The 278,298-nt window shown below is 41.5% G+C and overlaps 25 protein-coding genes across 34 annotated transcripts in view; 12 read left to right on the forward strand and 13 right to left on the reverse strand.

Annotated features, from left to right (window-relative positions):
• Window positions 1-457: 457 nt before the first annotated feature.
• On the forward strand, window positions 458-9,353 carry hhatla (hedgehog acyltransferase like, a). Of its 2 annotated transcripts, XM_085388566.1 has the most exons (13): window positions 458-655; window positions 1,642-1,769; window positions 3,190-3,257; window positions 3,356-3,469; window positions 3,899-3,919; window positions 4,158-4,352; window positions 5,205-5,414; window positions 5,744-5,915; window positions 6,211-6,355; window positions 6,465-6,500; window positions 6,592-6,793; window positions 7,665-7,806; window positions 8,074-9,353. In XM_085388566.1, exons 2-13 carry the CDS (start codon window positions 1,664-1,666, stop codon window positions 8,214-8,216), a joined length of 1,554 nt encoding a protein of 517 aa, XP_085244692.1. In that variant the 5' UTR covers window positions 458-655; window positions 1,642-1,663; the 3' UTR covers window positions 8,217-9,353. The 2 variants fall into 2 exon arrangements, with proteins under 2 accessions (XP_085244692.1, XP_085244693.1); XM_085388567.1 differs by lacking the exon at window positions 3,899-3,919 and having other exon boundaries at window positions 463-655.
• A 2,616-nt stretch (window positions 9,354-11,969) lies between these two features.
• LOC146648628 (kelch-like protein 40a) lies at window positions 11,970-17,087 on the forward strand. Its single transcript, XM_085388546.1, has 6 exons — window positions 11,970-13,221; window positions 13,368-13,528; window positions 13,822-13,929; window positions 14,358-14,543; window positions 14,802-14,951; window positions 16,604-17,087. The coding sequence occupies exons 1-6, from the start codon at window positions 12,100-12,102 to the stop codon at window positions 16,713-16,715; spliced, it is 1,839 nt and encodes a 612-aa protein (XP_085244672.1). The 5' UTR covers window positions 11,970-12,099; the 3' UTR covers window positions 16,716-17,087.
• A 14-nt stretch (window positions 17,088-17,101) lies between these two features.
• LOC146648629 (vasoactive intestinal polypeptide receptor-like) lies at window positions 17,102-39,893 on the reverse strand. The gene is made up of 13 exons (XM_085388547.1): window positions 39,736-39,893; window positions 38,376-38,469; window positions 37,290-37,403; window positions 28,720-28,826; window positions 28,547-28,644; window positions 27,317-27,443; window positions 22,428-22,581; window positions 21,243-21,303; window positions 20,727-20,793; window positions 20,554-20,645; window positions 20,203-20,332; window positions 19,605-19,646; window positions 17,102-19,488 (listed from the first exon to the last, which is right to left on the reverse strand). The coding sequence occupies exons 1-13, from the start codon at window positions 39,793-39,795 to the stop codon at window positions 19,297-19,299; spliced, it is 1,338 nt and encodes a 445-aa protein (XP_085244673.1). The 5' UTR covers window positions 39,796-39,893; the 3' UTR covers window positions 17,102-19,296.
• Window positions 39,894-50,434: 10,541 nt separating this feature from the next.
• mul3 (mitochondrial E3 ubiquitin protein ligase 3) lies at window positions 50,435-53,573 on the forward strand. Of its 2 annotated transcripts, none has more exons than XM_085389634.1 (5): window positions 50,435-51,023; window positions 51,452-51,576; window positions 51,652-51,739; window positions 51,827-51,947; window positions 52,025-53,573. In XM_085389634.1, the coding sequence occupies exons 2-5, from the start codon at window positions 51,460-51,462 to the stop codon at window positions 52,515-52,517; spliced, it is 819 nt and encodes a 272-aa protein (XP_085245760.1). In that variant the 5' UTR covers window positions 50,435-51,023; window positions 51,452-51,459; the 3' UTR covers window positions 52,518-53,573. The 2 variants fall into 2 exon arrangements, with proteins under 2 accessions (XP_085245760.1, XP_085245759.1); XM_085389633.1 differs by having other exon boundaries at window positions 50,437-51,058.
• Window positions 53,574-53,623: 50 nt separating this feature from the next.
• Window positions 53,624-59,297, reverse strand: eif2b5 (eukaryotic translation initiation factor 2B, subunit 5 epsilon). The gene is made up of 16 exons (XM_085389632.1): window positions 59,085-59,297; window positions 58,736-58,860; window positions 58,467-58,652; window positions 58,202-58,379; window positions 58,034-58,114; window positions 57,872-57,949; window positions 57,468-57,780; window positions 57,222-57,367; window positions 56,323-56,464; window positions 56,146-56,247; window positions 55,956-56,057; window positions 55,735-55,825; window positions 55,514-55,637; window positions 55,273-55,398; window positions 55,036-55,146; window positions 53,624-53,878 (listed from the first exon to the last, which is right to left on the reverse strand). The coding sequence occupies exons 1-16, from the start codon at window positions 59,241-59,243 to the stop codon at window positions 53,816-53,818; spliced, it is 2,127 nt and encodes a 708-aa protein (XP_085245758.1). The 5' UTR covers window positions 59,244-59,297; the 3' UTR covers window positions 53,624-53,815.
• A 1,371-nt stretch (window positions 59,298-60,668) lies between these two features.
• Window positions 60,669-66,153, reverse strand: LOC146648632 (crystallin J1A-like). 2 transcript variants are annotated; one of them, XM_085390137.1, is made up of 10 exons: window positions 66,002-66,153; window positions 65,349-65,415; window positions 64,484-64,660; window positions 63,982-64,080; window positions 63,816-63,908; window positions 63,579-63,735; window positions 61,893-62,008; window positions 61,596-61,673; window positions 61,308-61,447; window positions 60,669-61,224 (listed from the first exon to the last, which is right to left on the reverse strand). In XM_085390137.1, exons 2-10 carry the CDS (start codon window positions 65,413-65,415, stop codon window positions 61,123-61,125), a joined length of 1,029 nt encoding a protein of 342 aa, XP_085246263.1. In that variant the 5' UTR covers window positions 66,002-66,153; the 3' UTR covers window positions 60,669-61,122. The 2 variants fall into 2 exon arrangements, with proteins under 2 accessions (XP_085246263.1, XP_085246264.1); XM_085390138.1 differs by having other exon boundaries at window positions 66,035-66,115.
• Window positions 66,154-73,115: 6,962 nt separating this feature from the next.
• Window positions 73,116-83,525, forward strand: casq1a (calsequestrin 1a). Its single transcript, XM_085389493.1, has 11 exons — window positions 73,116-73,587; window positions 76,714-76,807; window positions 76,970-77,070; window positions 77,234-77,345; window positions 77,596-77,669; window positions 79,708-79,838; window positions 79,944-79,989; window positions 80,094-80,148; window positions 80,294-80,394; window positions 80,520-80,594; window positions 82,437-83,525. Exons 1-11 carry the CDS (start codon window positions 73,351-73,353, stop codon window positions 82,860-82,862), a joined length of 1,452 nt encoding a protein of 483 aa, XP_085245619.1. The 5' UTR covers window positions 73,116-73,350; the 3' UTR covers window positions 82,863-83,525.
• A 4,576-nt stretch (window positions 83,526-88,101) lies between these two features.
• Window positions 88,102-94,272, forward strand: LOC146648634 (uncharacterized). Its single transcript, XM_085389859.1, has 4 exons — window positions 88,102-88,482; window positions 88,737-88,876; window positions 89,056-89,137; window positions 92,193-94,272. The coding sequence occupies exons 1-4, from the start codon at window positions 88,239-88,241 to the stop codon at window positions 93,122-93,124; spliced, it is 1,398 nt and encodes a 465-aa protein (XP_085245985.1). The 5' UTR covers window positions 88,102-88,238; the 3' UTR covers window positions 93,125-94,272.
• A 2,049-nt stretch (window positions 94,273-96,321) lies between these two features.
• Window positions 96,322-101,073, forward strand: LOC146648635 (E3 ubiquitin/ISG15 ligase TRIM25-like). The gene is made up of 8 exons (XM_085390318.1): window positions 96,322-96,451; window positions 96,623-96,882; window positions 97,004-97,321; window positions 97,612-97,704; window positions 97,793-97,865; window positions 97,955-98,044; window positions 98,398-98,454; window positions 99,160-101,073. Exons 2-8 carry the CDS (start codon window positions 96,625-96,627, stop codon window positions 99,690-99,692), a joined length of 1,422 nt encoding a protein of 473 aa, XP_085246444.1. The 5' UTR covers window positions 96,322-96,451; window positions 96,623-96,624; the 3' UTR covers window positions 99,693-101,073.
• On the reverse strand, window positions 100,719-107,532 carry tox4a (TOX high mobility group box family member 4 a). Of its 2 annotated transcripts, none has more exons than XM_085390317.1 (9): window positions 107,054-107,532; window positions 106,875-106,940; window positions 106,471-106,758; window positions 106,134-106,379; window positions 104,486-104,824; window positions 104,245-104,325; window positions 103,430-104,152; window positions 101,514-101,653; window positions 100,719-101,428 (listed from the first exon to the last, which is right to left on the reverse strand). In XM_085390317.1, the coding sequence occupies exons 1-9, from the start codon at window positions 107,156-107,158 to the stop codon at window positions 101,371-101,373; spliced, it is 2,046 nt and encodes a 681-aa protein (XP_085246443.1). In that variant the 5' UTR covers window positions 107,159-107,532; the 3' UTR covers window positions 100,719-101,370. The 2 variants fall into 2 exon arrangements, with proteins under 2 accessions (XP_085246443.1, XP_085246442.1); XM_085390316.1 differs by having other exon boundaries at window positions 106,471-106,761; window positions 107,054-107,531.
• Window positions 107,533-109,118: 1,586 nt separating this feature from the next.
• chd8 (chromodomain helicase DNA binding protein 8) lies at window positions 109,119-128,158 on the reverse strand. Of its 2 annotated transcripts, none has more exons than XM_085390315.1 (39): window positions 128,043-128,158; window positions 125,928-127,012; window positions 125,485-125,811; window positions 124,014-124,127; window positions 123,372-123,874; window positions 123,145-123,256; window positions 122,472-122,675; window positions 122,253-122,321; window positions 122,101-122,156; window positions 121,850-121,967; window positions 121,665-121,748; window positions 121,407-121,544; window positions 120,637-120,758; window positions 120,267-120,510; window positions 119,994-120,170; window positions 119,591-119,734; window positions 119,373-119,471; window positions 119,063-119,222; window positions 118,536-118,746; window positions 118,187-118,382; window positions 117,856-118,026; window positions 117,436-117,726; window positions 117,049-117,269; window positions 116,747-116,949; window positions 115,364-115,520; window positions 115,192-115,281; window positions 114,977-115,080; window positions 114,742-114,865; window positions 114,447-114,522; window positions 114,082-114,350; window positions 113,612-113,841; window positions 112,821-113,495; window positions 112,629-112,732; window positions 112,325-112,546; window positions 112,061-112,156; window positions 111,848-111,961; window positions 111,640-111,741; window positions 111,440-111,544; window positions 109,119-110,838 (listed from the first exon to the last, which is right to left on the reverse strand). In XM_085390315.1, the coding sequence occupies exons 2-39, from the start codon at window positions 126,909-126,911 to the stop codon at window positions 110,458-110,460; spliced, it is 7,797 nt and encodes a 2,598-aa protein (XP_085246441.1). In that variant the 5' UTR covers window positions 126,912-127,012; window positions 128,043-128,158; the 3' UTR covers window positions 109,119-110,457. The 2 variants fall into 2 exon arrangements, with proteins under 2 accessions (XP_085246441.1, XP_085246440.1); XM_085390314.1 differs by having other exon boundaries at window positions 122,472-122,678.
• A 1,671-nt stretch (window positions 128,159-129,829) lies between these two features.
• Window positions 129,830-132,732, reverse strand: cbln12 (cerebellin 12). 3 transcript variants are annotated; one of them, XM_085388658.1, is made up of 4 exons: window positions 132,418-132,732; window positions 131,115-131,404; window positions 130,619-130,738; window positions 129,830-130,538 (listed from the first exon to the last, which is right to left on the reverse strand). In XM_085388658.1, exons 1-4 carry the CDS (start codon window positions 132,446-132,448, stop codon window positions 130,341-130,343), a joined length of 639 nt encoding a protein of 212 aa, XP_085244784.1. In that variant the 5' UTR covers window positions 132,449-132,732; the 3' UTR covers window positions 129,830-130,340. The 3 variants fall into 3 exon arrangements, with proteins under 3 accessions (XP_085244784.1, XP_085244787.1, XP_085244785.1); XM_085388661.1 differs by having other exon boundaries at window positions 131,115-131,471; XM_085388659.1 differs by having other exon boundaries at window positions 131,115-131,775.
• Window positions 132,733-133,045: 313 nt separating this feature from the next.
• trim110 (tripartite motif containing 110) lies at window positions 133,046-137,958 on the reverse strand. Its single transcript, XM_085388662.1, has 7 exons — window positions 137,457-137,958; window positions 137,282-137,374; window positions 136,904-137,137; window positions 136,467-136,489; window positions 136,133-136,278; window positions 134,434-134,705; window positions 133,046-133,826 (listed from the first exon to the last, which is right to left on the reverse strand). Exons 1-7 carry the CDS (start codon window positions 137,943-137,945, stop codon window positions 133,557-133,559), a joined length of 1,527 nt encoding a protein of 508 aa, XP_085244788.1. The 5' UTR covers window positions 137,946-137,958; the 3' UTR covers window positions 133,046-133,556.
• Window positions 137,959-145,223: 7,265 nt separating this feature from the next.
• sall2 (spalt-like transcription factor 2) lies at window positions 145,224-154,419 on the forward strand. 3 transcript variants are annotated; one of them, XM_085389641.1, is made up of 5 exons: window positions 145,224-145,726; window positions 147,257-147,403; window positions 148,593-148,646; window positions 148,877-152,742; window positions 153,068-154,419. In XM_085389641.1, exons 2-5 carry the CDS (start codon window positions 147,328-147,330, stop codon window positions 153,368-153,370), a joined length of 4,299 nt encoding a protein of 1,432 aa, XP_085245767.1. In that variant the 5' UTR covers window positions 145,224-145,726; window positions 147,257-147,327; the 3' UTR covers window positions 153,371-154,419. The 3 variants fall into 3 exon arrangements, with proteins under 3 accessions (XP_085245767.1, XP_085245765.1, XP_085245766.1); XM_085389639.1 differs by lacking the exon at window positions 148,593-148,646 and having other exon boundaries at window positions 145,225-145,726; XM_085389640.1 differs by lacking the exons at window positions 147,257-147,403; window positions 148,593-148,646 and having other exon boundaries at window positions 145,582-145,726.
• A 1,639-nt stretch (window positions 154,420-156,058) lies between these two features.
• On the forward strand, window positions 156,059-167,700 carry mmp14b (matrix metallopeptidase 14b (membrane-inserted)). Its single transcript, XM_085388545.1, has 10 exons — window positions 156,059-156,631; window positions 162,941-163,089; window positions 163,172-163,294; window positions 163,391-163,698; window positions 164,133-164,294; window positions 164,491-164,651; window positions 164,774-164,912; window positions 165,010-165,160; window positions 166,049-166,164; window positions 166,276-167,700. Exons 1-10 carry the CDS (start codon window positions 156,533-156,535, stop codon window positions 166,764-166,766), a joined length of 1,899 nt encoding a protein of 632 aa, XP_085244671.1. The 5' UTR covers window positions 156,059-156,532; the 3' UTR covers window positions 166,767-167,700.
• Window positions 167,701-177,763: 10,063 nt separating this feature from the next.
• acin1a (apoptotic chromatin condensation inducer 1a) lies at window positions 177,764-200,525 on the reverse strand. The gene is made up of 18 exons (XM_085389284.1): window positions 200,345-200,525; window positions 198,874-198,939; window positions 198,581-198,692; window positions 198,435-198,490; window positions 195,629-198,325; window positions 191,318-191,464; window positions 191,084-191,169; window positions 185,902-185,959; window positions 183,340-183,379; window positions 182,901-183,043; window positions 182,637-182,780; window positions 182,307-182,502; window positions 181,811-181,956; window positions 181,314-181,421; window positions 179,709-179,816; window positions 179,324-179,618; window positions 179,138-179,238; window positions 177,764-179,052 (listed from the first exon to the last, which is right to left on the reverse strand). The coding sequence occupies exons 1-18, from the start codon at window positions 200,480-200,482 to the stop codon at window positions 178,735-178,737; spliced, it is 4,959 nt and encodes a 1,652-aa protein (XP_085245410.1). The 5' UTR covers window positions 200,483-200,525; the 3' UTR covers window positions 177,764-178,734.
• Window positions 200,526-200,744: 219 nt separating this feature from the next.
• On the forward strand, window positions 200,745-201,792 carry lg18h14orf119 (linkage group 18 C14orf119 homolog). The gene is made up of 2 exons (XM_085389285.1): window positions 200,745-201,383; window positions 201,468-201,792. Exons 1-2 carry the CDS (start codon window positions 200,994-200,996, stop codon window positions 201,639-201,641), a joined length of 564 nt encoding a protein of 187 aa, XP_085245411.1. The 5' UTR covers window positions 200,745-200,993; the 3' UTR covers window positions 201,642-201,792.
• A 57-nt stretch (window positions 201,793-201,849) lies between these two features.
• LOC146648644 (uncharacterized) lies at window positions 201,850-230,896 on the reverse strand. The gene is made up of 75 exons (XM_085389283.1): window positions 230,779-230,896; window positions 230,605-230,666; window positions 230,468-230,506; window positions 230,092-230,116; window positions 227,978-228,046; window positions 227,810-227,899; window positions 227,658-227,726; window positions 227,437-227,532; window positions 227,206-227,292; window positions 226,977-227,078; window positions 225,531-225,596; window positions 225,336-225,425; window positions 225,162-225,248; window positions 224,990-225,079; window positions 224,767-224,856; window positions 224,595-224,657; window positions 224,406-224,459; window positions 224,238-224,300; window positions 224,089-224,157; window positions 223,893-223,976; window positions 223,611-223,697; window positions 222,817-222,900; window positions 222,678-222,746; window positions 222,522-222,596; window positions 222,323-222,439; window positions 222,141-222,230; window positions 221,911-221,973; window positions 221,754-221,816; window positions 221,610-221,678; window positions 221,417-221,500; window positions 221,231-221,317; window positions 220,720-220,806; window positions 220,561-220,629; window positions 220,331-220,420; window positions 219,989-220,078; window positions 219,816-219,905; window positions 219,670-219,732; window positions 219,227-219,286; window positions 219,071-219,139; window positions 214,310-214,393; window positions 214,063-214,149; window positions 213,898-213,981; window positions 213,726-213,794; window positions 213,565-213,654; window positions 213,434-213,484; window positions 213,251-213,340; window positions 213,072-213,161; window positions 212,909-212,980; window positions 212,713-212,775; window positions 211,520-211,582; window positions 211,363-211,431; window positions 211,168-211,251; window positions 210,982-211,068; window positions 209,818-209,901; window positions 209,659-209,727; window positions 209,429-209,518; window positions 209,087-209,176; window positions 208,914-209,003; window positions 208,768-208,830; window positions 208,326-208,385; window positions 208,170-208,238; window positions 207,238-207,321; window positions 207,003-207,089; window positions 206,838-206,921; window positions 206,658-206,726; window positions 206,322-206,411; window positions 206,141-206,230; window positions 205,966-206,055; window positions 205,785-205,874; window positions 205,625-205,693; window positions 205,441-205,503; window positions 203,631-203,693; window positions 203,392-203,538; window positions 203,115-203,162; window positions 201,850-202,863 (listed from the first exon to the last, which is right to left on the reverse strand). Exons 1-75 carry the CDS (start codon window positions 230,852-230,854, stop codon window positions 202,307-202,309), a joined length of 6,306 nt encoding a protein of 2,101 aa, XP_085245409.1. The 5' UTR covers window positions 230,855-230,896; the 3' UTR covers window positions 201,850-202,306.
• A 5,814-nt stretch (window positions 230,897-236,710) lies between these two features.
• On the forward strand, window positions 236,711-241,087 carry dhrs1 (dehydrogenase/reductase (SDR family) member 1). Its single transcript, XM_085388789.1, has 9 exons — window positions 236,711-236,863; window positions 237,439-237,591; window positions 237,794-237,937; window positions 238,064-238,143; window positions 239,124-239,256; window positions 239,349-239,480; window positions 239,572-239,641; window positions 239,852-239,932; window positions 240,487-241,087. The coding sequence occupies exons 2-9, from the start codon at window positions 237,448-237,450 to the stop codon at window positions 240,621-240,623; spliced, it is 921 nt and encodes a 306-aa protein (XP_085244915.1). The 5' UTR covers window positions 236,711-236,863; window positions 237,439-237,447; the 3' UTR covers window positions 240,624-241,087.
• A 1,262-nt stretch (window positions 241,088-242,349) lies between these two features.
• On the forward strand, window positions 242,350-246,520 carry homeza (homeobox and leucine zipper encoding a). The gene is made up of 2 exons (XM_085388788.1): window positions 242,350-242,788; window positions 243,991-246,520. Exon 2 carries the CDS (start codon window positions 244,018-244,020, stop codon window positions 245,968-245,970), a length of 1,953 nt encoding a protein of 650 aa, XP_085244914.1. The 5' UTR covers window positions 242,350-242,788; window positions 243,991-244,017; the 3' UTR covers window positions 245,971-246,520.
• Window positions 246,521-247,282: 762 nt separating this feature from the next.
• LOC146648647 (E3 ubiquitin-protein ligase RNF212B-like) lies at window positions 247,283-254,257 on the reverse strand. The gene is made up of 13 exons (XM_085388790.1): window positions 254,190-254,257; window positions 253,070-253,180; window positions 252,887-252,936; window positions 252,719-252,793; window positions 251,942-252,048; window positions 251,748-251,850; window positions 251,641-251,669; window positions 251,520-251,560; window positions 251,383-251,407; window positions 251,239-251,302; window positions 247,970-248,021; window positions 247,806-247,836; window positions 247,283-247,686 (listed from the first exon to the last, which is right to left on the reverse strand). The coding sequence occupies exons 2-13, from the start codon at window positions 253,167-253,169 to the stop codon at window positions 247,623-247,625; spliced, it is 741 nt and encodes a 246-aa protein (XP_085244916.1). The 5' UTR covers window positions 253,170-253,180; window positions 254,190-254,257; the 3' UTR covers window positions 247,283-247,622.
• Window positions 254,258-255,733: 1,476 nt separating this feature from the next.
• Window positions 255,734-257,844, reverse strand: LOC146648648 (zona pellucida sperm-binding protein 3-like). The gene is made up of 9 exons (XM_085389262.1): window positions 257,508-257,844; window positions 257,245-257,411; window positions 257,065-257,168; window positions 256,882-256,970; window positions 256,624-256,804; window positions 256,435-256,540; window positions 256,267-256,352; window positions 256,045-256,136; window positions 255,734-255,974 (listed from the first exon to the last, which is right to left on the reverse strand). Exons 1-9 carry the CDS (start codon window positions 257,569-257,571, stop codon window positions 255,919-255,921), a joined length of 945 nt encoding a protein of 314 aa, XP_085245388.1. The 5' UTR covers window positions 257,572-257,844; the 3' UTR covers window positions 255,734-255,918.
• A 2,553-nt stretch (window positions 257,845-260,397) lies between these two features.
• LOC146648649 (zona pellucida sperm-binding protein 3-like) lies at window positions 260,398-262,891 on the reverse strand. Its single transcript, XM_085389274.1, has 9 exons — window positions 262,430-262,891; window positions 262,135-262,319; window positions 261,943-262,046; window positions 261,767-261,858; window positions 261,515-261,695; window positions 261,328-261,430; window positions 261,168-261,256; window positions 260,771-260,862; window positions 260,398-260,644 (listed from the first exon to the last, which is right to left on the reverse strand). The coding sequence occupies exons 1-9, from the start codon at window positions 262,563-262,565 to the stop codon at window positions 260,523-260,525; spliced, it is 1,104 nt and encodes a 367-aa protein (XP_085245400.1). The 5' UTR covers window positions 262,566-262,891; the 3' UTR covers window positions 260,398-260,522.
• Window positions 262,892-264,214: 1,323 nt separating this feature from the next.
• On the forward strand, window positions 264,215-265,875 carry nedd8l (NEDD8 ubiquitin like modifier, like). The gene is made up of 4 exons (XM_085388227.1): window positions 264,215-264,372; window positions 265,150-265,197; window positions 265,280-265,362; window positions 265,456-265,875. Exons 1-4 carry the CDS (start codon window positions 264,355-264,357, stop codon window positions 265,577-265,579), a joined length of 273 nt encoding a protein of 90 aa, XP_085244353.1. The 5' UTR covers window positions 264,215-264,354; the 3' UTR covers window positions 265,580-265,875.
• ap1g2 (adaptor related protein complex 1 subunit gamma 2) overlaps window positions 265,618-278,298 on the reverse strand; it is a 19,496-nt gene continuing 6,815 nt past the window's right edge. Inside the window, exons 12-22 of the mRNA XM_085388226.1 lie at window positions 274,724-274,864; window positions 273,215-273,269; window positions 272,699-272,821; window positions 272,031-272,120; window positions 270,710-270,837; window positions 270,513-270,617; window positions 270,230-270,356; window positions 269,475-269,637; window positions 269,080-269,231; window positions 268,615-268,713; window positions 265,618-267,207 (exon numbers count right to left, since the gene is read on the reverse strand). Coding sequence (XP_085244352.1) covers window positions 267,109-267,207; window positions 268,615-268,713; window positions 269,080-269,231; window positions 269,475-269,637; window positions 270,230-270,356; window positions 270,513-270,617; window positions 270,710-270,837; window positions 272,031-272,120; window positions 272,699-272,821; window positions 273,215-273,269; window positions 274,724-274,864 — 1,282 coding nt within the window. The 3' untranslated portion in view covers window positions 265,618-267,108. The remainder of the gene's footprint in view (window positions 267,208-268,614; window positions 268,714-269,079; window positions 269,232-269,474; window positions 269,638-270,229; window positions 270,357-270,512; window positions 270,618-270,709; window positions 270,838-272,030; window positions 272,121-272,698; window positions 272,822-273,214; window positions 273,270-274,723; window positions 274,865-278,298) is intronic.

Below are 278,298 nucleotides of genomic sequence, written 5' to 3' on the forward strand. Positions count from 1 at the left end.
GACTCAGATGTGATGTGTGTGTGCTGAAATGGGAAAGCACTGACTAATATATGAAAATTCCCCAAATTCCTTAGGCATTTAATGCGTTTTATAATATGGCGGTCTTCGACGATATCACAGAGTACAGAAAATTATTTTTAAAAACAGAAAAAACCCAATTTCTTTCAAATTGTAGAAACATTGCCTTTGTTGCATCTAACCGGAAAACGTGAAAGACTTGGGTCTGTAACAGTAAGTGCAATCATATTTCATTGCACTTTTAACATCCGCATATAATTTATCAAGTCAGATTCATTCTATCTTTGATTGGCTCTCAATTAGGCTAATTGCTACTGATTGACTTTCTTTTTTCGACGTTATAAACCATGTTTGTGAGTAAGATCCGATGGACACGGTGTGGACCACCCCTCATTGCGGTGCAGTAGTGGTGGATAAATATATCCCCCCTCCTCCTCCTCCTCCTCCTCCTCCTTTCGTTGGGTCCGCAACATCCTGACTGCCAGAGGCTGGTGATCAGAGGCAGCGGCAAAGCCCCCGCAAGACGAATGAAATGAAATCTGCTTTTGCCGCCACCTGCTTTCCCCCAATTTCTTTGGTCTACTGAAGAACTGGCTGTAGTGCTGCCCTCATCCTGACAGTGTAAAGCGGATATAAGGTTAGTAAAACAAGTCTTGTATTAATGCAAAGTGATAAATATGACGGAAACCACCAGGGGGGAACAATCAGAACAAACAGCCGGTGTGTTATCGACTCTGTGCGCACAGAGCATTGAAAAAGTAAGCCTCAATTTGTATGCATGCCGCTTTGCGGGGGATCTGCATAGCCATGGTTACATCTTGGCACTGGCATGCCACACTTGTTCGTCCAACTCCTTTAAGTTCAACTCAAAGTGCGCTACATGAGCATGAAGCACACGCCCTAACACAGCCAGGAACCCGGGCTGTCCACCTGAAAACTAACGGTTTTCCCACTCCAGTGCGCCATTCTTGGCCATTCCAGTTAGGGCTAATTATTCTGTGAAGTGAGTCCCCAGCGCCTCCCAGATCACATAGCACTGCAGCTGCCCTGCTGTACAGCAAACCAACTGCAAGACAGTACTATAATAGGAAGGAGAGGTAGGGTTGCGCAGCTGACGGTGCTGATTCCGAGGAGCCAGAGCTCTGAAGTCCTATTTAAGTCACTGGGCTGTCGATCCGGGAAGCTTATTAGTAAAATACCACCTCGGTGAAACACCCCGGTCTGTCTCAGACCAGTCAGGAACTTGTGTTATTACTGCGCTGACCCGTTTTTGTGGGTGTATAGTTTCTATAGGCACAGGCTGATTTCCACTGGGTAACACTGCCAAGGACATCTACCATAAAAATTAACTGTACTGGGTTTCTCCTCATGTTTTGTCCGGTTAATCCTGCGGAGCATTTTATTTATCGAGGAACCTGTCAACGTGCATGCTTTCATACTGACATGTCACAGCAAACTACAATGTAACAATTTCCAAAGAATAACCTGGTTCAGTAAAATAAACCTTTTAACCCTGCATTTCTCTCAGAGTTTTCCTTTTTTTGTTTTGTTTTCTGTTCATTTATACTGGTTCCCTTCACTTAGGTCTAACATTATGTGGCTGATTGCTTTTCAACCCATTAGGCTTCAAGTGTGCAGATTCACCATGGGGATCAAGACTGCCCTCCCTAGATATGAGCTGTATCTCTACACAGCTGTACTTGCTGTGGCCTTGATATGGGCAGGCAGTTGGATATTTGAAGCTTCAAGTGGTGAGTGCACAACGTGTCAAGAGATGTCCGGAGTGCATGCATGCGCGCGCACACACACACACACACACACACACACACACACACACACACACACACACACACACACACACACACAGGCTGTCGGTGTAACTGAGAAAGTCCGGAAAAAAAATCAATATCACAGTGCTTTAACATTTATAGAGGTTAATTGAAATCCACTGATATTCCCTAAAGTTGGAGAGAATGGACACTTTTATGCACCTACTATCAGCTTTAGGAGCACAATTTTCACTCATGATCTGATAAATGTCACTGAAAGCCAAGTGACAATGCAATTCAATTCCAATGCAATTTAAAAACTGCCTCAAAAAGCACCGTCCTACATCCTACAACAGTGCTCTATTTAACCTAAAACAGGGCAGAACAAAGTTCATTTAGTAGATGAAAAGAGACTGCTTCCCCCCTGCGTGTTCTTATTATGTGAAGACAATTTGAAAAAATGGTCCACTTACTCTCTAATTATTTCCCAGATGGAGATATTTCTGACTAAGTTACACTGAGCCAACTAACTCCAAACCCTTCATCCTGAAATAACACCAAATGTTTGCATGCATTCAGACTATGACATGCTTCGACCAGCCTCTTCACAAACTGATCTGAGTGGACTGAGTGCAATCGGGTGACTGGTGCTGTCTGTCACCGTCTGTGCTGTCATACAGTCTAGATGTCAATCATCATTTTAGTCCAGATATTTTTTCTCCTTCAGTCTCTGTCTCTTAAAATGGTCATTTGTAATACTCAGGTCTGCATGCTACAGTAGCACTGTATACTGGCAATAGTAGTTTGGCTGTGTTCCCAGAAGTAAGAGGCTTTCCCCGAATGACCCTTACATTTTGAGGCTTCTCCAGCTTTGGCTGGAAAAACCTACTCCCCACTGTGGTGGTGGTGTAGGTTGATCACATTTGTTGCTACACTGATTGCTTCAACTTTGGTCACCACTGCGATTGTTTTTGGTGTTGTGTTTGTCATTTATGTGTTAGCGCTTTGTTCAGGTTATATAGAAAACTACTCTCCTGCAACAAGATTATGTCTACATGAGACTAGATGTCAGCCTCAGAATAGAAAGCTCTGCAGTGAGTGTATTATGTAATATTTGGTGTTATAAAATAGACCAGAAGTGCTCTCAGGCCCTTAAATTTGCAATAATCCAATGAACACACCAAAGCTCTTCAAGCTGTGACTACCTGCACGACTGTTTTCTTACAGAGGAATAACCAGCTCATATAAAAATGCCCAAAACAAAGCTGCTCAAAGCCTGGATTCCCTAACACAGAGGCTTTACAGTGTCCTGCCATTACTTAAAGCTGTTTTGCATTATTAATAAAACACCTCAGCATGCACAAATGGAGATTATCGTTTTTTTGTTTGTTCGTTTTTTCAGAAAATGCAAACAGAAAGACCTTCAAGGAAAGCGTCAAACCAGGATGGCATTATTTTGGCAGGAAAATGGTAAGTCCCTCTTCTTCATGTATTCTCTATACAGCTGCACAGCGCCATGTTAAGCGAGCGGTTGTTATTTGATCCTAATGCATTTTTCCTTGCTGTAGGATGCTGCGGACTTCGAATGGGTGATGTGGTTCACGACATTCCGCAATCATATCCTTTTTGCTCTCGTTGGTCATGTGATCTTTGCCAAGATATTTTCCCTGGTGGCTCCAAAGGTGCGCGAGTGTGAATGCTCACGAGATACTCCTGGGTTTTGAATAAATACACGTGCGGGCTCATGGTGTTTTCTCTGTAAATATGTATTTCACACATATTTGCATGTGCTCAAGTGTGAAGAAAGATATTACAGTAAATGCAAAGCTGCATTCTGCTGATGTGAACAGAAGGCCTTGAAGTGATTAATTAAATGTAGTTTTATTCCATTTTTATTCAATGAGATGTTTTTCTGTTCCAGAACAAAAATGTTTCTCGTGGCTTTTATTTGAACCTCAAGGCCTGACAGAGTGACTCAACACAGCATGAGCTGCTTTCTTTGATACCAAGTTCCCATCTGTTGCGTCTCTGCTGTGAATATCTGGACATATTTAAAACAGTTCATCATGTTTTAAACATGTTTTCTGTCTTGTTTCATGTTTACAATGAAGATTGGTATAAATGGATGTAAGGTAACATTAAAAGATCTTAGAATTTCACAACATTTGCCATGCATTTCATTTAAATTGTGCATATGTGGACTGTAGATTTGTTTTCATTGCCCTGTAATTTAATCTTCCCATCCTTAGGTATTTTAATTTTTTGCAGTGTCATGAGTGTTATTATACTAACACCACTCTTCATGTGTGTTCCTGAATTCTGAACTATATCCTGATATCTTGACTAATTCTGGCTCCTTCTTATCCACAGCACAGATCCTTGGTCTTTGGGGTGTATGGAGGTTTGGCAGTCCTGGTAACGATGGGCTGGACTTTCTTGGCTCTGGTTCTTTCTCATTGCATCATACTATACAGCGTGGCTATATTCAAAAGTAAATGGATGTGCTTCGCTGCAGGCTTGTGTACGCTGGCCTCCATCAAGCTGGAGCCCTTTAACTCCTGGCAGGTGAGGGAATGGTAGCAAAGTAGAAGTTTAACAACTTCACCTACTTCCAAAGTCCAGCGACGCATGTAATAAATACTACAACATTTGTGCTCGACCACCACATTTCTTCCTAATGATCCTAATGGAAGTTCTTTCTGCCCGTCCCTGAGCCTGGTTCTGCTGGAGGTTGCTTCCTGTTAAAAGGGAGTTTTTCCTTCCCACTTTCTCTCAGTGCTTGCTCATAAGGGGTCATTTGATTGTTTGGGTTGTCTCTGTATTATTGTAGGGTCTTTACCTTACAATATAAAACACCTTAAGACAACTTCATTTGTGATTTGGTGCTATATAAATAAAACTGAACTGCAACTTTTCTGGAGTTTAGCTGAGTTTGTAGGGGTGTTTCCAGGATTTTCCAAAATGTGGTGATTCAGACTCAGAAGCAGTTATTGAAGCCCACTGGAAATAAGTGAGGTTTATTAGAAAGAAACAACCAATAAAACCATTTGAAAATTGGTTGAATTTAAATGCAGACAGACCTCCAGCCTCCCTAAACATGCACTAGAAAACGTGAATGCCCTGTAGCATCATAGTTTTCACATTGCTACACACAGTTGTTGTTGGCCCCCCTTTATCCACACCACTGTGAAAGGTTTCAGCTGTAGGTGATCTTAGAAGTGTTACCAAACCGGAGAACGATCCCGAAACACTATAGATAACATTACAAATTATAGTATTTGGTCTAATATGTAATGTATGGACACATGATTACAGTACTGACAGCATACAGCTTCTGCCAGATTGTTATTGTCGTCCTTATGCAGACTGGTGTTTGAGGCTCAGAATAACTTTTATCCCCCCACTGCCCCACAACAGGAAGCCTTGGTAACTGGTTCCTTCAACCTCCAAGATATCCTGTTCTATGGCGGTTGTGGCTTCAGCATCATGCGCTGTATGAGTTTTGCTTTAGAGAACTGCGAGAAGAAGGAAGGCAACTACACGTTCTCAGACCTGGTGAAATACAACTTCTACCTCCCATTCTTCTTCTTTGGACCGATAATGACATTCGACCGGTTTCATGCCCAGGTGAGGATTGAAATCAAACGGAATATAAAGATAAACTGGTGTTTTTTTTAAAAAGAAACCCTAATATTTCTTTTAATCAACAGTAGGTACATCTATTCTTTAATTAACTATTTTATTAATGTGAATAATTAATTGGTCCAAAAATAGTTACAAATCTGTAACTCTGCTATTCTGAATGGAGTAATCGTCAAATATTCAAGTTTCTATGGAATATGGCAGGGATAGCTCAGTAGGTAGAGTGGTCGCCCCATGATCATGGGTTCAAATCCCCTGAATGGCTACCTGAGCAAGGTACTGTCCCTAGTTTAGTGGAAGCTTTTGTTCTGCAGGCAAATAACACTCAGCTGATCCGTAAAGAGAGGGAGATGTGGAACATCACCACCAAGGCCTTGTTGCACCTGGGAGGTATTCTCGTGGTGGATGTCTTCTTCCACTACCTTTACATTCTGACGATACCCAGTGACATGAAGCTGGTCGCTAAGCTTTCTGACTGGTCTCTGGGTGAGTAATTAAATCCAAAGCTTTTTCCTTTCTTTCGCACTTGCACTGAAGTTTTCTTGCTTCAGTCATTTGATTTCTTGTGGTTTGAAATAACATTGTTATTCCCTAAAATCATACTATTTCCAAGGAAAATCAGTGAAAAAATGAATAATCTAAAATTCTAATGAAACATCATTTCAAGTTAATCTGCTACTGGAGGTTTTCTCAGAGGCAGGACTTTAAATAAATGCCTGAAAAGACTGTGGGATATATTCTAATTAGGAAAGATTCAGATTTGTTTTTATGTGATTCACAGCTGGACTGGCTTATTCCAACTTGGTGTATGACTGGGTGAAAGCGGCTGTAATGTTCGGCGTCATCAACACCGTGGCAATGCTGGATCACCTGGACCCTCCTCAGCCTCCCAAGTGTATCACCATGCTTTACGTCTTCGCTGAGACGTACGTGCGACTTGCATCAGCAGTGTGAAACCACAGTGTAGTTTCTTGGTTCGCTCTGCAAAACCGTAAAATGTGTGAAAGTATTCATGAAACTTTGTGTCTTTTGTAGGCACTTTGACAGAGGCATCAATGACTGGCTGTGCAAGTGAGTGCATGGATGATTTAAATTCATGGGCATAAAGAACCGAACGCGGTATAGACAAGAGGATTTTGACTCATCGTTGTGTCACGTGCAGGTATGTTTACGACTACATTGGTGGAAATCACGATCAAATCTTCAAAGAACTTCTTGCAACCATCTGCACTTTTGCCGTCACCACCCTGTGGCTGGGCCCATGTGAACTGGTTTATATCTGGTCCTTTTTCAACTGCTTTGGTCTCAACTTTGAGCTGTGGGTGGCCAAGTTCTTCTCCCTTCCACCACTTTCTACCATAGAGGTGAGAAACGATAAGGCAAATAGTAATGCCCCTAGGCATGTTTGAGCATGGATGAAAATTCTTGCCTTGAATAACAATTTGTGTCTGATACATTTAAAGAAGAAATTAAATTACTTGGTAAAAAAATTCTTTAGAGTCTTGACACAAACACAGGAATCTATCAACATTTTGTCATCACATTTAGTCACTGGATACAGAATCTCTTCTTCATCACTGATAGTGATCTTGGTATTTAATGAGCACTGATTTTAAGTCACTCTATCACACTTTGTGGAAGCTGCGTAATGGACTGAGACAGAATAGTGTGTATTTGGTTCCTGTTTCCCCGTGCCCTTCTTGTTTCTCTCCTCTTTCCCCCAACACCCCAACTGGTCACGGCAGATTTCTGTCTGGCTCTACCAGAGTTCTCTTCCTGTCTAAAGGAAGTTCTTCCTTCTCACTGTTGCCAAGTGAGCCTCAGGGGCTATTATCTAATTCTCTTTAATGTTGTACCTTTCATTATAAAGGGGAGTGAACTGGCAGTTAATAAATAAAACTGGTGGTTATCAACTTCACAGATCCATTTCTTAGTTTGATGGGCCTTAATACAGTACTGACCTGAGAGCAACAGGATCAAAAGTAAGCTGAGCGACACGATTTTGAGGTGTGGAACTATTTTTATTCATTTAAAAAGCCATTATTAAAAGAAGTGGATCTATTATATTTGCCCCAAGAATATAATAGACAAGAGAAAAGCAAAACAGATCCTAATTTAAAGATGGACTAAGCATCTATCAAACATTTCACAGGTCTGCAGGATGGCAGCAGAATTACATTTTTTCTTTTTCTGTGTTAGTTGTAATTTTGTGCTCTGTTGTGTGTCTTCTGTTAGAGTGCCATGGGTGAAGCCATGTCACGCAGGATCCGCGGTTTGTTCAATGCGGCCAACTTCTGGGCTATCGTCCTCTACAATGTTCTCTCCCTGAACAGTTTGGAGTTTGCCAAAATGGTGGGAAGGAGACTGATTTTTAAAGGTGGGGAACAACATCAGTATGAATAAAAAACAGGGTTTTTTCTCAGTTCCAAAAGCACAGGAAAACAAGAAAAGTAAAAACTTGAGGGGCTTAATGCTCCACAGATCATTTGACTTTAGCATCGCTTCTGTTTTCTTCATAGCATTAAACATTCTGTGACACAACTCTGACAGGGCTTGTTCACTGGATTATCTGCAGTATTTCCTTTAAAGTTCTGCTTTAATGTTCTCACCCCCCCTTCCTCCTTCTTCTTTGTCCTATTGTTAGGTTTTCCTCTGTCGACCCTCTCTGTGTTACTCGTGACCTACTGTGGTGTGCAGCTGGTGAAGGAACGAGAGAGACAACAAGCCTTGCTGGAAGATCCAGAGCCGGTGAAGCCAGTAGATGGTGGCAAAGAAAAAGCAGAATAACCTGGCAGAGAAACAGTTTCACAGACTTAATGGTCAATGGGCGCTCACGTGGTTCTATCCTCGGCCTTGCATGCTGTAACAGAACCATGCTGGTTAACAGCCATTCAGCACCTATATTGTTCACAAGCCGGTGTTTTTCCTTTTGTTTGTCGGAAGCGAGGCAATGATTCGAACTGTGAAAAATCCGCAAGTGCACTTGCTGTTGATAATCAACACATACTTTGGCACAAACCCACCGACAGTGCATTTAGTATTTGTATCGATCTGGACTAAAGATTGTTTAAAATCTATCTATCTATCTATCTATCTATCTATCTATCTATCTATCTATCTATCTATCTATCTATCTATCTATCTATCTATCTATCTATATATATATATATATATATATATATATATATATATATATATATATATATGTTTAAAAGTACTTAAGGACATATAGTATTGTAAAGGAAGAATTACTTTTGGCCTGTGTGGTTCTGTTCTCCTTCACTTTTATTTCTTCTTCCTTTTTTATCACCATCTTTGTTTTTTATTTAATTGAGATGGTTGAGATCCAATCTTATTGATCTGTAATCAAGCTAAAAGGGTAAAACTTGAAGAAAACTTGAAATCAGGGCGTCATAAATGGAGTGCAATAAAGAAAATAAAAAGGGTGCTATGGAGGTCCTCCACATAGCTTGCAGCTGATTGTAATGTACAGTATAATTGTTTTACTCTTACTAAGAAAAATATATATGACGGTAAAGCACTGGTATTTTAGTTTGATTATGTATCAGATCTCCTGTGATTCTGAGTACTGAATGTAGCTAAGTCACTGGAAACCATTCAAAGAATGACTGCCTTACTCTACTACTGTCCACAGGAGATTACTGTGGGTGTGGCGTTTTGGTCCATCTCTCCTCGGCCCTCACTCACATAATAAAGACCCCCACTTGAAAGGCCAGAAGCCCAGCAGGGGACATGGGTCAGTGTTATGCTGCCTGTCAACAAAACCTGCTGTGTGTCTTCAGTGCAGCAGTCAGAGAGAGAGAAAAACTCGATGCAATGTTTTTTCCCACTTTTGGGTATTCATTAAAGGTGTTCATTTCAAATGTTTGACTTGTAATAAAGTGGTGTTTCGTCCAGAAGGGACACTCCTGCTGTGAGTTTGTTTGGTTGCTATTTGCAGTGAGATTGCTGTGTGTACATGTATGCACCTATGAGCTGTTCAGGACGGTCTGCATTAAAACATTTGAACAAATTCATTCTCTTTGAATGGACGAAAAAGGCTCTCCTGCTGATTTGTGAGACACTGCCATTCATCACCACCAGATGGCCCAGTTTGTCCAAAGTTAATTTCTGCTATTTCCTTTGTGGTTACAGCATGGATGATTAAAAACATCCAATGTTTGCTAAACTTTTCTTTTGGCCTGTCCGACAGTGTAGCAGTTGTTGTCTGAAGGCCAAAAAATGCCACACAGATTTACTTTCCCACGTGGACCATTACTGTATTTGCTATAATGGTCCACTTGATAGTTATATTTCATTAGAATTTTATCAGGATTTTTAATTTTGAGTTATTATAATGACAATGGACAAGACTGAACAGAAAAGAAAACAAAGAAAGAGAAGTTGGGAAGAAAGAAAGAGGGAGAGAAAGGGACAGAGAAAAAAAACACATCAACAACAGAAGTGGGACAAAACCACCTCTTTGCCAACAGGCTACACTACATGTCAGGATGGTTAAAACATACCCTTTTAGAAAAGCCCGGGCCAAATTAAGTAATTCACTTGTATTTGTTGATGAGTGTTCCTTTTATGAAACCAGTCTGGCCAGGCCGTATTATGAGGTGGGTTATCTTTTCTAATCTTTTAGAGTTTTGTGACGTCAGTAACCAATACAGTGTGACACCCAAAAAGCATTGTTGGCTTCATGTTGAGATTTACTGGCACAGAGCACAGAGAATTATTTAACACGATTACCTAAACTTTTGTTATTTTTTTTAAAGCTGCTGGCAACCCAAAACGTCCGCTATGCTGAAGCTTTATGCAGCTACAATGTGTCGTCTTAGTTTATTTGTATAGTGACAAAAAAAGAAGAAGCTTGGCAAAGAATAAGGCTATGTGAGATTTTAAACTTTGAACTGTTTTGAGTTTGAGGTTCATAAATCAGACGCTGATGCTATAGTGGTGTAAACCTTTATATGGCCCGCGCATGTCAAACCTCTTTTATCTTGTGGGCCCAGAGAGCGCACTTTGAGCTTGGACCAGTGAAACTCCCCTTTCTATCATTCAATTACACGTTTATTCCCTGGGAAGGATTAATGTGAGGGGAAAAGGTGCATTTACGACAGTATTTCTTAGTTTTTCAACATGATAAATGGATTATATTACATAAAAGTTTAGGTTTCATTGCCTAGACAAATGTTTTAGTGCATATCTGTATGGTAGGTGGTGAAAAACAGGAATCTTGTTTTTGTATGGTATGGGCCGTCATGTGGGAGGTCTTTAACAATAAGAAAAACTGTAAAAGCTGTGAAATTATAGATAAAACTTTTATATCCTCCTTCACATTTTCCAAAGCCTTTCAGACCGTAGTCTTTGCTGGGCTGATTCTGGTACCCGGGGCTTTTGTTAGACATCCCTGATCATGACTTTTAATTCTATACCAGGGTTAGGCCACTCCAGGCCTCGAGGCCCGGTGTCCTGCAGATTTGAAATCTCACCATGGGTAAACACACCTGAATCAGATGATTAGTTCATTATCAGGCCTCTGGAGAACTTCAAGAGATGTTGAGGAGGTCATTTAGCCATTTGAATCAGCTGTATTGGATCAAGGACACATCTAAAACCCGCAGGACACCGACATTCGAGGCCTGGAGTTGCCCACCCCTGTTCTATACCTTCTACATATATGTGATGCACTGGTCACATTTTTCAGACTCGCTTTCAACCACTAGATGCCAGTACTGTTTGTCACTTAGTATACATTGTTGTTGCAAATCACTTAATGTTGGCACATGTATACATACATACATATGGAATAAGTAAAATGTGGGATATCACATAATAATAATAATCCTCATTTATACCAGATGTATAAAATATTAAAACTTTTGCTTGTTTTTTGTAATTGTGGCTGAAACAGTTTGAAAAATATTTTAATCACAATGGAACTAACCCCGGCACTGTTTTTATACACCAACTGTGAAGATTTCAGTTGAAGGAGCAACTACAGACTGATGATCTGGAAGGGATCTGTCAGAGCTAGAATTAGGAAAACACAGTACAGGTATTACGATAAAAAAGAGAACACAAAGCAGTTGACCCACAGTCCATCAAAGCCTCATCAGGCGAGTCATATTAATTTTTTAAACTAACAAATATTAAAACTTCGGATATTTCCTCCCTCTGTATATATTTGTTTTATGATATGAGTCGGCACTACTCATATACTCCTATACCTCTATTAATATACTTACAATATGATAAACTGACTCTGTGTGAGGCCAGTGTGATCACAAATTAAATCAATATTTGATTACGTGTGTGTGAAAGTGTCGCTGTGATCAGACCCAGCGAAGCTGCTCGATGAGTTGTTCTTCTGGATTTAACAGCCCCGGTCATTCAGCTGTTTGTGGGGGTCTGTGTGGTACAGCAGAGGATAGGTCCCCCTGTCCACCAAGTTGGATGCCTCAGCTTTGTGAGGGTCCTGTCTATAAATACCCCTGACTTGCGTAGTGGCTGACAGCCACAGACAGCTGCAGCCACAAGCCATCCAACTACACGAGACTATTCAGGGCAAACTGAGCCACCCTGTGCACTGAAAGTCCCGCTCTGTTGTGGGGAGAGTGTAGGGAGCCCACGAAACCCAACCCGCACACGGCAACAGAACAAAATGTCTGCCATGACTATAGATCCAGTGGCGCAACCTCGGATGTACCAGCAGACCTTGCTTCAGGATGGACTGTGTGACCTCTTAGAAAATGACAGATTTGTGGATTGTGTCCTCAAAATCCAGGACAAGGAGTTCCCCTGCCACCGCTTGGTTCTGGCAGCTAGCAGCCCCTTCTTCAAGGCTATGTTCCTGTCTGACTTGGAGGAGAGCAAGAAGAAGGAGGTTGTCCTCAAGAATGTGGAGCCTGGGGTTATGGAGATGATCCTGCGGTACTTGTATACATCTGACATTAATCTGACAGAACAGAATGTTCAAGATATATTCATGGTTGCCAACATGTACCAGATCCCCTCCATCTTCTCTGTGTGTGTGTCCTATCTCCAAGAAAAGTTGGTGCTCGGGAATTGCTTGGCTATCTTCAGACTGGGGCTGCTTCTGGATAGTCCCAAGCTTGCTCTTGCCGCGAGAGACTTCATCTGCGAGCGCTATCAGGTTGTTGTCAGGGACCAAGACTTTCTGCAGCTAGCTCCCAGCGAGGTGGCCATCATCATCACCTCAGACGCCCTTAATGTTGAGCGGGAGGAGCAGGTGTTTGAATCCCTGATGGACTGGGTCAAGCATGACGAGACCAATCGGGTCAAAGATCTGCCCGAACTGTTGCACTGTGTTCGCTTCAGACTCATGCCTTTGGATTACTTCAAAGAAAAAGTGGAGCGTCACCAGTACATCTGCTTCAGCCAGGACATCAAGAAGGAGCTGGATCTCGTCAGGGACGCTCACAGAGGGCGGCTCCCTAAGCCGAAGAAGCCTGCAACAGATGGGGCAAAGGGGGGTGAAGGCAGTGAGGATGAGGAAGATGATGAGGACGGTTACCTGCCAGGCATACTCAACAACAATCCTCGTTTTGGGATGTTTGAAATGGACCTCATACTTATGATCAGCGACACAGGGACTGTGGCCTACGACCCGGCAGGAAACGAGTGCTTTGTTGTGTCAGAATCCACTGAAATTCCCAAGAATCACTGCAGCCTGGTGACAAGAGAGAACCAAGTGTTTGTTGTGGGAGGACTTCTCTACAACGAAGAGGACAAAGATGAACCATTCAGCTCCTACTTCCTGCAGGTAGTGTGTAATCTATGAAAACCATTTGTAGCTCTTTACAACCTGAACTCTGACGATGGCTCCTTTTCAAATCTTAAGGTATTTTAAAAATATTTCTGGATTCTTTTGTATTTAATTCCTCTCACATCACTTTTATTTATCCCCAGTTTGACCCAGTCAGTTCAGACTGGTTAGGGATGCCTCCACAACCCAACCCACGCTGTCTGTTTGGCCTGACTGAAGCTGAAAACTCAATCTTTGTTGTTGGAGGAAAGGAACTGAAGGACGGCGAGCACGCACTGAGCTCAGTCATGATCTATGACAGACAGTAAGTTTAATATGCTCTAGTGTAATGGAAAATGCACATCTTATCTAAATTATGGCCATCTCTCTTGGAAATATAATTGCATACGATAGTAAATACGATTTGTTTAAACTTTGACCTTAAAATTCAAAATCATCAAGTCCGGAAATGTGTGTTTTCCTTATAAAAGGAACAAAACAGCAACTCCCAAGCCTCGTTTCTTCTTAGAATCACAGTTTGCATGAGTCACTCACTTTATCATCTGCAGAGTCTGTTCATGATGGTACATGTTCTTCTTCATTTGCACATCTGCACAGGTCTTTCAAATGGGGAGAATCTGATCCCCTGCCTTATGAGGTGTATGGCCATGGAACTGTATCACACAAAGGGCTCGTCTACGTCATTGGAGGAAAGTCTGAAAGCAGGTAAGTGCACTACAGGCTTTAAAAGCCCACATTTTTATGATAATGTCGGTAGGAAAAAAAAGAAAAATCATTATTAAACCTCATTCATCATCAGTCTCATAGTTTTATTTTATTATTATTTAATTATTTTGTGTTCTGCGGATTTTATAACTCAGTTTATAACTTTGGCTAAACAGAACTTTTAAAGTCTGCGGTGGCTGAGCACAATGTTTCATTTTGTTATTTTAATGGGGATCAGACCAAAAACCAACCAACTTAAAAAAACAAATAAATAAACAGTCCTGGCTCCTGCAAAATCAAAAACATCAGAAATGAACAGGATTAGAACATATATGACGAAACTCATGCATGAACTCAAATAATCCGTTTAAAAAAGCATATTTTGTCTGTTTGTTTGCACATGCGTGTTTGCGCACGTGTGTGTGTAGGAAGTGCATGAGAAGAGTGTGTGTCTACAATCCCACTAAGTTTGAATGGAAGGACCTGGCCCCTCTGAAAACAGCCCGCTCTCTGTTTGGCATCGCCGTCCACAACGACCAGATCTTTGTGGTCACAGGAGTCACAGACTCAGGCCTCACCAGCTCTGTGGAGGTCTATGACATTGCCAGCAACAAGTGAGACAATGTTTTATTATATATATATATATATATGACTCGCTTTATTACATATATATAACCCGCTTTATCTACTCGTAACAAGGGGAAGCATCTGTCCGCATTAGTGAAATGACTCACTGAGCACAAACAAGAGATCATTAGATCATAAAACGCCACTCGTGGTACTGGTACGGGTGTCATTCAGTATTATTGAAGCTTGTTTAACACCATCACGTCCCCGTGTGTGTTTGTGTCCTTATTGTCCTGTTATTCCAGGTGGTCTGAGTTCACAGAGTTCCCTCAGGAGCGCAGTTCCCTTAATCTGATCTCAATGGGGGGGTTCCTGTACGCTGTGGGGGGCTTTGCCATGATGCCCAGTGAAACCAGTGAGGAGCCCGTCCCAACAGAGATGACTGACATTTGGAGGTGAGAGCCTACTAGACATAACAACTGAATGTAAGGTCACAGAAAAACAAAAAAGGAGGAAAATCACTTTATACACACAAATGATCATTTAGGTGATGAAGGGATTTTAGTGAGCGAATTTTATCCAACAGTAAAGTTTTATTCAGACTCCTTGTAAGAGTTTCAGAGTGAAAGACTGTCTTTAAAGTTTATAAAGTCTGCTGTTACAAAGGCTTATATTAAACATGTCCAAAGTATAAATAATGAAGTCATGTACAAACAATCCTTATGAGCCAAAGCTAGGGATTCGGGCTGCTCTAAACACTCAAATCCAATTGTTGGTGTTTTGTTTTTTCCTTTTCACTCTGCACGATGACGAGAGACGCACAGGCTGATCAGTTTCAATCAACCTGATTGGTTGTAAGCACAGAGGCCCCACTGTCCTGCTGTTCAAAACCTCTGCTTAGGAGGGGCAGCTGATGTGAGACAGGGGAAAGGACACCAAAGGAGCTTGTTTTACATAGTGGATGAACTGACAGACGACACCAAGGTTCACTATGGGATAAATAAGACCTATACAAATACAACAATTCTGAACAATGCAAAGTTAAAATACAAGAATAATATTCTGGAGTTGTAAATGAGCACAACAGATTTACGTTAAATTCTTATGGTAGTCTGAGAAGCCCGCTGCTGTTACAGGGTCCCAGTGCTCCTGTTTTTCTGTATTTTCAGTAGCATTAACAGACACTTCAGTTAATAGTAAAATGGACATTTCAGTTTATGTTACCATTAGCAGGCATTTCCTTTCGCTGTAACTCATTAAATTAACCTTTAAGCATGTCTTTAAGCATACATGTCTATGCAATTACAGCTTATCTGGTATTTGCTCAAAGATTCTTCATCTTGTTTATAATCTGTACTTATTACTAGGACATTTAATTGCTGGTACTTGTCGCCAAGTGCTTGCTCACAGGGGGTCGACTGATTGTTGAGGTTTTCTCTGTATCATTATAGAGTCTTTATAATATAAAGCACCTTAAGGTAACTGTTTTGATTTGGTGCTAAATGAACAAAACTGAATTGAAAGCAATTTTCATCCAACACTTCACAGTGAAGATTATTATTTTAGTGATGTAGGAGAAATCTAAACACACTCCATATTCATGGATTATTTTCCAGGGAATTTTGGTAAATTATAGCAAAGAAATTAATTTTACAATATTTGGACCATTTTATATGTTTTTAAACATTTCTTGAGGTAAGGTTTCAGCAACAAAGCACAATCTGAGCACATCAAATAAGAGCAGAATAGCAGGAAAATCACTGAATAATTAGTACCCTTCATTTATGTTAAAAATAAAAACATTTGACCTAAACTACAATTTTGACATGTTTTAAAGTTTTGCATCTAAAGCTGGAGGACTTGGACTTGCTAATGGTACATAGGCATTGATTAGGATCTTTTCAAAACATTTGTTGTGAGGTATAATAATGGCTGCTGTCTACAGTGCTGTTAATAATAGCTTCATTTGATACACAGCTGTCAGGAATTCCTTTTGTGTCTAATCATTCTGTCTAGATGAAAAATATTGAGATTGCATTGTTATTACTGTATGCTTTCCTAAGATGCTATGAGGGGAACTCAGCTGACTTATTTATCTTCTCTACAGACATGATGAGTCAGACAAGTGCTGGACTGGGATACTGCGTGAGATAAGCTATGCGGAGGGATCTACTATTCTTTCAGTGCGTCTCAACACTCTGCGACTCACCAAGTTATAACTGTACCAAACTGTTGGCGCCATGAGGTGAATCGTAACTTTAGCGCTGTGTTAAACGGATGCACTGATTAGCTGAGGGTCAGAGAATGTTTCAGGGTAAGGAGTGAACATGGTGCGCGGGGATGGAAAAGTGTTATGAAATAAGCATCAAAAGAGTTTTATCTCTCTTTTGCAGTAAGGGGAGACATATACATGCTGTAGCAGGACACGAGTTAGAACATCGCACAAAAATGTATTTTCTAAAATGCTACAGTGTTCCTTTGTACATGTTTTTGTAATATCATTTCTTGATGTTTATTATCTGTAATGCTTCATTTTAATGGTAATAAAATATCAGATTGTTATCTTGCTTTCAGTGCATGAACAATGCTGGAGCCGTCCTCACAGTGCAAATGATTTTATTCAACTTCATTAAACATTTTGTTCAATAACGTATTTACATGGCAACACAAGAGAGACACTGTCAACTTTACACTGACAGTAAGCAAATATCACGAGTAAGGAAGTACTTTCAAATGTAAACACTTATTTCCAGTTGACACCTGAGCACTAAAGAGCATCACCGTAAAACTCACAAGAAACCAACTCTTTATCCACATCACTAGCTCCCTGTCTGAGGTACTTTTAGGTTAGCTTTACCTCAGTTTCAGTTTACAACACACACACACCACAAAAACTGGAACTAAAATAAGCACCAGCATGACTCTGACGGAATCTGACGCCGAACATGTAAGCGTACAAAACTATTCTGCAGAAAATGCGTGGGCAATGTAAACGTGACGCCAACAATTGTGATGTCTTTTAGCTTTATAAATTGTCAGTGAGCTCCAAAGCCAGGCAGGCGGTGCTCAGCGCTAGCATTTATGTAAACGTGCTCCCCGTAACAGCAGGTGAAATGTTTACCGTGTTAGTCTCACATCTCTCAATTAGCACTAAACAGAAACGACAGCTGAAGCTATAAGTGTTGCCTATAATTGGCCACAAATTAACTAATTTGGCAAAATAAATACTTTGACCTGATTATGAAGAACGCTGAGTAATCATGTTGTTACAACCTGAGGGAAACGTGAATGTCTCAACTAATTTTGATGTACAAGGGGTGATTTTGTTTTTCTAAAACTCCTCGCTCATTTACATTGTATTAATCTCTGTTTTAATACATTATTAGGACCGTAGTCAGCTGAGTGGCAGGTCGGTGCCAACAAACTCTCTGCCAGGCCTCACCTCAGCTCATTCAAGTCACTGAAGTGGACGTCTACACCGTGTCTGTGCTGTTGCACAAAGTTCTAACAGACAGTCCAAGAAGTTTCGGTGTATGATATCCTGTTATTATATTTGTATGCCTAACATTCATTTTTATGCATCTCTCTGTGTTATGCATCCACGCGTTTTACAAATGCAACTTGCTAGCAAAGCTTGCTTGCATTAGTTAATAATCCTTGTGTAAATATGGTCACTTCTACCTTCAAAAACCCAACATTGCAACAGCCACAGTTAAAGTTGACACTTCAGAACAGGAGTTCACAAACCCACAGGCGATGTCACGGTGGCCCCCTCCATCTTTTATATACAGACTATTGTGTGGGACCAGTGGGAAAAGTCTGGGATCCGTGAGCATGCCGATTCATGTTGTAAGTAACAAGATATTTTACAGCTAATGAAAACTTTGACCTGCTTGTCTCACTAGAGAAATAAAATAGATGAATACATTTAAAATAAATGCAGCGGAATAAACTATCCATGCAATCCAGTTAATGGAAGTAAGTTGTTGTTACTGCGTATTTATTTGCAGTCTTGTAAGTTGTGGATTAATAGAATACAGCTGGTCCATCTGTTATCTGACTGCGCACTCAGACAAAAACTAAAAGCCTCTGTAATCTGAACTGAATTTCACAAGCAGAAGATTCAGTCTCTCCTCTGGAATGTTAGCTGGCAGTAATTCAGCAGAGTATCCCCTGAATAAAACTGTCATAGGCAGCATTAGGAACCTCCATTGCACTGCCTGTGCTTTAGATTCACAGCAGCCTGACACAGTCAATAAAGCTGCTTCCATTGTTCCCTTAAGCAACATGGGCCATTAGTGGTTGGAGACCTCCTCTGTCACACACCCTTTTGATAAACATCTTGCAGCTTGTCTCTGGTGTTATTGGTCAGAGGACATTGAATTCACTTCAGTGTCCATGAGGGTTAAGAAGAGCTTTCTCTTTGCACGTTACTGTCATTATTGTTACACTGAGGACCAACTTTTTATAACTTGCCTGTAGCCTTTTCCAGTTCCAGATATCAACAAAGCACTAATATGCAGTATGAGCCCATCTGTACATATTTCCACATGACATTGGCTTTCATACAAATATCAGAAACCAGATTGTTGGTGCAGACCTCCCTAACCAAAGGCCTCTCATTACAGCGGTTTTACCTTTCAATTCTGGCAAGAAAAATTCAGTCTCACTCAATTTTTGACAGGCAATCGCTAAAAATACTCAGTAACCAATATCGATCCTGTGGCAACAGCGTATGCGAGCCACACATTCAGTGCCTAAGGATTTAAATCAAAGAGCGACAGTAACTTTAACTGGATATCAGATGGACGAGAGGCGCTCCTGACACGCAGATGTCCGGCGTGTTGTGGGGCTGCATTTGGTCATCATGGTGATCTGGGTGCTGAAGTTGTTGCCGTTGCTGCCCATGGAGGGCTGCTGGTACTTAGTATCAGCACCCAGAAACCTCTGCAGCATCCACCTGCGCCACTTACGCTTAATCTCCGACTGCACCTGCAGGACAAGCAGAGAGGTAGACAAACAGAACGAGGAGCATCGTTAAGCAGGCATGAAACACAGGATTTAGCTAATTTATCTCAGAGAGCTTTTTTTTGTTAGAATTTACTCACCTCTCCATTTAGAAAGCAGTACAAGACAGCAACCACAAAACCCTGTTGAAGAGATGGGAAAAAACACACACACACACACTCCGCCCTGTAAGAGCTGTTGTTGCACATAAATATAAGTATGATCGCACAGCTGGGGAAACACTCAAAATACTTGCGTATGAATAATGATGGTAAAATGACGACCAACTTCAGGCTCAGACAGCAAGTTTATCATCCAGATCCCCTGGGAAATGTTCCCAGGAGATATCACTTTGAACTACAACGGTTATAAATTGAGAAAAACTTTCCATTGCACAGCTTCCATCACTGCACTTTGCTCTCAGAGTTTACTTTCAATTTAATGCTCAGCAAACGAGCAAACTCGTTATTCAAGCGTACAAAGTTAAACATGTCAGCAAAACCAAGCATTCATTTGCTCCATCTGACAAACTATCTTCATAAAACTTTGCAATCAAATGAAAGGATGTCCACTTGCAGCAGCGGTTTCGTCTAAAACACAATATTTCAAGCATAAAATCCGCACATTCATCTATAAGTAGTGCTGCCTGCTTCTGTGCACCATTTGGAAAGTGTTGCAGACTTAATGCAGGGACGTTACCTGAAATGACCCGAGAATAAGATCGAACACCATCCTCACTTGTGGGTGAATGTCATCGGGGATGAAAGCAAAAATAATGTAGTTTATGCCAAAGAGAGGAATCAACAACAGAGTTGATTTAGCCAGTCTCCTAAAAACATGAGATGGGAGGAAAAAAAAGTAAAGAGAAAGCTCATGTTCAGCCGTGTTAAGGTCCACAAAGGCCAGAGTCGAGTATCTGTCACTGTGCAAGAGCTTAGTCAAAATAAAAACCTAACAGCAGCAAAATTAATTAAATTAGCATCACCTGATAAGAAATGACTGCAACCTGCACTATGATCAAGATGCTGACATTTTGCACTGAATACCTACGAGTATTGATTGGACTCCTTTCTTCCAATGTCTGGGCAATTCATCTTCTGCCGTAAAATCCGGATGATACAAATGAAGAGGAAAAAGTTCACCTGCCACGAAAGTAGCAGACTGGTTAATTTTGCATTAAGCTCAGATTGGAATGTTACTCACAAAGAGCTGCACTGACTCACAAGTATGGTGATTAAAATGGGGGTTTTGATGATCCACCAAGGGCCGTCATCAATTGTCTCCCAGCATCTGACAGGAAAAAAGGAAATGCAAACAAGAAGTTCTCAATAAGAGATCATAAAAAAACATCACTGGACTGTAAATAGAGGCAGCAAAATTGCTCCGAAGACCAGCTGTTAATCTTTGTAATGGATGAAAGAAGAGGAGCTTTGACTTTTCATGAAGACTTCTTAAAGAAATTACATGAAAGCTGACTAAGAGTTTGTTCATACCAAATATTGAAAATCATTACAATGATACAAACTCTGGTTTCTTCTTATATTTCCATGGATGTATGCACGCTTCAAAAAGTCGCTGCACTTATTTTCAGAGCAAAATCTAAAGTATGGCTCAAGGCTTTTGCACAGAACTGTAATTCTAATATCTGCATCAGTATTGGCTAAGACTTTCACAATCAGTGCATCCCAAATGATAACTTCACTTTAATCAACAAGAAAACATGATGAAGATGAACTCACCCAGGGTGATCTAAAAAAGCCTTCGTTATCGCCCACGCTGAGATAAAGATGGTCGGAGCCCCTGCAGACAAATTACAACACAAACAGAATTACCTCTAAGTTATTTCAACATTAAAATGATCTCTGTTTCTCAGAGAGAAATGATCAGCTCTGTGATTTATTTTATAGATTATTTTATATACTTATTTATTTATCTGTACCACATTTGGGCATGAGCACACTGTTAATCTTATGAATGCGTTTACAGCTGAAGCAATATTGCTTTTTAGCTATGCTTAACACGACTCATGTGTGCTCTGTGCCAATACTGATTCATCCTGGGTATCTGTGGGAAAGGCTTGTTTCCATTTTCCTGCTTGCAGACACAACATTTCAAGCCTATTTCTAGATTTATTTCACTGTGAAGGGAAAATAAATATTGTTGAATATATACGTCAAAGGCAACTGAAGGATCAAAAGGTAAAATATTTTCAGATTTTAACTGAAAATAAGATGAAACTCCTCAAAGGTTCCACCTAGCAACTTTTTTATGAATATATGAATTTTGATGAAAGCAGGGACCAAATTGCTGTTGAAATTGAAATATAGCAGTTCAGGTCTACTTGTTTGATCTCTAAGTTCAGCAAAGAATTTAATTTATTTATATGTTACGTTTGCCATACATACATAAAGCTATTTGCCTTCCAAAAGCATTGCTGGACTCTTTGACTGAATTCTAACAATGAGGACGGGTGCCAGCCGCCTGCTGCTGCTAAACTAAGGAAAACTCATTCATGTGCAGATTGAAAGTTCAGTATTTCTCTGAAGCAGCTGCATGTATTAAACCTCTTTTACATAAAATAATATATACTCCAGTTCCCTCCCATAGTCCCATGATGTGCATGTTAGGGTAACTGATGAGTCTAAGTTGGCTGCAAGTATGAAAGTGTGAATGATTTCTGTCTTGGCCCTGTGAAGGCCCAACTACCAGTCCAGGAAGTATCCAGCCTCTTGCCTTATGCCAGCTGCAATAGGCTTCAGGACGGATCCAGTGGTTGTAGTAAAGACTAATGAAGGCATTCAGGTTGCCTGATGGCTGCACTGACACTACAGACAAATGGACACATCCGATCCCCTTGCAAATGAGATTCTGAGAGTGACCTGTAAGCCTACTCATCAATAACTGGCATGAGAGCTAACACTTACCCCACCCAATGAGGATGTACCACCAGAAGTACTTTCTCTCAGAGAAGAAGGACACAGCTAACAAAGCATGAAGATAGAGGCCCTCCACAAGCAGCCAGAAGTAACTGGCCATGACCCCGTAGTGGAACAAAACCATCACTGCCTTGCATCCCACCTAAAAAACATTAACATGTTATTGGCTTTACCAGAAATGTGCAAATGAATGTAGATACATATATAAATCTATTTCCATTTAAATGATTCAAAAGGTTACTTGAGGACGTTTTTAGCAAACTAATCCCAAGGGCACAAAAAATAGCAATTAAAGGTCAATACACATGTGCTATCTTGTAGTTGGGCTGATTATACTGACAGAGTATTTGACCATTTAGATCTGTAATCTGCAGTAAATGTAACTGAAATCCAAGTTTAAAGCTCCTTGCTGCAATATTAGGAGAAACCACACTGACCCACTGCAATGTCTGCACCATAACTTAAAACTCCAAATGGGAAAATGTTTTCAGGCAAATATTGTTATTGAGTTAAACAGAACTAGAAGAAGCCTAAAATTCCACTCTCACTATCAAGACGGCCTAAAGTTGTTAATCAGCTGAGCTAAGCAAACAACTTAAGGTTAGAGAGCAGGAGCAGGACAGACAGAACAACTGACGGAAAAAGTGTGGCCTTTATACCAGTTTTTAAATTGTGTTGATAGGCCACGTAAAACCAGAGTTATGATAAAAATATGCAATGTTTGGTTTTTTCCTGAATACTATCGTTGTTTATATTTACTGCAGGAAGAAACGGTAAAAACAGCATTTTATAAGGAAAACGCTTGAAAGCACTCTCCGCCTGTGAGCAAAAACAAAACCAAAAAAACCCCCACTCTTTCCTATTGGTGGAAAAATGTACCATGTCGACCAATCAAAAAATGATATGGCAACATGGCATTTTGTTGTTTAGGAAGGGGGGAGTTTTAGGAGTGACGGCTGTGTTTTGAGATGTGAGAGATTTGCGACGTTTAGCGCAAATCTTGTGTAGTTAGTGTGTAGTGTAGTCAATAGTTTTGTTGTGTGTGTCAGAACAATGAGGCGACTGCTGAGTGTTACAGCAGTGATACATCTCCTGTTGTCAGGCCTGCAGGTATCAGGCTGTTGTTCTCCTTTATCTCATAGTGGACAGAAATTATTTTTGGAGTGGCACAAATAATTTGTGTGGCATCAAATTTGATGCAGAACAGCTGATTGTTCTGTAAATAGTTTGAAATGTTTATTTTTAAAAAATTGCCTTGACTGCATTTTTAGGTAAACAGCTGCAAAACACTTTGTTTGCATAACTCAGTTACTTTTTTGAAGAAGTAACTATATAATTAATTGCCCAACATTTGTCATTATTTACTGTATTTTGCAGACAGAGAGTTACAGGACTCTCTCTCAGACCACAGACTCATTCTCATAATACTGGTCAGAGCTTTATTTTAAAAAAAGAAAAGAAAAAAAGAAAGTTTTGTTTTCAAGATTTTCTTTTGTTTTTTTTAATTTTCATTGTAAGTGGGCTAAAGCAGGTAATTAAAAGTAGTCTAACATAAATGTAAATGCTGTAATTTGATTATTTTAATAAACCATGTAACTTGGATGGATTCGATGCTGGCGTGACCACAGTGCACACGTCTAATGTTGCTCACAGTGGTCCAAGGGACCGCTCAGGAGGTTTGTGTGTTCGCTCAGACACATGAAAAATTAGAGGGAACATTGGTTATACCTCACAACATAAAGCACTTTCAGCTAATGATTGTGAATTGCAGCTATTGCTAAAAGCATATAATTGAGCAGGTGGCCAAACCGTGAAGTCAGGTGCCACACAAGAAAGATGACATCACAACAAGATTTGTAAGCCGATCCATAATGTGTTAGATTAGCCTGGACCATTATTTCCAAAAGTCTCAGTTTTGTCCTGCTGCATGCACACTTGAACAAGGTTTCAAAACTAAAACCAGCATTGTTTGCAGAAGTGTCCTAAGATGCTTGTATTAGATATCAAGTTTAAAATAAATCCTTTTTACTGTGGAATTTGCCTTATTGTACAGCAGCAACATATGGTTCAATTCTGATGGCATTATTTACTTAACTTTTCGTTCATATCACGTTAAACACGGCTGCAGAGATGTATTTTTTACCTAAAACATTCACACTTTAAAGGTATATCCAGAGGAAATGCATTGACCTTTAAAAAGATGAGGACAACATAACAGACTAGACATTTTAAACTAGCCAGGCCAGTTTTAGTCCCCGTGGGCCAAGCTAAAAAAATTATAGGATTTGTTTTCTTGTTCAGAACAATGTGAATATTTAACATATTTAACAGACAAAGTACTGTCAGTGTAAAACATTACACAGAACCAGCCTCTCTAACGCTGTCAGGGAGCTTCTGTTCCACTAACATCAGGGTCATTCTCACTTATCTAAGATAAACAATCACACTTGATACACATTAAATGCATATGTTTGCAACTTAGTTTTATTTCAGTGTTATCAAACTATACTGTTGTTCTATTATTTTTCCATGTTCTTCATTGTTATCAAATGTAACATTGCTTGGTACTCTCTGTCCTGCTGGGTTGACGTTATTGGCCCACTCTTCTGTGCAACATTGCTTCAGTTCATTGAAGTTTGCAGGCATTCATTTATGCACAGCTCTCTTAAGGTCCCAGTAGTGCTGTCAGGGTCCTTATACACTGGTAGGATCACGAGAGGATGGGGATTAGTAATCTTTGGTTTCACCCTGGTTTATAACCATGTTTCGGTTTCTGTTTTGCATTTGTAGCTCTCTAGTTCTTCTGGGTTTGTGATTTCTAGTTCTTAGATTTAGTTCTGCCCTCGGGTTTATTCTCTTGTTCCCCAGTCAGTCATGTGTCTGAGTGTACGTGTCGTATTTTCTGTTTTATTTTCATAGTCTGTGTCCTATGTCAGTGTATCTAGTTTTGCCTTCCCTCGGATGGATGACTGAGAACCTTCACAGACATCTTCCCTCGTCTCATTATGTCTAATTTGCCCCAGCTGTGTTTTTTTCCTGCTCTCCATCCTCTCGTGATCCTCCTGTGTATTTTAGTCCTCAGTCTTCCCCTGCTTGTTGTCACGTCGTTAACCTTCACACACCTCCTCAGTGCTGTGCGTTTCCTCTGTGTTCCTAGTCTCCGTAGCTCCTGATTTCTAGTTTAGGTTTCTTGTTTTCCAGTTCCTTGAGTCCTGAGTTTGTTAGCTCTAGTTATTATGCTTCGCTTTTTGTTTTCTGTATTCGAGATTTTTCCCAGGAATAAAGCTGCGCGTTAAGTTTAACCCTCCGTCTGTGAGTCCTGCATTTGGGTCCTCCTTCCTGCCTGCCCCACAGCACTAACCATGACAAGTGCATTTCAGTCAGGTTGAGATCTGAACTGTAATTATTGAAACCTTTTCTTTTTCTGCTATTCTGTTGTAGATTTGTTGCTCTGCTTGGGATCATCATCCTGTTACATGGTCCAGTTTCAGCCAGGCTTCGGCTGTTGGCCTCACATCTGAGTCTAGAATACTTTGGCATACAGAGGAGTTCATGGTTGACTCACAGGTCCTGTGGCTGCAAAGCGAGCCGAAATCATAATGCTTCCTCCACCGTGCTTGACAGTTGGTTTTTAAAAGAAAGAGGCTTTGTCCTGACAATACTTACAAACCCTGGTTCAGTCCTTTTCTAAATATACTGTCATGAACTTTAACATTTAACACACTAACTGAGGTCTATTGAGTTTAAAATGTAGCCCTTGGATTTTTTGCAGTTTCTGAGCATTGAACAGTCTACCTATCCATGTAATTCCTTCCTTAATTGGAAGCAGTAAGGGTGTAGTTAATTTTTCACACACTGCATCTTGCATTTTGGTTTAAATTGTATTTAATATGTCATGTTTCATATTTCTTCTTAGGTTGTATTTTAAGACCTTCTAAAGACCAGGTTTTTATAATGTCCTGAAATGACATAATTTAAACAGGACATATTTTCAATTTATCAGGTCTGTCTATAGTTAGTTATCCACATAAATGAAGTGGTGACACAACATTTGATTTGTTTCCAGGGTTAGATTAAAACTAGGAATGTGTGTTCTTGCAACTCTCTGTGTTATTTTGCACGAGGTTTTCCGCTTTCACCCCAACTGTATTTTTACAAGCTAAGCAGTGCGCCTTACACCAAGTAAACAAAAGTTTACTCCTTTTGTTTTTGCTTTTTCACTGAGGAGTTTAGAAATCTGTGAGATATTTAGCAGCTGTGTTTAGGTCAGGGCAGCCGGTGTACCCTGAAGGAGAAATGTCTAAACTCAGCCGTTAAGCAACAGCACTTAGTGATATAGTAAAGCGGGTGATTTATAGCGAGTTGATCCAGTCCTCTCTGGTAATAAAGTGGCAAGAAAGCAGCACTAACATTGGTGACTTGATCAATCACATAAGAGGGAGCAATGCCACATCTAGGAGCTTATCTAAATACTTAACTTATCAGTTATGACGTTGTGGCATGTTGTGGTAATAAAGTCAATACAGCACTCTGAATGTGATTTATTGACAAAGCTGTCTGTAGTTCAGGCTTAATGTTCAAGTTCAGGCTTAATGTTTGGCAAACAGGAACTCTCACAACATCCTGGTGCACAGATGAAAAGGGAAACATCATTTTAAGAGCAGAAGTGCCTCGGCAAACACTGCTACACCCAGAACGCTGAGTAAACTTTGAGACAAAGCATTAAAGTCAGAGTGGGAAAGCGGCTGCTGAGCAACGATGCCGAACTTCAGTTAGGCAGAGAGGGAAATCAATTCGCGCAACCAGTTCAATAATAGAAAAATCATCCTGCAGAGCTTTCAGCAGCAAAGAGAAAGGACGGTGAACGGCGTACTCACAGATGCTTGGCAATCTGTCTCGCCGACTTCGTACAGAACCACGTCCTTGATGAAAACAGTCACAGCTTTCAGTATGAAAGACACAAACAGATGCATGTGGATGTAGTTTCTTGTGCACTGCAGCTTCCTGAAGAAGAATACAAATACACAGAAAATGAACAGGCAAAGTACTCCTAATGCATCCCGATTGGTTACAATGAATGAGCTCCTCATGTGTCTCGGAAATCATCAGAAAAAAAGCGTGTATCAAGAGAATATGCACTAGAAACTTCACTGACTTAGTTCAGATGAGCACAGAACAGATGTGCGTTTCAGCTCAGGACAGCAGCCATTCTAAGCACTTAGTGTACACGATTATCGCCTTGTAATTTCCTACCACCGTGCTCTGCTGTGCTGCTATCTAAATGTCACAATTCATTTAAACCCTGCAATTGTCATGAAAGGCTTTCTGCATGTCTCCCACTTTGGATGTAGCTTTTTCAGGGACATAATATTTATCAGGGATGCGGAGCAAGGAAACAAACAAGAACAAATCGGTGTGTAGGGGGAGAGAAGCAGGGGGTGCTGAGAAAATGTCACTAATGTAAATTCTCTCTTTTGCCTGCTTTCAAACAAATACCTTCCCCGTGACACGATGACCTGGGGTGAGTTGCGTAAACGCAGCAGGACAGTTGAGCTGCGATGAAGTATCGCTCAGCTGCATGAACGCCACATCTGCACCCCGACATAAACAGCAGGCGCTGCCAACATCCTGCGTCTCCGCTCCAGGATGCAAACCCGATCACATGTCAAAAAACCCAAAGAGTAAACACAGCGCTTGCTGTTTAGCCCGCGACACACAAACAGCCTGAAATGCAAGCACAGCCAGCTGATGTTTATTAGACGCTACACACACTTGCCACTTAAACCTGTTCTAATGATCTACGCCAACAATCACTCACATGCGTTTTTCTCCACGACCTTGTGACCTTAAGGTCAGGACAGAGCATACAGTGAATAACAGATGCTCATCTAAGTGATCTGACTTCACGGTTTGACTTGGTGACTGCTTGCACCCACCCACATTTGGACGACTTCTCCCACTTAATCCAGTTACATTGCTGTTTAAAAAGACTGTAAGACCTCAATAAAATGCAGGAAATGAGAGATCGACGGGGTTTTCTTGCTTTAATAGGTGTTTGATTGTCTTTATGTGGGAACATTAAGCAGTGTTACGATGGATCACCTTACCGGAAGAGACACAATATGACGATAGCAACTGTCAGAGAGATGAGCGACACGCTGTGACCGATGGTGTATCCCACTTTGATGGCGTGGAAGAATACCTCCTGTAACAATACGTTTCAGTACACAGGTCATCAGGTGTGGGACATTTCACTTAAAGTTCCAGTTGCCACACTTACTTCATGGCTATCCATGGTGGTGTTGGGATTATATCCACAGTCTGCTATGTAGGAGTCCATGCTGACTGAGGTCCAACCATCCGCAGTGCAGGTCTTTGACAGGTTACCTAATGAGCAAAGGGACAGAGGAACAACACTGGAAATTATTGATATTTCTTTACGCCGCTCTTCCTGCTATCCTTTAACAGTACAATAAAGTGCTTGTTGAGATGGGAGTTGTAAGAGCTGCAGGGCAGACATACCACTGCATTTAATTAAAACATGCTGAGACTCATGTCTCCCTGGAATACACCCAAATAATCAAAGGAAACAGAATGAATGACTGAAGAGGCTCAGCCGCCCAACTGGCTCAGACATGCTGAGGCAATTCCCATGTGCACTTGCTTCCATCTGTTTCTTAATTATGTGAAGGCTGTACACACAAACACCAGGTGGCCATCAGTCAAGCAGGGATATTTTGGTCTGTTCTGCCCACAGAGGGCAGAGGTGAAAGGTGCATTTAGACTGACAATTAAAAAACTGCATGACCAAAATACAGTGTTGCAGATTTGCGGTAACAAAAGATAGAACTTTTTAAAATTAAGTGTAGAGTCAAACTTGCGAGAACAATGAAGTAAATGAAATTACAGCAAGATAAAGTAAAGCTTTTTGGGTTAAAGCTGAGTCCAGTAGTTGTCCGGAGTAGCGTACAGCAGGCCAGAGATTTTCTGTATTGGAAGTGCTGAAGATTAGATATGTCTGTAGACATAGATATGTATGTCCTGCTCTACAGGAGAATGGAGCTTAGCTTCGTCACTGCGAGCCTCCAAACATCAAACCTATTTGAGCCTAAACAGAAACACATGAAAGGCAGTCCTGCTTGTGTATTAATCACCAGAGGATGTGGTATAAAACAGATGAAAGAGGCAAAAGTGTGGGCCATAGTCAGGGGTTAAAGTGGGCCTGCATTTTTATATGTTTGTTTTATTATTATTATTATTTTTGGCACAACACTGGAACAACTGCAGGTGTCCATAAGTTATGTTTGTGGTACTTCAGCATCTAGCTAGCCCCACAGAAGTGATCTTTTTTAATTCTCAGGTAATTTCAAATCCAACGCTGCTATCAGCTCAACAAACATCAGCAAACACATAAACTGTTTGTGTGCAGTTTGTCTCACAGTGTGTTGCTAGCTAAAGGTCCAGTATTCCTGTGCTGTATTTTACAGGGAGAGAAAAGAAAGAGCTAACTTCACTCAGAGATGGAGACAGATAAGAAAGACAGAACAGGAAAGGAAGAAGAGGGGTTAAAGATAAGGACTGATCAGTGGTGTTTGATAAACTGGAAATTTAAAGCTTACATGTAAGTTCTCACATTTTTAAATCAGATATCTGGTCTGTACACATGACATTACGTTTTTTCATATTGTGAAACCTGCTGCAAAACAAACTGACGTAGACTCGCTGTGTTATTTAAAGGTTGCATGAAAATCCTCTGCAGAATAAACAGGTTAGTTTGCTGTGAGGGGTTTAAAGTAAAGAACAGTGTGTGACTGGTGCACAGTGGCTGTGGTTTCATGGTCAGAGTTAGGTTACATAAAGTGCAGCAGAGATGAATCTGAAGTTAAGCTGATGATGCTGAGATTCATTCAGCGAATTTCACCTTCATACCAATTTTATACCTTCTAGAAAAAAGACAGAATACACACTGTACTGTCAGTGTCGAGGATGGAAATCAGCCAAGACAACTCATAAAACATCTGCTGACATCCAGTTGAAGCAGCAGATCAGCTGATCACAGCCTGTACACTAAGAAAATCTACTGGAGCTCCCAATAGAAATTATTGTGATTTATGATTCTTTTCCCCACACTGAGGCAACTGATTTCAGGGTTCCCCACATGCTGAATCCTCTACAATGTAAGAAACACAAAATAGAGCTGTTTTTTCATTTTCTTTCTTTTTCTCTGCTCATGTTCTACTTACCTGATTCAAGCTTTATTAGAATTCAAATTTAGACTGGAATAAAGTTTATATTCACATCTACTAATATTATTTTATTTTTACAATGATAGAGCACAAGGTTCAGATAGTGTTGCACAAAAATAAGTGGTAGAAATGTTCTTCAAGGAGCTACTTTTCACTTTCTTACTGTGAGTACGTTTAAGAGGCTTTCTGGAGTATTTTTAACACTAGTATCTGTACTTCTACGTAAGTATAGAAAGTCTATACTTTTGCAAATCTGCTTAGCTGAGTGCAGGACCCTGCACAGATAAGTGGAGCTCTGTACAGTACAGGTCAGACCTCAGTGCTAGGCAGATTACAGCAGAAAGTTTCTATTTCCGAAGTTTTGTGGAAAAACAAAAGCAAAAACAATTGAAAAGGCCTCTTTTTGGGTCCTATTTACGTCCTCTACACTTGTTGCATATGTAATAGAAAGGCAGAATATGTGGCATATGATACAGAGAGGATTTAGATTTTTACAGTGTGACGAAAGCTAGAAATGGATCCATGAACTAATTAGACCTGAAAACTCATGTCCCTCCCTTCATGAGCGTCTAATCTTGAAGCATGGATTGACTGCTCTGTGCTTTTTGTTCAGTCTCTTATTATGTCATACTTCTTTCCTCATCTCCCTTCCTACCAGTAAAGAATGGAAGCTCCGTGATCTGGTGACAAATTAATCAACGTCCTGAATGCTGCTGTGGAAATCAACATGTAGGACATTCCACACATTGCGTAATCGTATCACTCCGCAGCCGCTATCAAATCAGCACCGAGTTGGGAAATGACCAACAAGCCAAAGTCTTAGAATGTATTTGGCACCAAAATTTGGTTCGCTCACAAATACCTGAGCAGCGTAATGCAGAGAAGATGGAGGCTTAGCTTCCTCAAACAACATGACAAGACACAAAGGCGAAGCTAAGCCCCTGCTGTTTCAGCCCATGCCACCACTGGATTTAGCCTGTTTGAGGGATTGCCAGAAGAATGCTTTCATCATTCCCCAAAACATGACTGCAAGGATTTTCAGTGTTCAAGTTCATCACCCCATAATCATTTTTATTTTCTTTTTACTTCTTGGCTTTTCCCTCCAGTATTGTACAGTCAAAGCCTTATCCTATCTAAGTATATCCAAATGTTTGATCCATAGTATTATTATAAATCAACTTCATGTCAAATTCACATTGCAGCATGTAGGTGAACCTGTTGACAGCTGGGCACTCTGTCATTCTCAGCCTGTAGAGAGGGTGAGCGCTATTAAAAGAGATGAATGGCTGCATGTTTGTGTTAGATCTGCTAGGTAAAGAGTTCATGAGAATGGCAACTCTGTCTCAACTAAATTTATGAACCCGAATCTCTATGGCGCCATGTTTCGCAATGCTTGTTTTTGTGTGTGAGGCTTATAAAATGAATAGCTCGGGATGTGTCAATACCTTCAGTCTTTTGCAACGATTCTCAGGAGTGAGGTTAAATTAGACTTCATGACATTCTGTGAAACACGCTTACAAAGAAGAATGTATGCATCGTGTGTCTGTAACCTGCCGAGGCCTTAAAGAGCTTTCGACAACTAAATAACAGGAAAAATACACAGTGGTTCAATGACGTAAACTTTTTTTTTCCTGCTTTCTTGCACAGAAAGTGATGCACGTTCATCATCACTTCAGTAGTCCTTCTTTCATGACCTGAATGTAGACCAGGTTTAACCATCAGACACCTGTGCTGATAAGGTGATTTGCTGCATAATTGATATGGTCCACATCAATGCAGCACAACACTGCACAGAGGGGGCTGTTGATCCTGTAAACCTCCTGACATGTCTGTGAAATATGCCTCCTCTGACTTCAACCCCACAGATCCAGTGATTCTTCATCTGCCCCGTCTTTTCCCTGGAGTGCTATCCGCTCTCATATCATACTATCTCCCATCTGGGCCACATAACAGCTTCCCACACAACCTTTCTTCCCCTTACTGAGTGTTCATGTAGCTGATATTTACTCGATGGTACAAAATGTTCTAATGTACCCTGCATATTCCGCAAGTACTGGCTAGATTACAGCTATAGGACCTCCTTTCCAGGTTCAGTATATGATACAAGCAGTGTTTTCATTAACAAGTACGAGTGCAGGTGCGCTACACCTGTGGCAGCTCGTTTATTTTGCTCTCCACCTTTTTTAAATGTCAGGTGTTATATATATATATTTACAGTATATGCAGCTGCTGACAGGGTAAGACTTTTGGCACACCCATCAAATATTAGCAAACATACCTCAACGTCTGTTCCAGACTGTTGGACAACATTTCAGGAAACCTGCAATTCAACCCGGAGATGGTAGCAAGACATCGCACGCCATTATCCGGTTATAGAACCGGATAATGGCTCTGGGGTTAAATGTGGGCGTAGCAAATATGCTGTACTGAAAAGTGTCCTGTACATTCCCAAAGACAAGCAGTGCACATAGAACAGAGCTGAGACTATGTACCATTATGAAAGTGGGTAATACATGGGTGGATTCATATGTGTTGTTCAGTCTGGATTTTCATTATTTGATCCTGTTGACCAAAACAATTCACTTTTATGATATTATTATTACATCTATACATCTATCTATACAAAATATCCAAAAGTGCTATTAGTCAAATTCATCTTTAATTAACGACTGAAGTGCACTCGGAGCAGGGGAGTCAGGATATTATGGGTAGTACTAACATGATATCAAATTTGAATTTTCAAATATTATGTTTACTGGTGTAGACTGACCATGCATAACATTATGAGCACTGACATCATCATTCATAAAGTGAATAACACTGGTCATCTATTCTTCGTGGCTCCTGTTAGTAGGTGGGATATATTAGGGAGCAAGAGAACATTTTGTCCTCAAATCGTAAGGATTTGAGTGAGTTTGACAAGGGCCAGATTATGATGGCTAGACGACTGAACGTCAGAACATCTCCAAAAGTGCAGCTCTTGTGAGGTGTTCCTGGTCTGCGGTGGTTAGTCTCTTTCACAAGTGGTCCAAGGAAGAAACAGTGGTGAACCTGCGACAGGGTCATGGATGACCAAGGGTTATTGATGCACGTGGGGACAACAGATGACCTACGGAAGCTCAGACTGCCCAAAAAGTTTATGTTGGTTATGATAGAAAGGTGTCAGAATACACAGACATCAGTCGTTGTGTATAGGCTGTAAACTGCCAACAATGGCCACGCGAGCACCACAACTGGACCATGGAGCAATGGAAGAAGGTGACCTTAACTGAATAACTTTCTTTTACATCACGTGGATGACTGATACGTGTGTGTCGCTTACCTGGAGAACACCTGGAACCAGGATGAATTATGGGAAGAAGGCAAGCCAGCAGATGCAGTATGATGGTTTGGGCAATGTTCTGCTGGGAAACTTTGGGTCCTGACATCCATGTGGATGTTACTTTGACACGTACTACCTATCAAACCATTCTTGGAGACCATGTGCACCCTTTCATGGAAACTGTATCCCCTGATAGCTGTGGCTGAAAGCAGAAATGGTTCAGGAATGGTTTGATGTGCACAACATGTTTGAGGTGTTGACTTGGCCAGATCTCAATCCAAACTAGCATCTTTGGGAGGCGCTGGACAAACAAGTCTGATCCATGGAGGCTCCAGCTCACAACTTACAGGACTTAAAGGATCTGTTGCTAACGTCGATGGTTCAGGGTTGTTTTGGCAGCATAAGGGGGACCAACACAATACTAGACCGGTGGTCATAATGTTATGTCTGATCGGTGTATAGCGTCTCCTTTAGTGCTACAACTTGGCCACTATGTTCAAAATATAGAAGGGAGAGGTTTATTCATATGTTTTCACTGTCTTATCAGCAGCAGGAGCTGAGCTAACGGACCAACCACAACTTTACAAACACGAATAAATCAAGAAAATATTATTTTTGAAAACAAACAGCTCAAACATGCAGCTTTGTTGTCACCGCCAATAAATATTACACAAAGCGTGGTAAATTTAGCCACTGCAAACTTCTTCTTTTTTTATGATTAGCATAGCTTTATAAAGAGCCACACCTGGGATTTTACAGCTATGGCTGTTTGTACCTGATACATTTCTCAAGGCTCCAATTTTAGATTAAAGCCCCTTTGCCAGTCAACTACAAATAAACATCTCCATCAACTCTTACTTCGTGATTAACTGAGGAGACGCTACGTGGCGATTATTGACAAATGGAGATGTTGAGGAAACTCGAAGGGGTACATTCCCAGGAACTACTGTACAGACATGGTGCAATTCAGCCAGAAAATTCCCAGGATAGTGTTTTCCTTTACAGATAATTAGCACAACTTCCCTGTTAGGCTTTCACCAAATAAAGAACAAATAACCAGTGTGGCTCTTTAATGAGTGTATGGCGTCTACATGGGAAGTTGTTATCTTGTTTCCTGCTACTGTTTTGAATTTTATTGTATTATTTATGATATTCAAGATGTGGTGGTAGAAAAGATAAGAGATTGTAGGGCCAAAATAGCATCATGAGTATGAGCCACTAGGACACTCCATAATTTCTATTTCTGGTCTCAGATATGGAGCGTGATGATACTGGCACAGGCTCAATAGCAGGGATATTTGGAACAATAAAAACAAAATGGAAGTTAAGGAGGGATCGAGATGAGCAGCACGCCAGCATCTCTCTGATTCATTTTAATATCCCATGCTTAACTCATGTTTCCATGAATACACATTTAATTTCAGGTTAATCTCAGACTCATGGATACAGACATAAAAAAGAAAAATGGCATTACAAGGCTTAGTAATCATGTGATGTACTATTTATAGGCTTTTTAAGACTGAAATTGTTTTTATTATCTTGAATGTGGCATGTTTGCCAAACTACATTAAAATTCTCAGATAGATTTGTTATTTTTTAGAGACTTTAAAGCATCTTAGCAACTAGGTGACTATTCACAGGCCACTTTATTAGATACACCTTGCTAGTACCAGGCCGGACCCCCTTTTCCCTTCAGAACTGCTTTAATTGTCAGTGGCACAAGCTGAACAAGATGCTGGGAACATTCCTCAGTGATTTTGGTCCATATTGACACCATAGCTGCTCGTGCATGACATGAATCTTCTGTTCACCTACATTACCTACTATTGATTGACATGTAGTAATGGTGGAGGGCATTTTAATACAGTGAATTCACTGTCATGTTCAAGAAACCAGTTTGAAATGATCTGAGCTTTGTGACGAGCCAAGAAAATGTCCTCCATCCCACTGTACCATCGCCAGCCTGAACTGTTGACTTGCATGTTGTCTTCACCAAATTCTGACCCTGCCATCTGAATGCTGCAGCAAAAATCAAAGCTTTATCAGACCAGGCAACATTTTTCCAATCTTCTGTTGTCCAATTTTTTCCAAGCCTGTGCAAAGTGTAGTCTCAGTTTCCTGTTCTTAGCTGACAGAAGTGGCACCGGGTCTTCTCCTGCTTTAGCCCATCTGCTTTCCAGAGCGGCAATTTGTGCTTTCTGAGATTCTCATATGCACACCTTGGTTACAACAATAGTGCCATGGTGGTGGGGTGGAAAGCACTGTTCTCTCACAGAAAGGAGGTCAAAAGTTAAAAGCCACTAGCCTCTTGGGGCCTTTCTGTGTGTACCTGCAAGGATACTTTCTGGCTTCCTCCCACAGCCCCAAAACATCGTAGTTTAGTTGGAGATTCTAAATTACAATCAAGAACATTAAGAGTAAACTGGATGAGATGAAGGCAAATTATTCTTTAGCCTGAGGCTACTCTGACAACAGCCAGAAATACAAAACATAAAGGCTTTGAAATTCAAAATTGGTCAACAGGTTTGTGGCCCTGTAACATCAACCACTGCAATAAAGATCATTGACATATTACTACGTTATACACAAAGTTAGCGAATGATAGCAAACCATTGCATTCTGCAGATACTGAGTTCTGTTTCCGTCTGCATGACGAAAGTAAAACCAATATTTTCTGTCCTCTGAGCTTGATTTTGGTCTCCTGCAATTCTGGGGGAAATTTCCTCGGACTGTTTCTACGTTCTGCTACTGGGGACTGAATGGATGATAAATCTGTGCATTCATTTGCTACAGGTAACGTTTTTACTTTTATGACTTGATATTAGATTTGTTGTTTATATCAAAAGATGACTTAGAGCAGCTTTAACTCTGCTTGTAAATATTTTTTAAGTCACAGATATATTTAAGAAATCACTGAGGTGCATGTTCAGTGTTGTCCGTCTGTCTGTCTGCAAGATTACTCATCCATGAAGCTTGATGGGGAGGTGAAGCAAGTATAAAGAAACTGCCCTTTAATTTAGTGCTGATGCTGATACCTTTGCAAAAATGGGCATTTTGAGACCTTCTATAATTTCTCTATGTATTTACCAATAGGTGTCAGTGACTTTCCACCACAAATGTATGGATTCTACCATGTGCTTTCACTTTTTCTAGTCAAATAACTAAATACTAACTTATTACTGTAACCTTCTAAGAGTAAAATTAACTAATGTGCTTTTTCTCTTCTAACTCTCTTTAAAACACACACCTATATGCAACGTATATTGCAAGCTTGATTCTTACGTTCGCGATCATCCTCGGAGTGAAAGAAGAGAAATTTGGGGCAAAGGATGGTTACCACCTCTCCCACATCAGCACTGGGCCAGCAGGTGATTTTGTCCCAGATCCTACTGCAACCTAGAGAGAGACAAAGAAGGAGAGGGACCAAAAACAAGCATGTTACCTAAACTCACATGCCCAAAGATAGAGAGAAACTTAATTTTGCTCACATTTTGCTCAGTGTTTCACACATGAATCCCCTCAAGTGGGAAACAGCAGCCTGTTTAAGGTGAAGGCGGAGCACTGGCGTTCCCATGGCAGCCAATACGTGTGAGTTTAGGTCAGCTGGCATTACAGCCATGCTGGGCCCATAACAGCAGATGACCTGAGTTAACATGCTGTCACGATGACTAATAAAAAAGCTCTGTGCCCTTCGTTACACGCTGTTATTTGAATTCAACAGATCTCCGTGTCTTTCCACAGTGTGTATCCTCCCGGGATGCACAATCGGCTCACGCCACTTTCACAGCGCACCTGCTCAACAGTTTGTCGCAATGAAAAATCTCCTTACCAGGGTACATTTGCACGATTACCCTGAGGATCTGACAACATTTAAACCTATTGCAAATTTAAATTAAAAACATAATGAGAGTTTAATTACTTTTGCATTGCGTGGAAACAAACAGAGTCCCATAATGCCTCCAACAGTGTTTCAGTCACTCACAGAGGCTCTATGAAACACAACTATCTTCATGTACACACTGTGTATAATGTGCTGCAAAAAAACAAAAGCATAAAAAAACTACAGATCAGGTGAGCTTCACTGTTGCACTGTAAAAGCATTTGTTAATAGCATTTCTTTTAAATGAAAAACGGGATCAGTTTTCTCTGTAACTGAATCTGCATATGTGACAAGGGGCTGACATTAGGTGGAAAACAGTGTTCAATCATGCAAGGTGTAATCTAAAGCCAGACGGGAGGCTTGGACAGCTTTTGTTGTCTTTGGAGTTCACTGTGTCACTTCAATCAGAGCTCACTTGTATCATTAGTGAATTAAGATGAGACAGAATAAGTAGCTCGTGGTAAACACATACGAAGCATCTGACATACCTGTTGTTCTGTTTTCAATCTGAGCCTCGCATATGATCCTCTCCTTATCGATTTCATTCATCATGTCGCACATCTGTGTGGCCACTGCAAACACCTGTGAAGAGAGTATTTGCATGTATTTTACATACTTCTCTTTGGCCAGTGGTCGCCTTTTAAAAAGTGTTAGCAGCACTGACCGGGTGCAGGTGCATGCAAAAAAAACTTCGGCACCATTTGACAAATCGTTAATCTTTAAAGGAAATGTTGTTGCAAAGTTTTTTTTCATGAACTTCAAAAAGTGAATCTTTAACTTTGACGCGTGAGATGACCCGTTCCATTATATCCCTCATTCCTCATGATGTACTGGGAATTATGAAGTGATTCGGTGTGAAATATGAGGATTTACCATTGGGACGTATACAGACCATCTGCAGGAGCAGAAGATTTACTGCTCTTACTTGGATATATGAGTCTCCTCTCTATCGCATTAATCAGTCGGTATTCTGTGGCTATTGTTAGCCATGAAATGAGCCCATAGGACTCCAGTTTCTCTCCATACAGAAGATGACTTCCTCATTTAGATTATGATTTATCTTGCACCTGCAGGCTCTGCAGCATCACTTCACCCATGATGATGGCCAGACAACAGGTTGTCATTAACCAATCAGTGCAGCCTTAAGCAAGTTGGAAAGAGGGAAACTTTCACCAGCCTAATCATCGTTCTTATTATCAAACTCATGTGCTAAAGAGCCCAACAGTCTGTGAGTTTGCACAGATGATGATGTGCAGGTGTTCTATTGTAGGGGATTTTATCTAAATTCCAGTATGATTCATACATGCTTCTCTACATTAGACAGTTTGAAGAGAATCGTGGTGAGGACCAGAGAGGCTGCAGAGGCAGACAAATGGGGCCGTTACCATGGTGTCCTGAAGGGAAACCAAGTTCATTGTTTCGCCTGGTAATGCATCTTAACCTTGGTCATAAAAGGACAATGAATGTCCCTCAATAACGATCCCAGTCAAGGACCACCGTTTTGTTTGCTGCTGAAAAGAGAAACCTGGAGCGAAGAACTATCTGAACTTGAACTTCGTTCCAAAAATTTAGGTTTAAAAAGAAAAAAAAATAAACCCTTAAAAAAACACCCAAATTAGTCCCGTCATCCACACATGCTAAACGGAATTAAGTTGCACACGGGGGCACAGCGGTGCGCCCTGCATCCACACCTCTGGAGGACCGCATGCGTATCAGCCCTAAACCCGTTTGCTGGCTTATCGCAGTGACCTGCGTGGTCAAGCTTACGCTGCTAAATCAGGCAATCTTGACAGCGAGCCCAAGATCAGGTCATGAGAAAAGTCAAGTTTTTAAGCGGAGTGTACTCACGGGTTCCAGCAACACGCAGGAGAACAGGAGGAAAATGCCATTTGAAAATCCCACCAACATATCCAGTGAAATATATAAACCATTAAAAAATAGTTTTAGGAAGAAAAAAAATTGGTGACAGTACAATGAGAATCCGTCCCAGGACTGCAAGAGTGCACCGGCTGGTTTTGTGCGGTCTTGCGCTCTGAGCGGCGTGAACTGCTCCGCTCCTGAAGTCTCCCTCCTCCTCCTCCTCCTCCTGCTCCCCCACCCCCTCCCACACAGGATTTACCTTGAACAGCCAACGAGTAACCAATGAAACATCACCTGTGAACGTCAGTACACGAGGGCGTTGACGCCTACAAAGAAAAAAGATTCAATTTACTGTATTTGTCGATTCAAATGAAGAAAACAATAAAAGTACTTTTAAACTGTGGCTGAACTCTCAATGCTACCGTAAAAACGGGATATGACAGAAAGAGCTTTATCCCACTTAAGAACTGTAGACTTTTGAGAGACTTGTACTTTAGTTGTATTTATATTTTTGTTTTGTCTTTTAGACTATGTCATACAGATTGGGGGCAGTCAGGGGCTGGAAGATTTTGTCAGAGGTGGGGATCCCATAGAAACTGCATCCATGGAGAAGTTAAAATACAGCAGCTTGCGTAGTACTGAATGTTTTCCTTCTGCTCTCATGATTTTTTTTTTTTTTGCATAAACTAACTAACCTGACCTTTAGGGCATCGCCAGCTGGAGGGATGGCAAAGAACTGGTAGAACTACTGTAGCAGGTGAATCCAGGCAATTTGAAACTCATATATATTTTCCACATTGCACAAGTCACAGTGACAGAGCTGCACAAAAGGATCTGTAAGGACCAATAAACAAGACTCACCAGCCTGTAATCTAACTCTGACCAAACTTAACAGCAGTTAAAATTGTGTTGCATGCTTGTAGCTTTCAAAGTGTTTCCTCTGACTTTAGTAAAGTAAGAGAGCTGCATGCAATTACCCATGTTGCATGGTTGCAGTTACTTCATTAATTATTAATGACCATTAATTATTCCCAGCATGAAGACAAAAATTAGCATATCAAAAACCAGTGCCTCCATACTTTGTTGTCATGTTTGAAAGCGGGTTTCCAACCACAACCAGCATCTTCCATTAACTTGTTTTTAACTCGATGGAGTTTGGTTGTGGTAGTTTTGAGAAAGTAAAGGATAGTAACTGATAGTCCATCAAAAATGAATAGTAAAATTATTGTCATTAAGATGACTAACAACAATGTGACACAGTCATAGAATGGGTCACTAGTTTCACTGCATTAGGACGTCACATCTGTAGCCCAACTAAGGACATGCTAGAGTCATCCACCCATCCATCCAATCATCCATCCAATCATCCATCCATCTTCTCCTGTTTATCCAATTCAGGGACCTGAAGCTTGTCCCATGGGACGAGTGGAAGGGGCAATTCTGCACTGTCACCGCTCTACCATAGGTCACTTTAGAACCATCCATGCTTGTTTTCTTAAAAAAACAAACAGAAGAGCATAAAGACATTCACATGACCTCTTTATTTACACACATAAAAATGATTTTGTTAGTTCCTGGAAATGAAGCCTGTCATAGCCGACACACTGTTCCTAGATAAGATTCAGTAAACAGTCAAAGAATAGAGCTCATATGCATGTGAATGTGATTACAGCATGCTGTATTGAATGCCCTCAAAGGATTGTAGATGAACGGTGCAGACTGAAAACATGAAGAATACTCACTGCTGGTATCAAAACCAGAGACCAAGGCCTTACTTTAAATGTGCAGACTCTTCCAGTGGCACCACATGCTTTGGAAGAAAAAGCAACATTTTGGGGCTTTTGAGTTCTGATAGGTAAGGCCTGTGGAATTTTAGAGACGATAGAAAGCTTTTTTGATTTTGAGCCTTTGGTGTTTATCAGGTTTGGGCTACGTCAGAAGCTGTGTACAGTCATGTTGCTAAACAGAAAGCTTTTCAGATAGCTCATTTGTCAGAAATGTGATGAATTATTAATACCTCTCTCATCGTAGTGACAAGTGGTTTCATTAGAGCAGTCATTTTGCCACTTTCCTAAACATGCTGACAGCAGTCGTCTTTCGTTGCTGTTGTCTTGCAAATTAAAAGCACCTTTTGTCATAAACCCCGATTCTCTGTTTCTTTTTGTTGGCTCACAGTAAAATAAGAGACATCGTACAGGTTTGTGCTATCAAGCAGTCCAACAGCATCTTGTGCAAAACCTAAACGTGACGTCAGGGTGAAATATGATGACAATCAGAATCCTCATTTGCTGCCATGAAAGCAACAATTGCTCAAAATTAAAGTGGGAGTTGGTTACTGCAGATAATTGCTATGTAAACTGCTGGCTTTAACACACAAGCTGAAACATAACTCCTCGCAAGCAGCCTGTGAGGTTCATTTAATACTGATACAGACTTAAGCTGTCAGTTAACACCTTGAATATTTAACCCAGTCAGTGATGGTAATTATAAAGATACACCAGAGTCATTAGGTTGAAATTATGATGGGCAGCAGGGAAACTAAAAGCAATATAAATCTGTTTATGAGTGCACTATGACGGAACTTTATTAATGAATCATCAGAAAGTGTGAGCACCTCTATGAAAGATGTTTTGGCAATTAGTTGATCGGGAGCATTCAGGTGTATGTTAACACAGTGCCAATGAAGAAAGACGGTAGCAAAGATCCCAGAGAAGCAACCTCGGAAGGATTATAAAGCCACTTCCAAACAATCTAAAGTCCCTAATTCTACAGTGAGCAGAGTATTTACATGTGAAAACAGACAGCTGTTAATCTACCCAGGAACCTCACAGCAGATTCACACCAAGGTCAGAGAAATGTCAAAAAAACCCAAGAGCTCCATCTCAGACTCTCTAAATGGTAAATGGCCTGTATTTGTATAGCGCTTTACTAGTCCCTAAGGACCTCAAAGCGCTTTACACATTCAGTCATCCACCCATTCACACACTGGTGATGACAAGCTACATTGTAGCCACAGCCACCCTGGGGCGCACTGACAGAGGCGAGGCTGCCGGACACTGGTCTCTGACCACCACCACCATCTGCACAAGAGCTAAAGCTTGGCTGAAATTGGATCATGAAACATGACAAAGATCTCAAGCACAACAGCAAGTCTACAAGAGACTGGCTGAAAGAGAAAACAATCAAGGTGCTGCAATGGCTATAGTCAAAGACCAGACCTCAATCTGACTGAAATGCTTGGAGAGCTGTGTATAAACCAAATCCTGTAAAATTCTGCAAACTGAAGCCGAGAAGTGGGCCAAATTTCCTTCATCATGATGTGAGAGTCATGTTATTTCTGCTAAAAGTGTCTCTATAAGCCACTGAAGCAATGTGTAAAAAACTAAGGACAGTTTTTTACACATTGCTTCAGATTTGTTTTCATTAAGGTCAAAGAGTTTGATCTTTGTTTTATTAGACCGGTTATTTTGTTTCTCATGGTTTGAGAGTCCTTCAGGTGCCTTTTGACAACCTCGGGTGGACTGTTATGTGCCTTTTACTGAGCAGTGACTTCTGTCTGGCCACTGTACCATGGTCGTCCTTCGTCGACCTTCTGGAAGGTGTTCCTCTCTCCAGAGAACAATGCTGGAGCTCTGTCAGAGAGACCATCAAGTTCTTGGTCACTTCCCTGACGAAGGTCCTTCTCTCCAATCACTCAGACTGGCCCGACGGCCAGCTCTAGGAAGAGACCTGGTGACTCCTAACTTCCTCCATTAACAGATGATAGAGGCCACTGTGCTCATTGAGAACTTCATTGCAGCAGACATTTTTCTGTACTCTTCACCAGATCTCAGTGGAAACTGCTCTCAGATCAGTGCACCTGAGTTCAAGTTTGACTGTCATGGCACAAGTTATGAATACTTATCTGCATGTTATATTTTTCTTCTTCATTAAACTTGTGTGTAATTTTGAGATGAAAAAGAATTTTGGATTAAGGCTGTAACACCACAGAATTTGGAACAAGTGAAGCGCTGTGAATACTTTCTGCATACACTGTATGTAAAAATTCTGAAATCATGGAGGATTCATTCTCTTTTTACCATGACTGCAACTACATACCAAATGGATTTGCACTAAATTGCATAAAGATATGCATGGCCCCAGAAGACGGAGAACACTATTCTGGGAATCTTCCTCTGATGTATGATTTGATGATTTGATGTGGGATTTGTTAAACAGGATGGCACAGGTGGGAAAAGTCATGACAAAGTCATGTGGGCGAGGGCACTTTGGGACACACAATCTCAATTGTAAATAATTAACACAAAGCTTTTGTTCACATTTTCTATTTAATGTCTTATACAGTAGCTTTATTTACAATTAAGGAAGCCATCTTTCCATGTTCTGTTCCCCTTTACTTTACTACAGCCTTATATTCAAAGACAGAGAGAGTTTTGGGAGGGTGGCACCAGGAGGCTGTTTCAGGTAATCAGACAAGTGCTCATTTATTGTAATGCTGTTTGGCTGGAGAACAACTGTGTGCCAGAACCGATCTGTGTGTGAAAATACTCACCTAAATAATAAATTGAACAATAAATCAGAGCATTAGTAAGTCTGTAAAAATCTTGTTTTGACTAATGAATTCTGAAGGTTCCAAAGCTACGTCCATCAAAAATCCAGCTGAAGGCCTAACAAGGGCATTGTGAGCAACACTGACATCAGCATGCAAATGAAAGCATCACCAAGACATACAACAGCTTTGCAGAGCTCTTGCATGATTGGGAATTTTTTATCACTACAAAACTGATATCACATAATTTCTGGTTATTTTAAGCGGAAATATTATAAATAGTAACAGCAGGAAATAAACAACCACACCGGCTGCCATGAAACAGTGTGTCTCCTACCAGTTCTCACTTTCCAGTGAAAGGAAAAGCCAAAGGGTGTGTGCAACTTTAAAACAAATATTAGAGGATTTAGTGATATGAAAGTAAGCAAGCAGAATTCTGGAACACTTTCTGCTCTTTAAATAAGAACTGCAACTAATCATTAGCCAAAGACGAGATTATGTCTGACTTTTTATTTTGACCGGACTGCACCATTCCTTTTTTAAAACGTCTTCATTCCCACAGAGCCAAAGCAGTTCAGGCTCACAGTTTTCATCCAGTTTTGTAACTTAATCAGTTATCTGTGCCCACTGCTGCCATGAGAGCGGTGCGGCGGTGCCACTACATCTGTTTGATTGGTGTTCCAACAATGTGAAAATTGACGTCACTTCTGCAAGATGAATGCCATTTTTCTGCTTTCAGTGGGCAGTCAAGGACAGACATACTGAAGAGGAAGCAACACCTGAATCAGGATGAGTATTAAGTACACAAATAAAGACACAAAAGAAGCTTTAAATGAAGAAATTCTTCCGCTGTATGTCATCTCTCGCCTCTCCTTGCTCTCTTTCCTCTAGCTTTTTCTGCACTGCTCTCTCCCTCTCCCTATGTGTGTGAAACTGAATGCAGAGAAAATACTTCTGTCTCGAGGAGACACATTTTCAGTTCTCTTTTCATTAACCGAAAAATAGTCTGGACACAATGCAGGAACATAAGAAACAAATGGCATGAGAAAGTATGAGTGTGCATTTAAAACAGGTGTGTATTCAGAGACAAATGTTGTTTACCAAAAGAGCATGTAGTGTTGTAATTAGCATTATGCAAAAGTGGAGAAAAAGGAAGCTAGCTCTTTGGCTGATAATTCATTAGTGGATTGGAGTGTGAATGAAGCACAGTCAGAGGCTTATCTGCTGCAGACAGGTGACCTGGCCCTCTCCAGGAAACACAAGATAAATCTGAGATCATTGACAGGTTAGAAAAGAACATGACCAAGAGAGAACAAGAGTTATTTCCTCTTAAATGGTTGCAGATTTGTAAGGAAAATGCATTTGAGTTGAGCAGCAGAGTTGAATATATGGTTTGTGCCCTGCTATAGTGGTCAGTGGGTGCCACATTTAACTGATCTGGATAGTACCCTGTGGCACAGGATAGAGCCTAGAGCAGGGGTCTCGAACTCCAGTCCTTGAGAGCTACTGCACTGCAGCTTTTAGCTACAGCCCAACTCGAACACAGCTGAATCAAATGGCTGAATTATCTCTTCAGTGTGCCATCAAGTTTGGTAAAGGCCTGGTAAGAAGCCATTCATTTAATTCAAGTGTGTTGGAACAAGGATGCATCTGAAAGCTGCCAGACAGTAGCTCTCGAGGACCGAAATTGGAGACCTGGCCTAGAGCCATCTTCAAACTGAAGGCCAACAGGGGGTGACAGAAACAGGCTGCAAAGTGGGCATCCCAAGAAAAAGTCACCACAAGAAGTTTACTCACCCTGTCAGCCCTTGGGCAGTTGTCTATAGATTTGCAGTCAAGGTTTGCAGGATGATATGGCTCTCTATCCAGACAATCTCCGGTCTCATAGGCCCATCAGGTGTCAACAACATGAGCACTGGAACCTGATGGGCCAGATTCTGCCTATGGTGTTAGAACAGTAGGGTGAAAGTGTGGAGAAGACGTGGAGAATGCTTTTCTGATGGATACACTGATAGAGCGCAGACTTGTCACAAAAAAGGCTTGTCATCATTGGAGGCAATCTAAATCCAGAGGATTATCGAAAACGAGATTCTGCAACTAGCGGTAATCCCACATCTCCACAGTCTGTGTCTGAACTCTATCCTTCAAGATGAAAATGACCCCACAGACTGGGGTTTATCAGAGACTACTTCCAGAATTTGGGAGTGGGGAGGATGTTAATGACCTTAACCATGCTGAACAGTGGTTGGATCAGCTTGGGCCTGCTGTTTCTACCAGATTAACCAACACAAACACAGAAAGAAGCCATCTATGTTCTCTGTGAACGACCATCTTTGAATAGACGGAGTGGTTTACGACACCAACTCTCTGCCACTTACAATCCAGGTTTGAGATCCCTTCCCAGGCGCCTTAATGCCCACTCATATCTTACATCAGTTGATCTCAATGGATCACATGGTAGGGTGAGGCAAGGTCTGACAATGGTTTCACCCCAAACCTCTGCTGATAATGACCCACACCCTCTTTCACACCTTGGCTCATGTGATGAGGCACGTGATCAACAGTGGGGCAACGACCCTATTAAGGGACAACTTCCACCAGGGTTAAAATCTGGGACTTTCGTCCTAGAACTGAAGAAGCTTCTGAGATGAGAGGTCAAACGTCTCCAAGAAACTTAAAAAAGTCAGGTTGCTTTTCTTTCCAACCTGCTTATATAAGCATGCTCTGGATGACTGAGAACTCACACAGACGTAGTGACCAAACACAAACTTTATTCATTTTTCTACCACGTTTATGTATATGCAACCAGTAATGAGAAGAGGTACAGTGTTTCAGCCTCCCAAATCCATCATGGCTCATGTCTGCAAATCTCCAGGCATGACTGCATCATTGAAATTGGCAGCATTAATCAGTATAACACCACCACAACAAGCAGTAGTAAACATTTGAAGTTGTGTGAAGGACAAGCTGTCTTCTCAGAGAACAAGGCATGAAAAAAACACAGCAGGGCTTTTACAGGAAATGTAACTGATAAAAATCCAGTAAAAGTAGTGGGATGCACGGGAACAAGTTGTAAATTTTGAATTTGCAGTTAAAGAGGATTTTTGTCTTTATGTTTGATTTGAACCCAAAACAAGTAAGTCTAAGCTGTCATCCACAAAGTCAAAATTGTCTTATTTCTTGTCTGTTTATAATCTTGACCTCTCCTAGTCCTGCTGCAAGTCTGTAAAACCCACTGACAGACTCTATGTCCATCAGTATTTGGTCATATAAATAAACCTGACTTTACATGACTAATTATGGGCATTTCATTACCCATCAACAGATTTGAGTTAATGTCACTATATAGTAGAATTATTATCAGTACTAATTGGACACTTTATTAGGTACACCTTACTAGCACTAGATTGAACCGCCTTTTGCCTTCAAAACTGCCTTAATTCTTAATAGAAAAAAAAGATTGAACAAGAAGCTTTGAACATAGAAACATAATGACAATAGAAGGATTCTTCTTCTTCTCATTTGTTGGAGGCGTAGTTTTAATGTTTTATTCTGTGTGTGTATTCTGCATGGCAAGGGAGTTGGACCCAGTAAGGCCTTTCCCAGCAAGCTATAACCGGTGAAAAAAAATATTTCTGTGACGGCTGGTGCTAGGGCATCTATTTCAAGACTGCTGCACCTGCACCTGAGCATGTGATATATAAGTGGGACTTGTAGCCTGGGTTTAGTTTTTAGCTTTGAAAATCCCCTGGGATTGTCTTATTGTAAATAAATGATGTTATTTGCTACTCTTGACTCATTGCCTACCACCGCCCTTTGATTTTTTCTAAACTTTCTTTCTCCTTTTCCTTGATTACACATCCGGTCCATATTTACATGACAGAATCAATCACACAACTTCTGCAGATTTATCAGCTGTGTATAATCTGTATCGCCTGTTCCACCACATCCCAAAGATGCTCGATTGGATTGAGATCTGGTGACTGTGGAGCCGCTGTCATGTTCAAGAAACCAGCTTGAGATCATGTGATATGGTGTGTTATCCTATTTATCCTACCTATCAGAACATGGGTACACTGTGGTAAAAAAGAGATGAACATGACCAGCAACAATAGGTAGGCTGTGTGCTCTCTTGGTAATTAGGGTCCCAAAGTGTGCCAAGAAAATATCTCTCACACCATTGCACCACGACCAGCAGCCTAAACCACTGATTCAAAGCAGGATGAATCTGCCTTTTCATGTCGTTTACTCCAAATTCTGACCCTACCATCCAAATGTCATCAGGCAACATTTTTCCAATCCCATGTGAACTGCAGCCTCCGTTTCCTGAGTGGTGCCTGATGTGGTCTTCTGCTGCTGTACCTCATCGGCTTCATGGTTCAACAAGTGGGTTCAGAGATGCTTTTCTTCATACCTCATACTTGGTAAAAGTACAGACATTCTGTACTTAAGTTGAAGTGCAAATACTACTGTTAAAAAATACTCCAGTAAAATTTGAAATATTGATCCATATTCTTTAGTCAAGTAAAAATAAAAAAGTACTGGTATCATTTTAGAAATGAGCTTCCTCCGAAGGGTGGCTGGTGTCTCCCTTAGAGATAGGGTGAGAGGTTCAGCCATCCGGGAGGGGCTCAGAGTAGAGCAGCTGCTCCTCCACATCGTAAGGAGCCAGCTGAGGTGGTTCGGGCATCTGACAAGGATGCCTCCTGGGTGAGGTGTTCCGGGCATGTCCCACCGGGAGGAGGCCCTGGGGATGACCCAGGACACGCTGGAGAGATTATATTTCTCGGCTGGCCTAAGAACGCCTTGGTGTTCCCCCGGATAAGCTGGAGGAGGTGGCTGAGGAGAGGGAGGTCTGGGCTTCTCTGCTTGGGCTGCTGCCCCCGCAACCCGGTCCCGGATAAAGTGGAAGAAGATGAATGGATCATTTTAGAGGAGAGGGTGACTTTGCCTATAAACATAAAAGTGTGTACAGTCAGGAGTTAAAGAGGGGCTTTATCAGGTGGGGAACTTTAAAATCGGTTGTAATGGCTCAGTGTGGGAAAAGAATCATATGTCACAATAATTTCTACTGAGAGCTCGAGTAGATTTTCTTAGTTTACAGGCTGTGATGAGCTGACCTACCGCTCTCTGTGCATGTACACAACTTAATTCAGCCAGATGTGAGCAGATGCTTCATGTGTTGTCCTGGCTGATTTCCATCCTCTACACTGACAGTACACCGTTTATGTTGGGTTTTTTCTAGAACATATAAAGTTGGTATGAAGTCAATGGATCTAAGCATCATCAGCTAAAATCTATATGAATCTCTGCTACTGTTCATGTAACCTAACTCTGTTCTTTACTTTAAGCATCACAGTACAGCAAACTAACCTGTTTATACTGCACTAACCTCCTGAGGATTTTCATGCAGCCTTTAGATAACACATCAGTCTACCTCAGTTTGTTTTGCAGCAGATTTCACAACATAAAAAACAGACCCAATCTTGATTTATAAACATGAGGACTTAGAGCTTACTTAGTGCCTTACTTATGTAAGCTTAGCTTAAATTTTCTAGTTAATCAAACACCACTGATCAGTCCTTATCTTTAAATCTAACCTCCTCTTCCTCTCCTGCTGCCTTTCTTATCTTTCTCCATCTCTGACTGAAGTTAGTTCTCTGTCTTTTCTCTCCCTGTGAAATACAGCAGCTAGACCTTCAGCTAGCAACACACTGAGACAAACCACACAGTTTATGTGTTTTCTGATGTTTGTTGATTTCTATGTCGCACATAGAATTGTAACATTTGAAATTACACTTGAAACAAGTAATCAGAAAAAACACTACTCAAGTACAGATACCTGAAAACTGCACTTAAGATCAGTAAATATTTGTAATTCATTACTTCCCACCTCTGTTCCTTGGTTGGTTACAAGTGGTTATTTGAGTTACTATTTCCTTATTGTCAACTCAAAGCAGTCTGGCCATTCTCCACTGAGGGTCTTTTTCCAGTACTTAAAACACCTCTCCTCCCCACTCTGATGCTTGGTATCAACTTCAGCAGGTGATCTTAACCATGTCTGCACACCTAAATCCATTGGGTTGCTGCTATGTGTTTGGCTGATGTTAATGAGCACTTGTACAACTGTGAATATCAAAATGTAGTTTTAATGACACAGGAGAGCTTTGATAGGTGCATCTGATTTTCTTTTTTTCAAAGCTCTCAACAATAACGATGTAGAACAAAATATAAATCATACAAGCAACAGTACAAATTCTCAGAAAGTACATAAGTAATAAGTAAATAAAAACTATATAATAAACCTTTCAGTCAGAGGTGAAGCTGATACATGTATCTGTGTACAGCTTTAACACTGCAAGGTTTTTTGGACCCCAGGAAGAATAATGCTGAGTTTAACTAATATGATTACATGTACATTTTCCACGAAGGTTTGAAAAACGTTAAATTTAATGGAATCTGGTCAAATGAAATTTACCTGATTGGTAAGTTTATACCAGGCATACCAATCCTTTGATTTTCTATATTTCAGGTTTTTGTTTTGTTTTTTTTGTTTTTAGCCTAATAAACTAACCACATATGCCGTGCTGCCACGAAGCGGTCAAACGGCATGATTGCAAAAAAAATCCGCTCACATTCTATTGGTTAATTAAACGTGACGTAACCCGGTAAAAACGGAAGTGTTGACGAAGTAACTGACAGCTTTTGTTTTCTGTTCCTTCAATAGGCAAGTGTGGCTCTTTTACTTGGTAGTTTTAACAGGTAAGCTTTGTGTTACTTCTCCGCAATTTTATGTAATGACAGTGCAGCATTACAAGATGTTTATAGGCACACTGCGAAGGCAGCGATGTCATAAAAGAGAGACACGACAGTCAACCAGCACTGAACTGGAGTAATCCTGTAGAAGTAAAGATGCTGATAAAATGATATCTCGCAGTGGGGCTTTAAAACCAAAGTCACCGAACATTTTCAGAGGTTTTGACTGTTTAGTGCTGTTTAGTTTTTCTGTGTTGACGAACTTTACAACCTCGAAATAACTTCCTGGACCCGTTTCGTTAAGGTCGGGGTTGCCAGGTGCAACAGTGACACTGCTCGTCACTAGTTCACTGGAAGCTGTTTCCTTTCCACTCAGCTGTGTGTGATTTCTCCTCACAGCTACAGATATGAGCGACCTTCCCGTGAACCCTCTGGTTCTGATTGGTATCGGGTCCAGTTTTGCCTTCTCCGGCCTGTTTTATCACCTGTACAAAGAGAAGAAGAGAGAGTTGAAAGCGCTAAAGGCAAGTGACATGTCTGCTGTAAACCTTAAATACAGTCTGACCTTTATCATTCAAGTCAATCTTCTCCATTTTTAGGAAATCCCTGTTTTCAGACCAGATGAAAATTTGGTCAGGGTGCTTAATGCCACTCCCCACAGGCGGCTCCAGTATGTTGCTGTTGAAGGTAGAAATATGTCAACACACTGAATGAGCTCAGTCCTGGAGAGAGAGTTTTAAGAAGACTAATGATTTCCTACATGTCTGGTTTAAGGTCAGGTCCAGGCAGACGGGGAGCCTCTGACCAGCCAGTTCATCCCACGATGCTACGGTGTGATTCAGAAGATTGTTACAGTGGAGCATTGGAAATACTGGGACTCCAGTGCTGCGAAATGGTGAATACCACTAAATAATACACCACAAATGTCTTTTTATTAATCTTCTGCTCTACTGAGAATGCATTCTCTTACAGGAACACCCGGATAGGGTGCAAAAAAGAGAGCAACAACTCTGTGCCCTTCAGTCTGATCAGCCCAGACGCCTACATCTCTGATGCAAGTGTGAGGGTGCACAACCCTTTAGAGGCCTCCGGCTGCTTTCTGGAAAGGGTTTATTACAAAATCAGAAATGCTGAGGAGGACCTTGTGAACTCATTGCTGCAAACCGTGGGTGGGGAGAAACCAGTGTCGAAGGAGGAGACGGAGGAAATGCTGCGCGTGGAGACCACCATGACGGGGTTCGGCGAGGTGGTGCTGGAGCGAGGCCAGGTGATGAGGCTACAGGCCCCAAAGGGTGGCCGCAAATACATCCTGGTGCCCACTGACCACAATAGCTTTTTGGACAGCCACAGGTCGTCAGCCGCCATGTGGAAGGCGCTGTCTGCCTTTACTGGGATAACTGGAACTGTAGTTCTGGCCTGTGTCATTCGTCGCTTGATGGATAAGCGAGACGAACGATCAAATTAGGGCAGAAGACGAAGGGTTTGGTGCAGGTTTTACTGGTTGCTAAAGTTGTGTCACAGCCTTTTCAATGCCTTTGGTGTTCTTTCATAGATTCTTTAACAAACTCTCAGTGCTGACATAATTCTCTTGCATATTTTGAGTAGTTACAACGCTCACGGGCCGTTTCCTGTCATGTTCCAAGGCAAGCTTAGGGATTTCCAATCATGACCATGGGGGTGAAAAATTAGACACACTGGTGCGAATTAAACTTTTCTTAATACACATAAACAAAACTGTAAATGTAACATCAGTAAAACAAAAAGAAGCCAAATTCATACTAGTTCTGCATTTTAAAATGCATTGGTTTTATATTTTGAAGTATTTTGTCCCTCCCAGCCACCGTACTGAGCTGGATACTTCACAGACCTGCTAAATGAAAATTGTAATAAGTGTTCTCTAAGTTAATTAGATAAAGATTCAGTTCAGAAGCGTGTAAACATGCTTAAAGAGGAGTTAAAGACTGGTTTGGTTTGTTAAAGGCAGGCTGAAACCTGTGCGCTACTGTGAATTTTTTGCTTTTTGTGATGTTTCATGTAACATTATCTTAATCAAAACTGACGTTTTATTTTTGTTATAAAATTGTATTTTTCTAATTAATTGAGATTAAATTAAGTGTAATTTTACTCTTGGGTTGTTAACACACACACTATACATTCAAGCTGTTATTTATAATGATTGCAGTTTATGCTTTACTTTTACTGTTGGTGCATTCCTTATGCAAACTCTGTCCACTCCTGACCATGAACTCATTCCACCTCCACCATAAAGAGGCTTCAAGTATCTATAATACAGCTTATGGTCAAAAGTAAAGAAGTGTATCCTTCCATGCATCTTCTACATCCTTGCACAGAGCAGCCAAGATGGAAGGAAGCATGTTCGCATAAAGAGAAGCGTTCTCTGAATCTGCCCAGAGAATTAATGAAATGTTTCATTTTCGTCAAATGTTGACAGATGAGACAGGAAGGCTTGAAATCTTATTATACTACAGTCTCCTACCTCTTGGATACTTTCCTTCTGTTCTGTTTTTAAAGTGAACAATCAGTTTCATTAAATAAAAAAAAATGACACAGTTGTCTGTTAAAACTTTTATTCCAAGCAGACCACAGGTCCTTTATTTGGATATTGACATTCACACCAGCCTTTACACGGCGTGGCATAATGTGATTAAAATATGTCCCCTTCAGCTACGCAGAGCACGTCCAGATGGTAACTAGATGCAGAAGCGTAAGAGTTCACCTTGTCATAACTTAAACTGCTCATCATTACTCTCCATCCTCCTCCGAAGACTCCTCAGCCTCTTCCAACCACTGGATGAACTTCTGCAGCTGTTTGAGATAAATAGATAAATTGTTGTTAGAAACCATGAAACTGCTGCAGAGGCCGTGAATGTAAAGCTATACTCAGGCTCAAATGTGAGTACATGAGGAAAGAATATATATAGCAGTTTATAGGCTGTTTCTCAAACATACGTACAGCACCCTTTTTTCTGTTTTCTATCCAGATGATCCCACACGGCTTCAATAATGTTAGATCTGGGCTCTGGGAAGGCCAGCCCATCATAATGATAGTGTTTCACTACATGTTTTTGTATCCAGGTGTGCATACACAATTGTCGCAGGTGTGTTTTTACTGCTTTGGTCGTGTATTTGGGATCATTATCATGGTGAAAGATGAAGTTGTTGCCAATCAGATGCTACTGTATTAGGAATCAAATCTGAGAGTATTTTGACAAGATCCCCAACACCACTGGGAGCAATGCATCTCCAAACCATGAATGAGCCTCCACACTGTAATACAGATGGCTGCAGACACTGTTGTACCTCCATACATACTGTCAACAACGTGAACCAGAAAGTTTCAAATTTGCATTCATCAGTCTGTAAGATCTGTCACCAATAATTTTCAGAGCACTTCTTGTGTAATTTGGCAAACCTCAGACTTGTCTCCCTGTTTCACTTCCTTAAGAGTGGCTTCTTGACAGCCACTTTCCTACTGACAGTTTCCTATGAGGCTTCATGAACAGTAGATGGATCGACTAAAGGTTCTCTCAGTCACATCTTTGCAGGATATATATATAAATTTAAAATTGGTTCTTTGGTCTGCTATGTGTAAACAGCACTGGTTTATAGTTAGATGCCGTCATAGGTTGGTGTTAAGTGGCTTAACAGACAAAACGAATTCCTCTGAAAAAGATCAGTTACAAGGACTGGACTAAAAGTGAGTGAAAAAGAAGCCAATGTCCAAAGAAAAACTGAAAGAGTTTCAGAAAGCCTGGAGAATTAAAATATTACAGGAATGTCTGGGCCTCTTGGAAACAAAATATAAAAAAAATGGGGGGTAGCTCGACTGTACATTTGCACAGTACTGTAATTCCTTTCTTTACATATACATACATTTACACTAAACCTGTTCATAATGTGAATACTGAGCTTAAACTTTGTTGCTGCTCTGTGCTGTCTCCTGTAGTTCACACTGTACTTACCCCTTGGTTTTTGCGGAGCTGTCTGCTTTTGTCACTGGTGGCTCCCTGAGAGAACCAGCGCAGTATCATTTCCTCCTCCAAGATTTCCAGCTCGTACATATTCATGAGGACCTGAGTTACAAACAAAGCAGCATATTCATCCTCATCCTAACAGGCTGGATAAAGACACAGCAAACAATTCAAACCATTGATTTTAACAATGCAGTTTTGCACGTATAAGTGCTCATTGCTCCTGACCTTGACCATAGCAGCCCAGTGGCTCTCCTGCTCCAGGAAGTGTTCCTCAAAGGCAGACAGGCAGTCTAGATGGTCCTGTGCTCTCTTCACATAATTCTTAAACACTGGCGCCCATTTCTTCAATAGCTGACAGCAGCACAAAGAAAAAGAAAAAAAGAAATGGAAAATAATTAAGTTTTTTGGGTTTTTTCTGAGCTTCTGTTTTGTCATATTAAAAGTAATAGACTTGTATCTTATTCACCGGCAGAAGCAGAGTAACGTATTGTGAAGGGGTGAGATGTGTGCCCTGCTGCTGGAAAGGGTACTCCAGTACCACTCGGGTTAAAATCTGCATCACCTCTTTCAGACTGATATTGTAGGCATACCTGGAAAAGGGAGGTTGGAGGGGGATTGGGAAATGTCAAACTAAGCAACAATCACTGCAAAGACGAGCAACACAGGTGTGAGTCAGTTCCCCCTTACTTTAGAGAGTTGATCTCAAGTACGAGGTTGTCACAGCTGATGTTCTCCTCCAAACCTCTCTGCAGGGTCCCGAGCACCTCCATGTGGAAGACTACATAAGAGAAAAAAACATGTATTAGTATTATTATTCGTTTTGCAGTTTGTGTTGTCATTTTCGGGCCAGGAGGGGGCAGTATGAGAGTTCCACATGCAGGCTAGCTAAATGAGACATGCCCTCTCACCTTTGACATCGTCCATCTCAGGGGAAGGAATCACCGGGTCATCGGGGTCATCAGTGTCGCTGTCTTCACTGTCACTCTCAGGGTCTGGATTCAACACCAAGCCTGGGAACACACAAAAACAAGCATGCTGGGACTTCAGCTGAAGCATCATGGGAAATGCCAGTTCCATGACGATGAACTGCTGCTCTACCCCAGAGACACTGCGACAGCTCCTCTTCCTCTGTGTCATCCAGACTGCTGGCCTTCCAGATGTAGCCTTTTCCTTCTGCTCCAACTTCTGCAGGATTGAAAACTGGAAGACAGGAGAACATTCACATCAAGCAGCTTGATAACATATAAACTGATCTAATACAGACTTAATACACACCTTTCTGTTTGGTTTTGTCCGATCTTTGGCCAACCTCAGCATCATCACTGAGGAATTCATCGTCATCCTCCTCTTCCTCCTCTGGATGGTGCATAGACACCACGGTGCCTTCTGGGAGAGAGATGTTTGGTCCAATTACCACCTGTAAAACAGTTCATAGAAACATTCAAATACGCAGATACTGCAAATCTGACTTTATATCTGATGACGTTTTACAAGACGATCACTGAATGCACGTCCCTGATTTCATGCATTGAACTAAGATCGTGTACAAATAGCTATATATTTGTACTACTACTGTGGGTAATTACTTTTGCAGCAGGAAGGTGCAAAGGAGCAACAGCCAGCAGACTGTAAGCCAAATCTGAAACCCTGTTTCCAGTTTGATTAAGACTAGTAAAATCATTCTCTTTTAGCGTAAATCAAAGCTACTTTTGGACATAAAAAAAAGAACACAGAAGACTAAATATGAAGGACACAGGCAACCAACTGATTGGCTGAACTTTGCACAGATGCTAAAACCAAAATTCTTCTATCAGTATTGCTCAATATCTGACATAGTGTGGCATTGCAGTGGATATATGTCAGATTATTTTTTGCCCAGATTTGTGGCATCTCTACTAGACTCCAGAGGGTCACAGCTACTACACTAAATCCAGTTAAGAACCAGATATTTGCTGCAGTTATATTTCTGCAATAACAAGCCATTTTAGATCCTTTCACAGTTTTTGTCAAATCTGCTTATGTTTTCTCTAAAAAGGAGCAAAGAAATGTCAAGAAAAATGGAAAATTTGCCAGTCAAAATGCAATATCCTTAAACGCCTTTAAAATGCAACATCAATTTGCCACCAGACAGAGTTTGCTTTGCAATCGGATATAAAAGATGATGTGGAGCTTACATCATATGCTAGAACACACTGTTTCTTAAGAGTCACGCCCTCTTTGACCTCAGCCTTGTTGCAGATGACAGACTGGATGATCTCCACATTACTGGCAATGTGAACATGATTCCAGATGTAGGCATGATCCAGGACTACATTGTCACCTATTGCAGTGAACCAATAAAAAAAGAAAAATGTTAACTACACTTCTATAACTTAAAAATTGAAGCACTGAGTTTGAGTGGTGCTGGCCAGAGAGCTCACCTATGATGCAGTTGTCACCAATGACACTGTTCGAGATGTAACAGTTGGCACCGATGCTGGTATCACAGCCGATAAGAACGTTCTCCTCCATCTGGCTGCCATGGCCCAGGCTGACACCAGACGCCCTGTAGACATTGTGGCGAGAGTATGTGCAGCTATGTCCCTCCTGGTCTGTGAAGTTGGCTTCGGGGGTCAGGGGATAGACCCACCGCCGCACAAGGTCAGACGACACTGAGTCATACATTAGAAGGTTCGACACTCGGACACCATATCCGTCCTGTGTGACATGCACATGGATCTGGTTGCCCAGAATCTAAACAAAGAAAATGAACAAGGGTCAGAAATGCTCTAAATATTTTTTGTGGCATTATTCAAATTTCAGCATAATAATGCTTCCATAGTACCTCTTCATTGACCAAAAGCCCTCTAACAAAGTCATCTCTAGTTTGGTAGTCAAAATTGTCAGTGAAAAGCTCAGCAACCTGAAAAAATGACATCAAAAACAACAATGTTACTGCAGCCAACAATGACAGTTAAATATTTCCCCTGTGTGGACCAAAACCAACCTGCGGGGAGCAGATACTGATGTGGCTGTCCAGGAGGTCATGTCTGATTTCAAATTCCTCACTTCCACTGTGGAAAATATTCTGCAAGTACGACAAAGACTCAAAAAGTCAATCGAACCCCAAAATGCATCAAAGATATAACAGACTGCCAAAGATAAAACTGTTTACCATTGGAAACTGTAGCTTCTTGAGCCCTTGTGTCTTCTGATAGTGTAAAATCTGCTGGCTCTTGCTGTCCACTGCCACAATGACGTCGTCTTCCTCACAACGAGACCTGTGACCCGGCGACGATTCTTTAAAGATCATGGTCATCACTGAGATGTTCTTGTCCATCTTTCGGCGATGCCTTAAGTGCACAAAAACACAGCCTTGTGGAAACACTTAGATCAACACCATTTCTCATGTAGAAAAAGGCTGGCCGGTGGACTTTTACCTGTGCTCCTGCAGAGCCTGGCTGATATCAATATTGGATACCACATCTCCGTAAACCAATATAAAGTCTGAGCGCACCAGGGACTTTGCATCAACATCCCGTAGCACATCCCCAAGGGAGCGGTACAGGTCCGAAGTAATGATGTGGACTGTGTTTGGAGAACTGGGTCGACACCACTTTGATTTCCTGTCAGACACAATATTCATAAGTTTTAATACAATAAGCTTCAGAAAACAAAAGCTCACACACACAGTAGCAGGGAAACTCACTGCAAGTGCGCCTTGATTTTACTGGCCATCCAGCAGCAGAATACAAATGTTTCCTGCACTCCAGTAGAAGTGAGGAACTCCAAGGTGTAGTCGATCATGGCAACGTTACCCAGCGGCAGCAGCGCCTGTCATCAATGAAAATCTGACAGTTAAGTGGAGCTAAACAATCCCGAGACTCGCGTGATTCTCTCATTTTAGCAACTACTGTACAGACAGCATCAAGCACGAGTTCAAATTTTGTTTGATTAAATGCTTTCATCATCCGTATGAGTGATGCCCTGTCACTGTTTACAGCATGGACACAAGCTAGCCTCCATTAGCATTTTGGTTAGCTTAGCTCACTGCCTACCCGCGGCTGGTCTTTGGTCACTGGGAAAAACCTCCGGTTGAAGCTGTCAGCGACTAAAACCGCCTGCAGCGGCTGTTCCTCTTCCTCCTGGTCTCCTGCACCTTTTCTACATGAAAGACCAGACGCCGACCGACTTTGTTTCCCCCCCTTACTAGCCATGTTTGACTCCCAGGTAGTAAGTACCAAACGCTTTCGTCAGACACAGCTACGGCAGCTGTAGCGGGACAATTCTGTGGTAGACAATCCCCGCGAGAGCGCGTGTGTGAAGAAAATTACAGTTTAATTTTCGTGGGTCACATACACATGTGGCCGCACATGTATGAATAACGCATGTATGATAACAGTGCCAAACAGCAAAGTTGAAACAACACCACTTCCATATATATATATATATATATATATATATATATATATATATATATATATATATATATATATATATATATTCCTTACTGATTTCACTCAGGCCTGTCCACGGTGCTCACCGCTTCTCGCCCTAAGGTAGCAGAGTTCCGTTGATGGAACCAGATGTGCAGCCTACCAGTTCCAGATGCAGTAATGCACCCTCATAAACCTGATTGGAAAATCAGGTTTGTGAACTGAGTACTGATGTTTTCTTTTCCAAAAAGAACTTCGAAATCTCGATTAGTCTGACCACAAAACAGTTTTTTTTTTTCACTATGTCTCACTCAATTTCAAAAGAGCTGTGGCCGCAAGAAGATGATCGCATTTTCACCTGAGTTTGTGGATGGCAGTGATTTCCATGACAGAATCATGCCTGTTTTTAATGCAGTGCCACTGGCTCAGAGTGCAGTCCCACAATTCTCTGTTTCTTGATATTATGTGTTGTAGATGATTCAAAGCCATTGGGATGAAAATTATTATGAAACTGTTTCACAATTTATAGTTGTTTTTTTTTACATAGTGGTGAACCTCTGCCCACCTTTACTTGAGAAGCTTTGCCCCTCTAAGATGCTCTTTTTATTTCCAGTCCTGTTAATGACCTGTTCCCAGCTAACTTAATTAGTTCCAAAATGTTCCTCTACCCGTTTCTTTTCAGTGCCACCTACTTTTCCAGTCTTTTGTTGTCCTCATGCCTACCCTTTTTTGAGACATGCTGCTGTCATCAAATTTAAAACCTTATTTTTGTCTTATAATGGCACATCCTCTCAGTTTAAACATTTATGTTCTCTGTGTTCTGTGAATAAAATGTGGGTTTATGCAGTTTTCAAATCAGTGCATTCTGTGTTTAATTACATTTCACACAGCGTCCTGTTTTATTAACTAATTTGGTGTGGTTATAGATTTTAAAAGAGATTACAAAATATTCATCTGGTTTAAATGAAATCCACGCTCGAGCTGCTGAAATTTTTTAAATTACATAAAAGAAAAATGTGACCTCCATGTGGAACATGGAATCTCAGTACACTCATACAATCAGCTCCTGTTAATGTTTTATTAATTTTATGATACTGGCACTGGAAGGCTAAGTACAGCAGTTTATTTCAGCTTCAAAGGAAATTTTCATTCAATACTAAAAGGAAAGACAGATGTGTGAGTTATAAAAGCACACTGTAAAATAAATAAAGGAAGGTATTATTTGTCTTTTTATTGATGGCCTTTGCATCTCTGATGTGCTTGCTGAAGTTTATGGGCTCTTCATACAACTTGTGGCTTTACATAAATGCAGTATTGGATATTGGAAAAACATCATTTGCAAAAACTGTGGTGCATGGACTCTTTTTCTCTAAACTCCTATATTTTGTGTTGGACCACAAATCGCACTGTCAATATGAATAATGCTTAAATGACACGTATGTAGTCCAGAAATAGTAATTTAAATAGTAATTCATTTTTAAAATAATGATGATCTTTACCATATCTTCTCACAGAACATGTGAACAACCTGTTTTACTTTAACAGAAACAAAAACATCTGGCTCCTGCCATCCAGACATTTAAACAGGAACCATCATTCGCTGTTCTGTCAAAGCTCGACAGTTTGTCACACCGTTCTCTCTAAGCCTTCTTAAAAGGCATTACGCCGACAGGTGTTTGGTTATCTTCTTGGTATGCTCCAACACCAAGTCGTATTGCAGGGTCTTGGACTTCCAGGACTCCGGGATTCCCTCAAGTCCGACCTAGAAAAATGAGAACAGAACATTTCATAAATCAAACTTAAAATATGTGCACGTGAATATATTAGATTAGCAGACAGCCCCACCTGAGCCCCAAGACAGGCTCCTATGAAGGATCCTCTGCTGCAGGTGCATCCCCCGCAGCTCATGGTGTCTCTGACAGCCGTCTCATAGCGAGTGGCTGTCAGGACTCCGTGCAGCGCGGCTTGGAACGCACCGGGCAAACCTGAAACATCAGAGGCAGATGTGAATGGCATGAAGGCATTTTTCCTGGTTTGTCTCACAGCTATCCAAATTACACATACCGCTTTTTTACCACGTTACTGTTAAGGACTACACTGATGGCAGAGGTTGAAGGAGCTTATCAAAGATACCTCATGCATTTGTGAAGACAGAGGGGATCAGCTCTTGCAGAGTTTTGGATAAATTCTCCTTCACCTGGTGGATGTGTCCTGAAATCAGGCAGAGAGGGTGCAGTAGTGAGTCACACATAAGATGAGATGTTAACTAAAATACTAAACATAACTCTCTGCATATCTCTTTATCCTATCATCATTATGTCACATTGGAACTGAACCTTCAGAGAATAAGGTAAAATAAACTCTTTGATCACATGAGTCGGTCTCATGACTTTAACACAGGGAAGGAAATATGCTGCTGGCCTCACGTACCGATGACTGCTTTGTCTAAATCTTGAGGCTGCTTTCTGTTTGGGTCATTCAGCTGATTGAGCACCGCGTCCAAGGCTTTTGGATCTGGACCATTCAGGATGAAATGTTCCAGAAACCTGGGAAAAGAAGTCAGTGTGGAGCATTTCCGTTTTATGTTTTTCTTTATACATCTTTGTAGAACAGTATTAAATACACTCAACAAAAATATAAACGCAACACCTTTGTTACTGCTCCCATTCCCCATGGGATGGACGTAGAGACCTAAAATTCATTCCAGATACACAATATAACCATCCCTCCCAAACAGTGGTCACAAATCAGTCCAAATGTGTGGTAGTGGGCACATCTGCTATATTGAGATAATCCATCCCACCTCACAGGTGTGCCACATCAGGATGCTGATCTGACATCATGAGTAGTGCACAGGTGTACCTCAGACTGCCCACAACAAAAGGCCACCCTGGAATGTGCAGTTTTTTGCGCTATTGGGGGTCTGGGGACCCAGAACCGGTCAGTATCTGGTGTGACCACCATTTGCCTCATGCAGTGCAACACATCGTCGCATGGAGTCTATCAGATTGTCAATTGTGGCCTGTGGAATGTTGGTCCACTCCACTTCAATGGCTGTGCGAGGTTGTTGGATATTCGTGGGAACTGGTACACGCTGTCGTATACGCCGGTCAAGCACATCCCAAACATGCTCAATGGGTGACATGTCCGGTGAGTATGCTGGCCATGCAAGAACTGGGACATTCTCAGCTGCCATCTGCCCTGAACAATGTGAACCATGATTCATCCGTGAAGCGCACACCTCTCCAACGTGCCAGACGCCATCGAATGTGAGCATTTGCCCACACAAGTCTGTTACGGCGACGAGCTGGAGTCAGGTCAAGACCCCGATGAGGACGACGGGCATGTGAGGCCGGTTGGATGTGCTGCCATGTTCTCTGAAACGCCTGTGGAGACGGCTTATGGTTGAGAAATGAACATTCAATGCACGGGCGACAGATCTGGTTGACATTCCTGCTGTCAGCATGCCAATTGCACGCTCCCTCATTGCTTGTGGCATCTGTGGCATTTTGCTGTGAGACAAAACTGCACATTCCAGGGTGGCCTTTTGTTGTGGGCAGTCTGAGGTACACCTGTGCACTACTCATGCTGTCAGATCAGCATCCTGATGTGGCACACCTGTGAGGTGGGATGGATTATCTCAATATAGCAGATGTGCCCACTACCACACATTTGGATTGATTTGTGACCACTGTTTGGGAGGGATGGTTATATTGTGTATCTGGAATGAATTTTAGGTCTCTACGTCCATCCCATGGGGAATGGGAGCAGTAACAAAGGTGTTGCGTTTATATTTTTGTTGAGTGTATGTGTTCTGATTTTGCCTCACTACAGAGAAAGGTGTAATCAACCATGCAGCCAAACTGGAATGATCTTTAGAGACACTCAGCTTTCATGTGGCTGATCAGTTTATTAAAATGTGAAATGTGTTCTCTTCTCTATTTTTATACTCTCTGCTCCAAATACTTCTTATTATGCCCAATTTTAATTACCAGATCTAATAGTCTATTGTGGTTTCCAGGTTAAAAACTAAGTTTTATTATTAACCCTTAAATAGCCAATTCTAATCCAACATGTGTAAATAAGTGAAACTGGTGTGCTGGAAGATGTCCTGACCTCGCTGCTGCTAGAGTCTCTGCCACACATTCATCATTGTTCTGGGTGACACGGATGGCCTGTTCCACCTTCTCCAGCATATCGGGCTGTCCTGCATAAAAAGCCACTATAGGAGCCAGTTTGGCTATTCCATCAATCTGACAGTCGTTCTCACAACCTGAAGGAAACCAGCACATATTTAGGTTAGAGATGTTTGTCTTCATAACGTCAAACTGTGAATAATTTCAGAAGCTTTACCCGTCTCCTCTTTGCCTGCATCCACATTCTTCAGGAAGCTCTTTAAACTTGCATGTCTCCACGGCCCATCGATGGGCAGCTGAGGTCTTGGCCCTGCAGAAGTCCAAATTGCATATTTTGTCAAAAAGGTAACGGACCTCAGGGATATCTCCAAGATTTCTCTTACCTCCCCTCTCTCTGTAAGGATCATTGACGGGCGTGTCATACTCTGATCCTGGCCCAAAAACTTTCAGTGTGCGCTGCTTCAGGTCATCAATGTTTAGACCTGGTCAGAGAGATCAGGCATCTTAGACAGTGTGTGAAAATTCCCTACACACTGCACGAACCGAGTCCCTGCATGTAGACTATGTGGCTCTAGAGTAATGCGTAATATTTCTTTGAGGACAGCCCACTTTCTTCTATTTTCCTTATATCACTTGTACAGATATGAGGCAATTTCATGTGTCCAGTTCTAGTTAATCCCTTTATGTTGGACCAAGTGCTACTTCTGGTAGAATTTAAAGCAAATCCATCCATAACTTTATCAATAATTCTACTGACAAACAGAAAAAACAAACTGAATCAACTGCATAACTTCGCTTGCTGTAGATAGTAGTAATCTGAAACCTACTATGACCTATAGAAATTTAAGTTTAGTTTAATTTTAGGGATAAAGTCAGCAGCACTACCTCCACATTCAGACAGGGACTCCAGCAGGACATATGCCTGGTCTCCATAGCAACTCTGCTTGCCAGTCTCCCTCCTGTAAAAAGGGTTAGCGGACTCAGGGTGGAATTCTGGGTTTGGATTCAGAGCCAGGATCCCCTTTAACTTCTGGAGGTCGTACACCCAGTGGAGAGGCTGTGCTGCAAGAGACAAGATAATTACACTCTGAACCTTGACATTACTCAAAACCTAAGGAGATGTGTTAAAAATAAGGACGGACTGAAAATCCACTTCTACTCGTACAACCTGAAGATCTGAGTACTCAACTCAAACCAGGAAGCTCTCAGCTCAGCTGAAAGATACCTGCTAACCTTATGGCAGCTCAAAAGTTATAGTCTTGACAGATTTGACAGGCGACAGAGTTTATCAGTCTCTCACATTGTTGTGGAAGAAATCTGGCCCACTCTTCTTTACAAAATTGATTTAGTTCATTGATGTCTGTTTTCATTTATGCACAGTTCTCTTAAGGTCCCATAATCGAATTGCAATCAGGGTGAGGTCTGGACTTTGACAGGCCCATCGCAACACGTGGATTCTTTTATTTTTCCAGCGATTTTTTTTTTTTTTTAAAGAGATTTGCTGCTGTCCTTGGATCATTGTCTTGTTGCATGATCCAATTTTGAGGTGCCTGAGGTGCTCACACTTGTGATGATCAATTAATCAGGTGCACCACTAAACTAACCCTGCCATGGAAGTAGTATGGTGATATTGAGTGTTTCACAGAACAGCATTTTAGTCCCCTATAAAAACTGTCTTTCCAGTTATTAAACACAAGCATGATTACTTTCATAGATCATCAATGTAAAACAAGTGTGACACTATTAATACCTGCAGCATCTGCCACTGCTGATCCCATGATGGCTCCTATTGCCCTGTTTGCCAGAGCTGAAGCCATCTGCAAAAATGTACAAAGAATTAAATACATTTTTAAAAAAAAGAAATTTTAAATGAAATGAACAGTTAATTTCATTATTTTGGCAGAGTGGACTGTTTAAATTTTCTTAAAATTAACATTTTCTGTTTCCCGCTTTAGTAATGTGGCTAAAAATTATTTTCTATTGCTCACTATTTTATAATGACAAACCATTAATCCGGTATTCAAAAGCTTAAGCTTTGAGCAAACATAAGAGAGTTAGTGACAGTGACAGGGCATTTCTCTTATTATATTTCCCAGCAGTCGGTTTTCTACTGTAACAAAACTCTCCAGCTGATAAGCGGTCATATCGATTTCATCTGCGCTCGACTACCTTTCCTAATCACCTGACAAATCGAGCACAGCTTGGCGGAGCTTTCACCAACTTGTAGCCTGCTAAATGATTAGAAGCTTGGTAGCTACTCACAGAAATATAGCACTTGCTGTTTGTACTCGTTCAAGCTACAGCTAGCAACCACGACAGCAGAGTGCTAGCTAACATACTCTTAGCTAGCATAAACTAGCGAGTTGCTGAGGCATAAATAAAGTTCATAAAGAAAAGTCTGACCTTAGCCTGCGTTATATGTAGCCCACAGCGTACCGTAATTCGTTTAAAACCTTTTACACCAGCAGTACGAGCACCAGCACCACAACACACTTTGATTCTGAAACTTGTTACGAAAGCTTCGGCACCGCCCACAATGAAATGTCTCTATTACCCGGGCCCTCCTCCGGCGAGGAGAGGAACTGTGGTCCTGCATGAGGAAGTCAGAAGTAAAAGAGAAGAGTGTGAGGGTGATGAAAGACATGAATGATGACAGCAAGACAGTAGTGAGGTCTGTGGTAGCAGCTACTGGTAGAAGGTTTAGGCATGATGTGTCATTACATAAGGTGCCCTGAGCCCCTTCTTGTTTGCAGTGGTGATGGACAGATTCCTGGTCTGGCAGGAGTCTTGATAGTCTATGATGAGAAGAAGCATGAAGGTCAATAAAAACCAGACAGAATATGTGTATTTTGTGGTTTTAATGCTTAAAAAAAAACATTAATTCACCAGCTTATATAAATGAAGATGGATAACTGAAATTCATAATGACAATTCATAATGGTCTTTTTGCATTTAATGATAGTTTTTCAATGTGCTTTTCACTGTTAGCAGAGCCAATGTTGTGTCAAAAAGGGATTGCTGTCCAAAAAGTGATTTACAGTATTTAAAGGTATCAAGTATTAGTCTTGGAAGAACACAGCTCTTTACCATTAGGCTTCCTGCTGTTGTGTAATGAAAAATTCTGGGTGCAAGTGTAACCCAGGTTATGTTCCTAAGTATGAGTTTGTGATCATTTGGCAGGCATTGAACGCATCACAGTGCTGTGAGCATAGGAGCCTAATGGTGTGTTCTTCCAAGCTAGCTGACTTACTACTGGTGTAAAAGGTTTTAAACAAATTACAGTGCTATATATCTGTGTGTAGCTACCGAGCTTCTAATCATTTAGCATTATACAGTCATTGAGTTATACCCAGGCAAAAAATGTGTTCTCATTTGTGCCCAAGATGAATGTTCACTGCTGTTTAAGGGTATTGCAGGTTTTAAAACGCATTTAAATCGTTCTTATAGTACTTCTTGGGATGATACATGTAATGTTCAAAATCCACATCCACTGAACATGGATCCCAGTTGAAATTAATTTCAGAGTGCAATATGATTCAAAGAGAAACGAATCATCTGCTTTATATGAGCAAGTTCCAGTAAATGACACTTTCATTTATGTACCTATTTTGAAAGAGTTGATTTTCAAAAATGCAGAAGTTTCACAACACATGAATAAACCAGCTACTGTATGTGATGGCAGATGTTAGCGACATCAACCATTAGTCTCAAAATCCAATGGCGCACTGCAAATTTAAGTTAACTGTCAACACAGGTGCACTGCACTGTGAGCTATTCCAAACTGCTACAAACCTTCCAGGGCACAAGAAAGATTGAGGGGACTGGCAGTAATTAGTATTAACAACAAAGTTGGCCATCACATTTCTTGTAATGATGTAATAAATGATTTTGCCTCTAGAGCAAGGGAAAGCTCTAAGCTGGGAAACAAAGGTGTTAAGATGGAGTGTTGAGGAAAAACAAAAAAGTCAAATGTTTGGAGTCCAATCATTCATTTTGAAATGTAGTTCTTCCTATTTTTAGCCAAGTGTTTACACATTTTTACAGTTTTCAGAACAAATTATTCAACTTTGGATTTGATTTATAAATCCCTTGTTTCACCTACCTCTATTAATTTACAATATTTAAACATTTCTCTGATATTTTTTATTTTATTTAATACTTTGTTTTGTAGATTTTCATTTATTTTCACTTACAACATATTAACTAGGTAATGTTTTATTTAAGGAGTTTTTGTTGTATTTCTATTTTTTGTAGTACTTCATTGTTGCACATTACTCTTACAGTTTATTTAAAACTAGAAATAATAAAGCAGTTGAGGTGTTTCAGCCTGTGACATTCAGTATCTGTTGGTGCTTCAGCTGTTTGAATAAGTGTAAGTCAACGCCAGGCCACGCTTCCAGCTGAGTCTTTAAGTAGTGTGTAACACCATGAATGAGGAACAGTAAATGTCAATAACTGATCAAGAGTAAGTTTTTCTTAGTCTTTCAATGAAACACATGGACAGGCACCTAGGATTAAATCTTTTGATTCGTCATCCACAGCTCTCATCATGAATGACTTCTCCTGTAACACAGAGCGCTTCAACACTTTCATCACTTCTGACAACAAGAGATTTCTGTGTGTAAAACCAGGCAGTTATGCAATTGCTCAGAAATGATCTGTCCATAGACAAGGACGCAGGTGCCCACCTATGACCTGGTTTATTAATACTAAGCTAAAGAAGAAATGATCTCACTGTAGTTCTCACAGCTCAGGACAAGCAGACACCTGATGACTACTGAATGGAACTAAAACAAGAATTCATAATTATGTTTGTCTATGTTTGATAAAACTCTGCATATGCAGTCAGGAGACTGATGACCTGTGAAATGAGCTGTTAGAAATGTGCAGATATGTGTAAACATTATATGTAGCAAAACTTCTGACCTACAGGAAATGATGACATCGGATATGATGGCTGCTATAAAACAAAAAATCATTCATATGATAAAAATGAACAAGTTGTGTTTCCAACTTTAAAACATCTTAGTGTCTGCTGCACTTTAATTCAAGATGAATCTCATTAAATGTATGAGAACATTTAATCACATGGCCCCATAACAGCTGGGATGGCTCCAACCTTGAAATGAACAAGCAGAAGGAAGTTGATGGATGGATAATCCAATGGGGAACATTAAAGACCCTCTCACCAGCTTTCATTTATTAAATTTGTATTTACTGAACGATTTCTGCTGTGTATTTGCATTGATACTCAGACAACAACTCACATGTCCTCTTTCTGTTTGTGGTGCATGATTCAGGCAAACACATATTACATATATAGATTGTTATGCTATGACACAGTTTCACATTTAATGCTCTATGATAATGATGAGGTCCAGTTTAATAGTACTGCTAGTGTCTAATGAAATGAATTGAACACATGTGATTTTGGGGTCCAGCAAAGTGAATATTTTTCACTGTGGATAAAATACATGGAAAGGTTTAATGAGTCATCAGCTACTTCACTACAAAGATGATGTGATTAAAGGTTCTCATACATTTAATGAGATTCATCTTGAATTAAAGTGCAGCAGACACTAAGATGTTTTAAAGTTGGAAACACAACTTGTTCATTTTTATCATATGGATGATTTTTTGTTTTATAGCAGCCATGATATCCGATGTCGTCATTTCCTGTAGGTCAGAAGTTTTGCTACATATAATGTTTACACATATCTGAACATTTCTAACAGCTCATTTCACAGTTCATCAGTCTCCTGACTGCATATGCAGAGTTTTATCATCATGTGTTCATGAGAGACAAACATAATTATGAATTCTGAACATTATGAAAACCGTTACTTCAGTTTGTTTCTGGTTTGTTGTAAGGAAAAGAATTCTGCCAGTGGAACAACTAAATTTACTTGCAAAGTTATAAAATTAGAGAATGATTCATCATAACCAAGAATTGAGTTCAAACCTCACTTGTCACCAGTTACTTGTGCAATCATGCCATAGACAAGTTGTTCATTCAATGACACTTTCATAGCACTGTTTTCTAATACCCAACATCATCAGCAAACGGAGTGAGTATTTTGTCAGCGCCATGTTTCTTTGTATTTTGGGAATGAAGCAAAGAAATGAGATGAATGTTCATCAACGAGGAATTCAGACTTGGTGGTAAATTGCACACATCCAGACATCCAAGCTTCTGGAGGCTTTGTCAAGCCCCTAGGGGGATTTGATGTTTCAAAGTCCTCATAAAAAACTTAAATTTGCAGTGCGCCATTGGATTTTGAGACTAATGGTTGATGTCTGTAACATCTGCCGTCACATAAAGCCTCACACATTGCTGGTTTATTCATGTGTTGTGAAACTTCTGCATTTTTGAAAATCAACTCTAAAGTTTTTAAAAAGAGGTACATAAATGAAAATGTCATTTACTGAAACTTGCTCGTATAAAGCAGATGATTCACTTCTCTTTGAATCATATCACACTCCCAAATGAATTTCAACTGGGATCCATGTTCAGTAACACCTGACTGATGTGCGTTTTGAACATTACATGTATCATCCCCAGAAGTACTATGAGAACAATTTAAATGCGTTCTAAAACCTGCAATAACCTTAAACAGCAGTGAACCTTCATCTTGGGCACAAATGAGAACACATTTTTTGCCTGGGTATAACTCAATGACTGTATAATGCTAAATGATTAGAAGCTCGGTAGCTACACACAGATACATAGCACTGTAATTTGTTTAAAACCTTTTACACCAGTAGTACGAGTAGCACCACGACACACTTTGATTCTGAAACTTGTTACGAAAGCTTCGGCACCGCCCACAATGAAATGTCTCAATTACCCGGGCCCTCCTCCTGCGGACTGAGTGGAGATTATGTGGAGATTGCAAAAATGAAATAAAACATTTCTTTTTAGTGTAACAGTAATAATTGTGCTGCATATTTTAATAGTCTATAGAGATTTGATGTTTGCTTCGAGACTGTGGCTGTAGAAGTATAGAGAAGGTCAGAAGGAGTTGCACTGTGTCATTGTGGATTCAGAGAAAGCGTATGAGAGGAACTGTGGTCCTGCATGAGGAAGTCAGAAGTAGAAGAGAAGAATGTGAGGGTGATGAAAGACACGAATGATGACAGCAAGACAATAGTGAGGTCTGTGGTAGCAGCTACTGACAGAAAGTTCAGCCACGATGTGTCATTACATAAGGTGCCCTGAGCCCCTTCTTGTTTGCAGTGGTGATGGACAAATGAGGAAATGAGGATCACAGGTTAAAGGTGAGTTTGGGGCAGATGATCTGCTGAGGTGACCTCTAACAGTCACAGGCAAAAGAAAGAGATTAAATATTCTTACGGTTTGAGGAATCTATCCAGAAACTGGAAGCTGCAGACTCTACAGTACACAATCTGTAGTTACAGTAGATCAGAGAGTGCCATCTCCTGGCCAGCAGCGGTAACTGCTGCAGACATGAAGAAACTGGATGAACGTCATTCTCCCTCTGTCAAAATATTACATTATTCGTATTAGAAATGTTCTATTACAAATTAGCCTGCAATCATGGGTATAAATGCAAAATAGCAAATAGTAATTCAGAAAAAGAAAAAAACACCAGCTAGCTATTGTTTGGACTGCAAACAAATAAACAACAAGTAAAAGTCTTTATTTAACCAGGTTCCAGGAGACCAGCACAGAACAGAAGAAGCTTAATTATTTAGCAGTATGCCTAAAGTCCACGAGACAGTGTATTATACACACTGTATACATCAGTTCTACAGTAGATAAACTAGAAGTTTCAAAACTTACAAGTTATAAGCTTTTGATTGCATATGTGTGTCATAAAATGAATAGTCGTATGAATTTAACAGTCTTGCATGTGTCCTGTCCATCAAAGGATAAATGATCTATAAAATAGAGGACTAAATGATAGCAAATTGGTTTTGCTTTTTCGAGCATACCTTAATCCAGGATTGGGCAATTCATTTTCCCAAGGGGCTACATAAGAAACTGGAACACACAGGCACAGCACCACAGTTCCAGTTTCTCATGTGGCCTCCTGGGAAAATTAATGTTCCAACCCTGCCTTAATCAGTGCTGGCACAGTGCATGCTCTTATCACCATTGTCAATAAAAGACTGAATGTGATATCACTGACTGAATTATGGCCAGAGGAGTGAGATGCTGAAAGCAGAGGTGCAGAGTTTGTGGATGAAGAACTTAATGACAGTTATGTGCTGTGAAGCAAAGTAGTTTGTAGGCTGAGTTGACACTAGTAACCATAGGCATACAGCACATTTTATGCCTCTGTTCACAGGTGTGGATGTGGAGTAGGGCCCACAAAATTAGTTGAGATCTAAGCAGGGCACCTGCTTAGATCTCAACTTAATGTGCTCAAACATTAGACGCACCCATTGCGCTTCTCATTCAATCAAGCCACGCATGCTCGAGCTGACTGTCACTTTTTCACGTTTAAGGCTATTAATGTAATCAGGACTTCAAACTGTTATGCAAGCTGTCGCTGCATGGTTTGCAAAGGAAGCACACTTGAAACCAACCCTCGCATATCCTTTTATTAGGTGTTTACAGTAACACAGCTGACCACAGTTCAGCTCCATGTTCTACAGTTAAGCCACACGCAGACGCGCATGGTGCACCTTTTAAGCCGTTTGCTTAGACAAAAAAAAATGTCTGCGTTAATGCTGTAAGCTTGCATGTCTTGTTACAGAAAAGAAGGGGTGTGTTGAGAGCTGGATGAAGTATTACGATAGCCTGTATTTATTTATAGCTTACCTCTTCCCTTTCAATTCGTAAAGTAATATGACAGGCAACCATCTCAAGCATACATGCAAACGCTGCACAGGACACACGTGTTCAGTGTGTATCAGGGTCAGATTCACAAGGATTCCAATAAAGCTTCCACATGCATGCCCAGCCCCTGTAAAACATTATGTTTCACTTTCTTCTTGAGTCAGGGCTAAGTGACCCCTGTGCTCCTCAGCAAGTGCACCGCCCTCTCCTTTCCTCATCTCCTCTCCTCTCTCTCACTCCAGCTTCATGTCCCCGAGTGACCCAGCTTCACATTCTAGCACTGCACGGGTGCCAGCAGAAGCAAATTAGACACCAGCACCCCCTCCTGATATGTACTTCTCTGTCCTACATCCATTATTTTTAGCTGGGATCCAAGCCTTCATCTTCACTTAATAAGGGAAAAGAATCCCTCATATTTGTACCCACCCCTAAATCCATCATATCAAAGTTCTTCATCACAAAACGGACACACTCACACACCTATGTCCTATTCTATATGATGCCTTCTCTCTTTGCTCACACACCTCCTTCCATCTCCACAGCTGTCTGTGTATGTTCTGTGTTGCATGCAGAGAGCAGGTTGGTCATCTCCCCCTCACTCCACCCTCTTTCACTGGTTCCTAACATATACTCAAGCATGCACACACACACAGAAAGCTGTCACCCCAGCCCTGCCTCATCTTCTCCATGCTTAATTACGTGCCACATAGGACCACGGTCACACCTATGTCAGACTAAGCCCAACCCCTCTTGCACCCTGAGCCCACTGCCAGTTGCCCATGTGGGGTTTTTAATAAGGTGGATGCAGGAGGCTGTCTTGCTCTCTTCTGGGTGACGCGGATTGGAAGGGGTTCTCCATACTTTCACCAAACTTTTTTTTTCAATATTTTTCGCCCCTTTCATTTACTTTCTGAAACTGTAAATACATCCACATTAGAGAGGAGTCATGAAGTGGACCTGGGTGCTTGTAGTAGTCTTGCTGTCCTTTGGGAGCATTTCACTGGGCAAGGAGAGCTTGGACTTCCCTGAGTACGATGGCAAGGACCGCGTTCACGACCTCAACGCCAAGAACTATAAGTCCGTGATGAAGAAGTATGACATTATGGTGGTGTACTACCATGACCATCCCGGATCCAGCCGCGCCGCCCAGAGACAGTTCGATATCGAGGAGTTGGCCCTTGAGGTGGGTTAAGATAAGAACTGTGGATAGATGGTGATGAGGAAGCTGTAATATTGGTACTTTATTCATGAGCACACAGATGCTTTCAGCATATTTAACTGTGGTTTTAAAAAAAATGGACTGAATAAACTCATTTCCTGTCAGTGACTTGCAAAAAGGAAGTTATTATGGAGAACAGGAGATAAGGCGGTAGAAAATAGCTTTGCTGGATTGAGAAATGCTGAGAAGTGAAGTCCCAAAAATGTGTCACAAGCCTACGGTGTGTCGTCATGTCGACCACCCCGAGGCAAAGAGCTGAGCTGTGAGGACCCAAGGTATCATTTATTTTGGCAAAGGCTGAGCCTGTGTAGAGGATGTGTGTCTGTTTGTGTGCGTCTTTGTGTGTTACTGTGTGTGAGGCAAGCAGTTGATGCACTTAACACTCCCTCATCTGATTGCTCATCAGGCCTCACGCCAGCCTGGTTCACATTCCCATAAAAACACACTACATCCCTTTCCACACAAACCTTTCCACTTGTTTACTGTAAGTAAACAACTGTAAGTAAACAAGTGGAAACCACATTCCATTTTCCAAGAAAAGTTCAATTTATCACTTCAAGCAGCTGACTCCATGTTTGCAGACATGCTGATTATTTATACAGAGAGCAAAATTCATTTTTACACTATAACGATCACAGACACAATGCAGAACTAAGAGGTGCCCAGAGAGCATTTGAAGACACACTTGATATTGTCTAAAGAAGCAGTTATTTGAGAACTGCACTGAACATTGCAGTTCTGAGAAACCAGGTTGATTTCTGATTTATGGCCTGCACTAGATCACGTAGCAACAGTATTTTATGGCATTTGGCATGGCTAATGTACAGTGTAATGTCAAGGCTGCTACCCCATATGCTTGTTGCATTATTGTAATTTGCAAGCCTGGTTTGTTGACTCCTGTTTAAATTTTTTTTTATTTTTATGACAACTCTAGGCCAAAAAGGATCATATAAGGAACTCTCAACAGCCCCTAAAAATAAAAATTGTGACAAATATTCTGACTTTGCCTAAACAAATATAGCAGAAATTGTGTGCAACGGATCTCATCAGTAACCAAATCTCATGTGAACAAGACAAAGGAAAAAGGATGAAGGGCTAAAAAAAAAACTAGTAATAAATAGCAGTAATGAGGAAAATATTAATAACAAATCAGACAGAGAGAGCAGGAGAGTGAGAGATACGAGAGAGGCTGCTCTCCTTGGCGAATCACATCAAGACCCTCTGGTGTCTGCGTATAGGGCACTGTTGCTCAGCCTTGGGGCTCCAGGCCAGCGCTTGAGATACTGGCTCCAGTAGTGCCAGCTCAGCTCTGCGCTGTGATTGACACATGCAGTACTGTACTTGTCAGCGGATCCCAGAGTATTGAGCATCACTGCCATCTCACCAAAATAGTCCCTGGGGCTGGTGTGGCTTCTGGTGCTATATTTATCCTGAGCTGCTTTTGTGGTGGGTTGAGCTCCGATGGCTTGTGTTTCTCCTTCTGAATGTATTTTGATTTACATTTAATGAAGCTTTATTTATAGTAAGAGGCAACTGCAAAAGGTGCAAACATTTCAGAGGTCAAGGAGCCCTGTGGGGGTTAGTGAAAGTCAAATGAAACATGACATTGTGATGGTGATAATTAAGTGCTTTCGTCCATGCCATTTGAACTTGGTTGATTTTGTTATTAAAGTGACCTCTCAGGTCTGTTACGAATGCTTTGTCAAGGGAAGCGCTGTAGACCAATGTAAGGAAAAGCACCTGCATTCTCCAGACAGATTGCAGGTGCTTTTACACTTCAACACTGAATGGCACACATGAAGGTGTACATGTCTTTCTTTGTTACTCTGCTCATCAAAATGAGCAGATACAGTCAGGTGCTGCACCAGCTGAATATCACTACAGTTTGTAACATCTCAGCCAAGAACAAAAACTGAAAGAAATGTACAGCTGCAGTGCACGCAGACATGAAGCTATGAAATCCCACCCCAGATACTGAGCCTGCTGGTTTAACTTTACATGTAGTTGGGGAGGTTCAATTACTCTGAGCAAATGATCTCATCCATGTCACATCAAATACACATTCAAAACACCCAAGTTCCAAAAACAACTTTGCAGGTTTCAGACTAGGAGGAGCAGGCAGACATAGTTTGCTTTTGCTTTACATACTTTAACTGAAAGACATTTGCAAAAACAATTTATCTGGGTAAAAATAATGTGCTTTATTCAAATGGACATTTGGTGAAATTCACTACTAGGTACTACCAAAAAAATGTATACACATATATTTTTTGGGGAGGCTAAATATGTTTATAGACTAAATATAGCCTGTAAATATATGCCACAAAGTAAATGTGATATATACAACCATGAAGCATTAATCCATTTGCCTGTAAGAAGTTTTATTTTAGTCTGTGTAAATGCCAAAAGGGTACAGTCTGCAAAAAAGGTATAGTGCAATGAAGGGAATAAGTCTGTATGATGTGTAACTTAAAACTAAGCTGCAAATTTTAAACTATTTCACTGTGCCCCACTCATCCAAAACTCCAGTCAGGTTAAAAGAAATTCAGAGAATTATCTGCACAACAAACTGCAGGACAGCCTGGTTGGGCTAACTATTTATGCCAGTAAAGCAGCTGCTCAAGATTTCTGACACCAGTGTACATGTATGTGTGTGTGTGTGTGTGTGTGTGTGTGTGTGTGTGTGTGTGTGTGTGTGTGTGTGTGTGTGTGTGTGTGTGTGTGTGTGTGTGTGTGTCTGCAAGAGTTTGTGTGCACTGTTTATCCTTCAAATGCACTGAGACAGCTCTCAAACAACTTCCTCAATGCAGCTGAGCTGCAAGTGTGATGCTGTCATTGGTGGACCCAACTGTCAGTCACAAGGTTCAAGTTTCATACAGATTTAGAAAGTGCATAAGCGGCGCTCTGAAAAGCAGGCTTTTATGGTAATGAAACTACTGAGTGAGACAACTTTGTCAAAAGGTGTAAATAATAGTGTAGGGGTGTAATGGTGTAGCCTTCCAAATGAGTAAAACACACTATCCCACCACCCCACCCTTTTTTGTGTTGAACTAATAAATTGTTTAATTATTTATGTGCAATGTTTTACAGCTTGCAGCCCAGGTCCTGGATGAGTTTGAAGATGAAGATATTGGAGTTGGTCTCATTGATGCAAAGCACGACAAGGCTGTTGCAAAGAAATTAGGTAAATACAGCTGCAGGCAGTTGGTACATGGCTTATTGTGCAAAAGTCAGACTAGCCAAACAATCACAGTTAAGTTACTGTAACAGAAGTTAGCTAAAATATAATCTGAGCTAACCTGTTCAAAAGCCGCATGATTAAACACAAAATGTTCTTTCCCCTTAGGCCTTGACGAGTCTGACAGCATCTTCGTCTTCACAGACGATGAAGTCATAGAATATGATGGCGAGCTTGCAGCTGACACTCTTGTGGAGTTCATCTATGATGTTCGTGAGGATATAATCTCCCAGTTAATAGCCTGCCTTATTTTAGCAATAAAATCTCTAAATACTGATTTTTCTTCCTTTGAAGATGACCCACAGAGCTTTATTCCAGTTTATTCTCCTCTCTGTCATCTCTGTTGTCTCTCCCTTTTCTCCTTTTCCACAGGTTCTCGAGGACCCTGTGGAAATAATTGACAATAGTAAGGAACTAAAAGGCTTTAAAAACATCGAAGAGGACATCAAATTGGTGGGCTACTTTAAGAGTCACAAGTCAGAACGTAAGAATCCTGTGATACTGTAATGTCATGATAGCCTGTATTGTTTTTAGATAATTCCACATCAAGCAAATTAAACAGCATCCTAACTCTAGGATAATTATCAGAATGTTTTCATTGCAGTTGCTACTATTTGATTTAAGTGAGCACACAAAAACACCAGTAATGATGAGAACAAGAAGTCTACATTCTTAGATATTTCATACATATAGCAATCTACTGAAACAACTTGATGGATGCCTTTAAATTTCAGATTTTGAGGCTTATGCTGATGCTGCTGAAGAGTTCCATCCACACATCCTGTTCTATGCCACATTCAGTCCCAAGGTGAGTAATCAAAGTAAGTTACTTGAGGCTACTATGTGATTAGTCTAGTTTCAGCTTTCAGCACAACTGGTAAAGCTAAAGTCTTTTGAGCACTACGGATATGGGGATTGTTTTTGTAAGGATGATCAGACTCAAAAATTTAACTCAAACATAGAAACATTAAAATGAATTTCTTGGAAACTGTATATTTGCTTGCATGTTTTAATTATCTGAAAACATTTTATTTTAAAAAGTGGCAGAGGGCCCAAGATTGAACTCTGAGGCACTCCATATTTTATGTATCCAGTTTTTATGGGCAACTATAAATACAAAAGCTTTCTAAAAAAAAAATCTGAAAAATATTTTAAACAAGAATTTTAGATTGCTCCTCCCCTTTTTTTCCTCCCCATCCCCAGCTGCCTCCCTCTTCCCGCTCCAACACACCCACCCACACAAGTAGGGCATTGGGGTGCGGGCGTGTCACCAGGGTGCAGGGGAGGCATTCCCCCCCCCCGTCCCCTCCCCGTCCCCTTCTGGCCACCTGTGCCTCAGAGCCGGCGGGCACGCCACTGCAGCCTCCTCTGGCTTCTGCTCCGTGGCTACTGGGTGACCCCTCATCTGGGGCTCTCCTCAGCTCTCCCCAGGAGGGTGGCACGGATGCCCCTCCGGTGGTCCTCCTTGGGCTCTCGCACTCTGGGGCCTCTGGATGTCTGGGGCCTGGATCTCCTCCATGCCTGCTTCATGCCCTGGGGGACAGGGCTATAGATCTCTACATCCTCTAGCACAGCGTTCCCCAACCTTTTTTGCGCCACGGATCGGTTTATGCCCGACAATATTTTCACGGACCGGCCTTTAGGGTGTCGCGGATAAATACAACTAAATAAAACTAGTACCGGTAAAAAAGAAGATTTATTCATAACACACGTGAAAAGACCCAGGAAAACCGAGTTAACGATAAAAACGATAACAAAATAATGCTGAAAACCGATAAAAACCCTGAAAACCATACATTTAACACCTGAGCCTCAACTCTCGCGGCCCGGTACCAAACGACTCACGGACCGGTACCGGTCCAAGGCCCGGGGGTTGGGGACCACTGCTCTAGCAGACCATTACATGGGGAAACCTTTTGAATACAGTCATGTCTGTCCCGTCTGTAACAACTGAAAATAAAATAAAATAAATAATAACAACAAAGATTGATCAAATGGACCAATATGGCAAGGCCGTGATGATCCATTTGGCAAAGTAAATCCATTGGGTATCCTTGTTGGTCTTCAGACAACAATTCTGACGGCTAAAGAACCAAATGGGACAGGCAAAAAAAAAAAAAAAAAAAATTTTAGATGACAAAGGGCAGCCCTAGCGGAGCCCATCACCCACCGGGAACGAGTCCGACTTATTGCTGGCAATGCGAACCAAGCTCTTGCGACGGTCGTATAGGGATCGAATGGCCCGTAGCAATGCGCCAGACACCCCATACTCCCGCAACACCTCCCACAGGACACCCCGAGGGACACGGTCGAATGCCTTCTCCAAGTCCACAAAACACATGTACACTGGTTGGGCAAACTCCCATGCGCCCTCAAGTATCCTTCAGAGGATAAAGAGCTGGTCCAGTGTTCCTCAACCAGGACGTAAAACCGCATTGTTCCTCCTGTATCCGAGGTTCGACTAACGGACGAACTCTCCTCTCCAGCACCCTGACTGAGACTTTCCCAGGGAGGCTGAGGAGTGTGATCCCCCTGTAGTTGGAACACACCCTCCAGTCCCCCTTCTTAAAGATGGGGACCACCACCCCAGTCTGCCAGTCCAGGGATACTGCCCCTGATCTCCACGCAACATTGTAGAGGTGTGTCAACCAGGACAGCCCTACAACGTCCAGAGCCTTCAGGAACTCGGGCGGACCTCATCAACACCAGGGGCTCTGCCACCAAGGAGTTGTTTAACTGCCTCAGTGACCTCGCCTCCGGAAACAAAAACAAATAATAAATAATACACCATTAATATATCCTTTATGGTCAGATGAGGGTTTGAGTTCTTTGGCCCTGTCTTACAGGTCGCCAAGGCTCTGGACCTGAAGCTCAATGAGGTGGACTTCTATGAACCATTTATGGATGAACCAGTTGTTGTCCCAGGAAAACCTTACTCTGAGAAGGAACTGGTGAAATTCATTGAAGATCACGACAGGTAAGTCCTATTTTTGCCACATTAGAAGGATCTCGAGAGGTACAAGCTTCATGATCTGAGTTCCAAGTAAAGGGCATTAAGATTTGAGTAATCTTTGCTTGTTAGACCAACCCTGAGGAAGCTGCAGCCCCACAACATGTACGAGATCTGGGTGAGAAATTATAAACTTGAATTATATTTCCTAGACATAACTTTAATAAGATTGTAACCTAATGTTTTACAGTTTCCCTGAAATTCCGGCCTTTTTTCCCACAGGAAGATGATGTTGATGGTGAACATATTATTGCCTTTGCAGAGGAGTCTGACCTAGGTAAAGGAATCTTAAATGAAGTATAAAAACATATCTATGAGCATCTGTAATGACAGTTGTTTCTGATCATCCTGTAATGCTGTTTAGTTTTTGTTATTTAGATAGCTGTTTAGCTTAGACTGCGATGTACTTTTCCACTACTCAGATGGTTTCGAGTTCCTGGAGATTCTAAAGCAAGTTGCCGAGGATAACACTGACAACCCCGACCTCAGCATTGTCTGGATCGACCCTGATGACTTCCCTCTGGTAACAATATGAAGCAGTGTAATATGCTCTTTAGAAACAAGAGGCTGTGAGGCACTCTGCACAGTTTTACTGATAGCAGTTGGGTTGATAACAGCAACTAATCTTTTGCTTACTTTCCCCTGCAGCTCCTGCCACACTGGGAAAAGACTTTTGGAATTGACCTGTCGCACCCACAGATTGGTGTTGTTGAAGCTGATGATGTAAGTAATATTTTGAGTATGACCTTATTACCAAATTCAAAACATTTCTTTGTATTGTTCCTCTGATGTACTGTTATACATTCTGTTTATAGTTCAATTCAATTCAGATTGAATTCAGATTTCTTTATACAGCACCAAATCACAATAACTGTTGCCTATTATTAAAGGTGCTTTATATTGTAAGTTAACGACCCTACAGTAATATAGAGAAAACCCCATCAAACCACCCCCTATGAGCAAGCACTTGGCAACAGTGGGAAGAAAAAACTCCCTTTTAACAGGAAGAAACTTGCAACACCACCAGGGTAGGGGAAGGGCAGCCATCTGCCATGACCAATGAGGAGAGATGAGTTATTAATTATTACATTTGTTCATTTTCAATTTAATATTTTTATTCTTAGGCTACGTCCACACGTACCCGGGTATTTTTGAAAACGCAGATTTTTCTATGCGTTTGCACCTTTCGTCTACACATAAGCGGCGTTTTTGGTCACTGAAAATGGAGATTTTTAAAAACTCCGGCCTGGGTGGATATTTTTGAAAACTCAGTTTTTGCATTTACGTGTGGACAACAAAAACGGAGAAAACGCAGAAAACGCAGCGTCAAAGGTGTGCGCCTTTTTTGACGTCACACTGTGCGCCACGTTATTGTTTCGGTGAAATGAATTTCTACAATACTGTTACTGTTAATTCTACTCTCTGCAGTGTTTAAATGCTTACATATACACACACAGTTACTGTCCCTCCACACAAAAGACTCGGTTCTGCTTCTATACCCCAGCTTTGTTTACTATTTCCCACCGAGGCTTCTAGACTTCTGATTGGCCAACATTTCTACACGGTTAGGAATATATCGCCACCTGTTGCTTTCCTTCATTTCTGCATTTACTTGTGGACGGGATTATTTTTTAAAACGAAAACAGAAAATCTCAGTTTTCAAAAATACCCGTGTACGTGTGGACGTAACCTTAGACTCTAGATCATCCTTATGTCAGATACACTTTACTTTCTCAGTTAATGGTGTATCTGATACAAGCTATTTTAGTTTCATTTTTGGAAAAGTTAGTATTTATTAAACCTTTTGACATTAAAAAAATGTATCAACTTATTGCTTTATAATGTTTATTAACGTTTTTTGGGAGAAAATTACAATGATGATGAAGAAGTCTCAAAAATTTTCAAAAACTCACGTATCAAATAAGCTGCACTTGGCATTAAGGCCACCAACTTAAGCTTGCTTTGTTTGGCTCTCACAAAGAGAAAGACCTGAGAGCCAGTGGGAGGGGTTGTGGTCAGAGTCAGTGGTATCTGTCTCAGATAACCAAATAAGCTCTCTTTGACATCACACAGAGCCAAGACTAGAAAGAAATGTCTGAAACTGAGGGTTTGGAGCAGTATGAAGCTGGGATTTTGGCTTACATGGATTACAACGGTCATTTTTATTGTTAGTGTCCACTGTGGCACACCAATGCTAGACCTGACCACATAGTTCACTCAGTACACTTTTTATTAGGTTGGTGGTTCTTTCTGCACACGGCCACAGCTTTTCAGTTGTGTCCCACATACACACAGCAACCCCACCCTCAGGTCCCGGCAATTGTCATGCAGAGGAGGCGTGATGAACTGATGGAGCTCTGGTGTGTCAGCCTCCCCTGCAGCCGCACCACAAACCACGCCCAGCCACATCCACTAATGTAACAGCTTACACTTGACAGAAATAAGGGAGGCATATGGCCATGGTTCATTCAAGTTTAGGCTCATCGTGTCTTTAAAGGTACCCTGAACCTTCACCTTTTCAGAGAATCCACAACAGAGCAGTTACTGTTGGTTTTTTGCCCCCAGGCTGACAGCGTGTGGCTGGACATGGATGACGGTGAGGACCTGCCCTCTGCAGATGAGCTGGAGGACTGGCTCGAGGATGTTCTGTCAGATGAAATCGATCCTGATGACGATGATGACGACGATGACGACGATGACGACGATGATGACGACGATGATGACGACGATGATGACGACGATGACGACGACGACGATGATGATGACGATGATGATGACGATGATGATGACGACGATGATGATGATGACGATGATGATGATGACGACGACGATGATGATGACGACGATGATGACGACGACGACGATGATGATGACGACGACGATGATGATGACGATGATGATGACGACGACGATGATGACGACGATGACGATGACGACGATGACGATGACGATGACGACGACGATGATGACGATGACGATGATGATTATTAAACAATTAAGTCATAAATTACTTTTCAAGTCTGACCAATGCAGTTTCAAGACTCAGCGTCACTAACTCTGTCATATCATCCTTTCTTGAAACCAGTTATCATGTTGATATCTCATCTTCTCATCACCCTCCCTCTGCATCACATCAGAACATTATTCCAGTAATCATTTGACCCTCTCACCTCCATATCCTCTAATGCTCCATATAACAAAGTACTAAGAAGCCACAGTGCCTTTATCCCCACATGTAAAAATAAAAAAAAATGATTTGAAACCTTGCAATCTACTTCTATTGATTTTTATACTATTAAAGTGTTTATTTTCCTAATACTGGAAGGGTTGCATTGTTTTATGCATTATGTCTGAATCCATCTGTGGAGTCTGTTGCCGTCTGAATGTGTATTATTTATGTTCACTTAGTTTCTTGTTTTCCCCACAACCGAAACGACTGAGGTCAGATCCTAGGGTGCTAACAAGCTTTTGTTACAGGTCTTGAATATCACCAGCCTACTCTGTAAAATCAATGTAATGCTGTACACTGAATGTGCTGTACATCATATGGATGTTTTCTACGATGATGAAATATGACAACAGCCATATTCTATTTTTGTAACAAGAGGAATTTAACGTACTGTGAAGTCTTAAATAAATGACAGCTTGGACGGAAACCTCACTACTGTATAGTTTTTAAAGATGTGTATGTGTGTGTGCATGTGTGAAATATACACGATAGCAAGTCATGAATTCTCATCCTCATCATGAAAACAATCTGAGGAGTTCTTCATCTCATCAAGTGTGCTTAGACTAAATAGGTACAAAGAAATCACTTTCAGCACTTAAAGCTACAGTGTTAAAATATTACTAAAGAAGATACAGTTTTGATACTTGCCACTTCATTAGGTAAACTTCAATGTTGCCAGGATAGCATCATGCAGTTGCTGCAGATTTGTTGACTGCACATCCATGATCCAAATCTACCACTCCTCTACATTGCAGAGGTGCTCTACTGCAGCGGTCCCCAACCTTTTTTTGCACCACGTTTATGCCCGACAATATTTTCACGGAACGGCCTTTAAGGTGTCGCGGATAAATACAACTAAATAAAACTAGTACCGGTACCGAAAAAAGAAGATTTATTCATAACACATGTGAAAAGACCCAGGAAAACCAAGTTAACGATAAAAACGATAACAAAATAACGCTGAAAACCGATAAAAACCCTGAAAACCATACATTTCAAACCTGAGCCTCAACTCTCACGGCCCGGTACCAAACGACTCACGGACCGGTACCGGTCCGAAACCCGGGGGTTGGGGACCGCTGCTTTACTGTACTGAAATTTAGTGACTATGGCCATTTGAGTACAATGAACTCACTGTCATGTTTAAAGAACCAGTTTGAAATGACCTGAGCTTTGTGACATGGCACATTATTCTTGAAGCAACCTTCAGATGAGTACACTGTGGTCATAATATGGTTACCACCAATACTCAGGTAGGTTGTCGTGTTTAAATGATTCTCAGCTGGTACCAAGGGGCAGAAAATTTGCCATGATGATACTAGACCTCCCTCTCCCCAGCCACCTCCTCCAGCTTGTCCAGCCGAGAGATATAATCTCACCAGTGTACCCTGGGTCTGCCCAGGACACACTGGTGGTGGGACATGCCCAGAACACCTCACGCAGGAGGCACCCAGGAGGCATCCTTATCAGATGCCCGAACCACCTCAATTGGCTCCTTTTGATGTGGAGGAGCAGCGGCTCTACTCTGAGCCCTTCCTCGATGGCCGAACCTCTCACCCTATCTCTAAGGGAGAGGCCAGCCACCCTTCGGAGCAAGCTCATTTCTGCCTTCGAACGGCCTGTAGCAATGGGCCAGACACCGCATACTACCGAAGCACCTCTCACAGGACACTCCGAGGGACACGGTCGAATATCTTCTTCAAGTCCACAAAACGCATGTACACTGGTCGGGCAATCTCCCATGCACCCTCAAGTATCCTTGAGAGAACAAAGAGCTGGTTCATTGTTCCACAACCAGGACGAAAACCGCATTGTTCCTCCTGTATCCGAGGTTCGACTAACGGATGGATTCTCCTCTCCAGCACCCTGGCTGAGACTTTCCCAGGGAGGCTGAGGATTGTGATCCCTGTATAGTTGGAACACACACTCCAGTCTCCCTTCTTAAAGCTGGTAACCACCACCTGGTCTTCCAATCCAGAGGTACCGACCCTGATCTCGTGTTCAGATCCGAGAGGTCGTTCCTTCCAATCACACCCCTCCAGCTCTCACTGTCATTGCCCACATGAGCATTGAAGTCTCCCAGTAGGACAACAGAGTCCCCGGGCGGAGCACCCTCAAGCACCCTGACCGGGGACTCCAAGAAGGCTGGGTACTCTGAACGGTCACTCGGAGCATAAGCGCAGATGAGAGTCAGGACCCATTCCCCGACCCCAAAAGCACAGGGAACAAATCCTAATAGGGAACAAACCCCAGTGTACAGTCAGTAAGCCGAGGGGATACTAGGATACCCAGCACCTCCAGACTGAGATAGAGTCCCTCCCCTCTCCAGGAGACTGGTTCCAGAGCCCAAGCAGTGTATTGAGGTGACCCCAACTATATCTAGTGGGTACCTCTCGACCTCACGCTCTAACTCGGGCTCCTTCCCCACCAGAGAAGTGACATTCCATGTCCCAATTGCTAGTCTTGGTACCTGGGGATCGCTCTGCCAGGGCCTCCGCTTCTGGCCACTGCCCACCAGACAATGCACCCGACCCCTACGCCGCCTCCTGCGGGTGTTGGGCGCCCGCAGGAGGATGGACCCACAGCCCGAAAAAGGGAGATGAATACTCTCGGGCACCCTCCCCAGGCCCAGCTCCAGGTCGGGGCCCCCGTAAACCCTATCCCAGGCGGCATGAACTGTTCCTTTGATGTTCTACTCATGGGGGTCTTCTGAATCACTCCTTGTCTGGTCCCTCACCCAGGACCAGGACACAGCCCCTGGGATCCCTGGGACACACAAACTCCTCCACCACGATAAGGTAGTGATTTACAGAGGTGGGATAGAAAAATATTTTGGGGGAATTCAAAGGGTTTAGGGGATTAAATTTTCTTTGAGGATTTTCAGCTTGATTCCCTGTGGGAATATTAGAGGTCAAGCTACTGAAAAGATATCTCCAGTGATGAAGAGGTAGACTTGATAAGTTAAATATTGATGGACTCTATTTTGCCCCCTTCTGTTTTGTATTTCCTGTGTGCTTCTGTGCAGAGTCAGTGTGAACTTGAAAAAGCTTTCCTTCAAGAATGAAAACATAGCGTTACTCTGGGATGGTGGCTGTACTAAAAGATAAAACCAGAGTGAATTATGTTTATCATGAGCACTAATTACGCTGTGGCAGCAAACCAGAAACATTGCCATAATATTTTCATACTCCAGCCTACCTGTTTGTGCAAGTGCACAAGGTCTTTAAGAGCATACACCCTGTGTATCCTGTTTTGACTGGTGGGAGGGATAAAGGTGGGACAGAAAAATTACATTTTTGTTTATATGAGAGTCCTGGGTGTGTCTAAAAGCTGTAATAAAACTCTGATTTCAGTTTATTTCTGAAATTCCTCTTACAGGAACACCATGAAGAGCCACTTTAAAACTATAAGCTCTAAGCCACAATGTTATAACCACCTACCAATCAATGTTAAGGTCACTAAAGTGCAGTGAATCCTTTGGACCAGGCTTATTTTGTCACATCATTATGGATAGTCACTTTATTAAACACCATCAAAAAGAAGAAGCAAGAAGGTTGGACATAATCCAGGATGAAGTTTTGAGACGTGATGTACTGACAAAGCTGTTCCAGAATTCTTTCTTTCTAAGTTTTATTTAACTAAGTACAATTTTGGTTATCAAAACTGACCATTATCTGTCAATCACCTCTCTTTTGTCTGAGCTTATCTCATGTAAACAGTATATGCAAATCATATTAACAAGTAAGGCAATGTTGAGATTCAAAATAAAAATGAAACTGCACATGGACACAAAAACAGAAAAGGGTGGGATAATTAGGGAAAATGAGGAACATTTAATATAGAATTAAAAAGAATGAGAGGAATACAGATATAGGAATACAGAATAGATATACCAGGGGAAGATTGCAGTATTTTCACATTACATCCGCAAAAAAGGCAGATGCTCAGATATTTTTAGGGGAAATTGCATATTACAGTTTTCCCCAATTGTTTACACACTTTCCTGAAAGAATGCCTCGTATTGTCAGAGCTCTACACAGAAATAAAAAAAACACACACACAAAACGGGCAAAACCCTTCAATTCTCCTGTAAATGAAACGCTACATTCAAAACGATATAATTTCTTGTCAAAATGGCATTTTGTTTTCAAATGACACACACAAACATCACATGAATAGACATTTATTAGAACCAACTGAACACTGATGTGCTTAATGTAAAACACTATGACCATTCTTCTACCAGTCATCATAATGACTTGCTGTAAGCCTTTTTTTTTGTTCAGAGTATGATTACTGTACAGTGCTGTAATTTATACAGTGTTGAGAGTATGCATCAATTGTGGGATTGTGTGGGACTTACTTGCATATAGTTGCATCGCAATTCTTTGACTCTTTCTGAATTGCGTTCAAATGGCACCCTGGTTGATCCTCAGATTATTTCTGTGCAAGAGATGGTCCAGTGTTGATAAGTTGACCCTATCAATATTTTGAAATATGTTGTTGTCTTCTATTATTTTTCTTTATATTTGTTATGAGGTTTTTTCTAGAAACCATGTTTATCATTTCAGTCTCCTGTTCAGGAGACCACCTCATGTTGGTAAGCTTTCAGCTCTGCAATAAAAACAGTATACTGTAAAATACTGCAGCGTGACGTCAACTCCAAAGCCCTATTACTGTACTTGTACTTCAAACACAATGGCTACGACATGTAACTGATGCACTAATCCCCTGAACCAATTCTGCTACACTGCAAGCACGATTCCTACTTTTTTAAAACACACTTAAAAAAAAACAGAAAATACTGTAAAGTATGTGGGAAATGTACTCCTACTTTGTATTCCTACAGAGTAGTGTGTAAACAATTGGGAAAAACTAACATAGATTATAGAAGTAGGGCTTCGACAGTAACCACGCTAATCCACAAGGTGGCGGTAATGCACCTTAAAGGTCTTTGCCGGCTGCCAATTAGCAAACTGAAAGAAGAGGAAGGCCATTCCTTTGGCCACTCCTCCCCCACTAGTAGACACACCTCTTCCCTCTGCAAACCATGTGGCTATACGGTTGGTAAATAAATACTTCTTCTAAATTTTAACTTCCTTTACGGTGTGAACTTCTGCACGGCAGGAACAGGCAGCATGTCGACGGTGGTCGTGAGCCTCCAGGCGCAGGTGGAGTCGGTGCTAGGCTCGCTGGTTAAAGCGGCCTCGGTGGAGTTAATCAAACTGTTCGAGAGCAGATACCGAGCATCCGAGGTGGACCTGGGCCGCGGTGAGGACGGGAAGGGAAGTGAAACCTCGGATGTTTTATCGAGCGGGGACACAAAACGGAGCATCGGAGTGCAAGTGGGCGACAGCGCGGAGGAGCCGTCGCTGCTTCATGGTTCGTGTTTCTGAGGCTTTAAACGTCGTTACTTCCTGTTTGTGTTCACAGCTCTGCTGCAGCTCCTGGTACACGAGTGGGGCTTTTAGCTCCAGTAAAAAAATAAATAAAAACATGTTTGAAAGTTATTCCAACAGAGTTCTGTGACGTCGATAAAGAAATAGTTTGATGCATGTTTGCATATCACCAAGCAATCTTGCACGAAGCTGAAGTGTAGTTGCCAGCGTTAACCCTCCCCCTCCTCTACTCCGTAGGGCTCACTTTTGTCTCGGATAGCGATTATGTGAGGGAGTGCAAGGAGGTGGTGATGGAGGGTTGCCTCATTCCGCCAGAAATCCTCTTGGCTGAAGATAATGGGCCTGCTGACCCCGAGTGGTCATCCCTGAAGGATCCGGTCAGTAAGAATTTACAGGGGCTGTAAATCACCTGTGGAATGAAGAACAGGCACTTTATGAAGCCTGGTCTGCTTTTCTCTGTTGCCCGTTTTTTATTACTGCGATGCTTCAGGTGCGGTATGCATTGCACTAGTCATGATGCATGCATGCAAATGTGTCTTGTTCCTTCTTTGGTCAGGTTGTGGATACGGTGGAGTTGAGCGTCCTTGGAGCAGAGTCTCCATCTGACTGTGGTGCTCAGACAGAAGTTGATTTGCATGGTAAGAACTTTGTGTTATGCTGACACAGTGGAAGCATGAACACATTATGCATGCTAGACACACACCATGCATACTACATTAAAAAAGTCAGCGTACAATTGATCTGGTTGCATAACTCATTTGTTTTGTTTTGCTTTTTGTTGTTTTCTTTTATCTTGAAAAGGGGCAAGGTACATGAGGCTAGCATCTGAATGTGCGAGGACCCGAAAATTCTGTAAAATAATTCATAAATAATTGATGCAAAGTAGAATGGGCAGTATTCTGATCTACCCTGTGCACAGTTCTGTTTGGAAATGATCCATTCATCATAAGCAATAGGATTAAGTTATTAAAGTTATTTTTTGTAACTTCTTTCATATTCCCTCCACACATCATAGCAACTCTCCCATGCATAATAGGAGAGTTGCTTTGATGCTACTTTCCAATGGACAGTGCCTGCAGGTACATATACACACATACCAGATACAGTGGGGCAAAAAAGTATTTAGTCAGCCACCGATTGTGCAAGTTCCCCCACTTAAAATGATGACAGAGGTTAGTAATTTGCACCAGAGGTACACTTCAACTGTGAGAGACAGAATGTGAAAAAAAAATCCATGAATTCACATGTTAGGATTTGTAAAGAATTTATTCGTAAATTAGGGTGGAAAATAAGTATTTGGTCACCTCAAACAAGGAAAATCTCTGGCTCTCACAGACCTGTAACGTCTTCTGTAAGAAGCTTTTCTGTCCCCCACTCGTTACCTGTATGAATGGCACCTGTTTGAACTCATCATCTGTATAAAAGACACCTGTCCACAGCCTCAAACAGTCAGACTCCAAACTCCGCCATGGCCAAGACCAAAGAGCTTTCGAAGGACACCAGGAAAAGTATTGTAGACCTGCACCAGACTGGGAAGAGTGAATCTACAATAGGCAAGCAGCTTGGTGTGAAAAAAATCAACTGTGGGAGCAATCATCAGAAAATGGAAGACATACAAGACCACTGATAACCTCCCTCGATCTGGGGCTCCACGCAAGATCTCATCCCGTGGGGTCAAAATGATCATGAGAACGGTGAGCAAAGATCCCAGAACCACACGGGGGGACCTGGTGAATGACCTGCAGAGAGCTGGGACCAAAGTAACAAAGGTCACCATCAGTAACACACTACAACGGCAGGGAATCAAATCCCGCAGTGCCAGACGTGTTCCGTTGCTGAAGCCAGTGCATGTCCAGGCCCGTCTGAAGTTTGCCAGAGAGCACATGGATGATACAGCAGAGGATTGGGAGAATGTCATGTGGTCAGATGAAACCAAAGTAGAACTTTTTGGTATAAACTCAACTCGTCGTGTTTGGAGGAAGAAGAATACTGAGTTGCATCCCAAGAACACCATACCTACTGTGAAGCATGGGGGTGGAAACATCATGCTATGGGGCTGTTTTTCTGCCAAGGGGACAGGACGACTGATCCGTGTTAAGGACAGAATGAATGGGGCCATGTATCGTGAGATTTTGAGCCAAAACCTCCTTCCATCAGTGAGAACTTTGAAGATGAAACGAGGCTGGGTCTTCCAACATGACAATGATCCAAAACACACCGCCCGGGCAACAAAGGAGTGGCTCCGTAAGAAGCATTTGAAAGTCCTGGAGTGGCCTAGCCAGTCTCCAGACCTCGACCCCATAGAAAATCTGTGGCGGGAGTTGAAAGTCCGTGTTGCTCGGCGACAGCCCCAAAACATCACTGCTCTCGAGAAGATCTGCATGGAGGAATGGGCCAAAATACCAGCTACTGTGTGTGCGCAAACCTGGTAAAGACCTATAGTAAACGTTTGACCTCTGTTATTGCCAACAAAGGTTATGTTACAAAGTATTGAGTTGTATTTTTGTTATTGACTAAATACTTATTTTCCACCCTGATTTACGAATAAATTCTTTACAAATCCTACCATGTGGATTCATGGATTTTTTTTTTTTTTTTTTTTCACATTCTGTCTCTCACAGTTGAAGTGTACCTCTGGTGCAAATTACTGACCTCTGTCATCATTTTAGGTGGGGGAACTTGCACAATCGGTGGCTGACTAAATACTTTTTTGCCCCACTGTAAATACTATGACGAGTACCTGGATTTCTGTCTGATGTTAAGTGTCATCAGTAAAGCTGTGGCTTTTTGCTCCCTCAGACCAGTAAACCACAACATTGAGAAACCTGTGTGTTCCTCTATGATGCAGGATGTGTATCGCACGCAAGTTGTAATGCGGCATTATTCTTGCAAATATCGATTTTTAGCATCACGCGATAGTTTAATAATGTGGTGGAGCAAGTAGGCTTAGGCTAAATGCTTTTTTTATACACAGAGTAGCAATACAAAAGTTTGACTCAATTTTATTTATACAGCGCCAAATCACAACAACAGTCTCCTCAAGGTGCTTTATATTGTAAGGTAGACCCTACAGTAATACAACAGTGTATCATGAGAGTGTGCTGTGCTAACACTTGGAAACACTTTGTTGTGTTGCTGCCGTGTCGTGCTAACAGCAGCGATACTTGACCATTTCACTTCACAGCTACATGAATTAGCAAGAACACTAGCTCCGCTCGTCACTCACGGCACTCTGTCACCTGTCTTTAATAATTACCGTGGTTAAAGATTGTTAAATTTCAGAACGTTGTGCTTCCATCATTACACTCCCATGAAGCACATCGTGCACTCACTCATGTGGTGCAAGAATTCGGACGGGGTAGAGCTGCAAAGTTTGAGTGCCAGTGTCACGCTGTTGCATTTTGTGAGCATTTTTACATTTTATGGTTTCAAATAATGTCAAATTCTTCAGTTGTGGGGATTATTTAACATACATACAAACATACAAAAACAAGGTGAGGACACGTGTAATGACAGTGTTTTAAATACCGTATCTGCCCCTGTTATTTGATGGCTCCTCTTCTATTATTTTGCATGCATAGCATCCACTGAGAGACAGAGACATTTTGTAAGAGAGTGAAGGGGTTTGGGAAGCTTCATGAAAGGATGGTGAAAATGTTCAGTGTCATTAAAGATGTATGTGATCTGTTTCAGTCTCCACAGAGACGTCAGCTGATCAGAAGCTTCTTGTAATTCAGCCTGACACGAACAACTCTGCTTCTGGGGAGAAGGTGAAGTTTGTTTGCCCGCTGATCCTTAAGCTGGAGTCTCCAACACCCAAAGTTGATCAATCGGAGAAGCCTGCTCAAGCCGAGCCTCAGCAGGCCAGTGTCAGCACAGCTAAAGGCACTGCCTACAGTCCATCCCCATCTGATGGCGCTGCGACTCCTGCACACACTGGAGTGTGGGAGTGGGTCCACGCTCAGAAGGAAGCAAAGAACCATCTCCAGATGAAATTGAAACTCACATCTCCAGATCCAAAGCTGCTGCGTCCCTGCGCAGTGCAGCTGGTAAATGTTCTCACGTTGCCTGAATCAGACATTCAGGGCGACGCTGCCAAAGCTCACAGCGTTGACCTCAAAAACGGTTGGCCTGTGCCAAAAGATCTCCGCCGTCATCAAGGTCTTCACACTGGCCATCGCCTGTGCTGCTTCACCAGATGCGCAAATGACATATGGCGCCTCCAAACGGTCATCAGTCGCTCCCGAGATGGATACTCTTGCAGCATCTGCGGGAAAACATTCAGCCGGAGGAAGATCCTCCGGCGGCACAAACGCTTCCACACCGGAGAAAAGCCGTACTCGTGTTCTGCGTGCTCTAAAACGTTCGCCCTGCGAAAGAGTCTCCGCCGCCACTCGAGGTTCCACACGGGGGAGAGGCCGCACACCTGCACGCAGTGCGGTAAAAGCTTTCGGCTGCGAGACAACCTAAAAGCGCACTTGAGGTTTCACTCCGGAGAGAAGCCTTTCAGCTGTGCCACGTGCGGCAAGACGTTCAGGATCATGAGGAATCTAGAGAAGCACAAAGTGAACCACTGTGAGCTCTTCGTTCCTTCATTCAGAACGATCGCCGGCTTAAAGCTGTAGGAACAGCTGTGAGCAGCCACACGGATGTCTACCTCACACTGAAGACACTATAAACAGAAGCTGTCCCGAGAAACTTAAAGAAGAGAAGTGAAAGTCATAAGATTGCTTATGTTGATTGTTTATTTGGAGTTGTCCTAAAATAACTGGGGTTGTAATTGGATCTTAGGAGCTTGAGAAAAGAAGGCAGCTGGACTTCTTTAGGTTTGGAAAGACGTTTCACATCCAAGAAGATGTCCCGGGTATTGACACCATAGTCGCTGACGTGGGACATTAAGGGTGAAACCACCTCCCAGGGCCAATAACCCCAATATGGTTTACCTGAGGCTCTCCACCTTCTTGTTTTTGAAACCAAAGCATCTTTCTAAACTTAAAGAAGTTCAGCTGCCTTCTTTTTTTTCTTCTGTCCCACCTCCTATGACGACCAATGACCTGAATGACTGCCATTTTTTGGGGGGGAGTTGTACTACAAAAATTTTTTTTTGGGGGGGGGGGGGGGGGGGGTCTGCTGTAATTTGTGTGTTTAGTTCATGCCATAGTTTTTGTGATTGTGGGTTATTAATGGGGCTGCAAGACTGCGACTACTACACATGTTTTGGCATTAAACCTCCTGAGAAACGCACAATCAAATTGCAGGGAAACCCACCCGCCACTGCACAGTTAACCAGCTTACAAATGCTCTGGTGCTCCTTGGAGATGGAGATGTTATAAATGTCTTGAAACACAGCATTAATGGGTAGACCTGAGATATCTGGTGGTTGTCTGTATTGGAAAGCCTACGGTTCTCCACCTCTCAACATTTCACGTTAAATGATGTGCTTTTATACACTCTTATCTTTTATAGATTTGTTTTTCAAGTCTTTGTTTTTGTTTTAATTAACACTTATGTCACTTATTACTGACTCTTTGACTTTGTAGCACGTTACGATTATTCGCCGTCTGTAGATGTCTTGCTCTCCATGACCTGTATGTTTCATGGTGACTTTATAAGTTAAAACGTAACAAATATGCTCTCGTCTTCATTTAAGGGACGGGGTTTTTTTTTTGTTTTTTTTTTTTTAACTACATGTGCATTGAATAACATCTTGTTTTCAGTGTTTTTAATAACTTTTTCTGATTAACATTTGTCTCTTGTATCAATAAAAAAAAATTTTTTTAAAGTTTATTTTGTGTGTGAAGATCAAAGCATTCAAACCAATGTAAATACAAAATGCAGCTTTTAATGCTGATTTCATTTATTATTGGGAAAGGCGGCTATTTAAACCCACTTTATGAAAAACTAATTGCCCCATAAACCTAATAACTAGTTGTTCCACTCTGGGCAGCAAGAACTGCAATCAAGCCTTTGTGATAGCAGGCAATGAGGTTTTTAGATGGCAGTGAAGGAACTCTTGTTTGTATAATTAATTTAATTCAGCCACATTGGAGGAGTTTTGAGTATGAAGAGCCTGCAAACTGATGCTTTTTAATATTTGGGTCATTCAGAGGTGGACTTGCTAGGGGCGATCGTGGCTCAAAAGTTGGGAGTTCGCGTTGTAATCGGAAGGTTGCCGGTTCAAGCCCCAGCTTGGACAGTCGGTCGTTGTGTCCTTGGGCAAGACACTTCACCCGTTGCCTACTGGTGGTGGTCAGTGGTGCCAGTGTCCAGGAGCCTCGCCTCTGTCAGTGCCCCCCAGGGTGGCTGTGGCTACAATGTAGCTGCCATCACCAGTGTGTGAATGTGTGAATGACAGGTTGTGTAAAGCGCTTTGGGGTCTTCAGGGACTAGAAAAGCGCTATACAAATACAGGCCATTTTTTTTTTGTTGATGTGTTTTCCTGGTAGAGAGCAGAATTTATTGTTCCATTAATTACAGCAAAGCAGCCCCAGACCGTCACACTACCACCACCATGTTTGGTATGATGTTATCTTTATGATGCCCTGTGCTGGTTTTATGCTAGATGTAAAGGGACTTAAACCTTCCAAAAACTCTTGTCAGTCCACAGAATTTTTTGCTGTTGACAGATGTAAGACGATACTTTGTGTTCTTTTCAGTCAGCAGTGGTTTTCTCCTTGGAGCTCTCCAATGGATGCCATTTTTGCCTTGTCTGTTTCTTATTATTGCATCGTGATCACTGACCTGCACTGATACTGTAATTCTCTCATCACCCACAATCAGTCATGACACATGGTCGCCCCTCCCTGAGCCTGGATCTGCTGGAGGTTTCTTCCTGTTAAATTCAAGTTTTTCTTTCCCACTGTTGCCAAGTGCCTGCTCATAGGGTTGTTTTTTTATTTATTTATTGTTGAGGTCTCTATTATCTGAGGGTCTTACAATATAAAGTGCCTTAAGGTGACCTGTGATTTGGCAGTACATAAATAGAATAGAATGGAGCTCAATGAAAGTGAGGTTTGCAGTTCTTTTTGTGTTTTTTGTGACCACCTGGAAAAGTCATTGATGTGTTTTTGGAGTAATTTTGGAGTCCAAGTTTTCTCCATTTGTGGATGTCTCTCACCCTGATTCACTGGAGTCCCAAAGCATTAGAAACCGCTTTGTAACCCTTTCCAGACTTATTGTCACTGAGTTGGCTTCTCAGAAAAAAGAAAAAAAAAATAAGAAGTGTGAAATTTCTTTTTCCACCGCATCTTATCTCAGTTATAAGACACTTTTCGGTCGCAGGGTTATTACTCGGAGAGGTTATCTGCGTGTTTAACCGGCATGTTCTCTACAGAGTTCCTCTGAAAACAACTGAAGTTTTCCTGACAGCGGAGGACAAGCGCTGACATGAAAACTGGACGAGCAGAACAAAGTGGAGGAAGGACATGGCTTTCAAAGAGAGCACCAGGACCCTGTCCTTCAGTATTATATACTCCCTTTTATTAATCAGTTAGAGATAACGTGAAATTACCGATGACCACTATTTGAGTTCATTCAGAGGGTTTAGTTAGTAAAATGTACCATTTTCTTTATTTTCTTGTTCGTGCTTTTTTTCTAAGTGTCGGTAATTAACTGAGTCAGCACAACTGACTGACGCTTTTAGTTTGACTGGGTTGATTATCTGAAAAGTGTAAAAACACAATGGTAAGTTAGGGATAAGTACGCACAGTACCTGGAAATCTTTGACTGACAGTTTAAAATCTAGCACCGACATTAACAGAGTGTGACTCGGTATTTTAAAAAATAAGGCTACGTTGACGCAACCGGAAACACGTAACGAATAGTCCACGTAAGCCCCGCCCACCAGGAAGTATGAAACATAACACTGAGGTGCTTTCACTTTTAGCAATGTATGTAGCGAAGACAGAAAACGAATAATCCCGACAAGCCTCCGACACCTTTTGGATAACGAGGTAGGCATTAAATCTTCGAGTGCCTTCATGCTGAGGTTGATGGTTTATTCAAAGCAAACTCAACAGGAAGTGTTTAGACCCACAGTAGTGTGACGCTGGAAAAAGTTTGCATGTCACGCCTTCCTTCTTGCTCTTTCCACGCTCGCTGTCACTCGTATTTTTTATTTTCAGAGATGGAAGATGCAGAGGAAAGCCGGATGGAGGAGATGCTCATGTGTCCAGTGTGCCAGGACATATTCAAGGATCCTCGGCAGCTGCCCTGTGGACACAGCATGTGTATGACATGCCTGGAAGGCCTGATGGATCACTCCTCAGACGTCCCATTCAAGTGTCCAGACTGCAGGGCGCATTTTGGTCAGGTTGTTACTGTGCAGAAGAGCTACGCGCTGGCCAGCATCGCAGAGGACTTCAGGCTGAGCAGGAGGACCAGGGTGCCCACTAGATGCACTTTTTAGAATCTCAAATCTGTTTGGCAGTCTTAAAAAGTGTAAACAACTCTGCGGGACTGCAATACATCATTCTTCATGTCAATATCTGACATTTTCTCCCCAGGAAAAGCAGACAAAATGTGTGTACTGCGACTACTGCCCAGAGAAAAACATCTTGGCTGTCAAGACATGTACAAAGTGTGAGGTGTCGCTGTGCAAAGAGCACGTCAAGGACCACCAGAAGCTGCCAGTGTTCACTGGGCACCCTCTGGTGGGACCGCTGAGCGACCTCGCAGAGAGGAGGTGCCTACAGCATGAGGATGAGGTGCTGAGGTACTACTGCAAGTCATCCAGACGCTACATCTGCAGCATTTGCACACTGGAGGGCAAGCAGCTTAACGTGGCCACTGAGACCTCCACTGTCCTACGGAGACAACTTACCGTGAGTTTAATAACCATCTTGGACTCAATGTTGCACAATCAGGTTATCTTGATTCATTCATTGACCTCTTAAAATCCACCTGGTCACGGGCAACCAGTCTAGGGTTAGGGGTAGGATCATTTCAGCTGTACTGCTAAAATGAATGTATGAGACTAACAACTTCATATCTGCAAATATATCTGTTTAATATGTGAGTAAAACAAAATGAAAATCTGAATCGCAGCCTAAGACTGATTGCTATTTATAGATGTTAAGGCAATTTAAGGTAATATTGTGTGTGCATTTGACAGGAATACATGGACCAGCACTTTAAAACGCTCATGGATCAAATCACAGAATCCAGCAACACTGTAAGAAAACTGCAAGAAGACATTCATCATAACGTGAGTCCTGTTTCCTGACATCTTAATATCTCATTTCAAGGTGTTTACAGTTTGTTCCTGTGGCTAATGTCCTTTTCTTTGAACCCAGAAACAGAAAATGAACTCCATCAACGGTGTCACCATAGTCCTGCTCTTACTCTGGTTCATAGTTCTCTATTACGGTAATAGAACCCCGAGCCCCTTGTTCTTGTGTTTCTTTTGTGTCTATGTGTAAACTCACTCACGTCTGCCTTTTCTTTCTTTCAACCAGCCTACAACTTCTCTGTGGAGAACCAGACGCTGACAGAAGCGCTGGACGAGCAACAGAACCGCGTGCATGACATCTATTCCACGATCGCAGGTAAGGAGGGTTCAAGTGTCCATTTCACTGATGGAGTTATGCAGTGCAAATCTTTCTTTGTCAGCCCTGCATTGTTTGCTGGGTGCTAATCTAGACGCTACCCCTGCTTCCAGTCTTTATACTAAGCCAGGCTAACGTTCTTCTGAGTCTTTTTTATGTATCACACAGCAGCTTTCATATCCATCTCCTGGCAAGATAGTGAATACCGTATTTCTTAAAGTCAAAATGTTCATGTCTGTGTGGTAATGCAGGGCTGAACAAACCTTTTATCTGCTTTTTTGTAAACTATAATTACTAAACTCTAATTCTGTTCCACTCAGAAGTCTGAATAACATTTATGTATCCCTCCATAGAAAGTTTGGTTTATCATTCCATGAAAAGCTACAGACCTAAAGAAACAGAAGATCAAGGTAGGACTGGCATGAGGTTATTTTTTTTTGGTAGCATTTGCGTGTGTGTGATTCTGTCTGTTAAGCTTGATAGCTTGAAAAGTTTTGAATGAATTCTGGTAAAGCTTTGCAGGGGTGTACAATTTGTTTGGCTTACATCCATCAAGGTTTTCAGGGTCAACTGATTTAATGGATGAAAACTGACAAAACGTGTTATAACTTAGAAACTGTTTTAAAATGTGGTGTGTATTCTCAAGATATATAAAGTACCATATAATGATTTAAAGTCATTCAATTCAGTTTCACTTATATGGTGCAAAATCACAACACCTGTCACATTTGACCTCTGACCTCACTTTTACATTTGCACTGTATTGCTTGTGTTGAGACAACTGTGAGTGTGGCAGAATTAGGAGAAACAAGAATATTGAGATTGAGTGATTGAAAGTAAGACTGCAACATTTATTGAACGGAAAACAAGATTGAGAATTAGGAAAAGCGCAGGTAGGTCATCTGGTGACCTCCTAATGGTTAGCTACGGTAGCTTTAGCTACAAAGCTAAGGTAATTGCTTTAAAGTCTTAATAGACTTTGATTTTGTCTTATTTGTTCTGTAAAGTGTTTTGAAAGGCACTTCTAAATAAAATGTATTATTATTATTTTAAAACTGGGGTAGCAACAAAACACTGTATGTAAATGTACTTATAGTCGTGTGTCTGTTTGTCAGGAGCTCTCATGTTGGACCTCAACACTGTCAATCACGTTCTTGGAGTGTCTGCTGATCTCAAAACAGCTGAGAGAGTGAACGCAAAGCTGGATTATCCCAACAGTAACAGCCGTTTCGATGAAGCCCCGCAGGTCCTCTCCTCCCAGTGCTTCTCCTCTGGTGTCCATGTCTGGGAGGTGGAGGCTGAGGGGCACTGGGACATTGCTGTATCCTACAAGAGCATCCAACGAAAGTGCAAGGAAACCAGCGCCTTCGGAAACAACACAGAGTCCTGGAGTCTTGTGCACAAAGGCAAAGGGAACCTGTTTGCCTGCCATAACAAAACCAAAACTCCTGTATCTCGTGCCTTGCAGAGCAGCCGAATAGCAGTGGTGGTTAATTTCGAGGAGGGCAGCATCTCATTCAGTGCTGTAGATTCCACCGTCACACAGCTGCATGAATTCAAGGCTGAACTGAGTCAGCCAGTGTGTCTGGGTTTGGGGCTTCATCACGTGGATCCACCCAGCCGAGTGTCCATTGTCAAAGCTTCCTGAATAATACCGCACACTGTCCCAACATTCAGACAACACTGTGTGCACACTGCCTCAAGTTCAGTGGCCTGAACCAAAGAGAAGATGCTTCAAAGCCAAATCACACCTCAGGAATTTATTTTTATATTGTGAAGCTTTATATGACATGCAAAGTGTGTTAAATACTTGATTTTCTGGTTGTAGATACTTATTTTTAATATAAATCTTCTTACAAGTCTTGAATAGCTTCCAGATATACAAATTGTAAGAATTTTAACATCTGACAATTCATCGTGCCACTTTTGCAACAAATATGCACCTTAACCCCGTCAGTTTTATTTAAGTACTGGATTATCGCTATATTTAAAAATACACTAAATTAAAGCAAAAATAGCTGCAAGAATATGATTTAAAACCTTTGAACTGATTACTTGTAAAATGCAGTTTGATCCATATCTGAGAGATATATGGGAACCAGAATAGATGACTTCTGAGACAACTGCAAGAAATCCATAAGTTTCGATCTCAGCTTTCCTTCTCTTCACGTCAAACGTGAGCTGACACATTTGACGTGGCTGAACATGCACGATGAAGAGTTTGCAGCTTTTTTGAGAAAATGAGCTCAGAACAACCTGAATCTGTAACCTTTTCTGAATAAAAGCCATGACAGGATAACTGTGAAAGCCAAAATGTAGTTTTGTCTCGGCACAATTAGATCAGAGTGAAAAGTCAATAAATTCACTTGGCATTTAAAGATTTGCCAACACAAGCTAGAACAGTCAAGTTAGGGCAACAGCACCAAAAACTGCATGTGTGTCTAAGTCAGCTGTGTATTTTTGCCTGCTCCCTTTAGGGGTCGCCACAGCAGATCACCTGCCTCCATCTCACCCTTTCCCTAGCATCCTTACCTGCCACACCACATCCATGAAGCTCCTCTGAGGTCTTCCTCTTTTCCTCCTGCCCTGCAGCCATGGTGTGTAATTTACAAGCAGGAGAGTTAAAAAGCCTTTGTAAGCTGGCATTGGGGGAAAAGATGGACAGAAACAGAAGTTTGAGCAATTTGTCTCATTTATTAACAAAACATGGAGGTTGAGCATTCTTGAACAACTGTCTGATTATTTTTGAAGAAAAAGGCAACAATCAGTCTGGCAGGCCTCCGTACAAAACAGGTTATTACAGTGATACAAACGTTCTCTGCTAACAAAACAAGAGTCCATTCAGTTACAGTTTCTCTCTCTTCATACAAAAGGAATTAACACTTAAAAATGCCAAACCATTGATTTTAAACCTTGATGTAGAAAATCAGTGAGCACCGAACGAGTTGCTTTTGTCCTCTTTTGATCGTCAACAACTTGTAATAAACAACTAGAAACTAAGAGAGAGAATATTATTGTCTTGATCATATCTCACACTAGCTGCCGTAAGGCCCCTTGGTGCCTCACTAAAAATGGCACACATACTCATATCATTACACATTTATCTACACTGCATACATGCCTTTAGTAACAAGGTTAACACTACTGGGCTGTTCCATTACAGCAATACCAGCTGTCCTGAAAAACAACTGTCAGACCTATGTTTCGTGTACAAATCGTGAAATGTATTTCTCTAACGCACCAGTTCTGCATCCACCCTACAGCTATCAACACATTCCTTGCGAAAACGAAGAAGTCTGTTGATGTGATGGACCGCAGCAGCTGTGTTACTTCACTGTTCCCATGTTCTGATTCTTTATGGAGCACCACGCCCTAAATACATCTCTGAAAGACAGAAAATATCATGTAAAAGAAAGTTTCTCTACATGTTGCTGAAAACAAAACAACTTCAGCTTTCACCTCTACACACCTGCAGTGAGTGGCCACACATTCATTACTGCAGTATTCTTTGTCCCAGTCTTCACTCTCTACTGCTGGGTTGTTGCAGCCTGCCCTTACGCACACAGTCTTCACTGCAGCGGTGTCCCGCGACGCACTCACCTCCATCTCCTGAAGAAAAAAGGGATTAATATCAGCAGATTTTACACAAGTCTAGGTTTGCCGCAGCTGTTTTTTCTCCATGTTACAATATGTTAAAATCAGAAGTGAGAATATATCTTTAATTTTGTTAGTTTTATTAAGAAAACTCTTGTGTCAAAGTCAGCAAACTCGCTGATATACACTACCAGTCAAAAGTTCTCATTTAATGGTTTTTCTTTCTTTTCATGACTATTTACATTGTACATTCTCTCTGAAGGCATCAAAAACTATGAATGAACACATAGGATGCTGTGGTAGCCATGCTGGTCTAGTTTTGAATAAATCCCCAACAAAGCACCCCCACACCATCACACCTCCTCCTCCATGCTTCACAGTGGAAACCATGAAGTATGGAGACCATCCATTCACCTTTTCTGTATCGTGGGCAGAACCAATGATCTCAGATTTGGACTCATCAGACCAAAGCACAGATTCCCACTGGTCAAATGCCCATCCCTTGTGTTTCTTGGCCCAAACAAATCCCGTCTGCTTGTTGCTTTTCCTTAATAGTGGTTTCTTAGCAGCTGTCTGATCATAAAGGCCTGATTTGCGCAGTCTCCTCTGAACAGTTGATGTAGAGATGTGCCTGCTACTGGAGCTCTGTGTGCCATTTATCTGGGCTCTAATCTGAGGATGTTAACTTCACTGGCTGGTGACTTGGATGAATTTATCCTCAGCAGCAGAGGTGACTCTTGCTATTCCTTTCCTGGGACGGTCCTCATGTGAGCCAGTTTCGTCATAGCGCTTGATGGTTTTTGTGCCCATTCGTAGTTTTAGCAATTTTCCAGACTGACTGACCTTCAGTTCTAAAACTAATGGTGTACTGTTGTTTCTCTTTACTTAGCTGGTTGTTTTTTGCCATGATATGAATTCTAACAGTTGTCAAATAGTGCTGTCAGCTGTGTACTAAACTGACTTCTGCACAACACAACTGATGGTCTCAACCCCATTAAGAAGGCAAGAAACTCCACAAATGAACCCTGATAAGGATCACCTGTGAAGTGAAAACCATCTCAGGTGACTACATCATGAAACTCATCGAGTTGGTTTTTAAGAAATATAAAATATAAGACATATTTAGAGTTATCATTTTTTCTTGCTTCATAATTCCATATATCTTGCTTCATACATTTGATGTAGATACACACACCCCCGACCAATTTTATGAAATTACTCAAGCAATGCAAATCTGCATAGACTGATAAATCAAACAGGAATTTGTACTTTCCCCAAGTTGTGTATGTTATATTACAGAGGAGGTGAAAATCAGCAAACAGTTGTTGAACAGTCTTCCACTGTTCTTCTCCAAATATGGAGGGGAACGCTCCATTATTTACATTTTTCATTCATTCATTTAAAAATATGTCCAACTCAATTTCTGTGTGAAACACTCTGTGGAGTTTTAATTATTTTTGGAATTCCCTGCGTTTTGTCGGGTATTTCCATCAATTTGTAATAATAATAATAATAATAATAATGGATATTTAATCAGAGTAAAAAAGGGCAAAAACCTATGATGAAATCTCTGCTGTCTGCTGAAACAATAGGTAGAATATTTGATATTAAAACATTAATTACAGTATTTGTTCTTCATTGGAATGAACTATACTCACTGAAGGGATATTATACCCTTAAAAAACTGAAACATACCTGTTAATTAAATCAACACAATTAGTCAGATGTGCTAACACCTGTAAAAGAGGATAAACCCCAAGTTTACTGAACCTTAAAAAGATCTAGCTTTACCTCTTCTGAAGGCAGCACTTCTGTAACATCGTCGTCGTCATCGTCGTCTGCATGGCCTGACGTCTCAGCAGAATCGTCCTCTTGCAGCAGTGACACGACAGGTGGAGCCTGGGCAGGTGTGGTTTCAGTAGATGATGAGGCTGCTGTGCTAGGGACAATAATTGGCAGCGCCTGTTTTCCCTGAATGGGGGCAGGAACAATTTTTATCTGAAGTGGAGGAGGCGGTGTAGCTGTGACGGACACAGGGTGGCCTGGTGTTCCCTCGCGGGGTTTGGCCTGTAAAGGTGGGGGCGCTGGTGCCATCTGCTGGAGCCGAGGTGGAGGCGGGGCATTCTGCATCTGCAGCAATGGAGGCGGCTGACGCGAGGCGTTCGATACCACGAGGGTAGGCTGCAAGGCACGGACCCCTCCAGGCAACACGGTCACCACCTGCCCGCCTCCCTGCAGAATGTGCTTGGGGATTATGATCTTGGTGATGGTCTGGGTCGGAGCGACTGAAGCTGCTGGAGCAGAAACTTTGTTTGCCCCCGTGCGGGAACGTGTGGTCACCTCTGGGACGTCCAGGATGATGTTGGAGGCACAGATGTTAGTAATGGTGTTCTCTTCCATGGTGCTGTTTGCCACACGGGTTCCCTGGTGACCAGCAGAGGGAAGGGCAGCAGGAGTCGAGTTAACCACAGGTGGAGGTGGCGAGGGGGCAGTTTCCATCTCCTCGGTAACAGGCTAGAATGAGGCCATATTAAATACACGAGAAAAGTAAGTCCCAAGAAGCACAGCAATGGACTGGTTTTCTTTCAGAGACAACATGACGTTACCTGTGAGAGCTGGTTGGCTCTGTAAGCTGCGAGCGCTTTCAAATACTCTTTTTTGGCTGCTTCTGTCTTTCTCTTGTACACCTTATAAAAAAGAAAAAGAAGTTTGCTTGTGTTATATTGATGCATTTTTTCCTAAATTATTATAATAAATGCTGACATGCTAAAAAGGAGTCATTTTAAAAGGGGGATTCTACATATTCCTTCTTTGTTTGTCAGTGAAGGCATAACTATACGCAAACACCTGTTTCTGTTCCTCAGCCAGGCTGTCCCACATGGAGGCCACGATCTTCGACACCTCCCCGAAAGAAGCATTGGGGTTCTGGCCTTTAATCGCTGCCTGGGTGTCTCTGAAGAAGAGTGCGTACGCTGAAACCGGCTTTTGTGGCTCATTGGGGTCTTTCTTCTTCCTTCCTTTTTTCGCTCCAGCAACCACATTCGCTGATGCTAGTGTGGCAGGTTTACCCCCACCCCTCCGGGCTGTTCCAGGAGAAATGGATGATGGAAGAGCCAGGTGAGACGAAATGTTGGGGAGACCAGAGGAAGAGGAGAGAGACAATGGAGAGTCCACCAGAACACTCTTCTGAGAAGGGAGAGATTCAGTTGGAGAGATGGGAGAGCAGGCATTAGCTTCATCATCTCCAACACAGCAGTGACTGTTATTCACAGTGCAGGTAAAGTTTTCCACCTTCTCTCAATTTCTTCTATTTTCTTCATGTAACTCTTACTATATGTACGGTGTCAGATGTTCAAAGAAATTAAGCGATAAATGTATGTCAAGAAAAAAAAACGTACATCACTGAAGCTAAGGAGTAATTGCCAGCCCCCAAACTTATGAGCAAAATGTGGCACATTAAGCATCAACAACAGCAATCAAATGCTTTCAATAACTACAGATCGGTCTGACATTGTTACTCTTCTTTGCATGATCGCATTATTGAAGCCACATTGGAGAGTCTGTCAGTCTGAGCTGCTCTTCTCAGGTCAGAAGCTAACTGTAGGTATTGTTCCTGTGTGAAACCAGTATATAAATAATTAATTTAGCATTACCTATTATTTTCAATCTTAAAGAAAATCAGATGGAGTTTGTTCAGGTTAAAAGTAAATTGGAAAAAATATATATTAGTCACGTTTAAGAAGATTTGATTTCCATTAAAACACAACTTTCCACAACATCCTCCTGAGAACCAAGGAAAAAAGAATATTCCCATTGAACTTTTTTTTGTGATTTCCTTCCTCTTTGGTGCTGAAAGAGGCCCCCCAAACATATGACATACCAATGGAAGCCCAGGATGTCCTCTACTTAGTATATCAGGACTTAAATGGGGGCTGAAATAAATATGGACCAAAAAACCGAGGAGATAAATGATTGGGCTGGTTCTCAGGAGGATATAACAAGCCTCTCTGGCAGATGAACTTCTCTTACGTACGGTCTTTTTGCAAAGTTGTGAAGCCATAGCATCATTAAAAGGTGATCGGTTCATTCCAAGAATGGTCCTGAAGCAGTACTGATTATAATTGTTTATGTTACCAACAGGCCAAGATCACATTTTGCACACCCTTCTTATCCTGGAGTGCTACTAGCAACATCTGCTTCTGGAAACAGATTAATCAAGTGCTAGGCCGGCCTGGGTGTTTTTATTCTAGCTGCAACCAATTATCTCAACATCTTTTTGTTTATTAGGACTTATTAATGGGACACTTTTTGTTCTTTTAAACTGGACGCAGTGTTTACTCAAGTTACCTTGTTTGATTTTGTGTTAACATAACCACAAAATGTTATATGTTTACTTCACTGTAAAAGTTGGATTATAACTAATATGCAAATAGTTTGTAATCTAAACTACAGTTCCAATACTACGTTGAAAAACGATCCAGGTGTTTCTTATTACCTTGAAGTCATCCATGTCCTCGTCCTGTAAGGAACCTGCTGGGGATGGTGTTGCTGACAGAGGCTGCTTGGGCGCCTCTGAAGGGTGGCCAATGTTTTCACCTCCCAGGCCCAGTGAAAGCTCAGACTGGTTAATAGTAGTAAGGTGACCACTTCCCAAAAGACTATGACCAATGTCACAGAGCTGAACATCAATGGTCATGGGGGAAGAACTGCTGAAATGAGAACCACCAGAGTTGCCCAGTTCCTGTGGAGACACAAAATACAAACTGTAAATAAACCTTTACAGCCCTCAACAAACAGTATCGTGTGTGCGAGTCCACAGGTGAGGTACTTACCAGGGCTGAAGAGCTCAGCAGGGCTCCTCCTCCTGACTGGCCCATTCCCCCGAGGCTCTGCTGCTCCAGGCCTTGAGAACCAGAGTTTACAAAGGTGGAAGCAAAGGAAGGGTCATTGGCTTCTACCACAAGGTTGCTAACAAGGCTACGGGAGCCCGAAGGTCCCCCGGTTCCCTCTGACAGCTCAAAGTGGGCCACCGCATCACTGATACCCAGCGATGGATCTGGATCAAGGGAAATCGGGGGGATCTCGAAAACTTCATCCCCCAGACTAGGAGTATGAAATGTCTGCTGTATGTGCAGGAGAAGAGGTAATGAGTTAGTAACTAATGGACTGACGAAGGTTCGGTATAAGCAAAACGTGTGACACTGTACCATCATGCAGTTTCATGCAACCCACTCACCTCTGAAGACAAAAAGGGGTGTCCTGCTCCACTGATGGTGAGATAACTGTCACTGCCTTCCGAAAACTTAAAAAACAAACAAGCCAAAAAAACCCCCACAGATAGTTAGCTGTAAACTGCCGGTTCGATACCGTTAGTCTAAGAGACCTTTCATAAAAACACCGGTGTCGGTGAGTTACCTTATTTCCTTGGGAGTATCCACCATATGCTTGGGAGTCCAAAAACTCTGAGTCAACATTTTGAGCACAACCATCCGAGAGCTCAGAGTAGAAATTGAGATCCATTGTGAAATAAATTATTAGGTAAGACTACCCCACACACTGTTCAATTTGTTTAAAATGGGATATTTTTTTAAACACACACCAATTTAGAGCAGCTACGCGTGTAGTAACTAAAGGTGCTAGTCGCTAGCTAGCTAAACACTGCTGACTACCATCACGTTGAGTTCGAAGAGATGTACCTTCGTCGTGAAGCTCGGGGGAAACTAGGATAAGGGGAGTGATTCAAAGTTCATAGGAACCAAAAACTCGCATATTAGTTAAATATTATGTGTTATATTATAGCCTCGCAAGGCAGAGTTTACCGGAGGCCCAAAACACACCCATTCAAACACCGGAGACCTACTGCTACTGCTGTGACTAGCGCCCCCTCCTAACCGACAGCAGTATGTCGTGCTAGATTCACGGGCCGTGGGAAAAATTGTAACTGTCACGTGTAGCGGTGCCTGTGTTCTGTTTTGTTTTGTTGCAATCTGACAGCTATGAACGAATACCACATGAGCTTGTTTAGAAAACGAAAGAACAGGTGTTTCGCTTTTTTTGTTCTGCGTATAGATTTTTTTGGTCTAGAGGAAAGCACTCAAATGTCCAATGAGTCTTTAACCATACCTCACACCCGATGTCCCTAATCAGACTATTCCAATATAAAAATGATATATCAGGATTATTATAAGGTAGTATTTTGTAGGTATTACATGTAGTGATTTAAAATTAGTTCAAAAGTCACTTCCAAACAACCAGTGATCCCCTTCATTAACTAGTTCAGTGCTTGTTTGCTTTCATTTTATTGGCTCGGTTGTAATATTCATGAGCCCTTTATTTCATCTTATTTTTTAGAAATGCAATTGTCTGCTCTAAACACAAAACCTACATTTACTGTCTTGGTGCTATTGCTCATCTTTAATTCTTTGTGAATATCAATATACTTCTCAATTCTAGCCTACTTATAAAACTATGGTACATATCCCAACATAATGGACAGTAACAGCAATTTGAGAAATGCAGGAAGTTTTAATCACCCCTCACCTATTTTGTAGTTTTTCCTCAAAGTCAGTAGCAACAACTTGAAAGATCCCCATTAACCACTTTAAACATTACTGACGTTTGCTAAACTTATGTGATTTCTATATGCAAAAAAATATGTCCTTAAAGCAGCTAATCAAATTTGGATATTTGCTTGATTCCAAGTTCTTTTATGGTGGTGTGAGTCATAGAGGTGGGAATCACCAGACAGCCCACAATATGATATCACAACATGTAACTCAGGATACAATATCGCAGTTGTCAACATTTTGCAATATGCCAAGTGTTGCGCTAACATATATTGCAATCTATCACTTTTTTTGAAATTGCAAATTATGTCCTCAAAGTTAAACTTTGTCAGTATCTATTTTATCCACTAGGATAAATTTCAGTTATTTTTTTGACTGTCAAATGTTCCAACACTGTCACTAAAACCGGCCATAAACGTTGCCATAAGCCAGAGTCAGCCTGCAGTTAGAGCGGCAATTACATGCAATCTGTTTCTGATAATACAACAATTAACTGTGAGAAATCAAGGAAATATTACAGTTGTCTAAATAGACAGAAATTCACATTTAACCACTACATTTGTACTCAGCAACCTTCCTGTTTTATAGAAATATAACCAGTGAGTTGAGTTCCCTTGAGTTGTCCTTGTTGACAAAGACTCATTCAGACTGATGGCAACACGTTGGCAATCAGTCTGCATTTATCAAATCAAACAGTAATTATGTGCAATCCTTTAACAATCTGAGTGTGACAGTAGCCAGTGCAAGTCACACTGTGACCGTTTGCATAAACGTTGCATCCGATCAGGCGACATGAGGCCTCGTTTGTAATGTTCCCAGAGTATTTTAATGTATTTTACAAAACATTAATGTATTGATACAATATTACGATACCACGCTGTATCGACTCTTTTCCCTTCCACCAGTGAATAGTATGTACGATCACGCTACGGGGACCAAAAAAAAAAACCCCAACTTAACCATTAATCTCTCTTTCCACCACTATCAGCATTTACTGAATGCAATTATTCCCCTTTTAGCGAAGGATTTTAATGAACCAATTTTATCAAATCCGAGTTATTTCTCAGGCTTCCTGTCCCAACTTAAGGATTTCCTCACGCTGCTCTGTTATGTAAACCTTAATCGCAGCCCAATCCTCAGGAACACCTGTATCCTAAAAACACACTAAGCTCAAGTTGCACCAAATATAGTGTTTGCACATCCGTGTTACATCATTATTTTCACACATTTAGCCTCGAGACAGAGTAAACTTCACAATAAATACTACTTTAGTTTCCAATATAGCTTAATAACTACATAACATATCTCGGTTCAGGGGAAACGGGAATAATTGGAGCTCTTATACATCATCGTCTGCTGTAATCAGGGCATGACTATTAAACAGGAGGACATTATGTGTACAGACAGCAAACTTCCTTATTGCTTCAGCTGAGTGGAAATCGCAATAACACACACAAACGTGCTTTCACTGTAGATTGCTGTTATTCATATCACAGATACAGTCAGGTCATGAAACAAGAATAGTAACTCAATGCCGTCATCTTTGCACCATAGTACACAATTGACCAGCTCTACATTGTACAATACACCCATCCTCCTATTACGTTTCAGTAACTAATAACGCCACTTTCCCCTCTCCCTCCCTCCCTCTCTACCCCTAACCCTCCCATAGAGTGAAAACACTAACAGTACATCCATAAACTGGATCCCCTTTAAAGTTCACAGACTCGTTTGGACAGAACGAGACCCAGGGGAGATTGTGGGATCTGGCTCTGCTCAGTACACGTCCAGTTTCATGTAGCGCTAGAGGACCAGCTTTGAGGTTCTTAGATAAGAAAAGTGTATCTGTACAGCAGGGGTCCCCTTTTGGTCACGGCTGGGAATGTGATGGGAATTCGTAGGTTTTAGAAGGAAGTAGAGGACAAGGACCAGTTGACAGGTAAGAAAGCTCAGCTTTTTGCCGTTTTATCAGAGGTTAGAGAGGAAGATTGAGGAGAATAAGGACCGGACACGATTGTGAGGGGGGGAAAAAAACCCAAACAAACAAAAAATAAATTGAAGGGTGCAAATCTGCTCCTCACATGGAAAAAAAAAATCCTATGTAAAACAAATGAAAAGATGTAGCAACAAATAAACCCTGAAACAAATTCATCCATAATTTGATACATAATGATAAAAATAAATGATTAGGAATAACATGATTTGTTTTGGAAAAGGGGACTAAGTCAGATGTGTTTGGAGAGGAGGGTTCAGTCAATCCTCTGAGCTTGATGAGGAGTCAGAGTCTTTCTGTGCTATGATAACATCGTCCAATAGCGCTTCCTGATCCGAGCTGTCATAGTCCCCCTGTGAAAGGCTGTCTCCTCCTTCCATTTTAACATCAAAGTCTGGACTGGTGAGGAAGTGATGAGAGGACTCCAGGTCCTCCTCGTCCATCATGTAGGCTCCATCTGACACCAGAGTCTCCTCTTCAACTCCGTCCAGGTTGGGGTCTTCGGGGGTAGGCTCTGGAGTGTGGTGATGGTGGTGGTGGTGGTGGTGGTGATGGTGGTGATGATGACGGCGACGGCTTTTCTTCGGGATCTCCGAGTGCTCCGTTAGCAGTCGGTGGAACAGGGTCTCCGGCAGAAAGCCCTGTGAGAAAAAGCAAAGAATCAATATTATCTGAATTAATATGAATAATTCATCGAGTCGGCACAAAAATCAGAGTGAAAAATTATCTGATTCATTGAAATTTATCATACAACTGTTGTGAGAGGCAATTTACTGCCATCTGGGTCATCATCTGACGCCGTCATTTGTGCTTAATTATAGCATCATTTTAAGCACAGCACCGCTGCGAGTGTGGTGCAAAAGCTTTGGCTTTGTCCTGAAGGTGGTCAGCAAAATCAAATGTGCATGCTTTAGCCTTAGACTGCTTTATTTCCGACAAGCTGTGCCTGTGATGCTAGTAGATGACTCGCACTCTCTGGTTTGCTCATTTGCAGTGCTCTTCATAGGTTACATTTGTTATTACTCTAACAAAATGACTGAATTCATCTTCATAAATTGGCACAATGAGCACAGAGCTTTCCACCTCCATTGGTGCCTCTTTGCAATTGCAGCGTCACAATTGCGCCCTACTTTGTTATGAATAATTAATAATGACGTCGACCCAATGAAGTATTAGAATTATCAATAAAGATGTAATCTAATCACAAGAGTCATGTAAAATTATAGCATCTTTAATACATACAGAATTCCGAACAGTTTCGGACCACTCCGGTGCTACAGCGTTGTCGGGATTCTCCTCCAGATATTCTCTCAGTTCTTGCAACATTGGACAGAAAGCAGCTCCAACCTACAGAGAAACATTTGCATGCTTGTTAGCGAGGGGCATCATAAAGCCTAAACGTAAACATCACCAGTCTACGCTTGTGTGCAACTGCGCCCCACCTTCTTCCCTGTCCTCATGTTGATGAGTTTGACCTTCTCATTGCCTGTGATGGCTTTATCTGCCCTCCTCCTTCTCTTCCTCTTGCTCCGGTTCACAAGAAGCTGAAGAAACAAGATATGATGAAGCATAGTCCCGTACCCGTTTCGCCACAAACTGTCACCAGGGTTTGTTTATGAACCAGGACATGAATAAGAGTCATGAATTTACCTCCAGCATGTCTCCCTCCACTTCATAATCTGGGTTTTCCTTCAGCCACGTGGGCGGGTCCCTGCGACGAGGCATCCGCTCCAACGGATCGTGGAGTCCATCCATGTCAGAAAACTAAAAAGAAAGGAAGAGATATGATGATAAGATTATGAAGTGATATCAAACACTGCTTGGTTTCTGTTGCAGAGGAACATGTAAACCTGACTCTTGTACCTCTTGGTCCTTGCGCTTCTTCCGGCCACTGGCTTCTCCTCCTGACCCATTGGGCATCAAGGCCTGCTTGGAGAATGTGAGCTTCAGGCCCTCCTCCTGGCAGAGTGAGAGGAGGTGGTTTGTATTTTTAAACACAGACTACACATCACAGTCAACAATATTTTAGCAACTTGCATTAACAGTCAACAGACTGCTTCAGGTAAGCTGAACAGAATTTGCCGGTGTATCCCTACAACAATTCTAATGTCTCAACCTTATTCTCACCTTGAGGAGTTTTACAGTAAATTCGCCATCTTCTCCATCTGCCCCTGGGACGGCAGGCATGATGGGGGGTTTACGCATCACCCGTGTGTAAGCCATCTCATCTCCCACCAGCTCAGAGTTCGGGTTGAGCTGAGCTTCAGACACGTAACGCCGGCCCGAGGGCCACTGACCGGTCAGCACGAGGGTGCACAAACTGTCCAGGCGGTTGATCAACACACGGTCCTGAAACAAAAATAATCCCATGAGTGAGTCTTTTACCGTGACAAAACCCCACACATGTATGGATTAAGCGGGCATAAATTACCTTGGGCCAGTCAACTCTGAGGGGATCAGGAGGAGGAATGCCATCCTGAGACGTAGTCATGGAGAGTAAACTATTATCTTCATCCACATCGCACACCTTCATTCCTGTATAGATTGAAAAGAGTAACTTAGCACACAGGTCATTTCTATCTCCCGCCCCACTCAGCATTTTTTCTTTTAACTACCAGCTCACCTCCTTCTACCTCCGCCTCACTCTCTCCACTATCATCGCTGCTACTCGATCGATCTGAGGACGACGAGCCCGAATCAGAGTCTGAATCCGAGTCAGACGCTCCCTCCCCCTTCCTTCCCCCTTCCGTTTTCTCTCCCCGCACCTTGCTCCTCTTGAAGCTCCAGCCCTGACCTCGCATTTTGCCGTCATGGTGACTCAAGGGCGTACTCTGCAATCCAGCGGCGATTTCACCTGCGAGCAACCCAATATTCTCATCGGTTCCCTCCTCTTTCACCCCAAGCATGTGCTCCTCAGTCTTGGGCTGGCTGAGTGTCATGATGGGTGGTGCCTGGGGTGGTGGAGGTGGAGGGGGAGGTGGAGGAGGTGGGGCCTGCTGGTTCTGGATGAACTCATCACGGGCCTGGCTGAAAGTGAACTGTGGGTCTGCGAAGATGGAGAGCTCAGTGCGGCTGACGCCGTGCAGTGATGCGCCCAGCATTAGCTGGCGATCGTGCTCTGGAATATTCCACCAAGCAGGGAGCTCGGAGGTGGATGGAGCCAGAGCGAGACGTTCCTCCAGGCAGGGGTGGGGGAGGACTCGCTCACGAAGGCGACGCAGGAGGCTGATACGGTAAAGAGTACGGGAAGCACGTTCTTCAGTGATGGGAGCCACAGTCTGGGTAACCTCTGCTGGATCTGAATAAGGTGAGCGTGAAATATGTTAAATCATGTGGTAGATATGGTAGGACACTGACTACAACATACGGGGGGGGGGGGGGGAAGAAGCCAAGCATCAATCAATTAGTAATTACCTTCACGGCCTGGACGCAGGTGGCACACCCTCCGGCACATGGCGACAAAGGAACGGAAGTATCGACTGAGGCTCTCATCGGTTTTTTTATCTAGACGGGCAAAAGTACGGAAACGGGTCCAGTCAAATTCTGGCTCTCCTCCTTCAGGAAGACCGGGCTCCTTTTTGATCTTCTCCACACCGAAAGTTGACACCACGCGGTAGAAATCACATTCTTCCCTACGTGTCCACCTGGAAGAAACAGAAGAGAAAGGGGTCAGAATGAGGACGGTATTTTGTATAACTGATTCTGAACTAAAATGGAAAATACTTAAATCTCTTTACGTGTTTATAATGTGACATGGTAACTCAGCATTTCACCTGTAAAAGGTAATATTTCCAAAATCTTAAGCAAGATTTACAAAATAGTGATTTGGTGGGATTAAAGCTTTTACTACTGTGTGTTGAGACAGTAATATAGCAGAAGTATACCTTTGCTGTCGCTCCTGCCGTGCAATCTCCTTCAGCTTGCTGGCCTGTTCGCACCGCCTGCGCCTGCGGTCACCCTTCGCTTCGGCTTCAATCTTCAGCTGCTCTTGTCTGTAGCTGCGCTGGTAAGCTGTGATCAACCGCCGCAGCCGTGCTGTGAGCGATGAGCTTGAGGGCCATTCGCAGACACCGCTATGGCTAGCTGAATTTTCTATGATCACTGGTGGAGGTGCCTTATCTTCCACAGAAATCTCCTCGTCCACATTCATGGACTGGAGGACAAAATAAAAATTTGTTAGTGCTATCATCCAAATCTATGACATTAGAACAGTGCTGCCACATCCAAATGTGATGGGTCTGATATGTACCTCCTCAAAAAGATCTTTGGTGTGTCTTGATGCAGGCTTAAATTCTGGGTCTTCTGAGTACTTATCATAGTCACCCCTGCATTTAAAAAAAAAAAACAAAAAAACAAAAAGATAGAAGGAAAAAGTAAACAATGCAATTATGCAGTAATCTAATTTAACTTAAACACAGACATTTGAAACTTTCAAAACTGACAGAAATGTGAAACTGTAAAAGCTCACAGTTAATTTGAAAATCTGCTACAAATCTATAAGCAAATAACTTCTAAAATCGGCCCAGTTTGCCAACGACACTCACTCGTCTCCCAGTTCAGCATCACCAGTGTGCTGCTCGGCATCAATGGCCTTGTCATCAGGCCGGCCGACTCTCTCCAGGAAGCAGAGGCAAGGATCAGCGCGCATGGTCGTGTACATCTCATAACCTAAGAGCAGGGAAAAGTCGAGGCTGTTAAACGCTAAATCTTTGACCACCAACACAGAGCAAGAACTGAGCCTGTCTTTAAACCACAATAAGATCCTCACACTGAACCCACCGTGCTTGAATACACCAGCCAGCAGTGAGCGGTCTGCGTCAGAGTCCCACCATCCTGCGGGCACCTCTTGCTGCTCCATCTCAGGCATCCAGATATCAACATCCCTGTGAAGAAAAAGAAAACAATGTATGATATATGGCCAGGACTGGCTGCTGTTTGTGTGCGCACTTGTCTATATATATATATATATATATATATATATATATATTAGATACCTGATATCAGCTCCTTTCAGGACAGAATCAGAATGTTCACCAATAACTTCCTGTTTCAGGTAGTATAGCATACGCACCCTCAGCAACACCCTGACATGGGAGAATAGAGGTTTATATCCATGGTGAATAATCTATACAAATATACATACACACAGCTGACTGGTTCACTAACTTGTTGCACTGATGCTTGAGGTGCTTGCGGTAGCTGTCGTCAAGCAGCAGGGTATCAGGGTTGTACTTGCGGATCCACTCCACCTTCTGTACATCAAATGTACTCTGGGCTTTTACCCTCTTGCCCTTTCTGCCTCTAGGGACAGGAATAGAAAGGCCTAGACACACAAAAAAAGAATAAATACTGCTATTCAGCTTTTACACAGATTAACAGATTTGCTCTTTAACAAGCTAGGAACCACAGTTAGGTCCATAAATATTTTATACAGAGAACTTTGTTCTAAATTTGGTTCTGTTCATTACAACAATGATGAAACGACTCAGATTCAGGTGAAGTGCTTCTGAGTTGTAGTTTAGCTTTAATTCAGTGAACAAAAAGATTGCATAAAAATGTGAGGAGCTAAAGCATTTTTTTAATAACACAATCCCTTCATTTCAGTAAAAAGTAATGGGCAAATTAAATAATTGCAAATAAAATGTTCATTTCTAATAATTGGTTGAAACGCTTTGTTGGCAATGACAGCCTGAAGTCCTGAACTCATGGACATGACCAGATGCTGGGTTTCCTCTTTTTTAATACTCCACCAGGCCTTTACTGAAGCAGCTTTCAGTTGCTGTTTGTTTGCTTTCTGTCTCAAGTTCAGTCTTCAGCAAGTGAAATGCATGTTCAATTGGGTTGAGGCCAGGTGAGTGACTTGTACATTCGAGAATATTCCACTTCTTTGCTTAAATAAACTCCTGGGTTACTTTGGCTGTATGTTTTGGGTAATTGCCCACTTATATTATAAAGTACCACACAATTAATTTGACAGCATTTAGCTGGATTTGAGCGGACAGTAAGTCTTTGAACACCTCAGAATTCATTCAGCTACACCAGCGCCTTCTTTCTCTCTCAGGATGTACTAAACTGTAGAATCTTCCATTTGTAATATTGTATCAACGTCTCTGATGTTTTTTTTTCCCCAGCAGCTTTAGGATAGTTCATTTCTCCTGCACGGAGAGCTTCTTTGACTTCATGTTGTCTGTTCACAGCAAAATCTTCCAAATGCAAGCGCCACGCCTCAAATCAACTCCAGGCCTTTTATTGATAATGATTTAATGAAGGAGTTGCCCAAACCTGCTCATGAAACAGTCTTTGAGTCAATTGTCCAATGACTTTTTGTCCCTTTAAAAAGAGGGCGCATGTTAAGGAGCTAAACTCCTAAACCCTTGTGGATATCCTCAAATGAAAGTTGAGTCTACACATTATGTCTATTATATACTATAACTGGAATATGTTTCAATAAATGGGTAAAAAACAAAAACAAAACCTGTGTCAGTGGTCAAATATATATGCACCTAACTGTATGAGGGATAAATGGGAATGCTAAGTGCAGCTCCATACCCGAGTGGTTGAGTAGCGTTTGTGGTTCACGCCCATTCTCTGGCGGCGTGATGAGCTCCCAGATGAAACTCTTGATGTTCTCGTCTCCACGATAGTGAAGCAGACAGAAGACCAGAATAACGCGACAGATCGTCTCCACATCACGCTCGCTCAGACGCCGCTTACACCTGGCATGGGATAAGATGTCCCTCCAGCGACCCCAACTAAAAAAGACGAACACAGGTAAAAGAGTGAAAATAAAGGACAAAACCCCATTAAAAAGAAAAAAATATATATTTATACAGGAAATGCACTCTTCGCACCCATAGACGAGAAGGTGTTTCTCCACCCGGAAACAGTCAGTGCGGCCGTAACCACCTCCGCTGTGGCGGTCAGACCGCCGAGAAGCACGCGAGTGTCTGGAATTGGACGGTGGGTACTCTTCATCACTGTCTAGATCGGACAGGTCTCCACCTTCACCTCGTAGACTGGAGAACTGACGGGTCTGCTTACGAACTCTTGGAGTGTCGATCACAAGAGTGTTCTGTGAAGAGAAACACGTTATATTAAGATGAACACAATAAACAACTCAAACTTGGTGTATGAGAGGATAGGTGCTTTTAAATAAATCTAATACAAGTTGACACCATTTAGCTCTACAATTCTCATATGAATTTCTTTACCAAAAAAATTAAACAGCATAGCTTTACCTTCCTATTGATTGTGTCCATGTCTATGTCTGCTTTCTTGGCCCACTTCTGCCAGAACTCAGGGTCATCGAGGGCGATGTCAGTACGGTTCTCAGAGGCCACAAAGCTGGCTTTGGAGAAAGTGGAACCTTTTCCCTCGCTCTCAATGGTGATGGTAGTGGCTCTTCGCTGAAGGATCTGGTCAATATCTTCCTCACAGAACCGACTACCCTCGTCGTTCTCATCCATGATGGCAGCATAAGCCCCCTTCCTAAGCAGATCTTCTATCTCCTTCTTGGAGAACTGCTGGATCTGTCGAAAGGCATCGAATTTACAAATTACCCAGACTGGATTTCAAAAGGCTAGTTTTGAAACAAACAAAAATATACTACAACTGATCAATAATGTGGCACGGCAGTCTGAGTCTGTGACTTTTCTTACCCCATTGACGTTGCTGTCTTTGTTGCCACTCATGCTTTGCAGGACTGCACGGTCTAGGCCTAGCTTCAGACTTGCTTTATCAAGCATCTCCCGCTCATAGGAATTTCTAGTGATGAGTCGGTAGACCTTGACAGCCTTTGACTGGCCAATACGATGACATCGGGCTTGGGCCTAAAATAGCCATTTAAAAAACAAATTAAAAAAACAACACAAACAAAGGGGTCAAGAGAGCAGAACTTGCACAAAATGAGGAGAAAGTACAAAGTTTGAACCAAATATTTTAAGATTGTTTGATCTTTTGGTTATATTCATGCCACTTTATGTCTTGTACCTGCAGGTCATTTTGAGGGTTCCAGTCAGAGTCAAATATAACACAAGTGTCAGCAGCAGTTAGGTTAATACCCAAGCCACCAGCGCGGGTACACAGCAGGAAGACAAAGCGGTCTGAGTCAGGTTTGCTGAAACGATCGATGGCAGCCTGTCGCAAGTTCCCACGCACTCTACCATCAATTCGCTCATAAAGGTATCTGTAAAAGCAAGTTACATTAACCTACCACACAGCATTCTGCAAGCACTAACAAATATTTCAAAAAGATTTTTAATGATCGCTGACTTAGCATCATTTGACATTTATTTATCATTTTAGAAAAACTGCAACATATACACTGCGGTCATCATACCTCTTGTTGATGAGGTAGTCCTCCAGAATGTCTAAGCAGCGCACCATCTGGGAGAAGATGAGCACTTTGTGGCCACCAGCCTTGAGGCGAGGCAGCAGCTTGTCCAGTAGCACCAGCTTTCCAGCCGACCGAATCAGAGCCTGCAAATGGAAGTCAGGGGCCAGGGGGTCATACACCTCCCGCAACTCTGCTACGATCTTCTCCTCCGCACCTGAACATAACAACGAGAACATATTGGTTTTAAATAAATATGATACCTGCTGGCAAAACCTGCAGTGCTGCCGCTGTATTTTAGAAACATCACATGTTAATAACATCTGCCAAATATCAAATGATTATATGAACTACATGGCACAGTTTAGGTCTGTGAGCCTGAGTGTACCAAAGGTACAAAGAGCTAAAAAAAACTTCGACCTAATGTTGTTTATCAATGCCAGAGGGTGAACTCTGATAAATAAGCTGTCTCAACTAGAGGGGGAAAAAAAAAAAAAAAAAAAAAAAAAAACTCGTTAAGAGTCATGTAATACCATTGATGAGGTAGGGGTGGTTGCAGCACTTGCGGAGCTCCATCATAGTGTTGAGCAGGTTGGGGACATTGCTGTTACTGCTTGCTCCTAAACTGAGGAAACTGAAGTTTCTCTCCAGAATGGCCCGGTAGTACTTCTTCTGGATATCTGTCAGCTCAACCTGAGAGGAAACAATTGCACGTTATGTTTTTTCTCCCTTTAAGCTCACCAGTGATGTTATGGCAATCATCAATTGAGATCCTTGGTTTTTTTTCTTTCTTTTTTTTGGTGAAAAGAAAAGGTCTTGCATTAAGATTTTATTCCATCTAACCTCAATGATGGTCTCCTGTTTGGGTGCCAAGTTCTTCTCTACATCCTCCTTGAGCCTTCGAAGCATCATGGGTTTCAAGATTGCTTGTAGCTTCTGAACCTAAAGGACCAAAACAAATAATCAGCTCAATAGCGGGCAAGGGAGCCGATGCGTATATGTAACGACGACAAACAGAATAAGGTTATCGATGCTAACGCCAATATTTAGGCATGTCGCACCTGTTCCTCTGTTTTCAAGTCTCCAAAGTCTCTGAGAAATTCAGTTTCAGAGGGGAACTGGGCAGGCTCCAGGAAATGAAGCAGACTAAAGAGCTCCTCCACAGTGTTCTGGAGGGGAGTGCCAGTCAACAACACTTTGTGTTCCTGAAAGAACCACAAGACACAAATTGTGAGATGGAAGAAAAAAGAAGGGCGAGTGTAAAACCGTGTGGCGATAAATCAGGGACGATGCAGAAGGAACAAGATCCCAAAAAACGGATTAGCTGAAGTCTGAAAGTTTTTTAAAACCATTTGGGGTGCACTTCTGTGTAAATGAAAACAATTTTAATTCAATTAAAACTGTGCTGGACACCATTATGTCAGTATTCCTGTTATTCAGCAACATTAGCTGTGGTCCACTCACCAGGTCCAGCATCTTTAAGCTATCCAAAAGCTTGCAATTACGATTTTTGAGACGGTGAGCCTCGTCAATGATGACGCAACGCCAGGCGATCTCCCTCAACTCGGGGCAGTCAGATAGCACCATCTCAAAGGTTGTGATGAGAGCATCGAACTTGTACGCACCCGGGATTAAATGCTCCTGCACACAAAATCATGATTTTCATTATACATGTGATGAACACATTACAAAAAACACACAAAACAAATCGCTGGCGATCATAACCAATAACTTTACCTTCTCATCTTTGCAGTACATCTCATACTGCTGTATCATCTGTCGGCTGGCCAGGCTGCCGTGATAGACGATGGCATTCATGTTGGTCCACGTAGAGAACTCCCGCTCCCAGTTGGTGATGGTGGAGAGGGGAGCAATGACCAGAAAGGGGCCCTGGACACCAGCAGCATAAACCTCAGATAGGAGTGCAATAGACTGGATGGTCTTCCCCAGACCCATCTCATCTGCCAGGATACAGTTCTGCCTAAAATAAAGAAACATCATTTGAGTGCAAAGTGCAGTGGTATGTTCACACTGTCTGAAACTAGTTTGAAGGTTAAAATATGTTTCTGACCATGGTGTTAAGCAAGAGAGTGTGTGGGATAAATACCTGTTGTACCAGTTAAAGAGCAGCCAGTTGACTCCTTCCAGCTGGTACTCTCTGAGTGTGTTACCATTCTTGTACTCTCTGGTCTCCTCCAACTTTTTCCAAGAACTAGCAGGAGGCCGTGCCTAAATAGAAGAGAAAAAATAGATGAAAAACTCACAAGAAACATCGTTGTTCCCTTACGTAAGTTCTCATTTTTTCCATTAAGCCAAGTTTTGAAGGAAGGAAGGAGACAAAAGTAAAAAAAAAAGAAAGAAAGAAAGAAAGAAACTCAAAGAAGCATTTCTGCATCTTGATGCAGAGCAGATTAGTCCTGTTGGAACAACTGGGGATTTTCTAAAGTTTGGTTCACAGTGAATGGTAACCTGCACTGAACATGTTTGATTTGTGCACTGGGGGTTGTGTCAGTTTGTTTCTGTTACACACAAAGTGTCTCTCTAAACTGTTTACGTTAAACATTTAACAGAGAAACACAGGGACAAACTTAAAGTTACAGCTTCCTCCCACCATTGTTTAATTTAACTGTAGTTTGGGATTCTAAAACACGGATGCTGGATACACATCTTCATCCAAGCCAGCGTCTTCACAATCACGTGCTCTTCCAAATTTACAGTCACCAATAGTATTTCTGGACTTATGGCCTGACAATTTCACATCAGTGGCTTTGGTCATCACTGTAATGTTGTGTTGAAAAGAATACAGGGTTGTACTATCAGACGTCACAACATAAATACACACAGATACATTACTATATCTTTTACATGACTGCTCACCGCTCTCTTAAGGCGAGGTTGTCTGTTTTGGATCTTGCTGAATTCTTCAACCTTGCCTTCGTCCACATCCTCCTTCAGCTCCCAAGTAGCATCTTCATATGGCAGAGAGCACCACTTCACCAAGTAGTAGATAACAGGCTGACAGGACGAGAGAGAATGGGAATTAACACAAGCAATTTGCAATTTTGCAAAGGGAGGTCAAAAGAACCATGTCCAAAATTAGGCCACATAGCCAAAGGTTAATGCCTCATCTATCACCTCGCCGTTGTCCTTGTCCACACTGTGGGACACATCCAGGATCCTGTCCACCTCCACGTAGTCTGGATTAAAAGGCTCCTCGTCCTAAAGAAAACAATAGCATTAGCCACAGACAGCATAAGGATAAGTGCATCTAACTGAGATACACCCAAGCTGACAGGTTTCAGCGTGTGCTTCCCGCTCACCTCCTGGAACAAGTGCCTCATCTGAGCTTGCTTGGTCTTGAACCTCTTAATCTTTTGATGGATCCTCTTGTCTTTCTCCAGCTGCTCCAAAGTGGCCCACTCGCAGTGCAAGTATGAACTGAAAACAAGAGTGTGCAGTTGTACTCATTTTTACTCACTCACCCATCCCCTCAAACAATAAAAAAAAAAAAAAAAAAAAAAAGGTGTCACGTGCCAGAGTCAAAGATGCTCAGAGAGACACTGCAACTTACTAGTTTTTGTATTTCACAAAGAATTCTTCTATATTTGTATACTGGCCTGGAAACACCTTAAAAACAAAAGAGCAAATTTGAAGCCATTACGCCCGCAACAACTTAAACTATATTAAGTAATTTAGTAATTATAATTAATTAAGTGAACGTACTTCCTTCTTGGTTAATCTCATGGAGAGAATTTTGTCTACAATGGCAGCATCTTCTTCACTTGGGTTTTCCTGTAAAATAAACACGTGTCAAAAACTCACACTACAAACATCACAAATAGCCACACATAAATGTGAATAAAAACAAACACCCCCAAATACACACAACCAGCATCCGTCTCATCGTGACAATAAGAAGAAATGATATTGTTCCACACTCACCACAAAGAACTGCATACTGGGCAATCCATCACCATCCAGCTCCACTTCCTGTTTGAGCTGCACTGGTGCCCCACTGCTGATGGAAGCCACAGCTGCCGCGGTTGTAGTAACATCTACGTCTTCCTGCTCGTCCTCATCATCCGTTATCTTGATATCTAGATCCTCAGTGTACTTCTTTCTCTTCACCACACGATTGGAGCGTCTCTTCTGAGGAGAGAGGGGCGCAATTTAAACGTGTGTATTCTGTGCAGCAGGAGCTGAGTGTTATTAGACAGTTTTTATTTAGAATTCATTATATTTCTGTGGTATCTTGACTTATATGCCCCCTTTTTCCAAATCGGTTCATAACTGGGACGTCCCAGCACATAACTGGATGTGTGTCAACCACCTGAGACAGGAAGGGAGGCTACTCATCTGCAACTACCAGGTGGTTTTATTAGGACAAGTCTTTACTGTGGAAGTACTCCACATACTCTTAATCTTCTGTTTATTTTATGTCGCAATTATTATCACAAAGACATCAAATCAGGGCAATGTACTGTCAACAATTGCTACCAACAAACAGTACGATTATGAAGTGTTCACAGTGGGGCAAAAAAAGAAAAGAAAGGATGGCTCAACACTATTTGTTGCGTCTACTTGTATGATTTTATGAGCATGCATGTGCTTGTACCGTAATCATGTCATCCTCCAGCGCAGCAGGTGACGCAGGACTCAACTCCCCGTCAGAGTGGTCTGAGGACGCGTTTCTCTTTCTTTTCTTTGCTCCAACTAGAGTGATAGTACTGTAGAGTGGGGGGGGGGGGGGGGGGGGGGTTAAATATGGTTTTCTTCAAAGCTGCATTTCTAAATGTACAGAAATAAGCTGTGCATTTAAATGAGACATCTTCATTTGCTTACTTCGCCTTAGCTTTGCTTTTGCTCTTGTTCGCAGCACTGGGTATTACTGTGCCTCCTGCCACTATAGTTGTTCCTCCTGGTGCCTTGACTTTTCCCTTTTTGTCAGGCCCTCCTGCGGTTTTGGGTGCCGTTCCTCCAGATACAGGGCTTTTCTTCTTACTTCCTCCACCGCTGGTTTTCTTCTTAGCACTAGACACCACCGTCACAGTACCCCCCATTTCTGGGGAAGACTGCGTAGCTGGAAGCTCATCCTGGTTAAGGACTCTGGGTAGGTTCTTCTCACCACGAGCTTTGGCCCGAGCTATAGCCTCAGCCACTATACGGTTAGCTTTCTCTTGCTTGCAGAGAATCTCCACTCGCCGCACAGAGGCAGGCTCTCCGGGCGCCTTGGTAATGCGGATGGCCTGGGATGGAGTGGTAGTTGTAGAAGACGGTCCTGCTGCTGAAGTGTTGATGACCTTCACAACAGAGACGGTGCCGCCAGCCGACGAGGCTGCGCTTGTCTGAGTTAAAGAGAAGGTTAAAAATACATAACATTTTTACAAAATTACAATACATTCTTCCCTGTAATTTCTCTCAGTTCACATTAAAAGCCCCACTCTAATGTAGAGAATAAATAAAATCTGCAGATTAGAGGTCTACCTGTGGCTGCAGAAGCATTTTGAGTGGTACTGCCACTCGCTGCCCTCCTTGGCCTTGGGATATTTGCAACACCTGAGGGCTGCCGGTATTCCCAGCTCCTGAAACCAGCTGGTACTGCACACATGAAAGAGACACATCAAGTTACAGATTGATCAGATTGATAAAAAAAAAAAAAAAAGTATTAGTTTAAAAAAAAAAAAAAAAAAAAAAACCCATAACAAGCCTTGTCTGAGGGACTTCCTAAAAATTAACAAGAAATTTATTTTTTTTTTTAAATGCAAGTTTCCGAGAATAAGTTGTATTAACAAGTTTTTAAAACTGGATGGCATACGACTTGTAAAAGCAGCCTGTAGCACATGGATGAGACTTCCTTCTGACTCCAAAATTTGCTTTAAACTAGGTGGTGTTCCCACCCATACTGACTTTGAGTGGGCTACATCATAAATACACGCACACACGCCTGAAAAATAAAAATGAATAAACAATGTCTTTATGTTATCAGTTTACTAGTAGACAGTTTGCACTGTTTTATTGTGAAAGTTCAAATGCTTGAAATAAACTAGCATGAGTCCTTCCTGTTTCATGGTTTGCCTGTTGGGTTGCTACTGTAGTTATCGTTCACACTGCCCCCCCCCCCCACACACACACACAGCAAAGGTATTTCAAAATTTTGTTGTCATGTTGCTTTAAACTGGTTTTAAAAAAACCAAACATAAAAACCCCACAATTACCATGTAAAATTGTTATTAACTTGACAGAAAGACGAACACATTGATTAGACACACATGTGTCTAATCTGATTATTTGGAGTAATAATAAACTTAACATTCCTATTAAAAGACCTAAATTTGCTGGTTTTTCAACCTGAAGCCATTAAATATCACGTAACAAAGACACGGAGAGAATGTCAATATATTTAAAATGCACCGTCCTTTATCTCCAAGCTTGCCAGTCCCTCCACATCACATACCACAAAGTGCGTTTCAAAACAATCAATGCTCTTCAGCTGATCAGAGAAACTACCTCTGAATACTAACTGATACCGGTCAGTGGAGCCAAGATGGTGATTAAGCTGGTCTGATCTGTCCTGGCTAAAAGACGTTGTCAAAGCCAAGGTGTTTTGCCATGTCACCTCATATTACATTTGTACATCTGAAGCACTGTGTACTCTGGCACACATGTTGAACTAAAATATTAGTTACACAGTGACACCTTTGAGGAGGAGCAAACTTTCACAGATTTCAGAACTATAGTACTTGCGAATGGTGGAAATTAAAAGCAGACCGGTATTCAAGATGATTGACAAGGGAACAACAACAACAAGACTTTCAAGGCCCCACTTACTTGAAACAACAGAAATTAAGAGCAATTTGAATGATTTTGACAAAAACATGCCATCAAAACTCAATGTAACTTATTAACACTGTTAAACAAGCCGAGACCTCCAACTCCTACAGCACTCGTTTCTCACCTTTACACCACCTTGCTGATTGGGCTGTTGTTGCACCTGTAGCTGAATTGTGAGAACTTTGGGCTGCCCTCCAGCCTGGCCTGCTGCTCGTGCCTGGGTCAGGGCTGCTAGCTGGCTCCCCTGGAGCACCAGTTTCCCCCCGGGGAGCTGCCCCAGAACCAGTTTAGTTGGGGCCTGGGTCTGCTGAGGTTGGCCTCCTTGTGCTGTCTGAACCTGCTGGACTTGGGTGACCTGCTGTTGGGCTGCAAGAGCTTGACCTGCTTGAGTTGCAGAGCCAGCCTGGGATGGCTGCTGAAGAACCAAGGTGATGCGTTTTGCTTCTCCACCCTAGAATGAGAAATGCAGAAGGACATTTATAACTGAACTAATTAAAAAACATGAAATCAGCAGTTATCCTGATGGTATAACAAATGTCACCTGCTGACACTTTGTGGTCTGCTTACCTGCGTCTGGGCCTGCATAGCTGGCTGGAGCTGCACTTGGCCCTGTGCCTGGACCTGGATCTGAGCAGCTTGGTTTTGGAGCTGCACTTGGCCCTGTGCCTGAACCTGGATCTGGGCAGCCTGGGTTTGAGTTATCTGTGCTGTTGCTGGAATCTGCACTTGAACTGACTGGCCTTGTGTCTGCTGCACCTGCTGGGGCATGGACGTGAGCAACACCTGTTTCACTGGTCCATTAGGAGACTGCAGCAGCCTCTGCACTCCTGCACCACCCACCTTCACTTGTGTTTGTCCTGGGCCTGCCTGATTCAATACTGTTCCGCCCTGCAGGATGGACATGCCAGGTTTGAGTGGTGTGCCAGACACTACACGGATGACCTTTCCACCAGTCTGACCCGTGGCTCCTGATAAAGTCTGTAGCACCTGTGCTTGACCCTGGGGACCTTTGAGAATGACGATTTTGCCACCAGCCTGTTGTGTAATGGCAGCTAACTGCTGGGGAGTAAGCTGGTGGGTTATCTGTGTGAGCTGCTGGGTGGTGGCGGTGGTTGTAGCTGGAGAGCTAGAAACAGTCAGAGGCGAGCTCAACAGGACAGTGCTACTGGTGGCCCCACTGGCATTGCTGGCAATTGGTATGGTGGTCTGGGCCTGTATCTGATTCACAGTATCAGTAGGGGCAGGGGTCACATGAGGCGCTACAGCTATGGAAATGGTCTGAGGAGTTGCCACTTGCACTGGCTGCTGTGTGGGGACTTGAACAGGGGCTGGATCCGGAACGGCTGGAGCTTCTACAGGAATACAGAGGCTCGTGTTAGACGCGAGCTCAGGAGCAGGCTCAGACTCTGGTGTTGGATCCACCTGGCCCAGAGCAAGCTTGAACGCTTCCTCAACCGGGTCCGAGGAACCCTGAGAAAAGGAGTCGTCCGGTAGGGCATCCAAGTTAAACAGGGGTGTGTCCTCAAAGAGGTCCATAATGGGATCTGCCATCTTGCCCACTCCACACAGGGAGATGGGCACAATGTTAAAAAGACTCCGAGATGGAAGCTAAATAGTTGTTGTCCAGTTCTTCTCAATTTTTAGATAATCAGCTGTGAAGGGAAAGGAAACAACAGTTAGACACAATTTTCTTACTGACTTTGTTCAAAGAAATGCTGCACTATCACAGCATAACGTCGCTCAGACCTGTACATCAAACTGTGACGTGACAGCTCTAATGGTTAGTACAAGAGTGCTTAAGTTAAGGAAGGGAGAAGCAGAGAAAGGTAATCATTGTAGTTTTGATTATGGTTTTCTGGTGGCTATGAAGATCATAATCAGTGGAAATGTCTTAAGGGTTAAAAGGACATGAAGTTTACTAAAACAAGGATCACTTTATGTAAACACGCTTTTATTTATCTTAGTGGCTGTGGTGGAAATTATCCGGTTAATACAGTTAATGGGCCGCATAAAAAATAAAATAATGCTAGAAGGATGTAGCAGCTTGTAAACTAGAGACGAAACATTAAAAGTATAGTTTTTGAATTCATCCTCCAACTTGTGGCCACACCGTCCAGAAACGCTTTCAAAGTGAAATTAAAAGCTTTGAAAACACACAAAAACAGTGCTCGTCGGCTTAAGTGTTAACATATAAAGAGAAAGTACGCGGATAACATTTAGTGAATGAGAATAACGAGCAGTGAAGTCATACGATTAGGTGAGTGATGCTGGAAAGACGGGATGCTTTCCTCTCAGGTCGTATTGCAGTCTTTCTCCCAAAACCGTCGGCTAGCATTAGCTTCTACCGCTACAAAAATGTGCCTGTTACAAAGGCGTGTGTGGCACCGTAAACACATTTAGACTCAAAAACACGATGAACTGTGTCCTCTTCGCCGTCAGTTCGCTTTCCAGTCATTTACTATCAACCATTCAGTCCACCGGACTCCTTCGATATCGTCAACAAACCGGACCAAACCAAAGCAACGTGCCACAATAACCATTGCCCGTCAACGTTCAGACACAGGTTAGGCCGCATTGCTGTTTCGGCTGGCCTGCGTCTATTTTCGGCAAAAATACGTGAAAATAACCATCATATCTACTGCCCCAACTCTCACAGTAATAATTTCAGGGTGCTAAATTTACCTTTGCGTCGACACACATGGCTTTCTGAGTCTCACAACACTGTACGATTACAGGAAACGGCCAGGAGAGAGCAGGAACTAACATTCTTGCCAGAGAAAGCTCAGAAAGCTTGCCCCTCTGGTGCCGTGAAACGATCATTGGTTAGCCTCCTCCCAAGCCGGCAGCATACAGCAATTTCATTGGCTCGACTAGCTGTCCATCAGACGTACTGCCGCTACCGGGCGGGATGAGAGTCATAGTTTGGTTGAAGTAACACTAAATGCGGCCTAGTTGGGATCGTTTGGCTCGGTGATCTTCAACATTGCTGTCTCGCTGTTGTAGATGCTCGAAATAGGAAGCGCAGCAGTTTTAGAGCTGGCTGGAAAAAAATAGATATTGTTTTAATAAACTGAAGTGTTCATGGACTGCACGGCCAAAAGACCTGTTTCTGAATGGCACACCATCAATTTTTTCAGCGGTTTATTACACTGGCCATAGCCCAGAAATCAGCCTACATCATTAAATGAATGAAGACCTGTTGTCATATCGGTCTATTAGTTTCTAGATGTATATAACCAGACGACGAGGGCGTATTATATATTTCCCAAGGTTACTGGTACACCTGGAACATTAATATTAGCTTCCTCTGGGTATTAATGTAATGGTCTGGCGCTTTCATATGCGATTCAGTTTTTTAATTAGGCTTTGGTGCCCTCTAGTGGCCTAATATTAAAATATAATTACTAGCTTTCAGTCTGTTATGTATGCAGTTTTCAGGGCACTGGGACAGAAAAGGGCTCTTATTGCCCCAGATTCATTTTTTCGTTTTCTTTTTTCTTTTGGTCAGTTTCCTTAATCACAAATTAATTAGACCATATAAGTGTAAACTAATCTTAAATAATCTCATACTTAGATTTCTACATAGGGCCCTCTGAGGTCAGATCACAGGAATGCCACACCCTGTCAGATACAATTGTATTTGAGTGGAGCAAATCTTGAAGTAAATAAACTGCCAATGGCTTTGAAGTTTGTTGTATTTGCAGGTCCTTGTGGGGCTCGGGGCAAAACGGAGGTTACTCACTCTACGTGGCTGAAGAGTGAACCAATCAGTACAGTGGCACTTAGGTGTAAAGTATAAAAAAGAAAAACATTTTAACATTTGTGCGAACACTGCAAGATTTCATTGTGTTTTCTGAGATTTATTTAGAAAGGCCATCATTTCCTGCCTAGGACTTGAGGTTAATTTAATAAGATATTCTTCTTTGGGAGCATTAATATGACAGCGTGAATTCATATCTAGGCTTTTTCCATTTTTATGAATTTTTTACTTATCATCCTAATTTCATAAATGTATAATTCTGGTAACAGAAGGATGAAAATGACAAAGGAAGTCAGAGAGAGAGAGAGAGAGAGAGAGAGAGAGAGAGAGAGAGGAAGATGGTGGGCATGAACCACGGAAGCGTAAGTGACTACATGTGACAGCACACCACACTTTATCCACGGCAGCCCTGCAGAGATGAACCTGCCTGTTCGACAGAGCCTCCATCTGTCTGCGGCCCTGTAAGGAGCATCCACCGTACACCACACTTCATACCGGGTCCCACGCTGGTCCCTTCGGTCCATGCCAATGCCAGCTCTGCTGGTGGGATCTATATTTACAAACAGCTGCCATGGCACTAGGTAGGGTACAATGGAAGGGATGAGAAATACTGCCTTGTATAAGCAGATTAAACAGTCGCGGTCTTGGTGATTCATCAGATATTGTCTGAAATCAATCTCGCTCGCATACTCAAAGTGAAATACTGAGCCAGATTTAGACTATTTTATTTGGTCTTTGATAGAAATTTCTTTGTAAATAAACATTTGTTATATTATACTAACAGGCATATAGAGGAACAGCAGTCATACAGCACACTAGAATAAAGAGATTTTTTAAACATAGACAGGATGGCATGTGGAGCACAGCAGTGTTGAAACACTTAAGAACAGAAGCTTTTAGGTACTCTAGCACAGAAGCCCATGTTTTAAATGGCTACTTTAGAATTTTGCCACAAAGTATCTCCTATAACAAGCATTTAGACATAAAAAAAAAAAAACCAAACAAAACAGAGCAAATGAATTCCTCAGAGAAATTATGTTTGCCATCTACTCTCATTTTCTTTTTGGTCCATTTGAACAATCATCTCATTTTTGCATAAAAGCCATCTTTTCATGCACTATATAAGGTTACAGATTGAAGCCTTTCTTTTCTCCCACCACCTCTTCCCCTTTTTTCTCTCAATCATTCTCACTTTGCGGCGCTTCAACCCTCTATCTTTCTCACAAGGGGAAAACCAGGAAGCCTGAGAATGTGGAGTACTTCCAGCCTCCCATCAGGTTGCCTCTCTCCAGTCTGAGGTAGGCCTTGTCGCCCTTCTCCATAATCACCAGGCCGGCATTGGTGGCGGCTTCTCTGGTCACGTCCTGGTCCCCGGCGAATGCCGAAATCATTGGCCAGCCGTTCACCATCAGGCTAACCTAAGAGATGGGAACCAGCGAGATTAAGAGAGTGATCCACTGGAACCACAGCTATGAGTCACAGAGTTGAGTGGGCGTACCTGAATAGTTTGTCTATTGTAGGCCTTCACCACATGGAAGTTGAAGCTGTACACCCCCCTCCTTGGTGCCAGGAACACACTACTTTCTTGGTCAAAATGAGTGCCCACGTTAACCAAAATCTGAACAGACAGCAGGAAAAAGACGGGGGATGATAAAGTCACGACATGGGTCATTCTTTTCGTCTGTTCAGATTGCTTACTTCCAAACTACTGAGACCTATTTTAATACATCCCTCCCTCCCTCTAAAATGTCCATGGACATGCAGCTTGTGCAGCATAATCCAACCATGTTTTCATTATGTGGCTTCACTACAAGTTCAAAAGTTTAGCAATCAGCTCATTATCACACCCAATGGGAGAAGACACCTGACTACAAAATGATAGCACAGAGCCTTTTGTGTGTTTGCCCATTCTGTACTGTAAAAAATAAACCTGTCACAATTTGCCACAGTATGCTACAAATGGGCATAATAAACATAGATATCTGATAACTCACATTATCAAAGTAGATGATCATGGTGCGGTTGCTCATGTCTGTCGGCTCGTGGTTGGTCTGGCGGCTGGCAGAGAAGGCCACCCGACCCGAGCCAGAGCGCACCGACATGCCCAGGGCGTTTCCGGCGGGCTCGGACGAAGGCGTGGAGTCACACACTACCAAACATTTCCCCTCAAGGATGATGGGCTCTGTGTCATTCTGGCCCCTGGATCCCAAAGGTCCCCACAACAGGAGCATGCCCAGGAGGAGCAGGATGTCAGGGTGGACTGACCCGAGGTGCATGACTGAACCTGAGATTTTATTTTTTTTTAAGTCAAATATCTCTAATTTCTAAGGACAATAGTCACTCTGGGCAATCTGCAAAATAAATAAACATGCTACGGCTAAAGAAACACTCTATATCAGAACAGAAAGAGAAAGAAAACCTGTTTGTTTTTTTAATTTAGTCTATGTTTTCCAGGCAGTTTTGACTCAGATTGGTTTGCTGGTCATATCTGTCAGTCTTTTCTTTCGAGTTTCCCCCTTTTTGACCCCCAGACAAATCCCCAAATCTCTTCAGTGTCCTTTGTGCTGTGTCAACAGGGTCCAGAATGACACTCAGAAAAAAATCACTTGATATTTTCAAGTTGATGTCGTCAGCAAAAAATAAGCAGAGATGTAGCTGAGGAGGGGAAGAGAGGGAGAGACAGAGAAAAGATAAGGGGCGGCACGGTGAGTGAAGATCCAAGTCCGGGCTTAACGGATGAAGACGAGGACGGAAAAGGTGTGGAAGAGAGGGGAAAAAAAAGATGAGGTAAGACTTTGGAGAGGTGACAAGGGGGAGGATGTAGGACCCAGAAGGGAATCAGAGAGAGAGAGATGGGGAACAACTCTACTGAGTGACCATCTGTCTGCCACACACGCTCGCTGTTTCTCCCACTTGTGCCTCTTGTTGCGCACACTCACACACGCTGTAGCCGCACGTACACACATTCATCTTCTCTGCAGGTTCGAAAGACTTTCTGTTGGTTCAGCTCACTGAAATGAGTAAAATGCAAAGCCCCCTCCCCCCCCCCACGCCTCCAATGCCATTTCAAAGTGTAGCATTTTTTAAATATCATCCATTTATCTGTGCAAAATCAGCAACAGGGTGAAAACATTTCCTTCTAAGCTTCAACAAAGTTATTCAGAGACAAATGCATCATGCTTCCTCATTCAAGGAATTACACAATTCATTGTGTTATTCATCAACAGTGACTAAACATGATCTGACTACAAAATTATGAGATTGTGAGAATAATAAAAGTAATAAACAGAGGATCACCTGTTCCCATGCAAAGGATCGTGTATTCCATATCTGAAGGACTGAAATATCCTTGTTGTCCCGCTCCTCTGTCACATTAATTCACAGCATGGCTGATCACAACCAAGATAGAGACTGCTCTGATCTCTCTGTCTATCTCCCTGTTCTTTCCCTTCTCTCTCTCTCTCTCCCTCCTTTCCATCTGCTTCGTTCTCACCCTTTATGCTGCATCCGCCCACTCACGTTTACAGTAATATAAAAGATAAATAAGTGTGAGCAGCTTCAAAGAGCAAAGTTAGCAAGTGAGTGGCAGTTTTCTCCCCTTCCCCCCCTGTAATTCCCAAACAAAACATTGATCTCCTCACAAGAATCAAAAGATCCTTCGCCATCTTCAAGACAGCGAGATTTATTTCCAGGTCTTTATGCATGTGGTAAATAGAGCTGGATTCCTCGATCCGCAGCACCGTTTGATCCATAAAGATGCTGCTTTTGTGCTTTTCTTTGATCATGCACTTAATGTCTAGACACTCCTAGATACAGACAGGAAATCCCAAAACAGAGGTAGAGCTTCAGAGATGTTTAAGAAAGGCTGGAGTGAGAAAAAAGTTCAAGTTTATCATATTAATATCAGCCAAACAAATTTCCAGCTTTTCTATAACTACATTACTTTATAAACAAAGGCCATCCTTATTTCTAATTGCTGTGGAATCAAGGTGCTGAACAATGTAACTAAAGTAACTAATTACTTTTAGAATATTTTAACTCAGTTACTTTTTTGAAGTAACTAGTAACTATAATTAATTACTTTTTCAAAGTAACTTGCCCAACACTGGAAATGAACATAATTGGTCCCCTTTAAAATGAGCCTTTCCATCTAGTGTTTAGGGAAGTATCAAATTCCCTTTGGGTGTCTTCTGGAAATGTTTTCACATGCCAGCTGATCGCAGCTTTAGAAGACACAGTTTTGTCTCTTTGGTGAGGAAGAGCTAAAGCTCTGTTTTAGAGCAGGAAGCAGAGAAACAGCAGCTCATGGCAAAGACTCCAACAGAGGTTTGCGTAAGTTACACAGACGGGGAAAAAACAACAGCACTTTATTTTGGAATGGCCAAAACAGCACAGAGTTCATCATCATCATCCTCCTAGCTGTCCTCTTCATCACATCAGACTTTAACAATAGTGATCCGACTGTTGAGCTCAGCTTTGTAGAGTCCAAAGCCCAGGCACACCGGCTGAGTAAAGGTGGTGGAGAAAGTGTGGAGGTGGATCAGGTTGTTAGACGGTCCCACCTCTGAGTAGGTGATGGTGCCTGAGCTGTAGTCCACGGCTACAGCAACGCGGTTCCCAGTCATTTGGTATGTGAGGCGGGTCTTCCTGCGGTTGTGCCAGGCGGCTAGCTTTTTATCGTGCTGCTGTGTCAAGCTCCATGAAACCTACAAGGGGTTTAATCAAGGAAGATGTTTTCATTTCAGCTGAAACTTTACTATCAAACAATTACTGATGTGGGGGAAATTGATCTGGCGATAATTTTAGTAACTGATATATATTTTAAGTTGAGCAAAAATCACTGCAGCGTTCCAAGGAAGTATTGGCTATATCTTAAATTGCATGTGGTTGACAAGGAAGGTATCACTGTAAATGTTCTCATCCTTCTGCAAAATGTGCTTCGATCATTGACGGTTAAATCAGGGCAGTGATTTTAGTAAAAAACCTAAACATAAAATTAAATGTACACAAAAGAATAGACTAGGAAAGAATAGAACTGGAATACAATTGTTGAACTGCTTTAGTGCACCAGAGGAAAATAGAAAGAAGGTTCACTTTTTTTCAAGGCCAAATTTACTGTTTCACTCTGACTGAATGAATGATGAGATGTTCGAAGGAAAAAATCTTTTTCACTGATGCCAAACAGACTGAGAGATGTCAGGGACAGGCATCAAACAGAGGCTCCTGCTCATTCTATTAGTTATCAAAGAAAACACAAAATCTAACACTGGAACGAGTGTGATTAACCACTCTGGCTCTGCGGCACACTTGTACCTTGTTGTTCCCAAATGCATTGCCTTCTTTGCCCTTCCGTCCAATACTTCGGTAGCAGATGCCCACATCCCAGAATCCCTCGGCTTCCAGCTCCCAGTAGTGAGTCCCAGAGGAGAAGGTCTGGACGGTGAGGACCTGCGGCCAGTGGTCGAAACGTTCGGGATGAGCAGCGCAAGGCAGGCGGTTTTTAACTCGTGTAACTGAGCGCAGGTCATCCGAGATGCTCAACAGAGGATGAGCTGTGTTTGTGTCCAGACTCAAGGGACTGGTTACTGCAAGGAGAGAGATAAATTTTAGTTACTTTCCTCGTAGTACTTAAACTTGTTCGCCCATTTCTATGGAGCAAAACAGAACTTTTAAAATGCAAAACAGAGATTTATAAATATATGCTTTTGAGCCACACCTACATCCTCAATTGCTGTCACCTTCATTTTGTCCCCACTGCGTTACATCTGAATAAATATATTTAAACTTAAACGTTACAAACATGTATATGCATAATTCAGGTCATTAAACTCGTGCTTTTTAACATAAACATCATCTCCTATTTATTCAACACATTCATAGATGGTTCATCATGGTTTTAACTCCATTGATGATGCTTTCTTTATTTAGCTCAAGGCAAACATATTTAGAGTTGAACTGACTCTGATTTGCTATTCTGGACTCAAAACTGAGTTTCTCTTCTTGGGATTAGAGGTCAGCGTTAGACTCAGAGTTTGTTAAACAGATTGCTGGTGTATTCAGCTTCATGTCTCTACCTTTGTATTTGTCTGTGCTCCTCTGTTCCCCGCCTTTGTTGATCACTATGTTTGTCTTCCTGTTTTTAGTGCCAGCTTAGATTTTGTGTCCTTATTTGGGATTTTGATGTCTGCTGCTTTTGAATTTGCGTAGACTCTTGTAAGTTACCAGCAGCATCTTATTAAAGCTTTTGTTTTGTTTGCTCAAGCTGTCAGTCTCTGAGTGTCGGCAAGTGTGTCCTCCAGTGAACCATAGAAACCAACTGAGAAATATTTGCTAATGACATCTACGTGTTAATGAAAACCCACAAACACATTCTTTAGGTTTTATCAAACATGAACTCCAAACAATGTCAAGAAAAATCAGGTCGTTGACTACAGAGGTGTTACATAGTTACATACATAGAAGACTGCTTACAGCCCATCATACCAAAGGTGCCATTGGTCCTATCTATCTATCTATCTATCTATCTATCTATCTATCTATCTATCTATCTATCTATCTATCTATCTATCTATCTATCTATCTATCTATCTATCTATCTATCTATCTATCTATCTATCTATCTATCTATCTATCTATCTATCTATCTATCTATCTATCTAGCTGACCTTTCACTTCTAAATTGAATATGTAAATGACTGCACTCTGGAGCCTCACCTTAAGACCAACTGAGCATTATTTAAATGCCATGTAATTTATGATGTCTGCTTACAGCAGGATGATGTACCATGTCACTCAGAACTCAGATCATCTCAAACTGGTTTCTTGAACATTACACTGGAATTCAAATGGCCTCTACAGTCACCAGATCTCAGTCTAACAGAGCACCTCTGACATGTGGGTTAAGTTCTGAGGTTCAACAAGAAAGCTAACAAGCTTCATTCCCCAAAATGTCTAGCTATTCCGTTAAAATCATTAGCGGGGCAGGTAAGTGTCACACATTCATTCCACTCACAGAGTTCCCTCTTGAGGTCACTGAGACAGCGGAGGGTAGCAGTGATGAACTCGCGGTACTTGCGCTCGATGTCCTCCAGAATGTGCTTCCTGTCTGCGCTGATGGGATCAGGGATGTAAAGTGGACTGTTCAGCTCAGCTAATAACCTACAAATCAAAAGCACAAATGAAATAACGCCTTTATTATTTTGTGTTTTTCATTGTTTCTCTGTCTCTCTTTTCTCTCGAGCTTCCACTGTAATAACACTCCCTAACATGACAACCCAAACACACGTCAACATAACACAGCTCAGGACGAGTCCTAATTCAGTCTGACTGGTTTGTTCTGGACTTACTTTGTGTCATCTGACTGAAAGGCCTGCGAAAAGAAAAGTCAAGGACAGCTGAGAAAAATGCACCAACAGAATGAAAAGCAGCTGTCTGTGTGAATGTGAATGTGCTCAGGTAGATTTTTTTTCTATAAATTCCTACATTTCTACATTTTTGCATTTTCAAATCGCCCTAATATGTAGCCATGCTAAATGTGTGATCTGCTGTAAAGCTTCACTCTCTGGCCACTGTGTATATGTGTAGGGTATTGCAGCATATTCCAGTCAGGACTACAGTGGTGGATTTCCTTGGCTAAAAATGATATTCTGCAGTCGTACAACAGTTAATCTCCCAATCAGAGATTGGACTGGATCGTTACTGGAAACTGGTGCGTCCTGTCTTAAGCTATAATTTAGTTTCGTTTGCATGACCTAGTTCTGGAAAAACTTAATGCTACTCTCACCCAGATGAGCAGGAAAGGGTCTGTCTCTGACAGCAGTAAGGCCAGATAGTGCTGGATTCTTAGGGTGTGGTGCATGTGGTCCCTCACTTTGGAGCAGTCTTCATGCACACGATCCATGACCTGCTGCCTCTCCTTCTTGGTGATGTCTCTCAGTGCCACCACCAGCTTGTTGACCTGGACCTGCAGGTCTGAGCCCAGCTGCTCCACCTGGGCATCGTCCTGCCTCAGAGAATCCTGGAACCAATGAGGACAGAATACTGGATTGCTGGCAGATCAGTGATTGAGACACAATCAAACCACATGACTTGTGATTTTGGTACGAACAGCTTTATGAGTCATTAGATTTCCTTTGCACAGATAAATATGTGTACTCACTACCATGGTGGAATCGATGTTCTCACGCTCTTTGAGGATTCGCTCTCCATCTTTCAGTTTTTCCTCTGCTTTTATAAGCAGTGTCTGAAGGATGACCTGCAAAAATCACCCAGTAGGTATTACAGCAACCACACGTTAACATAAAAACATACATTAATTGATTATCCATCCAGCACACCTTCAGATCATCCTCCACGTGCCTCAGTGCTTTCACTTTGTGCTGAGCGTGGCCTCCTTCCAGCAGACAGTCGCCACACACGTACACTCTCTCATCAGCACAGTAGTAGCGGAACAGTTCTGTGTGCGCCGGGCACCTTCGCTGGGACAGATCGCCCAGCGGATCCACCAAAAGGTGGGTGCTAAACACCGGTCTCTCAAGATGAGGCCGGAGATGTTCGGCACACAGCGACACTTCACACCTCAGGCAGGTCTTAACTGCCAATGGCGGTTGTCCTTTCTCTGCCTCGGGAGGGCAGCAGTCGCACAGCACTTCGCCGTGCTCCTCCTGACACTGGGGACAGGTGAAGCGACCTTTTCCTTCACCCTGGCTGCTCCAGGCCTCCCGGACACAGGCAGGACAGAAGCTGTGACCACAGGGCAGGGGCTGGGATTGGCTGAAGGTGTCTCGGCACACAGAGCAGGTCAGCTCTTCATCCATGGAGGCCATCGTGACAAGGATACTATAAACACTGGTTTCATACAACAGGACGAAAACAAATAAGCACATTGATTAAGCGGCAAACACACAAAACGTACAAATATCAACAACTGTACAGACTAACATGTTTGTGTGATGTATAAGAAAGACTAACACAAGACAGAACCACACACAGGCAGCGCTGGAATGGTGACAAGCTGGGAATGCTTGTTTCACTCCAACTGTGCACTCAGACCAGTAATCCTGTCTACTGGGCTTTTGCCTACTGTGCTCTATGAATAGATACTTCACAAAGTAAGCGGTTTTACTGAGAAAACATGCTGAAAGTGTACAAAAATATCAGAAAGGCCTCATCGACTTTTGTCAGGGAATATATCAGCACAACTAAAAGTGCTAGAAATGACATAGAATACCAAAAAAACCCTTCTTCTTCTTCTTCTTCTTCTTCTTCTTCTTCTTTACAATAATATATACTATCAGATATTTAAAACATTATCAAATGAAACAAAGCAATTATCTAATAAACCCAGGTGTAATATATGGTGGTTCCTTTGCTTTAAAATAGTAGCAAAGGTGTTGTAACACTGACTGTAGACGAGCATTAACTGCACTTAGACTGAAGCTGTTGCAGTGGAGGGATCAGGAGATCATCTGACACAGATGGCTGGCTCAGTTTCCTTTACATGTGCTCTTCTTTTCTGTATTTCCCCCAAAACTTTAATGCTTTAACTAACAACTATGTATCATTAGAAATTACTAAAAAAGCCACAGAAGTGTCATTCCTTACCCGTTAGCTTCTTAGTGTTTGCAGACTAAAGCCATCTGTGAGTGCGTGAGTTGTGTGCGATCAGACTGCCGATTGGAGGCTAATCCCAACAGATTCACTGCACTCAGAGAGGTCAGCTGATCCTGAGATGGGAGGAAGGGCAAAAGTGGGGGGAGTGGGGCAGGGAAATTGATTAGGTAACTCTGAAGATACAAGGTTTAGGGTTAGAGTTTACATCATGTCCCTGCACAATTTAAAACATGTCAGCGTCACATAAAGCGTTTCCTCTCTAGCTGTCCTACACCATGTGTGTCCCACATGTCCAACGCTTTCCATACGTTTGTTTTTGTCATTCAGAAACATGACTGCAGCTTTCAGCAAGCTTAGCTTTACCTGACTTTGTTGGGCCAGTGAACTTATAACAGAGGTTTGGTTTTTTTGTTGAAACACACATGCATACTACTGTATTTCCCCATCACAAAAACTATCAACGTGAACCATTCAGTCAGTGATACTGGGGACAAAACAAACAACATATGCAGCAAGCTCAGAAGGGCGAGGTATTTACCTCTATATTTAATTTTTCTTTTTGTCTTAAGGAATACAAATATATGTGCGTTATTTGCTCTTAAACACAGGTCTTCAGCTTTACACAAAGTAATTTTGTTTTATTTCTGCCAACATTTCCATGCACAGACATGAGAAAGAAGACCTTGGGGTTTTTTCTTCTTTTCTTCCCCAAGCCTTTTTTACAATTAAAAACACGACCTTCAGAATATTCAGTATAGAAATGGATTGGGTTGGATTTCGGCACAAAGATGCGGTGCACAAGGTTGCACACAGAAAAGCAAATAATCACAGAACTTTTGTCAAGGGAACATTTTTGCAATTTTTCTCCTGGCATCTCTGATGAAAAATCTAAAAATTTGGAGGAAGCATCCTGTATTGAGGTCTTACTGTAATTTTCATGCTTTAATAGACACCTCTAAGAAATGTGAACTTACGAGAGCTGATGACATCCATTTTTTTCATTATAATAAAGGTTCAAAATTTCAAAGACCTGCCACATCCATTCAAGAAACACCAATTAGCTCCTGAAATATTCAAATGTTATTGTTTTTTTTAATGACAATGTAACTTCATAGAATTAGGCATGAAGCTAAGAGTTAATAAATAACAAAAAAAACCTCTTTTGTTATTTATTAACTGACTTAACAGTATGAGTAATTTGAATGTACAATATCCTGGACTCTTCAATCAGTAATGTTTCCTAAAGTCATAGGATGTTTTGGGTCTTAAAACCATCAGACGGGTGATAATGCTCGTGCCCATGTGGTGCTACCATAACTGCGACTATTCTCTGGACCCATGGTTTAAACAAATTCTGGCCTCAGTGATATCCAGCATGTAGTAGGTTCTGAGCAGCAGAGGCCTTAAACCTCCTCTAATAAGTCTGAGTTCTCTGCTGGTTGCCGGGATGGATAGTGTGTCTCTCAGGCTGCAAACACTTTTCCTTCACTGGTTTGTGGTTTGAAACTGGCTGTAGGTGTGAATGTGAGCCTGAATGGTTGTCTATCTATTGGGTTAGCCTTGTGATAGACTGGTGGCCCATTGGGGTGTACCCTGCTTTTCATCCACTGCCAGGTAGGATAATTTTTAGCGCCCTGGAAAAGTGGTTAGGATGGATGGATGGATGGATGGATGGATGGATCATAAAGGGGTCTTTATTCACTAGACTCTTAAGAGTAAAATGGTGCATCCAAAACTCACTTTTTTAACGTACAGTGGGGCAAAAAAGTATTTAGTCAGCCACCGATTGTGCAAGTTCCCCCACCTAAAATGATGACAGAGGTCAGTAATTTGCACCAGAGGTACACTTCAACTGTGAGAGACAGAATGTGAAAAAAAAATCCATGAATCCACATGGTAGGATTTGTAAAGAATTTATTCGTAAATCAGGGTGGAAAATAAGTATTTGGTCAATAACAAAAATACAACTCAATACTTTGTAATATAACCTTTGTTGGCAATAACAGAGGTCAAACGTTTACTATAGGTCTTCACCAGGTTTGCACACACAGTAGCTGGTATTTTGGCCCATTCCTCCATGCAGATCTTCTCGAGAGCAGTGATGTTTTGGGGCTGTCGCCGAGCAACACGGACTTTCAACTCCCGCCACAGATTTTCTATGGGGTTGAGGTCTGGAGACTGGCTAGGCCACTCCAGGACTTTCAAATGCTTCTTACGGAGCCACTCCTTTGTTGCCCGGGCGGTGTGTTTTGGATCATTGTCATGTTGGAAGACCCAGCCTCGTTTCATCTTCAAAGTTCTCACTGATGGAAGGAGGTTTTGGCTCAAAATCTCACGATACATGGCCCCATTCATTCTGTCCTTAACACGGATCAGTCGTCCTGTCCCCTTGGCAGAAAAACAGCCCCATAGCATGATGTTTCCACCCCCATGCTTCACAGTAGGTATGGTGTTCTTGGGATGCAACTCAGTATTCTTCTTCCTCCAAACACGACGAGTTGAGTTTATACCAAAAAGTTCTACTTTGGTTTCATCTGACCACATGACATTCTCCCAATCCTCTGCTGTATCATCCATGTGCTCTCTGGCAAACTTCAGACGGGCCTGGACATGCACTGGCTTCAGCAGCGGAACACGTCTGGCACTGCGGGATTTGATTCCCTGCCGTTGTAGTGTGTTACTGATGGTGACCTTTGTTACTTTGGTCCCAGCTCTCTGCAGGTCATTCACCAGGTCCCCCCGTGTGGTTCTGGGATCTTTGCTCACCGTTCTCATGATCATTTTGACCCCATGGGATGAGATCTTGCGTGGAGCCCCAGATCGTGGGAGATTATCAGTGGTCTTGTATGTCTTCCATTTTCTGATGATTGCTCCCACAGTTGATTTTTTCACACCAAGCTGCTTGCCTATTGTAGATTCACTCTTCCCAGTCTGGTGCAGGTCTACAATACTTTTCCTGGTGTCCTTCGAAAGCTCTTTGGTCTTGGCCATGGTGGAGTTTGGAGTCTGACTGTTTGAGGCTGTGGACAGGTGTCTTTTATACAGATGATGAGTTCAAACAGGTGCCATTCATACAGGTAACGAGTGGGGGACAGAAAAGCGTCTTACAGAAGACGTTACAGGTCTGTGAGAGCCAGAGATTTTCCTTGTTTGAGGTGACCAAATACTTATTTTCCACCCTGATTTACGAATAAATTCTTTACAAATCCTACCATGTGAATTCATGGATTTTTTTTTCACATTCTGTCTCTCACAGTTGAAGTGTACCTCTGGTGCAAATTACTGACCTCTGTCATCATTTTAAGTGGGGGAACTTGCACAATCGGTGGCTGACTAAATACTTTTTTGCCCCACTGTAAGTCTCAACGACAAGGCAAGAGGATCAGAATGAGGTTGTTAGAGTAGTCAAGCATAATCCCTGAACCATAGTAGCACTCACTGTCTCTTTACCTTTATTTGAGTAAGGACATGTAGGTATTTACGAGATCCAGTCAGACCACCATTGTCCCATTTTCCTTCTTTTTGGAGAGTGGTATGAATGTAAAGGTGTCAGGACGGTGCTCAATTGGGCCCCTAACAACAATAAAAACAAATATCTTCCCCTTAACACTGAGTACTGCGCTCACTTTACAATCTAAGGTATAATGCAATCTAGATAACAGGAAGTGATGTGAGCAACACAAGGCAATGTGAAGCAAATGAAATTTGATGTTTCTATTTTTCAACTTTGTATCATTCAAGACACTGGAACAGTGAATGCCTGCAGATGTTGAACTAGAAAAATGAAATATTTGCAGCATGTGCAGCACTGTCATTGTTATAAAATGTAAGCCGTACAGGTGTGGACTTTCGCTAGCAGAGGTTGCAACAAAGCAGAGAACTGTCATTAACGAGCTTCATTAGAACAGATAGAATAGAATAATCATTTAATTGTCCCACAGGGGGGAATTTGGTTGTACAGACAATTACAGACAAGAAGAAATTATATATCATAATATATCACACTGACTAATAATCTAATCCTCCTCGTGTGTGTTTTTAATACCAACATGATATCTAGCTGTAGACAAGTGGAGGAAAGAAAATGCAGCAGATATTCACTTTGCCCTTCCGTTGTGACCACTAACAGCTACCGTGTATGGTCTTTTGTTGAGTTTGATTTCCAGAATTTATTCCTGCTCCACAGCTAAACATGCATACAATAACACATAACATAATTCCAAATATGCATTTTGTATTTAAGTTTTTATTAAATGCTTTGTATGTTTTCATTGAAAAAGATAAACCACGGATGCACAGGTGAGTAATTCAATGAAATAAATGGACCCTCTTTATAAGTTTGTACAACAGATCCTCAGCTTGTGTTTTGTCACTTAAACCTAAATCATATCACAGCTGTACTTACTGGACTTTTATGGATATTTCTCTTACTATTTAGTTAATTTCTTGGTGTAATAGTAGGATTTTGACTCTGCAGGTAACTCATTTATGTTTTGGGGGGATTTTTTTGGATTTTCTCAGGCGTCACACTCTACAATACGTGAGATGCGCTGCCTGAAAGCTTCATGGCCTGCCATGCCTGCTTGTGTCTAATAAAAAAGAAGACATAGCAGTTCTGATCTTTCCCATAAAACTGCTCCTGTCAGATGTCATTCAGGTCAGGACCACAACTGTCTTAATCATAAGCAGAATTTTTAATAGCGCACACTGATCTGACCTCCAATGTGGTTTTCGCGCTACTGATTTCTGCAGAGAAGTATTTCTGGTATCCTGGTATCCACCCTCATCTCATTTTCCATTTGGATACTTTCACTGGTCTACGTGACTCTGGATCATGCCTTCTTGACCAAACCAGATTCTAGTTGTCACCATCCTCTGTTATCTGCCTTGCAGGCTTATTTGTAGCCAGATAGAAAGTCTTTGACAGAAGTGAAGCCATAGGGGGTCATAGGTTTGGTGGTGGCAGCAGCCACAATTCTGTTCTTTGCCTACCATTTCACAATCTTCTACTACTCTCACAAAGGGGACACAGCCTCAGAATCAATAGGCTATGTGAATTATTCCTCTGGTGGTCTGACCTGCACTCCACTCAATCTAGTGAGCAGTGCTTGGTTTCCTCCACACACGAGGCTGGTGTAACTAAGGTCCTTCTACCCCAGTTGCTCAGATTGGCCAGGCAGCCAGCTCTATGAAGAGTCTTGGTGGTTCCCAACTTCTTCCATTTACAGATGATAGAGGCCACAGTGCTCACTGGGACCTCCTGCTGCAGATCTACCCTTCCCCAAATCTTTGCCTCAATACAATCCTGTCTTGAAGATCCACAGACAATTCTTTGGACGTCATGGTTCAGATTGAGCTCTGACGTGCACTGTCAACTGTAGGACCTTATATAGATGTGTCCAATCAACTGATTAAAAAGATATTGTAAACTCGTTCAGTATCTAATTACGTAGCACTGGTATTCTTTTTTAACATGTCTTTGAGAGACACCTAGTGGCTTTATTGCTGTAGCACACAAGCCACCGCACCTGTCTGCTTATAGGGAGACATTCTTATGAGTTAAGATAAGACAATAATCAATATCATGACAGTAATACAAATAAAAAATGAGGCTGCTGGCACAACTACATCATTAGCTGACAAAATAAGCGTTGTAATGCACAAAGAAACTCACAGCAGAAGCTTTTTACACTGTTTAACACTAATATAAGCGGTGCATGAACATGAATCATTCATATTTTCTCATAGGGGTCACCAAAGAAAGATAAATTGCCTGTAAATACTCTGGAGGAGACTAGAATTTTTCTTTATATCATCACTTACTTCTACTGATTTTCACATTATTGTCTCCAAAATGAACGAAATATAATGATAGAGTGGCTCAAGTGGGCTGCTCACTTTTTCTTTTTTTGATAATTCAATACAACATCAGTCTGTGGACTACATCTACAGAGATATCTAACCTTAAAAAAGAAAAAGAAAAAAAGAAATCATTATCCTCCTAAGACCCGAACTCTTCCACGGCATGCATTTTTAATTTCTCTTTGATATTTGGGCTGATTGGGACCCGATGATTGTAAAAACAAAGAATTACCAGATTTTCATTTTTTTTACCTGATTTTTGTTTCTAAGAAAAACGAGAGCCACATGAGGATATTCGTTTGAAATTTCGATAGAACAGTAACAGTATAATGTCCTCGTAAGTGGATATCAGGCCCCTGTAGAGCAAAATTGAGTATTTTGGTCTAAATAACCCAAAATGTGATGTCCACATATGTGGACGCCAGGTCCTAGGAGGGTAATAATATGACTCAGTAGTGGTTGTTATTTTTATCAATGGGAACCTCTGTCACTTAAATCCTACATGGATTCATGTCTGCATCAGAGGTGTGCGCGCTCCCGGGCCTGCACTCTTATGTGACATGCACACTGAGAGCCAATGTGGAGGTAACCGTGGTCACAGTTTCCCTAAGGACCGTCTGGCGGCGAGGGCCATTAATTATAAGAGACAGGGAGACAGACACCGAGCCAGCTTAGCAGACAGACAGACAGTACCGCAGCTAGCGCAGACAGGCCGGACAGGAGCAGGCCCCGACAAATACAAAGAGGGGAGGAAGAGCGACACGTAATCTACGGCCAAGGGGGGGGGAAACATAATCCTCCCCTTGTAGCGAGCAGGCTACGGCTATCTGCACCGGTCCTGCTTTCGCTCCTGACCCTGGACTCTGGGTGAACACACTCAGGCATAATAACCCTTTTGTCATAAGAGAAAGAACGCGGTTTTCTACGGAGATAAATAATTGAAAAAAATGCGGCTGTGTGACTGCGCATCCCTGGCAGTGAATAGGAAAATGCTGCGCCAGTGTCCCGGCTGAGAGACGGAGCCGATCTTTCCCAACACAAGCTCCCCGGCTTCCCCACTCTCTCTCTCTCTCCCTCTCTCTCTCCTGTCATTACACAATATCGCTGCCAAAAATTCATCGTTTCGAACATGGTAAGTTTTCTTTGTGTTATATTTAACGGGCTTGTGTCGGCGACGCGCGGCCTGTGGGGGAAATGCACATCCGGGACTGCATTTTTTTCCGGAGAAGTCATAATATTTATGAATCATAACTTGTTATGATGTAGGAACGCGCGTGGCGTGCAACAGGTCGCCGTACAGTAGCGGGGACGCGCATCTCAGGGCCAGATTTTGAGCTTGGTTTCCAAACACTGGTGCTCACATACACACACGGGCGCGCGTTCAGCCTTTGTATACGCGATCAAACTGGCGAGATGGCACGAAAATCATACTAATATTAAGAAGAATAAGAAGGCCTTGTTGGAATGATGGAGACCAGGTTAAAAGGGATGATATTATCCGCTTCGACTGTTTGTCTGCTATTAGAGTAATGGCTTCATTCTCTTTTACAAGACACCAGCGATTACACAATGACACGTAGGTTATTAGCCAAATGATTTCCTTTTTAATCCCTACAATATTCCGAAATCACTGCCTGGTTTGGACAGAAAGCCTTTTTCCCAATATAATCTTGCTGTTAAGAACGTCAGATTAGTGGATGGTTATTACCCGTATTAATTACTGATTTAGAATTTTGGCTCCATTATTATTCTGCCCAAGCCCCAGTAAGAGAGGGAAGAAGGTGGATGCTCTTTGGGTGGGGGACTGTCACGGGGCCCAAGTGGAAAATGTATTTTTCTCCTCACCATGGCTGTGTTTTTTTCCAACTCCACGTGCTAAGCAGCCGTGATGAGGTTTGAAAAGGGAGCATTGTGTCTCCAGTCAGTGGCCTTATGTGTTGGAGAGGCTCGGAGAGGGTGATGTTCACTCAGCTGAGCTCCCTCGACGTCATTGTTGCAAATTTCACCTGATTTCAGGCGCTCTGTTTCACCGAGCTCACGCAGGAGGCTGTTTGTGGAGGTGTCGGGAGGGGGGAACACAGCCCACGCACACTTTGAAGTGTCGGTGTTCGACAACACGCCCCGTGACAGGATGCGTTTGATTTATAGTCTCGGGAAACAAGGTTTTAGCGGATACGGATTTCTTCCTTCCTTGCGCACTATTAGCTTTTACGTTTTAACAATCGACTGCTCGGGGAGGACTCATAATGTGATGAACTTGTGCGTAAATGTGTAAGGGTTTACCGAACAGAAGCAGTGGACTCTCGGCTCAAAAGATGGGGTGTTCACTCGCCATTTGAATGCAAAGTAGTGGATGAACAAGTGAGCTGTGTGTATGCGAGTGTGCGAGTGTGTGTGTGTCCAGAGAAGGAGGGCCAACGCCGTGTTTTCAGAATAGAAAGACTTGTTGAGAGAAACTGTCACACATGCCTCTTTGGTTCTTGTATTCCCCCCCTCTTCTCCACAATGCCACCAACGTGGAGCCACTTTATTAAGTCTAATCGAACCGGATCACCCGGTGTCAGATTTTTGGAAACCATACTGTAGTTTGTCTTTATTTATTTAATTCTTTTTTCTTTCATTTTTTTTTTGTCTAAGTAATTTAGTTACCTGCTTTTTTCAGTGCGCAGGGAGACAGAGTAAAAGTTGTGTGTTGGCCAATGCGCCCCTGCGTCGGTCCCATCCTGTTGAAGCATGTCCCGTCGGAAACAGAAACGACCCCAGCAGCTTATGAGCCTGACCCTGGGTGCCTGTCGGAAACTTGAGCATGGTGAGACATAGACTATATAAATCAATAGAACAATGATCAATAATAAGTAAGACGATATTCACATTGGATGCCGTAGTATAGGAGACTTAGCCTTTTCTTAGTATGCGCTTTGTGCCTTTTACACAAGTACATTAAAATGTAGTGCTTATTTAGGATGTACATTTACAGTTTACCGGTAAATTAAAATGACTATTAGCTCCTTTGGGACTTCAAATATGTTTTTACTGTTTATATTTTAAGCTTTGTTGACTGAGATGTAATCATTTACTCTTAATCAGCCTTTTATTAATTCAATTTAAGTGTTTCAATTGCTGGAATAATTTGAGTGCAGACGCTTTAATTCCTTCTGTGCAGGTTTAAGCCTTAAGCTGCTTCCTTGGCCCTATTAAACCCAAGTATCTTCACTCCTCTCACACTGCCAGTTTCAAACACACAGACCACCCACATTTCAGAAAAACACAATAAATCAAAAGCAGTATCACTGAAAAACAATGCAAGGTGAACCTGAAGGCGTGTGCTATGAAAAGGGTTAGGGTTTGAAGCAAAGACGTGAGCACGAGAAGGTCAAGGAAAAAGAAACTTTGTGGGGCACTGTATAAGGTGTTCTAACTGCAACAGCCCATTGTCCCCATTCAGCTTTGTTGCTAGCCACTGAAGCATGAACATGCCCACAAAGACGTGTGTGTGAAGGCGTGCGCGTGTGTGTGTGTGTGTGTACACACAGTTGTGTGTATTTGTGTCCGCTTGTCCACTTCAGTTACAGGAATAGGGACCCCATTGTGTCACAAAATTGTAGCTGTTGAGCTAACAGCAGGAAGTTCTGTATGCATTTGGGTGCACGTGAGTATACAAAGTGTTACGGAGTTTGCTTGCAGAACATATTTGCTGAGTCGTCATGTCTGTCATGGCCTTTTTGTTTTGCTTGCACGACAAACTCTTCCTCTGGCTGGCCTATCAGGAATGGGACCCCCAACTGTTTAAAGTCAGTTTTACTAGCCAGTCAGATACCCTGCAAAGTGTTCAGTACTTGACTAAGAACTAACTCTTGACACCCCTACTGGGCCAGTGGGGGATGGGCTCTTCAGTAAGACAGACTGAATGGAGGAAGAAAGAAAGAAAGAAAGAAAGAAAGAAAGAAAGAAAGGCATAGATGAAAGATTGCCTTAGGATTCGTCTTATTTTATTTTAGGGAAGTGGAGGTCTTGTGTGTGTTTCCCTGGAAACAAGGTGGTCTCCTCTGCGGGTGAGTAGTATATTCTGAGTGCATGTGTGTGTTTGTGTGCAAGCATGTGTGTCTGTGTGCAGACAGCAGTAAAGAAGCAGCACAAAGAGAACAGGAAAAAACATTTAGTTTAGTTGGCTGGAAATTAACCCCTGAGGCCAAAATTCACCTCCTACAGACCATTTGTTTTTTCATACCCTTCACGTGAAGTAGCCACCTAAATTTCTTTTCCTTTTTTTCAATACCTGCAGATGACACCTCGGCACTGAAGTCACACTTCTTTTCATTTATCACGGATTCTACTTTGTGCTCTTTGTCTTCTCCTCAAAGCTCCCAGCTGCCCCATACGCTCTGTTCATCTCTCAAGGGCTCTCAGATCGCCTCTCAACTTACTGAGGGTCAATCCCTACCTTGTTCACCGATAAAGCCCCACCAGCAGCCTCTCAAAGACCTACAGCCCTCCCTTTCATCAGACTTCCCTTACTCCCCTCTCACATCCCACATACAATTCTCACCTGGCTTCAAGTTGTTTGCCAGCAATTCCGCAGCTTTCGTAAGTGCTGTTACCTACCCTCCCAGAAGCTCACAAATGGCCTCTCCCAAGCTGGGACTATCAGCCACCACCACAACCTCTTCTTCCTCCTCCTCATCCTCTGCTTCTCTATGTCCTCCACCACACCCTGGAAGCCCCAGTCGTGTGCCCGAAGGCCCTCCGAGTCCTGTTACACCTACCCCAAGCCCTGGAGTGTCATCTGCTTCGGGTGCACCTTCTAGGACCCAGCTGAGCATAGCTTTGATCCTGGAGGAGCTTCGGGTGTTGCAGCAAAGACAAATTCACCAGATGCAGATAACAGAGGAGATCTGTAGACAGGTCCTGCGCCTTGGTGGAGCCTCCTATAGCATAGACACACCTGCCCAACATCTTCTCCCTTCTGTACCTCAGCTCTGCCTGGAAGGCAGTAAAAGGGCATCTAGTCCAATAACCCAGCCAACTGCATCTCAGCCTTCCACCTCTATGGCTCCTCTTCTAGCATGTTTCTCCTCCCTGCTTCCCTCCCAAGCAGTCAACAAGCCCACACAGCAATGCACCTCCTTGTCTCAAATCCTGCAGCCTAACAAGGTGCAGATGGAGGAAACAGGTGGGGCAGCTGGTGCTCATGGTCTCACAAGGGTGAGCTCTCGCTCATCAGCTCCCTTGAATTCTTCCTCTGTTGCCACCACAGTGGCTTCCTCCACCTATCCGCTAGCACTGTCATTAGCTCTACCCAGTCGGTATCTTCATGAGAAGTCTCCAAATACTACTTCAGTGAGTGGGCACAGTGGTCTCTCCTTCCTTAACACACCCCTCCCCACATCAGTACCTATAGTCCCAAACTCACAACATGCTCTGCAATCTGCTTCTAACGGAGGAGAATCTTCTTCTGCATCCAGTTCCAACAACACTGTCGGCCGTCTCCAGCATGCCTGTCGCTTTTGTGGAAAAATGTTCAGCAGTGATTCAGCCCTGCAGATACATCTCCGCTCACACACGGGGGAACGACCCTACCAGTGCCCAGTTTGCCTCAGCCGCTTCACTACACGAGGTAACCTCAAAGTTCATTTCCTACGGCACAGAGAACAAAACCCCGAGCTTTCGCTGTCACTTCTGCCACCGTCTTTGTTTGGGATTGCATTAGGGACTACTGCGGGATCGGATATGGGACAAAACATGAGCAGCGGTAGCAGTACTAGTGCCATGAATACGATACAGAAGAAGCGAAAAAATAGGGCTGAGGATGAAACATCTGGAGACAGTTTGGAAATCAGTGGTTCTAGTACTGGGCTACCACTAGGGGCTTCTGGAGGGTCGACCCCATCTTCCCTACCCCTGCCCCCGAGTGTTGATCTAGCGTTGATTTCCCACTCTCTCCTGCAATTTAACAGAGCTGCAGTGGTAGCTGCTGCAGCATCTATCACAACTGGCTCATCCAACTCATCCTCCTCATCGTCTTCCTCCACCTCATCTCTCGCAACCTCCCTTCTCTCAAACCCTTCCTTGTCCTCATCTTCTGCCATCACAGGATTATTCAAGGGTGCCAAGCAGCATCACTTTGATGAAAACACTCCTCCCCATGCCCCAGTGCTTTCCCCTGCTGCCTATTCCCAGCTAGCCCACCTACCTAAGCTTCTTTTCCCAACTGTCTCCACACCTTCTTCTACCCCAGCTGCACACTCATCCCTCTACAACCATCCAGCTTTGGGCTTGCTCCGCACCCCTCTACCTTCTGCTCCAGGCTCCCACCAACATGCTTCTTCAAGCCATTCCCAGCTTTCCTTTCCCTTCTCTTCTTTTCCTAAAGTCACAGGTCCACCCACAACTACCAATGCATCTTCCCTGCCTTCCTCCATAGCCCCCACTCCTACATCGGAAACCTCTAAGCTGCAAAGGCTGGTCGAGAAGCTAGAGAAGGCCCCTCGACCTTCCTCTTCTCCATGGAGTTCTTCCAATACTTCCAATTCTGTGATGGAAATGTTATCTGGCAGTACCACTACCTCTTTAGCAACTTCAGCAAACAGTAGTTTCACAAATGCCAGCAATTCTACCACATATGTCATGGCATCTCCACTGTCTTCTAGCCTTGTTACTACTTCGGTTTCAAACTTCACTCGCGAAATGGTAGCTGCCCTAGGCATGGGTGCCAATGGAGCAAGTGCCATGGCAGGAGGCATGTTACCATCACTGATTACAGATCCAGCTGGTAACCTTACATCCAATCAGTGTGGGGTGTGTCTACGAGTGCTGAGCTGCCCCAGAGCATTGCGGCTGCACCAGGCCACACACCTCGGAGAACGGCCTTTTCCATGTAAGATATGTGGACGATCCTTCTCTACCAAAGGCAGTCTGCGATCCCATATTGCCACCCATCATGCCCGGCCCCCCAATGCACGTGTACAGAACTCTTGCCCACTGTGCCAACGTAAGTTCACTAATGCTCTCGTGCTTCAGCACCACATCCGTATGCACCTTGGTGGACAATTGCCTCCAGATGGCACAGAGGATTCTGCACATGAGATGCCAGCTGAATCTAAAGCCATATCCTTGGTACAATCTCAGTCCCAGTGCACTGACCCAAATGCTACTTCAAGTAATACACCTCCCCTCGCAGGCCATTCAAAGAGTATAGTTCCAACTCAACAAGTTAATACTGCAACAGTTGCCTCTGTCCCTGCCTCTGACAGTATGAAATCAGCTGAGTTCACTCAAAATCCAGGCAAGTCTGCACCCTCCAGCCCAGACCACATTCCCCCCTCTGACCTAAGCCCTGACCCCTTTATGAATCCCACCACACAGACTTCACCACCAGGCAGTGCAGACCCCCCTGTGCTTACTGTCAGTGTCCCTTTGCCTGCATCCCAGCAGACAGATCAAGCTTCACCAACTGGCGAAGACAACCAAGTTCCACAAGCCACTGTTGGTTTCAATCTTCCAAAATCTACCCCTTCACCATTTACTTCCAGTGTTACCAAAACCACAGAATCACCTACTGCTACTGAGATGGACTGTGGAGAGGATGAAGTATCTACCTCTTCCGATGCCTTCCTTGGCTCTAAATCAAACGTAGAGGACTTGCAAAGCACACCTGCTCTCGATGATCCCTTTTCCTACACCTGTCCCAGCACCACCTCTAACCCCAATCTTTGTGACGGTAATACAACAACAACCTTGGAATCAGACCCAGTCTCTCCAAGGCCCCAATCACCAGAGCCCATAAATAAAGATAAAGAGCTCTCATCTCCACCCACAACACCAAAGCAAGACCAAGCAACTGTGCCAGAAGGAGAACCCAAGCTGACGTCAGCTTTGGAGGATACAGACAACACTGGAGCTGAAGTAAGAGGCGAACCCCAGAAAACAGCCACTTTTGTAAGAGAGACACGTCAAAGCTTTCATTTTAGTTCATATGGGAGGGAAGAACGGGCAGATGGCATAAGTGGATTCGGCTCAAGTTCAATACTGGATGCTTCTGGCCCCATCAACCTTGCTCCAACCCTCCCGTCTCCGATGTCTCGTCCTGAGAAGAAGACCTACTGCTGTGCTGAGTGTGGAAAAGAGTACGCCAGTCGCAGTGGGCTGAAGGTAAGGAACAAGTTCCATCATTTATATCAATAAGATGTGTAGTTATGTTTGCACAATTACTGTGTTGAACAGAGCATTTTGTCCTACACAAAAGAGAGTTTTTCATTCCCACTGTCACCAAGTGCTTTACTGTACAATGTAAAGCACACTGAGGTGACTGGTGTTGTGATTTGGCACTAAATAAATTGAATTAAACTGAATTGAATTAAGCTGGACTCTAAAATTACCTCTGCTGTGCAATTTTAGCCTACCCAAATTCTATTAAGATTTGTCTTTACAAGATGATGATTATAAATAAAAATCTTTCAAATCTATTCAATTTTAGGGGCACATGAAGCATCACGGCGTGGTATCCAAAACATCACGTCCGTCAGCCCGGAGTCGCCGTTCCTCCACTGACCAACTTCCTTCTTCTACATCTATGACTTCCTCAAACATTCCAGCCACTAGGAGCTCAGCAGGCTTCTGGAACCAGTATCAAGCATTCCTCAACACCAGCGCTGAGCCAACTGATGACCCAACCACTGCAGGCCGAGGAGAAAACGAATCATCAAAATCTCCTGTTTTGTCACAGATGGATCCAAGAGCCCACGAGGAAGCTGGGGAAGAGTCCAGCGAAGGGTCATAACTCGCATAGCCGTAACTGGCTGGTAAATGTTACGGTGTTTTTGATTGTTGTTTACGTCTTGGTGTAACTGTACGGGCATATCATTAGTACTGCTTCCTTAACACATTTCAGGTTGCCTGTCAATGATAGTCAGAATAATATGTTTGTATATTTAAAGTTGTGAGTCAATCAGCTTGGTCCTGTTGTATTAAAAAAGAGACAGCTGTAGTGCAAATAAAAAAAAAGTGTGTATTCAAAGTAACAAAATTAGCCCAGTTATAGCTGGATTTGTTAAAAAGTGAAACTACCATTGTCTGTCTGACGTTCTTAACAGAGTAAAATTTGAAATGTTTGGTTATTAAAAAAGAGAATGGGTCATAATTCATATTACGTTTAAACATCCCAACAGGCTCAGATAGATAAATCTGATATTACTGGCTTTGAGTCATAGGAAATCAAGCTACAATAACCAGTTTAAACCATTTTTGGTAGTGTTGTAAACATGTAGACACTTTTGTTCTGTTGTGGCATGTACCAAATCTCATCCATCTGACACCAAAGGAGACTCGAGCCAACCAAAAGAAAATATTTTGGAAAATACTACAGCAAACTCATGTGTGTTTCATATGAAGAGAATTCTTTTGCTGATAGGGATGAGTAAACAAATTATTGGATCTAAAACTACATCTTGCTTTGTAAAAGTCAACAAGGTGAACAATATGAATGTGTTACTGGGGGGAGGGGGGGGGTGTATATGGAGTCTTTTGTCCCCGTCCTGTGGCTCTTAAAACTACTTGCTCCTGCTGTGATTTCCTTTTCACTACCTTGTCCCGTCAAACCAGAAGCACACCTGCAGTTTTTGTGAGCCCAGTGAGGGCGCGATCCTTTGTGTGACCCTTGCCCTTCAGCTTTGTGAGTATTATGATTGTCGTTTAGTCCAAAAGTACTATCTGTAAAACCCTTTCAGTTGCTAAAGTTACTAAAACTTTAAGTTTGTGTATAGAATGTATAAGAAATCTGTCTGTTTGTTGTACGCTGTTATTTCAGTATCTCCACATTAAAAACTAATTTGGGAAAAAATATATATTGTTCAGTCTTGTTCTTCCCCCAAAGGGAGGGAGTATGTAGTCGGTTCAGTTTGTTTGTTTGTTAGCACTCTAGCATCCACAGTCTTCAACATGTTATTTTCAGACTTTGTATGATGCTAGAGATCAATAAAATCTCCAGCTGATTTAATTTAGGGGAAAACTGAGTCAAAGTCAACTTCACATTAAATGTTGAAAATCAGTAAAAACTCTATAAAACACAACTTTTTATGGATCATCTTCAAACTTCACAACAATATACTAGGCCATGGGGGACATGAGAACCTAGGTTGGCTAAGCATTTGACCTTCACCTTCATTTCTAGCACCCAAGGTCAAAGTTAACCTTGAAAATAAATTTCAAGAATCCATATTGAGTAATATACGATATGAAAGGGCATGGATAGAGCTGTACAACACACTTTATATTTTTTCAATTCCTACAACGTCACAGTGACGCCATAATGTTTCATGCACTATATCATAAAATTTCAGGTCTTTACAGCTTTTAGAAGCCAAAGATTTCAGCCAGTTCTGCGTCAGTCATGAGGAAAAAGATAACAAAATACACCATTTTAGTATGTAATGCTTCATGGTCATAGGTCAAAGGTCAGGGTCACATGAATTAGGAAAACACTTCAGTTTCCATAGGATCATTTCCAAACTTTAAAGCAATATATTAACTACAAGCACTTTCTTTGTTTGAGCTCTTTAAAACTTTATATTTACAGCACAATGTTACATGTTTTACAATGACACAAAATGATTTATATGCGATTTATATTAAAAATACTGACATCAGCACAAATGATCTGTGAAACAATACAGATGGCATTATTGGGGATTTCCATATTACCAGTGCTGACATCAGCCTAAAACATCAACGTTTTAGTAAAGCCCTTAATCCATCGGAGTGCTCCTGTTTAATTATTGTATCTTATATGAACGCCAAGAAAAAACAGAGGAATTTAACACATGCACACTAAACAAGACTGCAGTTATGAAAGGAAACAAATGCAACACTCACAGAGGACAAAGAAAAAGAAATGAGAAGCATGCAAGACAAAAGGCACACATTTGGATGTGTACAAGTAGCGCACTGGAGGGCGCAATTCCCCCCCTTTTTTAACACAGTTTGCTGCTTCGTGTAGCTAAATTATTATATGATGTTTACAGTGCATTTGAGCACTTTTTGAACACCCTTTATAAAAATCTGCGAAAATTAATATGTTAAAGATCAGAAGACTTAAAAAGCAGCAACATAATAGTCTACCATCTTCGGCTTGAAACGAGGTTTTAGGGAAAAGGCTGATTTTGGCTGAAGAGATGGCAGATGGCAGATATAGATGATCGGTTATTATCACATATATGGAAGCGAAGTAGATGACTGTACTGACAGATCACACTAAAATAACTAAAATCTTGAATACATTCCCAGATAAACTTTTGCATTTTGTCCTTATTTGGAACAGATTGAGCTGCTCGCTTCTGCAAACAACAAGGTTCCTACAGTTTAGGGCGCATTAACGCTTTAGTCCCAGTGAGGAGCCGTGCCAAGTCCGATGGGTCATCCGGTTGATTCTGAAGGGGCGGGCTTATTTCGGAGGGGGGTGGTTCACGTCGCTTTACTTTCCAACTAAAGTAGGCTATCAACTACCACGTCTGCAGAGGAGAGAGGGGGTCAAAATAAACCGACAAGAAAGATAGGACAGGAGGAGTAAGGACGGTTCCATCAAAGTCGGCTGCAACATCGGGAGCAGACCGCAAGCTGAATTTGGACATAAAGTACGCACCGCTTGCGGCTCCAGAGCCCCTTTACACAGTTCTCGTTTCAAGTAACGTCCGATTGTAATCTTGCCAATTCACCAAAACACGAGAAGAATGTACATGTTGGAGACACACGTCTAATAGTTTAAATCGTCCTGGCAACCACAGGGAAACAGTTTTTGTGTGTTTTGCGCGAAGTCCAAAGTTTTGCGCATGGGATGCTTCCCTCCCCCACACAGATAATGTTCTGACAAAAGAGAGAGAGAGAGAGAGAGAATCGAGCAACCTTCCCGAGGACATCTTCGTTTGTTAAATTTTTTGAGAATTGACTGATGGCACCTAAGCTGAAATCGGTAGCCCGGCTGCTGCTGCTGGCGGTGGTGTGGGAGCTGAGCGCGCAGGGAGCGACGGAGCGACAATTCAATCCAGAGGTGAGGAAAACATGCAGAATGCAGAACTAAAACCACATAAAGTTTTAAATGCGCATTAAATGATTAAAGTTGGATAAATATAAACTGGATTAAAACTGGATGAATACTCCATAAAGGCATAGATATTGTACACTTGGAACATGTATATCGCCAATAAATGCACTCAGTTAAAACAGTTAATAATGTTAGACAGTTGTGACATATAATTAAAGTTAAGGAGATCTTTTTCTATCTATGAGTTAATAATACATAGCAATTTTTTTGTTTATTATTATATTCATCTTTCAAATTTGTGTGGAGCTTGTTTTTTTTATGACTCCTATGCAGAATTTTTTTAGAACTTTGCATCCTGATAATAATTTCTGCAGCTGACTGTTGTTGGCACAGGGATATGGGAAATGGGCTCTGACCCTGGGTTAGAGGAAGCAGCCCTTAATGATGATAACGCTCGTGAAAACACAGAAATGCTGAGAGGGCAAAAGCAGCGGAGCCAGAGCAAAAGAAATGCATTCAATTGTATTGTGGTCGCTGCAGAGACTGAGGCAATTTTTGTGGGAACGGACTGAGGGATGGGGAGATGTAATTGTTGACATCTGTCCTGAGTTATGTCTGAGTACAGCATCAAAGGGGGGGTTACAGAAAGAAAGAGGTTCTGCAGCATCTCACCCTTTCTCATCTGTGGAAAAATACAACAGACTGAGCACTAAAAGTTTTCCAATATCTTCCAATAACAGCACTGGCTACTATCAAGGCAGATACAGCTGAGATTTTTTCCCCTGCTGTTCACATCTGTTCCTTTCTCATCTTCTTTTGTATTGTTCTGATCTCATTTGTCTGTTTAGGTCTGTTCTTCTTGCAGAATCAGCAGCTCTCAAATCCCATAACCAGAGCAAAGTTAGGAACTTCTGTGTTAATGTTCCAGGAAGTGACTTTGTGATGATACTCCTACACACCTGCTTCCTTCAGTGCCATTAGAAAAAATAGGGCAAGGTCTTGCTCACACAGGACATCAAAGAATTCATATTTTTTTACATACAGTAGCGCCTGGAGTATCCTGCCTGTGACCAATGCAGTTATAGCTCAGCTTTATGCCAGTGGAAGAAAATGGAGCAAAGTTACTCAATTGACCTACATTTAGACCAGAGACTGCAAAGCGCCATCTGCTAAAAATGTAAACAATGTGTCGCCTACATAATTCATAATTTCGCTTTTACTCCACACACGCACGCTGTGCAGCAGTAAATCTAAGTGATTAATATTTTCTTATTCTGGGAAAGATTTGATTACATTTTGTCAAGATGGGCTTGTGGTTAAGTCAACTCCTTTTAGGCAAGCAGATTTCAAGGAATTTTTTCATATCAGCACATTTTAACAGCCAATACTCTACGGTGCAGAATTTTCTCATAAAAAAGTGCATTAGCTACCGGTGTGAACCACAAGTACGATAAAGGCCAGATATAAAGTGGATATTTGACCTGATAATTTCAAAATACTAGTATGAAGGTTGATTTCCTATTGTTACTTTGCACGACTGCAAGTTTAAAATAATTCACATTCTCAATCTTATTTGTCACCCAGTTCATCTGCTTGCTGAAAAAACGTCACTTTTAGCTCCAAGGACTCTGTTCTGTTCAGTCAGCTTTCTTCTGATTGACTAACTTTTTCAGGCAGAGCTGTGTATCTGAAATGCCCATATTAGGGATATCCCCTGGCAATTACATCATAAAGAACCATGAGGAGAAAACAGATTTGAAACCCAGTATTTACAGCAGTCTGAGCTTTTGCTCAACTGGGATTACCTGTGTAAACACTGACCTCATCATTTGAAACTTTGGCCTTGTTAAATATGAGTATGCACTGCTATAACAGGATAAAATAAATAAATAAGGAAGAGCATAATAAGCCTCTTTAATTAAAGCGAGTAATGCTGCAGATCATCTGGGCTTCGGTGAAGAACTTCAATTAATTAGATGAACATGTCTTGCCTATTTTATTTCTTTGGAAAATAATAAGTCATGCAACCCCCCCAAAAAACCCCTTTCTGTCATCACATTCATCACAAATAGCATCAGTCAACAGTGTGCAATCAAATAAGGAAGTTAATGAGGATGATAAACGTGAAATGTCTGCACCACAGGAAGCGGGCCTTTCCATCGCTAGTTAAGTTATGGTCAAAAAGTGCTTTTTTTTCTTTTCTTTTCTTTTTTTAACATAAGACCAAACTCTCCGTACAGTTGAGGAAATCTGACCTCATATGCTGCCTCCACAAACCCACAAGTCAGCGGGATTTTTTAAATAAATTTTTTTATTGACAATAAATAAAATTAGATCAGTGGTTACGTGTTGGTCAGTGGGTCTGTTTTGTGATATAGAGGTTGTGTGGACACAATTCATTTCCTGTGGCGTGTGGTAGAGACAGGAAGTGGGCAGCTTGGTGTGTCAGCAACCACCTGCCTATCACACACACACATCTTTTTTTCCCCCCCTGTGCTCGAATCTGCAGAAATGGCTGCAAGCCGAGGTCATTCAGTACAAAGAATGACTTCAGCTCGTAGCTAATTGTCATGAAATTGTCATGAAATGAGATGATGAAAGCGAGGCAGGGAGGACACTGAGGAGCCTGTCGCAGACCAGAAAGGGGGCTATTGTGGAGATGGGAGTGATGCAATCTTTTTTGGAAAAGACGGAAAATGAAGCAACTGTCCAACTGTACGAGACAGGATAAAGATCATAGTTGTCATGCACACATCCTGTGTGAGTGTACTGGATGTCACACTCCCTCTGTTCCCAAAGAGAACAATTACACAGGTAACTTGATACTAGTCCCATGCTGGACTAGTCTTGTTAGTCGTTTAGAGGAAGCAGTTGATGTGCAGTTAATAAGTGCAATACATATTTATACTGGAAAAGAAAATCGTGAGAGAATTGTGATCTCAATTCTAAGCCAAAAAATCGTGATTCTCATTTTATGCAAAATCGTGCAGCCCTAGCAGGAGTGCATCGTTTCCAGGAAGCCATTGTTTTAATAATCAGCAGTGGGTGGTCTTTCCTTGGGGAAAGGTGTTAACTGAAAATAAGGTAATGTTCAAAGTCATCATGTCATTTCCTGTAACTAAAACAAAGAGGCCAAATTTTTTTTAGGATAAAATTCTTCCTTTTTCCTGGGATTGACTGACTCCTCAAATGACACTGGCAGAGATGAATTTTTCCACTCTTGTGTCATCGGCTCTTTCTGGTGTTGGCTAGAGAGAGGTTGTTTAATAGACACCAGCTGGGGGATTACACACAACCAAAGGGGTTTCTGCTTGTGTGTGCTCAGGAGCTGTTGGCCAGAGGGGTCAGAGAGGTTGTAAATGCCCTCCTGAGCCAAGAGCATAGCAGGAAAATGCCTATAAAGTAGAGGAAAAAAAAAAAGTTAATAAAGTTACCTACCCACAATAAACTCCCTGAAGTACACACGGGCGCCATAACCTGCTGTTGCACATAAAGTGGGAGTCATAATTTCATACATTTAAGACATGTGACAGAATATCACAGCTTTCTGGATGGAGTGGGTGGATATGTAATGATGAGCTCTCTTGCCCTGTGTGTGCGCTTTATACTGAGCATGCCTCAGTTGGACTCCCATCGCTGTTGACCAGAGTTTCTTTCCATTGGCCTTCAGCAAATGGAACAACTGACTAACTATGCCTTCTTCTTCTCCTCCTCATCCTATGCAAAATGAGCACACTGCCTAGAAACATCCACAGCAAACATTGTCTGCTTCTTGTAGGTCTTCCATTAAACAATAAAGTCAGTCGCTGCACATGAGTGAGCTTTACATCAAAGTGCTGGACTGGCAAGGTTCCTTTGCTTCCTACTCCCTCTGTGCATGGGTAAATATCAAGGGGTGATGACTACATTTAACACAAGTGCTTCCAGGCATCAGTTTAAAGTGTTGCTCATTACTCAAATTGTAGTAAAAATCTAGTAAAATGGACAGCCTAACACTAAGTCAGTTGTCACACCTCCATGTTTTTCCACAAACATGTAAAGGAACAGGAAACATGATATCATTTGAGCTTTGAAATCATTGGTAGTAAATAAGTTGATGTGTGTGTGTGGGGGGGGGGGGGGCAGTTGGAAACCACTGCTTCACATCAAAAGACTGTATTAGTTTAGACTATCCTTTCTTATTCTTCTCTAAATACTCACCACTTCCTCTTCCTGCTGCTGCTTTAGTTGCTCCAGTTATTACCGTGGGCAAAAATAGCATGGTGCGACAGTGAATAAGACTTTGTCAGAGTCACCTGTGGGACCTATGAATGGGGCGTGGGAGCCTTAAAGTTAAAACAAGTGTTCGGTGTCATTCAACAGAAGTCTTTTGACTGAGCCGAGGGCAAAATTGGGCCTTTTGTAGAAAAGAAAACAGGGAATGTGTGAACTGGAAGAATATGGTTTCGAGCTCAAATCAGGCCTTAAAATCTCTTACATTTGTGGCAAATTATCCAAGTTGCTAATGGTTGTATTTGACTCTGGTACAAGCAAAACCTTTATTTGTTTATCCCAGCAAACTGCAGGCGTTTCATTATGACCGTTAATTACAACCTCTAAATCCCACTAGCCTTCATCTTTCCTTCCTTGTGCTCCTCTTTTTCCCGCTCATGCAGCCGCGCTGTAACAGTGACTCTTTATGTGTCCACTGGAGCTCCATGGGTGAGTCAAGACGAGAAAGGGCTCATTCAGGAGTAAAGTCTAAACACGTAGACCTCCATGTCTCTCTAGGACAGACAGAGAGGCAGAGATTAGACTTGCAACGTCCTCCAAAGTTGCCATTCAGCTCAGGGCCAAACAGTTAAGCTGAATGAACATCAGGAGCATCAATACTGACCTAAAGCCCAGAGTCGGACAACCACGTCAGCACATTCACTTACTGTACATTTTCAGTGGAAAACTCTAAAATAAGCGAGTTGATTTATTTAGCTTTAACTGTGTTTAACATCCATTAGCAGCAGCAGATAGGCATTAACAACAATAATCGAGCGGCTCAGGGTGTGGTTGTTCATGAGTATTTACCCTCAAGTCTGTGGGTTTTCCATAAGAGAGGGATGAGGCAGAGGAGAAGGGGTGGAGTGAAGAGGCGAAGACAGAGACATGAACGTGGGGGGAAGAGTTTGACTTTGAGGTTTGGATGCGACGAGGAAGAAATTCCCAGTTAAATTACTGACTGACTTTACTGCTTGACTGGAGACCTCGACTGAGGTTGCCCAAGGCCTGAGTCTCACCCTGGGACACTCCCTATCTTTTTCTCTTCTGTTTTCCCAATGTCCTTCTCTGCACATACTCTACAGCAACTGCGCCTATAATTCTGAATCCAGTTGAAATAATAGATCCCGCTAAGCTGCAAAGTCACGTCAGGCTCTGCCAAACAAAGACAAAAGTCATTAGCAGCTCCAAACCATAAAACGCTTCCTGAACGTGCCACGACAAGCTCACAAAGTCACTGTACAGGAGAATATCAGAGCGGTCTTGGTTTCCACCACGCTCACAATAGCCTCAGTGTTATTTTTCGTCTCTTGCTTGAGAGGGAAGGAGTTCAGGAGAAGCTGTGTGGGAGAGGTGCGTAGCAGAGCTGTCGGCACCGGTCCAAATGTCAAACCAGCACCGCAGGCAAATGGGTTTCCAGGGGAAAATAAGGTCAAGTTTAGCTGAGAGTGAGGGATTTGGAGCACCAGAGAACTCGGTGACCATCATAATATGCTCTCCAAATGCTTTAAAAAAACGCTTTCATTTATGAATTGTACAAACTCGATGACTTTAGCTAGAACTGATGTAGGTACAGACTAACATGAGTTTTAAACTTTAACTGTGTCCTCATTCAGTGTCTGTGTCAGGGTTTTGGATGAAACCTGAGCCGTCCTTGTCTTAAGCTTTTTTTGGCTCCTCAGGCCAGTTCTACTTTCAGTCCACACATACTGGAGAGTCCAGTGTTGATGGTTGAATAGCTTTTGTGTTTAGTCACGACATGGAGACGTGCCAGTTGCTTGAAAGTGATGTTGCTCCCTCTGGCTACGAGATACAAAAACACAGAAAGAAGTTATTTAAGAGCTTATTCTTGCTGTCGGCGTGGAATGTGTTTTCATCGCAGTCGCAGGAAAACATCCTGTTCTCATATTCCGAGTAACCAATGATCAACATTTTCAGGTGACGTGCGGAGTGTTTTTGTGTCTGTTTTTCATTTTTGTTTCTTTGCTAAAAGTGGAATTTCCTCACTATATTGTGCAAGACTTCTCATCATGTTTTCCTTTTTTATCCTGTTTTCCACTGCAGTCATGGCTACAACAGTATGGGTACCTTCCCCCAGGGGACTTGAGAACCCATGCCCTTCGCTCCCCAAACTCCATCTCCTCCGCCATCGCTGCCATGCAGAGGTTCTACGGCCTCACTGTCAGTGGTACCTTTGACGCAGACACCGTCAAGTGAGTATCACGCAGTGTCGTTTTTTTCAAGCACATTTAAGCGTACGTTGTCATGAGCGCGGTGTGTCTTACTGTCTGGCAGGGCCATGAAGCGACCGCGCTGTGGTGTCCCTGATAAGTTTGGTGCTGAGCTCAAGAGCAACCTGAGGAGGAAGCGGTACGCCATCCAGGGCCTGAAGTGGCCCAAGACAGAGATCACTTTCTCGTAAGTCACAGAGTTATGAAATAAACATGAAGCAGCCTGCAATTATGTCTCTGTAAAAAGGAATTAACTGTCTCGCCTTTTTAACACACTGTTTAGTATACAGAACTACACCCCAAAGGTGGGTGAGTATGAGACCTACGAGGCCATCAGGAAGGCCTTCAAGGTGTGGGAGGGCGTCACCCCGCTTCGCTTCCGGGAAATTCCCTACAGCTACATACGGGACAAAGTGGAGGAGTTTGCTGACATCATGATATTCTTTGCTGAGGGTTTCCACGGTGACAGCAGCCCATTTGATGGCGAGGGGGGATTCCTGGCACACGCCTATTTTCCTGGCATTGGCATCGGTGGAGACACTCACTTTGATTCGGCTGAGCCGTGGACAGTTGGAAACCGGGACCTGTTAGGTAAAGTTTCATGTTGAAACTGAAATTTCAATAGATGACTAATTCCCCAAAACCTGACACAAGAAAAACTTAAATGTTGGGAGGGGACCTCTCTGACTCTGTTTTGCTGTCAAAAGCAAAACCTAAGCCGCGACAGGCCCCAGCTTGTGCTTGTGCACTTCAGGCAGTGAATACCTGTGTGCGAAAATGCAGCAGACACAAACTGCAGCGTCAGCTCCTCGAGTCTAACACATCTTCACATGAGCTGCTGATGATTTTATTTTTAACTACTTGGTGTCTAGTTGTGTGCTTCTGAGTCACTTGAAAATAAGGAAACAGCACTTTTTCCTCATTCTCCTTTAGGACTCTGTCTCAAAATCCTCCCACTTTATGTCTAACACTTTGGCCTAATTTTTAAAAAGTTGCTGTAATTTTTCTTGTTGATGTTGTTTCAGGGAATGATATTTTCCTCGTTGCTGTGCATGAACTTGGTCACGCCATGGGTCTCGAGCACTCTAACGACCCCTCAGCCATCATGGCTCCGTTCTACCAGTGGATGGACACTGAGAACTTCCAGCTCCCAGATGATGACCGCAGAGGCATACAGCAGCTTTATGGTTTGTACAAATCACAATTAATCATTATCATTCTACACTAGGGATTAAAGACTAACCCGAAAAATTACATTGTAAATTACAGCATGAGTAATTTCTGTTTTTATCCATCCAAAGATGGATAAAAACAGATTATTTTGCTGCTTTAAAGTTAAGGCTTTGCTGTTTAAAGAAATGTTCGATGTCCTTACTCACAAAGGGTCAGGCTCAGGTCCACAGCCCCCACCTGTAACACCGCGTTCACCTTACAACCCCCCCGATCCCCCACATTCACCTGACAAGCCTCACTTCGGCCCCAACATCTGCGATGGGCACTTTGACACCATCGCCATCCTCAGGGGAGAAATGTTTGTGTTCAAGGTAAAAAGCTGCTGGAGAAAGTTTGGGCCATTTATAGCGATATCATTTATAGATTGTTATCTTGTTGTCTATGTCATCTTGTAAGTTTCTGAGAATTTTCTTTCTTTTTTTCCCCCTATCAGGATAAGTGGTTTTGGCGGGTGCGTAATAACCACGTGTTGGATGGATACCCAATGCCAATTGGTCACTTTTGGAGGGGCTTGCCCACTCATATTAATGCTGCATTTGAAAGGGATGATGGGAAATTTGCTTTCTTTAAAGGTAAGTCTGGCTTTAACATATTGCAAAGAAATTATTTTACTATTATTATGAAATTAAAAAAAACTTCTCTCGGGTCCTCGGTTTTATTGCTCTACAGGAGACAGGTACTGGGTGTTCACCGAATCAATTCTTGACTCTGGCTACCCCAGGAGTCTTAAAGAGATGGGCACAGGGCTTCCCAAAGATCGAATAGACGCTGCTCTCTACTACACCCCCACTGGACAGACATATTTCTTCAGAGGAAACAAGTTAGTCATTGTCCGTTTTGTGTGTGCGTGTGTTTATCATATGCAGAAGTTTCAAAAGTAGGTGATTACAAGGAAACTCCCCCTGACATCACCGCCAGTAAAATATATGTTTTGACCATATGAGGTTAAAACATGTAAACTCAAACACTTACCATCCAATCCAAATCTGCCTCTCAGTTAAACAAGAAAATTCACCTTGAGGGAACTGTTACGGTTGCTGAGCTTTTCCATGGGTATAAAAAGTGGATGACATGTGGCAGTTGAATTGTAGCAGTCGGATTATAAAGTGAATATAGCTACTATAGTTACTATAGTTACTGCACTTTTCCTAAGACCTCAGCTCGCGGTCGTTTTGGTTCTAGAAGAGTTCGTGGTAGTTGAGCGGCAGTGTCTGCAGAGACAACACTGACTGTGGCTGTGCAGTTTTTACATTAGAAAGCAAGTCAAGAAAGTTAGTTAAGGTCTGTAAGGACAGTTCTTAAGTTAAGTCAAGTCACTCTACACAAGTCAACTACAAATGGTCTACACCAGTTTGAAGACTAATGCCTAGCTTCAAGTCCTGTAGGCACAAACAGGTCTATCAACACCAAGTTCTGAACCATTTAAAGCAAAGAAAACTCAAGTTCTGAGTAATCTGTGGCAGGTTCAATTTAATTGAACTAGTTTAAAGCTATCCAAAACTAAACCCAAGTCTATGTCTGTTCTCAACTCCAACCGAGTCGTGTATTTAGTTTGAGACAAGTCCAAGATAAGTGTAATGTCAGGTCTTTTAGGAAAAACCAGAGTCCATCCACAACTGTTTATGTGGGTAAAGAGGAGAGTTTCTAGCTCTGGCCGAATCATCAGTTCACCATATCTCTTTTTTTTCTCCTCTCATTTCCTGTTTAGCTATTACCGTTTCAATGAAGCGTCCCAGACAGTTGACGATGGCTATCCGAAATCTATTAGCGTGTGGCAGGGCGTTCCTGATAACATCAAGTCAGCCTTCATGAGCAAAGATCAAGGTAAGGGTGGCATGTGTCAGATTATCTAGATTATTCATCACATCTTACTGTGACTGGATAGTTATTGGTACATGTTGTTTTTTACTTACACGTCTTTCTTCCACCCTTCAGCGTACACCTACTTCTACAAAGCCAACAAATACTGGAAGTTCAACAACCAGGTGATGCGAGTGGAGCCTGGATATCCCAAATCAGCCCTTCGTGACTGGATGGGCTGCCCCAATGAAGACCCCAAGACAGATGGAGGAAGAGGCGGAGGTGGACATGACAAGGACAAGGAAAGGGAGAAGGAAAGGGAGAGAGAGAGGGAGCGAGAGAGGGAGAGAGAGAGGGAGAGAGAGAGGGAGAGAGAGAGGGAAGACAGAGACAGAACTAGAGATAGAGAGAGGGATAGAGAGAGGGAGAAGGTGATTGAGAGGGAGGAGGAAATTGATGTGAAAGTTATTGAGACAGATAGTGGCAGCGGGGCAGCGGCGTTTGTTGTGCCGCTGTTTCTGGTAGTGTGTGTGATCGCAACGTTGGCAGCCTTGCTGTTTTTCCGTCGTTACGGTACCCCCCGCCGACTCCTCTACTGCCAACGATCTCTATTGGACAAGGTGTAGTTAGAGATGGAGGGGCAGAAGAGAGGAGAGAAAGAAGGCGAGAGAAGAAGAAGAAAACGCGGTGGAGAACGTTCGACGCAGATAAGGGAGCAGGACAGAAAGAGACGGAACAGGAGAAAGAGCCGAAGGAAAACTGTCAGACTTGCATTTTCAACTCTTCTTACCACTTCCAGATTCCTTTGACTCTATCTCTCAACCACTCAGCTCTTTCCAATTTTCTCCTTTCTGACTCTGCCTCTCTTCTCGCGGTTACTGACGCCAGCTCATTGCTGTTTGTTTTAGCCTTTTTCAATGTCATATTTTTAGTTTTTGTCAGTGGTCAGTGTTTGTGTTCTCGTGAATTTTCCACTTCGAACCTGCGTCTTCATGACATCCATTTCAGCATGTTTCTGTGCGTAAGCAGACGCCGTTGTTTCATCGCTCGGCCAAGTGCCCTTTTTTTTTTTAATTTGCACACCCTCACTTAAACACAAAATCCTGGAAACCACGGCGGCACAGTCATCTGTGTTTCTTAATCTTCCAGTAAAGCAACATGTCAGGAGCCAGCAGGGACAATAAAAGGGAAACATTAGCTTGCATCCTTATGAAGCATGAGATACACTCCTATCAGAGTAAAGCAGTAAATGCAACAGTGTATTTTCTTTTTTTTTAAAATGTCTTTATTGTTATTATTATAAATGATGTTGTCATTACTATTATGACTATTACTATTATTGTTGTTGTCGTCCACCATGTAAAGAATGTTTTTTTTTGTATATTGTCATTAAAAAGTCCTGCTGGACAGTGACATACAGTTTTGAAAGTGGCCTTAATTTTATACATGTGGGAACAGTGAATGGGGAAATGGGGTTATGTATTCTTGAAACTTGATTGTTTTTTTTTTTTATACCTTGAATCCATCTCAAATGAAAATAAATTGAAGACCTGAAAATGACTCCTTTTTGTCATCGTACTTACTTTTGTACAGTTTTTCGAATCATGGTGCTACATTGCTAGTCAGGGGTTAGATTAACAACAATAATAATAATAACATTAGTGACAGTGATAATGATGACCATCTAGCCTTCTCAATCAGAACTGTGTGTGTGTGTACTCACTTATAAGCTTTTCGTACAAAAATAAAGTAATTTCAAAAGGCTTCATGTGCTTTGATCTTCACTTAGTCTTTGATCAACTTTGATAAAATCTTTCTCTCGCCTGCCTTGTTCACCTTTACTGATCATATTGGTCGTTGCTGTTTTACATCTGGCCTTCCCCAGTCTCCCCGGACCTCCAGGTTTCTTGTTCCCCGACCGCACCACTCTGCTCTGCTTTACTGGGGCTCGGAAACTGGCAAGCCAGAAACTGGGTTGGAAAACACGGACTGGATCCAGAGCTTAAGTAGAAACAGAGATGAAGATGACTGTATAAACCCGTTGCTGCACAGCAGGAAAACATATCTTAACTATATAGCTAGAGGGAGAGGGTGTGCATGCGTGTGTGTTCTTGGGTATATTTCTATTCTTATGAGGACCACATAGCCTCTGCAAGTATAAGATGACAAGGAAAAGCGTGCAAAGTCCCCCAAACTATCAAACTATTATCAAGACTTTGAAGTTGGAAAAGTAGTTTCACAATTTGATTAATGTAGGTCCTGACAAACACATTGGCACAAACAAGCACTCGTGCATGTTCTGAAAAACTGTAAATGCCTGTACTTGTGTGTTATCCACTGTGTTTGTGTGCACCCCCGTCCAACACGAGCCAATAAACGCTCAAACACCAAGCCTAGGCGTCTCCCCACTCCTTAATGATTCCACTAATGAACAACTGGCATACAGACACGAGACATGCCGTAAAGACGACTGACTGCAACAGAACAAGAGTGGGTGAGGGTGGAAGCCGGGAAGGCAGCGCTTCTATGATTTGCTATGATAACACCGACGGGGTTTTGTGCACTTTTGCTCTGTTCCTATTGTGTTTAAGAGATTCTGGGCGCCCATTCTTCTCCACTTCTCGCTGCAGTGTTTTGAAGACTTGGAGCTTAAGAGAGAAGTCACGAGGATTGCTGTGGGAGGAGATGAAGGAGGAGTGAGGATGGTTAAGTCACATTTGGAAGCCAGATATGGAGCAGAATTCCATGCACAACATCTGGAATTCCAACTGCATCATGTGAGCCAGACACACAGCAGGACACGGCAATGAGGGAATGGGGGATGGGATTTTTTCTTTTTTAGGATGTGTTTCATTCATTTTAATTTAACTTTATCTAGGTGAAAGACATTAAAAACACAATAAACATGAAAAAGTGTTATTTGTTTGTTTGTTTGTGTTTAAGATTAGTTTCCTCTAATGGATTTTTAGTGTAATATCTTTATACACACTGTTTTACTTGCTCTGCTTATCTCTGGGGTCCTCTTCACAAGTCAGACCCTGAGCTGTGGGTCAACATTTGATGTTTTCTCTCTTTACCCAGCTGACACTGCAGACTGCAAGAGAAAAGAAATGCTTCAGCATAATTCTTCCCCACAGTCCTCTTTTCTGTGTGTGTAACCGGAGAGCTTTTCTTCACTGTCTGCAAAATGACTTCACAAAGCCCAACAAAAGACCACACCACAATGCCCCGGCCTCTTCCAGCCTTCTCCCATCCTCCAGTGCTCACATTTCACCCATATAAATGCAAAGGTAATTCCTGCATCTGATTCCACTTTGTCTTTTTTTTAAAGGCTGATTGACAAATTCTTCTATCCACCCCCCCATGCCATGTACTATTTTAATCTCCTTCTTTAATTCAATCAAGTTTTTAAGTCAGCAGGTTTCAATAACAAGCTGGCTTTATGTTTTATATTTCTCTGAGCTGGACACTTCCTGTCCTTCTGTCAGCTGTGTGGCCTGTAGGCTGATGAATGCAGAAAAACTCCCAAAGAGGGGAAGTCCTGCTTGGACCTATTGTGTTCCATAATAGCCATTACACCATAATTGCGAGTTCCCCGCTGAATGACAAAGAACGATGAGCAACAGCATTCTGCCTGGTAACAAGGATGTGGGCAGAAAGGTGGCAGCTGGTGAGTGTCTATATAGGTTACACATGGTTTTCATTTGCATCAGTTGAAGCTCAGTCACATGCTGCACTTCTCTTATTCGCACACAAACACACAAGGATTACACAAACAGACACATGGTGGCAATCGCGTCGCTTCTGATCACCACGTCCTTCGCCAAAACTCGTCTAAGAATAAAACATCCTGCATTTCCTATTATGTAATCTCCCTGCATCTTATAGGCCTCAGTCACGTAGGGCTAAAGACCCCACTGTGACCCGATACCAGGAAAAATGTGCATAACAGGTCTGCAGCAAATGGACGGAGGTTTTTGCACGCAGCATCGTACACTTCTTTAAGATCAGCTTCACCTTGCGACTGCCACCAAGCTTTTGCAGACTCGCTGGGGAATACTTATTTTTCCCTAGAAACCAGCGGTTGCCAGATGGTCACCAGCCTGTGTGCCTGGGATGTTAGAAAACAATTTTATTGTTTGGAAGATGCCTGTGGCTGCCAGAATGTAACAGAGGTCTAGTCTAAGTTTAGGCCAACTCCAAGCTTTATTGAGTTGCATGTAGGCAAATGCAGACAGAGCACCTCAGTCGAGCAGCTTCTTTAGTTTTAAAGCCATGCCTGTTCAGTACCAGTCCCATTCAATCCAGCTGAAATAGTGTGAATAGAGAGCAGTCATTGTTGAGGTTATCTACTAAACCTGTGTGCTTCTGGCCAAAAATGTGCTAAAAACGTCCCTTGGTGCTGTTATCTTTGCTTTCCATTCAATTGCTTTCTTGTATAGTTTTATCACACAAAATATGTTGACCTTTAAATAAGGCGCTCCGCAGTATTCCCAAGCGGTCGTGCACACAGTTTATTTGTGGCGTACGGGAAGAGAGATTAATACCTTATGCTTCTTTTTTTCCCATTTCAACTCCATATTAATATTCCATTTAGCTACACATGGAGCTATGCATGGAAAAAACTACCCTTTAAACATATTTTGGCGTTGCGTCAGGCATTCGCTTTAACGATCTTCGTTTACTTAATCGCGCAGTTTTGCCAGACTCTGGCCCATCGGTGCTTCAACACGCCTGTTTGTATTACACTTATCACAACATCTGCACTTTGAAATGGGTGGTTCAAGTCACTCCGGACTTTCTTTTTTTTATGTCAGAGTGAGGTGCTGTATGAGTGAAAAAAAGGAAGTTGAATAATCAACATTTTAATGCACTTCTTATTCTCATGTGGCGTGGTTTTCCCAAGCACTGCAGGAAAACACCTACATCATAGAAGATGCTGATTCAGGCTCTACAAAACCAGACTACCCTCGCCCCGACCCAGCTATAGCCACAAGGACACCCCCCCCCCCCCCCCAAACACACACACACACACACACACACACACACACTTTCCCATGACACTCAAATGTGCATACATTTGCTATCTGAGCTCTTTAAATCACCAAAGTGAAGCAGCAAAACAACCACAACTCCTTATTCTTCCTCAGTCTCCCACATCTCCTGCAGCGTGCTAATGAACTAGCATACAAACTCATGCTTAGTTTTTTTTAACTCACTGCCTCCTCCATCACAACAGGCCACATCTGGTTTCCATAAGCATATACAGTACATGTCATCGTACAGAAGAGGAGGGGGCTGAAAGGAGGTAAGGACTTGAAGAGGAGGGGGAAGGGTTGTGTGGATCTATACTGAGGGAATTTTGTTCTTCAAGGAGTGTTAAAACTCTCACAAACCTCTTCTCGCATGATATGAGGTGGCCGGGGTCAGCTTCCTGTCAATAAAGAATACAAGGAAACTGCCATCAGCAAGTACGCACGTGCAAAAGACAGTAAGGATGAGGAAACCAGGGGAACGGGATAAAAAAGCAAGAAATGCTCTTTGAGAAGAGTCAGTGAATCACGCAGAGATCAGAGAGGCCACATCAGACATCGCCTTTGAAAGGGGAGCCTGGCATTTCTTTGTGCCAAGATCCTAACAGCGGTGGATACGAATACCTTATGTGGTTACAGTGACGAGGGGAGGAGAAGGGCAGTCAGGGGGACTGCTTACAGAGCGAAAACATATTGTTCTTACTGCCTGTTAAACACCGGTAAGAGCGGACTCACTCAGCTGACAGGGTTTTACCAGTGACCCGACCTCTACTGTGGTCCTCCAGCTGCTGTTAGCAGCTTTGCAAAAGACCCACAGCTGTAGAAACATTGTTTTGAGTCATCTCTACATATGTGGACACTGCACAGTCCAGCCACTTCACTTCAGATCTGCTGGCTAAAGTTATGAAGCCACGACTTAAACTCAGAGATCTCTGTTCAACTTAGGTTAAAGCAACATTCAGTGGCTTAGCTGCCGATGGCCTAAAATGGCAGTAAAATAGGATTTTTTTAGGGTATAGTACTCCATTCCAGCAGACAGGTTGTGGATGAAGTAAAGATGTTCAGCTCAGTTTGGTGATGCCAGTTTTCTGGACAGATCCATACACTGGTTACTGTATAAGCTTTCAGTGGAGAGGTAATATTAAAGTGTGTTTAATCAATCAGTATTTTCTATCAACAGTACAAGAGTGAATGTAAACCGTAGACTTAAAATAAATGTCTCCCCACAGTTTACAGGTACTGTATTTTTCAGATTATAAGGCGCATTACGCGAAACCAAACAGTCAGATAAGTCAAACTTTACTCAGCTCATTCTTCTTGCTTCCGCCACCTGCGTACCACCAGTGTTGGGACTAACGCGTTATTAAGTAACTCGTTACAGTAACTACGTTATTATTGTGGTAATGAGCACGGTAACTAGTTATTTTGCCAAAACCAGGAACACGTTACTCGTTACTGGGATTTAGATAGGCGCGTTATTCGTTACTTCGTGTGGAGGCTATCGCGGAGCTTCCACAGATTCAGTAACATTAGCAAGTGGTGGAAGCCAGCAGGTGGATGAAGGAAAAGGGAGGCAAGAGGAGAGACCCGAAGCGGCCGCTGGTCCGAGAGTGTCAGGTGAACTGAACTTCAGGTAAGAAGTTATGACCTGCAGTCTCTCTGGGTCAGATATGAACCAAGTTTAGGCGGAGTTTATTTTCATTATTCTGACTTTTTCGTACTGCGTGCTAGCTAGCATGACGGACTTTCTATACAGCTGGGTGGGTGCTATGAAGTTAATGATGTTGAACTTTATTTTGTTCATACGGTTAATTATTAGAGTTGCCAACCGTCCCGTAAAAAACGGAATCGTCTTGTATTCAGAGAAAATATCATGCGTTTCGTATTTAGGTGAAAAGGAACACAGTTTGTCCCGGACTTCAGCTACAATGAAAAAGACACAAAGCTGGAGTTATTCTGTGTTTACGCCGCACAGCTGCCTCTTCTTCTCTCATTCTCTCCCCCCTCCCTCTCCTGTTTCTACTTCAATCATGAAACTGATCAGTGATCAGCTGATTGGCTTTTCTCTCTTGTTTTTTTATCGCCCACTTTGCGCCAGAAAGAGGAAACCAGCGGATGTCGCGGTAAACAACAGCAGCACGTTTAAGCTTGATCAGCTGTTGTTAGAATTTATTTAATATTAATTTCTAGTATCAGCTGATGTTTGCTGGAGCCACAGCTGTAAAAGCTGCTGGTCATGATATCAGTTTGGTTATGTGGTGAGAGGGAAACATGAAGATGAAACCAGGAGATGTCCTTACTGGATCATCAGAGCTGAACAGGTGATGGAGAAACAGGTTTACCTTTTAGTTAACATGAATGAGTTGAAGGGAAGTTATGAACTGTTTCTGAGAGACAAATAACCCCAGGATCCTTTTTTAGGTAGCTGACAGCTGGTAACTGTGCAGGGGCGGGTCTAGCAAAGTGTTGCCAGGGGTCCATGTAGGGCATTAAAAGGGAAAGGGGGGCACAAGGAAATACTTTCTTATTCTCATTTAAAATGTCTCACTTTTAAAAAAAATAATTATCTGAGTCTTACAACAAACAATTGATAGATTAATACATATATACCATCAGAACAGTGTACATCACTGTCACAACAGTGTTTATTTTCATTCAAAGGCTTTATGATTTTTCCTATAATGGCGAGCCGGTCTCTAGTCAAAATGCCCGGGACTATTTTTTTTGTCCCAGTCCAGCTCTGTATGCAGCTCATCTCGTCTGGTGTTACCTACATCTTCCTATTCAGAAGGCAGAATTTCCGAGTTCTGAGTACAATCGAAAGCACCACAACTGCAGTTTTTGTGTTGGATGTAAAAAGCAGGCTAGGATAGAATCAGGTGTGGGATTTCTCTCGTGGAAATGTGCACATTATTTTTTCCTTTCTATTGGTAGGTGGCACAGTGCACTTGTGGCAAGTAAGCAAGCTAGAAGACTGGCAATCTTGCTGGGTATCCAGTTACGGAAGCAACACATTAACAAGAGAATTCTGAGTAAAACCAAAGTTACTTTCCCTAGTAACTAGTTACTCTGAAAGTAACGAGTAACTTGAAGTAACTGAGTTACTTTTGATAGAAGTAACTAGTAATGTAACTAAGTTACTAATTTAAAGTAACTTACCCAACACTGCGTACCACTGATTCATTAATGCTGAACTCTCTGGCAGCGACTCTATTCCCATGTTGTTGCAGTATATTGATGACTAGCGTTGTATTGTGAATGGATTATCTCAGTTGTTCTCCTGACTGACCTTTAATCCGTTTACAGCATCCTGCCATGCGATTGTATTTGTCCCTGACCATCGGGAACCCTCACATTAACTTTTATCGAGTGGAAAAAAGTTAACATTCATCCTCCAGTTGCACTGTTTATGTTATGCTAACATAGCTGTGTTGCTAGCGATCACGTAGCACATCATTATATACCAGCTAGTCCAACTTCAGTAACCCCAGAAAAGTAACTGCTGTTTAGTTTTCTGTCTTCATTTATGTTGGAAGTGATAGCAGAGCTGTAGGTTTTAATTTTTTCAGAAATCTCTCGGTCAGAACATGGTATATCATGTTTAGGTGTAAACTAGCGAGCTAACTTCCTGCTAACTTCTAACTCCGTTAAATTTAATAGATTCTGTTTTCATAGATGCCTGGATGTTAAACTTAATTGTTACACCTGGTAAAGGAGCAACGCTAATCATTTTATTAAAGATGACAGAATTTAGACAGTTTCTAACGCTCAGTGACACCGCAGTGCTCATTTGACTTTGGGACCTGAATCAGACAGAGTTTTGGACCCAGATCCAGTGTTGCCAACGCCTCAGTAAGGAAAATCGCTATTGGTTGTCCTAAAAGTTGCTAAATGACATCATCGCCTAATTTGCATAATTTGTCACCAGTGGTTCCCAAACTTTTTTTGCTAGGCCCCCCTTTGTTTTACAGGAAAAATGTTCGCACACGCACACATTCTCCAACCACACAAATCCATATTTTGCTCGTTTGCGGTTTATTTCACACCTCAAACATTTAGTAAACAATTAAGCAAATACAAGTAATCTGCAATAAATGACAGGTAGTAATAAAATAAACTACTAACTCTTTTATGCTACGTCTGCACGGGTATTTTTGAAAACCCAGCTGTTTGTCCACACATAAACGGCGTTTCGAATTACCGAAAACTGAGATTTCTTTAAAACTCTTTTTTTGCGTTTACGTTTGGACGAGAAATACAGAGTTCGTCATGCAACGTCAAAGGTATGCCTTTTTTAACAGGCAGTGCGCCACGTTATTGCTTACATGAGAGGAATTGCAGAATGACAGATAGAGACGAAATACTGTTACTGTTAATCTGACTATCTTCAGTTTTTACACGCTTACATATACACACGCAGTTACTGTCCCTCTTTAGAAAGGCAGAGGCTATTTACGTGTAGTTGTTTGTTTTTTTTCCTGTGTAATAATATTCAACATTGCTATCAATAAATTTTAAAAAAAAATGCCTCTCTTTGCAAAATGGGTTTAAAAACATAAACAACTATGGGACAATGTTTGCACGTGATTTGAGGGAACAAATCGTGGCAGGATCAGCCTGATATTATTTGTATCCCACTGTAACTTTACTGTATAAAGAGCTAACTTCTCCAAAATGTCAGTAGTTAGTCATTACAACAAGTGTTTGTGAACTAAAAATCAAGAATCTGGGATACTGTTTGCCCGTGATTTGAAAAGTCCAGCACGTGCTCCTGACGAAGGAAAGACCAATTCTGCAGGGGAGACCTACACCATATTTTCTAGTCTTTGGCTTAGAATGAAGTTGGTTTGGAAACATATTCAGTTATGCTTCAGCTCCTGCTTTGCGTTTCTGTGGCCGCCCGTGCTAGCAGTGTCCAAGCGTTTTGTTAGCGTTTAAACCTTGTGATCCACAAAACAGCATAAGCGTAAAAGAAGAACTGACTGCGTTACAGTCAGTGCGGAAGCAGCGGCTTCGCTCATGCGCGATTCATTTGCTGTTTGGACGCATAGGTGTGAACATCTTCTGCCCTGATAGCGCTCTGCCCGTGAGCGCTTTGGAACGGGCGAAGTGCCCATGGCAGCACCCGTTGCTTGTTGAGAGTAAAAGCGATATGCGCTTTCACGTCAAAAAGTCGTCATAAATAAGTCTCCAATAACACCAGAAAAAGTCGCCAGATTTGTTGCTGGTAGCTGAGGGGGTCTGAAAACTCGCTAAATATAGCGACAAAGTCGCTAAGTTGGCGACACTGCCCAGATCACTCCGCGAGGCTCCTGACTACGGTAGCCGTAATGCTCCGACAATCAACTCCAAAGCACTATCAAGCTATAATTGCTTACCAAAGTCGTACTAAAACATTTTTTGACAGATTTTTGAGTGTACCACCACATAAAATTGGTTCGAGGTCAGTAAGCACAACCAGAATTCATACATATGGCCACCGGATTAAAAAAGCACTGTCGATTATTTTTTTTCAGAAAATTAAAGGATTTTAAGTTCACCTTATGGTGCAAAAAATACAGTATATTATTTAATCCAGGGTTCAAAAGGCTGACATGATTTTTTTTTATATTTTGGCCAGTACTGCAGACCCACCCCTGAGCTGGTATGGTGATGTGAAGCTCCTAGTTTGAAGCCCAGCTGAGGTCATTCTGTGTGGAGTTTGCATGTTCACCCTGTGTCTGTGTGGGGGTTCTCCCACAATCCAAACACATGCATGTTAGATTAAGTGGAGATTCCAAATTGGACAAGGATGATCTGTAAATGATTTAGAAGTTGCTGTGTGAATGGATGGTTAAATATCCAACCTGCAGTCATAAGTGCTTTGAGTGATCAGTAAGACTATGCAAGTGCCACGTAAATAAAATGTCATTATACTTAAATATAAACTACTATATACTGAACTGTTTGATGTTTATGAGCTGTCTTGTGTGAGAGAGGGGTGGAATTTGAAAAGTGAAATGTCATCATTACAGATGAAACTCTTTGTCAATCCAGCTTTGCTGCCCCAGTTAGAACTTTGCTCTTGGTCTGCCAGAGATGCCAGCTCAAGCGATTTGCTGGTCCTCGCAGAGTCCAGCCACACTGAGTTGTATCAGGGCAAAAAAATGTTATGCTCAGCGACCATAAGGCTGTAATTACATAGGAGCAGTGCTGAGCTCTGCAGGATAAACGTCAAGACCCAGAGAGATGGCACAAAGCAACTGAAGAGGGGAAATGTGGACACATTTACAATAAAGACAAAGAAAGTCAGGGCGACACAAAGACAGCTAGTAAATTGAGTAAACTGTAACAACTAAGAAAGCAGGTAAAAGTTAATAATCTGAGTCACCCAATAGCATTAGATCATTCTCATTCCAAAGTGATACATGAGTTGAGCCACAGCATGGTGTGACTGACACCTTGTGGATTCCAAGGATAACTGCTGAAGTCACATATTCCTAGTATTGCATCTCTACAGTACTTTTAACTGTTATCACAGAGAAACAAAATTGACTTCAAACTCAATCAGCATGGAGAGCGGAAAGAAACGTCACAGTCGTTTCAAACTTCAATTTTTATTATTTGTACATTCACCACTGATAGGCGTACTCAAGAAGAAATTAAAAAAACAAAAACAAAAAAACAAATCTTTGTAAATGATAAAGATACAAAAAAAAAAAAAAAAAATTAAAACCATTGGTGAGAAAACTCATAATGCAACCTCCCCTCTCAGGCCTGTACTGACTACAGGGTCAGAGTACTGGAGGAAGAGGAGGAAAGGGAGAAGAGGAGAATCAATAAGGACATAAACATAATCTGTGTCAGCTGTGACAGACAGATTCTCTCCCACAGAGAATAAACTCATCTCTTAACAGAGACAGAGGAACACTGCATTGCCTTAGTAGTTATTCCACGCTTGTTTAAAAATACCCCAGAGCTGCCTCATTTAAAGACTTGATTTGAAGTAATCTTAAGTCTGTACAAAAAGCCAAACACACCTATTTCAGTATTGTCTGATTTATGCAGTCCTCTCTGCAGAGGACCGAGTCTTCTCTTTAGGCAGGACTGGCAGGAGGAGCCTTGTACTACATGCAGCAACAAAAGGATTCCTCATCCAAATTGTTAAACACAGAGGCGACAACAAGTGACTGCAAATCATAATTGGCACCCACACTATGAGGCAAATGGGGCACGTTGGGCTAAATAATCAAAATTACCCAGTGAGTCAAACAGCTATGCTGTCAAGACAAAAACTGAAGAAAAAGAGGCAAATGTAGAAAGAAAAATATCAAACCTTGACAGTAACGCCACGGACAGCGCTCTGAAAAACAACACTGCAAAAAAAAGATCATGGTCCCCTTAAAGCATAAATGTGTGTAGGTGTAAATGTGCTTTAAAATAAAAAAAGAAGATGACAATTTGAGAGATGGTAGCGACATCGGTTGGTCCTCTGTTGGGTCTTAGTTGTAACAAAGTACATGTAGTGAAAGGCAAATGGAGGAGGGCGGTCTCTAGGACAGTTCCATCAGTTGATTGGCCATTAGCGCCGCCTTTCTCGTGGTTCGCTGCGGCTGCGTGAGCGTCGGCCTCCGCCCGCCCCGCTGCCCCCGGGCCTACGGTAGCCATCCCTGCGTTTGTCGTTCTCCCTTTCCCTCTCTCTCTCCCTGTCTCTATCTCGACCTCTGTCTCTCTCTCTGTCCTTGTCTTTCTCACCCTCACTGCGTTCTGTTGTGCCTCCTCCAGTTTTCACCCTCTCCTTGCGCTCCTCTTCCCTTTTTTTCTCCTCCTCTTCTTGCTCCTTTCGCCGTTTCTCACGTTCTTTTGCCCGTTCTGCTCTGGCAGCTTCCCGCTGGGCAAACTACAATGAAAATGTAAAAAAAAAAAAATGCTTTTAAAAAAAACCCCAAAACCCCCAAAAGGTATGAAGTGGTTTGTTTCATCACCTGTTCATCTGTAAGTGGAAGCCAGTATATGCAAGGGGCAGCTTTAGTCTTGCGGAACAAGTCATCAAGCAGCTTTGCAGGGGGATCCTCGGCTATTTTCTCTGACAGAGAATACACACAACATTAGACAAGAGAACAGGCCTCTGGCAGCGGACCCGGTACACTGAGTCTAAATCCACGTCTTACCTTTCTTCTCCTTGCTCTTTCCCCTCTCCTTGCGTCGCCTCTCTCTTGATCGCGACCTTCGAGGACCTCCCTCCTTCTCTTCTCCGTGTTTTCCAAACTCTCTAACCTTGTCGCGATCCCACTCCCGCTCTGCTCGAGCTCGCTCCCTGCGTTCCATTTCGCGTTCCCGTTCAGCCCACTGATCTCGCTCAGGAAGGAGAGAGGGCAAGCCCGATGTTCGACCACGGCCGGAGCCAGGACCATGTTCCTCTGCTCCAGGTTTGTCACCTGCACCCAAACCTTTGTGGAAGTCCAACTACAGGGCAGAGACATGTTCAGATTACAGATAGCCAAACATTTAACACTTATGGAGGGGGAAAAAAACTCTAAACAAAAATATTCTTACTTCATCCTGCTGGCAGAAGTCAACAGTGAGAACTTTTGGGTTGCTCTGTGGCCATTTCACACCATGAAGAGCTGCTCGTGTGGCGACTGCCTCCTCTACACTTGAATACTAGACACGGAAAGTATAGTGGAGGACCCGTGAGAGAGAGAAAATACTTCCAATGTCTAAAAGCAGTCTGAGCTGCAGATATATAACTCAGCCTCAGATCAGCTGAAACACTCAGTTTATTTAAATCCAGGTTGAAGACTCACCTGTTCTCAGCTGCATTTGAATAAAACACCAAATCCACACTTTAAGCTTAAATTTCAAAACTTACATTTAACTACTGATTTTATCTACTGTTCTGATTAGAGCTGGACGATATATCGAGTTTTTTAAAAATATCGATATATTTTTATACGAGATATAAGATGTGACAATATCCTTTATATCGATATAGTCTATGTTACGTTATAATTATACTTGTGGAGCCGCAAGTTTGCCTCTCTTTCGTCCACTTTCGTCTTTACGCAACGTTACTCGGCCTCCCCTCCTCCCCCATCGCTTCACCTGCAGGAAGCGACAAGATGGACACGGCAAATCTCCGTTAACGAGTTACTGCGCATCGCCCCGTGCGTGGGGCTGGATGGCGTCAACATGTTAGCTAGCTAACCACGCTAACGAGCTAACCACGCTAACGCCATGCAGCCCAGAGGTGCTGCACGGACTAAAATCCTTTCATTTTCTCAAAAGTTGACAGCGCGCCTTATGTATGAATTCTGGTTGTGCTTGATGACTGCGAACCGATTTTATGTGGAACACGGCGCTCAGCAATCTGTCAAAAAATGTTTGAGTACGACTTTGGTAAGCTACGGAGCTGCACCGCTTGATGGATTGTCGGAGCATTACGGCTGAGCCTCGCGGAGTGATACGTACTGTGCTTCAACGTAATATTACCCTACTGTGTATAAGGACCATAAATGGCACCTGTTAAGAGACGTGGTTGCGAAGCGGATTTCAAACTCCAGGCTGTCAGTCACGCAGTACAAGTTGGGAACAGAGCAGCTGTGAAACTGTCTTTGTTATTGTGCTCAGCATCTTTTAGTTTACATTTTGACTGCACAATTGTGAGCTCTTTGTTTAGCACAAAAACAACCTTGTTTTCTTTTATTTATGGAGCATTATTATTTAATGAATGCTCATAATTTATTTTTGAGTAAATTTTATGTACATCTGTTCTATGTTAATAAAAGTGCCTGTGTGACATCTGGGACACAGCTTTGACTAAGAACTCTCTTTTTGTTCTTACTTTATGGCTTTAAAAAAAATATATCGAGATATATATCTTATATCGCCATCCAGCTAAAAAATATCGAGATATGAATTTTGGGTCATATCGCCCAGCCCTAGTTCTGATTTTATCTGTTTTGATTTTATATACTGTTGTTTGTTTGTTTGTTAATTAGTTAGTTAGTTTATTTGCTTGTTTTATTCAATTTTAAATCATGCTTTTTATTTGTTCTTGTTTCTAATGTCTCTGTAAAGCACTTTGAATCACCTTGTTGTTGAATTGTGCTATACAAATAAACTTGCCTTGCCTTGCCTTGAATGCTTTTAATAACTTACAGTGACATAGCAGTGGGACTTGATTTTGTCAATCCAGAAGCCCTCCTCCATCAGACTGCCAGTTCTGCTGAGCAGTTCCTTAAGCTGTCCCAGAGTGAATGGCCTCACCTGAACAGTGTCACAGACTCCATTACAATATGAATAAAGTGCGACTACTAACAATTTACACACTGCAAACAAGATAAACACAGTGGAACAATTAAATAAAAACACATGCAATAAGAAGTCAGCAAGATTACAAGAGGAAAAACTGAAACCTTTCCATACAATTATTCTTTTAACTTAATTGTTTTGATTTATTATAAATTAACTGGGTCTATGACAGTAGAAGACAATATATTGTGGAAGTTTTATACCTCAACAAAAAAAATGAAATAAAAAAAAATAAAAATCTAAAATCAACCCCAAAAGAAAGAAAACAAAAATCCATGTCCTATAGCTCATATTTTAGAAATTTGAGCCCAACATGGGTTTGTTCATGGGTCCTATTCTCTCACCAGGTTGCAGATGTGAACAATAGTGGAGACTTTTCCGCGAGGTGGTGAGGGCTGCTTGGCCGTGCGAACAGGGTCATCAATTGTGATGGAAACACTTGTTTTCTGCTGGCTGATGGAGCGACGGATGAGGGTGTCGCTGGGGGTCACTAGAATGAAAAACAGTGAGCAAAGTGTCTCCATTACATCACTGTCTTTGTAGTTCTTATAATAGAACATATTTTCCTTTACCGAGACAAGAGATCTGTATCAAGTGTCAAATAATTAAACTATTTGAATTGCTACACCCAAGATGGCATGCCAGAAATCAGCACCGACTGAAAATAGTTGTTTGAATCCATATAAAGAATCATTCAAGTCTTTCTGTCAGCCTTTCTGTTATGCACCCATTTGACTTTCTTAAACATAAGGTAATATGAAAATTAGATTTCAGGAATACATTAATTAATTCTGATGAATTTATTTCTGCAGAGAAGCCATCTTACGGTGGATATCTTACCAGTGTTGATTTCTACATCATGGCTGGTATGTGTTGGTGAATGAGTTTCAACAGCTACAGGAATAGAGGTATCCATCTGCTCTTCATGAGCCTTTGTCCTTTCTTGGTCTACCTGTAGATCATCTTCCTCTGCCTCCTCTTGCCTGCTCCTCTTTGCTTCTCTTTGCCCATTCTCCTGGCTTTCTGAATGCACCACCTTAAATACAAGATATCACACCAAGCAATCAACTGAGAGATAACCTCGAACAATCTTAAAGAGCACTTTACACTTAATGAAAGTGAAGATACTAGCGTCAGGTTAATCAGTAGTTAAACACTAACAACAGTAACCTGTGTAACTGTGCGTCTAATCTGAAGGTCCTGATCAGAGCGCTCCCTGTCTTCATCATCAGCCCCAGAGAGGACAGCTTCCTCTGGATGCAAGTCAACTACTGCTTCCTGTCCTAGACATGGCCTGATGTCTGGGATCAGAGACTACAGGCAAAGCGTGAGGAAACAACATGGTTAAGCTTTCTACGAGACAGTGTTTACAATGCATCTGTGAGAATTACTGTTAACTACAATGTAAAACAAATTATGCTTTGCTGCAAATACCTTGAGTGAGTCAGTGGTGATGCTGATGGAAGGTTTCTTGGCAGTGACAGCTGTGCTGGAGCCCCACCTCCTCTTGCGACCAGCCACTGTCCCAGACTCCTGTTCACCCTCTGCACTGCTGGTGCCCGGGGATGATTTACTGCCTGGGAAGTAATGGAATCAATACAATGCTCGACGTTTATGCAACACATCAACTGGAAATATATACAGACAATGGTCTTTTGAATGATTACTGAATTATATATTCTGTTGAATAACCAAATTTAAGAATTTTTTAACGCTGCTGTGTTCTCAAACCTTAGCGTATCAATGCTGCACCTCCCCTATCAAAAATATTTGTAAACTAGATTAATACAAATATGAGGAGAAAAAGCCACAATATCAACATGAATAATCAAATGTTAGTAAAGAATGGAACAAGGTGAAAGGTTGTACTCACTGCTAAGAGAGATCTTACGAGCTGAGAAGGCCTTTGATTTCTGAAACACAAGAAGATAGAAACAACCCGATATACATGGGAGAGGTGAGACGCCGACACCATGGAATGAGACAAATGGTCAAGTTGAAGAAAATGTGGAATAAAAACAAGAAGTGGGTAAAGAGAACTGAAAACAACACCTCGCCTTAAAACTCGTTGTTTATTGATGGCAAGCTATGTTGCTTTTGTTTATGTTTATGATGTGTTCTCCTAACTTTTGAAGCTCTACACCTGTAGATTTTTGAAAATATTTCTTACTTTTAAAGATTGAACTTCTCAAACTTGAACTTTCTAAAAAAAACAAAACAAAAAAACAAACAAACAAACAAACAAAACAAAACCCAAAACAAGCCCCCCCCCCCAAAAAAAAACACAAAAAACAAAAAACAAGGACCTAGTGGAAACTGTAATGTTTCAATTTAAGCACTAAAATGTTTTGTTTTTTTAAATGTTTGTAGACAAACTCCAACTAGTTCAACAAAACTAATATTTAACTACTTTAGTCAGCTAAAAGTAAACTAATACACAAGATCACCAAATAGGGGTTTAGAAATATTTTTGTTAAACTGCAGGAGGCACAATTAAAAATCCAAAGCTCATTCTCCATCAGTGATTAAAAAGAATATAAATTAATATTAAACACATTCAAAATAAGCTATGAAATACAGCACTGAGTAAACATCTACTTATTCCCTGACACCTGATCCTTACTGTTTTGGATATGGCCCAATCACGACTGCATGTACTGTATTTAGGGAACAAAAGGTCCAATCAATGGTGGCTGGATGAAAATCTGAAATCTTGCTGGCTGGTAGGTTGGGCTCAATAGTTCATTTGGGTTTGGGCTTTCAAATGTTCTTGGCCAAAGCAGTCGTCTTCAGATGTTAGTCCTTTTAAAGATGTGGCAGACTTTTATACTGGCAGAAGAGAGTGATCAGTCCACTTAAATTGAGACCAGATAATGAATGCTGTCAACAGTCACTGTGGAACAACTCCATAAGTTTGACTTAAAAGTTCTGCTGTATTTAAGAAGCAGTCACATAGTAGCAAAACTCTGGCAACAAATGGCAAGTCCTTTTTCAGGAGAAAACATTCCCAGCCTCTTGCAGTCCAGATATTTGCTTTAAGCTATCTGAAAAAGTGTCCAAGCAGCAGATCTCTCTTCCAACAGATACACAAAAACTCGAAATGTCCTTCATACCATTCTCCAGGTCATAATCCACAATGCCCACTTTCTTTGATCGTTATGAGATTTAAAAAAAATGTCTTTGATAATAATAATTTTTAAAAAAAAAAACTTCTTTAAACTTGTTCACAGCAGCCTTGAACTTGGCTTAAGTGAGCAAGCTTCTTTCCTCATGCTCTCGATGTAGACTTTAAGGGTGTGGGGCTAGATTGGTAAAAATCAGGCTGCAAGATGTGGGCAACATTGACTAGCCAACCCCCTTTTTAAAACTTCTGGTCCAATTAATAGTTTCTGTCAGCCATATCGGTGAAAATGAGGCAGACTTTGTTGCCAGGGGTGTCCCTCTGTAGTGCAGACTTTGGGGCTTATCTGTGGTCAACTCTGGATTCTTGGGGACAGTGGAACAGGTGCAGCAGTAGCAGTAGTGCCAGAGGTAGTACGCAGGTACCAATAGGGGCAATGGAAGAAGCATGAGCACCTTTATAACAAAGGAATCATTTGGGGTTTAAACATCAGCCACAGTGAGAAAACACCCTTGCTGTTTGTTCCTATGACAGTACCCAAGGTTAACATACTACCAAGTTTGAAAATGGCCCATTAAACCTTCTAATGACCCTTTCTTGTTGTTTAAAAACAAAACAAAAATCTAAATACTTACAGTAAAATGTAACATGTTTAAAAACTAGGAATAATTCAAAAAGTGCACTAAAAAAAATCTAACTATTATGGATGCCTGTGACTAATTGACTAGACGTTTAAACACGGCTGCCAGTTAAATGTATTATTATGTTATTACTATACAACAGCAGTTGCCATTTCAAAGATGCTGCTGGCCACTCATGTTGCCTGCAGCGCTAACACCAGCTATGCCTCCGTCTCTCTACCTATCTCTGTGGAGGAAAGTAACGAGCGAGGGGGGGAAAGTAAACCGATGACAGCCGAGACAGCGAACCATCGCTGTTCTTCAGCACTGTTTAAAAATAAATAAATATCGTTTGTGTCAGAATAAACTGGAACTAAACCCCCGAGTAATCACACTGCACTGTGGTGCAGGACATTGTTACAGTTCATACTATAGTTCATATAGTTCCACAAACACACATGCAATACTTTTTGGGCCAATGTTGAAATTTGTCGATCAATTTGTGTCCAGTTTTTAATATAGTCAGAGTTTTCTGTCTTTTCAAGTAGATGAATAGCTAAGCTTTCTCTCTTGTTTAAACAACTAGTAAATTAGTCACGAGGAACATCCCTAAAAACTGCATCTCCCCTGCAAAGTACTTAATTAATGAAAGCCTTCAGAACTGAAATGATTTGGGATTCTCCAGGTGCCTTACCTCCTCACTGGTTTCTTGAAATTTCTCTGGATCTGCCATGGTAGTCTCCTTCATCTGCCTGCATATTGTTAAAAATAAATACACATCAAAGAAAAGAGGTAAAAAAGGAAAAAAGATCATCAGTATGAAGAAAGAAAACTCACTCATAAGATGTTAAAAATATTAAATTAATAGCTTAACACAAGCAATCAAAACACTATGTAAATGTTTAACAAAAACAAAACATGTCAAATCTAAAGTATTAAAAATATTCCTAGCAATAGGAACAAAAGGATTAAAATCAGAAACTTAATTGATTCCTAAATTAAAACTGATTTAAAATGGATATGCCTTTGTAAATATTGCCAGTAGCTGGGCAGTGCATGCAAAATTAATACTTTAGTCCTTTAAATGTCATTACACTGCAATCATAATTCAAAAATTCACGTTTTCTCAAACACGTGTCAAGGAACCACAACACAGCATAAAAACGCGTTAAAATCTCAGCAAGTGGACCCACTCCAATGTAATGCACAAACAGCAACCAGCAGATGCTAAAATTACTGCGCCTTCACCGCATCACACGTTGGTGACCACATCAAATGCGCTGCTATCGTCCCCCTCAGGGTTAAAGAACTGAGCCGAGGCGAGAAAAATAAAACAGAAATTAAACGCAGTTACCACACTCCTTATTTAGCCAAGCTGCGCCCGTCCAGATCCGACACGCACCACAGCTACACGGTACCTGACGAATGAGCGTACGCCTCACGTCGTCACACCATCCTCGTGAAAGCACACGCGAACAAGTCCACTCATTGCGACTGAAATCAACTTGGGGAACTTCACAGCACTGAGACCACGCCGTGCTCGCTCCACACGCAGCACACAGACTGCGACTGCCGTTAAAACGACTGCGTCGCAACGAACCGCTTCTCTTCCCTCCCTGCTGTCTTCCTCTCTCCGAACACTACTCTGTGAATACGTCCATGACCGCAGCGGCTGTCAACCGGAACCTGCAGCGGACAAAGTGTCGCCTGCTGTCTAGCTGAGCCGCGGTGTGGAGAGCCAAAGGCCGGCATAGGCTGCTAAACCCGCCGACTGAGCACAGCCATGTTGCAACGAATAAAGAAAAAAAAGATCTTGTATTAAAAAAAAGAAAAAGGACCCACATCTTTTCTAGCACGCCGGATTTAAGGTAGTCTCATCAATCGCCTGATGGGAAATTCAATGCCCAGCCTTTTTTCTTACACCGTTTTTATCAGGTCTTCATTATAATGACATCATGGAAGCGTTAAAGTGAACACATCAGTATGTCATTTCATAAAACAATGTCCACGGAACTGGCTTTTTTTCACGTGCTTTTTCCACAATATGTAAATAGCGATGTGCAAAATAATTACTCCACTCTTACCATTGAGGAGTTGTTGTTTTTTTTAAGTAGAAATATTTATGAAATAATGAGATTTAAAAAAAGAAGAAAAAAAAAGAAGCTTTCGGTCATTTCACTAGCTTTGCGCCTAAAGGACAGTTTAAGCACAATAAAGCTACATTATATTTTGTAGGAGAAACAACCTGAAATCTTACTATGATGATCGTAGGCCTCTCTTTTACACTGATCATCCATCTTGATGAAACTTACAATAAAAACTGCCTAGAGTACTAGCATTAACATCTTACTTACTTCTTACTTAATTTAGTAATTACATTATAGTTACAATTATGTCGTTGTTATGTTAAAAAATATTCTTTAGTTATCTGCATGCTGCAATAGAAAGAAAAATGCATATCTGTAAATAAGAGTTAATCAAAGACTGATGCTAATAAGTGATTATGCATAATCTGTAAATGGAAAAAGTTTGGAACCACCAGGTCTCTTCCTAGAGCTGGCCACCCAGCCGATCTGAGCAATTAGGGTAAAAGGGTCTTAGTCAGGAAGGTGACCAAGAACCCGATGGTCACTCTGACAGAGCTCCAGTGTTGCTCTGTTGAGAGAGGAGAACTTTCCAGGAGGACACCCATTTCAGCACCACTCCAGCAATTAGACAGAAGCCACTCCTCAGTAAAAGGCACAAACGGCCCACCTAGAGTTTGTCAAAAGGCACCCGAAGGACTCTCAGACCACGAGAAACAAAATTCTCTGGTCTGATGAAAAAAAAAAGCCAAGCCTCTTGTGTGTGGAGGAAACCAAGCATGACTCATCAACTGGCCACTACCATCCCTACAGTGAAGCATGGTGGTGGCAACATCATGCTGTTGGGATGTTTTTTGACACCTGGGACCTTGTCAGGGTCAAGGAATGATGAACGCAGCAATGCACAAAGACATCCTTCATAACCTGCTCCAGAGCATTCTGTACATCTGATTAATCTTCAGATTCATCACATTCATCTTTCAACTGGACAACGACTCCAAGCACACAGCCAAGATAACCACACAGTGGCTTTGTGACCGCTCTAAATGTCCTTGAATGGCCCACCCAGACCCAGACTTGAACCTGCTTGTACATCTCAGGAAAGATCTGAAAAACGTCTGTGCACTGACACGCCCCACCTAATCTGATGGCGCTTTAGAGGATCTGCAAAGAAGAATGAGAGAAACTGCCCAAAAATAGGTGCGGCAAGCTTACTTTAAAAAACAAAACAAAACAAAACTTGACGCTATAATTGCTACCAAACGTGCTTAAACAAAATATTGAGCAAAGGCTGTGAATACTTATCTACATGTTAAAAAATTTTATTATTAAATTTGCAAGATTTACAAGCAACCTTTTTTTTTCCCACTTTGTCATAATGGGGTATTGTGTGAAAATGAATTTATTCCATGTTGGAATAAGGCTGCGTTCTGACAACTTGAGGGTGCATGGGAGTTTGCCCAACCAGTCTACATGTGTTTTGTGGACTTGGAGAAGGCATTCGACCGTGTCCCTCGGGGCGTCCTGTGGGAGGTGTTGCGGGAATATGGGGTGTCTGGCCCATTGCTACGGGCCATTCGATCCCTATATAACCGTTGCAAGAGCTTGGTTCGCATTGCCGGCAATAAGTCGGACTCGTTCCCGGTGGGTGATGGGCTCCGCCAGGGCTGCCCTTTGTCTCCGGTTCTGTTCATAATTTTTATGGACAGGATTTCTAGGCGCAGCCAAGTGGCGGAGGGCTTTCGCTTTGGTGGCCTCAGAATCTCATCTCTGATTTTTGCAGACGATGTGGTTCTGTTGGCTTCATCGGGTGAGGGCCTCCAGCTCGCACTGGAACGGTTCGCAGCCGAGTGTGAAGCAGCGGGAATGAGGATCAGCACCTCCAAATCTGAGGCCATGGTTCTCAGCCGGAAAAGGGTGGAGTGCCCACTCCGGGTCGGGGATGAGTTCCTGCCCCAAGTGGAGGAGTTCAAGTATCTCGGGGTCTTGTTCTCGAGTGATGGGAGAAGGGAGCCGGAGATCGACAGACGGATTGGGGCTGCAGCTGCAGTAATGCGGACGCTGCACCGGTCCGTCGTGGTGAAGAGGGAGCTGAGTGTAAAAGCGAAGCTCTCAATTTACCGGTCGATCTACGTCCCTACCCTCACCTATGGCCACGAGCTGTGGGTAGTGACCGAAAGAACGAGATCGCGGATACAAGCGGCAGAAATGAGCTTCCTCCGAAGGGTGGCTGGCCTCTCCCTTAGAGATAGGGTGAGAGGTTCGGCCATCCGGGAGGGGCTCAGAGTAGAGCAGCTGCTGCTCCACATCGAAAGGAGCCAGCTGAGGTGGTTCGGGCATCTGACAAGGATGCCCCCTGGGCGCCTCCTGGGTGAGGTGTTCCAGGCATGTCCCACCGGGAGGAGGCCCCGGGGCAGTAATTTTATTAGTAGCTTTGTATGTTTGGAGTGGTGAATGTGTTGACCTATGTGGAGTTAATCCAGTGTTTTATTACAATTTGTTTTGTTTTTTAAATTTTTTAAACTTTTTTTTTATTTTTAAATCTGCCAAAAACATGTTTCTATCATTTTGTTTTTGTATTTTTTTTGTAATAAGAAGAGACATCTTAAAAGGTCCTTAAGAAGAAGGTAAAACAAAAGGGTAAAGCAAGCACTGGAATGTGAAAAAGGTTTCCTACCCAATGTTGCTCATCTATCATATTGTTTTTCTATGATGCTTTTCATTTGTATTTGTGGATTTTGGGACAAACTGTGTTACTTGACACTTTTGACATACAAAATCAGGCAGCAATTTCCTCTACAGACTCAAGTCTGATTTTACTCCAGTGCCACCGGAGGGACTGAAGATCAAGGCTATTCACAAATTTGGTCTTGTCCCTAGTTTAGATTTAAGAACCTTAACTGACATAATATATCATAGGAGATGAAACTTCTTTGCCATTGTTATCCATTGTTTGTTTTTTCAGAAAGTGGAAAACCTCTACACAGCAATGTAATCAATTCATGTTTCAAGAAATGTTTATTTTGACTGTATTGACAATTAAGGAACTATCAGTCCAAATTTTTCCAGTTCTGAGAGTTATAATGCCATCACTTCAGGTACAGAGAACATCATACATGAAATAAATACAACTCCTATATTTATTTGTAAATAAAATGATAAATGGCTTCAGGACCAAAATACATTTTTTAAATTTTACATTTGTTATTCACCTAATTAGCTGCACTAGTCTCATTTCAGCTTACTGTGGGCATCAGCCTGACGCCTACGGCTGTCATTTACTGTCCCACTAGCTTCTTCTTTCCAGCTCTTTACTCCAAGTGCATCTACTGTCACACGGGCACATGTGGAATGGAGCTGAAGAGACTGGTGAAATGAAAACTATAAATCTAGCTGACAACAACACTTTCTAAAGTAAAAATAAAATATATCTTTCCAACCAGTTTTAAACTGAATATAAAGAGGGGGAGGGGAGGGAGAGAGACCCCCTAAACAACTGAGCCTTTGCTGTAGCTCTTCAATTAGCAGCGAGTGCATTAGTGTTTGGTGTGTTGTGTGGTATACAGAGCAACAAAGCTAATTTGAACAGACTGGCCCACCGTCCACCTAACAGGGCCAAACTGGCAAATCCCCACTCATGATGCAGAAGAGGTCAAATAGTTACTGAGCATTGTTAACAGCCTCTATACTTGCATGTTAATAAGAGCACAAATACACTGATCCCAGTGAGTAAATCTGACACACAAACAAACTATAAGATATGTTTCAGAAAACTGGGACTGAAAACCAGACCTTTGTTTGTCCTTTTCCTCCTCTTCCTCACTGTCTGTTCTCTTCCCATGTTTTTCTTCTCCAGTCGGTGCTTTGGAAAACTGTGCCTGGGAATTTTAAAGGGCAGGGAATAAGATGAAGAGCAGACAGTGTGGTTCATTTATGGCAAATCTGTTTTATTATCAAAGACCTGCCCATTCTGACACAGATATTGTGAAGGTGAATCTTCTGGGGAACTTATTCTAAGCAACTTACCACGTTGTGACTGTCTCCATCTGCAGTTGTGTTAGCCTTCTCTGCAGACGTCTCTCTTTTGCAGGTAGAGGTTTTTGAGGATTTCCTTACATCCTCATGCTGAGCCGCCATGTGCTGTGTTGAGGAATCTCTTTTAGATGTCTCCTCCTTGAAGGAAAAAAAGAGAGCAGTTCAATATTTTATTTTATTTTTTTTTGCATTGGAGCAAAAATATATAAAGTCTACTTTGAATTTATTTTTACAAAATAGGCATGGTAAGTTTTTTTTTTAAAAATAAACATTTTCAGTTTAAATAATATGATTTATAATAATATGATTATTCAGAAATGGTAAATGGCAATTAATCTTTTTATTCTATTCATTAAAAATCAATGGAAACAATAAATGACAACCTTTATTGCTAGCTGCTTTTGTCTGCTCCTTTATTCAGCACGGGTCACAGGATATAGCTCTGTATATATTTGATTTAGCAAAATCTCCTTGGAAGCCCTTTTCCAAGGGTTCTGCACCTACTTATGCTAACCACTATGCTAAGGGCTAGTCATGCAAGTACTCAGTTACATATACAGTTTTAATAATACGTGGCAGTATAAAGAGATGGACACCATTCCACCTGCTTTCCTCAGTGGTTGTTAATCCTTTTCATGTATTAATAATTAATTATCAGGAAAAAAAATATTTCACCATGTGTGCACAACTAAAATCTTTTTGATTTATTGTTTCATTTTTTTTAAAGAAGCAAAAATTTTGGCTTTATCAGAGTTAGCAGAATTGAGGACTGTATAGCAAAACAGCAAAGGAAATAGCTTGATTCTAAAACTCTGTCCTTGATAAAGGCTGTTATCCCCCCTAAAAACACAGGAAAAAACTGTCGACTTCATGAAAGAATGTTTATGATATTTTCACAATCTACAGACACAAACTGAAAAAAAAAAAAAAGAAAAAAAAAAAAAAAGAAACGAGGGGCCCCAGTGATGTACAGAACAGGGCATCTGAGTCGCTGGTTTGTTAAACAAAATTAGCAGCGCCTCTAAAAAGAGCCGCCCGCAGAACCACCCCCACCCACAGTCTCAACATCAATGAAATCCAAGATGCTGATCATTACTAGAGTTGGTAAGTAAAGCTATATCTGAGAGCGGCCAATAAAAGGAAAAGATTAAGATGGCAAGGCAAGCACAGCTACTGAAGAATTACAAAATAAGAAAAGCTTTTGAACATAAAGTTCCAAGTTTGAGGTGACTGGGTAGAAAAAACACAGAAGAACATCTGTAAAAGAACCTGAAGGGGTGTTTGATGCCACCTGTCATGACGGATAAAACGGATGAATTTGGGTGCTCTGGCATTGGTAAAATAAGAGTTTTGCACAGGATGAAATAGTTGTAGAACAAGGACAGCCATCACTCCATTTTTGCAAAACTGCGTGAGCCATTGCCTTTGACTGGAGCCAATTGCCTTACAGGACAATGACCCAAGACACAGCTCCAAACTATAGAAAACTATTAGAGAAGAAGCAGTAAGCTACTATTCACAACGGAGTGGTTAGCATTCTCCAGGTATCTTAACTGTACTGAGCAGGTGAGAGAGTAGTTTAACTGTTAAGACACTGATCCACATTAATGGTGATGTTTCAGGCAACACAGAGTGAAATGTTACCCCAGCAAATAAACAAATAGACTACTAAATGGGTGTGAGGCTGTGACTGATGCAAATGGAAGTTCTCTTTTTTCTTTTTGCAAAAACAAAGTTTGACGAGGAAAAAAAACAATACTATACCAAATAAAAATTGGTTACTAGCCTAGTCAACAGAGTCTTGAGTTACCTTTTATTCTTATTTACCTTGCAACTCACATGATGATTAAACATTGATAAAATTAGTACAGGGATACAAATGTTGTCATCTGACTTGTGCTATTTATGCATCAAGCACAACTTTGGATTTAGCCCCACAAGTATTAAACTACCGTATTTTCACAACCATAAGGCGCACTTAAAAGTCTTAGATTTTCTTCAAGAAGTACGGCACGCCCTATAGCGCAGTGCGCCCTGTGTGTTGTAAGGAGGACGTAGTAGAGAACACCATGAGAGCGCTAAAGGGTGAAGTGTGGGCGTTGATTGTATATACCGGGACAATCGCACATACCTGTTCTTTTATACAGGTATGTGCATTATGCAGGACATCGTTGTTTTAACAACCCTGAAAATGGCAAAGAGACACGCTTACGAAGCACAGTTTAAACTGAAGGCCATCAGCTACGCGGAGGAACATGGAAATCGAGCAGCGGCGAGAGAATTTAAGATTAACGAATCGATGGTTCGCAAATGGAGGAAGCTAGAAAACAAGCTCCGGCAGGTCAAGAAAACGCAGCTGAGTTTCCACGGACATAAGGCGAGGTGGCCTGAGTTGGAGGAAAGACTCGAGCGGTGGATCATCGAGCAAAGAACGAGCGGGAGAAGCGTTTCGACGGTCACCATTCGGCTAAAAGCAGTTTCACTAGCTGAAGAGATGAACATTGAACATTTCCAAGGAGGTCCGTCTGGTGCTTTCGTTTTATGAAACGGTGCCATTTTTCCATCCAGACCAGGACTACGGTAGCGCAGCAACTTCCAGCGGATTATAATGAAAAGCTGGCCATTCTTCCGCTCCTACTGCAGCAAACACATCGCCGACAAACACATCCAGCCCAGCCACATCACAAACATGGATGAGGTCCCGCTCACTTTTGACATCCCGGTGAGTCACACTGTGGAGAAGAAGGGGACCAGCACGGTAGCGATACGCACAACGGGGCACGAAAAGTCTTCTTTTACTGTTGTGCTTGCCGCCTATGGTGATTTTTAAGCGAAAGACTTTGCCTAAAGAGAAGTTTCCAGCAGGAATCATCATTAAGGCAAATGAAAAGGGCTGGATGGATGAGGAAATGATGAAAGACTGGCTGAGGGAGGTGTATGTAAGGAGACCAGGTGGTTTTTTTTCCACGCATCACCATCCATCGCTCTTAATCTGTGACTCTATGCGTGCCCATCTCACAGCCGATGTGAAAAAACTAGTGAAACAAATGAACTGTGAGCTTGCTGTCATTCCGGGAGGCCTGACAAAGGAACTCCAACCGCTGGACATCGGTGTGAACCGCCCGTTCAAAGTAAGGCTGCGAGTGGCCTGGGAGCGATGGATGACCGATGGAGACCACAGTTTCACCAAGAGTGGAAGGCAGCGCCGGGCGAGTTACGCCACAATTTGCCAATGGATTGTAGATGCTTGGGCTAACATGTCTGCTGGCACTGTTGTTCGAGCTTTCGCAAACGCCGGCATCATTTCCGAGGAGCCGCACGGCACGGAAAGTGACTCTGACAGTGAAGAAAGTGAACCTGGAATGTTTGATGGAGATTTAGCAGACACAGAGGATGAGGACTTCCATGGGTTTGATTGATGATAAAAATGTGAGTACCAAACTTTGTTTTGCTCCTGCTTTATTTTTAAATACGCACACTTGTATGCTTGTGTGTTGTTGATGATGATGATTACCGGTAATAGAAATGTGAGTAAGGTACCGAACTCAGGTTTGCTCCCGCTTTATTTTTAAATACGCATACGGTACTTGTATGCGCCCTATAATCCAGTGCGCCTTATGTGTGTTTTAAATACAGTAATGGCACACATAACTGAGACTGCGCCTTTTAGTACAGTGCGTCTTATGGTCGTGAAAATACGGTAAGGAACTATAGCCAACAGCGTCTTAAACGCAAACCAGACAGTTTTAACAGATAAAAAAAAATTAAATTGAAAAATTGTACCCACTCGCTTGTATTCAGAGATACTGCCAGAAAACACCTGCTGTGATCAGAGACTAATACCACTCTGCTGAGAGCCCACTACACCCAATGAATACAGATCCCTTTAAAAGTAAAGTAGCCTTCTTTTTAAATGATTAAAAAATAATAATTTTAGCATAAAGAATTCAGCAGACTGTGGAGAAATGCAATCTGAGCAACAATATGATTTAAGATAAATAAATTGGTATATTATACAACTTTATAGTCACAAGTGTGACACAAATAAATAGTCAAGCATCTATACCATTGCCAAATCATGATTAATGACTGCAAATGTGTATGGTGCCATTGTTCAAGCTCTATGTAAATTCAGAATATGTCCAACTGCTGGAAACAACACAGGTGGATTTTATACCTTGATTATTAAGGTGATGGATATTTATCCAAATATGTTCATTTTGGAACTAATTTAGTTTGGTTTATATAGATTTAATACAACTTTGCATTAATGCCAAAGACAGACAGATCATTTATTCTTACCTTTGTAACTCTGGAGGTGGAGTTCTTTTTCTCTTGAGAGGACGAGGATGAACCGGATGATTGAGAAGATGAGGACCCAGAGTCCGATTCTGAGGAAGAGGAATCGGATGATGATCTTTGTCTTGTTCGTATCCTTTCCTTCTTTGAATCTCTTCCTCTCTGCTCCGCTCCACTCAATGAGCTTGACAAACCCTTGCTTTCATCAGCTTCTTTTACTTTTTTGATGGACTCCTTGGCAGCCTGTTCAGTCTTTCCTGAAGCTGCCTGTTCTTTATCCTCCAACACTAGCCTTGTGGCTCTTTCTTCTTTGGGACCCATTTCAGTAATAACAGCAGTGTCCTCCTCAGACTGGATCCTCACAGATCCCGGTGGTGGAGCAGCAACCTGCTGATTTGTCCGTAGCTCTGAATCTTCCTGTTTAACTGAGGGCCTATGTCCTTCAGACTGTCCTTTCCCAACAGTGGTGGGATAAGTGACAGGTGAGGTGCGAGGCTGTGGGCTATCAGAAAATGTACGGGGCCGCTTAATAACCATAGACGTGGATGAGGGTTGTGCTCGGTCCATTACGAACCGGAATTTTTTAAATGACGAGTGTGGTGAAAGAGATGTTGTTGAAATGGTTGCACTACACTCTGCTGCTTGGCCTTCGCTCTGGGGTTCTGGAGCACGGATTTGTTCCTGGTCTCCTGCCTCTGCTGACGAGTTTATAGCGGGTCCTGTGGAGAGGGGGTGAGGAGTTGGCAGGGGTGTGAGACCAGCCTCAAGGCCACATTTGGATGGAGAAAGGTGACTCTCACTCTCCTTTTCAGCCACCCCAGTTTTATCTTTCTCCAGCTCCAGCTTCCTCTCCCGCTCCTCCTTTTCTTTCTGCACTGCTTTCTCATTCTCCAGCCTTTCATGTTCAAGAGCTTTTTCCCTTTCTTGCTCCAGAGCTCTCTCCATCTCTTTTCTTGCCCTTTCTAGTTCTTCTTGCTGTAGGGCTCTCTCTAGCTTTTCCTTTCTCTCTTTCTCAATTCTCTCCTGTTCAAGAGCCGCCCGTCTCTCTGCCCTCTCTTTTTCCACCCTCTCTCGTTCCAAGGCCTTTTCCCTCTCTATCCTCTCTTGCTCTAAAGCTTTCTCTCTTTCAACTCGTTCTCTTTCTCTTCGCTCTAACTCCAAGGCCTTCTCCCTCTCCAGCCTTTCTAGCTCTAAAGCTTTTTCTCTTTCTCTTCTCTCCAACTCCAAGGCCTTCTCCCTCTCCAACCTTTCTAGCTCTAGAGCCTTTTCTCTCTCGATCCTCTCTTGCTCTAAGGCTTTTTCACGTTCTATCCTCTCCTGCTCCAAAGCCTTTTCCTTCTCTAACCTTTCCCGTTCCAGAGCCTCTTCTCTCTCAATCCTCTCAGCCTCCAGAGCTCTTTCTCTTTCTAGCCTTTCTCGCTCACGCTCCAAAGCTGCTCTCTCCATTTCTTCTCTCTCGCGCTTTTCCCTCTCCTCCCTTTCTCTCTGCAGCCGTTCTTGCTCCAGAAGTTTAAGTCTTTGAAGCTCAGCCTGCCTTTCAAGCTCCAAGGCCCTCATTTGCTCTTCCCTCTCTTTAGCCAAAGCTTGCTCCCTCTCCTGTCTCTCTTTTTCTAGAGCAAGTTCCTTCTCCTTCTGCAAAGCCTTCTCTCTCTCTTCCTTTTCTAAGGCCTGCTGTTGCTCAAACCTCTCTCTCTCCAAAGCTTGCTCTCTTTCTCGCTCCAGTGCTAGGGCTCTCTCTCGCTCTTCCGCCGCGGTACGTTCTTGCCGACGTTTTCTCAGCTTCTCTTGTCTTTCTAGGTCAGACTCCATCTCTCTGACCCTCTCGTCAGGCACAGTGGGCTCAAGTGTACTCACAGGTACTTGAATATGGGCTGAATGTGCTCCTGTAACACCCTGATTGGTGCCTGGCATTATTGGAAATGGTACATGCTCTGCAGTGTTAGAGGTGTGAGTGGTGGCAGATACCAGGCTCTCTGGTGGTCCTCTGCCAGGAAATGATGTAGCTGAGGATGAATTGCTTTCTTGCCTATCAGCTTCGCCATCAGTGCCATGCCATCCTCCTCCGGAGAAAGCACCTTCTGACTCCATTTTACGTGCCAGAAGGGTTAGTGGGCCAGGCCTGCGTTCAGCATGTCCACTCCTTTGTGGCTCAGGGCTGCTACTACGGCTACCACCGCTGGAGGAACCAGAGCTGGAAGAACTGGGGGAACGCCTGGCTTGGGGAACATCTGGACTAGGTGGACTCTGTTTAGGGGTGTCAGGCAAAGGGAATGATAATTCTGGTGGAGGGGAAGGAGGCGGTGTTGGCTGGCGGAGTTGAGGTGACAAAAGAGAAGGGATGTGTTGCTGCTGCGGTTGACGGGACGCTGCAGACCTCTCCCTTGTTGTGGGTCCCCTGGCTGGCTCTCTGAAGTTTCTCCTTCGAGCGCTGCTGTCCCAGTCGTCATCGTCACCGTCCTCGTCACCATCCTCGCTGTCGTCATCGTCGCTGTCACCTGGGACTTCACTTGATGCAGAGCCTCTCTCTGGCCTTTGCTCAGCGGCAGGAACACGCATGGGCACAGAGCCAGAAGCAGGTGGACTGGACATGTCAGCCTCCTGGTTTCTGTTTGCTTGGCCCTCATTTACCGCACCCAACAATCCCTCTTCACCAGAGGTGCCAGCTGGCTTGTGCTGCTCAGGTAATGCTGGTGTGACATCCTGACAAGAACAGAAAGGGAGCGCAGATTTATTTATTATCCCCTCCCACAAGTTTAATCAGAAAGTTACTTTTACACCTAACACTTAAGAAGAGAAAGTACAATCTAACCTGGGCTGGAGGAGGACACGGTGTACTATTGTTGACTTCTGCGTGCTCCTCTTGCTCTGTTCACAAAAGAGAAATAAACATAAAAATCACAAGATTTTACAATAACCATCCATAATGTGTACAGTATTTTATTCAACACAACTTGCCATTTGTATCATATGCTTCACGAGCCTCTCTCTCCAGACGCTGCCTCAGTAGCTCCTGTTGCTTAGCCAGATACTGCTTTATAAAGCTGTTCTGGCTCATTTCCTCACCAATCTAAACACACAGAGAAATTTTGAAATACAATGCAAGATCTCAAGGCTAATAACGCATACTTTTTGCAGACATTTATGAGGTTGTGTAAATGCACGGTTTGCCATATATACATAAAAGGCCATCACTTATCAAGACACTTCAGCCTTTTATATGAAACTAAAACTGTCTTTGAGATTCACACCTGAGAGTTTGGCTGTAGTCCAATATGAGCTGTGGAGGTCCTCTGCAAGTTCTCCAGCATGAGAGCCTGTTAGTGAGATAAGAGATGTTTTTAGAAAAAAGGAGAACACTCTTTCATGGGCAACCTTGTAGCTGCACTCTATTCAGTAGTATGTTTTATCACATCCGCTGATATTTCCGCCCTTGACAAAATATAATGAGTTTCTATGTACTAAATGTAACAAATATCCTTAAGCATCGCTGCTCCTCTTTTATAATAATGTTAGACTTGGAGAATTTTGTCTTTGATACTTTTTTTAGAAAGCCTGCGGTTGTGAGAAACTACAAAACTTGTTGACAAACGAAGGAGGATGATATGCAACAATGTTCCCATGTAAGATGGTAAAGGACATGGGAGTCTGTCAAACAATAATTGACAAGGTTACTCTAAAGCTGTGGTCAAACACCAACCAGTGATCAACTTATCTTAAATTTCATTGATCACCAATGAAACACCTTGTATAAATCTATGCACTATTACTACTACTTTATTCATGATCTATTACTTTGCACGTAGACATAGTTGATCTTTTACATTGCTATTATGTCCATTATAATGTCACTGTCATTATCAGATGCTGGTAGGACGAAACTGTTAATAACCCAATGGCTTTATATGAGCTTTGCAAGTACGTTAGCTGGTAACTACGACTAAAATAATCAACATATTCTGGGTTTTGTGAGAAAAGAACCACTGTCTGGCGTAATATAGGTTATATAAACGCAACGCAAACAAACAGTAAAGCGTTGATGGCTCAGTGAAATAATGCAATCGGGACTGCCCAGTAACAAAAAGAAAAGAACGCCTTAGCTATCTTAATAAGGTTTGACGATCTGTCGCAATGAAAAACAAACAAGCTCAAGACCAACGGCAGCTCACGGGCCTGCTGCAGATTTTGAGGGAAACTACTCCTAAAACTAGCCAATGCGTTTACCAACAAAAACGGCAAGAACGTTAATTAAAAATTGCGGGTTAGCCGCTAAAAGTTGTCGTTTTTCTCATTAACTCTAAGTGGTGAAATGTTAATCTGCTGGACAAACTCACAAGAGCAGTGTACACATCGTTAAAAGCAGCATACACAGCAGCAAGCGAGTCGCTAAGGCCACTGATCAACTCATAGCGTTAGCCAGGAGAGCTAACGAGCTAACGGGACAACATCAACCCGAGACACAGTTTAGGATTAGCCGATAAGTTGAGTGAAGTGCCAGTCTTTCCGTAGCTGGAACATTTCTACAGGGCCACAGCACTGCATAACCACAGCGCTGACAAAATAAAGACATTTACAGCTGGTGAATGAGCTTTAACCTCGATAACTCTACTACGCTCAGCAGTAACGATACTCAGTTGTCGGCCCTCGAGAGAGCATCAGCCCGTCTCTTCGTTAACGTTAGCTTGCAGCGACCGTGGCACCATATATCGCAGTAAAACTCACCCCCTTGAGTCTTTTGATGAGAGTATTCTTCTGGCCGCTCTTCGACAGCCCCCTCTCCTCGAGAGCGGCCTTTAAGTCCGCTACTCGAAGGGACTGGAGCGGTCTCCCGTCCAGCGTAACGTCTTCAAGGTCCGCCATTTTCCGTTCCTCTTGTCAGTTCCCAGCGAGAGCGACGATCAACGCCTTCATCGACGTCACGTCATCGCCGACGACTTCCCCCCGAAATCAAATAAAATAAAACGTTTATAAATATTTTAAATCCCAGACTAAACCAAAATTACTTTCATAAGCCAAATGTATTACTTGAAATGGCATCGTTAAAAAATTATGGTATTTATATTTAGATGTTGTATGCGCCACATCTTGCGCAACATCTGCGCAAACCTGACTTCCTACACAGCACAACTAGTTAACTGCACCCCGCTTCCTGTTAGCAGCTCTGGATTTACGTGACTGTCGTTCGGCTTCTCTGCACCTCGACTATGTCGGTAGTGAGTTGATATACGTTTTAAAATAATGGGGAGTCACAACTCCATATCTTAAAGGTAGTTATTAGCTAGCAATAGCGACTTTAAAGTCAGAGCCCGCCCGTTTGTGCTCCTTAAACAAAACGTTAAGCTAAGCTAAATGGATTATTGAGCTGTTTAAGATGTCGTGGTTTAATTATGTCAGTCAAAGCTCAAGTCAACACCAGCCCACTGACAATCAAGGAATTGCAGGCATCCTGTGCAGTTCTCCCAACCCAGTGTTCACGTGCCCTGCAAGTTTCCCTTCTCCCAGCTTGGGTGAATTTCCCCCAGCTCCTCAAGGTGTAGTCAGCCCTCCCAGCCTCGAGAAGCTGTCCTGCGCTTCTCCGAGTGCAGGTCAAGTTAGAGAGCCCGAACCCATCTCCTACGTAACCTTCCAGGAGCAGCGGTGTGTCCTGAGCTGGTTCCAGAGCTGGACTCCCGTTCAGAGGGAGCGGTTTCTCCAGGACCTTCTGGGGAAAGCTGTGCCGGGGAAAGTGTGCACCCTCCTAGACTCACTCAGCACTCTCCAGGTACTTTATGCAAACTTGCAAACACATGGTCTGGAGAGGAGTGCCATTTCTAGTAAATAACTGGCGCTTTCTTCCTCTGTGTAGGTTAAAGACAAACTTCCAAACATCTTTGAATGCCAGCTCCGCCTGTGGACGCAGTGGTTTGAGTCTTGGGGAGAAGAGGAGAGGAATCATTTCCTACACATGCTGGAAGAGCGGGACCCGGATTTTGTTACCCACTTTTACAGGAGTGTAGCGGGTACAGCAGGAAGAGACTGAGCAATGTTTGCATTGTGATAGAAAAGCAAGTAATAAAGGGGTGATGTGTGGTGTGGAAAACACATTCTCTGAGTCTCTTTGTAGAAAATTTAGCCTTCTTGTAGATCGTAGTGTTCGTATACGTTTTGTAAATAAAATTCTGCATGCCTGCTCCGCCGGGTTTTTTTTAAGTTTTTAATTGATTGACACGAATTTGTAAATAAACAGGTTTAACATCTAGCTGTGGGTTAATATCTAAACAGGCTTAGCTCTTCTGTGAGGCAATTAACACATCTGGAATAACATGGACAAGAAACACTTTTTTTTGATAACGAGAATAAACAAAATATTTTAGTAATGAATTTTATTAATAGGCACCTGCTGAGACACTCAGGGACACCTTACATAGAATCAAATATCAAAATCACAGTATTGATAAAAATAACAGCTGGTAAAAACCATAGAGTTAACAGCATGATTCAAATCAAAGAGAGTAGGCAGACTTAAGGTTGGCTTTAAAGACAGGGAGAGAATGTTGCAAGCATGGTATATTTGTTTTACTGTCTGAAGCATTTAATAGCAACAGTAGCAGAAATGTGCACTTATTCTTCAGTTATTATTTTATTTCCCATACTCGTAAATGTCACACATTTTGACATGGGTGCGGACAGAACTTCTCGTGACCCTTATTTTATCCAGTCAGTTGCTCCAGGAGTAATTAAAACTACTGGATTTGGAGCGCTGCCATCTTCTACACAGAAATTGACAAATGGATAAATTTTTCCTGTGAAGTGCTGACCTACAAAAGAATACATATGAGTTCTGGACCCTGAATCATAAAACGAGATGGTTCCCTTTTCGTAATCTAGCAGGATACCCAGGGTAACTGGTTGTATCTCAGTAGGAATGGGAACCGTTCTCCTCTGCTCTATAGCTCTGTACTGACGCTGTTTGTCCAGGACTATAGTCCAGTAATCATTGTTTGGATTGAAGGATATTGATCCCTTTCTTCGAGAAGATTCACTGGTCATCCCAAGGTGGTAACAGGTCTTTCCAGCTACTGAAACCTCCCAGTAATGCTTGCCAGATGAGAAGCCAGTGGCACCTAGGGCCCCCAGAATCACATCAAACCGTCTTGGATTGTTGGGGACGTCTTGTATAAAATCTGCAGTGGACATCTCGGTTTCATCATCAGATAAAACTATTCTTGGGTGCGCTGTGTCTGGATCGAAGGTCATCTTTGCTGTTAAAAGAAACACCATCTGAAATCAGCATGCAGTGAAACAACCCTGATAACACAGATGGCATAATTTAACCTTAATGTGAAAAATGTAAGGGTGTGCTTTAAAGTTATATAGACGTTTTCACACAACAGGCTGTTGTATGCAGCGTGAGTAGTCGTGTATTTTTTTTCATGGCATCTGTGCAGCTTTATTAGCTTTAAACAAAAGTGCAAAGAAAAAGAAAAAAGAAAAACTTTCGTGTGTGACTCACAGGTATGGATGGTGTTTTCTTCTATATGACCTAGTTCCCTTTGAAGCCCTGAGGGCAGAGTAAGAAGAGAATGTCTGTCAGAGGATTTTGTGTCATAACAGTTTACTCTTTGTATGTTTCTGGGCTAAACTAGAAGTTCTACAATTTCCTGAGGTTTGTTTTTCTCAGCTTGCAGGTCTAACAAGAAGATTAAATTATCCAATTAAGAATCTCACATTCACTACTACCCACTTTCCCATATTATACTGAATCTGCTCATTCTGTGGCTTGAACATACTGTCAATATTATTCTGCAGTTTGTTATTCTCCCTGTTCTGTCTTTGTAACTCCTGCTCCAACTGGTTGAGCTTGGCATCCTTCTGATGTAGCTCCTGCAGCTGGCGGTCTGCATCATCATGGCACTGCTGCAAATCTCTTCGCAAGTCTGTTTGATGAAATACATACTTCAGAACCTCAAGGAGTGCATCTGTACAATATATCCACACAATAATAATGTGGTCACATTGGGAATCTTACCTTCACACTCCTCTGGCGGTTGAGAGCAGCACATCTTCAGCTCTGTGACTTCCTGCTTTAGGTCTGACAGAGGGAGAGAGATTAAACATGAACCAGCTAAATGAGAGTCACATTTGGATAGTTTTGGATGTTTTGAGAAATGCATTTATTTGTCCTTGTTTAATTTTAGATGAAAAGATGTCAGAAAGTAAAGTCTATTTATTAAGCACTTTTCATAGACAGACAGTCGCAACATGCTCCAAAGAAAGTACACTCTCTGTCAGTTCCAAGGTTTGATGTTTCCAGACATAAAGAAAATCTGGTTCTTATCATACCAGACAGAAATTAAGTAAATACAACCTCAGATGGACAAAAAGTAGTTCAAAAACAAGAAGCAGTGTGTGGAAAATGAACTACACCATTAGTGAACTACACCACTCTTTCAATGATGAGGATGTAACATCCTGGACAGGGAGGAACGGTGATTTGAGCGTGGAGTCAAGGAGGCCATTTAAGTGAAAAGGGAAAATCATCTCTGAATCGAGAAGGGGGCCTAAGGGTACATCTTTTGCCATCTTACAATGCTGTGATTGCAGCCATTTCCCAACTCTCTGTGAATGGGACTCATGGCCATTGGTCAGTGGTCTTTGATCAGTGGTGGTTGATCAATGGTCATGAGAATTTGCATAATTAAGATTAAGGAACTGACCTCCCAGCCCATTGTTCCTCAGTGGGCTGGTTTCAGTCATTATGCAAATGTACTGTTTATAAGATTGGGGAAACCTGCAGTCAGCTGAGACTGAAGAAGTCACTTGGATGAGTGACGAAACGTTTCTCCCACTAAAAAAAAAAAAACAAACAAAAAACGCCACATCCAGATGAACAGAATCAACTTTGGGAGAACTACACCCTTATTGCTTCCATAGGAATTAGGAGGGTAAGTGGCAGGGTTGAAAGGCCATTTCCAAAAAAAAAAAAAAAGTCCCTAATTCTACAGTGAGAGAATCGCGAAAGTGGAAAATATTCAAGACAGTGGCTAGGATATTGCAGCAAATTTACCATGCTATACTCAGAGAAACTGGGGCAAAAAGTGCTACATCTGAGACTCTATAAGCCTCAGTTCACATGTTAAATGTTAAAGTTCATGACAGTAAAACTAGAAAAAGACCGAAAAAGTTGTTTGGAGAAGACTCAAGTGAGAGAGTTTTATTGTGAAATACGGGACAGCCTGATAATCTGTCTAAGGGCCGAGAACAGAGTATCGTTACTGCCGAGCGTAGTAAGAGTTATCAAGGTTAACGTTCATTCACCAGCTATAAAAGCCCCTATTTGTTTACTGCAGCCACAGGACCCGGGCACCTCACAGTCACTGAGTCACTCATAAATGCATCTGTTTTTCCATACAGTGCTTCTGCCTTTTGGTTTAGGTTTTGTTAGGTAAACAATGACGGTGTAATATATCATGTTTTGCAGTTCATCTGTGCTTGTATTTAAGACCCAATACTTTCTTTTTACACTGACTGATTGTATTGCCACTAGCTAGTTAGCTTAACATAAAGACTGCAAAAAAAGGGAAAACAGCTTGCCCGCCTCTATTTCTGCTCAGCAATTTGTCTAATCCATACATGACAAACATCGAGTTAGAAAATAGTCGAGTACATAACAAGTAGAGAAAGCCAGGTTAGCTGTTGCCCATAATTTTCAGTTCCTGTTAGCTAAATGAATGCATTATACTATAAGAGTTAAACAGATGTTTAAATCCAACCCTGATACATGTTTGCGACAAAATATCAAATTAATTTTGTGACTACCTGCAATATAAAATACAAACCTTTGTTTGCAGCTTCAAGTTTTTTATTCTTTGTTTCTTGTGTTTTTAGTTTCTTCTCCACGTCTGACAAAGAAAGTAAAAAAGTACTTTTAAACAGGATTTAAGATCAAGCAGAAATGTGTTGCAGGTCTTCAAAATATTAATGAGATTGACTCTACATGCACTAAATTGTTAAATGACTGACCTTTGATTTTGTCAGATGTCTGCGTTTCAGCCTCTTTCAGTTTCGCCCTCAGATCAGCAATCTCCATCACTAGTGGAAATACAAAAAACTGGAATATTATATCGTACTAAAAGGACATGAACAGCATGACACCAAAAAGCAAATTCAACAATATTCATACCATATTTAAAATTCTCTCCATCTATATGCTCAAGTTGACTTTCAGTGTCATCCAGTTGCCTCTCTTTCAACTTTAGTTTCCTTTGAAGGTCTGAAAATGCGTCGAGATTAATAAACACAACCATTAGCTTAAAATACAGGTTACTTCATGCAAATAATAGATTTCAAAGTTTGTTCTGTACCTGCAAGGCTCTTAGCATGAGCCTCTTTGAGGGCTGCTATGTTATTTTCCAGTGGTTTAATTTGCTTGTGAAGCTCCATAATCTGAGCAGCTAAAACAAAACACAAACATTATGGACTCTGATGCTGTTTGATATTTCATCCTTGTTGCTGACTGAACCAGAGCAAAATACTTACACAGATTAGCAATATTTATATCTTTTCTATCCAGCAGGTCTGTCTTTTGTTGTATCTCATTCCTGATGGCCTCCAGTTGATCTTCCAGATCTACAAAAACAGGCAAAAGTGATGTTTTACGTCCTTAAAATATCTGTAGTATTACTATGATCACATCTGAGGAAAGCCCACTGCATCCCACCTTTAATTTGTGCTTCTTGTGTCTCATTCTTCCTGTTTTGTTGCTTCTTCAGTCTTGCTATTTCATCTTGCTGATTCAAGATCTGAAATGCTATTAAAAAAGAAAATCATCTTCATGCATGATCAGTGCATCCAGGTAAGGAAATCCCCGAAAAATTAAGTCTGTTCATCCGGACGTAGCGTTTTCAGTGGGAGAAATGTTCCGTCACTTGAAAACACTCACTGAAAGCACTACATTCAGATAAACAGACTTTTTGTGATAAACATACATGTGCATACATATTAAAGACAAAGAAGAAGAGAGCGAGGGAAGTATTTTATTCTGACTGTTACTCACTCAGCTTAATATTTTCATTCTGTTCATCTTTAATTCCCTCTATCAAAGAATTGAGCTCTTCTTGACGTGCTGGAGAAAAAAAGATGAGGAATGACTTTTTTTTTCCCCACCGAATGCATGTATTTTATTTTTTAAGAAGTCATTGCTTTACACTATGTGCAGGTAAGATATGTCACTCACCTTTAATCTTCTCGTCATCTGTATTATTTTCAGCCACAGTGACCAGTTTCTCGATTTCTGTTTGTAGTGCAATAATCTGCAGAACTGAAAGAAGGTTGGAACACTGATAAGTATTTGTACCTCAGTTAGTAATCTGGATTCTTTCAGCAGGTTGTTTGTACTCACGTCGTTGTGGTTGAGTACTTCTCTCTTTCAGCTCTTTTGTTAGTTTGTCCAGCTCCTCGTTCTTTTCATCTATGGCTTTTTGGAGCTCTGCAGAACAGACAAAACTTTGTTATGAGTAAATGTAAATATTTATTTAGCTAATATTAAAGCTGTACAACAACCCTTTAATGTACACCATGTGAATACTGGACCCCAGTAGCGCTGCTTACTTGACTTGACAATGAAACACACTCACCATCAACCTTGGATTTGGACACAGAGTTGTTCATTTGTGCTTTCAGTTGCTCCACTTGCTGAGTTAATGTAGAAATTTGTAGAGCTGAAAGAATCAGTCAGAATAAACATCAGCGTTCACTGTTCTCATCTAAGACACATGAAAATGTGCACAACATCTGCGAATAGTAAAACATTGAGAATGTGGAGAAAGAAATCATGGCAATATATTTTTTTTGACATATTAAGATATATTCAGATATTTTAATATTCAGATAGTATGATGTCATCATATCACATAGCAACCACCCAGTAAAGGGCTAAAAAGTTCCTTTTCTTATCAATTATGCTCCTATAAAAACATAAATGTATTTTTATTGCACAACATTAACATCTAGTTTAAATTCAAAAAGTCTGATTGACACCATCCTATTGCAAAAACCTAGCAAGTGGCTAAAAATGACATTTTTTGCCTTTATGCACCTACATGCACCTCCTTTTATTTGGATATTATCTTATTATGAGGCAGCTAGTTTTATTTATATTCACAAAGTTGAATTACACATGCCTACCAACCACCTAGGACCTTGTGAGATTACCCCAACCCCCAATGTGATTAAGTATATCAATCAGCCAGCTGCACAAATAGGCCAAACACTACAGTGGCACTACTGTAGCGTGGGCATGCCATGTAGTAGTAATCATAATAAATAATGCAGTACATTTGCAGCTCTTGCTTGACCATGAGTGACTCAGGCGTTCCCCTAATAACTACAAAATTGCATCATCATGAATTAAACCTTTTTTGTTGAAGGTGATAAAAAGTTAAGTAAAATATGATTTACAGCTTCTAAAATCTTCACTTTTAAATCAATATCATAGGAAAAAAAAATGAATATATTATGATGAATTTGACAGCTTAGAAAGTTTTTTATTCAGAGATTCAACACTCACCAAGTGAAGTAACAGAGCTCGATTTGGACTGCAGCTCCTTGATTTTGTCATTCAGGTTTTGCTGCAGATCTGCACAGAGACATTTATTATGGGTGCTGATCACAGACAACAGTTTTCTGTATTTAGCAAGAACAGCAAGTCAAAGATTACACTCACCTGTAATTTTCTGCTTATCATCTGAACATCTTTCTGTCTCGTTCAGTTTTTCCTGCAAGTCTAAGAGAAAGGTTACATTACTAAGCAATAGTCTAGGCATTATTTTTTGATACAGGTCAGCATGAAAGCTCATATTGTTATATTTTGTTGGCTTTCAGTGGGTTTTGACTATGAGTTTGTAAAACTATTAATTCCAGGTTTCTCCAATAATTCAGTTCAGTTCACTTTTATTTATACAGTGCCAAATCACAACAACAGTTGCCTCAAGGCGCTGTGCTTTGGTGACAGAGGGAAGGAAAAACTCCCTTTTAACAGGAACAAATCTCTGGCAGAACCAGGGAGGGGCAGCAATCTGCGGAGACCGGCCGAAACTTGCAAGCATCTTAAAATCAACTTAATCCTTCTTGTTGCAGAAACTTAAACATGCCACGGATGAACTTACCGAGGATCACTTCCTGATCACGAGAATGCTCCAACTCTTTAACCTTCAGTTGTTTTCTGAGATCTAACAAAATGTAAAGTTAGCTTCAGGTGAAGAAGGTATCAGAGGTGATACTTGCTTTTAGAGATCAAAAGAAAAATACTTACTAGAAATTGTAGCAGCACTTTCTTTATCCTCAGCTGTCTTAACTTTTTCAAGGTTTTCAAGTTGGCTTTGCAGATCAGTGATGTTCAAAACTGAGGAACAGAGGAAGAAAGAATCAAAGCAGAACTTTTTTCCTTCATCATTTCTGCAGACACTGCAGTCTTTCTTGACTTACTCAGGTTGGCATTTTCCTGGTTCTTCTGTTTCAGCTCATTGACATGTTTCTCCAGCTCTCCCTTCTTGGCTGCAAGCTCATTTGTGATCTCTGAGGTCATTTTAAAGAAGTTAAAACAGGTTTATTGGTCAGACACGAGAGATCATCGTACACGTTTTGTACTGTGAATTACAAAAGCTACCAAGTTTCTTTATCTCTCACACTTATTTTGTTTTTTCTACAAGGATGGGGAAAACTAAAACTCTCACTTGCCCCACATCTGACTCCTCTGTGCTTCTGCCTGCTCACTTGTATTTGTCACACTCTTATCACTAGAGGAAAAGCACAATGGGAGATACTTACCAGTTAGCTCACTGGTTTGTTGAGATTCGCGGTTTGACAGCAGATTCTGCAGGTGCTTCACCTGACTCTGCAGATTCAGGATTTTCAGTGCTAAAGCACAAAGAAGCAAAAAGAGTAGTTTGCTATAAGACATGCTGTGAGAGAATTACTTCATGAGAGGGAAAAAGGCAAAAAGAAAGAAAATTCAACTTGTCAGTGAACCTTTGTGCTCACAGTTACTTCATACTCACTCAGTTTGGTGTTATCTCGATCACTGCTGCCTATTTGAGCCATGAGTGTGTCTATTCTGTTTTGTAGCGCTGCAAAAAACAGTGAATTGTATTAATAACATTTAGTCATCTACTATGACTTTGTGTCACCCTCAATCAGCACCTTAAACCTTAAAGTACCTTTTATCCGGTCACCAGCTGTCCCATTCACATCCTTGTTCTGCAGGTCCCATATCTCATTCTGGAGCTCAATGATTTGTAAAACTGAAACAAACAAACATCTGATGAATGACAGGTAAGGTTTGGTTGTGAAATGTTCCTTTTTGACAAAGTTTATAGTTAGGGCTGGATCAAATGACTCTGAGCAGTTACACTGCAACATGCTGAAGCTGCTAGTGTTTCATCTTCACTAACCCGAATCACCTTTTTGCTCTCTGTGCTTATATCCCACTTTGCATTTAATGATTAGTTATTGTTCTGTCTCCCTCTCCTTATCCTCATCCGGTAATGGCAGATGATTTCCCCTCTGCCTGATTCAGCCAGGGGTTTCTTCCTGTTAAAAGGAAGTTTTTCCTTTCCACCATCACCAAGTGCTGTTTTCTGATTGTTCATATACTGTGCTTACACAGTATTTTGAGACAGATGCGACAGGTGAGCAAATTCTTTATGAAACCATTAAAAAGTATCCCAGTTTTTCAACTGTGATGCTTCTTAAGACACAGCAGTTAACATGTCCAAACCAAGGGACTACATGTATTTTCAGTCAGGATGGGTAAATAATGGCATCGTGTGGGAGCTGAAGAACAATAAATTTATTTTTAAAGCAAAGGTAAGTGCTATATAGCTAGCTTAAACAAAGTACCATGCGTAAATCTTATGTTTTGTTGACCTGGACATTTACAGTGTAGAGCCAGAAAAGTTCTAGTAGTATTAATATGTCATATTATTGTCATAATATAACATTAAAGTTAACAAAGTAGTTTTCCAGTGTCAGGTAAATCATTCCTCTTAAATGACTGCCAATGACAGTCCGGATTTCAGTGGAGAAGCAGGGATTTGTGTGATTTGGACTGTGAGGTGTGGTTAGGAGAGGTGTGCTCACGTTTTGCTGCATTTTGGCTAAGTTAAATTTGAAGATAATCAAAGGATGGCTGGAGGGCAAAGGGCCACTGTACTGTTTTGTCCACCAGGTGGGCATGTCCCAGTAGCTCTGACATCACATGGAAACTATGGTTTGGACCAAATGTTGTCAATTGCCCCCAGAGGCTTAGTGTTGCAATAATAGGCAGCGGGTTGTCAGACTGTTTAAACAGTGTTGATCACAGAGTACAGCAGTGCACTCACCCACTCTCGGGTTGGCAAGCAATTCCTCCATTTCTGCAGTCTTAGTAATCAGTTCATCTTGCTTCTTCTCCAGTTGCATCTGCAGCTCTGTGGGGAATCAGAGAGAAACAGATATATGACTTGAGGTCATATTTGTTTCACATTTTTCCTCCAGGAAGTGTGCTGACTATGACAGCTGATACTCACGTGAGATGATTTCTGGATCTTTTGAGTTTGAGATCTGCTCCTTCAAAGCCCTCACTTCAGCCTTCATGTTGATCACATTCAGGACTAACAGAGACAAACGTGAGCAGATATGACGGCACAGATTAGTTCTGAAATATAATGTGAGGATGTGAGCAAAAAAAAAAAAAGGAGAGACTTTAACTGCACCGCACTCACGCAGAGCAGTTTTGAAGTCTTTCGTTTTGTTCAGTTCTGCAATCTTATCTTCAACTTCAGTCTTCAGCTCTGATTAAAAAAATAAAAAAATAAAAAACAGTCATATCAAAAACTCAGGCTCAGAAACTTTCAGGTTGAAGTCAGATTTACAACTTACGGTTTCGTTGTTGCTCGAGTCCAGAGCATTCTTGAGTCTTTAATTGCAGTTTTTTCTCCAACTCTGAATCAAAAGAAACAAACAACTAAAATTGGATCTCTGCACAAAACTCTTTAATATGATGGATATATTCAGAAAAAAACCCCTGATTTGTGTCTTTGTCTTTTTAAAAAAGAGATCTGGGGGACTTACTCAAAACAAATTAAAAGGACTGAAAGCGCCTTTTCCATTAGTCTCTACTGGGATGGGCTCGCCATGACTGCAGGTAATTAAGCTAATGGAAAACTCTGAAAACCGTGGCAAGTTGATCCGAGTAGATACCGGTACTATAAGGGGCTAAAGATTATGTTGTAAATTTTTATCTCAAGATATAAAATGCTATATAATGTGAATGTTAGCTTACCATAAAGATTGGAAAGAAGGGGAAACAGCTAGCCTCCCTAAAGCTAACTACATGATTCCTAAAGACAAATTAACATGTTTTACTTTATTTGTTTAATCTACAGCAAAAGCCTTGCAAAGGAATTACATGTCACACTTATTCTGCTCATGTTCAACAATTACTGTAATCCATATGTGCCAAACAGAGTTGGAAAATAGAAGTAAGCAGATAAATCCAGGCGAGCTGTTGCTCATTAAGAGGATGTGTATTGTTAGCTTAGCCACTGAAGCTAATTTAAGGAAGTCAGACTTGAATTTTGAAATGAAATTATACCAAACTTTTTTTTAGAGAATTTGGCTATATTCCATTCAACACAGTGCAAATGGCTTGTAACTGAAAAACTAAAATGTACAAAAATGGTCCCAGGGCCTCAGAAGGGTTTTAATTGTAGTCTGTGTGCTAAGCTAAGCTAATGAGCTGTTGCATTATACTATAAGAGTTAAATAATAATAATGGATTGGATTTATATAGCGCTTTTCAAGTCACCCAAAGCGCTTTACAATGCCACTATTCATTCACTCACTGGTAGAGGCAAGCTACAGTTGTAGCCACAGCTGCCCTGGGGCAGACTGACAGAAGCGAGGCTGCCATATCGTGCCATCTGCCACTCTGGCCAACACTAGTAGGCGGTAGGGTAAAGTGTCTTGCCCAAGGACACAACGACCAGGACAGAGAACCCGGAGATCGAACCGGCGACCTTCCGGTTACAGATACGCTTCCCACGGTCGCCCAACAAAAATAAAATACAAACCTTTGTTTGCAGCTTCAAGTTTTTTATTCTCAGCTTCTTGTGTTTTTAGTTTCTTCTCCACGTCTGACAAAGAAAGTAAAAAAGTACTTTTAAATAGGATTTAAGATCAAGCAGAAATGTGTTGCAGGTCTTCAAAATATTTATGAGACTGACTCTACATGCACTAAATTGTTAAATGACTGCAAAAATCTCAAACCTTTGATTTTTTTGTCAGATGTCTGCGTCACCGCCTTTTTCAGTTTCACCCTCAGATCAGCAATCTCCATCACTAGTGGAAATACAAAAAACTGGAATATTATATCGTACTAAAAGGACATGAACAGCATGACACCAAAAAGCAAATTCAACAATATTCATACCATATTTAAAATTCTCTCCATCTATATGCTCAAGTTGACTTTCAGTGTCATCCAGCTGCCTCTCTTTCAACTTTAGTCTCCTTTGAAGGTCTGAAAGTGAGTTGAGATTAATAAACACAACCATTAGCTTAATATACAGGTTACTTCATGCAATATACATTTCAAAGTTTCTTCTGTACCTGCAAGGCTCTCAGTATGAGCCTCTTTGAGGGCTGCTATGTTATCTTCCAGTTCTTTAATTTGCACTTCAAGCTCCATAATCTGAGCAGCTAAAACAAAACACAAACGTTATGGACTCGGATGCTGTTTGATATTTCACTCCTTGTTGCTGACTGAACCAGAACTCATGACTGAACTCATACCATTTCTTGTGTTTCTCTGATTTCTCATGGCCTCCAGTTGATTCTCCAGATCTACAAAAATAGGCAAAAGTGATGTTTTATGTCCTTAAATATTTGTAGTATTACTATGATCGCATTTGAGGAGAGCCCACCTTTAATTTTTGCTTCTTGTGCCTGATTCTTCTTTTCTTCTTCCTTCTTCAGTCTTGCTATTTCAGCTTGCTGATTCAAGATCTGAAATGCTACAAAAAAGGTTTATGCATATATAACAAGAAGAGAGTGAGGGAAGTATTTTACTCTGACTGTTACTCACTCAGCTTAATGTTTTCACCCTGTTCATCTTTAACTCCATCAATCAAATAAGTGAGCTTTCCTTGAAGTACTGGGAAAAAAAGATGATTTTTTCAAGAAGAAAAAACAAAACAGAAATGATCCTATTTTTGCTTTACACTTGTTACTTTACGCAGGTAAGATATGTCACTCACCTTTAATCTTCTCCTCATCTCTATCATTTTCCGCCACAGTGTCCAGTTTCTCGATGTCTGTTTGCAGTGCAATAATCTGCAGAACTGAAAGAAGGTTGGAACACTTATAAGTATTTGTACTTGAGTAAGTAATCTGGATTCTTTCAGCAGGTTGTTTGTACTCACGTCTACGTGGTTGAGTGCTTCTCTCTTTCAGCTCTTTTGTTAGTTTGTCCAGCTCCTCGTTCTTTTCATCTATGGCTTTTTGGAGCTCTGCAGATCAGACAAAACTTTGTTTGGGGGGGATTTATGCGTAAATGTAAATATTTATTTAGCTAATATTAAAGCTGTACAACAACCCTTTAATGTACACCATGTGAATACTGGACCCCAGTAGCGCTGCTTACTTGACTTGACAATGAAACACACTCACCATCAACCTTGGATTTGGACACAGAGTTGTTCATTTGTGCTTTCAGTTGCTCCACTTGCTGAGTTAATGTAGAAATTTGTAGAGCTGAAAGAATCAGTCAGAATAAACATCAGCGTTCACTGTTCTCATCTAAGACACATGAAAATGTGCACAACATCTGTGCATGTGCCCAATGTAAGTTGTGTTTTTAGCAAAGGCTCTGATTTTAACAACTATGATCCATATAAGAAATTTTGTGAATACCAGCTAGGACACTTTCTATTTGGACAGGCTGAGCATGGGGCAAATTAGCTGGATCACCTGCTGAGGCATGTGTGTGTCCAGAGGTGGCCTATCAGCTGTCTAAACACCTATTAAAAGGAAGCTAGCTGGATACTGGAGGAGAGAGGCCCCAGATATAAGGAGGAACGCGCGAAGGCCAGGAGAAAAAGAGGGACCCGCTGGTTGATCGTGGGGGTGCGGTGCCTCATCTGGAGACGGACCAGTCAGCATGACATGGCAACCCAGTCCCGACAGCAGGAACGGCGACAGTAGGAGACAACGTGTGTGATTAGTAGCAGGGGAGAGGTATACCTCTGCCTACATTTGTGAGTAGTGTCTCCACTATCATTCACTGGGTGCAGCCGTGTTGGCAGAGGGTTGCCATGGCTATAAGCCAGGGCCGCTTCCGGGACGATGGTTCTAGCACCTATTTGTTTATTTACAGGGCGATGACGCAAGTGGAGCCGCGGTGGTATCGAGCGACGGACGCCAGTGTGTGATGGGCCCAGTGAGAGGACGAGAGGGGGATAGACCCATATGGAAAAGATATGTATAAATCTTATAAAGTTTGCATCTGTCTTGTGTGAAACTTGTATGAAAAGCATACAAGAGTAAAAACAGATGTAAGATCCCTTGAAAAATTATATAAATGAAACTTGTATGTTTTGGATACTTACTAAAACAATATATGAAAGTGGCCACTTTCATGAGTAAATCTTATAAGCCTTATATGATTCACTATATGAAGTAGGCCACATCTTATGCAAGTCTTTTATAAGTTTTTACTATTTCTTTTCCATATGGGGAGGCTCCTCCCCGTCAGCCTGGGACGAGGCTGGCGTGGACCCCCCTCCGCAAAGGGAATTTCTGTCCAGCTCATGAACACCTAACAAACATTCATCCTGGACTGTGGACAGTTACATCAGGGAACCGGATGGGATTTTAGTGCATGCAGAGAATTATATTTTTAGCAGTTTTTGAAGTGGGTTTTTTTTTATTCCTGGGGGATTTTAGTATATTAATAACATTTTATTGTATACTTTTTTCTTATTAGTATTTGGGTTGTTTTATTCCTACTGTCCGTCTCGGGAATAAACTGTTTCTGATCAGGCCTGCTTCATCATTGTGCCCGGGGTTTCTGATTCGCTCCCCCCCCCCTGTATTTAAAAGAACCATCCTCTTTAGTATGACATTCTTGCTCACCGGCTTTAGTGTCTACATTACATCTCTCTCAGGTTGGCTTCACCACAAACTCATTAACTGTGAGGAAGTATAATAAAACACTGAGAGTGTGATGAAACAAGTCAGGGAGACAGTTTATATTAGTGACACATTATTAAAACCTTTTTTTTTTAATATATTAAAATGCTCTGTGTCTGTGTGTTTGTTTCTTTGACTGCAAACTAGACCATCTGGAACTAAGCATTAAAAATTAGCATACAAATTAGAGATGGCACGATACCACTTTTTTATGTCCGATACCGATACCGATATCATAAATTTGGATATCTGCCGATACCGATATGAATCCGATATAGTGTTTTTTAATCAACAAAACTGTTTTTTAAATATCTTGCTGCATTTTGTATAAGTTCATACTCAAGTTTAAAACAACAACTACACTAAAGCTATTCTGTTATACCTGTATGCAAAAAAAATGTTTCATAGTTCAGCAATACTGATCAATCTAATAAACTTAGACCTACACCATCCTCCCTATTCTGGTATTTTAAAGAGTACTTAGCATAAATATTAAGCAACCTAACTAATAGGGTTCCAACTCCCAGCAACAACAAAAATAAATAAATAAAAAATAGGGAACCACCCCTCACGCTCCACCTCATGATGCTTAATCGACGTAATCAACCTTAATTTGATGCAGTGTGAAAAAAATGCACAGAAATCAATTATTTTTCAAGAAATATTAAATAGATTCAACATCTTTCTTCAACAAAATTGCAGACTGCACAGATGGTACCTTCCCAAAGGAAAAAGTACTATAGCTTACTAGGGTATATATATTAGACTTAATAGTTACTATATACAGTAATGGACTTCTATTCATTTTGCATCAAATTAAAACTTTGGCTGTCAGATAATTATTTATTAAAAGCTAGACATTTTAAATGAGAATAAGAAAGAAAAGTATGTCTTTGTGCCCCCTTTTCCCTGTTAATGCCCTATCGGCCCCCCTGGCTAAACTTTGCTAGATCCGCCCCTGCACAGTTACCAGCCGTCAGCTACTTAGAAAAAGATCCTCGAGTAGAAAGTAATATTAAATACATTCTAACAACAGCTGATCAAGCTTAAACGTGCTGCTGTTGTTCAGCCGCTGGTTTCCTCTTTCTGGTGCAAAGTGGGCCAAAAGCAAACTAGAGACACGGACTCACGACAGAAAAGCCGATCAGCTGATCGTTAAGCAGTTTCATGATTGAAGTAGCAGCAGGAGAGGCAGTCGCTTGTTAAGCTTAACGCAGGAATGCTTTACAAACATTCAGAGATGGACTTACACACTTGCTTTACTTCTCTCGGGATAACTTTGTCGGAGATGAAATGCCGGGTTGCTAGCGAAGCTCCAAATGCTATCCAGACCACCGACAGGTCCCGCATGCCACAGCCGCTCTATCACGTGATGCATACTGCTCCAACGTGCTAACGTTCTGAGGTGAGTTACGGCGTATTGCAAGTTTTGTGAGGTGCTTTCGTGATATTTAATGGATCGGATTACATTTTTTATTTTTCTCCGATATCCGATCCAGTAATTTAGGTCAGTATCGGACCGATACCGATATGTAATATCGGATCGGTCCATCTCTAATACAAATACATCTCAAGCTCCTGAAGGTTCTAACTTATCAGATATTTTGGCCTCATCATATTGCCAATCAACCACCTAGCAAAGGACTTATGTGTCCCTTTCTTTGCAATTATGCACCTGTAAGACCACATAAAAGCATTTTTATTACACAACATTAAAATCTGCAAACAACCCTGCAATGGGCTAAAATGACCTGTTTTTAGGTTTTATGCAGCTTTAACACCTTGTGAAAACATCCTTATTTCCATTCCAGAATAATAGCATGTCTCTATAATAATTGCACAAATGCCGTCATATCAATCATTAACATCTATATATGTTTTTAAAGAAAACATTCAAATTATTTGGATTTCCATATCGTTAGCTTCATAGCATAAGTGCCTAAGTCATTGACTTAGTCAAATGACTTAGGCAATTATGCTATGAAGCTAACGATATGTATTATATTTCTTCCATTTCCCACCCCAATATCACGTTTTCCATTTGCATTTGTTTCACCTGCCTCTTTCTGTGTATGTCACCCGTACGTCACTCAGAGGTCATGAAAATTTGTTCAAGTCACCACTACACGAGGAATGAATAATTAGAAATAAAATCCTTAAAAATCAGCATGAGCAGACAATGGTAATGCTGAAGACATTTGACCATGAGGACTGCAGGAACCATAGCACCATTACTGCTAAATATTATGAAAAACTACATTTTTAGTTTAAAATGTTTTGTGGCTGTTGTTAATCATTCCTGCTGTAGTGTACATTGTATATTACAATTTGGATCTTACATTTTTTTGACCAAAGATATCAATACATTTGCTATACTCCTTAAGTCTCTCTTTTAAAGCTACAGTTTTCACGTGTACGTTTTTGTGATAGTCAGGGGCCATGCCAATATTACAGTAGTCCACGTAAATGTCAAACCCAAGCTTTACAGGTCAGGTTTTGTTTGTTTTTAAAACTGAACGTACTATGTACACCGAATAATCATCCAACTCATCATCTCAAAACAATGTAAGAGCTTACTTTTTTACTTAATAATTTAGGGCAACTTATTCATTGACTATGTTGTCTCCAAAGAATACAAATATCATTTTTAATGGTATATTATGTTTATATTTTTTTTGCTCTTTGTAAGAATTTTTTAGAAACCAAATATGACTATATAGTCACATAACAAAAATGTTAAGAATGATGAGAAACTAACCACACATCTCTGTGCCATACATGAGCAAAGCAAAAAGCACGTTAGCATTATTTAGCCACAGAGCTGAATTAGGCATGCCTGCCAACCACCAAGCATTAAAAGAGAAAACTTTGCTCAATATGATTATATCTGTTGGCCAAGTGCACAAACATGGCAAACATTAATATAGCACTATCATTGTGTACTATTAGGCATGCACCACTAATGATGATACACAATGCAGTAAATATCTTGGTGTTATTCTTATGGTCTTTCAGGGTTTTTAAATCAGTAAATATACCTACATGTATCATGATGTATTATTTATTATTGTCCTGTAATGTATCAAGTGTTGCAACACTGTGAGCTTCTTAACGGCTTCTAATATCTTCCCTTTTAAAATAATTTCACCGAGATCAGAAATAAATTGGTTAAATATGATCAACTGGATGGTGGAAGATGGAGCATATTAATACAGTACAGCTAACAGATTCAACACTCACCAAGTGAAGTAACAGAGCTCGATTTGGACTGCAGCTCCTTGATTTTGTCATTCAGGTTTTGCTGCAGATCTGCACAGAGACATTTATTATGGGTGCTGATCACAGACAACAGTTTTCTATATTGAGAAAGAACAGCAAGTCAAAGATTACACTCACCTGTAATTGTCTGCTCATAATCTGAACAGCTTTCTGTCTCGTTCAGTTTTTCCTGCAAGTCTAAGAGAAAGGTTACATTACTAAGCAATAGTCTAGGCATTATTTTTTGATACAGGTCAGCATGAAAGCTCATATTGTTATATTTTGTTGGCTTTCAGTGGGTTTTGACTATGAGTTTGTAAAACTATTAATTCCAGGTTTCTCCAATAATTCAGTTCAGTTCACTTTTATTTATACAGTGCCAAATCACAACAACAGTTGCCTCAAGGCGCTGTGCTTTGGTGACAGAGGGAAGGAAAAACTCCCTTTTAACAGGAACAAATCTCTGGCAGAACCAGGGAGGGGCAGCAATCTGCGGAGACCGGCCTTAAACTTGCAAGCATCTTAAAATCAACTTAATCCTTCTTGTTGCAGAAACTTAAACATGCCACGGATGAACTTACCGAGGATCACTTCCTGATCACGAGAATGCTCCAACTCTTTAACCTTCAGTTGTTTTCTGAGATCTAACAAAATGTAAAGTTAGCTTCAGGTGAAGAAGGTATCAGAGGTGATACTTGCTTTTAGAGATCAAAAGAAAAATACTTACTAGAAATTGTAGCAGCACTTTCTTTATCCTCAGCTGTCTTAACTTTTTCAAGGTTTTCAAGTTGGCTTTGCAGATCAGTGATGTTCAAAACTGAGGAACAGAGGAAGAAAGAATCAAAGCAGAACTTTTTTCCTTCATCATTTCTGCAGACACTGCAGTCTTTCTTGACTTACTCAGGTTGGCATTTTCCTGGTTCTTCTGTTTCAGCTCATTGACATGTTTCTCCAGCTCTCCCTTCTTGGCTGCAAGCTCATTTGTGATCTCTGAGGTCATTTTAAAGAAGTTAAAACAGGTTTATTGGTCAGACACGAGAGATCATCGTACACGTTTTGTACTGTGAATTACAAAAGCTACCAAGTTTCTTTATCTCTCACACTTATTTTGTTTTTTCTACAAGGATGGGGAAAACTAAAACTCTCACTTGCCCCACATCTGACTCCTCTGTGCTTCTGCCTGCTCACTTGTATTTGTCACACTCTTATCACTAGAGGAAAAGCACAATGGGAGATACTTACCAGTTAGCTCACTGGTTTGTTGAGATTCGCGGTTTGACAGCAGATTCTGCAGGTGCTTCACCTGACTCTGCAGATTCAGGATTTTCAGTGCTAAAGCACAAAGAAGCAAAAAGAGTAGTTTGCTATAAGACATGCTGTGAGAGAATTACTTCATGAGAGGGAAAAAGGCAAAAAGAAAGAAAATTCAACTTGTCAGTGAACCTTTGTGCTCACAGTTACTTCATACTCACTCAGTTTGGTGTTATCTCGATCACTGCTGCCTATTTGAGCCATGAGTGTGTCTATTCTGTTTTGTAGCGCTGCAAAAAACAGTGAATTGTATTAATAACATTTAGTCATCTACTATGACTTTGTGTCACCCTCAATCAGCACCTTAAACCTTAAAGTACCTTTTATTATCCGGTCACCAGCTGTCCCATTCACATCCTTGTTCTGCAGGTCCCATATCTCATTCTGGAGCTCAATGATTTGTAAAACTGAAACAAACAAACATCTGATGAATGACAGGTAAGGTTTGGTTGTGTCATTTAGAGGGATATTTTAAATGGAAATGTGTGTCAGTGCAACCAAATTGCAAAAACATGACAGAAACACATTCTTTTCCCAGTATGATGGTGATTTTACAAATCTTAGCTTCTTCTAAAATTATGCAAAGTTACACCCATCAAGATCATTTGTTCTTTAACACCATGCAGACATTAAGCTAACTGATTTATAGGCCTTTTCCAAGTAGAGAAGGTCCCCATGTGAAAAGTATCCACTGCACAGAACGCACAGAGCAGGAAATCCTGGCCCCCAAATGTTGTCAATTGCCCCCAGAGGCTTAGTATTGCAATAATAGGCAGCGGGTTGTCAGACTGTTTAAACAGTGTTGATCACAGAGTACAGCAGTGCACTCACCCACTCTCGGGTTGGCAAGCAATTCCTCCATTTCTGCAGTCTTAGTAATCAGTTCATCTTGCTTCTTCTCCAGTTGCATCTGCAGCTCTGTGGGGAATCAGAGAGAAACAGATATATGACTTGAGGTCATATTTGTTTCACATTTTTCCTCCAGGAAGTGTGCTGACTATGACAGCTGATACTCACGTGAGATGATTTCTGGATCTTTTGAGTTTGAGATCTGCTCCTTCAAAGCCCTCACTTCAGCCTTCATGTTGATCACATTCAGGACTAACAGAGACAAACGTGAGCAGATATGACGGCACAGATTAGTTCTGAAATATAATGTGAGGATGTGAGCAAAAAAAAAAAGGAGAGACTTTAACTGCACCGCACTCACGCAGAGCAGTTTTGAAGTCTTTTGTCTTGTTCAGTTCTGCAATCTTATCTTCAACTTCAGTCTTCAGCTCTGACAAAAAATAAATCAGTCACATCAAAACTCAGTCTCAGACACTCTGAGGTCAAAGTCAGATTCGCAACTTACGGTTTCGTTGTTGCTCGAGTCCAGAGCACTCATGTGTCTTTAACAGCAGTTGCCTCTCCAACTCTGCTCAGTGAAAAAGGAAATCCAAGTTAACAAAAACTGTCTCTGACACAAACTGTTAGTTATGGATCTATTCAGAAAAACAAAATCAACTCACCTGCGAATTTATCCTTCATAAGAGCATATTCCCTGTTTTTGTTTTGAAGAAACATCTGAAGGACTTTAAAAGAAAAGAAATGGACTGAAACACTATGGTGCAAATTAGCAACATGAACATCCTGCAGCAAACAGCTTTCGATCTCAGGCATGTGGCATGAATGTTGTTCCGTTCGCTCTATGAAAGCCCATTTCGCTTGAAGTGATACAGTGATTGTAGGACATACTTACGAGTTAATGTTAAAGAGGATTCTGCGTTATCGTCACGATTTTCTCTTTCAATTCTTTTGAGATGTTTGTAGAGTTCAGCGATAACCAGAACTACAGAAAATACAAAAGTCAGGGTGTACAGAATTATGTTTTAGGCTACTTCACAACAATCAAGATTGATCCAAGTGTTTTTCTGGACTTACTTAATCTGGCATTAGCCGGATTCTTGTTATTCAGCTCATTGATATATTTCTGTAGCTCGGCTCTCTTCAGTGTAAGCTTATCTGTTAGAGTGTTCCTTATGATCACCATGCTTGGAGCTGAAAGTGACACACATGTCAAGTTGCTACAGTAACATTATGACACTCTATGCTAACATGAGGTCTTGGGTGAGATACTTACAGTTTGAATTGTAGGTTTGTGACAGCAGCGTCTCCAGGTGCTCCAGCTGACTTTGCAGACTGATGATTTTCAGAACTGAAAAAAAGGTTAAAAAAAATGTAGCTGACTGCAAAAGATACGACTGCAGAGAGTTTTAGAGTTTCTCACAAGACTCACTCAGTTTTGTGTTTTCACCGGCTCTGTTGTTGATTTCATCGATGAAGCCGTCAAGTCTGTCCTGTAAGTCTGAGGAAAAGGAAAGTATGTATTTAGATTATATTTTGCAGGTTCTATCTTGACTTTAAACAACACTAACCCTCTTCTCGATCGCTTGTGGCTCCATTGGTGGCTTTGTTCCGAAGGGTCCATAACTCATGTTGCAGTTCAAGGATCTTTAAAACTAAAGCAAAGCAACGTGCAGTCTTTAAGTTAGAAAATGAATCTTACTGCAACAATGTCTACCAATTTTTTGCTTTTTGTAAGCAACTCAGAATCTCATTGGTTCCCTTCTTTCCCTGTGCCACTCCAACAAGTCTCTACTTTACACTCTTTTGAACTAATGATTGATAAAACATAAACCCCCAAAACATCCAGCATATCAAGCAAAGCCTCTCACAACATTATTCTTTCACTCTGCTGTTAATTCATTTTCTTTAATCTTGGTTTTTGCAGGTTTACATGTGACCTGAGTTAGATTTAACCATAAAAGCCATGATATGTGACAGTCCAGGTCTCATCTGTATTCAGTTTGTGTTTGACTAGCTTGTGATTTAATAGCACGACAGCTGAAAGCACAAGGACCTAGCAGGGCGACTATTGGTGGATTTGTCTAAAACAAGGATCAGAAAGTCGTCGTGCATTTCAGCCGTTTATTAGCTGCTTCACATTAAATGATTATACTTTACAATCCTTAACTCTGCTGGCCACTAGAAAGGAAGCAGTTTAAGGTTCTTCCACACTAGTTTTCCCTTTAAAACTGGATGTTATGTCCCTTTTTAATATGCACTTTATGTACATAACTGTGAATGTCAGTTTGAGTTTAGCTTAAAAACAATGGTTAGCGTTCAAACAATAATTCTGGTTCACATAAAGTAAAGTCAAGAAACTCACTTGCTCCTGGGCTAGAAGTCAGACGTTCTATGTCTGCAATTCCTGAGCTCAGTTCTTCTTGTTTTCTCTCCAGTTGTTTCCGTAGCTCTGTTGGACAGAAATAGGGGTTATTAAGAGATGTTAAAAATATCAGAGAAATTCCCAGTTTTCCCAAGGAAAATGTAAAGATGTAATTTAATTGTCTCAAGCGCAAAACTGTTTAAAAATTGCTTTAAAAAAATCCACTTAATTAATAGAATAAAAACAAAGGTATGGTATATATCTGTGGCCTCTGTCCCTCACCGGAGGTCAAGTCTTTGTCTTCTGAGAGAGAGATCTGATCCTTCAAAGCCTTGAGTTCATCATGCAGGCTCATTAGCTTTACAACTGGAGCAGAAAGCAACAGAAACATCACTACACAGATTACAAATTCAACACAACGAGATTACAAGCCGAGCGAGAGACACCGCTGGACACTGCGTACGGCAACGTGACTCACTGAGAGCTGGTTGGAAGTCCTCGGTTCTCTTCAGTTCAGCAATCTTGCGGTCAAAGTCGATCTTCACCTCTAACAGAAACGAGACACATGCTTTAAAATCAAGCAGGAATAATCAGAGGTTGTAGCTGAAAGCCATTTTAAAAACTTACGCTCATATCTTTTCACAAATTTGGAATCTAATTCAGTCTTCAGTCGCAGTTTCCTCTGCAGCTCTTTTGTATAAAAGGATAAAATCAGGTACTTGAAGCTCTTATCAGACAGTTTTCAAAATTTCTAAAAAAACAAAACAAAAAACAAACTACACACCGAGCACTCACCTCTTATTTTGGCCTGAGCTTCGATGTATTTTTTTTCTGTAACTCCACGCACAGCTGCAGATTTAAAGTATCATAATGTAAGATCGCAATCTTAATGTCAAGGATTAAGAAAGTATTCTCTGCTCAGAAAACAAATGATGTTAAATGTTTTTCTGAATTTAACACTAAAGTTAGTGCAGGTGGACTTACTGGTGGGCTGGCCTGTCAGGTGCTGCTTTTTCATTTCTTCTATTAGGCTGATGACTTGCACGACTGTTCAAAGACAAAGAAAACACCATTGTCTTGAGTGTTGGGCCTTAGCAGCACATTTATACGTGGTGAGGTTGGTGAGGTGATCATTCCGCCTCTCCTTTATACTTACTCTGCTGTGCCTTAACATACTCCACTGCTTCCAGTTGCCTCTGTAAAACGTCATGCCTTTGCTTCTCTCTGTCCAACAAAACGCGGAACCCTAGGATGAATAAACAGCTATTAATGTTTCTACTGCAATTAGCAGATCATAATTTGGTAGTTCCAAATAAGACAAGTACATATGTGACTTGACTTCGTAGTGTAAAGTTTCAAAGATTTGTGCTGCCATTTACCTTGAATTTGGGAATCAGTGATGTTTTTGGCGTTTCTCATCAGCTGTTCAAAATGTAGCACCTCGGCCTGCACTCTCATAATTTGCAAGGCTGTCAAAAGAATCAAGAGGGTGTCGAGTTGATGGCGCAATAACTACACAAAGGACGTGCTCAACGCTGAATGTTCACTTACTTAGTTCCCTGTTGTTCTCGTCATCGTTCAGCTGTATAATCAGCTTTCTGAGGAGATCAATCTTTTGCATCCATTGCTTCCTGGCATCTGAATTTAAAAAAATTAAATAAATAAAGTAAAAAAAAGAATAAACGTGTGCTGCTCCACAAAGGAGAGACGGGATCTACAACTCACCAGCGGCGAAGGTTTTGGATTTCTCAATAGCATCGATGATCATCCTCTTCAACTCTGCAATCTTCGTGCGCACATAAATCAGCTCCAGCACTGGACAGCCAGCAGAGAACGAAGTGTTGGGAAATGTTGAAAGACAAGCCTTTAACGTTATTACTCACACAAGAAATGCAGGCCTGTTTAGAAAGATTCACTTACAATTAGCAGAGTAGCCACCTCCTTTTTCTTGCAGCAGAACGATCTTCCTGTTGAGCTGTTCTTTCACTGAGCAGCAGAAGAAAATGGTCAGGATACAGAAATATAATAACATAATAAAATGAAAGAAGATGACCTTTTCTCCCAGTTTAGCATTATATTAATCTGAAATCTAAATAATTATTAAATATTTCATAACACCTATTGTAAATTCCTTAAGATTCTTTTTTTTTTACGGAATATGCAGCCATGCATTAGATCAATTTCAGCAACCATCACTTCTTTGCTCCATTTTGTCCTGAGCAACCAAAAAGTTACCAAAAAACTAAATGGATTTCATATAACAGGGTGTTATGCAACCTTCACGCAGAAACCGACTGTGACCAAGAAAGAAGGAAGTGGGAGACCACAGTGCACAGCTATGCATATTTAGGAGTTAAAATGGTACCACAGGAAAAAAGCCACACTTGAGCTGTGGCTTCAAAAACGAACCAACTCCCAGAGATTGCCACATTGAAGACACTTCTGCTGCATCTTTTTTTCCAAAGAGGTAGCCATCAGCTCCAGATCAATATGTTTGAATTACTACAGATACCAGACACAACCCTTTATCTCAACTTGGAGCTAGTACTAGAAATACTCTACGTTGTAACCCCATAATGCGAGGTTTATATCCTCTCCTGGATCTTTTGCGTGGGGGTAAATGTATTAGCCACTAACCACAGTGCCACTCGCTACAGTAGCTACATTACAGCATTAAAAAGCATAGTTTCAGGTGCTGCTTTAGTTTAGTGTAGTTGACTGGGTGACCACTTGCTACAAGGCCAAATAAAGTTGCTCACCTTCAACTCTGTACCCAAGGCCTCTTGTTGTCTAACAAATGTTAGCCTGAACCTTCCTGCTGTTATACTGCAATGGGCCTAGCTTCACTCATGTTTTTTTTTAATTCTTTGTGTTTATACACTACTTTGCATTTAATGACGAGTTATTATTAATCTATGGACCCATCTCCAACCAGTCACGGCAGACGGCTGCCCCTTCCTGAGCCTGGTTCTATTAAAAGGGAGTTTTTTCTTCCCACTATCGCCAAGTGCTTGCTCATAAGGGGTTATTTGATTGTTGGGGTTTTCTCGCTATTATTGTACTGGAATATGCTCTTTGTTATTTACAACATGTCTGATGTTATATGAAGACAAAGACTTTTTCATGAATAACTGACATTTAAAGGGTAAGAACTTTTACGTTTTAATTGCAATTTATTTAGACAAAATACTAAGCTGTTGTTAGCAGCACTAATAGAGAATGTGAAATGAAGTTTAAAAAATTAGCCACCAAGGAATGGTATAGTTACTGAACAATGTGTCAATTTTTCTGCCTGAACTGTGGACAAGCAATTTTCACATAATAAGCAAAAGTTTTTTTAGTTAAATCAAAGAGTCCGCAGTTTACCCAGAGTCATGCCAATTGAACTCCCAGAGTTTGGTTTTCCCCCTCTTGTTTCTGCCTCTTGTAAATCCCAGAGCTGATTCTGCAGGGAGATTATCTGAAGTACTAAAAGAAGAGAAAAAAAAAAAAGAAAGCAATGAGCCATTTCCTTCTGCTTATATATGCATTCGCACAACACCAGCGCCTTCGGTTGACCTTCCGTTCCTCAAATGTGGTTCAAAAATACACTTACTGAGAGTTGCATTTGAAAGGCTTTCTTCAGCTTCCTGTATCTGATCTTTGAGTTCAGCCGTCGTCTTGTCCAGCTCTTTCTGCAGCTCTGCAGGAAACCAGTTTAGAAATGAAACATCTTCATTCAGTTTCTGTGGCTCCAACCAGAAGAATAGCGCTCAAGTGGAGGCAAATTCAAACATTTCTCAGTACTGCAAGATAAGCACATCATGCTAACGATAAAATAGCTCACCTGCGATTTCGTCTGCAGTTCTGTTAGAATTAGTAGCAAGCTTGGTCTTCTCCTGCAAAGTGCTCACCTCCCCGGTGAGTGTCATTATTTTAAAAACTGAAAGAAAGAAAACACTTTTACATAAAAGCTGAACTGTGCAGCGTCATATGATTAAAATTTAATTAATTATGATTAAATCGTGACCTGTGCGAGAGATTTTACTGTATTTCCAAAAAACTTACGGAGAAGTGTGTCACCATCAAGCTTCTCCAGCACCTGCTTCATTTTGAGCTGCAGATTGGGTTGGTACGCTGTCAGGAAATCACACATGCATTTTAACTTTTGCTGATATAAATTGTTTCCAACTGTTACATATGTGCAAGGAAAGGCTTACTGCCAGATGTAGACGATGCTGTTGACATGCATGCAGCAAGTTCCACTTTCAGCTGTATGACCTCTGTCCTCAGCCCAAAGGCCTCGTCACCTGTAAGAAAGTGTACAGGTTGCAACAAACCAAAGCAAAAGTAGGCCTACTTAAACTCTTCGCTGGATGTATGCTCACCGAGTTGGTTGTAACGGTGATTCGCCTGCTGAAGTTTCCTTTGTAACACCTCCAAAGTTTCTTTCACACCTGATAAGGAAATGTTAGGGTGACACGAATGAGGACCCACACACACAGCTTTCACCTTAATTGTTCGGTACTTTTCACCAACACTGTCCCAGCTTTGCAGCTGCCACCCACACACAACACCCCACCATCTTTTATAGGGGAGACATGATCAGATGATGGAGCTCAGGTGTGTGTCAGCCTCCCCTGACACCGTAACCTGAACCCACTGCTCCACCCCTCCCCTGCAGCTGAGCCACAAACCCCACCCTGCCACTGTTAGCAATGCCACATATTAAAGCAGCAAGATAAACAGTCTCACTGCTCACCCACTGTTTGAAACTAAGTATTTCAGCTCCTCCCCTCCTGTCTCTTTAAGACTAATTTCTTCTGACTGGCTGCGCTTTGCAAACAGAAGATTTGAACAGAAGGTAAGTAGCGCATGTCTGCTCACAGCCAGAGCTCCACCTGAGAAGGCCAAATGTGGGCAACTGGCTAAAACAGAGGGCTTAGAGCAGTCTGAAGTTTTTGGCTCATTTGAAATAACTTCTCTATAAGCTGACCTCTTTTTTTTTTCTTACTTTGACCATGTTTAATGTATTAAATATGTATGTATTGATTGATTGAATCAAACACAAATTTTTTATGTAAATTTAAGAAGTTCATCCAATATCCTTAAAAGTTGCAGAGGTAATATAACAACAACAACAACAACAACAACAACAACAACAACAACAACAACAACAACAACAACAACAACAACAACAACAACAACAACAATAATAATAATAATAATAATAATAATAATAATAATAATAATAAGCAGACATCTGCCAAGGCAGCTCACTTTCTGTGCAGTATTTACTCTTAAGGGAAATTGTATTGTATTTTATATATATTTAATTTCTTTGTACTTTTTAAATGTACTTTAAGAAGTTAGTAGCGCAGTAAAAACAAGAGCAACGTGCAGCCTTTTGTTATTCGCCCTGCTGAAACCCATTTTAATATACTCGACATGATTCTGTTTATAATTAGTTTTACACAATTATATATTATATATAGTTACTTATAATTATTTTTTTATGTGGCTATAGCATGTGTGCAACATTAATTTCAGTAAAATTTGTTTAAATATTTAGTAAATAAATATCAAGTGGAAAAGAGCTTTTGCACACGAGTTGATTTTGTTTTCAAAAAAGTATTCGGGAACATTGTACTTGTATTCAAATGGTTATAACCTGTTAAAAATCCCCATACTGGGGTGGCTGTAGCTCAGGTGGCAGAGCAGGTCAGCCACTAACCAGAAGGTCGGTGGTTGCATGCCAAATATCCTTGGGCAAGATACTAACCCCGTGTTTGCCTACTGGTGGTGGTCAGAGGGCCCCGTGGCGCCAGTGTCCGGCAGCCTCGCCTCTGTCAGTGCGCCCCAGGGCAGCTGTGGCTACAATGTAGCTTGCCGTCACCAGTGCGTGAATGTGTGTGTGAATGACTGAATGTAGTGTGAAGCGCTTTGGGGTCCTTAGGGACTGAGTAAAGCGCTATACAAATGCAGGCCATTTACCATACTGTATATCATTTCCTACACGCCTATAGAAAGTAGTAAGAAACCTAGTTTTAAAGAGCTCTATATAGGAATATTATCAAGTCAATCTATTGACCTTAAAGTTGGGGTTAGAGGTCAAATGTGACAGGAGGTAAACATTTAAATGTAAGATTTTAGATTTAGTTTTTCAAATCTTTATTTATCTGACTAATAATGTAGAGACAACACTAAGACACTCGCTCAGCTAAATACTGGCATCACATTTTGAATCTGTGCAATGCACGCTCAATAATCCAGTTATTAAATCCCAGAAACTTGGTTCTGTTCATGTGGATGCAGCATATTCAGTGGGAAACATTTTTTACATCACTTATCCGAGTGATTTGGACGTCGCTTGGATGAGTGAATAAAACATTCCAGATTAGCAGAAGCTAACATGTTCCCAAAAACTGGGAACATGTTTTTGGATTGTAGTGTATTGTTAAATAAAATAGATGTAAAAAAATAAAAAATAAAAATCACTTACCGGTGCAAGTTTTGATGACAATTGACTGTAATAAAACATTTGATCTTAGATCAGATGAAGATAATATAACAATTTTCTTATATCTATCGTAAGTAAGTAAGTAAGTAAAACTTTATTTATATAGCACCTTTCTAGATAAAAGATCACAAAGTGCTTCACACAAGGATAACAAAGCATAAAACAAAACAGACGACAGTTAACAAACAGCAATTCTAAAAAGATGTGTTTTTAGTTGTTTTTTGAAAGAAGCTACTGAGCACAGAGATCTTATGCTCAGTGGGAGATACAGATACAGATATACTAAAACTTTTATTGATCACAATATTTATAGAGATAAATCACATGATGTAATAACTATTTAATAATTACTACTTACCGTCACATTTACAGGGCTGTTTTGAAAGTCAGTGGATAGCTAAGGTAAATGCACAAGAAGAAATGTATCATTAGTAGTAGCAGCCAAACTTCTGCTCATCTCTAAACATTTGCTAAGTCACATTTTCTGGGACTTACAAGGATCCTGGAAAGGATTGCGTCCAAGTCGGGATTCCCAGTTCTGACCAACCTGTTGTGGCCTGAAATAAACGAGAAAACATAAATATTTACTTTTTTGTTATTGTTACAGGTATTTGTTTAATTCAACCCCTATTAACTGACAATAAAAAGGACGATATTATTTCCCCCTACCAGCTCTGGGATCAGAAGTGCAGAGTACACAGGTGAAGAGGAGCGGAATCCAAATGAATTGAGAACCACCAGCCATGGTTTTTCCTTCCAAAACCTTCCTCTGCTGTCAGCAGCAGTCAGCGGGCCTTTTATAAGACTCTGACTGATCAATGTCCAGGGGTAGTGATGACTTCCCAGAAGAGGCGGAATAAATAAATGACTTAATTTGCTGGAAATGGCAAAAGTTAAACACAGCCAACTGTGCACACAAATAATAACAAATAAGCAACCGTGTCTTTAAATTGCCAAAAAGGAGAGACCTTATTGAGTGATTTATTTTGACATTTTTATTTGTCTCAAACAAACATTGCACTAAAGCTCAAATAAAAATCAATCACGTTCAAAGTACCAGTACGAGAACTTTTAATCACATACAATGCCTCAAAGTCTGTGAATTGCTTTGGATTTTTCTCAATTTCCACTCTTAGCTTACAACCCCCCCTCCCGAAGATAAAAGATAAACTTATTAAACCTAAATAGATAAACATACAAACGTCATCATCTTTGTTTGAGGAAATGAGTAATGCATATGTGCAAGTAAAGAAAATAGAGGAACCTTTGCTTTATTTTTGCATTTGCAAACATAATTAAAATGATCTTTTTTTCTTTTTTTCCACCCTGTCTTGTCAGGGAGCTTTTGCAATCAGACACATTTTGCTTTTCCGAGATTAGCGCTGCAAACGCTCTATAGGCTCCTCTCATTCATGTGTTTCTGCAATTACACATTTAAGTGTAACTCTGGGCTCGGTTTCCTCATATGAACTGGTCGCTTTCAGATCCTTCCCCAACATTTGAATTGGAAGTTCAGGACGTTGACTTGGCCTTTCAAAAAAAAAAAAAAAAACAAGATTCTGTGTAATGGATTTTACGCATTTGTTTCTAAAGCAGAAACGCCTGTAGGTTCAGTTGGAGCTACTTTTATGACCACCAACACGGTGAAGGTGCAGGGTGAAGCATTGAGGTGTGTCTCTGGTCTATGCTGAAATGACAGATGATGTGATTTTTTAAAATTACATTTGTGGTGGAATGCAGGATTTATTGTTCCATCAATAACAGTAAGACATCCGGCCTAACCTGGCACCGTAATGCTGGAATGAAATGCTTTCCTTTCTCTCAACTCATTTGAAGTTAAAAGTCAGATTTTGCTCTCATCCCTCCACAAGACATTGTTCTAACAGTCTTCTGGCTTGATCTTTATTGAACTGCACAGGCAGATGACCTCTTGGAGAAACTGACTCTGTTCCTGCGTACTTTGGTGGGATTCTTCATATGAACTATGCATCAGGTTCATCACCAACATTTCATGGATTAAGGTGAACCAAATGACTGGGTCAATCCAAAACATTAACCTGACTGTGACTATTTGACCTTTCCTTGGTAGAAAAACAACATGTGTTATGTAAGGTGCAAGACTCGCTTCCTCTTATATTGAGATACAAAATGTGCTGACATTTTTGTTATGAAAATGTTGCTATATTTCCAAATGGCCTGACGTTGGTAATGAATGTTTGTGACCTCCTGAACTGCAACACTCCTTACAGTTTGAGTGAACGTTCTTGGTCAACCACTTACCCCCCCAAAAATCCTGGGTATTAGTTGACTCCCTAGGAGTGGTTGACTCCCTAGTCTTTCTTGGGAAGTGGTTGACAAGGAAGTTTGAAAAAACTTCCTCTATTATCTATGCAACCTGACTGTATATTGGTGTAGTCCAAATGTGTTAACCTTGTGACCTTTTCCAGCCTGATGAGAATCAAAAATGCTAAAGTGTGAAGTTTTCAGGAGTCTTGTGTTTTTGTGCCATAATGCACTTCTGACCAAAACGTGCTGTGAAGATTAAACCCAGATAAATCTGCTCATCCCAGAGTTTAACATACTTCCCTCCCTCAAAGGTAAAATTCCTAAATTTTAAAAAATGACCACAGAAGAGTCAGCATACTTCACTTTCCTCTGGATTGGGTAAGTCTTAAGTGACCCAAGTCCTACGAGATGCTTCTATAACCCTTTATGGCAGCGGTCCCCAACCTTTTTTGCGCCACGGACCAATTTAATGTCAGACGATATTTTCACAGACCGGCCTTTAAGGTGTCGCGGATAAATACAAAAAAATAAAATGATACGACCAAGACAAAAACTGTGTATTTTGTAAATATAATAATAAACGCAAATTCATTGTGTAATTGTGTAACTTTATTGGCAGCGTACTTCTTAAATGTCCCTTAATGCTCTCTGGTCACTATGGTAACGCATAAATATTTCTTTCAAAATAAGACACACAACTAAAACACAGGAAAAGACCCAGGGAAACCGAGTTAATGATAAGAACCCTTAAAACCGCTAAACTTCACACCCGAGCTTCAACTCTCGCGGCCCGGTACCAAACGACACACGGACCGGCACCGGCCCGTGGCCCGGGGGTTGGGGACCGCTGCTTTATGGTGAAGATCAGCAACTCAGAAATAACCTTTGTTCATGCCATGATTCACTTTCACAAACATGCATCGTGTAGATCAGACACTGAGAAATCTTCTTTAAATAAAAACAAGACACTCACTCTCACATCTGTCATCGCTGAAAGCACTAGACTGGGAGTTCGTCTTCATATTAACATGTTTAATTTAATTTAATACAAAGAAAACAGAAAACCCCAACAATCATATGAGGTGAGGGGTGGAAGACAGAACAAGATGCACTATGGAAAAGAGTCCGGGATTAATAATGACTAATAATTAAATGCAGATTGGTGTGTAAAAACATAGAAAGTAGAAAAAGGTGAGTGAAGAACAAACAGTGCAATGTGGGAATCTCCCAGCAGCCTAGGCCTATCGCAGTGTAACTAAGGGAGAATTCAGGGTCACCTGATCCAGTCCTTTATCAAAAAGGAAAGTTTTATGGCTAAATTTAAAAGTAGAGAGGATGCCTCTCTCCCAAATCCAAAGTGAGAGCTGGATCCACATAAGAGAGGCCTGGAAGCTGAACAACTAATCCCAAAGGTTCACCTTCTAAGGTCAGTAGATCCAACTGACCACTCTGAGGATCCAAAAGCAGAAGCATGAAAACTTACAGCATTGAACTGAAAACAAGCTGTTTATTTAGGCGAGCAACACAAAAAGGGAAACCTAAAACTTGGAGACTCACTAAAATGATCTAAAGAACAAGGGGAGACAGCAATTATATATACAGACAACGAGACAAGGGAAGCAAACACTAAAAGCAAATCAAAGGGAAGGCTAACTCTTTTAGAAATAAAGCAGAAGGTGCAACAACTAAATAATGGATGAACTTAATACAGGAGACTTGGCACAAGGGAACAGAAAGAACACTGAGGGAAGAATTAAACTCAAACATCATACCAAATGTGGCAGGTTTGCAGTTTATTAGGATTAATTTCTGCAATGTAGACATCTATCAGGATTTTCTCCTAAATGCACACGTAGAATGAGGAATGGAAGACAATAGAAGCTTGCGACATTTGCCCTGAGGCACTATCAAAGCACGGCCCACTGATGAGAATAGTTTGGCTGATTAAATACAACTTCCAGTCTGAGTTTGGTTATCTCTTCTGCTCAGCTTTCGTAATAATGCCAGTAATCAAGAATCACTGGGTTCATGCCCCACTACCAAGTGACAAAAAGAGCAAAGGTCAACAAACTGTAGACGTAACTTGTGACCATGTCGACCATTGGCAACGCTGCAAACAGTTTGATAAAAGTAACCCAGTTCAACATGAGAAAATATTCCATAATACTACAAAGTGTAAAGTGTTATTGATAGTGTTTGTGACGATGTTGCTCTTTTTACTACAAACTATTAACTGAAAATAACTGGTTCTTGGTGAAGATATGCTGGGAACTGACAGGTTCTGACAATGATTTACTAGATCTGTTTTAACCAAGGTCATTTTAGGTGAACTGACAACACTTAGCAAACATTCAGAAACTAAGTGCAAACAGTGTCATCTAGTCCAAAAAACAACTTTGAAATTAAAAACCAATCCAGAGAGATCTTTTTACAGTTTAGCTACTGTAAATGTATTTGGTGATGCAGAAATGAGAACGTATACGAACTCTGAAAGCTTGTGAGTTTATACGTACACTGGAATCAACACCAAGGAAAGTTTAAGTAAAAGACATAAAGAAAGCTGAAAAATGCTGGCTCATGAAAAGAGCAGCAACTACAGAGATGATTACCATGATTTGATAACAAATTAATATCATCTCAATGAGGCTGACAATCAATTGTACACAGACACCAATATTTCTCCTTTTAAAAGGACAAACAATTTCGATAGCAAAAGTCCTTTAATGACACAGTTTTGATTAATGAGCACTCGTTTCTATTTGAATATATTTGTGCTAACAATACCGCTGTTCAGAATGTCTTTTAGCTTTGTCAACTCAGAAATTGGATGGTGTAAGTTTTAGGAGACGAGGGCGCCATGGTGTGGTGTTGTGCGGTAAGAAGAACATTCACCCTGTCTGATCTATCACCAAGTAAACTGTCACCAACTAAACCAGAAATCTACAAATCTATTATTTGACCACAATGGCGCTAGAGTGAGCTGCAGCGTGGCCTTTTTATGTTTCAGATATGCAGTTTTAAGTGTTACCTTAGTTATTTAATTCATTAATTCATTTTAATTTTCTTTACTTATGCTTTTAGCATGTACAGCACTTTGTGAACTCTGGTTTTATGTTAAAGTGCTTTATAAATAAAGGTGGTATGGTATGGTATGGTATGGTATGGTATGGTATGGTATGGTATGGTATGGTATGGTATGGTATGGTATGGTATGGTGTTTACAGCTACCAGCAGCATTTCCTGCAGAAAACTCCTTTCCTTGCAATGTGTCTTGGAGCTAACTTTTGTGAACTTCCATCATAGCATGGAAGGTAAAGGCAAACTTCCATTGTCGATGACTTAACAGCAAACATGCAAATTGAATTATCAAGAGAAAACAAAATGAAACATTAGTATGAATCATTCTAGCTCTTGTGGGTCTAACCACTGAGGGACTTCTCCAGCACACTGATCTAGAGTGGTAAACCAGATAAACCAAAGAAACCACTAGTGAACTGTCTCTGTGTGAGGTTGAAGATAACATAATCTGTGTCTTAGTCAACACGTTCAAAATTAACAAAATAAATCAAAGTATGGATCAAAGTACGGATTACTTTGATTACTTACAGGATTATTGTAAGTATCTGAAAATGAATGGAATGGAATCTGCAGCAGTACAGCACGGCAGAGATAAACGGATATGAACATTCACACCAAAGTAAAAGAAATCTGCAAAACTGCATCTGTGAAAGAGACAAACATCGTTTGAGGTTATTGCTTCCATCGATGTGGTTCACTGATACGGGCGCTTCCCAGAGAAGCGACCAGAGGCCAAAATGGGTGACTGTTACATTTACAAGAGCCTAACTTGTAATTTGAACAAAAGAATTTCATGTTTCTATCATGAACAGAATTAAATCGTGAAGGATCTGCATAAAATTCAACAACTTAATTTATTCTTTCTTTATTCCATCTCCTATGTGGGTATGAGTTTCTGTGAGTTTGACTCTATTTATGTGTTTTGTTGTATGTATATCGTCATAAGTGTTTTGTGAGTGTTGTTGCTCATCACAACAATCAGATAGGCTCATGGAGTTTTTAAAAATTGCAGACCTAATATTGCACTCTCCTTGGCATATCAAAACACTAATATGACAAATATTTTACGTACTGTCCCGTCATATGTACTAAATATACTAAAGTAGTGCGCGGTGAGCGTATTCTGGGGAACCTGGACGATGCTATTCGAACGAAGGCGGAAGTTAGTACCAGTGAATCCTCTTGCATTCGTTTTTTCGTCTGTCATCTTCTCGCGATATTACAGTAGACTGACTCTGGTTATTGCAGAGTTGAGTCTCTACGGCAACATAAAAAAGCAGTGCCGACGAGCTGCGGTACTATCGCTCATACATTTCCTTGTCCTGTTGTTATTGAGACCTGACAAACCAGATCCTGCGCGTGCTGTGTTGGACGGTATCATTTTGTACAGGTGAGCGGCTTCGGTTTATTTATTATTATTATTATTATTATTTTTTTTTTTTAACTATGTGCCCTGCTAAATAACTGCACAGGACTGACACTCATTATGATTTGAGATAGCGTGACAGCGAGCGCGTTACATATAATGTTAATGCACGTCAGTTAGAAGCGCTTTGACATCGTGTTGAACTTTCCTCTGGTAAAATCAACATCAGCTTCGTTGTTAGATTTTTATTGTGCTATCAGGGTAAAGTTCATGTAATCCTTGTGTAAATAGTCTTTTAACTTATTGCAGATATATCAGAGTGATTATCTATTATGATCATCAGTGTTGGTTGTAAACTTCTTATGCAAAATGCTGTGTAACACTGACTGGACCTAAAACACTCATGTAAGGAATGATGTCACTGCTCTTACTTCCAGATAAACTCTGGACAATGGTTCTATTATGCAATCATGTTGCAACGCCTTTTAAAGTTCCAGCTGACTTTTGATCACATGTAACCCTTCATGTTGGGTATTTTGCTCACATGGTGTAATGGATCTCACTGCTGATTGTATATGGTGTTATTACTGCTCCTCCAGACACTGAAGATGTCCCTGTCTGGCTGGGTATGCGTAGTAACTGGTGCCTCCCGGGGCATTGGCAGAGGAATAGCTCTACAGCTGTCTGAAGCAGGAGCCACAGTCTACATCACAGGACGCCAGGAGAAGACTCTGAAGCAAACTGCTGCACAGGTGGGCTTTTAACACTTGGAGTCTTCTAATAATTAGACAGGGAGGCATTTTTAAATGCAGCTTATTGTATCGTGGCTTTCATTTGTGATTAGTGGAGTAAGTTCTGAAGTAAAGCAGATCCTCCCCTTATGTCCCATATCAGTGTTGCAGCTAAAGTGTTGGCTCGTTCTGCTATGTTATTATTTTTTCACTGTTGACACAGGTGACGGAAAGGGGTGGGAACTGTGTACCAGTTATCTGCGATTCCTCAAAGGAGACCGACATTCAAGGACTGTTTGAGCGAATTAGACAGGAACATAACGGCAGACTGGATATACTGGTTAATAATGCCTATTCTGGAGTACAGGTTGGATCACTAATGCTTTATCATTTCCTGGTAGAATTATTTCAGAAGCACCTAATATGGAGTAAATCTGCGTGAATGAAATGACATATGTGCTTTACTTTAACAAAACACGTGGTATTGTTTCAGGATATCTTTGAGAACATGGGTAAGAAGTTCTGGGAAACTGAGCCTTCTATTTGGGATTCCATCAACAACGCAGGCCTCAGGTACTGTGTGCTTGGGTGTTTAATCATGAGATAACTCACTCATTGTGAGCAAACGGCATCCTATCATGTAACAACTGGCCAATACACAGATGCTAGAAAAAAAAGTTATATATTAATATTATTAATAATATTTGCAGGTCATTAAATGAAATAAGTATTTGATCCTCAAACAAAACTTGAGTACTTGGTGGAGATATCCTCGTTGGCATGCACAGCAGTAGGATGTTTCTTGTAGGCAAACACCAGGTATACATGCATCTCAGGAGGGATTGTGGCCCACTTCTCTTTACACAAATGACTTCTGTTTGGCAACTCAGAGCTTCAGCTTAGAGATCTGGCGACTAGCTAAGCCACTACATGACCTTAATGAGCTTCTTATTTAGCCGCTCCTTTGTTGGCTTGGTGGTATTTGGATCATTGTCATGCTGGAAGACCCTTCATGACCCATCTCCAGTGTTCTGTCTGAGGGAAGGAGGTTCTCATTCAGGATTTTAAAGTCCACGGTCGTGTCCATTGGCCCCTCATTGCAGTGAAATTGTGTTGCATGTTTAGCAGAACAACAGCCTCAAAACATAATGTTTCCACCTCTGTGTTTTTGACCATTGGTCACCATCTCTTTGGGTCATATTCCTTATATTTCTTCCTCCAAACACAACGAGACCTTAAGTTTTGGTTTCATCTGACTACAGTACTTCCTCCAAGCTTTATTAGACTCATTAAGGGCCTGTTCATGTGCATTCTTGAGAAGGGCAGATTTCAATTCATTACAGCATAGTGTGTTACCATTGGTGTTCTTGGTGTCTTTTGAGATGATCCACTACATGATCCACTACCATACTGTTCAACTCTTTGGAAGTGAGCAAACTTACAAATTCAGCAGGAGATCACATGATGCACACAATCCAACCTAGAAATGTTTTGAAATAAAGTAAATGGTAGAAATATTATATGACTTACTTAAGTTTTTCGACATCTGGCAGGGGGCACTATTTTTTCTCAGTTTACGCAGCCCGGTTGATGGTGGCTCAAGGTCGGGGTTTGATAGTGACCATTTCTTCTTTTGGAGGGATGCGGTACCTCTTCAATGTGCCATATGGTGTTGGTAAAGCTGCTGTAAGTTGTCTTCTTGATCAAGTATAACATGTGTTACTGATATTACTTTCTGATTGTTTTAAAGGCCTTTATTTTTTGTGGTTTGTTCCCAGTGCGACAGACTGGCATCAGACATGGCTATCGAGCTACGCCGCAGAGGTGTAGCTTCTGTCAGCCTGTGGCCAGGAGCGGTAAAAACAGAACTGGTGTCTCAGTTGATACTGGCGAAAGAGTCACCGTCTAAGGTAGATTCCCTGTAATGAAAACTCCTTTTTCTGGTTGCTGCTTCAATTGTAAGCTAAACTTGTGTTTTTTGCTTTTTTTTCTCCCCAACAGTTTAAAAACGTTTTTGCTGATGGAGAAACCACAGAACTGAGCGGGAAGTGCATTGTTAACATGGCAAAAGGTACAACTTCAGAAATTGGTGCTCACCTCACAGTGAGACTGTTAAATAGACACCAACACCCCCCTGATGGACATTAAAATGTCTTTCTGGGAGTTATTGTTTCTAAGAAACAGATACCTTAAATGCTGAGGAATTCTCAAGAGTATTTTGAAAATGCTTTTTTAAGTGCACGCAAAGAAACCATATTTTGATTTCCTTTTTGGCCGACAGATAAAAATCTGATGTCACTGACTGGGAAAATACTCATGACTTCTGATCTGGCAAGACGCTATGGAATAAAAGATGTCGATGGTAAATTTGTGATTTCTTTTTTAAGATTTGAATATCTTAAACTTCACTACTTGGCGCTTAACAAATCTATTACGCAAGCTTTATGTCCCAGTTGCTCTAACATATCAGTACTGGTAATAAGCAAAATAATTTTGAATGTATGGTCAATCCACCAGTGTGCACAAGCTCTTTAATCGAAATTATATTTGTAATGCTAAAATATAATTATTGTTGTTGTCCATTAACTTTCAAGTGTACTGTTTTACAAAAATCAGAAAAAAATGTAAAGCACATTATTATTTTTTGATTAACAGGCCAAATTACAGTTATTTACTAACATCCTTAAACGGGAAAATTAGTTTTAGTGGTTGAATGTTATGCTTGATTCATTTCTCAGAGAAACCCAGTGTAGCGGCTCAAATTTGGGAATAAACACGTGAATTATTTTGTTATTTTCTTAATAGATACCATAATTTATTTGTTTTAAGCAAGTTTTAGACAGACTTTTAAATATTGGTGGTCTAATAAAGTTTATTAAGAACCGTACTCTGAACTTATTGTCTGCTTACCCACAGGGCGAAGTGTAGCTGATTACACTTCGATTAAATACCTCCTGTCCCAGGTCCCGTACCTGTCCTGGCTGTCGGTTGCCGTGCCCTCATTTGTACGTGTGCCACGCTTCGTGATGACCCTGGCATTCAGCCGGTTCTAAAGATTTCCTACATAAACTCTCTAATGGCAGTGTTGTCTACAGTCGCCATTTTGTTTACTAACAGTTGAAGGGTGACGAAAGACTTAAGATGAGCACTTTTTTTTAAAGGAATGTTTATCATTTTACATATGTGCACACACACAAACACACACCCCTGTGTAAGTACTTAATGACTGTGATTCTGTGGTGGTGGAGGTAAATGAAGTAAACACAAAGGATGTCCCTGTATAATTTTCCTCAGATGAAGACACAATGTGAAAACCTGAATGTCTTATTATAACTACATATTATGGTTTTCTTATATATTACGAAGCTACGAATGATATTTCAGAAACACAAGTGTATTTTGCACTTATTTTTGCATTTTATAAAAACTGTATTACGTATTCTGGACACACAGTACTGCTAATACTGCACCTGGCTGGCTAAATAACAACCAGTTAAATAAATGAGTGCTAACCTGTTGCTGTTTATTTGTTTTTTGTTTTTTCAAAATATCAAAATTGAAAAAAATCTAAATTGAAGATTTTTTATTTGCAGACATTTAAAAGAATGAAGGCTTAAGTTATCTTGGCTTTACTTGTCCGATCTAGCAGTTATGCCCATCTTTTATAATATTCATGCTTCCAGGTCTGACAAGTGAAGCCAATGTGGAAATGCCTTTCTTTCTAATAACCAAGAGGGGGCAACTGTTACATGTAGAAAAACAAGACCTCCTGTGATATTCTATGGTAATACAGCCATTATTTCCCTTGCTCTGTGCCTATGTCAACACTCTCATGGTCCCCAGTAGAATCACAGAGCAGGACAAGCTAGTTTTTAAAATGTGATTGACTCGTCATTAGCCAAAGAACAAACAATCTCCCTAAATTTCACAGTCAGATCCATCCTGTGCTCATGATGCCTAGAAATGCACAGCTTGAGATTTCACAGCAGGACTTCCCTAAGCAAGGACTGATACCACAGAGCTGTGTACTTCCAACTTGTCTGCAGTTGCAAGTATCACAAAGATGGTTTTGAGAATGTTGAACAGTGTTTCTGTGAATTTCATCTGTGGACAGACTTTATTAACACAACAGTGTTACAAGGTGAAGTCACAAAACATGAGAGGTGTGAAACGTGACAGCTGTTCAGAGATAAGTGTAGACCATGAACTCAAGAACTTCAAACACGTGTACATCAGTAAGATAAACCCTTACTTCTGTTGTTAGTTTGCGAGTTCACACAGAGCCACTTTAAAAATATATATACCGAAATCAAGTCTGTGCAATGCAAGTTGTTGTGTTTACTAAATATTAAATATTCAGTGAACTGTTCTACTTCATTTCTCTGTGTTTCGTTAACTTGTAAACCCACAGATGGCCAAAGGTAAGGATCCTAAATAGTTTGTAAAACCAGGATCAAAGAGCCGGTTCCTAACGGGAGTTCCTGGAAGAGAAAACAAACAAAAAAAGATGCTGACGAGAAGTACTCCAAGTCAGGCGGGGAGAGTTGATGGATGACCAAATGATCAAATTTACCAACATGACTGTAGTCGGAAATCACATCAAATTTTTGTCGGCCGCTTAGGACAGCGGGAGGGCGGAGGGGAGCTCTGATGGGTGGTTGACGTGAAACTGTTTAGCCTACTGTTAGTGATATATTATACAGGCGCTTCCTCCCTCCAATCCAAGGCCTGCTTTTCATGGACTGGCACACCCACACCCCGCCGTCACTGTTGGAGAGTCAGTTGGGCCTTCTGGTCTTCCTGGTCCTCAGCTCCGCCTCGCCTCGATCTGGCCGGACAGGGGAACCACTTCACAGTTAAAGAACAAAAGCAACAACGGGAGGACCGAGTGGCACGAAATAACGGCGGCTCGGATTGAGAGTCTCACGGATTGGAGCTTTGTGCCGTCTTCGGCAGGAATTAGCCGACGACTGAACTCCTAGAAAACGCGACAAACTTGGTCGCCTCGGATCTTTGTATCCTGACCGTAATCCGTCGAGGTGCTTGATAAATAAGACAAGGGTCAAACAAACGGACGGACGGTATCGTTTCCCAGCTCTGCCTTTAAACTTCGGCCATATAAAGCGAGGTGCCAGGGGGGAAACCTGATTTTCTTCGCTTTTCCTTTCGCTCAAACGGACCTCGGGAATAAAAAAAAGGGCTTGTTTGGCATTTTTTGGTAAGTTTATTTTTATGTTTCACTGAAGCGTGTCTGACGACGAAGTGCGCCTGTGCAGTGTGAAGCGTTTTAGTTAGTACGCCATAAAGAGGGGGGGGGGGAGACGCTGGACTGCTATTGTAGCTGACACGGTCAACATTTTTGAACTTTTGGAGCTTTTTCTTCCGCGAAAACAAAAACATGGTGTCTAAACTCCCAACGGTTTAGCGGGTAGGGGGATGAGTAAGACATGAAATATATATTTAAAAAAAAAAAAAAAGATTGTGGGGGTCGCCACATGATCTCATCCCCGTGGGTTTAGTCTACCACCAATGAGTAATTCAGTGATTTCATAATTGTTAGCTAATGTTTGTGTTACACTTCAGCATTTCTTTTGTGGTTCAGGCGACCTAATCGCCGGCAGTGGCTTAACCTCGCAACTAAATGCGCAACTATTGCTCTTCCAAATAAAGATTAGAGCCTTCCAAATTAAGAGTAGCCTTCATATTATGAAACTGTACGTTGTGAGGTGTCTCCACCCCTGATTGATATAATTGAATAAAGACTGCAGTGGGACAAAATGTCAAACAGTGGTCTAGCACTTATACTGAATCACTGTTTCATGTATGTAATAGAAGCTTTTGTGAATAGTTGGAAGCAACACCTGTTGCTTAAAAGCAATTTGATAATAATGGTATTAATCACCTTAGAACTACTTTAACTAGGAATATTTGATTGTTAATAGTGTGTCTGGACTTAGACTCGAGTACGACAATGCAAATGTTTTGGTGGCTGCCTTTGTGAAGAGGCTACACTTATCTCTTCGAACTGAGAACTTGGAAGTGGAACAAAGCCTGAGTGGGAAGGGGCGAGAAAGCAGACTGTGATGGATTGCTCATTCTGCCCCCACCCTTTGCAGCCAGTCCCCCCACTCATACAAAACAAAAGTCAGCCATCACACTCTGGGGGAGGGGAGACCCAGTCTGGATAGAGTGTACCACTAGTTTCATTGAGAGTTCAGAATAAGGAGAGCAGGGTGGGGGTGGCAGCTGTCCCATAATTGACTTTGAGAATGAATGAGAACATGGCGATCTTAAAACATCTGAGTCTGTACTCTTGAGAGGACGTAGGCCTTCCTTTTGCGATAATCTTGTCTTTAGTTTAAACAGTTTGGCAGCTGGGAAAAGCACAATACTAAATTATGGTTTCTGATTCTTTTCTAGGTGAAAGCACACATTTTGATAGCCCAGATGGCTACATACACTGAACATAACGGCAGACATGGACTACCTTTGGACATGAAGGAGATGCTAGAAGAAAAAGTAAAGACAGAATGTGAAGAAAACCTTGAATCCAAATGCTCATCCAAGGATTTGCGTGACTCTCCCTGCTCAGCTGAAAGCAACACAAGTGGGGTGGCTAGTTTCACCACCAACCACAACTCTGTTGTGTGCCTGCCTCTAGTGTCAGAGGGACTGAAACTGGTATGGACACAGTCTGATCAGACCCGTGAACTCGACACCATCCCAGAGCTGGTCAAAGCCTTCAACTTATTTCCCTACCCGTCGTCTCGGGAGGTTAGCGCTCTAGCCCGGGTCTGTGCCTTGCCACTGGACAAAGTTAAAGTGTGGTTTATGGTGCAGAGAATTAAATATGGAATTAGCTGGTCCTCGGAAGAAATTGAGGAGACACGGCGAAAGCTGGCAGTGCCGGAGCTTTGTGATGACTCAATTGAAACAAATGAGGAAGACAAAATGAAAAACAACACAAGTTATGAGGAATTGATAATTGAAGACAAGGATAGTGAAGAAGAGGAGAGTGCTCTTTCTAACTACCCACCTCAGACAAACGGCCCAAAGTGTGAGTCACTAGATTCATACAAGCCAGCCAAATCCAGCACACCGTGTTTCAGCTCAACCCTCCCACCGCCTCAGGATTCGTACTTCTACCACCCACCAGCAGACACGCCAGCAGCCGATGTTTCCTTTGACCTTTCAGATTCTTCTCCACGACAGCACCGCCATGGACGCTACAAAAAGTCTAAAGCTCAGCTTGCTGCCCTTCGCAAAAGTTTTCTAAGAGAGAACTGGCCTGCAGAGGCAGAGCTTAGACGCTTGCAGGAAGAAACGGGGCTGAGCCGTAACGACATTCGTAAATGGTTCAGTGACAGTCGTTACCAGCTGCGCGTCGGTCGAGGAAGCCTGGCAGCAGCCCAGAACTTTTCTCAGCAAGCTGCTGTGGGAAGTAAACATGATCAACAGTCTCAGCCTCTTCCACTTATTACTCAAAAGTCTCGTCAGCTGAATGGGGCGAAAGGCCATGAGCCAGCACGTAGCAATGGGATTAGAAATTCACACTTCTTCCAGACCTTTTTGTCAAATAGCCTGGAGGCATTTGGGGAAAGGGTTCTTGAGGCACAAGGGCACGATGTTATTGAGGATCTTTCAGGGGAAGGAGACACTTTCAAAGATGAGGAACAGTGTGATGAACGACCCTTACAGTTGACAAAGACTTGCAAGATTGAGCCAGATGTTCCCCTGGAACCATTAAGTATATCCAAATACTCTCCTTATTCTTCCCCCTCAGACAGCCCACCATTGTCTGTCTCACCTAACAAACCATTTTCAAATAAAATCACCACATCAAAGAAGCTAGGCCAGTCAGCCAAAACCAGTCCCTCCACATCTACATCCCCTGCCCTCACTCCTGCTGGGCGACCAAGAAAGACCAAGGAGCAGTTGGATGTGTTAAAGCAGCATTTCTTGCGTTGCCAATGGCCTAAGAGTGAAGACTACACTGAACTTGTTAAGCTTACTGGTTTGCCACGGGCAGATGTTATTCAGTGGTTTGGGGACACACGCTATGCTGTCAAAAATGGCCAGCTGCGCTGGGTAAAGGGGGTCCGTGATCAGTTCTTGGCAGAGCTGGCTTCCCAGCAAAGCAGCTGCGGTTTAACAAACGGAAGTGGAACATCCTCTCGGCCCGGGGGTAGCCGTAAACGAAAATCTCAAGCAAATGGAAGGAGTGCAGATTCCCCAGATATCCAGCCGTTGGTTACCTATTACCTTTCAAATGGCACACTACATGAAAAAGACCTTGATTCTCTATGCAAGAAATCGAGAATGAGCTACCAGCAGGTGCGGGATTGGTTTGCAGCTCAGGACGTTGGGGAAACTGAGCAGGAATCTATTGTTGTTACTTAATAACATTTCTACAAGTTGAGGTGCTCTTCAAATAATTTGCACCATGAAGCATAAATATTACTTTGGTTAATATTGCTTTAACTGAGCAGGTTTGTAACATTCAGTCTTCCCACTACAAGCCCAAAGTGAGGTTTGTGTTTTATATGTGCTGCATTCCCTGCTTTCCCTAATATATTTGGACTTGAAATATTGTGCTGCCTACATTACTGTAAATAGCGCAGCAACTTGTACACTGGTTTGCTTTATTTTTTGAGCTTATTATTTTTGTTTAGATATCACTACAGAATTTCTAGTATATTATGTAGTTTTATAATTTAAATTGGTTGTACATTTGGTACCTGACTGTAGCAAACAACCTACTGCTCCATAAAATGTCTACATTGACAAATTTGTTGACTGATCACTGTGTGTAACCATTCCTTTATAGCCAACAAGTCCTCATCATGAAAAGCACACTGGACATGTACACTTTAAATTGATGTCTTGCACTTTGGTTTATGATCCTGCTGCCGTTATGTTAATTAAATCCAATTATTTCACAGAACATAAATTCCTAATTGTACAGTGTTGTTCTTGATACTTTTAAACTCCTCACTTTTCTTTTTAAGTTACAGAAAATACAGCTAAATTTAATAGCTACAGCGTATTTTTGAAACACATTCCTCAATATCCATTTAGTCTCTCTGCTGTAATTCTTAGTAAATAAATAGCTTGCATACAAGTGCACCTTTGTGACAGTAACAGTCAACAGTACTAAGAAGCAGCAGACACATCAATGGCATACAAACACCAACCCACTCATTGATTCAGTTTTGGGTTTTTTTTGTTTTTTTCTTTGGTTCCCCCCCCCACCCCTATTCTGTCTTAGTAGTTAACTTTCAGGTTTATAATATAGACAAAAACAGTACTGTGTAATCCAAAGAAGTTTTGTTTTTCAGATAACATTATGATTCATAACCCAAGCATTATCAAATTGTCTTATCAGTTTATGTATTTATTAGTTATTTCCTTCATGGCTGTGTTTGAGAGATGAAAAATGTTTTAGTTGACATACCAAGAATGAAGTGGGCTTTAAACAGAGTCCGTTTAGTTTCTTAGAAATGCCTGGACAAAGGCTGGAAATGTTACGAAGCAGTGTGCATCACTTTGTTTTGTCATCCTGTTAGTCAGGAAAAAGCTAATGTGTCATACTTTGGGGAAATGTTCATAGCATGTAGTGTCCTCCTTGGTTGATGTTCTCTTTTTTTTTCCCCCCCTTGTTGGAAAACTTCTTATTTGCACATTTGTGTCACTGGAAACCAGTAAAGCATTGACCTTTATAACTGTGTGCAAAGTTTTTTGTTGTTGTTGTTCAATGTACTCTATGAATATATCTGACTATTTATTTTTAATCCATGTTAAGTTTTGTTGTGAGTGTGAACCACGTGAAATTAATGCATCAGCAGTGTACTTGCAGAAAGATTACGATGACTCCAACTAAGTTGTCAGTTTAATTCCTTAACAGAACAACATAGTAATATCAACTTCCATTAAAAGTAAAACAATTTATACATGCCTTTTTGTTATCAGGGCAAAACCACACAACAATTTCATAGTCCTAATGCACAAATCTCAACTAATGAACGCATCCAGGGGTGTAAATAGACATTTAATCAGTGCCTAGGTGACTGAACTGATAATCCACTTATGAACTGTAAAAGACCAGGAGTCTGGGTTCTGGGGATGAAAATGAACTGACTCAGTAACGTGAAAATATCAAAAGCTTTTATAAATCTGCTACAATGTTTGATAAAAGTTAGAATTTGTAAGTAGCTGCCAGGTAACTTTTCCCTCACCTGGTAGGTGTGCTTAATGATGTAGGTGTTCCTTTTTAAAACAAAGAGAAAGATTTTGATTGGGGATTGGAGGCGCACAGTATCCAATTTGATACAGCACATTTTCCAGTTTGATCACAGCATCCATGGCAGAGCTAAAAGAGTGTGTTTGCAGCCACACTTACTGTATTCATGAAGAGAACTATGGCTGGAAACTGAAGCAGCTGATCCAGGAGTCTGACAAAACACAAGCACAAGAAAGTTTCCTTTGGTTTTTAATTTTGTAACTTCAACATTCTAAATGGAACCTTCAGTAGTTTTAATAGCAAAATACTTGATGTACTTGTTAAAGCTGATTTTTGGTAATGAGTGAAAAAAAACTTTCAGGTTTTATATCTCATGGAAGCTCGTTTTTTATCATGGAGGTACCATGAAGGAAAACACCATTCCCTTGTTTTATCAGCAACTCAGCCACTTCAACAATTGCGTACAGGTCCATAGACAGACTTATATGTTTACAGGTTTAGTCAAATCTTTAGTAATTTCAAACACATAATCCCCCCCCCCCCCCCCAAAAAAAAAAAAACAAACAAACCCCAAAACAATTCAACAACAAACAAACAAGCAAAAACATTTAGATCATTAAGTGTGACTGCCTGGTTTATAGTCGGCTGTGGGCACAGACAGCTGGAGAAACGACAGCCGATTAGACATTCCTGCTTTACATCTGGGCACATGTGTGCCTGGTGCATAGTAATGTAAATTCTCCACAGATGAGTCTCCACAGACACAGAAACCCCCCTCAAAAAACAGACAGGCATGTGGACCCTCGTGCTTACTGTATGTCACAGACACCTAAGCGTCCTTGGACTCAGGGACACAGAAAGTAGAAAACCCGCTTTTAAGCTGTGCCTTTTAGCTTCATAGTTCAACTAACCCTTCCAGGCAGCTCTTATTTGTGTGGTGACAGTAGATGAGACGACACATTAGGTTTATTAACAGTTGTAGCTCAAATCCGTGATGTTTAAACCAAGGAAGGGGGTTAATTTAAGCCCAGCTGGGCTTGAAATACACTTGTGTAAACCCTAAAGATGACGTTGATGATGAAGATGGTAAGTTTATGCCTTGAGAACAGAAACTGCTGCTTGGCAGTTAAAGCTGGAGCCTGAAAATGCTCACAAAGCTGACTGCATTCAACATTATTTACGAAACAGATGAGAACAAATTATTAGCTCTCCTATGAAATTTAACCTACTAGGACCTGGCATCCACATATATAGACATCACATTTTGGGGTGTCTAGACCAGTGGTTCTCAAACTTTTCACAGTGAGTACCACTTCATAAAATATATGGCTCTTGAAGTACCACCCTTACGGCCGAAATTGAAGTACAGTAGTATAGGCCTATTTAACACCACATACAGTTTACACAAGACAATTTTATTTCTTATATGAATGTTATTTATTTTAACTGTCATAAACAGGATGTGACGAGTGATAATAATAACAACTGTACTGTATTAAAACATTCACAGCAGGTGGGATGTCCAATCTTTAAGTGAAGACCTGATGAAACCTGCTTCCGGGTCCAAACTACTCTTCATTTATTATGTCTGCTGTGTTTTTAACATGTTTTAATGCTTTGTATCTTGTTCTATTTAATCTGAACAAGCCCATAAAAAAAGTTATCACTGTTGGCCTCTCTCAGTTTTTATCATCACTATTCATTTTAAAGCTCAGTTTTAAAAAACCTTACGATGTAACAACAGCCCAGCCCATGCAGCAGTATATTAATGACTAGCCTTATATTGCAGTTGTTCTCCTGTCTGAAGTTTGGTCCATTTACTGGAGTTCATCCTCCAGTATTACTGTGTTTATATTATGCTAACCATAGCGGTGTAGCCCACACATCATTATATACCAGCTAGCCCAACTTCAGTAACCTTACAAACACCACTGCTGTTTAGTTTTCTGTCTTCATTTATGTCGGAAGTGATAGCAGAGCTGTATGTCTTAATTTTTGCTGTGGCGGTTAAGCTGCTGAACCTCCTTCGTGGTTCGTGCACGTCAAAGCTCACTTTGCTCTTCGTGGCGTTTCAGCCGACGACACGAAATAGCATCATGTGGTGGCCTCGCTGTCTACCCGCTGTGTGATGACCCTCCTCCAGGATCCGCCCACCTAAGCGAAATACACCGCTCTCAAGGCTCTTCTGGCTCCGGCTCCCAGAAGAGCCTCGGGAACTTTCGTGTCGTCTTTGCATACCTCTACAATGGTATATTATTTAATCTTTAAAAAACTGGGAGATTTCCCACATACCACCAGAGAGAGCCCAAGTACCACTAGTGGTACGCGTACCACAGTTTGAGAACCACTGGTCTAGACCACAATACTAAATTTTGCTCTACAAGGGCCTGATATCCACTTACAAGGACATTATACTGCCACTGTTCTATTGAAATTTAAAACGAATGTCCTCTTATCATTTTTATCAGAAACGACATCAGGTAAAAAGACAATTCTTTATTTTTACATTCATCAGGTGCCAATCAGCCCAAATCGGAAAGAGATATTAAAAATGCATGCCATGAAAGAGTTTGGGTCTTAGGAGCTTAAAGTAACTTTTTCTGAGAATCCTTTTTAAAGGCTTGAAACTTTCCTTTTTGATAGTTTATAGTAAGGGCTGGATTAGGTGACCCAGAATCCTCCCTTCGTTATGCTGCACTGGTGGGCTTCCCATGATGGGCTGAGTGTTTCTTCGTCACTCACCTTTCCCCCTCACTATGTGTTTGCACACCACTCTGCATTTAATTATTAGTCATTATTCCTCTCTGGCTCTCTTCCACAGCGCAATTTTTGCCCCGTCCTTCTCCCCTTATTTCCAATCAGTCGCGGCATATAAAGTGCCTCAAGGTGACTTTTGTGATTTGGTACCATATAAATAAAATACAATTTATCTGAGTAACTGACTATTAGCTATTATAAGGAGAGGTAATAATGCTGATCTGGTAGTTTTTGGTGTCTGTGATGTAATTGTGTTTCTGTGTGCAAAGTAAAATAATGTAGGGATCCTAAATAAAATTAGAAAGTTTGAATAAGCTGTGATAGAAATGCATTTCTTTGTTTAACAGCACTTGGGAAATTATTTTTAAAAAATTGTCAATTTTCATAGGAGAGCAAATAATTATAAAATAATAAATATAATATAATAATAGTTGTATTATATAGGTTTATTATTATTATAATATAATCATAGTTGTCAAACTCAATCTAATACTTTTTACCTTACAGTTATTTTTTAAGACAAACATGTCTTGATATATTTTCACTTTTGATCTGTATTTCCTTCACAAGTGCACTGCGAGCACACATTTATATGAAATTTTAGTCTGATATATTTGGTCATTAAATTTAGGTTCAATAAAATAATACACTGGGTAAAACTGGAGACTTACATTGAGGGAGAGACTAGGACCTCTGTGCATGTTCCACCTCTGGGACTCTGCTGAGCCTATATGACTGACACACATATATCATATTTGAACAGTCACATGATACAAAGAAAGAAATCAACTACAACATGACAATAAGATGCTTACCTCATGGTTCTTGAACGAGGCGTAACTAGAAAAAAAAGAAAAACACAAGCTCAACATGAACATGAACCAGAAACGATTAAACTAAGCATCAGCGGTTAAACTGTAACACTTCAATCAACACAAATCACTGGGGTTACCTGGGGAGGTGACAGCCACAGGGAGGGACATCCTCTGAGTTCTGTAAATGAATGGGTTATTACTGCTTCATTTAAAAACTACAAATGAAGTGAACATGTTAAAATGAAAAAGAACTTTTACCCTTCAGTTTGAAATTGTCCTGGAGAGAGCTGCAGAGCAGAAGAAGATTCATTCAGATGAATCTTTTTGGTACTCTTGTTTTAAAAATTAGGCTTTTGAAGACTTACCCTCCATTGTGAAAGTGGCTTTTTAAATTCCATAGTTTCTTTCTTCACCTCTAAAAGCTGCTTTTTTAAGTCAGCATTCTCTCTTTGCAGGTCTGAGAGTTGCCTTGAAATAACAGAAGAAGAAGAAAATCACTGCAGTTGGATGGTTTTATTTACACTGCCACAGAGGAAATAATAGCAGACATTAAAATCACCTGTAACTCTGCTCGGTGACTTCTTTAAGGCGTCTTTCCAATTCAGCAGACTTGTGCTTGAATTGTGCCATGACTCTCTCCATCTGCATCTGCTGAAAGATGACAATCTGGGAACATGAAGACATTGTTACTAAATGATAATTCTGTGAAAAATGAACAAATCAAGTTTGACTAGTGGGTAATAGCTCCGAGTTTCCCAAATAATCATAGCAGAGAGATGCATTTCATTTTTCAATCTGTAGCTAATGACATACCAAGTTAATAGTAATTGACTGCATACACAGGTATTTAACAACCCGCTATAACAATTAAAAGGCACAGAGGCAATGGGGCTTGAAGTGGCACGATCTGATATCGTCGTGTTGGTGTTGTTCCCACATCATCATAATAAATGTTGTTCCAGGTTCAACATTGCAAGTGACCAATCACATTGTTGTGACGTAATACTTTTGCGGGTTTGGAAAAAACACTGTAAATAAAAATCTACATAACTTGCGAGAAACCGCCTCTGTCCGCCGATCCAGCAATTTGAATTCTTTGCATTTCAGGATGCTGTTCTTTAATAAACGGTAAGCATTATACATATTGTCCTTGCAACATTGGAATTTCATAAATGAATGAATGGCTTGGCTTGCAAAAGTATTACGTCACAACAATGTGATTGGTCACTTGCAATGTTGAACCTGAAACAACATTTATTATGATGATGTGGGAACAACACCAACACGACAATATCAGATCATCCCTTGAAGTGCATGCTGCCTGGCAGGGACAGACCTGACACATGTGCTCTAGCCGTGATTGGATGAGCTTCACTGGGTCGTTGAAAAACATTTTTTCCTGCGGCTTCATCTGAAGCAGAAATACATCCACATGACAAAGAATGTTGGATGTCTGAATTAAAGTCAAACAGTAAGCTGCTCTGATTACGTCAGACTCACCAACCTCATTGATAGCCAGATAGCTGCAGCTGGCCCCACATACAGTGCACGGATCTAAAGCAGATGGGGGGGGGGGGGGGGGGGGGGGGGGTTTAGCAGCCTCAAACTTTGAGTTGCACTGCATCACAGTGGAGACATACTCATGAGGAAGTCTAGTTACAGCTCAGAAGCAAATGAACTCTCTCACTTGATTTAACGCATGCTTCACAGAAAATGTGGCCACAGCTGGACGCGGCAAACGTGGATCCTCTTCTTTTGAAGCACTGGTTACAGTGGAACCAGACCATTTTTGTGTTTCCTAAACACACACATACACACAAAACAATCAAACAGACACAAGGTTATTGCCCAGTTTACTGCAGAAGAACTGGCCCTTATTTACCTCCCCTTCTTTTTGAGCCAGAATAAACTGTTGCACACGCACCTGTCTTTAATAGTTTCATGGGACTCTTAAAAAAACAGCTGCGATCTTATTATCTGCAAGACCCCCATCAGTGCAAAATTTTATACCACACTCTTTTTGTACAGCTTTTTTTTTTCCGTCCTCATATTACACACTGGTAGCTGCAGGTAGTCCAACTTAGAAACAGAACTTATGTGTTGTCTTGCACACAACTCAAAATTACTCACATGAAATAATTACATAAAAGCCAAACCAGAGTTCAAAGGTAGGAAGGATAAAAGGTGATGGAAAAGGAGTAGCATGAGAAGAGGAAGCCCAAGAATAGTAATTTCAGATGAAACATGTCCAACTGTGGTAGAGCATGTTTTTCTTCTGGGAGTGGTTGGTTAACAAAACATTTTGAGGGGATTTTTTATTTCCTTCTGTGTATGCTTTAACGTCATTCCTGCGTGTACAGTGGAATCTTTTTTTTTAAACTTTATTAATCAAAATACTCAGTCTGCAGAGGCTTTCACGAGAGACGTCAGGATTTTATTCGAGCTTAACAATGCATATTTCAGTCTTTATATTAACTTATCAATTTGTATCCCTTCATTTAAAAAAAAAATACTGAACAGAAGTAATTTAAAAATATATTCTCAATGAATCCCTCTCAGTTTCCTCAATTACTCACTACAAAGGTGACTCTGACATTAAGCTAAAAAAAATGGCTTTACTCACTGAAAACTAAGTTAAACTCAAACTGTCACAAAGTATTAGCTTGCTAGCTAATTAGCTTAAGTTGTAGAAAACGGCGCTCAATCAGCCAAACAACTGGAAACACTGGACACTGGCAAAACACTAAAAAGAAAGGACCCTCATATTGGCTTCCTTTTTTTTTTTTTAGGTGTCTTTCTAACCTTACCTGCTACACGGAGCCGCTGCTTTGACACAGGAGCAGTTAGCTCAGCAGTCCCCGCCTCGGGAACCCGGTCTGTGTTGTGATTGGCTAATGAATGGTGACGTACGTGAAGTCTGTATTACGTACACTTTCTCTTAAAACCAAGATCCGAAGTGGAAACGTTTAGAATAAGACCGTGCTAGGATTTACTATACACAAGTTCTGCTTCTCAAACAGCAGTCAAGGATATCATGCCTACCATCTCCAGTTTAATCACTGTTTGGCTATAAATATTCGGAAGAATTTCCTGTCCGATTAACATAAGACGTGAGGAACACGAGGACGCTGTGAAGCTTGTAAGTGCTCTCTGTTCCCAGGAATCTCTCTAGAAATACACTGCTCAAAAAATAACGGGAACACAAAAATAAGACATCCTAGATCTGAATAAATGAAATATTCTTATTAAATACTTTGTTCTTTACACCGTTGAATATGCTGACAACAAAATCACAAAAATTTTCAATGGAAATCATATTTAGCAACCCATGGAGGTTTGGATTTGGAGTCACACTCAGTATGAAAGTGGAAAAACACACTACAGGCTGATGCAACTTTAATGTAATGTCCTTAAAACAAGTCAAAATGAGGCTCAGTGTGTGTGGCCTCCACTTGCCTGTATGACCTCCCTACATCGCTTGGGCATGCTCCTGATGAGCTGGCAGATGATCTCCTGAGGAATTCCCCAGACCTGGGCTAAAGTTCCTGCCAACTCATGGACAGTCTGTGGTGCAACGTCGCGTTGGTGGATGGAGCAAGACGTGTCCAAGAGTGCTCAATTGGATTCAGGTCTGGGAACGGGCAGGCCAGTCCATAGCACCAATGCCTTTTTCTTGCAGGAACTGCTGACACTCCAGCCACATGAGGTCTAGCATTGTCTCACATTAGGAGGAACCCAGGGCCAACTGCACCAGCATATGGTCTCCAAAGTGTTCTGATGATCTCCTCTCTGTACCCAATGGCAGTCAGGCTACCTCTGGCGAGCACATGGAGTCCATTTGATTGTTTGAGCAGACACACACACACTACCTGAGCCACTTGTGTGGGTTGTAGACGCCATCTCATGCTACCACTAGAGTGAAATCACCTCCAGCATTCAAAAGTGACCAAAGCATAGGTACTGAGAAGTGGTCTGCTGTCACCACCTGCAGAACCTAGGTCTTGCTAATTGCCTATTTCCCACCTTTCGCCTATTCCATTTGCACAACAGCATGTGAAATTGACTGTCAGTGTTGCTTCTTGCGTGGACAGCAGTTCAAGTATGCTGGTGGTATTGCCTAGAATTCATATAGCATATTTAAAAATAAAATTTTAAAAGCCTCGTTTATAGTCACTTTTATTCCATGTACTGGAGTCTTTAGTCAACTCCCCTACAGCTTTCTTAGAATTAGTTGTCCCATTAGTTGCAAAATGCATGCCTTTGGATTTTGCTAGTTTGTATTTGAACATTGATCGCTCAGTACATTTTTGAATAACTGAATTAAGAGACACCCATGAATACTTAAAGGAAAGTCATTTATTTACGCAGCTTTGATACAATTGCACAGATCTGAAATGCAAAGAAGCACCGACAGCCTGGAAGTTAAAAACCTCAGTTGAGCCTGAAGTCACATGGATGGAGCCATTCTTGAGAGCCGTCCGAGAAGAGGATGTCTGTACCACTATTTCAAGGAGAAGCTTGCCTTAGTGACTCATTCTAATCTGTGATAGTGAGTGGACCAAGGACTACGTTTTGTACTGCACCATGCTTCCCTGTGGAAAAAAAAACAGTGTTGAGTCCTGTACAGCAAGAGCACAGTTATAAAAGTGTAGAAATGTATACCTGTCACTAGATCCCTCGTCTTTCTGGCCTTGCAGCTGGACTCACAGCAGTCACATAGACTGCTGTGTGAAGGGTCGTCAAGCAACTCCCAACTGAAGTAGGCAGGAAGAAATAATCACTGAGCTTCTGCCGATTCCAGGACAATTTAGTCATAGCTCAGCATTCAAGCTGAACTACAACATATCCAGTACTACAAACTACAGAGTCAAGTATGCGCTTTACCCATAATCTTTGATGTAGTGGCAGGCCTTCTTAGTATTGCCAAGTCCGTTGGGATCCCAAGCCACAAGGCTGCAATGAATAAACACCTGCAGGATGTATAGTATTCCACGATTAACCAACAATCTGCTTCGTTTCCTACATTCAGTTCTTGCAGTTAAAGACATTTACCTCTCCTCCCACAGCAAACTTGAAGGCTTGAAGGGATAGCCGGATCTCTGAAGTCTTTTGCCTGGGTTCAAATTTTGAGCGCGATTTCTTACTGTCGACAAGACATCTGAGGTTCAAGAGAAACAGATTATTTCAAGGTCTAGTCAACAAGAATACCCAAGTCAGTGCTTCTTGATAGCACAAGTTTACCCCTTGTTGGTGATTAATGGGTATAGAGAACTTTCAGGCTGCAACTCAGGTGTGGTGGCAGCGACACATTCATCAATGAGTAGCAGCAATGGCTGATGGGTCTGCTGCTCCACGCTAGCCATGATGGCGATGATTGAGCCCAGAGGGAATCTTGTAGATTCAGCATGGCCTGAAAAGTTAACTAGATTTACACAGAACAAGGTGAGTCGCAGGAATGTTTAGGACTGCTTCTATTTTCAGGCACTTTCAGATACCCACCATTCATGAGTCCAATATGAAATACTAGTTCTTCTAAACCATAGGTACTAAACACTGGCTCATAAACCAGGGGGTACCAATCTCTGGGCCTGCATGAAACAGGTTAAAAGGTTGCATTTTTTTATTATTAAACATACATTTGCTTTTTTGTTCAGCATTCCATGTTACAACATGTCCACTTGCCTCTCAAATTCACAGACAATCAAGTCAATGTACGAAGGGATGACAGAATTAGGTGGGGTAATGTACGTCAGGTCATTGGCGTAGATTAGTCGTTTGCCAGTAACCTGTGGGGAGGAAAGATGAGTCACCAACCTGTAGGGATAGACGGTTCTTTCATGCACATAGTTCTGGGCTACTCACAAGCCTCCTGAAGTTACAGTCATTGAAGTCCACAGTGAAAACAGCTTCCCTGTCTGTGAGGCTTGTGGGAAAGCAGCTGCCCAGACGGAGCAGTGAAGTGTCCATCTGAGATCTACCGTCTGTCCACACCAGTGTCACAAAACCACCTTTACAATCCAGTTTCATGTCTAAGTAGAGAGGGAGGCAGCAAAGGGGATAATTAAAAACATAAAATTCTTACCCTTAAATTCTAAAAAAGAAGCTATTTCTCATTTAGACATTACCTGCATTTACTGAACCTCTTGCCACCAGGCCCAAAACAGCTACACAATACCAAAGGGAGGCCATGATGACTGAACACTTGGTGCTGGTGCCACTGGTGTTTTTATTCTCTTACTACAGGCTAATCAACAAAACCAGGTTCACCTGCTGTGTGTTCGCAGCTACAGGTGCAGCAGCAACAAGGTGTTTGCAATAAAGAGTTCAGTTGATTTTGATGTGATGTGAGTCACATGATGCAAATCTTAATATTTGTCCAGTTTAGTCAGTTTCACATCACATTACGATCATGAAAGCAGTAGTACTGTAGTCTGAGAAGGTAACGAGATGTTATATCAGTATGTGGCAATTTCAGATCTAGACAGTCAAATTCAGAAAACAAAACCGGAACATTTACAGCCGGCTTGTTTCACGTCATCTCACAGAGAGCTTTAGTATTAAACTCAGACAGAGTCAAATGCCAGGGAATAAAAATAAGTTTTAAATCTAGTTTTAATGTTGGAATGCTGTTCCACAGTGTGGGGGCAAAAAATGTCTGAGTTTAACTCTAGATTGAGGGACAGTCTGAAACATCTGACGGTCTGATTGGAGGGACCTGGAGCATCACAGGGCTCTAAGAGGTCAGAGATGTAGGAAGGAGTTAAACCATGAATGACTAAACAAACAGGAGGATTTTGAAATCAATTCTGAATCTCAGAGAGAAGCTAAAACAGGTGGCTGTGAGGACCCAAGGAAAAGCTGCACAAGCAAGAGACAGTAAAGTCAATTGCAGTGTAGTCCAAATGAGAGGGATGCCTCTCAGATGGAAAAGCCTTAATTTTCCAATATGGAGCAGAGGGGTGGGGGTGTGTGCGCATATACAGTCAAATATTATACCAAGACTGATCAGCAAGCTCAGAAAAACATCCATCCAGTTTAATTCATGGTTGTAGAGGGGCTGAGCCAGTCAGAGCTAATAGAGAAAGACAACTATTCACACCTGTTAACGCTCACACATTTGAAGTGTGGGAAGAAGCAAGAATATCCACAAGGAAACTGAACACATGCAAGTCAACTTCAGGGGTCCGTTCTTCGTACCTCGCTAAGTAAGTTAGCTGGATTTGATTGTTGACGATTTCGCGTGATCTCCGAAGCTCATCCGGGACTTGCTGTCATAGCAACAGATCCGTAAGCGTAAACCTGCTCGGGAGCAGGCTCACTTTATGTAAACAGGATTAGATCGCGGCCACTCAGGTATGTCCGCTTCATGTATAAGAAAGCAACAGCGATATTTAACCACTGTTTTTCCATAAATAAATATTATCAATGTAACTAAAGATAATGGATTTGATTCTTTTATTGATTCCATACAGATACATACAGGTCATTTCCTAAAAAAAAAAAGGGAAATGTACTATTAATCATTCTATTTCATGTATTTGATTATTTCAGATGTAATTCATATTTTAGAGTTGTAATTGTAAATTACTTCGTGTAATCAAGATGAGAGACCACGGCTATAAAAGCGAAGGTGGATTTGGGAAGTCTGCCGCAGCCATGTCCTGTCCGTATACGCGAGCAGCCCATTGCGGAAGGTGCAAGATTGATAAGGAGAGTTCTCAGAATTCAGCGTATATTGCGGGATAGACAGGATCCTTTAGCTCAGCGCGACAGTGTGCTCATTGAGAGATATCGATTTTCCCGTGAGGATATTATTTACTTAACCAACTTGTTGACGAGGGGGTGCAGGACCACCACCTGTCTTTTGTTGCTCTGCCCTTTTCTTGGTTGCTGTTATAAACAAACAGATTATTTCAGGGACTCTTTTCAAGAGACTAAAAGCAATACAAGTGATAAATATTACCATTCTGTAGAATATTATATTTCACTTTTACTTGTTCCCATGTTCTAGTGGGCCCTGTTGTGGCTCTAATGTGAAAGAGGATATAATGTAATATAATATAATATGATATAATGTAATATAATATAATAAATTTACCCTACCGCCTACTGGTGTTGGCCAGAGGGGCCGATGGCGCGATATGGCAGCCTCGCTTCTGTCAGTCTGCCCCAGGGCAGCTGTGGCTACAACTGTAGCTGCTTCCACCAGTGTGTGAATGTGAGAGTGAATGAATAGTGGCATTGTAAAGCGCTTTGGGTGCCTTGAAAAGCGCTATATAAATCCAATCCATTATTATTTTTATTATTATTAAATGACTTACTAGTTTAATTTGTCAGCAACTTTCTGCCAGCCCTCTCTCCTTGCTTTTGCAGCCTTTGCAGTGTTCCCTTGCGTTTTAATTAAACTCTGAAACTCCTGAAATCCCTCAAGAGTTCTTGCTCTGCTGCCGAAAAATACTGAGCGCGCTCCTTCGACATTTTCGCGACCAAAGGGTTGCCGATCAATGTTTCTACTATCGATGCGTAGCCCCTGTTAAGCCACCCAGTGATCTCACATTACTTCATCCAGCTGTACTGATCGTCAACAACAGGTGTGTTCGCTCAAAGTTAGCGCGATGATTTGATCTTGGCTGTAGTAAGCGAGGTACGAAGAACGGACCCCAGTAAAGCCCCAGCTTATTGTTTTGACCCAAGGACCTTCTTGCTCCGAGGCAATAGTGATACACCAAATGAGGTTTTGAAAATACAAGTATCTGAAGAGCACACACTGTCAGTTTATACAGAATAGTCATTTATTGGATTCAAATGCAATTCCAGAAATGTGACTTTTACATTTAGAAGGCATTTGACAGTAGGGCCCACCTTCCTACTGATGCACAGCATCTCTGAAAAGCAGCAGTATCACATAAAAATGGCTGGTGTTTGACAGAACAAGTAAGAGTTTACAATGTTTTAGTTATATCAAGAACAAGTATCATTTTACAGCAAAAACCCCAGAATAATGAATACGCAAAACAAAAAAAAAAAAAAAAAAAAAAAAAAAAATCACACAATCGTGACGTCCTCGGAGGTTATCCGCCATCAGATCCTTCAGTCATACTGCAGTCGATATCCGTTTTGACCAAGCTTCGTCGCACAGCTTATTTGAGCTGTGGGTCAGCTGTAGTGGCAGACTCCATCATTGTGTCACTGTCCCTCAAGTCAGATTGGTCCACAATGATTAGGGGTCCCAACACAGAATTGTGACTCGGACCGTCTGATGCTGCAAGGAGAGTTGAATTCATGAGTGGTGAAGCACAGCCCGCTTCTTTAAATCAGATGTCATTTGAATCCCTTTGAAAGTACAGGTCTGATAGCATGCAGTCACATTAAAGACACATGAGGTTACCCCATTCAACACCCCTCCTGGACCGAGACTTGCAGCTCAAGTCACAGCAGTTACAGAGGGAGCTTCGGGATGGGTCATCAAGCAGCTCCCATCTGGAGATGGGGACAAAAAGAAAAGCAGTCATGTGGAGCATAACTTCCATATTCAGCAAGCAGTGTTCAGCCTGTTAAATGAAGAATTAAAACACAAAACCCTGTAGTTCAGCAGTATGAAATACAGTTAAGTACAATTTTGCTCAAGAACACTTGAACACTTTAAGTAAATCTCTTTTTTAAGAGTTCCGATGCTAAAAAGCTTATTAAATGAGTGTAACAGTAATGTCATTTCCATTTATCCAGAGACTGAGGAAAAAAGGTAAAAGACTTGTGAAGTACAAGTTGTTGAACTCAATAATCACCTGTTAGTTCCCTTTATATAATGACAGGCCTTCTTGCTTTCGGCAAAATTTTGAGGATCCCACACAGCCAGTTTACAGTGGATGTACACCTGAGGAACACAGGGCTCGAATTAAAGTTCCTTTAAATATTTATTCTTGAAAAAATTTAACCTGTTCTCACCTCTCTAAAACCAAAGTTGAAGGACTGGAGGTAGAGGATGATTGAAGACGAGTGGTACCGAGGCAGAAACATCGAATTTTCTTTTTTGCTTTCTAAAAGACACCTGGAGAAATTGGTAAGTCAGATTACCAATACGCATCGTTTCCACTACACTGAGTACAAAGTCTGAACAGTACTGGAACCCTACCCCTTGTTTCCAATGATTGGGTAAACCTGGCTGCCGGGCCGCAGCTCAGCTGTGGGGGCTGCGACACATTCCTCCATGAGCAACAGCAGTGGCTGATGAGACTTCTGCTCCACTGCTGCCCATATTGGCATGGGGGAGCCCAGAGGAATGATGTTCGTCTTTGCTATGCTTGATAGCTCCTCTGTGGAAAAGTAAATGCTAAGTAGTGTGCGTTTTAACACGTGCTTGTAATTTGGCATGGTGAGAAGTTACCATTGAGAAGTGCCATGTGGAAGACCAGCCTGCCGTGACCCTCGGAAACCACATATCCAGGGTTCACGAATCGGGGAATCCAATCCTTGGGTCTGAAATAAAAAAAATATTAAGAATGGCAAGATTCTACATTTCATACAATTTCAGTTTGAGAAAAAAATACAAGTGTCACAAACCTTCTGTAAACACATTCAATGGGATGCACAAAATCTGGAGGGTTTGGCTTTGTCTGTGGCCTGTAGCTCATTTCATTCTGATAGAATATGCGTTTTCCCTTTACCTGCAAGACGGGAAAGCAAACAAGTGATTAAATTAGAGCTCACAAGTGAGTGGAAGCTACTGAAGTTGCATCTCTCAGAGTACAGTACCATTTTAGTAAACTTGCACTCGGAAAACATATAGTTAAACTGTGCTTCCCCCTCTCCAGAGGGCAGAACCTTCCACTGAGATGCCATGCAGTTTCCAAGAAACAGTCGAGCTGCATACGGCACCAGCTCCGCATTCACCCTCCATGTCACCCTCACGGAGTTGTTTGCACAGACCACGTTGATGTCTGGAAAAATAAAACAAAATCACGGTCATCTTTTATGTGGACAGAAACACTTAAAAATATGCATTTGTGTCTATACGTCTGAAATCCTCCCCCAAAAAGAATATATATACCTGCATTGGCAACAGTCATTGCAAAAACAGCCAGGACAAGCAAATCTAGGTAGAGATGAGTCCCCATGACTAAACAATCCTGTACACATTGGGACCAACATGCTTTATGAACTTCTTGCTTAATGACCTCAACCATCAACACCTGTGTGAAAGCAGAGCCCACGAATCACAGACTCAGAGTGCTCTATGAGCTCATCACTGTGTGATCGGGTGGACCTTGAATGAGTGGTATCTTTACTTTTACATTTCTTTTTCTTACTACATTTGCTTGACAGAATTTAAGTTTAACGCATTTCCTTCCTCTTAATCAGCATCTTTCTTCATCATGAGAAAAGATTAATGTTAGACTTGTTTTTTCTAGTTATCTTTGGAAATGCCCAGTCTTACAGAAGAAAGTGACACGTGTCATATCATAGGCCACTGAAACTTAGAGTATTACTTTCCATAAAGCTTACAAACTCTATGTGGATCAGTAACTTGACAAGCTTATTTGAGTTTACTTTTGTTGACATGCATGCAAGACTTGGAAGAAATATCCTAGAAAGCATAAATCAGGTAAACTTACATGTGCACGTTTAGTTGGCAGTTGTCTAAAATTTTATTTTTGCACCAACAACATAATTCCCAAAGAAAGCTGAAAAGTTTTAGCACAGTGGGCAGTGTCCTTAATGAACAGCTAGAGCACAAGAGAAGAAGAGGGAGGACTAAAAGATTATCTACAGCTGGTATTCAGTACCTGAAAGTCATTTCCTTAGGAAGGGTGGCCGTCAACAAGCCATTCTTAAGGAAGGAAGAAAGGGGTGAGGTATACCAAATTGCTCAACAACTGGACTGAAAATCAATGAAACAGGTCTTGGAGTGATGAGTCATTCTGACTGGAATTATGGTCTGTATGTATGGAGGAGGTTAGGAGAGAGGTGAAATAGTGAGTGTCTATATGGTGGAGGCTCTGTCATTGTTTGGGTCAGTATTTCAGCCACTGCTGTTGGGGATCCTGACAAAACCATTAATGCAGAAAAGTGCCATCAGACTTTAATCCACCATGGGAAAACATCTGAATGGCAACAGTTTTATTTTTCAACACACACGCTGACAATGCAGTAAGAGCATATGTGAAGCAGTGTGGGATCACCATGACAGAGAATGGGACAAAAGGCAGGCGACATCCAGAGAAGAGCTTTGACTGTTCTTCAACTTAAAGGCTACCTGAAGAAATGACAAAAAAGCCGCCTAAGAGAGTTCAGACTGTGATAAAGAATAAAGATGGTCATACCAAATATTAACTTTCAAGCTCATTAGAATTGTACAAACTGTTTTTGCCTTATATTCTGCATTTATGTGTATTTTGTGTGCTTCAATAAATCACATTTTCCTGGGAAATTATGCGGAAATGACGAGTGATTCAAGACTTTTGCACATAAGGACTACTGTTTATATTTGTTCTTTTTGCAGTTCAAAATAAAGTATAGATGAGTACAATTCAGCTGTCGGAGGCAATATTTTTATATGATGTTGCATCACTACTGAAAATCGATTACATAAATCTATAATGGTATAGCTTTTTGGAAGTTTGCTTTTATTTAGCTGCCATGATTTTACTTACCAAAACTTTTGTACATATGGGGTATAATTCAAGCCGTACAAAAGTACATTCTTTTGTTCACGTGAAATCTGCCTGCGACTTTAGAAATAGATGTATTGAAATAACAGATATATTGAAATAACTGATCTTGTATTTAGAAGTTAATACGTCAGAGAGGAACAAAAATGCTGGTGTGTTGTGACGGCGTCATGTCCGGAATGTTAGCCCGTGACACAGGAAGTAAAGTCCGGTTAGCAGAAGAAGTAGATTGTTATTCGGCAATTTGCTGTTTAGTTCACCAAGCTGTTCATAAAATTTGTTAGTATTATTTTCTTCATTCAGCATGTTGATCAAAGTCAAGGTAAGAACATTACTTTCTTTGATTCTAGCCCGGGCTCCATGGGTGGTGTTCAGTCCCGTCTCTGTTTCTCGATATCCCGCTAATATCACAGAGCCGGTTCGCTCATTTATTTCAGGGCCTGGGGCAACAGAAAACCCAACTTACACCCGACATGCTGTGAAACAGATCAGTGTTAAGCACCCGATCATTCAAGTGAAACTGCTCTTTCTTCACTAAGTTGCTATTGTTTGACGTTTGCTAACACTCATCGTTGCTAACATCTAGTTTTGGTGACTGAAAACAGGTTAGCCCGTGCTGTACTACAACCAGTGAATACTTTATAGTTGTGACAAAGCAAAAAGGGCAAAAAATGTTTAGGGTTTACGCTACCGATGACACGAGACTTCATTGTGTACTTGCGACCGAAATGTTGACGTGTTTCTAAAGTTTAACAGAGTCTATAAACAGAGATATGGCGACTTGGCTAGTAGTGAAAATAATCAGTTTTTCCATTAACCGACACGGGCATCCTTTTCGAAACCGCTGTATGCAAATCCAGAGTTCAAATCATCTGGCAAAATTACATCAAATTTTGGATCAAAAATTTCCAAAAAAGTCCCAAGACATTTATTTTAACCGTAACTGTGTGACAGTGTTTATGTACAATAGTATAGTAGCTGAAATTCCCTGGCAGCTTGGCTCGAGCCCAGAGAAAATCCTTGGTGAATTCCTCCTTCTTCTTAACCATTTAGGATTGTGAAAGTTCAGTGTTTCTATAATCGTTTTGTTATGTTTCAGACTCTCACTGGAAAAGAAATAGAGATTGACATAGAGCCCACAGATAAGGTAACATCTTGTGATAAATAGTCCTTGTTATATGCAGCTGCTAGATTTTGTTGCTTAATCTCTTGTTTTTGCTCAAATCAAGGTGGAGCGGATTAAAGAAAGAGTGGAAGAGAAGGAAGGGATCCCACCGCAGCAACAGAGACTTATCTACAGTGGAAAACAGATGTGAGGCATTTTGCTCTGCAGCTATCTGCATATGATCTCCAGGTGTTCTCCTGCGAACTCTAATCATCTCCTGTGTTGTCTTGTGAACCTCAGGAATGATGAGAAGACGGCAGCAGACTACAAGATCCAGGGAGGCTCAGTGCTCCATCTTGTGTTGGCGCTAAGAGGAGGATCAACAAACCACAGTTGCTGCTTACCCCTGTCCTCCACGTCATGAGTCGCTGTCATCATGGGAAGCCGGCCGAGTGCCAACGCTTTAGGTGTCTGTCATCGTCTAACCATGTTTCAACGCAGAAATCTGAAATCCTCCGTTTCCAGGCCGACGGAAACGACAAAACAAAACAAAAATCAACCGGAAACATTAAAAAGAAAAAAGGACGTTCTAATTCCTTTGTACTTGTTTTTGAAATCCCACACTGGCTTTCTGAGTTTGACCAGTTAATGCAGGCACCCATGAAGAGACAGTTTGACAACACTGTGGTCTTTTTGCTTGTGAATAAATGATGAAGTTGATCTAAGTGTTGTCCTCTGATATATATACACACATATATATATACACACACACACTGAAATCAAGTCACAGCTGAGGATTCTGGAAACAGTTTTTAATTAGAAAATGACATGAAATTGAAGATTGAAAGACAATCCAAACTGCTGTCAAATGATTCCTTCTGTGTCTATAATTTAGTTAAGGTAGTGATACAAACAGTCTGGTAAAGACTCCAGTGAAATCCATGTAGAGCACCGTTGCTGACATCCAGTACGCGGAGTGGTTTTAAAAGGGGTTAAGATGAGTTATCAAAGTCATATGCTGGCTTTGTTTACAGTCATAAAACTCTTGTGCTTATACTTTGAATATCTAAAATATAGATTTTCCAGACAGCATCATGCGTGTTTTTCCTTTTGCGTCACCATACACTTACATCAGAAAATAACTCATTTTGGTAAACAACAGACAAAGAATAGCATTAAGGAAAATCCTTGTATGGGAGTGATTAAAAAAACAAAACAACTCAAAGTTAAATAATCTTGGCCTCAAAAGCTAAATATTACATTTTAAGAGAGGATGAAAGGCACAGGAATGGTTCAGGACATGGATATTGCTGATCAGGTGAATAAAGGGGGAAAAAAAAGATGAAGGACTCAAGGTTGTGTTTAAAAGCTTCCTTTCATCCAAATTTCATATATTTGCGTTTCCTAATAAAATGATGTGTATCTGATATAATAAATTAGTTGTAGTAGCTCATTAATTAGTGTTTGCCTCCTCTCAATCAGTGTAAAGACAAATTTATTAAAAGCATGCATAAACTGCTGTGTGTGTGTGTGTGTGTTGATCTGGTGGATGACTGACAGAAGCCCCTCAAAGTTTATATTACTGTGGAGTGAAACACTGAATACAATCAGCTGTAGCAGCTTGTAAACAAAAACCCTGAATGATATCTAATAGACAGTTGTCGATGCAACATTAAAAAAAAGTATTTTATGTTTTTCCATTTTGTACCTGCATATTCCAGTGTCCACTCCAATAATCTCCTTGATCTATTCCTGAGGAATGGACAGATGCAACTCCATACACGAGGCTTCTGAGAGAACCGTGTTTCTTACACATAGAAACAAGAGATCAGGGTAACCGAGGACCGGCAGTGTGTAGGGTGTGTCAGTAGAAAGGCTGCGTCAGAGAGAAACGACGCCCGCTCATTCACCCACAGACTGGTGTCTCAGTCCTGTTGCATTGATTGGCTGAGATCACTGACCGAGTCCAGGGAAGGAGTCGATCTGGACCGTATCCTGAACAGCTGATCCTTGGCTGGTGTAAGAGATGCGGAGCCTCATTTTTAGATTGACCTGAAAGGAGAAGCAGGACTTAGATACACACTACTACACTGAGCACTACGTCTCCTGTGATTAGAATACAATAAGCCTGACGTGGGGCACATATTGCAATGATCATGTCAAATACAAGATATTTGTTCAAGATGAGAAAACACCTCGTATTTTAGCATTGACACAGAAAGATTGCAGATACAGTCATGCAAAAAGTAAGTGCAACCACTGAACCTGTTGGCTTTTTGACAGAATTTAGGAAGCAAAAATTTGGATCTCTTTAAAAAGTGCCTGATATAAAAACACATTTTTGTTGTCGTGCTCATGATTTAAATGAAAAACACCTTCAGTAAATACACCTCTGCATTAATCACACCTAAAATGTGAAAAAAATGAATATGACCCAGTATTTCCAGATGAGTTGCCAGTAATTGGTTTCTCTTTAGGAAGTCACAGGTGAAACCTTTGTTTCGTAAACCTCTGACATGTCGGCTCTGGTTTTCTCTTTGTCCTTGAGAGTGAGCATGAGTATAAGAGCATAGGAGATTCTTTGAAATAAATCACATGACTATAAGGAAACTCATGTACAAATGGCATAGATGCGAGTAAACCCCAATTTGAAGTCCAATGAATATAAGGACAAAAATCAGGCCTTTTGAAACAACTTGCTCTGGAGAGAAAGTTGAAACAGGGTGCTGGAAATGTTATGGTTTGGAGTTTTTGCTTCTGGTTCCTGTCTTCTTGCACACACCATCCATCCATTCTCTTCTGATTATCCAATTCAAGGTCAGAGGGGGTTGGAACTATACCTGCTGTCAAAGACTGGGAAGTAAGGTGCACCCTGGACTGGTTGCCAGTCTGTTTCAGGGTTAATACAAAGGAACAAACAACCAATCACACTAGCATTCACACTCATACCGGCCAATTTACACTCACCAACTGCATGTCTTTGGCCTGTGGGAGGAACCCGGAGAAAATCCACACAAACACAGGGAGAACATGCAAACCCCACACAGCCTAGCTGGCCAGTGGATTCAAACCCAAGATGGCTGTGTTGTCACGTGACATTACAGGTGCTGCCCACTGAGAATCAAAAAGGTTCGCACCAAGCACACTTGATCTAAACTGATTGGAAGCTAAGCAAGGCCGGGCCTGTTTAGTCCTTTGATGTTCAAGGCTGATTAAAGCAAATCTGAGCCTCTGTCTAAAAGCCGTGAACGTTTTTAACATGATGAGCCCAAGCACACTGGCAAAGTCACTAAGGACTGCCTCAGGAAGAGGAATTGTAGCAGCTTAGGCAAGATAGAAATTCCACATTTGAATCATGTTGAAATGTTACAGGTGATTTGAAGCAAGCAGTACAAACCCTCAGATATTTTGGGAGCCGAAGGTGAATACCAGCTTTATTTGTGTGTGTGTTTACACCACCTTATTGGGGTTGTTGAGGACCACCATCTGGGTCACTTTAGCTGTGCCTCTTGCAGGAAGAGAGTCCCCGCTGGGGGCCTTCATGTGTAACTGGACACTCTGGAAGGAGGATCAAATGAAGCTTTGAAGTTGAAAGCACCCAAACCCACACACGTTGTTCAAATCCATTTGCTGCACTGGTGTTTACCAATGAGACGTGACAGGGGCTAAAAGTGACACCTATCAGTAGGGCTGTAGGGCAGGACATTAGAAATGCAGAGGTCCTGCTTCTAAAGGTTTTACTAAACAAGCTGCACAAAAAAAATCTCAGAGCCTCAGAAACAGTAATCTCACAGCAGCCACTGCGCTCCTGCTATAATCCGCACATACTGGTTAAATGTGTGGCAGACGGTGGCTCTTGAACAGCAGTTTAATCATCTATCAGTGAATGATTAGCAGGATTTTATTGCTGGTACTGATACAAACCTTGGGCACTGCAGCCTGCAGGGTGAAGCCTCTGATGTCTGACTCAGTGGAGTTGGAGGCGGTGAGTGTGACGGTCAGGCCTGAATCGGACTGTTTCTCACAACTCAGTGTTACAGTCACACCGTCCTTCTCATACACAGTCACTGTGGCAACTATGGAAAATACAGTGTAGAAGGCTGCATTAGCTTAAAATCAGTATTTAGCCACGGAGAGTGCATCAGTCCCTTAAAGAGCAAACTTCAATTCAACCCTATCCACCTGGTTTCTTCTAATTATCGTGACATTCCAGAGATTATCCAGTGACCCGATTCAACCAATTCTCTAGCTGTGTGCCTAAAAATCACGCCCTGTTTCCTGTTTCTGTAGTTCGTTGTGTGTATATGTGAAGGTCAGACCTGGCGTGATGGGAGTGGGCTCTAACCCTCCAAGCAGATCCAGGAGGTCTCCTCCAACAGTGTTGGGTGTGCTGACAGGAATGGGAGGAGCTGCGATGCCTAATGCCGGGCTGGGCTGCAGAGGCTGCTCAGAGCCACCCAGCAGGTCCAACAGATCACACACCTGAGAGACACCACAGAGGGGAGGAGATAATCCAGCTGACTGCACATTATTATTATATGCAAAAGACAGCTTAACAGAATAAACTTTATCTAAAAACAGCTCTGGAAAAATGTCCAAAATACTACGATAAACATGAAACTGGCTGAATGAATAAGACCCACCCATTTTGTTTCAATCCTTATTCTTAACACCCGACCACAGCTGTTAAACTTAGCTTTACTGGAATTTGATTTGCATAATAAAACAGACAAGAGAAAAGCCCGCAAACATACCAATATAGCAAAGGATCTGAGAACACAACCACTAATGTTCATAAAGCGTTGTGGAGTTAATGTGAAACCAATATTTTTAATCACAGCCCATTACAGAATGACAAGCTAAAATGAAGTAAAGCCTACCCTATCACATGTGCAATTTTATGTTAGCTTATTGCTTTGGTCAAGTATTAACTTAAGTTTGAAATCTAAACTAAAACAATAAATTCTCCAGAGGGGCGATCTCTCTAAAAAGGAGGTCAGACCCAGACACTGGGATTGATCTATTCAACAGGCTAAAGTGTGACCCTAACTGAATTTTTCCCATCACCTTGTACCTGGTTAGCAGGCTGCTGTGGCTCTCCTGGCTTGACTTTGACTGTTTGACTCTCCTTGATGGTCTCCCCGTTGGTGTGACCCTGTGAATTCTTTTCAATCACAGGCATCCTCTCAAGCACTGCTGCCCTGTGAAAAGAAGGACTATTTCAGCTCTTTTGGTCAGAAAAAAACATTTTTATTCAGTAAATTCCTCAGTGGTTATAATGACAATATATAAAAGGCCTAAAACAGCTCCACATCTCATTTTCTAGAAAATGTTGACCTAACCACTCCCTTCAGTACCTCATGTGGTCATATTTTTTGAAAAGAGCGTTGTATTCAACTGCCCTCTGCTGGAGCTCCACGTCTATACAGCTGCCGTAGATGCTGACGATGCTTCTGATTCGACTGTCGGGAGTAGAGTTATGAAGAGAAAGAGGCGCAGTTAGGGGATTCACAGGGTCACAGTCACTGTTTGCTGCTGCACAAGAGTTTCTTACTCCACATTCTCAGTGATGCGCGTGCTGAGTTTCATTGTAGCGGTCAGAGCAAAGCCCCTTGTTGACGGGGACGACATGTGGGACTGTAGCACTGTTTCCAAGACGTCCAGGACGTAGTCCTCTGTGACCTGAACAACAGACATGTAAGTGCAAGGTTTGACAGCTGGCAGCACATTTTTTAATCTAAAAAAGAAACGCAGTGCTCGTAATTTCAGCTGAATTTATTTATTTAGCAAACAGAGAAGATTATCAGAAGACACAGTCAGTAACTAAGTAATGTTGTACTAACACTTTTTTCAGTCTTTTTAGATCAGCGATGTTACACTTGCTACTGAAAAAGTTGTGGTCACTTGTTTTATTGCTATACAATAGAGACGTGTTACAAAACAGATCATCAGAGAGACACATGTCGGCATATGTGTCCCCGTACTGGCTGACTGACTCAAGCATTAGCCAGAGTCAAATGTCACCTGATAGGTTGACCTCTGTAACCACTTTACTGATGAGTTTATGAGGGAAATCACTTATTTTGGGACAAAATGAATGAAATATGAAGCCCATTTTGTAAATTTTGTTCATTCAAAGTATCCTTTGAGTAAAAAAATGCTTGTGCTCATTGGCTAATATGGTGCAATTGACAAGTTGTCCAGTGAGCGTGAGACTTTTCAGTCAGATCCATCCTTTACTCGTCACGTCTGGTTTTAAAGCACTGAAAACGCCGATCTTCAGGCTTTTATTTGAAAATTCACAAGCCACTTGATGTCACTGTGGCTACGTCCATGCAACAGTGCACAACAATGCAGTTTTACAGTGAAAAGTGCTTCATTAAAAAAATCAATGGACTTTATCAGCTTTTTTTCTGCATGTTGGAATGTGTGTAATTATGGGTTTATGAAGCATTTGATCAAGGAGATCTATTTTGAAGACAATCCAATGACATGAACTACTAAAATATTCAGGGGATGAATATTTAATGAGATTTGAACAAAAAAAAAAAAAGGCTCCTGTCATTATCACCATTGCTAATTTTCAGAAGAATTTCAAATTTGAATTTCTGCTAATGCTGCTCCTTCCTTCTTCCCTGCTTGTGCCGACTACCTATTTATTCCCAGCTCAGAGCTGTAGCTGTGACTGCAAATTACACTGTTATCTTTGTGCCGGAGAATTTTTACATGGAAAAACCTAAAAGATAACGTGTATTTAAAATGACATCATCTGACAAAAAATTTGGATTGCTAATTTATTGCAGCAGTGAGCAGCAGAGAGCAACAAGCATGAATTAAATAAAAACCTAAACCAGTGTTTGCTGTGCTCTGTGTACCTGCACAGGTTCGGTCTCCTGACATTCTCCTGTCAGCAGCAGGTCTCCATACTCTCCGATACACCAGCACGCCACCTGGACCAGAGGTTGCTGCACATACAAATATTACATAAATATTACAGAGCACATAAAATATGTGATGTTGCCAGACTGGCCTGCATTGCGGTTTGAAATATCATAGCCATTTTCCCCAGATGCTGGAAAAATAGGAAACAGTGCTGGGCTGCAGATACGTAAATACTCATCCAGCTTGGATCTGAAAATAAAGCCGTCTGCATCAGCCAATTTCAAACTGAAAGCAAAGCAGTAAAGCCAAAGCAGCTCTGTCTGACTCAGGACTATTACAGCCCTTTCTCTTAAGAGGGAAATTTATCAAAAAATTCTAATTAACTTTAAACTCTATGAACACACAAAATTATGACCATCTCTCATCAGTGAGGCTGTGGACTGAGACCCACTTTCACTGACTCAAGTCTGATCATTATCCTCATGTTTAACGACACCACATCTGCAGTCAGAGCTGCTTTTTTTTCACGAGTTTATTGTTTGATACGCTCAGACCGTAACGATTTTATATTATATATCAAACAGGAGACCAATTTCCGTGTTTGAATTCTCAGAATTCTGAAATGATCTTCTGAGAACAGAAACCATCCAGACTCACAGACCTGCGAGATGTCACTGAGCAGAGCCCGGTAGAGCTTGTGAACGGTGTAACAGTGGAGCTCTGAAGTGTTGGTAATGAGCTGAATCAGGTTGGGCACCGTTTCGTCTCTCACGTCGCCCCCTGCCTGGCAGAATGGGTATCAAACACAAAACACCATACTAGAAAATAAACAAAACAGCTAATTTGGGGGTAACCTACATTATTCCTTCAGAGACAACAACCTCCCTTATGGGGAGATTTTCATAGCAATAAATACACATTATGAACCTTTAATTCTTCCTAGTTATGCTCTTCCAAGCACTTTTTCTATCCTGCATCATTTTGTCTGCACAGGACTAGTTTACACTTAACTATTCTCTTAGATCGGTGTAACATTTAAAGCTTTGTTATCTAAAAGCTTGAGAGATGAGGTACACACAATCTAGAAGTCTAATGTATTAAAAACATATTTTAACACAATCATAATGCATTCACAAAGAGTTATGAAAGAGGACCCTGTAAAAGAGGCAGCATTTACCGTGGTGAGGACATGCAGGATGGTGTCAATGTGCCAGCGCTGGGAGGGAGCATACCTGACAGAGACAGAGACACACACAGCTAACTCAGTGGTACACACACACGCACACACACACACACACACACACACACACACACACACACACACACACACACACACACACACACACACACACACAATAATGTTTATTTGCTTAGCTACCGTCTCTCCTCAAGCATCCCCAGCTCTTTGCCATAGCCCTAAATCCATTTACAGCCTATGCCTCTATCAGCAACTTTTCCCCTTATCCTCCCATGCTATATTCTGTCTTCAGCACACATCGAAAAAGAGAAGTGCCTCAAGTTGTTGAATGATACACAGTAGAAACGCTGCAGGCTATTCAGTCGCGGTGGCACTTAGACAGGAATATCAGTGTATGTGGAGACGGACACTGAGAGAGAGATGGGTGCATACAGCGTAGACACAGGCACTTTTCTTGTTACAGCTTCAAGGCTTACACAGCTGCATAACCGCATTTTGTCATACGCATGAATATACAGTGTATGTGCTCGCATGCATGCAGTGGTGATGAAAAGCCTGTGAATCCATCAGATTTTTTTTTATAACTCTGGCTAAATGTGACATAAAAAATCATCAGGTTTTTAAAAGAAAGATGAAGAAAACGCATGACACAGGTAAGAAATGATCATATCTGGTTATGAACTTATTGAGATGAAATGAAGGTGAATAAGAAGCTTTCATTTAGTGGGAGTACAGTGACTTGTGAGTGGGCGTTCTGTTTATATTTAAAGATTGGAGATCCCTCACACTCTGATGTTCACACTCAAAGCACAAACAAAGGACTCTGGGATGACTTCTAACTCCACCAATCAACAGACAGACAAAAAGAGGAAATTAAAAATCAGTGCTCGCTCAAAATGAGGCCTGTAATAGTCAGGACGCAAGGCAGCAAGGACAAAAAGTCCCTGCTGCACATCTGCAGTGTACTACAGATCACCAAGACAAATGAGAAGGCTGCAGGTATGCTATGGTGGTGGTAGCATCATGGTTTGGGCTGGTCTTGGTAGGACTAGCCTTTAATTGTGGGTGGTTTGCAAAGAAAAACTGTCAGAACTTTTGTTTGTAAAATGCTATTAGGTCATGCAGCAGCACAATAACCCTCAGCACACAAGTAGTTCAACCATAGAATGGTTAAATAATATTGTTAATGTTTTTTTAAACAGCCAAGTCAAAGTCCTGAACACAATCTAAAAGAAAAGCTGGAGCTGAAGTGACCAGTTCATAAGTAAACCATCAACAATCCAGAGTTGAAGCTGTTTTGTATAAAGGAAGCAGCTAAAACGGACATTTAATAACAATTTTTCTGACCCCAGAGTGACCAGATATTATATTGTTGTCTCATTTGAAATATACAAACTTCTAAAGGGTTCACAAACCTTGAAGCAGCGCTGCAGATACACTTTGTGTATGAAGTATATTACACTGTCTTCTCTGCAGCATTTCACCTACCTTTCAGCAGCATTGAATATACCGCTGGCAGTTTGAGACCTGAGCTCAGGGGGGCAGGAGGAGAGGAAGCTGAGCAGTTCCTTCATCATAGAGCGGATGTTGGAGGCTGACACCAGAGCCAAAGAAAGCTCCAAAGCACGGCTGGATGGATCGGAAAAGAGAAACAACGCTGATAATGCTGGATATACAAGCTGATCCTTCTGTGCTGTTACAGCTCAGGTCAAAACGTTCTGAGCTGATAAGATGTTTGCTTGCTCAAACTCTCCGTGTCCATCAACATTTACAAGTTTGCTGAAAATCCCTTTAGCAACACTCTGATCTGTCTGTAACACAACTCACTGGTTGGATCAAAATACATGGAGGAACTCTTCAACTAGAAAACATATCACCAAGGAGAAATAGTCCCAGAGCAGCATTACAGTTTTGAGTATACAGACTGGATGTGCAAACTTTTCTGATATTAGTCAGCAAAATATGCTTTTTTTAACTACTATATACTAGAGATGGCACGATACCACTTTTTTATGTCCGATACCGATACCGATATCATAAATTTGGATATCTGCCGATACCGATATGAATCCGATATAGTGTTTTTTAATCAACAAAACTGTTTTTTAAATATCTTGCTGCATTTTGTATAAGTTCATACTCAAGTTTAAAACAACAACTACACTAAAGCTATTCTGTTATACCTGTATGCAAAAGAGAATATTTCATAGTTCAGCAATACTGATCAATCTAATAAACTTAAACCTACACCATCCTCCCTATTCTGGTATTTTAAAGAGTACTTAGCATAAATATTAAGCAACCTAACTAATAGGGTTCCAACTCCCAGCAACAACAAAAATAAATAAATAAAAAATAGGGAACCACCCCTCACACTCCACCTCATGATGCTTAATCGACGTAATCAACCTTAATTTGATGCAGTGTGAAAAAAAATGCACAGAAATCAATTATTTTTCAAGAAATATTAAATAGATTCAACAGCTTTCTTCAACAAAATTGCAGACTGCACAGATGGTACCTTCCTAAAGGAAAAAGTACTATAGCTTACTAGGGTATATTAGACTTAAAAGTTACTATATACAGTAATTGACTTCTATTCATTTTACATCAAATTAAAACTTTGGGTGTCAGATAATTAATTATTAAAAACAAGACATTTTAAATGAGAATAAGAAAGAAAAGTATGTCTTTGTGCCCCCTTTTCCCTGTTAATGCCCTATCGGCCCCCCCTGCTAGATCCGCCCCTGCACAGCTACCAGCGTCAGCTACTTAGAAAAAGATCCTCGAGTAGAAAGTAATATTAAATACATTCTAACAACAGCTGATCAAGCTTAAATGTGCTGCTGTTGTTCAGCTGCTGGTTTCCTCTTTCTGGTGCAAAGTGGGCCAAAAGCAAACAAGAGACACGGACTCGCGACAGAAAAGCCGATCAGCTGATCATTGATCAGTTTCATGATTAGGGTTGCCAACTCCCTGAAAAATAAATAAGGGACACCTCGTGGCCAGGGCCGGGCGACCCAGTTGTCTTCACCCTTCCCAGTGTGGTGAATTTTCTAGCTCTTTTTTTGTGTGTGAAATTATTTTTTTAACCATTTGACTTGAATTTGATTTAAGTAGATGTTTATTCTTTGTGATATGAACACATGTGAAACAAATGATCATTTAGCCATTTATTTTTAGCTCAAAATGACAACATTAACACAATAAAACAGGTCTCCTTCTTAAACAGAAGCCTGTCATGCTTAACTTTTGAGAATATAAGTAAATCTTTCTTTAAAAGAACTCTGTCCTGCTTAACTTAAAATAATAGAAAACAATAGAAAGAAAAACATTCTTGTAACAGTGCACATTTAGTGCATTTAGTACAATTGGCTTCAGTTGAGGTATTATTTCAGCTTTTCTAATGCTAATCAGCTGCTCCTGTTTGTAAACCCGCTTGTTCCCATGATTACGCATCTTAACTCATCATCATTATTCATCTATGTATTACTTTTATGTATTAGTCATCTATTTGTAATCATCTATCCTTGCAGTTGTTTATTACACAAAATAAATTATATTATCACACTTCTGGCCACATAGCGCTGATATTCACTGCACATATTAACTTTTTCCAGCCAGGTGTTTTCCTTTTCCCATTCTTCCCTTTCTCTGAGGGGAACAAACATTGCTGCTCTAATGCTGGGCTTACACTGTGCGGTTTTAGGCCCATTTTGAGCCGATTTTTGAGTGATCTTCATCGTGCGTCGTGTAGTATACGTGGGGTAACGAGAAGCGATTAACACCTCACGACCAGCTCCCGATCATCAATCGCTCGTGAGGGTCTCATCACAGCCGCTCACACTGCTCGCGCGCAAACACGTAAACGTTGGTGTAAAAGATGGAGCAGCACGGCTGTGCAGCGTGTGATCTGGACACAAGCGATGGAGGCACAACTTGTAGAACTTTTCAAAGCTCATCCGAGCCTTTTCGATGTGGCATCACAAAATTATCACGACCACAACAACCGTGAAAATAGTGGGATTTACACTGCTGCTCAATCACAGCTGCCTGATCAATGTTTTTCATTAGCAATTTAGCAAAGTTGATGGTGGTGGTGGTGTGTCTGTGTGAGTGTAATGCTGGGCTTACACTGTGCGATTTTTGGCCCATTTTGAACCGATTTTTGAGTCGTGCGACCGATTTGGCGATCGGCCCGATTTTGGCCTTCATCGTGCGTCGTGTAGTATACGTGGGGTAACGAGACGCGATTAACACCTCACGACCAGCTCCCGATCATCAATCGCTTGGTCGTGAGGGTGTCACCGCAGTTTGTCACACTGCGCACGCGCAAACACAAATGTCAGCGAAAAAGATGGAGCAGCACGGCTGTGCAGCATGTGATCTGGACACAAGCGATGGAGGCACAACTTGTAGAACTTTGGAAAGCTCATCCGAGCCATTTCGATGTGGCCTCACAAAATTATCACGACCACAACAACCATGAAAATAGTTGGATTTACATTGCTGCTCAATCACAGCTGCCTGATCAATGTTTTTCATTAGCAATTTAGCAAAGTTGATGGTGGTGGTGGTGTGTCTGTGTGAGTGAAAGACAGAGGGAGAGCGCGACAGATTTTCTGTTATAACCTTCATTTTATGGAGGCACAGTGTGAGTACTCAGGTCGCATCAGAGCATCGGGCCGTATAGTGTGAGACCTGCATCGTGACCTACCAACTTCTAACCCCTGCGAGTCAATCGTGCAGTTTGAGCAGGAGCTGAATAACGCGACTGAAAAAATCGCACAGTGTCTGCCCAGCTTTAGGTGTACTGTCGTCCGAGACTTGCACCGCAGTGTCGGCGTTTGTTTCCCTGTTGGCCATGCTTCTTGTTGTGGTCATCTGTTGTCTTCCGGTATTTTCTCCGTAAGCGACCTTTCCTCGACCAATGAGATGAGCGGTAATCTGAATTGTCATAAGTGTGCTGTCAGCTCATTGGTCACAAATCAGGAGAGGGGCTGGGAATAATGTTTTCAAACAAAGCGTTAATTCCATTAACATTTATAGACTACTTTTGATTC

Source organism: Rhamphochromis longiceps, linkage group LG18 (genome assembly GCF_057381845.1).
Source record: "Rhamphochromis longiceps isolate RC_006_pf linkage group LG18, R_longiceps_female_GT1.1, whole genome shotgun sequence".
In the NCBI taxonomy this organism is placed as follows: domain Eukaryota; kingdom Metazoa; phylum Chordata; class Actinopteri; order Cichliformes; family Cichlidae; genus Rhamphochromis; species Rhamphochromis longiceps.

Bases quoted from the DNA above. Each gene is read 5' to 3' on its own strand.
- hhatla (XM_085388566.1), top strand. From the start codon at position 1,664: ATGGGGATCAAGACTGCCCTCCCTAGATATGAGCTGTATCTCTACACA. The intron at 5,916-6,210 runs GTGAGTAATTAA...TGTGATTCACAG, and splicing joins GCTTTCTGACTGGTCTCTGG to CTGGACTGGCTTATTCCAAC. The intron at 6,356-6,464 runs GTACGTGCGACT...TGTCTTTTGTAG, and splicing joins CTTTACGTCTTCGCTGAGAC to GCACTTTGACAGAGGCATCA.
- LOC146648628 (XM_085388546.1), top strand. From the start codon at position 12,100: ATGTCTGCCATGACTATAGATCCAGTGGCGCAACCTCGGATGTACCAG. The intron at 13,930-14,357 runs GTAAGTGCACTA...GTGTGTGTGTAG, and splicing joins GGAGGAAAGTCTGAAAGCAG to GAAGTGCATGAGAAGAGTGT. The intron at 14,952-16,603 runs GTGAGAGCCTAC...TCTTCTCTACAG, and splicing joins GAGATGACTGACATTTGGAG to ACATGATGAGTCAGACAAGT.
- LOC146648629 (XM_085388547.1), bottom strand. From the start codon at position 39,795: ATGTTGGTGGGATTTTCAAATGGCATTTTCCTCCTGTTCTCCTGCGTG. The intron at 38,470-39,735 runs GTGAGTACACTC...CTCTCTTCACAG, and splicing joins CCTGCGTGTTGCTGGAACCC to GTGTTTGCAGTGGCCACACA. The intron at 27,444-28,546 runs GTAAGGTGATCC...ATTCTTCTTCAG, and splicing joins GTCATATTGTGTCTCTTCCG to GAAGCTGCAGTGCACAAGAA.
- mul3 (XM_085389634.1), top strand. From the start codon at position 51,460: ATGAGCGACCTTCCCGTGAACCCTCTGGTTCTGATTGGTATCGGGTCC. The intron at 51,740-51,826 runs GTAGAAATATGT...GTCTGGTTTAAG, and splicing joins CCAGTATGTTGCTGTTGAAG to GTCAGGTCCAGGCAGACGGG. The intron at 51,948-52,024 runs GTGAATACCACT...ATTCTCTTACAG, and splicing joins GACTCCAGTGCTGCGAAATG to GAACACCCGGATAGGGTGCA.
- eif2b5 (XM_085389632.1), bottom strand. From the start codon at position 59,243: ATGGCTAGTAAGGGGGGGAAACAAAGTCGGTCGGCGTCTGGTCTTTCA. The intron at 58,653-58,735 runs GTGAGTTTCCCT...TGTGTCTGACAG, and splicing joins AAAATCAAGGCGCACTTGCA to GAAATCAAAGTGGTGTCGAC. The intron at 57,781-57,871 runs GTACTATGGAAG...TTCTTTGTTTAG, and splicing joins GGCTTTTGGTCAATGAAGAG to ATTCTGGGCAACCAGATCCA.
- casq1a (XM_085389493.1), top strand. From the start codon at position 73,351: ATGAAGTGGACCTGGGTGCTTGTAGTAGTCTTGCTGTCCTTTGGGAGC. The intron at 77,071-77,233 runs GTTCGTGAGGAT...CCTTTTCCACAG, and splicing joins TTGTGGAGTTCATCTATGAT to GTTCTCGAGGACCCTGTGGA. The intron at 77,670-79,707 runs GTGAGTAATCAA...CCTGTCTTACAG, and splicing joins ATGCCACATTCAGTCCCAAG to GTCGCCAAGGCTCTGGACCT.
- LOC146648634 (XM_085389859.1), top strand. From the start codon at position 88,239: ATGTCGACGGTGGTCGTGAGCCTCCAGGCGCAGGTGGAGTCGGTGCTA. The intron at 88,483-88,736 runs GTTCGTGTTTCT...TCTACTCCGTAG, and splicing joins GGAGCCGTCGCTGCTTCATG to GGCTCACTTTTGTCTCGGAT. The intron at 88,877-89,055 runs GTCAGTAAGAAT...TTCTTTGGTCAG, and splicing joins GGTCATCCCTGAAGGATCCG to GTTGTGGATACGGTGGAGTT.
- LOC146648635 (XM_085390318.1), top strand. From the start codon at position 96,625: ATGGAAGATGCAGAGGAAAGCCGGATGGAGGAGATGCTCATGTGTCCA. The intron at 97,322-97,611 runs GTGAGTTTAATA...TGCATTTGACAG, and splicing joins TCCTACGGAGACAACTTACC to GAATACATGGACCAGCACTT. The intron at 97,705-97,792 runs GTGAGTCCTGTT...CTTTGAACCCAG, and splicing joins AAGAAGACATTCATCATAAC to AAACAGAAAATGAACTCCAT.
- tox4a (XM_085390316.1), bottom strand. From the start codon at position 107,158: ATGGATCTCAATTTCTACTCTGAGCTCTCGGATGGTTGTGCTCAAAAT. The intron at 106,941-107,053 runs GTAACTCACCGA...TTGTTTTTTAAG, and splicing joins GATACTCCCAAGGAAATAAG to TTTTCGGAAGGCAGTGACAG. The intron at 104,153-104,244 runs GTAACGTCATGT...GCCTCATTCTAG, and splicing joins GAGCCAACCAGCTCTCACAG to CCTGTTACCGAGGAGATGGA.
- chd8 (XM_085390314.1), bottom strand. From the start codon at position 126,911: ATGGCAGATCCCATTATGGACCTCTTTGAGGACACACCCCTGTTTAAC. The intron at 121,968-122,100 runs GTAAGTTGCAGT...TCTTGTTTTCAG, and splicing joins TTTGTGAAATACAAAAACTA to TTCATACTTGCACTGCGAGT. The intron at 117,270-117,435 runs GTAAAGCTATGC...TTCTCTTCACAG, and splicing joins TGGACACAATCAATAGGAAG to AACACTCTTGTGATCGACAC.
- cbln12 (XM_085388658.1), bottom strand. From the start codon at position 132,448: ATGGAATACACGATCCTTTGCATGGGAACAG. The intron at 131,405-132,417 runs GTGATCCTCTGT...ATAAAATCTCAG, and splicing joins GATCCTTTGCATGGGAACAG to GTTCAGTCATGCACCTCGGG. The intron at 130,739-131,114 runs GTGAGTTATCAG...CTGTCTGTTCAG, and splicing joins TGATCATCTACTTTGATAAT to ATTTTGGTTAACGTGGGCAC.
- trim110 (XM_085388662.1), bottom strand. From the start codon at position 137,945: ATGGCCTCCATGGATGAAGAGCTGACCTGCTCTGTGTGCCGAGACACC. The intron at 137,375-137,456 runs GTGTGCTGGATG...TGATTTTTGCAG, and splicing joins ACGTGGAGGATGATCTGAAG to GTCATCCTTCAGACACTGCT. The intron at 136,490-136,903 runs GTGAGAGTAGCA...TTCTTTTCGCAG, and splicing joins ACCCTTTCCTGCTCATCTGG to GCCTTTCAGTCAGATGACAC.
- sall2 (XM_085389641.1), top strand. From the start codon at position 147,328: ATGTCCCGTCGGAAACAGAAACGACCCCAGCAGCTTATGAGCCTGACC. The intron at 147,404-148,592 runs GTGAGACATAGA...ATTTTATTTTAG, and splicing joins CTGTCGGAAACTTGAGCATG to GGAAGTGGAGGTCTTGTGTG. The intron at 152,743-153,067 runs GTAAGGAACAAG...ATTCAATTTTAG, and splicing joins CCAGTCGCAGTGGGCTGAAG to GGGCACATGAAGCATCACGG.
- mmp14b (XM_085388545.1), top strand. From the start codon at position 156,533: ATGGCACCTAAGCTGAAATCGGTAGCCCGGCTGCTGCTGCTGGCGGTG. The intron at 163,090-163,171 runs GTGAGTATCACG...ACTGTCTGGCAG, and splicing joins TTTGACGCAGACACCGTCAA to GGCCATGAAGCGACCGCGCT. The intron at 165,161-166,048 runs GTTAGTCATTGT...TTTCCTGTTTAG, and splicing joins TATTTCTTCAGAGGAAACAA to CTATTACCGTTTCAATGAAG.
- acin1a (XM_085389284.1), bottom strand. From the start codon at position 200,482: ATGGCGGACCTTGAAGACGTTACGCTGGACGGGAGACCGCTCCAGTCC. The intron at 198,491-198,580 runs GCAAGTTGTGTT...TTTTGTGAACAG, and splicing joins TGAAGCATATGATACAAATG to AGCAAGAGGAGCACGCAGAA. The intron at 179,817-181,313 runs GTAAGTTATTAA...TTCCGTGTCTAG, and splicing joins AGTCCCACTGCTATGTCACT to TATTCAAGTGTAGAGGAGGC.
- lg18h14orf119 (XM_085389285.1), top strand. From the start codon at position 200,994: ATGTCGTGGTTTAATTATGTCAGTCAAAGCTCAAGTCAACACCAGCCC. The intron at 201,384-201,467 runs GTACTTTATGCA...TCCTCTGTGTAG, and splicing joins ACTCACTCAGCACTCTCCAG to GTTAAAGACAAACTTCCAAA.
- LOC146648644 (XM_085389283.1), bottom strand. From the start codon at position 230,854: ATGGCTGGTGGTTCTCAATTCATTTGGATTCCGCTCCTCTTCACCTGT. The intron at 214,394-219,070 runs GTGAGTGTTGAA...TGATTCTTTCAG, and splicing joins GAGCTCTGTTACTTCACTTG to CTCTACAAATTTCTACATTA. The intron at 213,982-214,062 runs GTGAGTACAAAC...ACCTTCTTTCAG, and splicing joins AAGCACTCAACCACGTAGAC to TTCTGCAGATTATTGCACTG.
- dhrs1 (XM_085388789.1), top strand. From the start codon at position 237,448: ATGTCCCTGTCTGGCTGGGTATGCGTAGTAACTGGTGCCTCCCGGGGC. The intron at 237,592-237,793 runs GTGGGCTTTTAA...CTGTTGACACAG, and splicing joins TGAAGCAAACTGCTGCACAG to GTGACGGAAAGGGGTGGGAA. The intron at 239,481-239,571 runs GTAGATTCCCTG...TCTCCCCAACAG, and splicing joins CGAAAGAGTCACCGTCTAAG to TTTAAAAACGTTTTTGCTGA.
- homeza (XM_085388788.1), top strand. From the start codon at position 244,018: ATGGCTACATACACTGAACATAACGGCAGACATGGACTACCTTTGGAC.
- LOC146648647 (XM_085388790.1), bottom strand. From the start codon at position 253,169: ATGGTCTGGTTCCACTGTAACCAGTGCTTCAAAAGAAGAGGATCCACG. The intron at 252,937-253,069 runs GTGAGAGAGTTC...CATCTGCTTTAG, and splicing joins TGAAGCATGCGTTAAATCAA to ATCCGTGCACTGTATGTGGG. The intron at 252,794-252,886 runs GTTGGTGAGTCT...TTTCTGCTTCAG, and splicing joins GCTATCTGGCTATCAATGAG to ATGAAGCCGCAGGAAAAAAT.
- LOC146648648 (XM_085389262.1), bottom strand. From the start codon at position 257,571: ATGGCCTCCCTTTGGTATTGTGTAGCTGTTTTGGGCCTGGTGGCAAGA. The intron at 257,169-257,244 runs GTGAGTAGCCCA...TCCTCCCCACAG, and splicing joins ACTGTAACTTCAGGAGGCTT to GTTACTGGCAAACGACTAAT. The intron at 256,353-256,434 runs GTAAATGTCTTT...TACATCCTGCAG, and splicing joins AGTTTGCTGTGGGAGGAGAG to GTGTTTATTCATTGCAGCCT.
- LOC146648649 (XM_085389274.1), bottom strand. From the start codon at position 262,565: ATGGTTGAGGTCATTAAGCAAGAAGTTCATAAAGCATGTTGGTCCCAA. The intron at 261,696-261,766 runs GTAACTTCTCAC...ACTTTTCCACAG, and splicing joins CCACATGGCACTTCTCAATG to AGGAGCTATCAAGCATAGCA. The intron at 260,645-260,770 runs GTAACCTCATGT...CTCTCCTTGCAG, and splicing joins CAGGAGGGGTGTTGAATGGG to CATCAGACGGTCCGAGTCAC.
- nedd8l (XM_085388227.1), top strand. The intron at 265,198-265,279 runs GTAACATCTTGT...GCTCAAATCAAG, and splicing joins ACATAGAGCCCACAGATAAG to GTGGAGCGGATTAAAGAAAG. The intron at 265,363-265,455 runs GTGAGGCATTTT...TGTGAACCTCAG, and splicing joins ATCTACAGTGGAAAACAGAT to GAATGATGAGAAGACGGCAG.